A 206,325-nucleotide genomic window follows, 5' to 3' on the forward strand; every position below is an offset into this window, starting at 1 on the left:
TTCTCCTCTCCTTCCCTTTGAGGCGTCATTTGCCACCCAACAGTAATGGAGAGGGAGTATTCTCTCCATTCCTTATGTCTTCTGTGCATGGGTCAGAAAGAATCTGGCCCACGAAAACTAACATACCAATGAAGTAACATGTAAACACACCTGCTAACTAAGCAATGCAAGGGTATCTTTCCCTTTCAGTCTCCCTATGCTAAGCACACCAGGCTGTTACGACTCATGACATGTTTCTTCCTATCCTATTCCACCTGTGTTGTACTTTTAGTTCCATTGCAGACTTGTCTGGAATTAAGCTTGGCTAGTGATGTTTCAGATACCTCTTACCATATGAATATGCTTGCTTTTTTATTAGTCATGCTTCAATAGTAGTAAACTTTGAAAAACACCTTTACTCATGACTTTCAGCCCAGTTTCTTGATTTAATTATACTGCTCTCATAATAATATTTATTCTAATCATTGGTAGTTCTAAGTAGTGGACAATGCAATGAATTTATAATTGAGATGTGCTTTCAAATAAAATAATTCAGAAAAAGACAAGTTACTAGACAGGGTCAATTTAATGTCATTTTTAAGTAGAAAAACACCTGAGTGTGGAGTAATATTAAGGTAGAACATGGGGTATTTATTTTCATAATAATATATGTTTGCAATCATAAAGATCAAATAAAATGGAAGGGCTTGATTAGTTAAAAATTCTGTGCTTCATCTGTACAGCATTCTGATCTGTTTCACTTCAACAAGCATGCAACAAAATTGCCTCCTTAAAGTTTACATCTCTTCAGGCTACTAAGCCTTCATATTCTTAAACCTTTCTATGCTAGATAAGTCACCTGTTCCTCACCATGCTTGTTGGCAACAGGTCGCCCTGAACCAGTTTCGGAGTGTCTGGAGTATGTACCACACTGCATACTTTGGAGGTATGAAGGGAAGAAGGATATACAAATATACGCTGCTCATACAGTTGACCTTATCTCTCAATATGTATTTCTTTTTCTTGAAGATTTTTTCATATTTAAGATTTTCTGGGCCCAAAGTGATTCCAAGAACTGACAAAAAATTCCTGGAGAGGAAATGACAGAGAAAACATCTGGAAGTGTATCTAGTCTATAAATTTATCGAAAAACCAGAACATTTTCTACACAGCTTCCTTAATCTCTGCAACATGACTGTCCACCTTGAGCTGGTCCTACTGTATTTCACCTGGGGTCCCCACATACCTCAGGGCCAAGTGTAGGGTACCCATATGTTCCTGCTCTCTGAGCCTGTCTCAGTATTTCTGAGATTCTGTTATCAAAATAAATACCCATTTTATTAAAGAGCGAGGTTTCCCAGGTTTTGCGCACTCCTACAGTCTTGAGTCACTAGCAAGGTGAGTTTATGCTATTGATAACTGGTGGGCTGCATGCATATATGCCTCATTGACCAGATCCTATTCATGGTGCTCACTACCAAGTGCCTGGTTTAAATAGATAGATCATCCTCAGCCAGACTTATCATATACTAACAATCTGCCCCAAACAGAAATGTGCAAAAATATCCCATTTCAGGCCCGATTTTTCACTCCTCACTCGGGCAAAGCCTCCAAGATAATCTCTCAAATTTAGCTTGGTAAGAATTGCAAGATTGGGTCTTTTATGGAGTACATAATTAAAACATTTGCAAGTGACAGCTCTGATATTTCTCACCTTATATTTATTACATCCTGCTCCTTTTGAATTGCTATAAACTCTTGTCTACATGCAAACCCTCTTTTTAAACATATTACTTTGGACCTATAAATAATGGGCCAGACTCTCACATCACTTATGTGGGTTTTACACAATTGTACCTCCATTAACTTCGCTGGCATTATTTATGATTTACACCAGTGTGAAATCAGAGTCATGGTTATTGGCTCTTTCCAATCCTTTGCTTTCCATCTGATTTTTTTTTACTCATGGCCATCACAAACCCAGCCATTTGAGTAACTTTCTGTGCAAAGGCGTCTGACACTCATTTAGACCTAGATTTACCTCCATCTCATGCAACCCTGACATTATTCTAATGCTATTTTCTTATAGTGTGTTACATTTTTTATTAAATTTAGTATTTATGAAAGATGCCACATTACCTGAGCCCTCTCTTTATTCAGAGAATAGATACAATGTGGGCAATGGCAACACAAACTTAATCCCCAACAGAACACGTGCTTCAGTCCTGACTGGGAGGAAATACTTCAAGCATATTCAGTACAAGACTATTCCAATGAGCGCCCTAAAAGATACCCTTTGCAATTGCAGTTTTTGCGATGTATAAATCTGTCCAATAGGAACTGGATGAAAACCAGTTATACATTTCTCATACAGCATCAAACGGATGTTCAATGTTCAGCTTTTGGTCATTAGGAACCTATATTGGATTTGAATCAACCTCTGCATGAAAGGCTCAATATCACATTACCTCACAGCTTATTACTTTACAGAGATATTGTTATGTCTGCTGCCTTAAAGTTAGCTCTAGCAGTTGTGCTTTGGGTTGTGAGAACAAATGCCTGTCACATTCTTCTGTACTGTCTGTTTTGTTATTCTGAGCAGATAGGCAGAGTGGAGGAACTGCATACATGTCAATAATTTCAAAGAAAAAGGGTACCTGGGTTTCTCGGGGTTCTATACTGCCCAGTGTAGAAGCTGTGATTTTTGTCTGTGCTGTAGGCTGTTTTCATTTTGGATGCTGACACATTTTTTCTGGCACAGGGACAAAAGGCAGGATGTTTCTGAAAATCTAAGAAAAGAAGGTTTGCATTTCTACTGTGCCTATCACCACAGTATTTAGTCACTTAGACACATTTTTAAAATGTGCATTTAATTGTGTTCATGTAAAAAAAAAGCTGCAAAGGCATTAGGTTTTAAATGATACTTTCCTCTTTATTTTCTAGACTAGGTTAACATGATACAAGTACTCACCCCACAGTTCTGATTCAATCAGGGTCTAAAATATACATGAACTGTGCTGTAAAGCCTGAGCTATTATCTCAGATCCAGAGGTAGTAAGTAGTTTGAAGCTGAAGTGCAGAAGGTATATAAATTCTATCTAATACCAACAAATGGAATAGAGCTAGATTGTGAAGTGGACGCCACACCATGAATGCTTGTGTTTACTCCAAAGCATTTGTGAGAGGCCATCTGCCACCCCTAAGTGTCTTCACCACACTTTGCAATCAGCTGCTCCCTGGAATGAGTTTGTCTGGGTAGGCATCCGTCCTGCCAGCAGCAAATGCTGTGTCCCAAGCAGTGCTCCATTCAGTTGCAAAGGGAAACTGAGTAGTTCTGTGGAATTTTAGTTTTCCTTTGCAGTAGGCTATGCATATAAAGCTCTTGAAATAAACAGAAACTGAATACTTCTAATCACTTTTCTTCTGCAACATGAAGGTGCAAATCCTGTCCCTTCTCTGCAAGAGCACAAGGCCCTGCCCACAGTGGAACTGGTGTAGTTCTGGGGTGTGTGGCATAGAATGCTTGGAGTCCAGGTGGGCAGTGTGCCCCTCTACACGTCACACAGTGCAACACCACCAAGACTCCTTCTGAGTGGTTGTACCAGTGGTTGGGAAGCACTGATTGAAGACAGACAGCACCTTGCTAATAATGAGGAGCTGAGAAACTCAATGCAAAGCATGGCCTTTGGCAAATTCACAAGTAAGGAATGCATCTCACTAGGGAGGTGAAAGGGATAAGGTGTCACAGTCTTAGCTGGCTTAGTTATTTGGAGAATTATCTGGGCAAGATAAGAACGTAAGAATGGATGAACTGGGTCAGACCAAAGGTCCATCCAGCCCAGTATCCTGTCTACCACCAGTGACCAATGCCAGGTGCCCCAGAGGGAGTGAACCTAACAGGTAATGATCAAGTGATCTCTCTCCTGCCGTCCATCACCACCCTCTGACAAACAGAGGCTAGGGACACCATTCCTTACCCATCCTGGCTATAGCCATTAATGGACTTAACCTCCATGAATTTATCCAATTCTTTTAAACCCTATTATAATCCTAGCCTTCACAACCTCCTCAGGCAAGGAGTTCCACAAGTTGGCTGTGTGATGTGTGAAGAAGAACTTACTTGTATTTGTTTTAAACCTGCTGCCACTTAATTTAATTTGGTGGCCCCTAGTTCTTATATTATGGGAACAAGTAAATAACTTTTCCTTATTCACTTTCTCCACATCACTCATGATTTTATATACCTCTATCATATCCCCCTTAGTCTCCTCTTTTCCAAGATGAAAAGTCCTAGCCTCTTTAATCTCTCCTCATATGGGACCTATTCCAAACCGCTAATAATTTTAGTTGCCCTTCTCTAAACTATAAAAGTTGTTCTCCTTCATCCTATACATAAAGGTTACAACAATATCCTGCCACTTTTCTTGTAACCTTTCCAGAATTCAAACTTTCCTTCTCTCATAGCTAAAACTCTTGTCCAGATTACCATCTTGCTACTATAACCACCTCCTCTTGGCCACTCTAACATGCATGTTGCTCCCTTTGAATCCATCCAAAGCACAGCTGCTAACATAACCTTCAGAGCTCTTTGAAACCTTGGATTGACTCCGTTTTCTGCTGCATAAAGTCCAAGCTTATTCTCTTCCTTCAAAGCCACTGATAATTCTTTCTAATGCTGCTCTCACTTCCCAACATGTCACTACCTTTGCTCTGCTAAGGACGTTGGCCTCACACAGCCATTTGACCACCTTCTCTTGCTGAAACACCCTCCTGCACTCCCTTCTTTTGGAGGCACCACAAGAGATCATCCTAATGGGTTCTGGTTTGGGCAGTTGTGGAGAGTTGAAGTGATTTATTTAAAACAGTGCATGTCAATATCAACAGGCCCTGCTAGTAACCTTGGGAGTGAGTGGGTGGTGGTGGCAGAGTATGGGTGGGCAACACAGAGGAAGCACCAGGGAGGGGATTTAGGAGGGAGCAAGGGTAGTTTGTGCTCCTGGCTGAGGGAGCAGAAAGGCCCAGGCTCCTGTCAGTTCATCCCCAGGAACTCCCTGGGGTAACCCTTTGGCGATCTTCAAGCACGGACTTCAGGGACGGTGAGTGGGTGATCTGCCTCCAAGCGTTTGGCGCTGGTGATTCCCAGAGCTCAGGTTGTGCGGGGGAGGGCTTGGTGAGCTCGAGCGCTCGGGTTGCGGGGGAGGGGTTGGCGGTCTCCCAGCGCTCGGGTTTGGGGATCTCCTGGGCGGGGGCATTTATGGTCTTTGCACCGTCGGGGCGGCGGTTGGTGACCTCCGAACGCTCGGGTCCTGGGGGAGGGGGCACTGGCGGTCTCCTCCGAGCGCTCGCGTGTCAGGGGGCGGGGAGGAAGCCTTCGGGAATCTCCGCCGAGCAGCGCTCGGCTCCCCTCGGGAGGCGCTGGTAGCAGTTGGAGGTTGGCGGCGCGTGAGGGCGGTGGTGTCCCAGGGGCGCTCGCCCCGAGTGAGCCAGTCTGGCCGCGGCGGTTGCGCGCTCCGCCTCCTCCCCCCCCTCCGTGGTGCTGGCTGGTGTCGCTGGCTGCAGTGATTGGAGTCCTGCTCCCCCCTCCCGCGCGCAGGGGGCTCTGGCTGGGCGTCGGGATTGCGAGCTGTGGCGGCGGAGCCTGCGCCGTGTCCCCTCTCCTCGCGCCCCCGCCTCCACCCCCACCGTCTAGCCGGGCCGTGTGAGGCCAGGAGCCGCTCGCAGGGTGACACGGGGAGCGACCCCCAGCGAAGAGAATGACGGAGCCCTGCGACGGGTGAGTGCGGGGAGTCCCGGGGGGCCGAGAGGCCCAGCGCGCCTTCGCGGGGCCGGCTTCTCCCGCGGACCTCCCTCCGCCTCTGGCTGTCGGGGAAAAGCCCCCCCGGGATGCACTGATGGGGGGCACGTTGTGCTGCCCCGGGCCGGGGGAGGGACGTGCACGCTGGTCGCTAGCTATCGCCGAGACCCCCGTCCTACGGGGGTGCGCTGCGGGGCTGGGCCCTAGTCGCGCTTCACGGCCGTAGCCACCTCTGCCGCCGGAGCCCTGGGTGCCGCAGCCACCCTGCACGTCGTGCCCCCTTCTCCTGCGGGAACAGCCCCCCGGCACCGCTCGTTCTCGCTGTTTTCACCCCGCGCCGGGCGCTGCCTGAGCGGGATAACGCGACTCGCGACAGTAACGTTATTTCCAACGCTCCTCTGCGCCCCGCTCCCGGGGTGCTGGCGCCGCTCGGCAAAGCAGGCCCTAGCCCTGCAAGTGTGCGCATTGTGGGTGGGCCCTGGCAGTGACGCAGAGGGCCCATGGAAGTCAGTGGGGCTCTGTATGGGCACAGCGCTCGGTCAGTGCGGGGCCCCTTGCAAGATTGGAGCTTTATGTGTTTCTCTACTACAGTGGCTCCCCCCCAACCCCCATTTTGGTAATGTAGTTTCAGGCTGGGTGGTATACAATCTATACTGGTGCAAGAAGAGTCTCATAATCACTGGCATTACTTAGGTTAGTAAGGGCTTTCATGAAGGGCCTTTAATTTCTACCGTTGTGAGATGTTTTTAAACAAAGTTATGTTGCATTCTTTCTATTAAATCTGTAATAATTCAACAGTTAAACATTAAAGCATCTGATAGTTTTTGTACTTGAGGAAAATGGTCTGTTAGGTTTTAGGTTGCATATCTGCGTAACTGACTACAAAATCTAGAAAAAGCGGTTTGGCTAAACAAGCGGTCCCTAACCTTTTTCATCTGGCGGGCACCAGGCGAAGGACCGTGGCGGCGGTCGAGCATCCGCCAAAATGCTGCTGGAATTCGGCGGCATTTCAGCGGATGCTCGACTTGGCAAGCGGTGTCATCCAGAGGTGTCGCTGCCGAAATAGCTGCTGAATTTCAGCAGCATTTCGGCGGATGCTCGACCGCCGGCCAGGACGTGGGGCATTGGCGCACGCGGGCACTGAGTTGGGGACCACTGGGCTAAACAGTAACACTTCAGAATTCTTAAAATGTTTAGACTAGATTCTGTACGAAGAAACAGTATTGCAGAATCTAAATCCAACAGTTTCACCTCTTCTACAAGTGAGAGGTTGATTATGTTTTCATATTAATTTTTTGCAGAAGATGAAAAATCTGTTTTGAGAATACATATTTAAGGTGATAACTTTTCAGTGATCACCCAAGAAAAAAACTTACGAGATAAGGACTGTCATTGGATATAGCACTGCACAGCAGTGCTGCATGTCCAGAGATTATTAATAGAGTTAATATCAAAGTATGCACTTCTAACTCTGTAATTAAAACTTGGTGGAAATATGTTCACCTTTTTTAATCAGGGTAACATTTTTGACATAGTTGTTTAACAGATGCATATTTTATATTACAAATATTTAAGATCTATGATAGGGGTTGAGTTTTTGTTTAGCGACTGTGAAGTATTGCACTACAAGCAAGAACCTGCACCTGTGGGTGTAGATCATAGTAGGTGCTATTTGACATTCATTTAACATAAAAGATTAATGTATTTGGTAAAGCTAGAGTCTTATGACTTTCATAAGGAAAATTTACCTCCCTTACTGTTTCTAAATTGTGACACCAAAACATTTTTTTTTAATTTTTAGATTGATTTTTCAGTGATAAAATATGATCAAGTATTTTAAACTCTAATTACAAGGTATTTCAAATGATTTTGCAATAAAAGCCTCTATATAAAACTAAATTCTAATCTTCTTGACATTGTCTCTGCAGATATAGCTACATGAACCACAAAAATACTGACTGCAGTAAAACCTTTAAGGGGGACATGTGCTTGTTCCTTGGTTCCAGTGTAATCTGGAATCAAGAGTATAAAAATGTATATACTCTAATGTATTCTCTTGGTTCTTCTTTTTCCTCCAGTTGGTATGGATATGGAACCAACTGTTCTTAAACCATTTTCTGGTAGGTTTAGGCTTTGTGGTTGTTCGTTTTCATAAGGGTTTTTTGGGTAGTTACTGCAAATGTTCGGTCAGATTTGTTCTGTGTTGTGTTGAGATTTTGTTCTTGGCCATGGCAGATGTGAAGAGGTGTGTATTTGTTTTTTTGTTTTGTGTTTTAATTACCCCAGTAAAATGTCCACTATAGATGAATGTTGCTTCTGCTTAAAAGTGTTGGGAAATGGATGTGAAGAGGCTTTTGAATGAGAGCAGGAGACTAGAACCTGCCTACTGGAGTTTTTGAGATGAGTTCTCTGGAGCATGGTTTGAAGAATATTATTTTGGGTTTAGATTTAATACAAAAAACCCTTTGCAGTTATATTTCTAATTTTTTTTGTGAAGCAAGGTAAAGGCTGTGCAGGTGTGTAGTGTTAAAATATGTTCAGTGAAGGATTTGTTATGCATGCATATTAACTTATATTTTAAAAAATTAAATATTGAGAAACTATGTGTAGAGAACATTAACACTTTTTACACCCCCCCCTTTTTTTTTAAAGTGTTACCCTGTGGTAGATTAGTGAAGTCAGTTTTACCCTTTGTATCTCTTAGCTTGATATATGAAAATTTCCATGGTTTTTTAAGCTGCAGAAGGCCAGAGATGTTGGCTCCACAGCAAGAGCAGTGGTGCAGTTCTCCTGCATGAAAGGAGGAGAAGGCAGAATCCAAGGCTTTGTGCATACATTGCATGTGCCAATCCTATTTCTGTCAAGAGAAACAGACCCTACTTCACCAACCTCCTTGGAAAAAAATCCATCCTCAACCCCACTTCTCTTCATGGCTGGCATCTTTGATGAATGAAACAGTCTGTTTCCCAATAGCAGATAACCAGCTATGAGTCAATCCAGCTGTAGGGCTGTATACAATACCTTTATGGTATGACTCACTGAAAGGGACTGATAGGGCAGGATTTTTTTAAATATGTAAATCTTACAGGCATTCTTGTGTAAAGTTGCAAATAGGGAATTCTCCCTTACTGTTGATTTCTGGGAATGCACCCCACCATCTCCCAAACACATGAGGCACTTCTTTGATAAGGAGGAACTCAGTCTTCAAGCCAGTGGGCATTTCTTTCTTTATCTGACCTCTGAAAATAAGCAATAATGAGGAAGAACTCAGTAACGTCAAGCCAAATCTCTTGACTTTTTTTTTTTTAGTGGTGCAGATGGATAGCCCAATCTATGGTAGAATATTTGGAGATTGAGAGTATGCTCAGAGCCTCACTTCCTCCAGTGTTATTCCTAAAAGACAGGATACTGTATATGGCAAACAGACTGGTTTAATTTGCAAGGCAGAGTAATTGCCCCCTAGATGCAAATCTTCTATGGGCTGATAACTTGGAGGTTTTTTTGTTTTGTTTTGTTTTTAAGCAGATTATCCCCATAAAATCTTGATGCTTTGTTTCTTCTTTAGTTACCTTACCTAACATCTGCACTCCTCGCTGGTGACATCAGGTTTCTGTGTTCCTCTACAATGTCATTGTTGTGCTTCGGAAATGAAAGACACAATTTTGTCAATTTTTGTTTCATGATCTTTTGCTTAGAAGCTAAGGTAAAGTCTTCATAGCTGTTAATATTCCCAGAAGTGATTAAAATAATTTGAGTTTGAACATGTAAATCATACTATTTCTGGAAAAGATATTTAATTAAAAACAAAAATAACATAAAAATTGAGACATATCTGATATTAACCATATTTAAAAAATGAAAAGTAATATTGGGGTGAGAGATACATAATTCTTGGTGAGGATAAGGAAATGAATTGAAAAACTAAATTGAGTCAGTTAATTTCCAATGGGGGAAAAAAATAGACCATATTCAGGAACTTGAAACGGTAAAACAATAACGGGGTTTCATGGCAATTCTGTCTAGGAACAGTACACCATTTTCTAGTAAATGGATAAATATAAGATATATTCCTATTAAGGACCCAGTACAGCAATAATTATTCAATATTTTATGCTTGCTCTTCATCAGCCTGAAGTTAAACAAAAAAAATAGTTGGCCTGCCATTGAGGAAGAACAGAACTGAGGAGCTGGTTTCCAATTTGACAGAATGTGGACATCTCATGCAAACAAGTTTTCCAGCATCTTACTGGGTTTATCTTTCTTCCTTAATGGGGCCACACAGTTTGAAATATTAACTCTAATAATGGAGCTGGACCTCTGGTGATGAAAAAAGAGTGTCTGATTTAAAACTGGAAAACCAAGGGTGATCCTTAGACTCCTTTTCTCCTGACTTTTGAGAGAGGCTCCCTCCTTGTTGATATTGAGGTACTAAGAGATTACTTCCTCCCTCTCTTGTCTCTTGCATTTCAGTTTATCAAGCTGTGTAGTTCAAAAGACTGGCATATATTGAGGCTCATTGGACTATGGGCATAATGTTGGGAATTTGTATAATTCATAGTGGTTAATGTGAGAAGATCGGGGAATCTTATTAATTGATATTTACATTACTATAGTTGGGCTGGGCAGAATTCAATTTTTTTTTTATAATTCTGACGTTTATTTTTTAGCTTTTTTATTTGTATCTATTTAATGTTTCACAGTTATGGGAAATTATGGCAGGATCAGACAGTAATTATTTAATCACAGTAGATGTTGAGATTCAAAAAGTTAAAGCTCTTTAAGAGTTGATACAAATTTTCAGCATCACATGTCAGAATGCACAAAATAAATATCCTTAAATCAAACTCTAATAATTTCTCAAGCAACATTTTTCTTTCTTTGCCTATCCATAAATTGATTATTATTGATGGACATTTTTTTTTGGCGGCATGTGTGTTGAAATCAATGTTTATGGACATTTACCAATAAAAATGTAATCTTTCAAAGCCTAACTATAGTTGTTAGATCAGGAAAGGGCAAACTTTTTGGCTTGAGGGCTGCATCGGGTTTCCAAAATTGTATGGAGGGCCAGCTAGGGAGGCTGTGCCTCCCCAAACAGCCAGGCATGGCCCGGACCCTGCCCCCTATCCGACTCTCCTGCTTCTCGCCCTGATAGCCCTCTCCTTCCCGGGACTACTGCCCCTGCCACACCATCCAACACCTCCTCTCCTTCCTGACTGCCCCCCGACCCCTGCCCCCATTCCACCCCCCTGTTCCCTGCCCTCAGACTGCCCTGACCCTGACCCCCTCCCCCCCCCCGAACTCTGTTGTCCCCTATCCAATCCCCTGAGCCCCCTTACCATGCTGCCTGGAGCACAGGTGGCTGGTAGCCATGCTGCCCGGCTGGAACCAGCCATGCCACCATGCAGCACATAGCATCAGGTGCAGCTACGCTGCCCCAGGAGCTCGTAGCCCTGCCACCCACAGCATTGCCCTGGTGATGTGGTGAGCTGAGGCTGCAGGGGAGAGGAAACATCGGGGGAGGGGCCGGGAGCTAGCCTCCCGGGCCGGGAGCTCAAGGACCGGGCCGGATGTGGCCCGCGGACTGTAGTTTGCCCATCTCTGTGTTAGATGTACCAGCCCTGATCAGAGCCCCATTGTGCTAGGGTCTGCCCAAACATTGTGGGGGATACAATTCCAATCTCTAAGATTGGAAATCTTATAAACATATATATCTGGCCTTAACAGGCATGTATTCAGTGGTATTTGTGCAATTTAAAAAAAAATAACAATGGATACATAACAAAATAAATACTTACATGAATATCATTGAGGGGAAACATTTTGTCAGATAAGAACCACTAAAAACAATTAAATATCCTAGAGAGGAATAATGTATAGAATGCATTTCAGCACTACACAACTGCATCCTCTGATGCTCTTTCCTGTGTAAGCCTAGCAAAAAGTCTTTCCTGTTGTGGAGAGGGAAGTAATACCCTTTAAATGTAATTGTAATATGCCGCCATCTGATTCAAGCTCTGCTATAGAAAGAAAAAACAAAAACAAATGTCAATATATGCCTAATAATTTCAGGCAACTACCTGACTGTCTGTTTAGCAGTAAATATGGGAAATTAAGTAGAGGCCATTTTTAAATTTCTCAGTACAAACTCAAATACTTGTATTGGGTATAATAATCCCTGTATGTCGTTTAAACATTTAATAATCCTTGCCAAAGCTTCACTAGAAAGCACTGGTATAGAAGATAAAGGTAGTTCCAGCTACTATTCATAAATCTACTCCCACAGCTCATCACCTTTTTGAAAATGTGATAACTATTATATTGTGACTGATAAAATGCAAGCATTATTTTAGCAAGAAAAACAAATGACACTATGAAATGTAGCAAAGTACAAACCTAAATAACACATGGCAGTGTTGGCTTTTTTTCCTCTTGATGTGTATTTCATGTCTGTCAGAGCAGAGAGAATTTTATATCTCATATTACACCCATAACCTGTGTGGTCCTGAATCATGAACCACAATTTTTCTTGTGGAAAGTAACTAGTTCAGGCTCTCTTCAGAGGCTCTGAGTTCTGCTGTTTAAGGGTCTGATCCAAAACTTATTGAAGACAGTGAACAAACTTACTGATTTCACTGGGTTTTGGATTAGACCCTAACTTCCTCTGCTTTTGTGACAAAGGAGGAACATGATACCTTCAGGGGTTAATATTTGTTCGACTGAATACTTTATATTTTCCAATGCCCCTTTTCTCTTCCCTGTTACACTCCTAAGACTTTAATTTGGGATAATCTCACAATTTAGCATTTACAGGCTGCCAATAGGACTTTGCAAACTGACCACTGCCTTTGTTGTTTTCACTCTTCTGAGAACTCAGAATATGCAGGTGCTGCAGAGATGCAGGCACTGTCCTGTGCTGCTGTGTGTATGCGGCAAGAAACCTTTGAGGTAGAGAACACTTCTCATTGCTTCCTAGTGATCCTGCCTGCTCATGGGAAAGAATAGAAGTTCCAAAAGGAGATGTGAAAAACTTTCTTAAAGCAGTAGGGACTTTTGGGTCAGAGAGATGGAAGTAAAAGTGAAAATATTTAACTGAAACAAGGGAGAAGTGGAGTGTGATAGAAATGAATGGTGTATGTATGGTTGGGGCTTGAAGATGTACCTTTTTCATTGGCTTTTTGTTTATCTCAGTTCACTGAAGGTGGGGTGGATTTGATTTAAATCATGATTTAAATCACTAGTCAGGAAGACTCGATTTAATCATGGATTTCTGCATAAAAGTGCATTCTTGTTGGTTGTTACCAACCTGAAGATCCTGCATGTTCAGACATGTTCCTTTCATATCTTCAATGCAGCTTCCTCCTGAGAAGGAACACTTCTCAAGATGTTGTTGTTTTATGCTGGCAGTCAGGCCTTGCATTTCTTTGTTGCACTGTTTGCATTTTGCGCTCATGCCTGTCTTACCCACCGATAGAGGAACTTCATTAAAATATCCCCAAACTGGGTCTCTTTTACGGCCTGCTGCCATTATAGAGTTTCTCTTCTAGTGAGTGAATGGTATGGTAGATCTCAAATCTATGAAGGTTACACTCAGAAAGACCTCAAGACTTCTGGAATATGCTGCTCAAACAGTTTCACTTTTGTTTCTACTGCCTGTCCCTCCCTTCTCATGTTTATCTCCAGACTTCTTCTCCTTGTCCAGATCTATTCCACCACCACCAATCTTCTATTCCTTGAACTTTTTTAAACTTTTCACTTTTAGAGAGAGGTAAGGGATTGACTTTGTGTACACGAATTTATAGAGGGACAATAGGGTTGAGGTCTGTTATTTTTCACCTCTATATATTTATTTAAAAACATTTTTGCTCTTAACAAGCATGTCATCTCTGGAGACACAAATCCACAGTTTGAGAACTGCGAATCTAAGCAGTTTGGTATCTTCTCTAATGGTATTTTCTAGACTTGAGCACTGAGTTCCATTGAGTAGATAGAAAGATTAACCTAAATAGTCTATATAGAAGCCCCTGGAATCCCATAAGATTGGGTCCCTAATCCATGAACTATTGGAATTCATTTACAAAACTTTTCTTAAACATGACAGGAATATACTGTCTCACACTATAGAATTAGTATTTATAATCCCTATTCCATGATGAGATATCTTTGAGCTATTATGTATCTTAATTAAAACTATCTTTTAGATAGGTTTTTTCCTCAGATTTTTTTGATAAAATGCTTTTTGATTAAAAAAAATCCAATTTTAAAAAAAAGTTGATTTTTATCCACCCTGCATAAAGGTACCCCTTTTCTCCCTTTAATAGGAAGTGCTGGTCTTTTGATACTCCTTGGATGGGGACCCAAAAGCCTTGCTGCATCCCCACAGAACCAGGCAGTGACCTAAGGATTTGAGGATTAATTCCTAGTTGGTTTGGGGGACTGCTTAGCAAGGTTCTGTTGGCTGATAGTTAATTAGGGTGTAGTCAGCCTGGTTAGGCTCAACAAACCAAAAGAAGGGTGTGTTATGCTCAGACTTCCTCTGTACTAGGGAAATTTAGCAAAAGCCCCCTCAAACGGTTTGATTAGGTGCACAGGTAGAAACCCTGCTTATAGGGAAGGCTCTGTTGGTTACCTGCATTCTTACCATTATGTCAGTTAAACTTTTAAAATCTTGTTTATGAAGTTCTCTTCTGCTGGAGACAAAACAGAAATGTATGTGAGTAAATAAGAATGGAAAAAGATTCTTGTTTTACTTTTGTGTTGCATTTGTTGTGAGTTTAGTGATAATGTACTTTATTTTTAAATTGTGTATATATTGGTTCAGTAAAATGTAAATTGTTCAGTAAAGCAAAATGTTCCAATTAAAAAATCTTATTCTTTTTGGTACATTTTTTTTAATGGTTTTACTCATTTCAAAGGTTACATTTATGTTTTCTCTGAGCAAGTTTAACTGCCGTGGTGCAGTTAAAAAAAATTGCGGAAAGCTCCCAAACCTTGTTTACATTAGGGGTTCCTCTGATGGAGCTGAACAAGTGATAGTACTAGTGAGAATTTTTTTCTAAAATCACCTAATGAGGGCTGGGCCTGAGAGTAGATGAGCCTTATTTAGACACAACTGCATCAGTTTAAAAACTCTGTTAGAGTGATTCAGAACTGTTGTGTGAACACTTAAATAGATTTAATAATCTGGTTTATATCTGTGTAGCTTGAATAGATTGTTTACTAAATTACGTTAATCAATATAAGATACAGGCTTAAATTAATCTAAAAGTAGCAACACTTGGGTTTGCATCAATTCAACTAAAAACACATCTTTAGTTAAACCAGTGAAAGTTTGTGTGTAGACAAGGCCACAGATTAAGATATAGTGCTACCCAGAAGCTAGGGCAGGGAGCTCTGATGAAATATAGGAACAGTCCCTTATGGTTTGTGTTTTTGAGTTTACTACTCTTAAAACTGCATGGAAGGAATGTAGTTAGAGACTTGCCAGTTCAGGTTGAACCACGAACCCTGAAATAAAACCCTACCCAGACAGGACAGTTTTTGCTTAGACCTGAGCCTCTGTTGAACTGTCTGATTTTGTTTTGCCCCTGGAGGTGCTACACCCTCCCACATCTCTTAAAATGTACAACTTCTTTGAATATAAAGATGTTTTTAATTTAGAGAATTATTTTGGCATAATGAACTAAAACAAGGGGAGAAACTGAGGGGAGGTCAAAAAACAGATGGAAATAGAAAATGTGAAAATGTCTAGTAAAAAGAAAATAGAAATAATGGAATCTAAATTCTGAAGTTATACATCTGCTCAGCAGCTGTGCATTCCTTATCCAGAGGTTCTGCTACAGAAATAGCATTTGAAATTTTGAGAAGATGGTTTACTAATGATATAGAGTAAATGTTATTTACAATGATGATATATATTACTTAAAATCTGTGTGGAGGAGGGGAATTAAGGTGAGATCTGAATTCCCCCTCAGACATTTACAGCTGACTGACCTCTCCTCCGTTATTTTAATAGAATTATATAATTCTGTGACTTAATTCCCCATGGGTTTCTTTTAATTTAATCTTGTTTTTAATTTGTGGGATGATATTTAAATTAACAGAAATACATGGAATAATTTATCATTAGACACATGGGAGGAATTTTGTTATACTGGATCAAACTAGTGCTCCACCTACTCCAATATTGTCTCCCATTGTGGTTAGCACCAGATGCTTCTGCGGAAGGTATGAGAAACCCTGCAGGAGGCAGCTGTGGATAACTTGTCCCCTGGTAAGTTTTGTCCTAACCTCCAATAGTTAAAAATTGGTTGAAGCCTTAATACATATTGTGTAAACTTTAGAACTGTTGTTTGTGTACATCTATAATATTTAATGAGTCGTCATACTGCGGCTGTATCTCATTCTAACTTGTATAAAATCACCACAGTAATAGAAATAGAATACGATGCAATATTTTAAATATTTTTTTCTTCATCCCAGAATTGCACTATTTTGCTTTGTGTTCACTAATAGTTTCCAAATTCACTTTACTCTAGTACCTTATAATCTTTAAGAATTTTATTTTTAGCTTATTAAAAGTACTTTGAAGACTAGTGAATAAAATCTTGTGAAAATTGAAATTCAAAAATTGGGAGATGTAATTTTCTACTTGCCTTTCCGTATAGACTTTTTTATCTTTCTGAGGAACTCATTGTTTATCCCAGAAACTTAAAAGATAAGATAGAACATCATCCTCAAATATATGACCCCAAGACCATTTTTAGTACCATTGTAGTTGATTTGTGTTGGTAAATAGTGCATGAGTTAATGTTAAGAGCCAGTGAGGTGCTTGGCTCTATAGAAGACACATGACCAAAGACAATCCCTGCTTCAAAGAATTTAGACATCATTTTTAAATTTGTGAGGTTACAGATTCTTGGAATGTATTGGAGACAATTTTTTTATTTCAGAAGGTGAAGAAAACTGCTTGGGGGAGGCAGTTCTAGATTTGATTTTGACAAATAGGGAGGAACTGGTTGAGAATTGGAAAGTGGAAGGTCATGGGTGAAAGTGATCATGAAATGGTAGAGTTCATGATTCTAAGGAATGGTAGGAGGGAGAACAGCACAGTAAAGACAATGGATTTAAAGAACGCAGGCTTTAGCAAACTCAGGGAGTTGGTAGGTAAAATCCCATGGGAAGCAACTCTAAGGGGAAAAACAACTGAAGACAGTTGGTAGTTTTTCAAAGAGACATTAAGGGTACAAGTGCAAACTATCTCACAGCGTAGGAAAGAGAGGAAGTATGGCAAGAGACCATCCTGGCTTAACCAGGAGGTCTTCAATGATCTAAAACTCAAAAAAGAGTCCTACAAAAAGTGGAAACTTGGTAAAATTACAAAGGATGAATATAAACAAATACTACAAGTATGTAGGGACAAAATTAGAAAAGCCAAGGCACAAAATGAGAGCAAACTAGCTAGGGACGTAAAAGGAAACAAGAAAACATTCTACAAATACATTAGAAGCAAGAGGAAGACAAAGGACAGAATAGGCCCATTACTCAATGGGGGAAGGGGGGAGACGAGCAGAAAATGTGGAAATGGCAGAGGTGCTTAATGACTTCTTTGTTTTGGTTTTCACCAAGAAGGTTGCTGGCGATTGGACGTCTAACATAGTGAATGCCAGTGAAAATGAGGTAGGATCAGAGTCTTAAACAAGTTAGAGGTCTTCAACTCACCAGGGCCTGATGAAATACATCCTAGAATACTCAAGGAGCTGACTGAGGAGATATCTGAGCCATTAGCAATTATCTTTGAAAAGTCATGGAAGGCAGGAGACATTCCAGAAGATTGGAAAAGGGCATATATAGTGCCCATCTATAAAAAGGGAAATAAGGACAACTTGGGGAATTACAGACCAGTCAGCTTAACTTCTGTACCCAGAAAGATAATGAAGCAAATAATGAAGCAATCAATTTGCAAACACCTAGAAGATAAGGCCATAAGTAACGGTCAGCATGGATTTGTCAAGATCAAATAGTATCAAACCAACCTGGTAGCTTTCTTTGATAGAGTAACAAGCCTTGTAGATGGGAGGAGGTGGTAGATGTGGTATATCTTGAATTTAGTAAGGCTTTTGATACTGTCTCACATGACCTTCTCATAAACAAACTCGAGAAATGCAACCTAGATGAAGCTACTATAAGGTGGGTGCATGACTGGTTGGAAAATCATTCCCGGAGAGTAGTTATCAATGGTTCACAGTCATGTTGGAAGGGCATAACGAGTCATGTCCCGCAGGGATCGGTTCTGTTCAATATCTTCATCAATGATTTAGATAATGGCAGGGAGAGTACATTTACAAAGTTTGTGGATGATACCAAGCTGGGAGGAGTTGCAAGTGCTTTGGAGGATAGGATTAAAATTCAAAATGATCTGAACAAACTGGAGAAATGGTCTGAAGTAAATAGGATGAAATTCAATAAGGACTAATACAAAGTACTCCACTTAGGAAGGAATAATCAATCAGTTGCACACGTAGAAAATGGGAAGTGACTGCCTATATAGGAGTACTGCAGAAAGGGATCTGGGGGTCATAGTGGATCACAAGCTAAATATGAGTCATCAGTGTAATTCTGTTACAAAAAAAGCAAACATCAGTCTGGGATGTATTAGCGGGAGTATTGTAAGCAAGATACAAGAAGTAATTCTTCCTCTCTACTCTGCTCTGATTAGGCCTCAACTGGTGTATTGTGTCTAGTCCTGGGCGCCACATTTCAGGAATGATATGGACAAATTGGAGAAAGTTCAGAGAAGAGCGACAAAAATGATTAAAGGTCTAGAAAACATGATCTATGAGGGAAGATTGAAAAAATTGGGTTTGTTTAGTCTGGAGAAGAGAAGACTGAGAGGGGACATAATAACTGTTTTCAAGTACATAAAAGGTTGTTACAAGGAGGAGGGAGAAACATTGTTCTTCTTAACCTCTGAGGATATGGACAAGAAGCAATGGGCTTAAATTGCAGCAAGGGAGGTTTAAGTTGGACATTTTAGGAAAAACTTCCTAACTATCAGAGTGGTTAAGCACTAGAATAAATTCCCCAGGGAGGTTGTGGAATCTCCATCATTGAGGATTTTTAAGAGCAGGTTTGGACAAACAGCTGTCAGAGATGGTCTAGATAATACCTAGTCCTGCCTTGAGTGCAGGGGACTGGACTAGATAACCTCTCAAGGTCCCTTCCAGTTCTATGATTTTATGAGTATTCTATAGGTAACTGAAAAAATGGCCTTGTTTCCAGAGGCACTGAGCACCTTCAGGTACCATGAAAGCTAACAGGAGTTTAATAAATCAATGATTGCCAAAAGGAGGAGGACACAGGGAGGAAATACATTTTCAACGTATTCTCAAACACGGGAAATAAATTCATTTTTAAGATATCAGAAAGTACCCCATATTGTCAATAGTTTCAAAATGACCATTATTAAATCTTTTTATTTAATATTAAATATTTTCAAAGCAAATAGTCAAGGGGAATGCATATTGAAATTGAATGTAAGTTATATTTGATTGATTTTGCTTTGAAATTGTATGCTGTTACTCCTCTTATCCAGAAGGATCCCAGGGTGCTTTACAAATTAATAGGTAGGGGTTGAAAAACTTACCTGATACTAGGAAAGGTTAAAAATGCATGTGCTACCATATACCTGTGATGTTAGGAATAAACCATTTGTGTATTATATTTAATCACAACATTTGTTGCAATCAACTTTTATTTTTTAAAATACAACTAACAACATCGCTTGCCTCTATACCTTCTTTCCGTATCAGGTACCTCGTTTTTTTTTCTGTTTTCCTTCTTTTCTTACATTGTCTTCACTCTTCCTGTACCCCCTTTGGTTTCTTTAGATTAGGAAAAGATAAAAGGTAAGAATAGGTCAGGTTTAGCTAACATGACCAAGTCCTTAGTGTAGACTCAGGTTAACAACATTTACCTCAGTATAGTTGTTTGAGGTCGACCCTGTGATAGGGAAAAAGTTGGGATTAGTCTGTGTTACTAACATCAAGCAAGCTGCATGCACTTTTCCTAATCTAAGAAAAATCACAGATATTTCTCCCTGCATAATTCTCTCCTACATCTTTGGCCTTTCGTTACATCTCCTTTCCAAATCTGACTTTCAGAATACTGGATTTCTTTTCTGATTTATCCTGCCAATCTCTCTCTCATCCTCCCTCACACCCACCTCCTTCCTCATAGGGTTTATAAACTTTTTTTTTTTGGCCTAGGTAGTGTATAGTCAAAGGACTACATGTACTAGCCAGAACTTCATATGACAAGTGGTAGTCCTACTAATGTCCAAGGGAAACTTTCAAATATGAACTAACTCCACCTCCAACTTTTAGAAAAGCAAAGAAAGTGGGGATTCTTGTCACATTACTGTTCTTGTATCTAGGGCTGGGGTGGGCAAACTTTTTGGCCTGAAGGCTACATCTGGGTATAAAAATTGTATAGTGGGTCACGAATGCTCACGAAATTGGGGGATTGGGTGTAGGAGGGGGTGCAGGCTCTGGCTGGGTTTGGGGCTGGTGATTTTGGGGTGCAGGAGGGTGCTCCAGGCTGTCACCGAGGGGTTCAGAGGGCAGGAGGGGGATATGGGCTGGGGCAGGGGTCTGGGGCACAGTGGGGGGGAGGGGCTCAGGGGTGCAGGCTCTGGGTGGCGCTTACCTCAAGTAGGTCCCGGAAGCAGCAGCATGTCCCCACTTTGGCTCCTACGTGGAGGCGCGGCCAGGCGGCTCTGTGCGCTGCCCCATCTGCAGGCGCCACCCCCGCAGCTCCCAGAAGCTGCAGCATGCCCCCCTATGGCTCCTACATGGAGGTGTGGTGCTGCTCCTGCAGCTCCCACTGACTGCGGTTTATGGCCAATGGCAGCTGCGGGGGGCGGGCGGGCTTGGGGCGGATGCAGCATGCGGAGAGCCCTCTGGCTGCCCCTATGTGTAGGAGCTGGAGGGGGAACATGCCGCTGCTTCTGGGACTCGTGCGGCAAGCCCCCAACCCCACTCCCTGTATGGAGCGCTGGAGTAGGACACGCCTCTGACCCTGCTCCCCGGCAGAAGCTCAAGGGCCAGATTAAAAGGCCTGACGTGCTGGATGCATCCTGCGGGCCATAGTTTGCCGACCCCTGATCTAGGGGCTCCATCTTTTTTTTTTTTTAAATCAGCTCCGCCCCCCCCTCCCACCCCGCTCCAAATTAAAAAGTCAGTATACTGCTGGAAGAGAGCACTCTCTCTCTTCTTCCATCCCACCTCCAAGCCACCTTGACTGCAGCCTTTTGTTTGTTTACTACTTAACAGTCTCCCAACTTATTTCCCCCAGCCCTGCTTTTTGGCTGATGTGAGGGGTGTTTTAATTGCTCTACCCCTCAGCATCCTCTTTTTTAGTCATCCTACATAATAAATAACCCCAATGCCTGCTACAAAAAGTGCCAGCAAAGTAGCACTAGAATGAAACTGACACAATTGTCATTGTTGCTGAGGTCTACAAAACTCTTAATAGCAACTATGAAAACAGTAAAGACTGCAGTCAATTTGCACTCTGCTTCAGTTGGCAAAGCCCCGGAGCAATAGTGGAGGCTCTGAGGAGCTCTTTTTGGAGACTTAGGAAGAACTTATGTACCTGTTCATGTTTTTAATGTTATCTTTGAAACCATAAGCCTATAATCATAAAAATTGAAAGCTTCGATTCTACCAAACTTGATGATACTCATGGTACTACTTACTGTGAGTGGATTTTTTCAGATCCAGTTGTTTATTGTATCACTTCACACTGAGATGTGATGCTTTTAGACCAGTTTAAGATGTTAAGTGAAGAATACTGTGTCCTTAGTGAAACAGGGGAATTGAAAGATATAGTGTAATAATGCTATTCACTTATGCTACCTTCCATTCAAGGATCTCATAGTGATATGAACACCCATGGAGTTAGCCTTTCATGATCCATGTGAAGGAGCTGAATAATATTACCCCAATTTTACAGATGAAGAAAAGGCAAAGTAAAATTAAGTAATTTGTCATGGGGTGATTAAGGAGTCTGTACCAGTGTCATGAATGAACTCGGATGTCTGATTTGTGTTACACCTTTGTCCTCCTTCCTCACAGCTACCAAGGCAGATGAACACCCTTTCTCTTAAAATGTCTGTGGGATCGTTAATTACTCTGTATGAACTTTGATTTTGTTTCTCATCTTAAAGGCTACTCTTTGAGCTGGATACTGCTCCTTTACCAAAGGCGCAGAAGGACTGTTGAGTGATGCTGCAGAGAGAACAATGCCATCTGCTAAATCAGTAACGCTTCCTGCGGAATCCTGGTTTTTCTTGGAGTATTATCATTCAGATACAGACTCAACTTTAGTCTGCTTAGCATAGGACCATTTTAGGGCTTCTTTTTTAAAATTGAGGAATTGCTATTTCAGTGTAAAATAAAAAAAATTTAACCTTTAGTGGTAATCTGTATTAAGTATTCTCTCAAAATGGAGGACATGAGCAGCAACATTTTCTTTTTTCTATCATCTTTTTGTTTTGAAGCAGGTTGAAATCTTGGAAAACATTCTTCCATCTCTGAATTCCGTTGTTTGTTTTCAGCTGAATTATAGCAACTACAATCTAAGGACTTGCAAATACTGCCCTGCAGTTCAGACTGCGGGCGTCCAAATAGCAGTGCATATGAATGTGCTGTGCTGTAACTTCTGTGGGTGCGAACTAAAAGGTACCTACTGAAGTATACTGACTTTTTAATGTAATCACGTTTGAAGAGGATTACATTAATGTAAACTAGTGAACTTTTAGACCCACAATGTCCTTACAGAGGAGTTACAGCGCAGCACTTCGATATGCACTGCTATTTGTACTTCCATAGTCTAGACTGAGGGTCATAAAAACATAAGAACGGCCATACTGGGATCATACCAAAGGTCCATCTAACCCAGTAGGTCCAATCTTCCGACAATGGCCAATGCCAGGTGCCCCAGAGGGAATGAACAGAACAGGTAATTTTTTGAACCCTGTTATAGTCTTGGCCTTCCTCTGGCAAAGAGTTCCATAGGTTGACTGTGCAATGTGTGAAGAAATACTTCTTTTTTTTTTTTTTTTAACCTGCTGCCTATTAATTTCATTTGGTGACCTCTAGTTCTTGTATTATGGGAAGGAGTAAATAACATTTCCTTATTTACTCTCTCCACACCAGTCATGATTTTTATAGACCTCAGTCATCTCTCCCCTTAGTTGTCTCTTTTCCAAGCTGAAAAGTCCTGGTTTTGTTAATCTCTCCTCATGCAGAAGCCGTTCCATACCCCTAATCATTTTTGTGGCCCTTTTCTGAACCTTTTCCAATTCCAATAAATCTTTTTGGAGATGGGGCGACCACATCTGAATGCAGTATTCAAGATGTGGGCATACCATAGATTTATATAGTGGCAGTATGATATTTTCTGTCTTATTAGCTATCCCTTAATGATTCCCAACTTTCTCTTCGCTTTTTTGACTGCCGCTGCACATTGAGTGGGTGTTTCCACAATGACTCCAAGATCCCTTTCTTGAGTAGTAACAGCTAATTTAGACCCCATCGTTTTGTATGTATAGTTGTATGGTCAGTGTAGACGATATGGTATGGTCAGAGTAGACATGACCTATGACATTAGTTGGAGCAAAGAGAATTGGTGTTTATTGAAGGCTTCGGAGACATGCTGCGTGTACTGGTGTCTTTGGGACTCAGCTGTATAGTAAGGTCTGTAGCTGTCTGCTACACAGCTTCAAAAAAAAACAAACCAAAAAACAAAAGTAAGTGGCAGAGAAGATCCTGGGATATAACAGTGTCTCAGAGGTGAGGGATGTTAAGATTGGAAAGATTCACTAAGCCTGGAACATGAAGAGTTCCTCCTATGATAAGCATAATTCAAGTGAAGACAAGTTTTGACTGGCAGTGTGATTACTTGATCTAAGGGATGAGTTGGAGTAAAAATTGGAGAAAACTGAACAGTTGCTGATGAAGAGGTTGATGGAGAGATGGTTCTTTAAGTGTGTGATGAAACTTGTTTGCTCCAAAAAGAAAAAATTAGAAATGAGAGAATCAAGTGAGGTCCAAAAACAAAAAATAGGTGATTTTTCAACATTCCTGCTGGGGTAGAATGGGCTGATTAAAGTTGTTTTTATTATAGATCCTGCTGATGACTTCTGTTTACCAGTATTGAGATGCTATGTCAAAAGACAGTATGATTGCACCTCTGTTGTGACTTATCCTTGGCTGACTTTGGGGACAGAGATTGATGAAATATCTTTAAACTTGTTTGGATTTGGGACAGAAAAGTACCCTGGTCAGATAAAAGGATTTTACAGTTGTCCAAAAATCTTTTCCAGTTGAAGATTGGATGCTTACTTTGTGTATTATGCAAAATTGGGTGGTGGTGGTGGGTATCCAAAGTAGGTATTTGGAAAAGATATGTCACTTACCTCTTAACCCCCCCCCCCCCCCAATCAAAAGAATTGGAACAGTTAAGATGTAGAGGATTGGCTTTTGTTGCAGCTGGACATACGGAATTAAATGCAAGCTTAGCAATATAATTGTGTGAGGAGTAATCTAAAAATACAATGCCGAAATGTGTGGAAAGGTCAGAGGAACAATGATGAAGCCACATGTTTGCATGTGTATGTAACCTCTTACAGACCCCTCAATAATAATGGAAAACAGATTCTCTGTGAAGTGCTTTTTACAAATGTACTTCCAGTGAATTCCTGAGAATGCTGCTGGATCTGCAGAACACCAGCTTTTTGCATAGAATCTTAATTTCAGAGAGATGTTAGTTTGATATTGTCCAGAATCGCCTCTGAGAGAGGAGGAAAACATTTGAGCTTTGTGGTACTGCATTTTCCAGTACACAAGCACTGTTGGGATTCAGTGTTAACTTTTTTCTCACCTTTATATTATAAGCCAGTTAAAATATCTTTAAAAAGAACATTTTGATTTGATATTTTAATGTATTAAATAAATGTATACATCTAAGTGGATTTTACTGTCCATTATTGCCCTGATCGTACAAACACTTATACATATGAGTAACTTTATGCCTGTGAGTACTTCCACTGAGTTCACTTATAGGTCAGTGGGACTAATTGTGCATATTGTTTACAGCATCATGGCCTAAAATTGTACTCATTTAAACTTTTTTACAATGATAAAACTCATGAATCTTTTCCCCTCAAACTGAGGAATGTTCAAAGGGACTCTGTTAAGATAAAATCACATCTGTCTGACAGTTGTTTAGCTGTTAGCATAAGAAAGCACCCAAGAGTACTATAACTGAAGGAAATTAAAGAAAATATTGTTTCAATTTTTAACTTAGAGTTTTAGAGCAGTGTGTGTATAACAATGTCACTGTTCCCCTGGTGCAGCTAGTCATTCAGTTTCCCCCGTGTTTTCATACAGCAGCTTGGTAGAAAAACAAAACACAATTTTTTTTTAAAGGACTATACAAAGGTATAACAGCAACAAATTGGCAAGGGTTTTACTGTAAACAAGGGCTCTTGATCATGTATAGTACTGGACACCACTTTTAATTCATTTGTTGAAATTAATTTTAAGTTGACGTCACTTTGCAAAATGTGGAAATACCCAAGTCAGCTACCAGATTGAGGCAATTCAACCTAACAAATTGATAGTACTTCTGGAGTATAATCTGCAAAAAGCACTCCATAGTGAGCCTATTTATTGTGCTTCTCCAGCATCACCATCTTTGTAATGCTGCTTCTGAGAGTTAGAGACCATGCTGTACTTGTATTGCAGTGATTTAATGTAATCATTGCTGACATTAAATGTGTATTGTCACTGAAGCAGCAAAAGGCATTCTTGAATGTTTCATGAAGCGTTACAGCCATAGTTGCTTACTGCTGCTCTGAAAAAAGAAGGGCATTAGCAGAGAAGTTTCTGTAAATTGTGTATAGATTGTTTTATAGCACAAGGGGTCTCTGACCTAGTTGAAGCCTCTACGTGCTTTTTGTATAGTTCTGCCAATGTTTTGTTGTTTTCTTTAATTACTAAAGTTAATATCTTGTGAAAGATGTTCGAGTGAGAGCCATGGAGACTATTTTGCTTGTCCAAAGTGCAAGTATATCACAAGGAAGTGGTGTGCACTGCTCCACTTTACCCTAGACTCAAGAGACAACATCTAGGAATCAGAGAGTAGTGGAGGTTCTTTGTTAATTTAATCTTTGGCCTTTGCCAAGGCTATAAGAAGGATGCCAATGGTAGTATTGTGATATGAACACCTCCCGAAAAAAAGAGAACTGAGACCACAAACTCATTTTACAGAAGCCAATGAACAGGTGTCGGATAGTCATTACCATCTGTAACTGGATTGCTTGGTGGATTGAGCCTTAGTTTTATATACCTGGTATATACCAGTCTTGATCCCTAATAGGTTCTCAATTAATTTATTGAGATATAGAAATGCAATTACTGTATTAGGTAACATTTCTGATTGACTCTGTGTTTTTATTATTGAGACTAAATGTTTTGAAATTGGCAAGTAGTTCATAATAAGGTGTTTGCTTCTGGAATTTTGTTTAAAAATACACAGTAAAAATATTTTACATTAGGAGGAAGAAGGTGGTTACTGCAGGATCTGTACCTACTTATTAGACTGGTTGTATGGATTAACATTGCATATATTTTTCAGAACTTATGCATTACAGTATGCATGGTAATGTGGTGCATTAATGTCAATCAGTCTTCATAAATTTTAATCCAGTGAAGTGAATATGCAATTAGTATTTTTTAAAGAAAAAATAATGGATTTTAGATACTTATAACTGTTTTCCTAGGTTGATATTAATATAGGGACACAGTTTACTACAGAAAATATAGTGTCAGTAGATAATTTATGTCCTTTCCTTGAATACTATGTACAGTTTTGGTCACCTAATGTCAAAAAAGCAGAAACAGATGAATTCCAAAAAGGAATATGTAAAAGCCATAAGAAGGATTCCATAAGAGGAGAGACTTTAAAAGTCTATAGTTACGCAATTTGGAAATATGAAAAGGCGATAATAGTGTATTAAATAATGAATGATGTGGACAAGGTCACTCAAATTATTCGGTGTACCTTTTTCCATAATAGAGCAAGTGGTTACTCAAACACTATTAGAAATTCTATGCACATATAGCTAGGCTTGGAAGGATTAGGTTTGTATTGGTAAATGATGATTTCACCGTATACACACAAGTTGACAAAAAGGTATTTCCATTGATGATGATAGAAATTTATAGAAAGGCAAAGTAAGAAAAATCTGCTCTAGAAATTATTAGAATTTGATTTAAGTATATTTGCTTTGTATTTTTTTTTAACAATTGTAAAGGTTTAACTTTTTAAATCTTAATATCTGCTGTCATTAAATAGTCTGCCCCTCCCATAATTTTCCACACAATTTAAATTTAAGAAAATGAAAGAAAAGCTTAAAACCTACAATTTTGTGCATCTGAGAAAATTGAAATAGACAAATTTAAATACTTAATTTTGACAGATAATATCCATGTTCATTTTTATCAAAAAATAAAAATTGAATTTTGCCAAACCTACATATAAATAAGCTGTGGAATTCATTGCTGCACGTTATTGAGGCACATAGAGCATCTTAAGAGTCTTTTAAAAAGTCTGATATTTATTGGAATAATAGTATTTTGCAAATGTGCGTTGTTGGGTGACTGAGAGGCATATTTTTAATTATCCAGTATTGTATACTAAAAGCCTTTTTATTTCTGTATAAATCCAAAGAAATAATAACTTATGTATTGTGAGTTCTTAGGTGGGCCCCCATTACTGTAGTATCTGAGGAGTTGCAACCTTCAGTGTATTTATCCCCACAAGATTTTCTTTGTCCTATAAAGGATGTTTTCCTCATTAGCTCTTCGGGGCAAGGATCATCTTTTTTGGGGGAGGGGAGGAAAACAAACTTGGATCACCGGCTCTGTGGTAATACAAATAAATAACTTCATAGATGGGGGAAACTGATGCAGAGAGAGACTAAGGCAGGGGTTCTCAGAACAAAATTGTTGGTGGTCTGAGAATGCAGCTACCAACTCTTGCTGATGGCTGCTCTCACACTTTTTCCTAAAGCACTTAATTAGCTGTAGGAAAACAAAATAAATATGCACATATACATGTCCAAATCATTGCTAGCTAGTAATTCTGTTGTGAAAAGTGATATTTACAAACATACAGACTTACTTAGCCCTGGCAAGCCTGGGGACAAATTAAACCCTGGAGGGGGAGGCAGTGCAGGTCAGGGGAGATGGGGGTGGAGGACTGGGGGAAGCAGCGGGGGGCTGAAGTCTGAAGCCCTGCTGCCAGAGCCTGAAGCCTAGTGACTGGAGGACAGGACCCAGGGCCGGGCCATGTGGCCGGAGCCTGGGGTCTGCTGCCACGCAGTCTGAGCCAGGGGCTGGAGCCTGAAGCCCTGTATCCAGAACCTGCTGCCCCACAACCCCAGGGCTGAAGCCCAAAGCCTGAGCCCCACTGCCTCATGGAACGTGGGGAACTTGCAGGCTGTTTGTTCTTACAGCATTGTGCCCCAGATGTCTCCAGACGGGGGCAAAGCCCAATCCATGTTGGTGGCCCCAGCAACCAACACCAAGGCAGTACATCCAGGAGCAATGGGAAAGAGGAGGGAGAGCTACTTTGCCCCATTTCCCCCCCCCCCTCCCATCACATCCCAGGAGGCTGTGGCCACAAGAAAAGCCTCTGGTGGCTGCATTTGAGAAACGTTGCACTAAAGGTTTGTCTATGCTGCTGAGCCAGGTCAGCTGACTTGGGCTCCAAATGCTCAGATTGTGGAGTTGTAAAATTGTAGAGTAAATGCTGTGAGATGGGGGCAGGGAGGGTCTCAGCGTCTGGACTACCATTGTAATTCAAGGTCACACAGGAGCAAGGAATTGAAACTGTGGTTCCTGCATCCCAGGCTAGTGTCTTAAGCACTGGATCACTCTTATTCTCCTAACCTAGTTTTTTTACGTAGTAAATAAATAATATGACAGACGTGATGCTGGACTAGATAAACCACTGATCTGTACCAGTATGGTAGTATGATCATTTTATTTCAGTCAGCCTTATGATATCTAAAAATGCAAAAATTGTTCTAAATGTACTGTAAGAAAAGATTTTTTCCAGCAATTATTTTTGAAGTGGTTTTTTTTTTTAAATATATTACCCTTCCTTCTACCATCAGAATGATCACTGGCTGATACTTTTTTAATCTTAGTTTCTCAAAACTATTGAATAGTGTTTGCTTAATTAACTGAAACTTGTTTTCAGTATGGTAAAGGTATTAGCCCTCTTCTATGTGGCTGAATTTCAACCAAATTTATTTTGAATGATGACATTCCAAAAATCTTGTTGCATAAAATCAGTTTTGCGTGACAGCCATCAGCGAAAAAGAAGTTGTATTGACAAAGCTGCTAATTTGTGTAATTTTTATAAGACTGATATAAATCTAAGCTGTCCTTTAATTTTTATTTTTCGATGAGTATTTTTTGTGTGCATGTGTATAAGCAAGGGTTGAAACCCAGAGTATATAAAACACTGGTACAATAAATAAACTGTGTGCTTATTGCTTGAAAAATTGATCAGTTTAATACCTATATCATTCTCTTAACTTGAGTAAATGACATGGTTTTGATATGGTTAACGGATTTCTAACTTGATTTTATAATCATTGGGGTCTTGAAATCCGCATTGTTTCTTTTACACTGAATATTCTCCACATTTATTTATTGCATGTTTCTAAGTAACTTCTATTGTCTTAACTTTTACTAATCTTAGAAATTAAATGGGTTATAACTCAGTGTGGAGGTGAATCAAAGTACTGAGACCTCCATAGCTGTAGTAAAACTGTTTTTTTTTTTAATCCAGTGGCTTTTATTTTGCAAGCAGACTTGTTAATAGTAAATAGTTATACAGCTATAAATGACATATCCAAATATAATGTAGACTCAATTCCTGTGAATCTTTAAACAAAAAAGGGTTTTCGGTCTTATTTCAGAAGAACATATAGATAGATATGCTCCCTGCTATGCAGTGCTGCGATGCCATTTTAAGAGGTTAAATTACTTTCTAAATGTTGCTGTGAAGGAGGAGGCAAGGGAAGAGATCAAGTTACTCATTCTGCATTCCAGAGCCTACCACTACACTTGAGGGCTGGAGACATGCTGGCGAGGCTAGAATACGCAATTGCCAGCCGTCTTTCGCCCTGCCCCCACTTAGAGGAGAGACACCAAAAGAGATTTTCTTTAAAAGGGGCCTGAAAAGGGGGAAACCGTGTTTTTTCCCCAGATATTTTTAAGCACAGTTACTTGACATTATGACTATTCCAACCTCTGTAGATGTAACAAAGACACAACTTTTTGTAATTTATTTGAGACATTTTACCTTATTTGGATTTTAAGTTACATTGGCTGATCGCTTTTTATTCCAATTAACTTAAAAAGGCCTCCTTACTATTTGGGAAGGAACTTGCCCTTGAAATAAATTATTTTAGATGCCAGAAAATCTCTCTCATCAGTTGCTGTGGTATTTAATTTTGTGTTTGGTTCTAAAAATACTAGATTTTGTCAGAAATATTGTTTTGCTTAGAATAATAACATTTTTGAGGAGAGTTATAAAGTTCATTAACTCAAAAGTGTGTATTTATTTCCATCTCTGTTTCTTTTAAAATTCACTATAATACACTTTTTTAATTAGACAGTTACTTAAATTATTAGAATTTGTTACTCCTTTAAGTAGGTTCTTATTGACATAGCGCATTTGTGTATGTATATGTGAAAGATATTGTGCTACTTTGTGTGTTTTCCTGAAACCTATCACAAATAACAATTAGAAATATAACAGACTTGAAAATACATTATTTTTAAATATTCTATCATTATTTGATATTTGCATTACAGTAGTATCTCTAGAGGTTCCCATCAATGATTGGGCCTGCTTGGAACTAACTACATGCCCATATGTCAAAAAGACTGTGCCCCAAAAATCTACATGCAAAAATATATCGATACGATTTCTTATATGTGCGTGTAAGAAGTCTCGCGTTGACTTGGGAACACTGCTGTATGGAAAAAGGAAGGACTAACTTAGGCCTCAATTCTGGAACTCTTAAACACCAGCATAAATTTACCATCATAAGTAATCCAGTTGACTTAAATTGGGCTATTTAAATGAGTAAGAATTTGCAGAGTCATGGTCTTATGGGAAGGCATTAATTTGAAACCTAGTCAATTAAAAAAAAAGTTAAAAGTAATTCTGGGTAATACACATGCTTCAGACTCACCCTGCCAATTACATTTTCCTATCTTTTAAGCTGTCTTTCTCTACCTTGCTGTTACATGAGAGACCCACAAAACCAAGATATATTATAACCCCTGCCCTGCATCAGAGTTTGCTGTCATGCACCCCTGTACTTGTATGGTGTCCCATTGAACTTTATAGGACTCTGCACAGTAGTCCTTTCTAATGGATCTCATTACTGGGCTGCAGCCTAAATGACAGAATGTACACAAAGCACATGAACCAACTGAGAAAATAGAAAACTATTTTTCTGATCATTCAGTTATAGTACTTAATTTTTTTATATACTAGGCACAACTTTTAGGCAGTGGGATTTTTTTAAAGTTCATGGTGTACGATTTACTTGGAGCAAAAGAGGTGAAATTACTTTATCCCAGTGATGAGTAGCAATTCACTCTACAGTTATTACTTCAATTAGTCAGAGGGGATTACCTGAGAATACTTTCTCCTGAGAAAACTGCTTTATCCAGGAGTTGCTAGTGCTTAATCCATAAAATGCTCCTGTTCCAAGGGACCAAACTGATTCACTGATACTAATCCACTGAATCAAGTCTTTACTCTTTTGTCTTCCTACCTCCTCCCCTCCAACAAAGCATTATTGCACATTGCATCATCCTGAATAACCAAAAAGCTAGTATGGACAAGTGAAAATTTAATTTCTTACTGTGCACTGCATCAGTCGCAAATCAGAACTTAAATTTCCTAGATATACTGAGTGATTAGCATGCCTGATCAGAGACTGCCAATGAAAACTGGCTTTCTACTTCAGTTTCTTTGTAAAGACCTCTGAATAGTAGAAGAAATACATGACTTGGTCACCTTGTCTGCAAGTTGACTATATTCCTTCTCTTCTCTCTGCACAGCCAGTTGTGCTCCATACTGCATTTCAAAAAGTGCCCAAGGCTGGTTATGTGTTTTTATTCTGAAATGTAGCTGCCACTCAGTGATATTTAAAAGAAAACTAAGGTGGAAGGTTAACTTTTATTTTTTAGTTTCTGCTCAACCATATAGGTATCTTAATGCATGAACTGTTTTCCAGTGCAGTTCAAATCTGACTCCTTCTGTATGGAACTAGGGCTTGGGGGGGGGGGGGGGGGAAATCTACCAGTGGGAACTAAGAACTAATCTGACAAGCCAAGACAAATTGGACTGATACTGAACCTTATCCCCTCTGGCTGGTCTCCTTTTTGTTGGGTACCCAGAACCACTTGGACTCAAAGCCTATGGTCTCCCAGTGGCTGAACTCTACAATCACATTAAATCCAGCCCACCCACCAAAACAACAAATCAATTAATGCTGCCCTTACAAAATACACGTAGTCAATAATGCTGACTCCCGCAACAAATAATGAAGGGCAGCCCTGTCTGTAAATCATCTCATCTTGAGCCTCTTTCCTCCCCCATCCCCAAAATTAAAGCTGGACACTTTGTTCCTTAAATAAATCACTTTAATTTGACAGCAGCAGTACACTCCCAGAAAAAAAGACAACCCTAATAGAGGCATAAAAGCTCTTAAACCCATCAGAGCTTGTGATTCTTATGCAGAGCCTTAAAGGAGATGTTGCCAAAGAATGATTCCAGTAGGAGGAGCAGCTTTGAAGGACCCCAATGATAGTAAGATCGAAGACTACCAATAAAGATCCTGTGAATCCTCAAAGTTTTTGCTTCAAACTTCGGTTTGTCCAGCCTTTCCCAAGGAGCTGTTAGATGGCTTCTGTCGAGCTTTTGTAGCCATGGACAAGTCATCTCACGTAACTGACCCCTTTCTTGGGGCGTGATCTATACTTAAAAATTAGATTGACCTAGTTATGTTGCTGTGAAAATTTTTTCACCCTGAGCACCATATTTACGTTGGCCTGACCCCTGGTGTAGATGATAATTCTTCCATGAACCTACAGCTGCTGCCTCTCACAGAGATGGGTTAACTGCATCAATGGAAAAACTTCTTCTGTCCATGTAGGGAATCTGTACATATGGTGTGACAGTGGCACAACAGCATCACTATGCTGTTGTAGATGCTGTAGTGTAGACATGCACTGGATTAGGCACTGATACGAGATTCTTCAACTGTGGTGATCTGGATCACATCTCTAGCCATGGCCTCCCCAGTGCTGTGTCTACAGAAGAGGGTTTTTCAAACTTTTGAAAGCTGAGCCCCCACTTCAGGAAAATGAAACTAATCACTTCCCCCAGAAATCCTACCATATTTAAAGACCTACACAATTTATACATCTTTGGCCCACCTATTCCTCCCCCCACTCAGTCTCACCCCAGAGAACACTTGCATAGATAGTCACATTATGATACTTCCTCCTTTAAGTGCATTGTTGAGCAGTGAAATAGCTAACAATGTTGACATTAAAATAGCATCCACAGGCCTGTCTACACTAGGAAATTAGGTCCGTATAACTATGTCGCTCAGGGATGTGAAAAAGACACGTACAATTTTCGACAGGAGAATTCGTCTGTCATCCTAGTTACACCTCGGGGAGGTGATTAACTATGCTGGTAGGAGAAGCCCTCCTGTCGGCTTTGGCGCTCCAGTGAAGACACTACCTAAGTGGCGCTGCTGCACTTTTTAAACTCTAGACATGCCCATAGAAATGAATGTGGTAGTTGACACCTCGGAGCTATTATTCATACTGTCTGCAAAGGCATCTCAGCATTGGCTACTCACTTCATATTTTGAAGGTTTTCTTTTTAACCATAACAGATGATTTAAAAATCATAGCGGAGACTCTAGAGAATAACTTTAGAGGTTTACCTCCCAAGTGGATTGATTTAAATCACCGATTTTTAATCATGATTTCCATGAACACAGAGGAATCCTTGATTTTAATTGTGTTTTGCATTTGTACTTTATTTTCCTCAAGAAAGGTTGAATGTCAGTGGTTAGTAACCATTAAAGCATGTTTATTTGCAACTAATTATAGCCTTTACATTAAATTTGGTGATTCTTTTTGCTATTCAGGAGGATACACTACATCTATATACATTTACTTAAGCAATTAAATATCTTAAGTGTATGCAGATTCTTAATTTTTACATTTTTATTAAGTTAGAAAATTATGAATGAGATCTTTTATTTACAAAGTGATTAATTCTTGTGATTTGTGTCAACTTGTATTTGGACAGAAATTTAAATTCAACGAAAATAAAAAAAAACACAGCATTTTAATTTTTTTATTAATTAAAATTGCCTAAAATATGTTGGATACATAAGAACAAAAACTTAGCAAAAAGTTTATCAGAATATGTTTTGCATTTAAAACTGATTTATTAAACAAAGGAAGGTTATCTCTAGTTAGTGAATTGAGCTGATTATTTCTGGTCACTATGCGCTTCAGAATTTTATAGCTAGAAGATCTCATCCGCTCACACACTGTTTTTATTCATAGATTGGAAGAGGAAAAACAAGCATTCCAGCTTTTTTTCAAATCCCAATTGATTTCTTACCTTTGAATGAACTAGTCATTGAACTGAACTAGTTGAATAAACTGAAATGAAGAAAATATTCTCTCTGCACTTACAGAAGAGAGACTACTGCTGTCAAAAGCTGGTTTAGCACTTAAGCAAACTCCAGGTGCTTAGCCAGTGCCTTCCATCAGTTGAGCATTTGACTTTCTTTAAAACTTGGCTGCAAATATGTGTTGCTTACTATTGTTTTTTGTATTTAAAGGAATTAATAGATTATAATACATTTGGGACTTAACATAGGTTGTCAGTTGCAAACCTAAATTTTAAAAGCTTTATTTTTTATAATAAAACTATTTTTATCCACTCTGCTACCTGTACACCTCTGCTACTCCAGTTAGCGTTTGTGTCTCTCCAATGGAGCATGCCCCAACACTAGGAAATGCTGGTGTAGGAGAATCCTGTGGCTGGAACAGAGAGTCGCTATCAGTATTTTGAGGCCAGATTGAGACCACCTTTTCTTTTAAAGGTAGTGGACATATCCATCAGTTTGTATCCATTTCTGAAACCTGAATCTCTCGTCAAGACAGGACACTCATAATTCAGGATACGTTGGGGTCTTGATGGACTGTAATGTGACCTGAGCTCTGGTTTCCTTAAGGTCCGCATCAGAGTGCCAAGAGCTGTGAGATCTTTTCCTGCCACTAACACCACATGTCCTGGCTCTTTAAAGCTGTTCTTGCAGAGACCCCCTGTCAGGACAGCAATAGAACAATTCACTGCTACAAGCCATCCTCAAATCTCCTAATAATTTGGTGTCCAGTTAGAGCTGTTGTGGGTGTTGCTTAGCACCTTTGAAAAATCTGGTCACTTATTTAGATGTCTAAATCTGGCTGTATGAACCTACCTTTAGCTGGGGTTGCCAACTTTCTGTTTGCAGAAAACCGAATACCCTTGCCCTGCTCCGAGGCCAAGCCTTGCCCCACCCCTTCTCTGAGGCCCCGTCCCTCGCTCTCTCCACCCCCCTCCTTCCTCCGTCACTTGCTCTCCCCCACCCTTGGTCACTCGCTCATTTTCACCACCCTGGGGCAGGGGAGCGGGGTATGGGAACGGGTGAGGGCTCTGTCTCAGGGTGTGGACTCTCAGGTGGGGCCGGAGATGAGGGGTTTGGGGTGAAGGAGAGGGCTCTAGGCTGGGGCAGGAGGTTGGGGTGTGGGAGGGGCTCCGTGCTCTGAGCTGGGGGTGCAGGTTCCGAGTGGGGCCAGAAATGAGGGGTTCAAGGTATAGGTGGGGGCTCCAGGCTGGGGCAAGAGATTAGGGTGTGTGGGGGGTACAGACTAGCTGGGGGTGCAGACTCTGGGGTGGGGCTGGAGATTGGTTTGGGGTTCAGGAGGGGGCTCCGGGCTGGGGCCAAGGGGTTTGGAGTGCGGGAGGGGGCTCAAAGCTGGGCAGGGGGTGGTGCACAGGAGAGGGTTTAGGGTGTGGGCTCCAGGCGGTGCTTATGTTGGGCGGCTCCCGGAAGTGGTGACATCTCCCTCTGACTCCTAGATGCAGGAGTAGCCAGGTGGCTCTGTGCACTGTCCCTGCCTAAGGGCGTTGCCCCCACCGGTCCTATTGGCCGTGGTTCCCGGCCAATGGGAGCTGTAAGAGCTCAGGGTCGGGGCTGCTTTTGTTCCTAATAGCCAGAGGGAGATGCTGGCAACTTCATGGGAGCCAAGTAGGTGCCCTGCCTCCCCCGCTGCGGCTAGCCAACCAGACTTTTAACTGCCCGGTCAGTGGTGCTGACTGGAGCCTCCAGGGTCCCTTTCTAACAGGGCATTCTGATCGAAAACCGGGTGCCTGACAACCCTCCTTTTAGCTTCCATTTTAAATTTTAAATCTTTAGTTCTGCATTCACAATGTCACTTTTAACAAACTGATTTTTTTCTCTTACATTTTCTTGTACTATATAATTCGAAGTTACATAGTAAAAGAAATTTCAGTATTTGAACTGGAAAAGAAAACAATATGAAAAATGTTGAATTTTGTATAGAGTGCAATGGAACAATGGAGAGACTCTTTAAAAAATGTTAAAAGACCTTAATTCTTCTGTCGGTGCTAGAATTAGCAGTGGTTCACAAACTTGGGAAACGATTTAGCAGGGAAGTAGCAACTCTTAATGTATTTTGTGTAACTCAGAAATGATATGATTTTTCTTTAAATGTGTAAGTCCTTCAGTGGGACTTAAAATAGCAAAAAATGTTTAACTTCTAGCTAAATAAACTGCAAGTGAAAATTTTCCTCCATTTTGGCAGATAAAATTTGAAACAATTATATGTGGAACTAGTTATCAGTGAGCAATTATTTCTAAGTGCATAATTGACATAATTTAAAACTAATAGAAAGATTTTTTGAAGGTGATAGGTCTGTGCATGCTGGGGTTTTTTAAATCTAAGAAAAGAGAGAATTATAGCACTCCCTTAATAATAGTAAATTGTACCAGGTTCTGAATGGGTGTTCTGGATGTCTCCAAGTGCTGTATGAATAATTTATTACAGAAGGGATTATTGATTCAGTTGGAGTTTCTTGGATTTGTTACCCAAGATAAATGTATTGAATATTTTCACTCAACCTCATACCCCTCCCCCCCCAAATAAAAATCTTATTTTAAATGTTGAAATCCAGCAGATTTTACTTTCATACCATTTTAAAAACTAAAGCTGTAACTTGTCAGAGAAACAAAAAAACTCAAAAGCAGAGTTATTGCACTTGGGAAGACTCCAGATATCCTCGATTCAAAACCTAAATCCACTTAATATTTCACTTGTTGCTTACCCTGTTTCCTAAATATCAAAGCTATTTTTATTTAAACCAGGTCTTCTTTCAGCCCATCTTCTCCCTCTTTATATCATCCTGCAATTAAGACAATACTTAAAATGCCATCGTTTCCATGCTGTGCAAGTATAAATACATGATTGTAACTTTAAAGGAACTTTATCACACTTTGCCAGGTAAGGTGAACACTGTGGTAACATCTGGGAATAGAGAAAATATTTCTCTATTAGTTCAGTTTGTTTACTTTGTGTGTGTTACAGCACTGTGTACATATTTTATTATATTCCATTAGTTTACCTGTTGTTTCCCCTCCCCCCCCCCCCCAACAAGAGAGAACACTTTTAAAATTCTGAAACTTAAGCCACAAAAATGTTCAGGGAGTACTCTGGAAGTTAAGTACTTAAAACTACTTTTCAGCTTTGTTTAAAACAGGGGTCTGCAACCTTTCAGAAGTAGGGTGCCGAGTCTTCATTTATTCACTCTAATTTAAGGTTTCGCATGCCAGTAATACCTTTTAACGTTTTTAGAAGGTCTCTTTCTGTAAGTCTATAATATATAACTAAACTATTGTTGTATGTAAAGTAAATAAGGTTTTTAAAATGTTTATGAAGCTTCATTTAAAATTAAATTAAATTAAAATGCAGAGCTCCCTGGACCGGTGGCCAGGATCCGGGTAGTGTGAGTGCCACTGAAAATCAGCTCGTGTGCCGACTTCGGCATGCATGCCATAGATTGCCTACCCATGGTTTAAAAAAAAAAATGTAGTGGTCCATACCTTGTCACTTTATTTCTGCTTGATTGTAAAGTTAAAGCTGAGCTGTGAGATAGGAAATTCTTCCTCACATGTAACTATAGCATTATTGAAGATAGCAGCCAAGTACATGTACTTGTAGAATTTTTTCCTGAATTTAGTTTGGTATGAAAACTAGTTAATAAGCCTTTCCTTCTTGATAAGGAGAGTAGGACAAATTTAAATTTCTCGGCCTCATGGCCAAGAGGGGTGAAAACATTATCTACTAATGTTAACTTATTTGAATTTTGGTTATCTTTTTCTTTTGGCATGTAAATCTGGGTTTTAATACTGTCTGGGAAATGGATGTATTGTTGCAGAGGGTAACAGTAATAAAAATGTGAGAAGTGCTCTTCCTCCGCTCCTCATTTGTGTCATCCATCCTTAAAAATTTGCTGCTGCACACACTGATATAAAAACCATGATTAGAATTTGCGGTCAGTAATGATTACACTGTGTCAGATGAAGGAAACGACCCGACTCATTAAGCAGATAACACACTGGCATAGTGATCAGAACCTTTGTTTCCAATAGTGACTGGATTCTCCACAAACTACCCAAGCTTCACAGTTGTTTCCAGTGGCTTGGAAAGCACTTGAATCTGTCTTTTTAAGACAGCTCAGTATGCTGACAGTGCTGTATGAATAACTAATAGAGTCTGGCACAAAGAACTGATCCCCAAAATGAAATATCTGACAATTCTTAAATATTAAGAAAATAGAGATGGGATAGAAGAGAATATCTGAATTGGGAATGGCCAAATCTTTTTTGAACTCTGTGCGGAAATAATCCTTTATAAATCATCAGTAATCTCCAGTTTTTGGATTAGGTTAGAGTTCAAATGATTAGAGTAATGTATGTAAATTACTTTCTGTTTCCAACACAGCTGGGTCCCTTAACATTCAAGAAAAAATAAAAACAGTGTCAGCTAGCCTAGTGAGTGATTTAACATTATTTAGTTAGAACAAGTCTTGCATTCTTTCTAGAAATGTTGTGGGCATTTTTGTAAAACAACAGCATGGAGAAATGTGGGGCTACTAGAATATTAGAGGAAAGTTGTTCTTTGCAATTACTTTTTTATGTATCATATAATAAGCCATTTGCTATTCAGGATGCCATTGCTATGTTTGGAGCACTTGCATCTAAAACGTGGAAGCTGGACTGAAGAGTTTCGCCACCAGTGTGCTCACTCTGTGTAAACTAGAAATTAGGTTCCACTGTTCCGGTTGTGTCCTTTGTGTAGCAGTGAGGAGTTGTTGAAGCCAGTTCTCTCCTGAGAGCCTTTCCTTTTTTCTTTCTCCAAAATTTTCTGCTCCTTCAGTTGTGAAGAGCCTTTCCTTAAACACTGAGATTTTCTCTTTTTCCAGCCTAAGGTCCTGGTGGAAGAAATCTTTGGTCTTCCTCTTGTCCATTGTCTGGGCACAGAGTAGCTCTCCTAACCCGCTGCCCCCAACCCATCTGCTCAGGGATTCTGGTCTGACAGGGGAGAGGAAGTCAGATCAACCTTTTAGCACTTTGCACATAGTAGGTTTAATGCTTCTAGCTTTCCAAGAGCATCTTCTCAATCAACCTCTTGTCATATGCTCAGGAGGAAATTTTCAAAGGCACATAACGGGAATTAGCATCCAACTGCCATTGCTTTTTCAGTATCTGGAAAAAAAAATCTCCACACCAGTTAATGTAGTTAATCTTTGGTGTATTAATAAGCAAGGAGAAATCAGAAGCAAGTTTCTGGCTTGTGAAGAATTTCTGTTGAACTGGCAGAAAAAGAACCTATTACTGAAATTTATATTATTGTAAAAGCCACACACTGAGTTCATCCACTCTTCTTCTGACAGAATGCCCCCTGACAAGGACCCTTTCTTAAATTAATTTCTCCATCCCCCACATATCTCTCTTGAGTTTTGTGAAAGACCAATATGAATGAAGTTTTCCCTGGTCCTTGTCCCACCAAATGGCCTGGAGGTTGTGGTAATTTGACAGGATGAGAAGCTGCATCATGTCACTGCTAGATCTTTCATCAATTTGAGAAAACCTATTATAGGGTTTTTAATGGTGCCTCATCCAATTTTCACATATAGTCCTGGTTTATGAGAGACTCTGAGGTATTACAGAACCTAATAGAGTTATTGGGTGCAACCTGAGATCCAGACCTATACCTATGCCATCATGTGCCAGCAGTGCCCCTCTGCCATGTACAGTGGCCAAACCGGATAGTCTTTACGCAATAGAATACAGTGGAGTCGCACCTTATGCAGGGGTTAGGTTCTAAAGTCAGCGCGTAAGGCGAAAATCGCGTATAGTCAAAATTATCCTTGAAAATCCTTTAAATCTCCCATAAAGTGCAGTATACTGTACTTGGTTTTGTGTATACAACCCTGTGCAGTAATATGTATAATGTATACAGTAATGTACAGTATATAATAAAGAGTACATAAGCAAAATATAATTTTACAGTACTGTATTTTTAATTACAGGGGGTAATTAAAGGGGGTCGTCAGGGCTTGATGTCAGTCCAGGAGATGGAGGTGACGGAGAGTTTGGGTGATGAAGAGCGAGTCATAGACGAAGTGGTTGGCTCTGGTTCAGCTTGAGAAGTTGATTGCGTAGGCTCATCTGCTGCTGGTTGTTTTTCCTTGAAAAACATGGTGCTTGGCACTGTCGCTGTTGTCTCTTGAGCTGCTCAAACATTTCTTGATACGGTCTCAAATAGTCCATAATACTACGTGTGATTTTTGAGGCTTCGTTCCATAGAGGGATCGTATTCAGAAATTAAATCATTCAAGTGTTTAGCTGCTTGGAACACTTCAGCAAATTTATGAAGATTACAACTTGATGGCTCTTCCTGTTCGTTGTCGTCATCTTTGTCTTCTGTAGATGATTTTATCAGTTCCTCTAACTCTTCATTAATCAGTGTTTCTCTATGACTGTCAATTCATTCTTCAATTTCTTCCTCAAGGATGTCGATGAAGCCATCACCACCCACTTGCCTGGCCACCTGAATAATGTGTTTCGCTTCTTTGTCAATGGTCGGGAAACCCTTAAAATCATTCACACATTCTTTCAATAGGTTTCGCCAACATGCATTGACTGTTTCAGGCTTGATTACATCCATTCCCTGTTTAATATAACTGATGCAATCGGCAATGTTGAAGGACTTCCAACACTACATCACATTAAGATTGGGATCAGCATCCATAGCGCTACGTATCTGTGAGAATGCAATCCTTGTGTACATGGCCTTCAAACAGCGAATCATGCCTTGGTCGAGAGGATGGAGGTAGTGTTGGGGGGGAGAAAGATGACTTCAACATCATTATGTGCAAACTGAAGTGCCGCAGAGTGGCCAGGAGCATTGTTTATGATCAGCAACATTTTAAAGTCAAGTCCTTTCTCTTTGAGGTACCGCTTGACGTGCAGAATGAAACACTTGTGGAACCAATCCAGAAATAATGCTGCCGTCACCCAAGCCTTTTTATTTGATTGCCAGAACACAGGCAGGAGATTTTTCTTCTTGTCTTTTAGGGCACGGGGATTTGCAGCCCTGTAGAGCAAGCCTGGCTTTATTAAATGCCCAGCTGCATTGCCACAAAACAACACAGTCACACGGTCTTTAGCTGCTTTGAAGCCAGGGGCTTGTCTTTCTGATTTTGAAATGTAAGTGTGGTTGGGCATTGTAACATTCAAAAACCAGTAGGAGAACACTTCAGTCTCCCTGGACACTCAATAACAGACTTAAAAGTGGCAATTCTTCAACAAAAAAACCTTCAAAAACAGACTCCCGTGAGAAACTGCAGAACTGGAATTAATTTGCAAACTAGACACCATCAAATTAGGCCTGAATAAAGCCTAGGAGTGGATGGGTCACTACAAAAAGTAATTTTCCCTCTGCTGATACTCACACCTTCTTGTCAACTGCTGGAAATGGGCCACCTTTATTTCATTGGCATCGTTAGCACTACAAAAGTAATTTTCCTTCCCTTTGTATTCACCCCTTCTTGTCAACTGTTGAGAATAGGCCACTTCCACCTTAATTAAATTGGCTCATTAGCACTGTCGTCTGTCCATACCCCCCCTCCCTTAAGGCAACTCCCATCTTTTCGTGTGTTAGAGTATATATTCTTCTTGCTGTATTTTTCACTCCATGCATCTGATGAAGTGGGGTTTAGCCCACGAAAGTTTATGCCCAAATAAATTTGTTAATCTCTAAGGTGCCACAAGGACTCCTCATTATTTCAGTTTTTTCAGGTTGTTTAAAAACAAAACCAAACCCCAAATATTAGGCATAAACCTGTTCTTAACTGGTTCTGCTTAGATTTGCTCCCTTTGAATCTCTCCATTCCATGTTACTCTTCAGGGTTTTGATTTAAGTGTGGTTCTTCTGTGAAAAGTGACTTCATAAAAAAGATATTGTTTTATTCAGCAGATCTGCTGCTTGAGCATATTCAGTCACTTCTTGCTTTAATAACTCTTTAACCTCTGTAGAGTCAGCATACCTAAAAGCAGCTAGACTTTATTCTTCCTTGTACATCAGGAAAAAATGTTTACTAGGTTGAAATCACTTTCGCTTCTGCAAACCCTCTGAAGGCAGTGGGACTGCATCAGTGTAACTGGAGCCATAAGCCCTCTTGGAGACTTATGTACATCATAACTAGTAATAGATGGTAACCCATCTTGACTCTTATCCAGGGTTGAATTTGGAGAGTTGGCAGGTATTAAAAAACAGTCTGTTTTTCTGGTAACAGAGTACACTTCGAGTATTAATTGTAAGCCAATAAATATGGAACTCCATTTCTTCACATCTAGTCACTTTAAAAGTGACCTTCAGATGGGAGAGAGGGTGTTGGCAGGGTTTGTTTTTTTGTGTGGTGCTTTATGATTAATTAGGAAGGGCCTATGGTTTGTTTTATTTATTTATTTTTGTTTTAATTTTAAAATATCAAGGTTACTCTTTCTTGGCTTTGTTGGGGGACTTGGGTGTCTTGTATATTGAGTAATGCTTGGTGGGAAATGGTTTTCCTGTCCTGTAAATATTTTCAAGAATTTGAAAAAAAAATTCGGTTCCTTTCATAGGCAGATGTGTGCATGTGTGAAAATAGAGGGGAATAGCCAGTAGCCCAGTAATTAGGTTTCCCACCTGGAATATGGGAGATCTGGGTTCAAGTCCTTACTCCAAATTGAGCAGAGCATGAATTTAAACCCACTTCTCCTTCCTCCCACCTGGCGAGTGCCCTAAACACCTAGCTATTGCTGTTCTGGAATGTGTGTATCTTGATTGTTTTGACCAGAAATTCCTTCCTGGACCTGAAGAATATTTTTTGATTAAACTTTAATCAATCCAAGTATTTTCCTGCTAACAGTTTCAACAAATCCTACACAGACGGAAAAACTCCTGCTGTCAGCGTACTGCATGGAAAATCCCTGACCAGCTCTAGTTGTGAGATGTCTCAACCTTTAACTCCATGCCTTTTCCCAATTGCTGATTCCATGATTTTAAGTTAGAAGTACAAATAAACAAAAGACAGGCATTAGAACAGTCTGAATAAAATCTCTTCTCTTTTCAGTCATGTTTAACTGTGTGGCATCTTTGGTGTAAGAAATTTACCTGATGTCCATTGTTTTTCAGAAGAAAAACATGGAGGATGAGACTTTAATTTGTAATATTTTATAAAAGAAAAACTTAATTTTCACCCCCTTTGCTAGTTAACTTTCAAGGCACTTTTTTGTGTCCTTAACCTCTGCTTATAGAATCAGTGAGGGTAGTACCCTGTCATAAGAACATAAGAACGGCCATACCGGGTCAGACCAAAGGTCCATCTAGCCCAGTATCTGTCTGCCGACAGTGGCCAATGTCAGGTGCCCCAGAGGGAGTGAACCTAACAGGCAATGTTCAAGTGATCTCTCTCCTGCCATCCATCTCCATCCTCTGACAAACAGAGGCTAGAGACACCATTCCTTACCCATCCTGGCTAATAGCCATTTATGGACTTAACCACCATTAATTTATCCAGTTCTCTTTTAAACGCTGTTATAGTCCTAGCCTTCACAACCTCCTCAGATAAGGAGTTCCACAAGTTGACTGTGCGCTGCATGAAGAACTTCCTTTTATTTGTTTTAAACCTGCTGCCTATTAATTTCATTTGGTGACCCCTAGTCCTTGTTTTATGGGAATAAGTAAATAACTTTTCCTTATCCACTCTCTCCACATCACTCATGATTTTATATACCTCTATCATATCCCCCCTTAGTCTCCTCTTTTCCAAGCTGAAGAGTCCTAGGCTCTTTAATCTTTCCTCATATGGGACCCTCTCCAAACCCCTAATCATTTTAGTTGCCCTTTTCTGAACCTTTTATAGTGCCAGTATATCTTTTTTGAGGTGAGGAGACCACATCTGTATGCAGTATTCGAGATGTGGGCGTACCATGGATTTATATAAGGGCAATAATATATTCTCAGTCTTATTCTCTATCCCCTTTTTAATGATTCCTAACATCCTGTTTGCTTTTTTGACTGCCTCTGCACACTGCGTGGACATCTTCAGAGAACTGTCCACGATGACTCCAAGATCTTTTTCCTGAATTGTTGTAGCTAAATTAGCCCCTATCATGTTGTATGTATAGTTGGGGTTATTTTTTCCAATGTGCATTACTTTACATTTATCCACATGAAATTTCATTTGCCATTTTGTTGCCCAATCACTTAGTTTTGTGAGATCTTTTTGAAGTTCTCGATCATCAAGGGACCTCACTGGTTGTTTAGCAGGCTTCCTTCTTCTGATGTACTTAAAAACATTTTGTTATTACCTTTGGAGTTTTTGGCTAGTGGTTCTTCAAACTCCTCTTTGGCTTTTCTTATTATACTCTTGCACTTAATTTGGCAGTGTTTATGCTCCTTTCTATTTGCCTCACTAAGATTTGACTTCCACTTTTTAAAGGAAGTCTTTTTATCTCTCACTGCTTCTTTTACATGGTTGTTAAGCCACGGTGACTCTTTTTTAGTTCTTTTACTGTGTTTCTTAATTTGGAGTATACATTGAAGTTGGGCCTCTATTATGGTGTCTTTAAAAAGCGCCCATGCAGCTTGCAGGGATTTCACTGTAGTCACTGTACCTTTTAACTTCTGTTTAACTAACCCCCTCATTTTTGCATAGTTTCCCCCTTTTGAAATTAAATGCCACAGTGTTGGGCTGTTGAGGTGTTCTTCCCACCACAGGGATGTTGAATGCTATTGTATTATGGTCACTATTTGCAAGCGGTCCTGCTATAGTTACCTCTTGGACCAGCTCCTGCGCTCCACTCAGGATTAAATGTAGAGTTGCCTCTCCTCTTGTGGGTTCTCGTACCAGCTGCTCCATGAAGCAGTCATTTAAAGTATCGAGAAATTTTATCTCTGCATTTCATCCTGAAGTGAAATGTTCCCAGTCAATATGGGGATAATTGAAAGCCCCCACTATTATTGGGTTCTTAATTTTGATAGCCTCTCTAATTTCTCTTAGCATTTCATCATCATCTGGATTCTCCTCCATTGTCCACAGGTGCAAGTGAATTTGAGCACTGTCCATAACATTAAATTCCTTTCACAGGAATCTGATGATTAGCCTTCTACCGTTTGTCCCAAACTGCTCTTCAGCAGGAGAACTTGACACTCCCTGTATGTTATCAAGGCCCTGAAATTCTTGCCTCCAGAGGGACCCAAGGAAAGTTGGATGGCTTTCCGTTTTGTAATAGTGAAGTGGATATGATATGCTTATACATTAAGGTGGCCTACTTGGTGCAGGATCACTTTTAACTTTAGGGTTAACTGTTAAAGCATGGCAGCAATTTGGCCCAAGGAACAGACAGTGAGAAGTGTCAGTCATCTGAAAAATGGTACACGTGTTCGCTTTTCACTACGAAGTAAATGCAGGTGAGCCCTTAAAGGTTGCATTTTGTCACAGAGTATGCCAGGACTAATAAGCTTAGGTTTTTTGCCCCTAAACATTTCTATCTAAATGTTTGAGTACTAATTATATATAAAATATACAATATACTATTTTGTGCAGACTAAAAGAGAAAATCAGTTTTGTTTAACCAGTAAGTTTGAATATCTGAGGACTGCAAGCTTTATCTGGGCGGCTATGTGTTTTCTCTTCCTGTGTATATTTAATAGTTTGCTATGTGATCGGTAGTTTATCAGTAGTTTGGGATTAGGTTGTTCTTCAGAAAACAGTGTTAAATCCTAATAGTGGATTAGTCTGTCAAAATCACTTGTGGAGGTGCAGCATTTATGTAGATTTTTTTTTAAACCTGGTAAGACCAAATTTGTTCAGTGATTGTGCACAGTCAATATATGTGTACCCAATGCCCTCAATTTGGAGACTTTTTCCAGAAGTACTAGTAGATGGCACATGCACTCCTGCTGTCCTCATGTGCCAAGTTGGGGGCATTAAAAGGGTGTCTGCCCTCTCTCTTTCAATTCCTTCTGACTGCCCATTGCAAGAGTTGGAGCTCTCTGTCACTTTTTAGCCTCGGTTTGCCAGATTTTCAAAAAATGTATAGTTGTGTATGTAGTTAGTTTAGTTGTAGTATAAGCTAATATAGTTAGTTTTGTTTCTATAATTTCAAGAAACTGGGTATTTAGGATGAAAAAATCCCCAGGGCTTAAGCACTGTGCCATGGGCAGGACCATTATTGTCCCTTTCACAAATAAATTAAGCAGCTTTTATGCCTTACTGAGGGACATGTGAGGAACAAATGCTCTATTTGTACCCTCTTCCCCATCCGAGCTAAGAAACAGAGGGATTTCTACCTCCAAGTCTATCCTATGGAGGAGGCAATGTGTTCGTCTTTGGAACTGGACCCTGATTGTGAGAGCACTGATTCTGCATCAGTGAAGAGTGCCCCTTTGGCTGCTCCAGATTCTAAGTACAAATCTGGAGGAAAAACACCATTCTTCATCATCCCTAGTAGTTTCCTCAAAGCACTCATCTGACTCAGAGAGGTGATCAATATCCCACTCTTCACTTCATAAGAAAGCTTTTAGAAAGTCCTCTGGTGCCAAGTCAAGTTCTAGTTCCAGGCATGGATACTCACTTGTGCTGTCTGAGGTGATGTCTTAGACTCTTCCTGGACCATCAACACCAGCATCTTCACTATTACTGGGTTCCTCTTCTCTGGCACCGTTGGCACTGCCAGTGCAGACAATTTAATGCTTACCTCCAATTTCGGTGCCATTGACTCTGCAAGTGTTCTTTGCCTTCCATGACTGGACTCTCCACTGTTGCACTGTCCAAGGGTCTGCATTGTTGGCACCGTTTGTCATTTTTCGGCATGATTCCATTTCTTTCTCTGACTTATTTGTTTCTGCCCCCAGTAATAGCTTCATTGGATCTGAATTACTCTTTGGTGTTCTGACTGCCTCTTGCACTTAAATTGGTCCCTTTAGGTGCTGCTTCTTTGTTGGTGCTATTGGGTCAGCAGCAGGCATCTCTAACACCAAGACCTCCTTGAACACCGATGGGGATTGCACCTCCTTTTATCTAAGACAGCTACATCTCTTCTTTGGATTTGGACCACAAAGGGTCAATATGTTCATTGAGGTCTTTTGGGTCACCTTATATATCTCATTCTAGCGATAGTAAATCTAAGGGTCAAGACTGGCATTCTTATAAGGAAGCTTCAATATAGTTCCCATCACCATGGGCAATTCAAAGACTGGACTACTGCCATTGGCCTTATTGGGCATCTTGTACTGCTCTAAAAGAGTCTAGAACTCCATTGAAGCCCCATTCTAGGGGAAAGACCCCTTCTTCCATACTAGAAACCACCAGAGAAGTTTCTTTTATGATCCCTCAGTGTCCTCTCTGGAACCTATTAAGGAAGTGTAGATAATAGAAAGGAAACCCTAGATGTTCCTCCTTATACCTCATCATGCTCTCTCGATGAGGCCATCATCCTGGAATCAATCTCTCCCTCTCCCCTAGGAGTGCAGACAGCACCTTTAGAAGATAACCTAGACAAACTTTTGTATACCCTATACACAGACCCCTGCCTGGGAAGGGTTACCTTTCCTAATAATGAAGCTTTGCTTGATCTGGCCAGAATTCTCTGGCAGACTCTCTAGCCTTCATTCCACATACTGCCAAATGGGCAGACAGATGCTACCACGTTCCTTAGCAAAACTTCTATTGTTTCTGTACCCAGATGATTCTGGACTCCCTGGTGGTTTTGACTGCTACAGAGTGTTCTGGCCACTCCACAGGACAAGGAGTTTGAGAGATTGGATTTATATGGCAGGTAGGCCTTATTCCAATGTTAGCCTTCGGATGAGGCTGGCTAATTATCAGGCACTGTTACTTAAAACACTTTTATTAGTTGGGCACCAATTTCCAAATTTGCCAACACAATTGCCATAAGAGTACAGAGAATAGTTCTTATCAATAGCTTTGTAAGAATGCCTTGTGCTCAAACATCAGTCTGAGTGGCAGTCAATGCCACTGACATCGCTTCACACTCTATAGTTACTGCCATCTCCGTGAGAAGCTCTTCTTTGCTATAAGCCTTTGGCTTCCTGTGAGAGCTACAAAATACAACTGAGGATTTACTCTTTAAGGCATCCAGATGCTTAAAAAATGAATGTAGCCATGCACACTTTAAAAGGCTCTCATGTTCACTAGCAGTCTACACCCCAGTAACAGAGGAAACAGTTTAAATCCCAATTGTACTACAGAACTTCTCCGCAGAAGATGCTTACACTGCCAAAAGACGGTCTAAGCTTTGTAAACATCACCAGTTGGCATCATCCACAGCAGGCCATTCTCACCAGACCTCTTCAGCTTTGAAGCAGTCATTTTAGACTGTTCGATTGAGGACAGCACACCAACCACATCTCACCTCCCTCCTTTTGAGAAGTCCCTATCTCTCTTACAATGCTTAGAAAGAGATTTCAATGGTCAAATTGGGTACTCGACACTGTAAAGGAGGGATACGTCATCTAGTTTGCTTCCCTTCCCTTCCCCAATCCACCTTCCCTTTCCCTTTTCAGCAACCCCTTTCATGAGACTATTGCTTGAGGAAATGAGTCTCTTGGAATTGGCAGCAATAGAGGCAGTTTCCTGCCAACACACAGAGAGAGAAGGTTTCTATTCCCAGTATTTCCTGTTACCCTAGAAAATTGGTGATCTTTGTCCCATTTTGCACCTCAGAAAACTAAAATGATTGCTTCCATTATCCCTTCCCTAGAGATTGGAGATTGATATGTCACCCTTTATCTGCAGGATTCTTATTTCCACATGGCAAGATATCCTGGGAACAGGAAGTACTTTCAATTCATTCACTACCAGTACACGCTGGTTCCCTTGAGATGATCATCAGCCCTGCAAGCATTCACCAAATGCACATTCATAGCAGCAGCACATTTGTGCTGTGATGGCATCCAGATATTTCTTTACCTGGATGATTGGCTAGTTCAGGGAAAATCAAGCACCCAAGTCCAAAACACTATCCTTGTCATTAGACAGCTCTTCTGTTGTCTGGGCCTGAAATTAAATAACAAATCAAAGTCAAAACTGACACAACAAATAACCTTCATAGGAGCAGACGACAGTGCCACAATTGCTTACCTCTTTGCAGACTCATCAGTCCATGGTGTGTCTATCCAAAAGCCTCAAATCCAATCCAAGGGAAACAGTTCATTCCTGTCTGCAACTACAGGATCACATGGCATTGTGTGCATATGTGACTCCATATGCCACCTAAAAAACCTCTTGCAGGCCTGGCTCCACTCAGTATATCGACTGAGTAGGCATTGACTGGGTGTACTGATTTGTGTACTTGCAAGAATGCTTCAGTCTCTGGGCTGGAGGTTGGACCTTGTGAATGTATGCAAAAAGGTTCCCTTTCTGTTTCCGAACCAGATGTGTCTCTTGTAACAGAAACATCCATCAAAGGGTTGGGAACCAATCTCAGTCAACTTTAGGTGCAAGCTCTTTGGTCCCCTCAGGAAGTTTTGCTTCATGTAAATGTGTTGGAGCTTTGAGTTGTTATTTGCCGGACCTGCGAGATGGTTCCTCATGGTGGGCATGAACAAGTGCTTCACGTTCTCACAGACTAAATCACTGATGTGTTTTATTTCAACGTTCAAGTGTAAGATTGTTTCAACTGTGACAAGAAGCATCCCACCTGGGAAATCTCTGTATTGGAAACAATGGCTTTCTAAAAGCCTTTCATCTTCCAAAGATGAGGAACACCAATGCAGATTCCCTGAGTGGCCATTAGCATGAGCAGGTCAATTAGGAAGGATGGTAGTACTTCACTTATATGCAACCAACCTGAACAACAATGCAGGAGGTTTTGCTCCAGGGCTGGTCACAGGCCAGGTTTCGCAACAAATGCCTTTCTTTTTCCCTGGTCAAACCATCTGCTCTGTGTGTTCCCTTCAGTCCCTCTAATTCCAAGAGTGCTCAGGAAACTGAAAAGAGAGAAGGTAACCTTAATCCTTATGGTGCCAAGATAGTACTGGGTCATGACCCTCCATCAGCTTTACATCCAGTCTCCCATAATTTTACACCTAGTTGAGGATCTCTCCTGCCTCAAAACCATGGTAAGTCTCTGTATCCCAACCTCCAAGCTTTCCATCTCACCGCATGGATGATCTTTGGTCAAGTACTCACGAGAGATTGAGCTCAAGTGATGTTCAAGCCATCTTGGTAATCAGCCAGCAGGATTCCACTAGAACCACATATAGAGCAAAATTGAAAAGGCTTCAACCAGATTAAGAACCTTATCAATTATCACCAAATCACATGGAGTTTAGACACATACTGGACTACTTATTGTATCTGAAATTCTCCTGCCTTTCAGTTACTTCAGTGAGAGTCTACTTGGCTTCCATCTCTGCAGTACATCTACCAGTGGATGGCTTTTCTATCTTTTTTTCAATGCATGGTTTCCAGATTTCTAAAGAGCATCAATAATGTCCACCATCCTCTGTGTGACTGTGGTACCTTCCTGGAATCTAAATCTTGTCCTGTTGAGGTTAATGGGTTACTCTTTGAACTTCAGGCAACACCTTCTCTTCTACTACTATCTACAAAGACCGCATTCTTAGTCACAGTCACTTCTGCAAGGAGCATTTTGGAGTTTCAGGCTTTGTTAGCAGACCCTTCTTTTACAGTCTTCCATAAAAACAAAGTTTCTCTCAGACTGCAACCTAAGTTTATTCCAAAGGTAGTCTCAGTTTTCCACCTGACTCAAACCATCTGCCTTCCAGTATTTTTCCCGAAATCACTCTTCCAAAGTAGAAGAAAAATTCCACACCGTAGATGTTCGCAGAGCGTTGACATTTTATCTGGACCACTCAAAGTCTTTCAGATCCTCTCCCAGACTCTTTGTAGCCTATGCTGAGAGACTCAGCAGTCAACCAGTAACAACTCAGTCTATTTCACACTGGATTTCTGACCATAGTAAACTGTGCTATGACCTTGCTAAAATCTCTACTCCACTAAGGATAACAGCTGACTCCACCAGGGCTCAGTCCACTTCATCTGCTTTCCTGAGCAGCATCCCTGTAGTGGGTATCTGCAAAGCAGCAGTGTTGTCATTTGTACATAACTTTTCCAGAGATTATGCCATTACTCAAGCACCCTGAGCAGACACTAATTTCAGTAAGGAGGAGTTAGGCTTTTTTCAAATAATCCAAAGTCCCACCACCTGTAAGGAAACTGCTGGTGAGCCACCTATAGAAGAATGTCTCTGTGCACAGTCACGCAAAGGAGCAAAGATAATTACTTACCTGTACTAATTGTAGATCTTTGAGAGATGTTTTGCACGTGTAATTCCTTGAACATCCCACCACTTCAGGTATTAGATACGTAGTGGTACAGAGGAGTGGAGAGGGAGGAGGCAGATTTTTATGCTCTCAGCTCCTGCACAACAATGACATGGGGCGGGGGGTGCATGCACCACCTAGTGGTACTGCTAGCAGAAGTCTCCATGTTGAGTGTATTGGGCCTACAGTGGAATATATATGTTCACAACACATCTGGAAGAACAGTTACTGTTCAGGTAAGTAACCATTTTTTATTTTCCATTTGTATGTTCTCCTAAATCAGAGGTTCTCCAACTAGGGGGCAAACCCTCTGGAAGGTGTGTGTGGAGGGGTGCAGAATGTATTCTGGGGAGCCATGACAAGCTTTGGAGGGAAAAAAACCTTACTGTACACATTTTACCCCAGCAATGAATAACTGGCAAAGATGATTCCTCTAGATGCATCAGGTCCTCAGATGGTGCTGTGCATTTGACTCTAAATGGCACTGTGCATTTTGATAGATTTCTGTCAAGCTCGAATAGCATTATACAAAACCATTGCAATCTGTATGTTAATCCATTTGCTACAATGTGGTGTGCACATTTAATTGTAAGTATCAACTGCAATAGCAATTTTGCTTTTGCTCTTATTACAGTGGATCATTGGCTATGTTTGAATAATGCCTTACTGTTTTTAATATTTAGAGAGAGTTGCATGTTGATTTTTTTTATCAATATATGTACTTGTGTGGCGGGAGGGGAGGTGGCTAAAGTGCTACGGACACAAAGAAGGGGGGAATGATCAAATAAGTTTGAGAATCACTGTCCTAAATCAATCCATGCAAACCCATAGGTGCCCAAAGGTTTCTTATTGAAGGGCTATTGGGCACAGTCTGTCTTAGCTATCAAATTGTGGTATTCTAGGGAAAGAAAGATTTTTTTTTTTCAATAGAGTATGGTATTGAAGGGAGGAAAGTGATCTGCTTAAATAATTGCAAAGATTATTTTAAAAACAGTGTTCCATACAAACTTCATAGATCATGCTGAAAACTGTTAAAACTGAACAGTATGGAAAATTGTGCTGATTCCTTTTTCTTGTATTACTTTCCTCTATTCACCATGTTACTTGCTTGACAGTTTTTAATAGAATCCAGATGTTTTTCAGCATGGAATGGAGCAGAGGGTAGCTGTGTGTTTGAATTCCTCTTGTATTTTTCCTTGGTTGCAACATGAGCTTGTTCAGTTATTGAATTAGGGAAAAAACACCCTTTTTTTTTTTTATTTGAATTTTTGACAAGAAATTGTGTAGAACAGTTCTTCTCAAAGCCGGTGAGCCGCTTGTTTAGAGAGAGCCCCTGACGGTCCAGGCTGGTTTGTTTACCTGCTACGTCCACAGGTTTGGCTGATCGTGGCTCCCACTGGCCGTGGTTTGCTGCTCTAGGCCAGTGGGGGCTGCGGGAAGCAGCGCGGGCCTAGGAATGTGCTGGCTGCGGCTTCCCACCACCCCCATTGGCCTGGAGCGGCAAACCGTGGCCAGTGGGAGCCACGATCGGCCGAACCTGAGGATGCAGCAGGTAAAGAAACCGGCCCGGACTGCCAGGGGCTTTCCCTGAACAAGCGGCGGCCCGACTTTGAGAAGCACTGGTGTAGAAGGAGATGACAATTGCATAGTTCAGATATTTCACTATTTAAGACATATTTGTTACTATTTAATCCTCTCATTACTCTATCTGAAGATGTAAACCACATGATCCAGTAAGAAAAATGTATGCCTCAAAACTGTACTGATATTTAAAAAATTTTTTCCATAAGTTTTATTATTTTTTTTAAAGTAACTTGACATCATTATTAGTTATTAATCAGCAAGACATCATGGAGGAAAAAGGACATCTTGTTATGATTACTCAATCTTGATAGTCTAAAAGGCCTCCATCAATGTACTTCTCTTTGAAAAATGGATCTCTACACCCATGTGGATCTCTACTGAAATCAGAGGGGCTCCATGCACACCCAGGGATTCAGCTTGCTCTGGCTCTCCTGACAAAAATGGGGCCTATTACTTTGTATAGTTTTCTATTCACATGGGTCCCTTCTGGCCTTAAAAATCTATGAACATCTGTTTTCGACAACAGTCCATAACTTTTGGTTGAACCACGGTATATCTTTTAGAAAGACATCTATTGAGGACCTGAAGCAATGGAGAGTTCACCACAACCCTTGGTAAATTGTTCCAATAACTAATTATCCTGTATTGTTAAGTGTGCACCATATTTCTGATCTGAATTTATATAGCTTCAGCTTTCAGCATTGGATCTTATTATACATTTGTCTGCTAGATTGAATAAATTGTATAAAATCTTCTCTCTGTGTAGGTACTTAAAAGACCATAATCAAGTCATTTCTTAACTTTCTCTTTGTTTGGCTAAATAGCTTGAGCTTCTTAAGTCTCTCATGGTAAGGCGATTTTTCAGACAACAAATCATTCTTGTATCTCTCTTCTGAACTCTCTTCAAATTTTCAACATCCTCTCTTCCCTGTCCCCCCAGTGTGGACACCATAACTGGCCACAGTATTCCAGTAGTGGTCTGTTCAATGCTGGTAATAGTGTTTTTACCACTTGATATTTCCCTGTTAATGAATCCAAAAATTGTGTTTATCCCTCTTAACCAAAAAAGCTCCCATTGAAATATTGTGGGTATCCACTATGACCTGTTAGATGTTTTCAGAATTGCTGCTTTCCAGGATTCAGTCTCTGATCCTATAAGAATGTCTACATTCTTTGTTCCTAGATGTATGACCTTGCATTTGATCATATTAAAACATATCTTGGATGTTTGCATCCAGTTTACCGAGTGATACAGCTTAGTCTATATAAGTGACCTGTCCCCATCATTTACCACTTTACCAGTTTGTCATCTGCCAATTTTACTATCCTAGATTTTGTAATCTCTTTCCTGATCATTGATAAAGATAAGTCAAAAATGGATCATTGCAAGATCCCACTAAAAAACCCACCCTCATTTAATGATTCTCTATTAATAAATACATTTTTGAAACCTTTCAGCCAGTTTTTAATCCCTATGATAAACATTACATAGATTTTTGTATAATTCTGATTTTTAATCAATATATCATGTGGTATGAAGTCAAACTATTAGGGTAAACACACATTTAAACATCTCACCTAGCAGTTAAGCAGCATATGTTGCTCCATGGTGTCCTAATCCAGTCCAGGGAATTTGACTTGAGGATTTGGAGTCTTAGCCTGTAATTAGTTTAGTTCTACAATGGATCTTTCCAAGGATCCATGTAAGACACTTTATGCATAGAGATAAGCTAAAGCTCTGTTTCCCTATCCATGAAGATATAGGTGGGAATGACCAGACACAAAATACCTGTGAACATGCATAAATTATACAGATTGCCCAAATAGTTTTATATCTTGTAGGGTACTCTATCCTTGACAATGCTGTGAGTTTTTGATATCCCCTTCCTGAGGTTGTTTATCTCTCAAGGATCTGTTATTGGAAACCAAGGGTGAATCTAAAAGGAATTGTGGTTTGATGACCAAAGGGATTACAATCAATACAGCAGTGGTATATTGCATGATATCCCTGTGTGTATAACTTTTAGACTTAGGGGTTTGAATGGCTGAGAGATTTTGAATGGTTCAGTCTCTAGACTGGATTAGTGTTCTCTGTGATTTCCTTTATGATGTGGGATTGACAGTTGGACTTAACAAATTCCTCATTGCCACTCAGGTTAAATGTCTCAGGAACTGTCCTGATTGTGCCCTTTAGGACTTTAAAGAATAGAAAAATGTCTAAGGCAACAGTGTTTCTAAAAGTAGACCTAAGTAGTACAAACTTTCCAAACCAGCCAAAGACTTTGATTTCATGACCTCAAATCTGCTCCTCTTCCACTGGGAAATAGGCTGTTTCTTTTCTGTTTTTCCTGTGATGAAAAATTACAAGTTGTTGGATTCTGTCAATCTCTACAAGATATTAAAAATATTTATTTTTTTCTGCTGAGTGTTTTATATCCGTGTACAAGAACTTGACATAAGTACTCTCCTTTTTTCCCCAACAGCATGGATCCCTCTATTCTATCTCTCCATTTTTGAAGGGATACTTTTGAGGGCACATCCATCAAAGTATTGCACACATTGCCAGGAGAGTGGAGTTAAAAAGTCAAAAGACAGTCTAAACACAGCAACCACCACCAAAAATGAGAACTTTGTTGCGATCTACTACAATGAGCAGTATTACATCAAGCCATGTTTTTAAAGGGACTCAGAATTGCAGACCCTGTCAGTCTTAGGCATCAATCTGCATACCTGACAAAAATAGTATCTGACTTTTATCTGTCAGTTATCATTGCCTGTGATTTTCCCTAAACCCCATAGCTGTCCTGTGAAGGAGAGGTTAGGCACCTTGGATGTCTGAAGAGCGAATATCTACTACTTAGGCCTAAACTGTTTAAGAAATCAAAGATATTGTTTGTGGTCTCCAAAAAATAATCCGAATGTCGAATCATCTCTACTCAAAGGTTGTCTACATTGATAAGACAATGCCTCAGTTATGTTACGAACTTACTGTGGGACTGAACATCACAGGGCCCATACAGTTAGCTGTATGGCAGTCTCAGTACTTGTGTCTACAGCAGGGGTAGGCAACCTATGGCACGGGTGCTGAAGGCAGCATGCGAGCTGATTTTCAGTGGCACTCACACTGCCTGGGTCCTGGCCACTGGTCCGGAGGGCTCTGCATTTTATTTAATTTTAAATGAATCTTCTTAAACATTTTAAAAACCTTATTCACCTTACATACAACAATAGTTTAGTTATATATTATAGACTTATAGAAAGAGACCTTCTAAGAACGTTACAATGTATTACTGGCACATGAAACCTTAAATTAGAGTGGATGAATGAAGACTCGGCACGCCACTTCTGAAAGGTTGCCAACCCCTGGTCTACAGTACGACTATATCTGAAATCTGTAGGGTTGCTACATGGAACATTAGTTTACACATTCAGGAATCACTAGTCTCTTGACACTGTTTGAAGAGCTTTTTGTTAGAATGCTTCGGTCACTGTAGAACTAGCAGTATTTCTCTGTATTTTAGGTCAGCTAAGAAAACTATTAGTAGAAATTAGTATGTTTTCCATGTTAGAAAATAAATATTTTAGGAGGAAAAAAAATAAGCAAAAAAGTTAAATGTTATTTTCACTTTATTAAACTTTATCCTTAATATTTAAGCAAGGCAGAAGTTAATCTTAACAGTTGAACAAGTTCTGCTTTAAGCAGTTGTCCGATAAAGTCAATAAGGATCCTCCATCTTTCAAGAGACTGTATTCTTGGATCTTGTAACAGTTGGCATGTAAAGGACTGTAATTTTTAAAAAGATAGTTTAGGAAATGCAGCAAAAATATTGAACTATTTTCGTAGAACTGTGGAAAAGTCAAATAAACATTTGTGTCAGCATGGCTTCTCTGAATTATTGATAAGTACATGCCATCCATTTCTGTTTGTGAGTCAAAACCATTGACTCTGGTTTAAAGTATTTTCTTCGATATTCTTTGTTCTATGTTAATTCAACTGTAACTTAATGAATGTAGGTACTACTTTATCTGAACCCTGGAATAATGGTTAAGTAGATGACATGATTAACAAAAGTAGCAGTACATTAAAATCTTGGAGATTAAAAATGAAAAATAAGTCAGAAATATAAAAAATTCAGATGAAAAGAAAGCTTAATTTCAACAATGAATTAAACAAGACTAAGCAAAGCTCACAGATACCTACATGGGAAAATGTAGGGTTTATTTCCAGAATAAAAGGACATTAGTACTTGTACACCAATTAGTGAATCCAGCTAGATCCAGACTGTGTATGTAACTACTTGGGAAGAAAGTAGAAAGCAACAGCATCTTAAGCTGAGACAAGACACCTCCTGACCAGATCTGATAAAAGGCCAAATCATTAAAGCTGAGAAGTGTTGGAAGAGCCTGACAATTCAGCTGAACTTGATGCAATCAGTTGTTGTATCCTAGTAGTTAATCAGATTAACTTGTGACCATTTATCATAAGCTCATAGTAACAGCCATGATAAAAATATGCTTTCTGTGCAAATGAACCCTTTGATTTCAATGAGATACTAGTTCAGCTAAGCCATTCAGCCTTAATTTTGGTTACTAATGACCTTTTTTATAAAGTGGTGGAGTGGGGATCTAATGTCTTCAATATTGTTTGGAAATTACATGGCAGACGTAAGATTGGTTGGGTTCCAAAACTGTACATTTCCATACCTTAATGTGTTTTGATTTCTTAAGTTTTTGAACGTAACTGAATTTCCTTGGCTAGTAATGCATGTTTTTGGGATAACTAACACATTACTGAATTTTTATCCATACATTACTGATATATACTTCATTTTAACTCCAGTTTAATTCAGATTTTTATCTAGGAATTTACTTACATAGCTTGTGAGAAGTAATTTGACTAGTTTATTTTGCAATGCAACGGTTAACTTATGGTTTATTATTTGATTTCCAGCTGTTTACCATTTAGTAATGAAGCAGAGTCTAGTTTGCCATCTTCACCCAATCCTGAATCCAGTTCTGAGCAAACAAGTAAATTTGGACTTTGTAATGCTGCTGGCAACCTTATCAGACGTTGAATAAAATCTTGTTTAGATGAAATTTGAGGTTGTTTAAATAGTTTTGCCAAAAAAAGTCACATGGTAATTGTATGGAAAAAGCCAGTTTTATGATATTAGGCTTACAGCAGCTTTGTGGTATTTCTTTTGCTTTTCCCATGTAGTGTTTTGTAATGTAACTGCTCAGTTAATGTGAACTTTGACCTCATTCTGTTCTTAATTTGTTATGCCTAATAATGCACTTTGATTTCATTAGATTTTGTTGAAGGTTCACTGAATTATCCAGTTGCTGAATGAAGTCAGCTCTTTTAGTAAATCCTTTTGATTTATAGTCTTGTTAGGATATTTTATTTGATTTCAGCTAATTTAGTTTTTAAATTCACATCCTCCTCCCTCACCTTCTTTTGGTATTTAAGTTGTTTTTCCAGGTTCTGTACATTGACTTCTTTATACCTTCACTTTGTAATGAATAACTGCCTCGATGGATGAATTTATGGTTACAAAGTGGAGGAGAATGGAAGTATGAAAATAACTTTATTTTTATTTTGATAGTTATTGTTTTGCATTTAAAATGAAGATGCCAAATTCTTGGTATGTTCAAAATTTCACCCAACTTTTCCCTACCTTTTTCAATTTGATATGTGACATTTAAGTTTGGTCCCTTTTGTGTTACAGCACCAGTGAGATCTTTAGCTTCTGGGGTTTTCTTCCCCCCAGTTTACCACAGTCTCCAGGCAAATGTACAGGCAACATAAAGCAGCAGTTAACAAAACACAAAATTGACAATAAACAGAGAAACTTTCTCTTGCCTGCAAATGATTACCCACATAAAATTCATGTTTATCCATGCTCTATTTGTGTTATCTGAGCACACTATTGGTAGTCTTCCAGCACCTCAGGAAAAAAACGAATCCATTATTAATTATTAGAATTTTAGTATTCATACTTAAAATGGAAATAAACTCATTCATATCAATTCAAATTATTTTTATAACTGAAGTTAAATATAGGTCACTCAGTGGCGCTTCTTAGAAGCTGATTGGGGAAGGAAGGAAATAAAAGCTGGTGTGTAATACAGGCAGCATACTCACAGTAATCAACAATTAAGCTTAAGTGCTGGGTCGTTCTCCAGTGAGCTAGGAGGTTTTGCAGAAGGTTGTCTAAAAAGTGGGATTTTGGAATGGGCCTTGTAGTTTGGTGAGTAATGGGAAGAGGGAGAGTTGTCTAAGGCAGAAGAAAAATTTGGTTTTAATTGAGTTGAAGATTCATTTGGATGAACTGCAAGGTTGCTATATGGTTGTTAGGGGATTGTTAGGCATATGATCCAGGAAATGTGAGTAAAGAATTTTACAAGAATTAATGATGATAGCTGCTTAAAGAGGTTGGGAATATTACCAAGAGTACTCAGATATAGCACTAACTTTGTTCAAAATCAGTTATTTTTTCCCCTTTAACAGTGATCTTTTTTTTAAAGCTATGGCATGAACTAGAGTATTGGATAAATGGGACGTGACATCTAAGATTTATGGCTGTCGCAGTAGAATAGCAAGGAAATCACAGCATCTCCTTTCTGTTTACAGTAGCATGCTGTGGAGTACTACAGCAGTATAGCTATTGAAGATGTTTCAGAAATAGGGAAAGGAGACTTGAGTTCACTTTGTAGGTTTTATAAACTTGTGAAGAAAACCAAGGTTTGCTAAATGCAGAGCAAGGGTCAGTTTTTCTTCCTTTCGACCATGGAAGATTTAACAGAGTCCAGTGTCTGCCCGTCTGCTCAACAGAGACAGTTGTTTTTATGAACTCATGCTATCGGATATTCAGGACAGTTTCAGGTTGCCCATTATACGCAAATTTATTGTTTATTGCCAAGACTAGTAAACATCACCCTGATAAAAACAATGCTTATAAATGGATGTGGGGACGGAGTTTTTTGACCTTCTTGTAATGTGAGAGATCATTGTGGTGTTAGGGGAGAAAGAGGGAAGAAAACCAGACAAAAGAAGCTTTGCCTTTCTAACGAAGCCATGTGCTTTGATACATCCCTATTCTGGTATTGCAGAGCTCAACAATTCAAAAATGAATCAGGCTCCAAAAAATCATGAGATTGGCTGAAGTATCATCTCTTTAAAAATGATAAATATGAGGATCTTTTTATTTGCCTTCTGTTATTTGATCCTTTAGAAGACACTCGTGTCATGTTTTCAAGCTTTTCTCCGTAACCATGAGGGCTAGACATTTTAAATGAAAGCCGAGATTCTCATGTTTCCAGAAATAGGGTCAAGACTTGTAATAAAATTGCCAGAGTTGGCAACGCTGCTGCTGAGGACAGTATTTGAGCACATGGTTAAAGTTTGCATGTGCTTAAATGCTTCTTGAATAAGGATTATTTCCTGAATCGCTGCCCAGTTGATGAAACTGAATATTTGGTTATTTGAATCCAATATATTTTTGTGAGTGAACCTTCTTGATGATGGGTTTGAGCCTGCTTTTGGTTCCCTTGGTCTCCTCTAACTGGTGGAGCTTGTTTACACAGAAAATTACTGCTCGGCAACCTATTGTGTTAATCTACAGTGGATCAGCTTGCTATGGAGTAATGTCTCATGTGGACACTGCTGCAGCGCAGTGAGAGTTCTGGAGCGCAGCTCAACATGCTACATAGCAGTACACTAAGCTACACTCTGGGGCCATCTCTGCGCTATAGTAGCGTCCATGCAAGATTGCTGCTCAAGAAGCTGGTGCTGTAGATTCACATCCTGGCTTGCAGCATGGTAACTTGCTATGTAGACAAGTGCCAGTAAACTTCTTCCAGCTCTTACGCATAGAGCCCTGCCAATCTGCGCATAGCCGCATCATACCTGTGAATAACCACAGACCATGTTTATGGTTCATGGATTGGATGCAGATACAAATTTTGTATCTACACGGGGCTTTACATATGCACTCTGTCAGCTCCTCTACTTGCTTTTCCATCTTGGAAGCAGTCATGTCAGTGCTTATCTCCAATAAACCTGTTAGTTTCTCAGAGTCTGGTTTTCTGAAGGAAAACACATTAAAATTAATGTGTAATTGCACATTGAAAGCTCAGAGAAAGAATAATTGCCCCCAAGTTAAAAAAAAAATCTTTATATATATAGCGCCTTAAGACAGTCTGATTCCTTAAAGTGGAGGGAAAAAAATGATTATGAATCAGTTAAGTCATTAATATTTTTATTTGTAAGTCTATAATTTGACTAGAATACAAATAAATTCCAAATGCTTTTGGGGTATCCTTAATGTGTTATTTTACTAGTATGTTAAGGCTTTAAAAGAATATATTAGAAATATGGCCGCTCTAGAGGTTCTCTCTGGAAAGCAATAGACAGCAACAAGTAGTAGACTGCAGTTAAGCACCATAATTGTAGACATATCCAGGAGCGGCTCCAGGCACCAGCGCTCCAAGTGCATGCCTGGGGCGGCAAGCTGCGGGGGGTGCTCTGCCGGTCGCCGCTAGGGCGGCAGGCAGGGTGCCTTCGGCGGCTTGCCTGCGGAGGGTCCACTGGTCCCACGGCTTCGGTGGACCTCCCGCAGGCGTGCCTGCGGAGGGTCTGCAGCTTCGGTGGACCAGCGGACCCTCCGTGCTTGGGGCGGCAAAATGTCTAGAGCCGCCCCTGGATATATCTGCAATAATCAGTTCATGTTATGTATTGTAAACCATTGCAGTAATTTCTCTGTTACTGACAAAGTATTGCTACAGACTCAAAGGCAAATCCTCTTCCTGTCTTACAGATTAATAGAAATATGCATTGCTATAATATCATATTGGAATTGATGAAGTGGAAATACAGATGAAGACAGTCTGAAGAAGATTTTACATAAAATATAGTCTCATCCAACTCCCCAACTGAGGTAAGGTGAAACCAAAAAGTCCCTAACCCACCTAACAGTTGTAAGAGTAATAAGTGCATTGTTAAACCTTATTTATTTATTTATTTTAAGGAACATAAACATTTTCACACAACCATATTCCCCATTAAATGTAATATTGGATATGGAGTACTATACCCACTTTCCTTCTGTGCCTCTGTTGCAACTCTGAAAAATGAACCAAATTAAAAAATATTAACCCACTTACAGTTTTCCTTCCTTGGAAAACAAAAATTGCATTATCACATCAGACTAAAAGTTCATCTAGTCTGGTATGATATCTCTGATGGTGATCAGTACCAGATGCCTCAGTAGAAGGTCCATAGCATCTATAACACTGTAGGATACCATGTCTGTGGGGCAAGTTTCTTCCTATACCCTGACATAATAATTGATTAGCATGAAAATGTATAAGACTTATAAATGTTTCTCCTAGCTGGTGTTACTGTAGTTATTCTTACTAGCCACGTCTAATTTTTTTCTTTAATCCTACTAAGTTTTTGGCCATTGAGTCATTGAGTTCCACAGGTTAATTATGCATGCTGTAAATAGTTTTTTTTTCTTTATTCAGTTTCAGATATGCTGCTTTTTAATTTCATTGGGTTTTTTAAATTGTATTTTGAGGGGTTAAGCGGAAGTAGCCAGATGACCACCTCTGTTCTATTACTTTACATACCTCTATCCTTTCACCTCGTATGCATCTCCTCAATAAACTACCTCGTCCTAATTTTCTTATTTTCTCACTGTATGGAACTCTTTACAAGCCTGTTGTCGTTTCTGTTGCTCTGTATAGCCATTTTTCTGTTTCTGTTATGTAATTTGTGAGATGGCATGACCAGTGCTGACTCACTTTTGATTCAAAGTAAGGGAGGACTAAGAATTTATTTAGTGGCACTGTAACATTATAAGTTTCTTTCTTAATACAGTCTAACTTTCTGTTTTTTTTTATCACTGCTGGACACTGAGTAGATGATTTCATTGAACTGATCACAGTGATGAGTAGGCCTTCTTTCTGAATGAGTAGAATTAGAACATTATTTGTATTTATTTTCATGGAACTTCATCTGAAATTATCACCTAAAAACCGAATGGCTGTGATAGATCCATGTATACCATAATCACTACATTATAAACCATTGTAATTATGAAAGTTTATTAGTCTTGGTGCAAAATGTTCTTGCTCATGTTTACCACTATTGATAATATAAACAAATGATATTTTGTTTGCCCCCCCCCCCAAATTAAAAAAAAAAAAAGCTGACGTGAGTAGTTTCTTTTGTTGAAAGGATACATTTGTCCATGTTACAGATCTGAGGTAAGAAGAAATACATATGAAAAGCATAGTTCTATATTTAGTATTTCCTGCCCTTTAGTTTTTCTCACTGAGACAACTTATGCTGCCTTTATGGGGGTATTTTATAAAGCTGGCCTTTATGGGGGTATTTTATAAAGCTGGCAGCTGCTCCTCTGGTGGCTCTATTGATGCCTGACAATGAGGCTCAGAATGGGCAATTTACCACCGCCTCATGGACAAAAATCTTTGAGATAAAGTCTTTGGCTAGAAAGTTGAGACCTCAAATAATTCAATTATTTTATATAACTTAGAAATATAGCCAAGAATGGGAATCTAATAAAATGATACTTTCAAAGAAGAATTGTAAGTGATTTCTCCCTTTTTTGATTTTGAGCAATAGATCAGGAGAAAATAGCCGAACATCCTGGCATGTTTCAGGACTCTATCCTGAAGCCTTAAAAAAAAAAAAAAAAAAAGTATTGACTCTACTTAATGCTTCTATTGGTTTTTAGTAGCTTCACTGTTGCTTACTAAGACAGTGTTGGCAGGAGCTGAGGCAGTGCCTGAACTTCTAGAAGGTGCTGTCATGGCACCTTGGCCCTTTCTCTCTTCCCATCTCAACAGGAACAACAATGATCAGGACTCCCTTTGGAGATTTATGACATCAGACTTCTTCACTTCCCTCAAAGGGATACTCCTGAGGGCATTCTGTGCCAAAAAATTTTACATTTCTGCGCCAAAAAATTAAAAATTCTGTGTACAGTATTTTAAAATTCTGCAAAATTCATTGTTTTATTTATCAATAAATAAATGCAGAGGCTCCAGCATGGCAGTAGGGAGCACAAGCCACTGGCTGTACAAAGGTGAGAGATCATCCTGCAGCCTCCCCATCCTCCACCCCCAGGACACAGACTTAGTGCTGAGGCTGCACCTGACTCTGACACACCACAAGGCCTGGGCCTGCCCTGCCCCTCTGTACCAGGTGCACCTGGTGTGGGCAGGCAGGCTCATCCAAGCAGGATCCAAGTGTGAAGGGCTCGATGTGGGGAGATCCAGGTGTGTGGTGATTCTGTGTGGGACAGTCTAGGTGTGGGGGGATCTACATGCATAGAGGCTCATGGGGGGGCAGTGTCCAGATGCACAGGCAATGGGACTCTGCAGGGTTTTCCGGGTGAGGTTGGTTAGGGCTCAGCAGAGGAGTCTGGGTGTGGGAGTCTTGGGAGGGGTGTCTAGGTGCTGGGGAAGTGGGGCTTCGTGGGGTGGGGGTCTGGGTGCAGCTAGTTGGGGGTCTGGATGTGGGGACTCAGGGTGATGCAGAGGGTTGTGCATCAGGGTGAGGGTTTGAGTTCAGGGAGCTCAGTGGGGGTGTAGGGGTGGGAGTCCAGAGGCAGGTGATCTGGGTGCAAGGCATCTCCAGATGCAGTGGTTGAGGTTCAGTGGGGTGGGGTTTGGGTATGGAGGGCTGGGGGGTTTTGGATGTACCAGGTGAAGCTTGGCAGGGGTGTCTAGGTAAGGGAGATCCAGATGCGCAGTGGTTGAGTGGATGAGCGAGCAGCTCCCTTTACAGTGACCCATCCTCCCACAGCTGAGGAGCGATAGGGGCAGGAAGTGGGGGAGGATGCTGACCTTCCTGCAGCTGGGAGAGGTTTCTGGGGGTGGGTCTGACAGCCTCAGCCATTCCTTGCAGGGGAAGAGGAAGTCCCATCCTCTCCTGCTTGCAGTCCAGCTGGGACTAGCAGCTGATCCCAGCTCATAGTAGGAGCACCTGGATGGGGTGTCCCCAGCCCTGAGGTGATTTACCTCTCTGCCAGCTGCTCTGGGTGCCTGAAACAATGTACTTGTGCTGCTAGGGAGTAGTCCATGACTGCTCTTGCAGCTTCCCTTTGCTTCCCTGTCAGAAAGTCATTTTTCTGCAAGGAAGCAAAGAAATTTGCGGGGGACATGAATTCTGCACACAAGCAATGGTGCAAAATTCCCCCAGGAGTAAAGGGAGAGAGAATATTTCTGATGTCACATTCCTCTCACAAACCCACCTGGCATATTGTTTGTATGTCTCCTTTCTAGCAACACTCCCTCTGCTACTTAGTGCAGCATCTGCTTCCATTACCAACACTGAGACCAGTACCAGATTGGGTCAAATAGACTTGTCACAGCCTGGCAACTGGTACAACCCACCTCCCATCCAGCGAAGTACACTTCATAACCTGTTTTGTCATGTAGTTCAGATTGAAAAGAATCTGAAGGGACAGTTAGCACAGACTTGGAAAGCCTGATACAAGATACCTTCGACTGATTCACTGCTCAACATCAGGACCTTTTAACAAGTGAGAAATGGATGCAACAAAGCCACAAGAACTGAAGCTCATGCTGAATAATGCAAGATGAGTGGTCAACAACTAGCAAATAGTATTTATCACGAAGTAGCCAGCATCACCAAACCTGTCTGGGTGATGCCAGGAGCCAAATGTTAGCCGACCCTCATCATGGTATTGAGCTCATCACAGATCTTAAACTTTTTCCTCTAATTTTAAAACCAAAATCCTATCTTGGATAATACAAGTCACATTAATTTATTCCTCTTGCAATTGAAACCAGAGCCAAAGGTAACATAAATTTCATGCTCATTTACAGACCACCAAAGACTAAAAGGGTTCATAAAGGAGATCATGGACACTACTTATGAGTACCTGAATGGCTCTCCGTATGAGACCCTGGTCTCTAGATTACCATTGCTTCCCAGTACTACAAGATTCTCTGCCTTTTTCTATGCCCTCCCCCTTTGGAGGACTGTAGACGGGCCGGACTCACCCCTGCGGCGCCTCCTGCTGGTCGTCCTCGGGAATTAGCTCAATTTCCAGCCTGGAGCGCCCTCTGCAGGCCAGTGATCGGCCTGTCCTCTGGCCCCGAGTCCCTCCCTGGACCCCGGTGCCTCTGTTAACTGGGTCTCCTCCCAGGGGAACCCCCACCCCACTTTGCCTCAGTACTGGCTACTGCCCAGTCTCCATCTAGCCCCTGGTCACTGGGGCAGACTGCAGTATCAGCCACTCATCATCAGCAAAGGGGTTTGGACCTGCTGCCTTTACCTACCCCTGGGCTGCCCCCTGCAACCCCCAGTACCTCTTGGCCTAATGCTAGGTGGCAGCCTGGGGCTTTCCAGGCAGAAGCTCCTCTGCCTTTCCCCCAGCCCTGCTCCACTCGAGGTACCTGGTCTAGCTCCCTGCGGCCAGGCCCTTCTCCCTCTACAGCCAGAGAGAGACTGTCTGGGCTCCTGGCTCACTGCCTCTTATAGGGGCCAGCTGGGCCTGATTGGGACCTGGCCACAGCTAAGCCTGCTTTCTCCCAATCAGCCCAGGCTTCTTGCCCCAGCTACAGCCCTCTCCTGGGCTGTTTTAAGCCCCGAAGGGCAGGAGTGGGTAGCCACCCCACTACAAGGACATTGAGGAGGATGAAGGAGACATTTAATAAGTCTCCTTTTTATCAGTGCACGGTTCCCCGCCACATCTGTACAGGAACCCATACTTTAACAAGGATGCTTGTCCATGAACAGAGATGGTGGGATTAGTCCAGGGTGCCATCCCCTCTCCTGTGTGGGCCCCCCAATCACCATGCTGGGATCCTTGGTCAGCATATTGGTTGCAGTTTACCAGACTTCCAGCTCCATTGCAATAAGCAGCTAAGGATACATGGTCTCCTCTGCCAAACCCCCAACACAAGGAGACCTTTGAAAAACAGGAAACTAGGGTGGATAAGGGGGCCACCCCTCAAAAACCTATTTCATCCTTGTCCGAGGACCAGACTGTCATGCCTCCACCACCATTGATGACCACTGATTTTCACCAATTCCAGGACCTTGTGAAAAGGGTGACTGATGCTCTTCAGATACCTCTTGAGGAAGTAAAAGACTCACAACATAAGCTCCTCTATATTCTGCAGACGGCAACTCCGGGTTGCAAAACACTTTAATAACGTGCTCCTCAATCCAGCCAAGATGATGTGGCAAACTCCTGCCACCATCTCACCATCTTGAAAATGGGTGGATAAGAAATATGTTCCTCCCAGGGACTCAGAATTTTTGTTTCTCCCCAGTTCCCTGGTAGTTGATGCTGTAAATGAGAGGAGTAAGCAGCATTACTTTAGGTCTGCCTCTTATGATAAGGACCAGAAAGAGGTTAGATCTTTTTGGCAGCAATGTTACCCGGGGTTATTTAAGCCAAAAACTATGGTAACTAATCTCTGTGTTCAGGCCATATCAGGAAATAAATCAGTGGGGAACATAGCACCTCTGTCTGATAAATGATTGGCGCACACAAGAGTGCTTCCACCCAAAAATCCTTGTTCCCCTTCCAGGGGTCCAGAACACCTCAGCAGATCATTCCAGGCTCACGAGTGATTGGTTCGCCCGGACGTCATCCACTCTGTCTTCCTGAAGTGGGGCTTTCCCCTGATAGACCTATTCGCCTCCCGCGAGAATCCAAAATACCAGGTGTTCTGCTCTCTCCAAGGGCGCTCTCCGGGTTCCCTGGCGGATGCCTTCCGAATTCAGTGGAAGGATCACCTGTGCTACACCTTTCCTCCATTCCCGCTAGTCCACAGAGTCCTAATCAAGCTGCGCAGGGACAGAGCCCGTCTGATTCTGGTCGCCCCGGCGTAGCCCAGACAGCCCTGGTATACCACTCTCATAGAGCTGTCGGTAGACACCCAGATTCCACTTCCGCTGTGGCCAGACCTGATCACTCAGGATCACGGACGACTCTGTCATCCCGACCTGCACTCTGTCCTCAAAGTGTGGTTGCTGCATGGCTAAATCAGTCTGAGCTGTGCTGTTCTCACTCGGTCCAGCAGATCCTTTTGGGTAGTAGGAAGCCCTCTACCAGGTCCACGTACTTAGCCAAGTGGAAGTGTTTTTCCTGCTGGTGCATCTGGAATCATACAACCCCCCCTTCAGGCGTCAGTACCTGTCATCTTGGACTACCTCCTATCCTTAAAGCAGCAGGGCTTGGCAATATCTTCCATCAGGATGCACCTGGCAGCTATTTCGACTTTCCACCCGGGCAAAAATGGGCACTCGGTCTTCTCCTATCCTATGGTCAGCAGATTTCTCAAGGAGAAGTGGGAGCGCCTGTTCCCACTAATTCAACAACCGGTCCCTATGTGGGATCTTAACCTGGTCCTATCCAGATTCCTGGATGCCCCGTTCGACCCAATGACCAGCTGCTTGCTCCTGTACCTTTCCTGGAAGACAGCCCTGCTTGTAGCTATCACCTCGGCGAGGCATGTGTCTGAGCTCCGGGCACTCACATCGAAACCACCATATACGGTGTTCCACAAAGATAAGGTACAGTTGCGACCCCACCCGGCCTTCCTCCCTAAGATGGTGTCTGCCTTCCATGTCAACCAGGACATATCCCTCCCTGTCTTCTACCCGAGGCCGCACGCCTCTTGACGGGAGCAACAGCTGCACTTAGGTAAAACATTTAATAAAAAAACAAAAAAATTTATTAAAAACATAAAAACTTGTAACAATTATTAAAAAATTCTTACACACTTACACACTACTTATTTTATATACACACACATATTCATTTACTATAGATGTTCTGTATACGTTTTATATAGTTGTTCATCATATATTACTGGCCCTGTTATGTGTTCATTGTTATGTTCATCAGAGTGTCAACCATTTATGGCAGAGAGTCTGTGTCTGGCCAGATGTCTCAGAAGCTGTCAGAAGAGAACCAACCAGAGACTCAAAAGTCCTCAGTCTTTAGGCCAGTTGTTTCAGATTTAGAGTCCAGTTTTCTGTTGCTGAGTTTTGCTGTTGTTTATTTGCTAATTCTCATGCTGTCAGTTTTTGAGTTGCTTTTTAGGTGTTTCTTTTGGTCCTAGGTGGGTTGTGTGTGGTTTCTGTTTTTTGGGTTTTGGCTTTCCTTCCTTTGGTCACATCATTGATCCTTTTTCATGAACATTCATCTGTTCATTCACATCTTCTTTCCATCTTCTTACACTACATCCATTCACTTATTCACATCACTCTTCTTTCACTCACTCATTTCTGGGTACCTTTTTCTTTTTACAAATTTTCTCTTATCAAAGCACTTTAATACTCTAGAGAGAACTATAAGGGTAAGTTTTTCTAAACTACTTTATAAGCTACACTGTCTTTTTAATCTTAGAGATAATTTTTGTACATATTTAAGTTTTTTATGCTTTAACACTTACACAGCTGGTCACACTTTTTACATACATAAATGCTTTTTTAATCAACAATTTATTTTTACATAATAATATAATTAATAATATATAAATAAAAATAAAAAATATATAAATTTTTCATATATATAAATCATTAAATATATAACTTCCTTAATATATACATAATCATTATATACATATACTATACATATATATGGGTTAAGGTGTAACATATTTATGTAACCTGTTTTGTACAATAAGGTAATTCCACATTCCAATTGTTACTTCCAAATTTACAACTTTAAGCACATTTTAAACATTACAAATATACAATACATTCCAAATAATAAAACAATATTCATCTTTTACTTTAATTTACTATAATAATTGCAGTTTGTAATTTGACACATTTAATTTGATTTATTTGCTGTTTGAATGGTACTGCCTTCCTTGATCTATTGTTATTACATTATTTGTTGTTATGTTGTTTATTACATAATAATTACACCAAACAAACCATAAACTATGATTACAACAAAAATTGTACAAATAATTATAATAAGAATAGATATAAACAAACCACATACAAAACTATAATTATATATATACACAAATACATAAATAAATTAATACCAAATACATAATACCACAAAAACAAACAATAAAGCATTGACACAATAGACAAAACACAACAAAAAATTATTAAGTTAGCAAATTTCTTATTAACACACAAGAAATATAACATTAGCACACTAACACCATGCAATTTTACAAGGACAGATTTAATTAAACTAACATTTATTAATTTTTTATTTTTTAAATAGATTTTTTTTTTTAACACAGTTTTTGGGTTTTTTTTTTTTTACTATGCCAATTTTTGGCCCCTGATGATGGGTTTAGGTACAGGTTATGGGGCCCCAAGAACTAGACTCAGACTTGGGGAGAAAGAAACCAGAGTGTAAGAGAAAAAGAAATTATTAATAAAACAGGCAAAAACTTAAAAAATAACAAAAAAATAATAACAAACAAACAAAAAAACAAAATAAAACAAATAAAAGTTTTTTTTTTTTTTTTGGACACAAGTGGGTTTTTGATAAGATGATGAGTGAATTGAAGAGAGAAGAAGTATGTTTTTTTTTAGAGAGACAGATTTTTTTTTTTTTTTTTTTTTTTTTTTTTTTTTTTCACAGACAGGACAGGACACACACACAGAACACACAACACAACACATAACCAGAAACACACACAACCACTTTACACAGACACTCACCAACTGGTTATTTATAACTTTTCAGCTGGTACCTAGCCTCCTGATGTTTTGGTTTTAGAGCCTGAAAAGAAAATAGCTTAAAAAAGCAAATTAAAAATAAACATGGGCTTTAGTACCCTGTCTCTGTTGCACCACAGTGTACTAAGTGCAAAAAAAAAAAAAAAAATGTAAAAAAAAAATAAAAAAAAAAAAAAAAAAACAAATTTTGCTTAATTTCTCCACTTTGCCTGAGCCTGACTGGCTGGGCAGCTGCACTGTTGGGCACTGTTGTTCTGGTGGGAATTTTTCCAAAGTTTTAACCCTTTCCCCCTTCCCATGGGGTTCCCTTTTCTTCCCTTGGGGGGTCCCAAATTTTTCTTTTTTCTTTTTGTTTTTTTCTTTTTTGTCTTAAGTTTTGCCACCTTAAGAGGGTTTAACTTTTTTCTCTGCCTAACTTTCTTACTACTTTTTTTGTTTTTTGGGGTTTTTTTTCTTTTTTTTTTTTTTTTTTTTTTTTTTTTTTTTTTTTTTTTTTTTTTTTTTTTTTTTTGTTTACAAAAACCCAAAACAACAAAAAACAAAAACAAAAACCAAATAACTAAAATAAACAAACCAATTAATATAAAAGCTATTCTTATGGTTGTTCCTAAATTCTTTTTTTTTTTGTTTTTTTCCCATTTTTTTTTTATTTTTTCAGGGTTCCATTTTTTTCCCCTTTTCCCTTTTTTTTTTTCATTTTTTTTTTTTTTTTTATTTTTTTTTTCTATCTTTAGAGATCTGCCCTTGCTACAGTGAGCTAGCTGTTATACATTTACTAGCCTGCCTGCCCTCAGACACTGCCCTACAGCATTTCTTTTGCATGCATTTAGGGTTATATATGAGCATATATCAGGTAATCTATCCTCAGTCAGCAATAGTGCAGATATATTGCACTGTGCTTATGGTCCATATCTTTATCTTAAAAGGGAATATCTCTTAAGAAAAATCTCTTATCCTTTTAGAAAAAAGTGAGGTTTCTTTTACTTTACTTTTTTTTTTTTCCTTTCTTTTTTTTTTTTTTTTTTTTTAACATTTGTATTTTTTGTTGTGTGATGCTTGTCCCTGTCCTAGTCCTATATATATATATATATTATATATATATATATATATATATTATATTCTACCACCTACAGCCAGTTTACTTTTTAATTTTTTTTTTTTTTTTTTTTTCCTACTACCCACAAGGGTTTTTTTTTTTATTTGTTTGTTTTTTTTTACTACCTTTGATGTTTTGTTTTGTTTTTTTTTTTTTTTTTGTTATTTTTTTTTTACAGTTTTCACAGCCAAATTTTAGGTAGTTAAGTTAGATAGAATGTGCTACTGTGTGCCACACAGAATGAGAGAACAATAAATGTAAGGCAAAACAAATATCCAATAACCTTCTCGCTCTAATCCACCAACCAATGTACCAATATAATATAAAAACCAGCAATATCTTATTAAGGATATAAGGCAAAGAATGCCATATTATTGTAAATAACAAAAACAAAAAAAAACAATGTTTCTTTTTTACTTGTTTACTACTTATTCCTTATACACACACACACATACACATTCACACAATCATTCATTCAGGTTCTTATAAGATGTTTGTTATAGTTACTCAGGTTTGTGTCATGCATGTTTTAGTGGCTGGCCAGTGGTGATGAGGATGGAGCAAGTCTGTGTCAGATGCATCTGATGTGCTGGAGCTGGCTGGCACAGCTCAGAGAGAAAAGTCCAGTTCAGTGAGTCCAGTTTTGTTTAGAATTTTATTATTCCTATGTCAGTTCATGAGCATTTTTTTTTGCTGTTGCTAAATCATTCAGGTGGTGGCTGGCTCCATGTTATTAGATGTTTTTTTTTTCCTTTGTTTGGTGTTTGGTGTGTGGGGTGTTGCTCTCTCATGGGGTCATCTGGTTTGATCCACTTGGACCTTCTTCTCTGACACATTGAATTTCTTCTTTGTGACTCTGAACCATTCATCATACATCATTCTCTATCATCATATCACATCTATTTCTGTCTCTTTACCTTTGGGGTGTTTTTTGTTTATTTTTATGTGAGACTTTTGTCAAAGTAAGATAAAAAGAGAATGAAGATGAAAAAAGGGGGGTCTCTCTCTACACTACAACAGCTACTGTTTGTTGTTTTACTTTTAGATTAATTATTATTAATTATTTTTTTTTTAAAAAGTTTTTCTTTGAGCAGGCTTCACAACACACACGCTGGTGGCTTGCAGTAGAATCACACAAATACTTTTTTTTAACATAAACCTTTTATAAGTATATTAATAAACAAAAAAATAAAAAATCATTTCTCATATAAACCATGTGTAATATAAACCTTCTTTAATATCCCTACACACTCCCTAGATGTTCACAGGGCCCTGGCCTTCTACATCGAGTGAACTAAACCCTTCAGGAAAACGTCACAGCTGTTTGTTGCTGTGGCAGACTGGATGAAGGGCCTTCCGGTCTCCTTCCAGCGCATCTCGTCCTGGATCACATCATGCATCTGTGCATGCTATGACTTGGCTGGTGTCCCATCTATGTACCTTACTGCCCACTCCACGTGGGCTCAGGCTTCATCCTCTGCTTTCTTGGTGCATGTGCCCTTTCAGGAGATATGTAGGGCAGCGACTTGGTCATCGGTGCATACCTTTGCCCACTATGCGATGGGGTGATGCTGCATTTGGTTCAGTGGTCCTTCATTCCACGACATCTCACTCCGACCCCACCGCTTAGGTAAGGCTTGGGAGTCACCTAATTGGAATCGATATGAGCAAGCACTTGAAGAAGAAAAGACGGCTACTCACCTTTGTAACTGTTGTTCTTCTAGATGTGTTGCTCATATCCATTCCAAATCCGCCATCCTTCCCCACTGTCAGAGTAGCCGGCAAGAAGGAACTGAGGGGGCCGGGGGTCAGCCGGGGCATATATCCGACGCCATAAGGGCGCCACTCCAGGGGACGCCTCAGCTGACCCACTGGGTGTTGCTAGGGTAAAAATCTTCCCACGATCGTGCATGCGGCGTGCGCACACCTAATTGGAATGGATATGAGCAACACACCTCAAAGAACAACAATTGCAAAGTTACAACCAGTTACAAAAGTGAGTAACCATCTTTTTCTCACAGTTTTATCCTCAGCACAGAGTTAGTAAAATCTAAGCTCCCTAATTGTTGATTCCCCATAAAAAGTGTTCCATGGAAATAAGTGATCCCATGTCCTCTCACAAAATTCCCAACTAAGGCAGTGTCTGGTATACTTGAGGCTTCGGCTACACTAGAGATCTTACAGCGGCACAGCTGCACCAATGCTCTCTAATTTAGTCACTTTAACCTGACGGGAGAGACCTCTTCTGTCAGCTTAACTAGTCCAGCCCCATGAGCATTAGTAGCTATGTTGGCCGGAGAAGTTTTCCCACTGACATACCGCTGGCCACACCAGCGCTTATGTCAGTGTAACTTATGTCTCGCAAGGGTGGTTTATTCACCCCCCTGAGTGACATAATTTATGCTGGCATAAGCTGTAGTGTAGACATAGTCTAAATCTGTGTTCTTCCTTCCATCTATCTCACTCTCAGGGAAACCAGACTGACATTTCTTACACAGTAGTAGAGTTTTAAAAAGCCCTTAATTGCTACCTGAATATGACTAATTGTTTTATTTTATTGGGATAAATCTATAGGTCAGTCCCTAAGCACAAAGGTGTCTAAATTACGCTATGAATATGTATTTATGATTTTATGGATGTATAGTCAGTTCTTTACTAATTCCAGTGCAACTTCAACAATATGCTTTAAATCTTTTTTTCCATCTTGGAGGTATAAAAGGCTGTTCGTTGAAACAAGAAGACTTTAGCTGCTGAAAGTTGGATATGAAGATGGGAGAATTGAGAGTTTGGTCCACCTGAGAGGAGGTAGTTGCATGAATTACTGTAAGAGAATCATAGAGTGAACATCCAGGGTTTTGATAGTGGGGATGGACAGGAAGCAGCGTGATTTTAGACCTGTTGAGAGCCTTAATATGAAGAGAGGAAAGGAAGGAGTCGGATAATCACAAGGATGCAATCTTGAGTGAATGAGGATATAAAGGAGTTGCTAATGGTGAAGAGGTTTAGAAGGCAAGATAAATTCATTTTTTGCTATGTTTAGTTCAAGGCAGTTGGGGGATATCCGTGAGAGGAGAACCAAGGCAAGAAGTCTTGTATGCCCCGATGGATGATGGGGAGATGTTGTTAGTAGAGAGTTGTATCTGAATTATTGACATAGAAATGACACTGAGAGAGCAGGTGAAGTCACTGAAGGGCAAGTGTGTGAAGACAGAACAGCAGGAAAATGACTGTCATGTAATATTGGACTGTCAACTGTCACAGGCTACAGAGAACTCAAGGACAATAAGTGAAATATCCCATCCTCTTGTGGCTTGGGTGATAAAGTCTTGGTGATGTGACCATGCTAGTGCACATAAATCAGGATGCATTCCATTGGCAACCACTTTCAGATCAAGTGTATGTTAAAGGGATACTGTGAACTTAAAAATCATACTTCCATTTTACTAATATAACTAATACATACAGTTATAATTGGATTTTCTCTGTTTCAGTTTGTTTTAGTCTTTGGACAGCACTTTTTTGTATACTCTGTGTACCCAGTTCAATTATTCAATCTCTCCAGCTATTTGTTTTTTCACATAAGCAATGGAGGAAAACAAAACAAAAAACAAAACAGGAAAATGTGAATGTAAAATCACAAAAAATGGAGGGAAATTTAGGGACAGGTGTAGTAATTGAAAATAATTATTTTTTAAAAATGTACTGGATTTCTTGTTGATCTGTGCCCCCTTTTTACTTTAGTTCACACGTATTGTTTTAGAAAATATAGTTTTTCTCATTTCTCATTTTTTATTAAATAGTTCTGCTGCAAGTAACCAACTTTATGCTTGTTTGAAGCCTTAATACAGGAAATACAATGTATATTTTTTTAAAATGGCCAAACCCTTATGAACGTATAATATTTTAATCTTAATATATTGTTTCTCTCCAGACATTGCTATTCATTTGTGTCTGTTAACACTTTTATACAAGGACGCAAGAGGCTGTTACTGTTGAAATGTAAACATTACCTTTGAACCCTGCCTTACAGAAAGATTATTGTTATGTTTAGAAACGGCTTTGAGGCTGTATTTGTTGAAACTACATTGTTTGAACCAGGATGGATTTGATTTAAATCATGATTTTGTATGCGATTTATTTTATTTTGTTTTATTTTATTTTCATTTTTATCCAGCCTGGTTTGAACTAAGGGAAGTATGTTATTTTCTGTAACATTGTTTCTGCAGTTGTTTAACCAAGCAGATTTACAATACAAAATGTAAGAGTTCCATATTTAACTTTGTGTGCCTTACACTGCATTTTGAAGTCGGCAGTGCTGTTGTTAAATAATTTTTGGAGCACTTTGCATATGTGCAGTATGCTTCAGGTGGCACGTGACCACCAGCATTCATCACTGAATTTGGTCCACTGGTTGGATCATTAGCTTTCTCAGCCCAGACCAGGTACTGATGAGGAGGATGTCTTGAATGCTGATTCATGCCCACCTTTGGAGCCCTGACACACTAACTCTGAGCACAGAGTGGCACATCTAAAATCTGAGCCTTGTTCCCATAGCGTTAGTGTATGCAATTTTGTTACATGCTTTAGCCTTGATATTTTCATTTAGTGCAGAACGAACGTTAAATTCTCCATATTAATTATTAATTATGGAAGCAGTGTTAATATATTCTGGTTTAGCAGCCAACTGCTTGTGAAAATAATTCTTCTTCGAGTGCTTGTTCATGTCAATTCCATTCTAGGTGTGTGCGCGCCCACTTGCACAGTCATCTGAGATTTTTGCCTTAGCGGTATCCATAGGGTTGTCTGTAGCACCCCCTTGAGTGCCGTGCTAACGTGTCGGTATATTAGGCACTGCCAACACTACGCCCTCTCAGTTCCTTGATACCACCCATGGTATCCACCGTGCTCACGGTTGGTCGGAGTGCCTTGTCTTGCATCGCAAGAGCATTAGCGGTTCTTTACAGCCCATTGTCTGTCTGTCTTTGTACAGTATGTAGTTTGTAGGTACTTAGTTAGCCATTAAGTTAAGTGTTAGGTTAGTTTGTTAGTTAAGAGTCCTTGCTCTCCCGGCTTCAAACCATGCTCTTCATGCAGCAGGCCGGTGCCTAGTAGCGACCCCCACGACAGCTGGTTGAAGTGCTTAGGGGGAGTCCCATAGAAAGGACAAGTGCAGAATCTTGCACTTTCGCCCTAGAACCCAAAAGGAGCGGGATATCCACCTGAGGCCCCTCTTCATGGAGGCTGTGCTTTGTCCTGGTTCAGAGCCCTCCCCCTCAGACCCTATGCTAAGCAACTCGGCATTGATGCGAAACGCTCCGCCCGGTACCATTCCCTCCTGCCAATGCTGAAGAAGCGGCAGAAGAAGAAGAGCCCCCTGGAACCAGAAGGGAAAGGGACCTCAGGCAAAGGGCCTATGTCAGGCCATGTGCCCACCCTGGAGCTTCATGGGGGTACCACTGAGGTTGGACCCCCAGCCCGGCCAGGGATCTGCCTACGACTCCCGGGAGCATCAGGGAGCCCCAGCTTTTCCTAGGGCCTGAAGCAGCCCCGGCAGGTAAAGAACAAGTAGCCCGACTGGCACTGCAAACATCGCGCCAGGCACCAGACTCAGCTAATGCCCCAACACCTAAGGGCAAACCGATCACGCCACGATGCAGGTCACCTTTGCCCAGATGATCTCCCAGACGTCGGTCCCCACTGAAGTGGGATTGCTCCCTGTTGTGGCACCAGTCTCGATCTCCCCAGTATCACTTGTCACGCAGGCACCGACCCTCGCCCTCATCTCGCCAGTTACCAACTAGAGTCAGTCATCAGGCTCAGGCCTTGACAGCTCCGCCTTGACAGCTCACTGGAAGGACAGTGTTCGGAGTTGGACTGGGAGTTTAGCCCCTCTTCAAGGAGGGGTGATTCGCAGCCGACCCGCAAAACCAGCATGGCACCTGCAGCGACGGCATGGCAGCAGGGATAGTGGCCCACTCAATGGCCATACTGGAACCTATGGGGCGTGCCCGTAATGCCAGTCCCATATTCCTACCAGTCTTCTCTGGCCACCTCTGACAAAGTGCCCCCCAGCACCAGAGTTGGAACATGGTACCAAATCCAATGCAGGGGCAGCACATCAGACTCCGGCACCTAAGGAGCCATTCCTGGAGAAGGAAGGGGGACCCGCCCCTCCCCAGGCGGTGCAGTCATCATTGTCATGTCCGGCCGAAGCGGTGGCAGGTCCCTCCCAAACGGGCAGTCCCCCCGACGACTTCAGGGAACACCAGGCCCTGCTTAAAATGATGGCTACCAGCTTAAACTTAAAAATTGAGGCAGTCATGGAGGAGTCAGCCAACCTCTTTAATATTATATCCTCCTCCACCCCGGCCCGGGTCATGCTACCTATCCACCCAGGGGTTCTTAAGATTGCCAAATCGCTGTGGCAGACCCCCTCTTCGATTCCACCTACTTGTAAAAAGGCGGAAGGGAAGTATTATGTCCCTGCAAAAGGGTTCAAATATCTGTATACACACCCTTCAGCAACATCACTGGTCATGTCCGCTGTTAATGAAAGGGACAGACACGGCCAAGTCATTTGCACTCCAAAAAAAAAAAGATGCCAAAAGACTGGACTTATTTGGCAGAAAGATTCATTGACTGGCAAGCCTGAAATTCCAGGTGTCTGTCTACCAGACACTGTTAGGCAGGTACAGTTTTAACCTGTGGGACTCTCTTAACAAATTCTTGCTCTCCCGCAGGACTGAGCCTAGGAGTTTGCTGCTTTAGTGGACAAAGGCACAGCAGTGGCAAGGGAGGCCCTTCAAATGGCCTGGGTCACTACTGACTCAGCGGCCAGGGTTGTTGCCTCCACGGTGGCCATGAGGCGCAGTTCCTGGTTGTAGTCCTCCAGGTTACCCCGTTTGAGGGTGTGAGGCTCTTCTCTAAGCTCATGGACTCGATGATCCATGGCCTTAAAGACTCGTTTCTATACTCCTCAGCAGGCCAGGAAGCCGTTCTGCCTTCCGGCTCTTCCACCTCTACAGTCTAGGTCCTGGGGGACTCCCTGGCTGGTCACCTACTGGAGAAAGGATAGAAACATCAGGTCTAATTGGCGACACCCATCATCTTCCCAATTGTCTGCTCAGCGTGGCCCTTCCAGGAACCAAAGAGGCCAGAAGTAATCATTTTGAGGGTGCACTCGAGGCCAACGGCCCAGTCATTTCCCACCTCCCACTCTCCTCGATCATCTCCACCCCTTCCAGTTGGCCTGGTCTTGGCTGACCTCAGACTGTTGGATGTTCAAAGTAATATCCTCAGGTTACACCAGGGGTCGACAACCTGCAGCACATGTGCCAAAGACAGCACACAAGCCAATTTTTAGTGGCAATCTGCTGCCAGCCAGAGTCCCGGCCGCTGGCTCCACTTAGCCCTCTGCCTGCCTGTATGAATGGAACCCTTGACCGGCAGCGGGTTGAGCGGGGCTGGTGGCCAGGACCCTGGCTGGCAGGAGCCAGTGGCTGGAACCCCAGACCGGCTCAGCCTGCTGACAGTCTGGGGTTCCAGCCGCTGGGCCCTTGCCAGCCGGGGTCCTGGCTGCCAGCCCAGCTCAGATCGCAGCCAGCCTGGGATACTAGCCGCCAACCCTGCTCAGCCCGCAGCCAGTCTGGGGTTCTGGCCACCGGCCCCGTGCCAGCCAGGGTCCTGGCCACCGGTCCTTCTCATCCCGCTGCCGGCCTGGGGTACCAGCCGCCGGTCCCACTCACCTCGCTGCACTATTATTTACTTTACATACAATAATAGTTTAGTTATATAATATAGACTTAGAGAGAGAGACCTTCTAAGAACGTTAAAATGAATTACTGGCACTCAAAACCTTAAATTACAGTGAATAAATGAAGACTTGGTACCCCACCTTTGAAGGTTGCTGACCCCTGAGTTACACCCTGCAATTCGTAGCCAATCCTCCCTCCCATCTCCCTTCTTGTCCCTCTTCATGACCCTTCTTATGATCAACTCCTCGTCCAAGAAGTTGAGAACCTCCTGCACCTTAGGGTGGTAGAGGAGGTCTTTCAAGACATGAAAGGAAAGGGGTTCTACTCCTGTTACTTTCTAATCCCGAAAGCAAAAGAGAGCCTCAGACCCATTTTGGATCTGTATTGTCCCAACAAATCTCTCAAAAAGTTGAAGTTTCGCATGGTATCCATGGCCTCCATTATCTCTTTCCTAGATCCAGAAGACAGGTACGCGTCCTTCAAGTCAAGACCGGGGTATTTCCATTTTCCCAGGGCACAGGTACGTCCCTTGCATCTATCAAGGTCCATTTGGCCACTATTTCGGCCTTCCATCTTCCGTTCTAGGGTAGGTCAGTTTTCTCCCGGGACATAACTGCCAGGTTCCTCAAGAGCCATGAGGCCTCTACCCACACGTCAGGGACCCCATTCCTCCGTGGAACCTGAATCTTGTGCTATCGTGACTCACGGGACCCCTTTTTGAGCCTATGGCTTCCTGCTCTCTCTTTCTCCTGTCCTGGAACATTGCATTCTTGGTTGAGATAACATATGCCCGCTGGATCTCTAAGATTAGGGTGGTCACCTCAGAACCGCCCTATGTGGTCCTTTACAAAGACAAGGTCCAGCTGCAGCCGCACCCGGCTTTCCTGTCCAATGTGGTCTCGGTTTCATGTGGGCCAAGATATTTATTTATTCGGCTTTGGAAAAAAAGACAGATAAGTCGGAGGAGGAGCATAAGTTGCATTCCCTAGATGTCAGGAGGGCACTAGCCTTCTACATTGAAAGGACCAAGCCATTCCGCAAGTTGACACAATTGTTCATTGCAGTGGCTGACAGGATGAAAGGTCATCCAGTGTCCGCTCAAAGAATTTCTTCTTGGATCACCGTCTGCATTCACTGCTGTTACGATCTGGCAAAGGTGCCTCCTCCGGTGATCGTAACCACCCACTCAACTAGGGTGCAGGCCTCTTTGGCAGCTTTCCTGTCCCAGGTCCCTATTCAGGACATTCGTAGGGAGGCCCACCTGTCCGTCCATCAACAGATAGACGTCCCACTACGCGATCATCCAGCAGGTCTGGGATGCTGCTGCTTTGGTAGATCAGTACTGCAAGCCTCTAGATTGTGAACGCTGAGCCCACCTCCGAGGATAGTGCTTGTGAGGCACCTAGAATGAAATCGACATGAGCAACCACTGGAAGAAGAAAAAACGGTTACTTTTTCGTAACTGTTGTTCTTCGAGATGTGTTCCTCATGCCCATTAGCCACCCTCCTCTCCATCTGTTGGAGTTGCCGGCAAGAAGGAACTGAGAGGACAGAGAGTCCACAGTGCCTAATATACCAACGGATGAGTGTGCGGCACTCAAGGGGGTGCTACAGCCAACTCTATGGATACCGCTAAGGCAAAAATCTCCGACGACTGTGCACATTGGCACGCACACACCTAGAATGGAATGGACATGAGCAACATATCTCTAAGAACAACAGTTACAAAAAGGTAGGTAACTGTTTTTTGTACACTTCAGCTTGTCATGTGCTGTAGTAGTGATGATTATCACTTTTTGATATTGAGAATATCAAAATAGTTTACAAGTTGTATATCAGACAGTGGACCCAGCTAATTATAAGGTATTTTTGGTGGTAGCTGGAATTTTATTTTGCATCCGAGCTTGCCTCTTCATTCTACCTGTGCTTATTGAAGCCTAATCAATCTACTTGTATGTACCAAAGGGTACAAAAGAATAGTTGTGAGGCTGTACATAAGGTACCAACATTATCCAAATACACATGATGAAAATGTATGATTTTTTTTTTCAGGCCAGGGAAGTGATTAGTATTTCTGGGGAAATCAGATTAATTGTAGTTAAAATTTCATTCATTAAACTTCTGCTTGTATAAAGATAACCTGTTGATTTAAACACCTGTTGAGTTTATGTAAAAAATATTTTATCTGTAATTATTTCATTAACACTTAGTGTTCAGATATAACTTTTTTCTTTGTAGCTTTTATTGACTAAGAGGGGAGCTCCTAGTTTTTCCTTTATACTTCCTGTTGGCTCTCAAAGGCTACTTTGGACTACCCGTGCTTCTAGCCAAGAAATATTGGAGGCAACTCAGTCCAGAGACTATCCAATTCTGTTTTGTCAGCTGGTCATAAAAACTCACTTAAGAGGGACTGTAAATTTAGTTCCTTCCCTGGAGGCTGAGCATGGTGTTTCCACAAGACTCTCAGTTTATGCTGGCCTGAGAAGCAACAGATCAAGCTTAGGCCCCTAATTCTGGCAGTGCCTGCTTATAGTGAGGTAGAGTGGCCTCTGGACTTGAGAGGGAGGGACCAAACCCAGCCCACTCTCCTCGCAGGAAGTGTAAAGGGAGAGCCCTGTAGCTCAGTTGAGGCTGCAATAGAGAAGGAAGTGGACCTCTTCCAGGGAGCTGAATCTTCTGTGGGACCCTGGACCCAGCAGCCAAGCAGACCAGTGCCCTACTGAGCGAAGAGACAGAGGACCCCGAAGAGTGGCTGAAGTGGCCGCTGCCTGTCTGCGAGGTGGCAAGACAGAACCTCAGCTCAACAGAGCAATGCTAACTACGTGGGGTAGAAAGTAGCCCAGGGGAACCAGACATTGGGCAGGTTGTGGTGCTGGGAAGTAAGGCAGTGGATTTTGGTTTCCCTGCCAACCCAGTGGTGGGACTGCCTGCCACTAACATGGTCCTTGGCTGGGACCCAGTGTACTAAGGTGGGCTCAGGTCCCCCTGCTATCTTAGCGGCTCCCCATATCTGGGGATTGGCAACACACTCACCCCAGGCCTGAATGCCTGTTAGTTGCCCCAGCCAGGAGGCTGCAACCCTAGATTGTTGATTGCTGTCTGCCTTAGCCAGGAGACTTTAGGCTAAAAACTGGTTACTGCTCTTTTCCACCCTGGCGCCAAACTCTCGACCGTTAACTGTTGTTTGCTCCAGCCAAGAGGCTGAGAGCTATAGACTGCTCGTTGGCTGTCCCCAGCCAGCGGGCCCTGAGACCGAACATTATTGCCTGATGCAGTGAGGTGGAGTTGCCTCCCTTCCCACTTGAGATCAAGGGAACGCTACACTGCACCTCTCCCAACTTGGCAGCATTTCACACTGTGATCAGATGAATCAGCCTAAGATTTTGGTTTTACTTCTGCTAATAGCATTTGCTTGAAGCATATGCAGAAAAGTAATTAGATTTCTATCTGCACCATTGAAAGTGGGAAGTGCTGAATAACACCAATTTAAATGATTGTTAATTTTACTAGGTAAAATCACAGGGCTGTACTAGGTAAAATCACAGGGCTGAGACCATCTTGTTTACAAAACGTTGGGTTTGATACATTAACTTGAACCAAATCATACTAGGTTCAGCAATGATGAACAGTATCTATGTTGATTCTGATTGTTTTAAACTGTCAATAACAAGTTACTTGCCTGTTGCTCTTTATGAAAAAGGCTAAACTTTTGTCTCAGATATTTTTAGTGTAAGTCAGGGACAGGTCATGGGCAATAATGAAAAATTCACTGAAGCCTATGGCCTGTCCTTGACTTTTACTAAAAATACCCATGACAAAATCGGTAGTCTGGGTCGCTGCGGAGGGGGACACGCGGGCTGGGAGCTCCAGGGTTCCCCTCTGCTGACAGCTCCAAGCTGCAGGGGTCCCTCTTGCTGCCTGCAGCTGGTGGGAGCTCCAGGGGTCTTGCAGTGGATGACAGTGGGTGGGGGGAGAGGTCCCCTCCTGCCGACCACAGGGGCAGGGAGTGGTGGATCTCCGCTGCCTACAGTGGTGGCCAGGAGCAATGGGCGTTCTCCCTGAGGCTGTCGCCCACAGGGGCAGGGAGCAGCAGGGATTCCCTCTGATGCCTGCGTGGGTTGGGAGCTGCAGGGTCCCCCATGCCTACCACGGCAGCCAGGAGTGGCGGATTCCCCATGCAGCCCATGGTGGCCAAGAGCAGTGGGGCTCTCCTCTGCCGCCCATGGTGGTCGAGAGCTGTGGCTCCCTGCCTCCACAGGCAACGGGACCCTGCAGATCTCAGCCTGCGCTGGCTGAAGACGCGGAGGTCTTTGGAAGCCACGGATTCCATGACTAAATCGCAGCCTTATTTATGGAGTAACCTTGCCATACCCTTCTTAATGGTAGGCCCTGTGTTAATACTATTGCTAGAATTTGGAAAAGGGCCCTTGGCATCATTCGTTGAACACTGGAGGAAGAGCAAATAAATAAGCAGTCAAGAGACTCCCACATTTAACCTGTTGGCACAGGTGTTTGCCAACATTTTATTTTATTTAACTTATTTTTTTTTTGGACAAAATAACTCTTGGGTTGTTTACTGTTTAAAATTAATGTTGCTCCAAGTATTTGAGAGTTCTTTTTTTTATTTTTTTGCAGAGGGCAAATGGATTAGGACTCTGTAGGGTATCTCCCCCGACCCATCTTCCTCTAGACATCGTTTCTGTTCCTGGGTTGAGTGTGCAATGCCTTCTGATTTGAAAGTATATTTCTGTATGAAGGAACATAAATCCACACCGTGTAGAGGTCAAGCATAGCAGATTATTACGTACAGCGCTGACAGAGTGTCCCTTTGCTTATTAGGGTCAGAGACACTGTCAATCGATTGATTACAATAGAATATATGGATTTTCCATGGGTGGGGGAAAGTGACGGGGTAGGCAGTTCCACACCCCGGGATAGGCTTTGCAGCAAGACAAGATAGCACATTAGCCAGTGGTTAAAAGGTTACATAATGTCTCTGACCATGGTCTCAAGTTAATGAGTTAACATTTAATTAATACTCTGATAAATATATTAATATAAAGTATGTATATGTTGAATTCTGATCTGGAGTCCATAGGAATGAAGCAACTCCTCTGATTGTCCTACAGCTACATTCCTAGGGTTTAAAGCAGGGGTCGGCAGCCTTTCAGAAGCGGTGTGCCGAGTCTTCATTTATTCACTCTAATTAAGGTTTCATGTGCCAGTAATACATGTTAACATTTTTAGAAAGCCTCTTTCTATAAGTCTATAATATATAACTAAACTATTCTTGTATGTAAAGTAAATAAGGCTTTTTAAAATGTTTACGAAGCTTCATTTACAATTAAATTAAAATGCAGAGCCCCCTGGAACAGTAGCCAGGACCCGGGCAGTGTGAGTGCCAATGAAAATCAGCTCGTGTGCCGCCTTTGGCACGCGTGCCATAGGTTGCCTACCCCTGGTTTAAAGCAAAGAAACAGTGAAAGTATATATGTGTTTTAAGGCAGGCATTGGTCCCTGGGAAAGGGAGATGGGAGGATGCCATATATTATACTGACGTGCCAACCTTTCATAAACTTAAGGTTGGATATGTGGGAAGAACTTCTCCCTACTGAAGAAACTAACACAATAGGAACAGCGATTCCTTGTTCAATATGCAACTCTGAATTAGACACAATTATTCAGGACTCAGCTCCAACACCTGGCAATTTGCTGGCTAGGTTTATTTTAGCAAAGCAAGGTTATCTGTTTACCCCAGCTTTCTCTTAGCCGATCACTGTTTGCTAGGCCTCTGGTCTCTTCACCAAACTCTGGACTTTGGGTCTGGAAAAGAGCTGGCACAATCCATATACCAGGTTGTTATATAAAATGCACATGGATTTTAACCCTTCACTGTAATACAACACTAAGTAAAATCATGCTACGTAGGTGACCATGGAAAATGAAGGTTCTGTAACAATAATATCAAGTTGAAACTCTTAACCTTTTGGCAATTACCAATATATGCAAACAAGTATTTTTGACCGTTGTCAGATTCAGTTATTTGTTAAGATTTTAATTTTTAACGACCTTGAATAGGAAAAGGTTATTTAAGTAGGGGGAAGGAGAGGAGGGATTGTGAAAATAAAATCCTTCTTTTGTTTTCTTTTAGGGGGTGTAAGGTGTTCTGGAGGGGGAGATTGCTCGCTGAGGGGGAAGGCAGTATTCTTATGCTAATCCAGGTTCTGGATAAGGAGCAGAGTAGCCATGCAAACAATGGAAGTGGAGCCAGAAAGTCTGCTATGTAGTCTAGCACGCCTTGAAAAGCATGTCAGACAGGGCGCCTGGGGCTGCTTAGGGGGAAGGGCCCAAGGAAAGGGGAGAGCTTTACTCCAAGTTATTTTATAGAACTGGCAGCTGGCCAGAAGAGTAGAAGAACCTTACTGCATAGAAAACAAGAATTAAGATGGGGGCTGAGATGAGAGGGAGAAAGAGTGCCTGTAGTCTTATTTTCCAGCATTTATATTAAAAGCATTGATTTGGCTGTGTTTTGCTGCTGTTGAATATTTTTTTCTTCATTCATGCCAAACTTGAAATTTGTTTTTTTAAATAGTAACTATATTTATTTTAAAAGAAATTATGTAGATTTTAACACAATTGCCCCTTCTAAGTCACAAGTTAACTTATACTACCCTCATGTGGGCAAAATGTTAATATAAAAAAAATGTTTGCAGCTAAAATGCCAGTTTTGATTTAGCTACATAACTTTTGAAAAAATGTGAGACTACTCATATTTGTTTTCTTAATCAAGCTCAACATTTAAAGAGATGAATTTTGTTTCCCTGTATTTATCATGAAGTGACATATATGGACAAATGACAGTCAAACAATATCAATTTAAGAGATTATCTTTTGTCATTTTTCTGAAATGCTCCTCTTGAATTATTGGATTTATATAATACTGTCTACTTTGAGAGCAAAAATACTTACCTGAATGTTTTGTTGTATGGCTGTGTTTTGTGACTGTTTTATTGCTGTCACAGTAATAGACTGATGTCAGTTCATCTAAATACAGGAACTCTGACCATGTAATTTTTAATTTTTTGCAGTGACTGTTTTACAAAACCTTTTTCTTTCTGTGATCAAATGCTTTAAGCGTGCTAAAGCACTCACTAGGTGTGCTGTATGAAGATGAAAGCAATGTTGTGTTCACTTAATTAATTTGAATATATTCTATATTCTTGCTAAAATAAAATGTGTGTTTTTTAAGTGCCCGTCCTGACTTCAGTGGGACTACCTATGTATATAAAGGTATGTAAGTCTGTGCAGCATCAAGGCCTTAGTTCTCTTCCTCAGTGTATGTTGGTATGCCTGTTGCTCAGATCAAAAATGTGTGAAAAATCTAGTAGACTGTATGATATGGTCAAATTATGTTGATGCACATTTACCAGAACAGCGATGACATCTGAATGAAATTTATTTATATTTAAATAGTTTCTCATTTTCTTTTGTTATTGTCAATGAATGCAAGCTTAATAAAAGCAGGTGAATGGCATTCTGTTACATTAACTAATATTTGTTCTGGTTTAGTTTGCACAATTTTAATTGCATTTTCAGTTTGGATTTGTATTAAATCTGGGGATATGCCTGTATTTTGTTCACATTCACATCTACTGAGTTATTTGATATTAGGAAACCTGCAAAAAAAACCTGTTTGTTAAACTATCATCTGTACAACATGCTTAGGTATTGGCTGGTCATAGTATTCCTTACTAGTTTATGCTAGGAGGAATTACTGTCAGTTATGCTAGGAAGGAGCATGGATGTCAGCTCACCTATTATCCCAGCTAGTGAGAGATGCTGCCCTTAATAGCAACCAATAATAGAGTTAAAAGGAGGAAAATCATGGGTCAAGATGAATAAAAGTTGTATAGTAAATGAGGGTTATTACTCAAATTAGAAAATGTAGGCTATCTGTAGCACAATAGGATATGCATAAATATCTCATGGCACTGGGAAAACATTTTGCTGAATTTCACTACTGTAGTATTTTGGCAGAAATTCTAAGGCAATTATTTAATTGGAATCCCTGAATAACAGTCAGATGGGCCTGCAGGAATGAAGGGAGAGTGGTGTTCCCAACTAACAGAATTGTGCAGGACACAGTATAAAGCAGCTATGCTGTAATTTCTTCATGAGTTAGGTATGAAACAATCAGCTCTGTCATAATTAAATTCTTTTGTAAGAAACTGTAGTAAGGGGAGGGGGGACATAACCTTTTCATTTGTGAAATGTTTTCTTGGGTGGAACAAAGTCCCGTTAATTAATTGTTGTTAAAATATGCAAGATACTGTTGGGTACCTCCCTCTAGTTATTTAAAAATAAGGCCTGGTCTACACTCTGGAGGGGGGGTGTCGAACTAAGGTACGCAAGTTCAGCTACGTGAATAGCGTAGCTGAACTCGAACTACCTTAGTTCGAACTACTCACCCGTCCAGACGCCGTGGGATCGAAGTCCGCGGCTCCCCCGTCAACTCCGCCACTGCCGTTCGCGGTGGTGGAGTTCCGGAGTCGACGGGAGCGCGTTCGGAGTTCGAACTATCGCGTCTAGATTAGACGCGATAGTTCGAACTCCGAGAAGTCGAACTCTACGCGTCGACCCAGCAGGTAAGTATAGACCTATCCTAAGAAATCTTCAGACTTTTCCATTGATTATAAACTCTGCTGCTTCAGATACCAGAATTGTCAGACACGTATTCTTCTGTATGAGCAGAAATGCTACTGCAGTACCTGGAAGTGAATGTGTGTTATTCATGACTCTTAAAAGTGAGCTACAAGTGTTTATAAACATCCCACAAATAAGACTTCAGCGTTCTTTTCATTTCCTGGTATTGTGGCTGACAATATAATATGAAGAGAGACAGGATGGGTGAGGTAAGATATTTTATTAAACCAACTTCTGCTGGTGAAAGAGATAAGCTACACAGAGATCTGAAGAAGCTTTTCTTTTTCACCAATGGAAGTTGATTCAATAAAAGACATTACTTCATCCATCTTGTTTCTCCAATATCCTGAGACCAGCACTGCTACAATACACTGCAAATTCAATGTGTAAACAGATACACACTGAATCTATCATTTTAAACGTTATAGGAGTTTGCATTGACAAATATGTCTGTCAGTCACTTGGCTTTTAAACCTATACTAATATTAAGAGTATTAAATTGAAGTAGCAAAACCAGTTCTAATAAATCCGAATTATTCGGGTTAGGTCATGTAACAAATGGAGACACATTCTGAGCAGGTATAAATTGGCATAGTTCCCATTGACTTCATTGGACCAAAGTTTATTTACTCCAGGTGAGAATCTGTCCCATAGATTTTAGTTTCTTCAGATTTTTAAATTATAGTGACAATTTATTGTGGTTCATTTACTGAAACCAGAAAGCAGTGGTTTTCAGTCATGGGTGCATGTACCCCGGTAGGTATGAAGAGGTCTTCCAGAGGGTACATCAGCTCATCTAGATATTTGTTTTACAACAGGCTACATAAAAAGCACTAGCAAAGTCAGTACAAACTAAAATTTCATACATACAATGACCTGTTTATACTGCTCTGTATACTATACCCTGAAATGTAAGTACAATATTTGTATTCCAATTGATTGATTTATAATTGTTTGGTAAAAATAAGAAAGTAAGCAATTTTTCTGTAATAGTATCCTGTGACACTTCTGTATTTGTATGTTTGATTTTGTAAGCAAATAGTTTTTAGTGAAGTGTAGCTTGGGGGTACACAAGACAAATCAGACTCCTGAAATGGGTACAGTAGTCTAGAAAGGTTGAGAGCCACTGCCATAAAGTGACAATCCACTTAAAAACCTCTCTTGCCTGAATATTTTTATCTTATTGTTATTTCGTACATTTGACAGCACTTAAGTGAAGTTAGCTTCACTGTTTCAGTACGGTGTATCTTTTCCTGTTTGTCCACATTTTTCGTAGAGACAGTACTCTAGCTGAGGCCTTACTAGTATTGAGTAGAACACAACAGTTACCTCCCATTTCTTACATATTACACCCAGAAAGATATTAGCCTTTTTTCACAACTTCATGACACTTGGCTCATGTTCAATTTGTGATGTACTATAACCCCCAGATTCTTTTCTGCAGTACCAGTGCCTAGACAGTCATTCCCCATTTTGTAGCTGTGCGTTTGATTTTTCCTTCCTACATGTAGTACTTTGCACTGGATTTAATTTCATTTTGTTGACATCAGAACAATTCTCCAATTTGTCAAGGTCCTTTGAATTGCAGTCCCTCCCAGTTTGGTGTTATCCATACATTTTATAAGCATGCTCTTCAAGTATGCCATTATCCAACTCATTAATAAAAATATTGAACCGTACTGGATCCAGGACAAACCCCATCCTTTCAGCTGGATAGCTAACCGTTGATAACTGCACTCTGAATACAGTTCAACCAGAGTTGCACTCGTCTTGTAGTAATTTAATCTAAACCACGTTTCCCTAGTTAGCTTGCAATAATGTCTTGTGGGACTGTCTAAAGCCATAATAAAATCAAAGTATATCACATCTGCTGCTTCCCCCCGTCCGGTAGGCTAATAACCCAGTCAAAGATGGAAATTAGGGTGACTTGGCATGATTTGTTCTTGACAAATCCATGTTTGCTTTTCATGATAATGCTATAAATTCTCTAGGTGCTTACAAATTGATTGTTTAATAATATATTCCAGTTATCTTTCCAGGTGTTACAGTTACGCTGACTAGTCTGTAATTTCTTGGGTCCTCCTTTTCCCTGTTTTAAAATAGAGATACTATGCTTGCCCTTCACCCTTCCACCATGAGTTCTCAAAGATCATCATTGATGGTTCTGAGATTGCTTCAACTCATTCCTTAAGTACTCTAGGGTGAATTTTGACAGGCTCTGGTAACTTAACTTATCTAAATATTCTTTAACTTGTTCCTTCCCCATTTAGCTTGTCTTCCTTCCCCCTTGTTGTTAATATAAATGGTGTTAAATGTCTGTGTCCGAATTAGATTGCGGTTCGTTAAAGCTTGGTATTGAGTGAGGAAAAACAGGCAAGACTGGAATCATAGTGAAAAGCCAAGTGGCTACGTTTATTTAGGGGATAATTACAACTTGGGCTGGGGGAGTAGGCAACTTTGGCTGGGATGGTATCAAAAGTACAAACACACCCCAAAACACAGTAATAACACACTTTATACTGCTCACCACACCACACCAAATAGGCAGACACACCAATTACACAAGATGGGAATCGGGTTCGTCAGAGCGGTACCCGGTGCAACACAGAGAAAGAGACCCACGGGCCACTGCCTCAGCCACCCTTGCTTTCACACTAAGGGTAACCCAGAGTGTGGTGCGGCTGCAGCTGGGCAGATTCCATTCATTCAGACCGCGGGGACAGGAACCCTTTGGTCAGCTAATCTCCAGGTGGAGACAGCTCCCAGATTCATTCACTCCGGACAAAGACAGAGCAGTGATTCAAACACATAAAACAGTTTGCAATTAACAATTAAATAACAAGTAGAACAATTATACAAGCTAGCTAAGCAATTGTGCAATTCTGAGCTCACTAATACAATCCTGATATCCTGAGTAGATATTTGGTACCAAGTTAGGGAGGGGAAAAAATAAGAGGCTAGGTAAGCTAACTGTCAGATATCAAAAAGCAAATACTGCACTCCAGGCGCAGCTGACCAGCAGAACAGACACCAGAAGCATGACGAGCTGACAGGGATCAGGTCCAAACGACAATGAATCCAAACGATACGACATGAGTGCACTTTACCGGGAGGAGACCCTGGCCGAACGAGTGATCAGGTCCTTCAGCTAACACGCGGATGCTCCACACAGACTTTGGGGGGAAACCTAGTTTTATAGAGGGGTCTCACTCCCTCGTGTCAGCATCTGATTGGCTCCCTGGTCCCTCCTCCCTTCAGGTTTCGAGCTGTTGCCACCCCATGTCGGAAGGATTTGCACACGGCACACTGGAGTTGACAAGTAAACAAACCTGACCCCTAGATGACTGGGTCCAAAAAGAGCGGGAAAGTGAGTCGCTGGGCAGAATTATCCTGACCTCCAGACGACCGACCCAAAAAAACAGGTGGCAGAATCAGGCCTTCATACACAGAACTAGCCTGACCTTTAGATGGCCCAGCAACAGAAAAAGAAAAGGGAAAAAAAACCAAAAACACAGGAGAGCACATCTGACTTGGTTGTGGATTCCACCTACTACAGCAGTTTTTACCAGCCAGTGTTGCTGGGCAGGATTGAGTCTCTGCCCTCTCTTATACAACAAGAAACAAATCTGGTCCAAGATGGAGGCTGCCCTGTCCTTTTAGCAGGACAAGATGGCCGTGGACCGACAATTGGCCATACAGAGCCATAACTATGAATCGGATTGTGACAGTCTGGTCATAGTTAACCTTTGGGGTGAAGACTGAAGCAAAATAGGCATTCAAAACTTCAGCCTTCTTGTCCTTTATTAGCTCTCCTTATCCACTAAATGATGGAGCTACACTTTGCTTTGTCTTTCTCTTGCTTCTAATGTGTTTATAGAACCTCTCCTTTATTGCCTTTTACGTCCTTGCAAGGTGTAGCTAGTTTTGTGCATTAGCTTTTCTGATTTTGTCCCTACCTGCTTGTGCTGATCTTCATACTCACCTTTAGCAATATGTCCGCTTGTACGGTTTCATTTGGGGTTTTAGGTCATCAAAATGCTCCTCTTGCAGCCTTATTGATTTTCATACATAGTATCTTTCCTTAGGATTGGTAAGTTTCTTGTTGTGCCTTTGATATTGTCTCTTTGAGAAACTACCAACACTCTTGAACTCCTTTTTCCCTTAGATTTTCTTCCCATGGGACCTTTATTGTCTACTTTTTTGAAATCTGTTGTCCTTGCTCTGTTGCTCTCATTCCTTCCTTTCCTTAAAACTCAAGTTGCCTTCCACCTTTTGGTTTGCAACTAATTCCTCCCGATTAGTCAAATTAAGTCTATAATGGCTGTCACCTGTGTTATTTGCCGGAGAAAAAAGGAAAACTTGAAAACTTTGTGGAATAGTGAACTTCTTGGTTTGAGTTTTAAGGTTTTTTAAAAATCATTACGAGTTGTGGCCAGACCAACATTCATGAATCAATTTGTGTTGTAACAGATTAGAAGATTCAACCCAACGACTGAAATTCTATGTCATTATCAAAATCAGATATTTTATGGAGAAATTCCATCTTTGGCTAACCATATACTGATATTTATTTGGACTGAGGCAATGCACTTTTTCAGGGACCTGTAAAATAAAATAAAAGAAAAAACTGGATTATGTTGTTTTTGGCACCATTTTCAGTGATGCCCCCCCTTAATTTTCCTTCCAATTTTACATGCAATTATGAAATGACTAATGTAATGGCGTAAATCTTCTAAACACACATTTTATACATACACACACACACACACACACACACACACACACACACACACACACACACACACACACATATATATAGTTTTTAATGTATCACTCACCACCACTGGTGTCTGAACACAGAAAATAGTACCATGGTAGTGGGAGGATGTTCTTCTCCATCTCTCCTGTGGCACGTGCACAGACTGCAGTGATTTTGAATGGGTTGTGGCACTACTGGATTCACTGCCTATGCCACAGGCTGTATGCTGTCTCTAACTGCCCCTCATAGACCCTGCTGGACTGTGGTAATGTACTCTAGGTACTTAGAGTGCATCAAGAGTCCACACAGCACAGTTAGAGCATAATATACAGCTTGTGGCTTGGGCAGTAAATCCCTGCTGTGGCTTGCCTCCCATCAACCCCCTAGTGCACAGTTTGCAGCGTGTGGAGAAGCTGTGGGGGGAGGAGGGGCAGGAGGAGGAGAGAGTGAATGTGTCAGAGCAGGGAGAAGAGGCAGAGGATCGTCCTGGGAAGAAGGTCCAGGCCCGAGGCAGCATAGGAGGGCAGCTTTCCTAGGTCTGACTCTCCTCTTCTCCCTATTTGAGAGTGAGGGGCACATTGAGGGAGGGAGGGGTCCAGGGATGGAGGTTGCTGTAAACAGGTAGGGGAGGGGACAGCAGGGGAGAGGTTTCAGTTTCTCTGGGGGAAGTGGAGGGGAGCAGAGAGAGGCCCAGGCAACCTCCCTAGTTCCTCCCCCCCTTTTTTTCCCCATTAACATCCCTGAAAGTCTTACTGCAAGGTTGGCATCTTTGCCTTTAGATGTAAAAATTTGTTGTTTTTTTTTTTTAATAGAGAATAGGTGAATATTCACCTAATTTTTCTGGGGCTTTTTGTAGGGATCAAACATGGCCAACCCATGTATTTTTAAAGGTATTGAACTGTGTCTACACTAGACGCAAGGTTGTGTTTAAGATTAACGCTTTCTCAAGCACACCCTATTTTCCTAATCTGGAAAAGTACTTTGTAGACAAGTGGAGAACAGGTAGTCTTGACACCTATTTTAAATTAAAGACATGATGTATACTTAAGAAGACAAGTTCAAATGAAGGATAAGAAAACTCTCAAGACTCATTTGTGACATATCTTGACCTCAAGAAGACCAGATTTAACATTAACGTTTCAAAAAAATTGGAATTAAGTAGTAACAAATTCTTATGTATATATCAGAAAGAAACAAAAATAGATCTCACACACACCCCTTGAATTTTATTAGCATGTCACTTTTCAGATCAGTCTTTTAAGTGGCAACATGCATGTCACAAATCAGAATAGTTTCAGAAGTTATGGAATAATTACACAGCTCATCTTTAAATATTTTGTTGCATACGGGTTTATTTTAAAAAAATTAAGATAGGAACGATCCAGCTACAAAGTATTTTTAGTGCTATAAGAACAAAAATACAGAAATATTTTGGGAAAGGGAAAGGAGGGTAAGAATGGTTTTGAAAATTTCATAAGGATAATATCTCACTTCTATAATGAAAACAGCACCCCAAAATTAGAAATAAACAGTACTAAACTTCCGATGTTGTTGTTTTCCATGCTGGGCAAAAGTAACTTATAATGAAGTTTTTACAGAGGTGTGTAATTACTGTATTTCCTGTTTGCATGGGGGATATTTTTAAATTATTAGAATATATAAACTCTTTTTGGTATAGGAATAAAATTAATCGTATATTAGATGAAACCACACAATAAAGCTTCTTTTAATTCTACGTTGAAGTTCTATTTTGAAGTAATGATTTGTGCAAATTATGCAGTAAGTGAACTTGCTCAAAGTGTCACACACCTGTCTCAATGGGTGGGGAAACTTGATGGGGCCAGTGGCAAAGAGGGACAAGCCCATAAGCGAAGGAGGGACACACTCTGTGAGGGGCACCATTGTAGCTGCTCCTCCCCTCCCCTGGGAGGCTCTGACACAAGTTTGAAGGGAGAAGTGCTGACTGGCCAACATCCCCCAGCTCTTGGAGCACGGGCCATGTGATGTGGAACCACTGTTGGGTCCGTTCCAGCAGTGAGAACTATACAGGGTCAGACATATGAAGCCCCATTGACACCAATAGATCATTAGAATGACTCCATTTTCTCAACTGTAGTTTATTTAAGAAACTTATTTAAGGTGGAATACTAGTAGAGGTGGTGTGGCATGTTTTTACAAAATACGGTAATTTTTATGACACTTGACTTCAGCAGTCTTCTATGAAATCTTTGCTAAGAAGTGGAGTGGGACCACATTTTTGTGTGGCAGATTACAGCACCGTTGGGTTAGCAGAGTGCAGGATAGTAAGACCCTACTGTGCGTATTATACCTTGCATACCTCCATAAAGAAATAACACTTTAAAAAATAATTAAACAGTACATATCAGGTTATCCTGCTTACTAGAACTTGAGAACAAATCATGGCTCATTTTACCCTTCTGCATTAAATAGAAACTCAGCCGACTCTTTCATTTTAAAGTATTTTATTAAGAGTTGAAATTTCTAGACTTCTTCTTTCTTCTGAAAATTTAACAACACAGAAAGTGACAACATTCTTATTTAATATTGCTATATTGATGTTTCATAATTACAAAGTTGCTTCCTTACTGATTCCAGACACTAATGTTTAATTTAAAAATGAATTATTTCAAAGAATGAATATTTTTGTTTTTATGTTGCTTAAAACTTTCACTAAAGATAGTAATTAGTGTTTTATAGTTTGTTTTCAGAATGTTTGCATAGTGTATTATGTAAAGAGTACACACCAACATTTGTCATTACTTTTTAAATATGGAAGTGTGTCCTCAAAGCCTTATTAATAATAAGAAGAAATATCATTGCATAGCATGTTTCAGTTAGGGACTTCTCCAGTGTTTTAAGGCTTTGTGGCTCATTAGCCACAAATATATTCTTCCTCTGCAGCAATTCTGTGTGTTTCTTGTGATGAAGCCTTTTTGTTACTTCATAAGAAGTCACAGATGTGTGAAAAGTAGGCCACAGGTCAAAGGCTGCATGCCCCCTACCCGTACAAATTGAAAGTGACAGACACCTCCCTGCTCTGCCACTAATTTGCCTCCATGTTAAATGCCTCTGAAGCACTAATTAAAATGAAAACTACTTGGGTCCTACCAACAAACTGATTGAGTTATTTATGGTGGAAGTGGTCACCAACAGTAATTGCAGTACATCCTTGAACAAATACAAATTTTTGCATTCAAGAATAGCGCCAGGCTGACAGGGGTCATGGGGTTCAAGCCCACTGAAACGAGGCCAAAGAAAGGCAAAATCAGTGTTCTGTTCATCTTAATACAAAATCTCCTTTGTCTCAGTTAACTGCTTAGGTGTCCGAGTTGCTTTTTAGTCTTTTGAGACCTAATTATGCTTCCTTTAATTAATCACTGTAAAAACTTCATTAGGGAAGAATGTGACTACGACTGCTGAATTTTAATTAACCATAATACTTGTCTACTGTAGTCCTGAAAAGGTGATTTTTAAGTTTGACTGTCTTTCCTATTTCTTTTCAGTGAATGAACAGATTATAATTTTTTTAAACTTTATAGCCAAGTGCACATCCATGTAGCAGCCGTGATTTTTCAGTGGAGGCTTGCTGTCTGCACAAAACTGCTCATGGGAAGCCAGAAAGATACTAATGTTCTAAGATGGGTCTAGAGGGCATATTAATAATTGATTTAACTGGTGTTGCATGGTGGAATGCAGCATCTTTTTCAGAAAGTTTTATAATGCTTTGGCTCTCAAAAAGAGGGCACAGATACTATACTTTGTTAGATCTTTCTTAGAGCCTGAATGTAGAATTAAACTCACTAAATATATTTTTAAGTAGTCTTGTACAGTACGCCTAACTTGTTATAGTAGTAAAAATAAATGGTTAATTTGACTTCTTTGCCATGTAATTATATTTTTCATTGACCTGCTGGCTGCTCTTCAAGCTTTTTCTGAAGTGTGATTTTGTTGCAGTAGAGACCTGGCAAATTATAGATAAAAGTTCTTGCTCACTGTTCAGTACTATAACAGGAATAAATTATAATAGGTTTAGATATAACAATTTTTAAACAGACTTTACATACTAATGTATTCAACAGCATGATACCTATATGTGAACCTGAATTACACAGTCATCTGTTGTGGGCTAATAATCTTGATACACATTTTAGAATGTTATTTTGAGCCACATGTTGTATTCCCAAGTATTTTGTTATATATTTTGAACAGTAAATCTTATGATAATTAAAACTAGCATTTATGTTGGGGCTAATCTTAATGTATTCAGTAGGCTAGTTATGTTCTGTCCACTGAAAACATTTTCTCCATTTTTCCCCCTTTTTTTTTAATGTTTCAGAAGGCTTGGAGGAATTTTAAACTTTTGCTAAACACCTTAATTTCACTTTCTTTCAGGAGACAAGTTGGAATATTTATTAAATCATCACTGCTGTCAACCACCAAATCTCATCAGGCTTCACTGAACAAACCAAGTTTAAAATTTGTCAAGCAGCAGGGCCAGTTGCTAAGGGTGACAGTGCACGGGAAGGATTAAAAGTGAACAATGACTCAACTGAAAGTATGCGTGAGATTACTGGGAGCCTATCTGTTCATCAGTCTTCATGTTCAAGGTAAATTCATATTTGTTTAAATAATCTCATTGTTTTTTAATAATCTTTCATTTGGAGTGGCTGTTAAATTCCAGTGGTTTATGATATGGGTCCTGTTCAAATATCTGAATGTACAGTACTGTTCTTTTACAAGAGTAAAGTTTGTGCGGCTAATCAGTTGCACGTTTGTGTTAGAAGATTGTGAGGGAGTAAATTTAGTGACAAGTGTATAAACTGATTTAAATGTTAGATCTTTTCTATCTTTCTCAGTGTGCATGAGTGGGTCTCACTAATGGTGATTGGTATCATGTCTGCATAAAAGGGATGATTTTATTTATATTTCCTTACGCAAATGTGGATAACTTGTATTTTCTTTGTGGGTCTGATATCATAGGTATGTATAGAAGTTACTATGAACAAGTGATCAGTCAGCCTCAAAGGGTACAAAGAAGTACCCAGAATTGCAGATGACTATCCAAGCTACAAATTATGAAAGTGTGAAAATCATGTTCTGAACATATACAGTAGTGTTTTGCTAAGTTTATTACATATGCGCATCACTACTTACCCTAAAAGTTTCAAATTAGTACTTCCAAGTGTTTTGGGAAACTAGGGTGTGGTAGTAAATGGGATCTTCCTGCTGCTTTCCTGGCGGAAAAAGCTTCTTAGCCTAAGGGAACATATAAATGACTGAGAACCAGGAGGGCTGCTTCTGCTCGATTCTCAGCACTTCACAACTCTTATTTTGAGTGGTCTGTTATTACAACCTTGATGGCTCAGTGTGGAAGTTGCAGTTTAGCATAGAAATATTTATTGAGTGGTAGTTTATGGCCTTGTTGTAGCGGGGAAACTGCTTTTCATTTGTGCAAACTGTGAGATTTTGGAAATCAAGTGCTATGCATGTACATCAGTGTTTCTATTATCTTTAAGAGCACAACTAAGAGATGATGTGCTATATGTGCATCCACTAATGGGCAAGGAGAAATCTTCTGGTGAGAGGAGGAGACCTATAGCATCAGTTTCTTCAGAATCTGAGCTTTCATTCAAAATCAAAAACCTGGAAAATTATAGTTTTATGGTTGCAGAGGCATTCACAAGCATACACAGGGCATACCAGAGTAGAGTTCTTTCCTAAGTCTACAGACAGCTCCAGTACCTCTGCATTGATCATAGCTTTGCCAAACAACTGTGCAGTTAACAGGACTGTAGATGATTTGACTGCTATTATTTAGTGCATATATGTAAACAGGTTTACAGCTTCTTGCCAGGCACACATCAATCACTGCTTGATGTCATATGGATGGCTCAGTTTTATTTTTAGATGTCACTTGAGCTGCTTTTTCCTCAAGAGTAAGAGCCCTCCGAAGATGGAATTAGATGTAAAGGGAAAATTATTTATTTTGTAGTTTCAAGTGATGGGTCTTCTCTGTAACTTGAAGTCTTCAAATCATGATTTGAGGACTTCAGTGACTCAGCCAGAGGTTAGGGGTCTATTATAGGAGTGAGTGGGTGAGTTTCTGTGGCCTGCAGTGTGCAGAAAGTCAGACTAGATGGCCGGTGCGTGTGCCCTGGATGCCCCCGTGCCGTCTCACCTGAAGGCATCAAGGGCAGAGAGGTCTCTGCTGTCCCTCAGTTTCTTCTTTGCTGGTGAGAGAGATCCCCTGTCTGATTCTCTGCACACATTGTGACTTTGCTACTCTTTTATATAGTTAGGTTAATATAGGTTTTTAAGGGTTTTTTTTTATTAGTGGTAGGCACGCACCTCAGGTTCTTCACAGTCATATTGTTGTGATGTGATTATGACATAATTATGATGTATTTTATGCAAGGTACATCATGTAGGGTGTTGTCGGAGAGGTTGTGATTTGCTGAATGTGCTTGTCCTATTTGTATGCATGTATCACTTTTGTATCTGAGGTTATGAATATTAACTATGTATCTGTATTTCAGGTGTAGTTGCACTTGGGTGGTGCCCACTGGACAGGATGCTTTTGATCTGGATGGTGGGTGGGGAAGGAAGGGCCTGTTCTGGGCAGTGAGCCATTGGGAAAAAACAGAGGGCCTTGTGGGGAGCCTTCCCTCCCACGGGGGGAGCCTTCCTGAGGGCGCTAAAGACGGCCGCTGAGTGATGGCTGCTGTGACTCTGCAGGGACATGTGATGAGACCATGTGTCTCTGGACTCCATCTTGAGATGTCATTGTTTTTTCCATGGACCAGTCTGGTAACCAAGGGGAATCGGGGGAAAGGCATATTTCAGTTCCCTCCTCCCTCCCCCCTGCTCTGTTCCCAACCTTGCCGGGCTCCCCCCTCACCTCCTGCCTGGCCCCATGGGCTTCCCCCAGCTCACTCACAGGTCATATCACATGGAGAGAAAGTTTCTCTCCTAGCCCTGGCCTGGCCCTGTGGGGCCCTGCCCCTGCCAGAGACCGAGTGGTGCTGGCAGAGAGGGTGGGAGGGACTCACCGTGGCTCCAGGCGGTGATTGGGTTGGGCTGCCAGTGATGGTCTGCGCTGCTCCAGGCTCCTGGGAGGGGTGGGGAGTGGACCCGGAGCCCTCAGCCAGCTGACTGAGGAGTGAGTGGGCAGAGGGGAGGGGCCAGTAGAGCGGGGTCGGGGAGAAGCCTGCCGACCCAGCGCTGGAGAGGGGCCAGAGAGGAGTCCGTGCTGCGGCCAAGTGAAGTCCCTCCACAGCCAGCAAGGGGGAGCCCCTTGTGGGCCATCCCCTCCCCCGGCTACAGCACCCTAGGCGTGGGCCAGCCTTGCTCAGCACTGTCTACCAGTACTGCTGTGGTGACAGGTTATCTCTTCAGCTCCAGTGGTAGAGGAGACTCAAGTTCACTCTAGAATTATAGATAGGGTATCCCCACCATTAGAGCAGTACTCATTTTCTTCCTCCCTTTCAGAATTCAGTTACAGGGTGTCCTCTACCTGTGCACCTTGTTCCCATTCATGACTCCTTACTTGTCTGACTAGACTAGGGAATCCAGGAGTTGCCACTAGGGTGACCAGATGACTAAGGTGAAATATCGGGATGCGCCGGGGGGGTGGGGGGAGGTTGGAGAAAAAAAAAAAAAAAAGCCGCCGGAGCCCCCACACACACCAGCTCGCCTCGTCTTCATCTCCCCCCGTAGGGGAAGGTGCCCAGCTGGTGCAATCCCGCCCACTTAGACAGCAGCATTTCAGGCAGGCGGCAGCTCTGCCTTGCACACAGCACCCCGGGATTAGGAAGCGAATGGCTGGGGCGTGCTCAGTCTGTGGCCGCTGTGACCCCACTGAGTTGCTCCGCGCGTGGGGCGAGTCTGTCCCCACGTACAAGAACGGCCTGTAGTGCCGACCCACCCGCAGCCCGTCCCTGTGCTGCAGCCCCGGGGGGTTCAGGGCAGGGCACACGGCACGCAATGGCTGGGCAAAGGGGCCGGGGGACACGGGAGCCCTCGAGGAATGGGGGCCGCCAGCTGCCCCAGGGCAGGGGGCCGGTGGGCGGCAGCTCTGCCCCTCAGGCATGGGGTCTGGGTGTGGCACTGGTGCCCCAGCCAGGCGCCCCACGGCCTCTCCCACCACGCGGCTCGGGACACTGGACAAACAAGCAATTTTGTTCTCCCCAAATGCCCGCCCTGGCCCTACCTTCTTCATGGCTGCGCCACGCACGCTGGTGTCACCCCCTCCCTCCAGCGCTTGCGCTGCCATACAGCTGATAAGTGCAAGCCTGGGAGGGAGGAGGAATGCGGCGTGCTTGGGGAAGAGGTGGGGCCAGGGCAGGGATTTGGGGAGGGATCTAATGGGGCAGTGAGGGGGCGGGGCCAGGGTAGGGATTTGGGGAGAGATCCACTGAAGATTTTAAAAAAGGTGCTGTAGTATTTTGTCATTCATTCTCCTATGGTTATAAAAATGTGCCCTCTGCTGAAATTTTGCACAGAAGAACATCATTCTATTTTTATTTGCCTATTAAAAATTAAGTTTGGCTATTTAAATTTTAAAACAAAATTTAAGAAATAAGTTCACAGTTTAACTCTTATCTGCTAATCCTTGCTCCAGAAGAACAGGGCAGCTATCTATATGAATGTCTTCAGAGGTCACATGCCTGGTACACGAGATGTCACTGGAAGGGGAATGTTATTCTAAATTTGTCAGGCTTGAGAAAGCAATGAAGTGATTAAGACACTTTCTTTACACTCCAAGAAGCTGAAGATATTTTTAAAAGGGAAAGTGCTGACATATATGCACGTTACCTAAAATATTCTAAAGCAAAATCTGCATAACGGTGTATGTTAAATCATTGCTGTCCTCAACCTTGGTATTAGGTAGAAAACTGGTAGATTTCAGTTTTGTAGTAGCAGATGCTTTTCAGAGTCTGTGTCCCTATGTACAAAAATAATCTTTAAATGAAAGTAACTTCATAAAAAAGTCAGTCTAGCTGTTGTTCACAGGGAAGGTTTTTCCAGAGTATTATTCCTGTTCAGAGCAACAGGAAAGAAAAAATTAAAAACAACAAGAAAGGGATCCTTTTTATTCTTAGTAGTTAGATTATTAGATTCTAAGCGTTTGTCTACAATTGACCAGCATAGCTATATCAGAATGATTCTACCATAGTTACACTGGTATAACTCCCTATGTGGATACACTGTTCTGAAATAAAGATGATTTGGCCAAACCAGCTGTTTAAACTGTGTAAGCTTGAATCTTTTATACTACCATAATTTAAGACTGATGTGCTGACACAGTTCCTGATGCTTCTTTGACTATCAGGAGTAAAGGGTATCCTGAAAGTTTCTGAAGTATTTTGTGTCAAGTTTCCCTCTACACAACATCTTGCCTTGTCAATTTTTTCTGTCTTGTAACTGTGTAGCGGGTCTTTAGTATGGTGTCATTGATTTCTTTCAAAGATATATTTGATGCTAAAGTTCCTGAGGATCAGAAATAGTTATTTCTGTGCCAGACCACTCTCTTGTTAGGTGAATCCTTCTTCCTTGCCAGAAAGCTCATGTTTGCATACTTCCCAAAGCCCAGGTCCCAGAATACACATTACTAAACTGTGATATTTTCTCTCTGTTAGGATGCATACAGGCAAGCTTTGAACTTCCCATATCTCTATAGACAGTAAAATAAATAAATGGCAACTCGTGCTGAATTATGAACTTTATGAAATCATAAATATGTAATGAAGTTGTTTTGTGTGAACTGTTACACTAAACATGCCTTTTTAAAAAGTCAAATTATTTACCAGCAATACATTGGTAAGCAACTCTTTGCAAACAGATGTACCTTTAAAGGAGTGTTTTGGAGGTCTCCTAGACTGTCCGTAGTAGCTATTAAAACTGAAGCTCAGTTTCTTTTCTAAGCCTGATTTACAACTCATTTTTCTTCTCCACCCCCTAACTTCACCAAAATCAAACTATTCCACTTCTCATTTTGCATGATACATTTTTCCCATAGTAAAATTTCTCTGACAGGTTTGGGGTGGGGTTACAAATTTCTTTAAAGATACAGTCTTCCAAGATTCTCACTTCTGGGTCTTACCTGACTGGCAGAACTACCACAGCTGTTAAAGAATGTTGTCCCCTAAGGCTGTGATAGTAGGATAGGGCAGAAGCAAGGTCCCCTACTGTGGTGTAGTACAGTGGTTCTCAAACTAGGGCTGTCACTTGTTCAGGGAAAGCTCCTGGCGAGCTGGGCCGGTTTGTTTACCTGCCGCGTCCGCAGGTTCGTCCGATTGCGGCTCCCACTGGCTGCGGTTCGCCGCTCCAGACCAATGGGGGGGCTGCAGGAAGCAGCGTGAGCCGAGGGACTTGCTGGCTGCCCTTCCTGCAGCCCCCATTGTCCTGGAGTAGCGAACCATGGCCAGTGGGAGGCGCGATCGGCTGAACCTGCGGACGCCGCAGGTAAACAAACAGGCCCAACCCGGCCCACCCAGAGCTTTCCCTGAACAAGCGACGGCCCTAGTTTGAGAACCACTGGTGTAGTGTCCACAGAGTCCACATGGTATAAATGCTGCCATCTGATCATTCCAGTCATTTCCTTCTTGGTAGTGGAGAGTGAAAAAACTCCCTTTCACAGAGCTTCTTCATTACTCCAGCACTTCTTGTAGTAATGCCTTTATGGGAGAAAAACTGACTGCGCAACAGCTTCAACCCACTTACATGTGGCAGAACTGTTGGTTACAGACAGACGCAGGGTGGATTTGATTTAAATCACTAGTCAGAAAGACTCGATTTAATCATGGATTTCTACATAAAAGTGCATTCTTGTTGGTTGTTATAACCTTAATACATATTCTTCACAACTCAGAGATAGATGTAGGTTTAATTCTTCTTTGAGTGCTTGCTCATATCGATTCCAGTTAGGTGTGCGCACGCTGCGTGCACAATCGTTGGAGAATTTTTACCCTAGCAACACCTGATGGGTCGGCTGTGGAGCCTCCTGGAGTGGCGCCTTCATGGCGCTGGATATATACCCCAGCCAACCCAGTGCCCCCTCAGTTCCTTCTTACCACCCGTGACGGTCGTTGGAACTATGGAGTGCGGCATTGCTGTCCTCCACTCTCCCTAGCTTTTACTTTCCAGTTTGGATAATTGTTCTAGTTCTTGTAGTTTTATAGTTATATAGTTAGTGAATGAGCTAAGATCAAGTGTAGTAGTCTTGATAGTTGTAGAATTGGTTTGTTAATAAGTTAGCGGGTTGGAAGGGGTTCCTTCCCCTTCCTCCCTGCGCGCCGCCTGGGCTCATGCCCAAGGATATGGGGTTTAAACCATGCTCAGCCTGTTCAAAGCCTATGCCCACAGGATACCCCCCACGACTCCTGTTTAAAGTGCCTTGGGGAGTCTCACCAGGCCAAAAAGTGTAAGATCTGTAGGGCTTTCAGGCCTCGAACCAAAAAGGAGCGGGACTATAGACTCAAGCAGTTCCTTATGGAGACGTCTCTCAGCCCGGATCCTCCTTTGGCGTGCCTCGGTGTGTAGTGCTCCAGCGGTAACTTCGAGTATTGCACCGCAGGGAGACTCGAATAGAGACCCATGGCACCGGTCCTCGCCAGCACCGCATCCAGCGTAGGCACCTTGGCACTGTTCCCTGCCACTGGGACATGAGACCTCGGAAGCCGGAGGGGGCTGCCTATCAACAACAGGCACTAGCACCCCCTTTGTCAACTTCGGACTCGTGTTCTGCACTAGAGTGACCGAAGGTGCAGGCGCCTTTATCGGCACCGTTGACTCTGGCACTGAGGGAAGAGCTGTTGAGTCCGGCGCGTACTGGCTCCCCGGTGCGCATCGTGGTTGAGCCCCGACTTCCATCAATGCAGGAGACATTTGCTATGGCAAGGGACCTCATTGCCCTTACGGAACCGGCACCAGCTCAGGCTCTAGCACCGCATCCCATCTGTGTGGTACAGTCTAAGGGCAAGCCAGCCCTAATATGTCCACCATCTCCGAGTGTGGACACTCGGCACCGCTCCTGATCTCAGAGCAGGTCCCAGCACCGCTCGCAGTCCCAGCACCGTTCTCTATCACGGCACCAGTCGTACTCATGGCCCAGATCTTACTCCCGGCACCGTTCCGCCTTGAGGCACCGCTCCAGACCTCGGTACCGTTCAGACTCCCGACACCGCTCCTGGAACCAGTCAAAGTGCTGATCCTGTTCGAGAAGTCGCTCCCGGAACCGCTCCTGCAGGCGGTCTTCATCGCGATCCAGGGCTGGATCCTGGTACCAGCATGGCCATCAGCACCATTCTAGATCCCGGTACCACTCCCTGGCACTGCTCGGCACCATTTCCAACAGAGTCGGCGCAGGTATGCGCCGCACCGTTCTGGCCCTCTCGCTCATCGCAGTCGGACAACGCATCCCACTTGCCTATCCCGCACCACCAAGCAGAGAGTAACCTGGATCAATGGCGGGATGAAGCTCAAGACCCTAGCCAGGAACCTGCACAGTGGTCCTTCTATGTCCCATGGGAGTATCACCAAGCCCAAGGTGTTCCATCCGCAGCCTCCTGATCAGCCCATGCAGAGCCCCGAGTACCAGAGGCCACCGTCAGTCGTCCCCCTCCGGGGGGTATGGAGGCATCTGCACCCACCCCAAAACAGGCTCCAGACCCCAGCACAGCGGATCCTGAGCATCCTCACAACTGGATCTACCACAGGATCCGTTAGCCCCTGTAGCATCTTCCTCATCTTCTCCAGATGAGGCGGTGGCGGGACAACAACCTCAGGTCCCACTCCGATAGACCTACATGCTCACCAAGACCTTCTACGTAGGGTGGCACGTAACATGGACTTCCAAGCGGAGGAGATAGTGGAGTTGGAGGACCCAGTGGTGGACATCCTTTCAGCTGATGCCTCATCACAGGTAGCATTGCCCATTATCCGCACCATACAGGCCAACACCAAGACAATATGGCAGACCCCTGCCTCTATCCCACTTATGGCCAGAGGAGTAGAGAAAAAATACTTTGTTCCCTCTAAGGAGTATGACTACCTGTATACTAATCCTCAGCCGTGTTCACTGGTGGTGTCCTCAGTGAACGCAAGGGAACGGCATGGTCAACAAGCTGCAGCGCCCAAATCTAAGGACGCCAAGCGCCTTGATTTGTTTGGACGCAAAATGTACTCAGCGAGGGACCTTCAGCTCAGAGTCACAAACCAGCAAACACTTTTGAGCCATTAAGATTATAACTCGTGGAACTCCATGGGTAAATTCAAGGAGCTGATTCCATGAGATTCCAGGGATGAGTTTGGGGCTTTAGTAGTAGAAGAGGGCAAAAAGGTTGCTAAGACCTCCTTACAGGCCTCCCTTCATGTGGCTGACTGTGACTAGGACCCTTGCGTTGGGAATCACTATGCGATGCACCTCCTGGCTTCAGGTATCTGGCTTACCGCCAGAGGTGCAACAAACCTGCAGGACCTACCATTTGATGGGCAGGGCCTATTCTCAGAGAAAACGGACTCTAGATTACAGCACCTAAAAGACTCCAGAACCATCATGCGCTCCCTGGGGATGCATGTCCTGGGTACCCAGTGCAAGCCCTTTAGACCACAGCCTCAAAGGTTCAACACCCCCCCTGCCTCCCGTCCAAGGCATGACTTTTACAGAAGACATGGTTGAGGTGGCAGAAAGAGATCCACCGGCCACCAGCCCGGTCAGAACCAAGGCCCTCCTAAACCATTGTCGGGGCCTAGACAAAATTTTTGAAGGTGTGCCTGAGGACGGCGTACCACTCTCTCTCCAGGATCCTTTCCTTCCATTTTGAGATCGTCTCTCCCATTTCCACCATGCTTGGTCCCTTATAACTTCAGACCGAAGGGTTCTTCAGACGGTGGAAAGGGGATATTCTCTCCAATTTTCTTTCCCTCCCCCACATCCTCCCTCACCATCCCTTTTCAGGGACCCCTCTCACAAGCAACTCCTTACACAGGAGGTCTTAACTCTCCTTTCCATGGGAGCGCTCGAGGAGGTTCCATCGGAACTAAGGGGCAGAGGGTTCTACTCCCGCTACTTCCTAATCCCCAAGGCAAAGTGGGGGCTATGGCCCATTCTGGATCTGCGTGGACTCAACAAATTTATGGTAAAGTTGAAGTTCTGCATGATTTTCTTGGGGACCAGTATCCCTTCTCTAGATCCTGGAGACTGGTACACTGCCCTCGACATGAAGGATGCATACTTTCTTCTTCGAGTGCTGTCCCTGTGGGTGCTCCACTCTAGGTGACGGTGCGTCCCGGCGCTGTCGATCGGAGATTTTTCGGTAGCAGTGCCTGGTTGGGGCGCACGCACCCAGATGGTATCTCCCGTGCAGTTGGAATCTTCCAGGGTGCGTGCGCCCCACACCCTCCTCAGTTCCTTATCAACCGTCCTCGGCTGAAGACGGGACTTGGAGCACTGCTGCCTTCTCTTCCCTGGTATCTATAGGAAACAGTAACAAAGAACATAGAAATAATTATTAATTACTTCCCAGTTGTTTCCCTTCCTTTAGTGTAGTTACATAGTTAGTTACTTAGTTAAAAAAAAAAAAGTCACTTCAGACTTGTCTCTCACTGAGACACTCTCCCCTGCCATTTCTAATTTACAATGCCAGGGGCTTCAGGTTTCAAGAGGTGTGTTTTCTGTCAGGACTCCATACCAAGGTTGGATGGGCACTCACATTGTGTGAAGTGCCTCGCGGAAGCCTACATCCCCGCAAAGTGCCTCCACTGTATGAGCCTCGAGTCAAGGGCTCCGCACGACAGGGACCTGCGGCTTAAAATGCTTCTCATGGAAAAATCCCCGCAGCCGCTTTCGGAGATGGGGAAAGTTAAACCCACTCCCACATCCTCCCCAGCCAGATCTGAACTGGTGGGGAGCGTTGCTTCACCCTCCCTGGAGCGGAGGCAAGAAGCAGAGCAGTCTCATAGGAGAGACTTTAACAAGGGTAAGGGGTCTCCTGCAGATCCCTACCCTCTGTGCTGACACGCCAAAGGTAGGCGCCTCAGCCCTGCATCACGCCTCAGCAACGGCTCCCACAGACCGTAGAGGCGGAGATTCAACCTCCCGGACACAGAAGGATTCCGCGGCATCGAAGCCGGCTGCGCTCTGCCCCAGTGCCGACAAGGACGTCGGCACCGCAAGCCTAAGCGCTAAAAATAGCCGCGAACCCGGCTGCGCGCTCTGCCCCGGTGCCGACAAAGCTGTCGGCACCGCAAGCCTCAGGGCTTAAAAAAAAAAACGCAGCCGCGAAGCCGGCTGCGCGCTCTGTCCTGGTGCCGACAAGGACGTCGGCACTGCAAGCCTAAGCGCTAAAAATAGCCGCGAAGCCGGCTGCGCACTCTGCCCTGGTACTGACAAGGACGTCGGCACCGCAAGCCTAAGCGCTAAAAATAGCCGCGAAGCCGGCTGCGCGCTCTGCCCAGGTGCCGACAAAGCCGTGGGCACCGCAAGCCTCAGGACGGAAGGGTAAAAATAAAAAAAAAAGAAGAAGCCGCGGTGCCCATTGCGCGCTCTGCCCCGGTGCCGGGATGAACGTCGGCACCGAGCCTGCCTTCCGCCCCCACACCAGCAGCAGACCCCCTGCAGGGTACCTCCAACGACCCACTGCACCGCTCACACTTTCACTTTCGCTTCTTAACATGACACCGCACAGTCCCACCACCTGAACTGGCTACCTTCATTGAGAGTGAACCTGATCTACAAGGGCAAGCAGAATTCTCTGCACCTCCCTCTCCTCCCCCACTGGAGCCTTTTCCACCTCAGGCTGGGGTCCGCAGCCACCAGCCTCAGTTTCCCTACTTCGCTCTCTATAAATGAGGCACTCTTGGAACTAGCTGATACACTCTGGCAAACTCCAACTTCTTTATTACCAACCTGCAGAAAAGCTGAACGTAGATACTATGTTCCTGCTAAGGACGCTGACCTTCCTATTTTCTTACAACTCAACTCTTTCATTATCGATGCAGTCGCACAAACAACGAAACAGCCACAATATCGGTCCACCCCACAAGACAAGGACCTTAAACGCCTTGACGTCTTGTGTCACAAGGTTTACACATCCTCCACTCTACAATTCTGGATTGCAAACTACCTTGCACTCCTTGCCAGGCATGACTTTGATAACTACAATAAACTTTTGAATTCGCCTCTTACATTCCAGAGGACAGGAGAGCGGACTTTGACTCAATTCTGAGCGAGTGCCAATTGATTTCCAGAACAGCCCTACAAGCCTCTTTAGACACGGCAGACAGAGCAGCCCATACAACTGTACCGGCTGTGGTTATGCGCAGATCTTCATGGCTTTCTGCATCTGGCATCCCTAAAGACCTGCAGAACAAAGTGGAGGACCTCCCCTTTGATAAATATAAACTGTTTTCTTAAAAAAAAAAACAAAAAAAAAACACCTGATGAACTACTTCATACAATGAAAGATTCTAGAGCGACACTGCGCACCCTGGGCATTCACCCATCTCTTACCAGGGGTCAACGATACCAACCCTACCAAAGACCAAGGTTGGTCCAGGGTCTGTGCGACCACTCTTTGATTCCACAGCCTAATTGCCCATCTTGCCACCACCTCCAGAGTTTCCAACATGCCTGTCAGCAAATTACACAGGACCGCTGAGTCCTCGAGATAGTTCAGTCCGGTTACTCTAGCCTATTCATATCCTATCCTCCTCCCCTTCCCCGTCCCTCTTCAGGGATCCCTCTCATGAGCACCTGCTTCGCGCAGAAGTGGCTCACCTTCTACAGCTAGGCGCAGTGGAGCCTGTGCCGATGCAACATCCAGGGAAAGATTTCTACTCCCATTACTTCCTGACCCAGAAAAAGACTGGGGGCTGGAGGCCTATAGTAGACTTAGGCCAACTGAACAAATTCGCGAGGATACAAAAATTCAAAATGGTCACACGGGGCACATTAATTCCTGCACTGGATCAAGGGGACTGATTTACAGCCCTCGACCTACAGTACGTCTGTTTTCATACATCAATTCATCCAGCTCACAGACGCTTTCTACGCTTCACAATCGGTCACAACCATTTCCAATACAGAGTTCTTCCTTTCGGCCTCTCCACAGTGCCGAGAGTCTTTTCCAAAACTCTAGTTGTGGTCGTGGCTCACCTCCACAAACACGGGGTCACGCTGTTCCCCCTACCTGGACGATTGCCTCATCAAGAGCAACTCCTATGGCGAGACACTCCAAGCTACTCTTTCACTATCGCCCTCTTTCACAGCCTAGGCCTCCAAATAAACACCCAAAATCCACCTTGACACCTACGCAACAGATTGAGTTCATCGGAGCTCATCTCAACTCAATCCAGAGCAGAGCCTTGCTCCCATATCATAGATTCCTCGCTATCACACAGCTCAAATGCACGCTCTCTATTCATCCAAGGACACAGGCAAGGCTCTGCTACAGTTCCTTGGTCATATGGCAGCCACCACCTTCATAGTCCAGTACGCCAGGCTGCACATGAGATGTCTTCAGGGCTGGCTCAATTCCAATTTCAAACCCAACAGACACACCTTAGGGATGCTGTTAATTCCTCCTCCCAACGTTCTAGCTTCCCTACAGTGGTGGACAAGACCAGAGAACCTCTGCACTAAGGTTTCCTTCCAGAAAGGATCCCCAGCACTCATGCTCACCATGGACGCTTCCCTAATCAGTTGCGGAGCGCATTTAGTGGGACACAAGGCACAAGGCCAGTGGTCTGCATTAGAGGCGCACCTACACATAAATCTCTTATTGCTCAGAGCTGTGAGATGAGCGTGCCTTCATTTTCTTCCCCTCATAAAGAACAATACCTGCGAGTCTTAACAGACAACATAGCATGTATTTACTACATCAACAGACAAGGGGGAACACGCTCACATTCCCTTTGCATGGAAGCCATCCGACTAAGGAATTGGTGTATATAGCATCAAATACAGATCACTGCTTCCTGCCTACCAGACTGCCACAACACTACTGCCGACGCACTCGGCAGGCACTTCTCGACAGAACACAAATGGGAACTGCACCCCACAATACTTCAACAGCTCTTCTCCCTCTGGGGCATCCCGTCAGTAGACCTCTTTGTCACAACCCAGAACCGAAAATGTCCCCAGTTTTGCTCCAGAGTGGGACTCGGAACTGCATCCCCAGGAGACGCATTCCTTATCCCGTGGAACAACTCTCTCCTGTACGTCTTCCACCAATCCCTCTGCTACACAGGGTTCTTCGAAAGATTGTGGACCACAAGGACCGGGTCATACTTATTGCCCCGGCTTGCCTGAGACAGACGTGGTATCCCTACCTACTCTGCATGTCCTCCCGGCACCCACGGGCTCTCCCCAACAGGCCAGATCTCCTTTTCCAGAACGGACTGGCTCTTCACCCTAAGCTCCACCTCACAGCGTGGTTCCTTCATGGCTCCAAACCCATGAACTAGCCTGTTCTGAGCAAGTCTGACATGTCTGCCTACACAGTAGGAAAGACTCCACTCATAAAACCTACCTGCAGAAGTGGAAGCATTTCGCCCTCTGGTGCTCACGTAATCATTTAGCGCCCAATACAGTGACCCTCCCTATCATTCTAGACTACCTCTTGGAACTAAAACAAGACGGACATTCATTCAGCTCCATCAAAGTGCACCTGGTGGCACTTACCACCTTCCATGACCTCTTAGCAGGTTATTCACTCTTTACCCACACAACCATAAAACGATTTCTCACAGGCCTGCAAAACCTCTACCCTGAAATTCACCCAATGGCTGCTTCATGGAATCTTAACCTTGTTCTACACGCTCTCATGAAACCTCCATTCGAGCCCTTGGCTACCTCCTCTCATCTCCATATGTCCAGGAAGGTGCTTCTTAGTTGCCATAACATCGGCAAGGAGAGTAGGTGAAATGAGTGCCCTGATGGCCCACTCTCCCTACACCATCTTCTCCAAAGACAAAGTCACTTTGGGACCACATCCTAAATTTCTTTCTAAAGTGGTATCTACCTTCCACCTCAGCCAACCTATATATTTACCTGCTTTCTATCCCGAACCTCACAAGACTCCACAAGAGGCAACCCTGCATACTCTTGATGTCAGGCGAGCAATTGCCTTTCATTTAGACAGGACTAAACCATTTCACAAGTCTCCACGACTCTTCATTTCCATTACCGAAAAAATCAAAGGGTATGGCTATCTCTAAACAACATCTGTCCAAGTGGATCTCTGTCATCAGATCCTATTACCGTGCGAAGAATCTTCAACCGCCTGACGACATTAGAACTCATTCCACTAGAGCCATGTCGGCATCCATTGCCTTCTTACACAACGTTCCCATTCCTGATATCTGCAAAGCGGCTACGGGGTCATCTGAACACACGTTTGCAAAACACTATGCTCTAACGCAAGACACCACGGCAGACGCAAAAGTAGGTCATACAGTACTATCTTCAGTACTCCCTGCCGTATCTCCAAAGTCCCACCAACCGTAGTGGGTACTGCTACACATTCACCTAGAGTGGAGCACCCACAGGGACAGCACTCGAAGAAGAAGAGAAAGTTACTCACCTTGCAGTAACTGAGGTTCTTCGAGATGTGTGTCCCTGTGGGTGCTCCATTCCCCACCCTCCTCCCCTCTACTTTGGAGTACTGATATACTCTCCACGGTAGAGAAGGAACTGAGGAGGGTGTGGGGCGCACGCACCCTGGAAGATTCCAGCTGCACGGGCATGGGCGCCGACTTATATGGGCTCCTGGGGCTTTAGCCCCAGGAATATTCACAGACAGGGGCTCTGCTCCAGCAATATTTGGAGCTAGGTTTCTCCACTGCTGTGCGCTGCCAGCAGCCCAGAGCCTTTTAAATCCCAGCCGCGGCAGGGAATCAGAGGGCTCTGGGCTGCCTGCCGCGGCGGGGAGCCCAGAGCCCTCTGATTCCCGGCCGCGACTGGGATTTAAAAGGCTCTGGGTTGCCCGCGGTTGCACGCAGCCCAGAGCCCTCTGATTCCCGGCCGCGGCTGGGATTTAAAAGGCTCTGGGCTACCCGCCGCAGCAGGCAGCGCAGAGCCCTCTGATTCCCGGCGGGCTGGGATTTAAAAGGCTCTGGGCTGCCCACCGCAGCAGACAGCCCAGAGCCCTCTGATTCCCGGCTGCGGCTGGGATTTAAAGGGCTCTGCGCTCCCCGCGGTTGCAGGCAGCCCAGGGCCCTTTAAATCCCAGCCGTGGCTGAGCATTAAAGTGCTCTGGGCTGCCCGCCGCCGCGGGGCGCCCCGAGCCCTCTGATTCCCGGCCGCGGCTGGGATTTAACGGGCTCTGGGCTGCCTGCAACCGCGGGGAGCGCAGAGCCATTTAAATCTCAGCCGCGGCTGGGATTTAAAGGGCTCTGGGCTGCCTGCAACTGCGGGGAGCGCAGAGCCTTTTAAATCCCAGCCGCGGCTGGGTTTTAAAGGGCTCTGGGCTGCCTGCAACCGCGGGGAGCGCAGAGCCTTTTAAATCCCAGCCGCGGCTGTGTTTTAAAGGGCTCTGGGGTGCCTGCAACCGTGGGGAGCCCAGAGCCTTTTAAATCCCAGCCGCGGCTGGGTTTTAAAGGGCTCTGGGCTGCCTGCCATTCCTAATATCTGATTTATGTCAATTCATCCTTTTCAGTGGAGACTGTCCAGTTTGGCCGATGTACATAGCAGAGGGACATTGCTGGCATATGATGGCGTATATTACATTGGTGGACGTGCAGGTGAATGAGCCGGTGATGGTGTGGCTGATCTGGTTAGGTCCTGTGATTGTGTCGCTGGCATAGATATGTGGGCAGAGTTGGCATTGAGGTTTGTTGCATGGATAGGTTCCTGAGTTAGAATTACTGTGGTGCAGTATGCAGTTACTGGTGAGAATATGCTTCAGGTTGTCTGTGGGCGAGGACTGGCCTGCCACCCAAGGCCTGTGAAAGTGTGGGATCATTGTCCAGGATGGGTTGTAGATCCCTGATGATGCGTTGGAGGGGCTTTAGCTGGGGACTGTATGTGATGGCTAGTGGAGTCCTGTTGGTTTCTTTCTTGGGTTTGTCCTGCAGTAGGAGGCTTCTGGGTACACGTCTGGCTCTGTTGATCTGTTTCCTTATTTCCTCGAGGCTTCTGGGTACACGTCTGGCTCTGTTGATCTGGTTCCTTATTTCCTCATTTACCAAAGGTAATTGAAGCAGATATTTATGAAGTCATAGGGAGGTAAACTATCTCCAATTCAACAGGTTAATCGTTAACATTTGGAGGATTTTCTTGCCATGCTGTATTAGGAGGAGAACATCACCTGACAGACATTTAAATTGTTTTGTGCAACTTAAACAACAACATTATGTATTCTGAATTTTTTTCTTCAACAGCAAACATATAATATTTTAACAAAACAAGCATATGAATTTTTGAATTTAGTTAAACATTCAAGTTTTTTAAAATCAGGTTTGGTTTTGTTAAAATTGTTTTTAACTAAAATAGTTAAATGAAATATTTTAGATCTATTCCGCCCCCAACAATCCTCTATTCATTGAACTTTCTGAAACTTTGCACTTTTAGAGAGAGGTAAGACATTGACTCTGTGTACACAAATTTGCAGAGGGACAATAGGATTGAGGTCTGTTATTTCTCACCTCTATATAGTATTTGTTTATTTAAAAACAGTTTAGCTGTTAACAAGCATGTTATCTCTTGAGACACAAGTCCACAGGTTGAGAACTACAAAACTAAGCATCTCTGATGACCTCTTCTAGACTGAACACTGAGTCCCATCGGGTAGATAGAAAGATTAACCTAAATAATCTGTACAGAAGCCCCTGGAACCCCATAAGATTGGGTCCCTAATCCATGAACTACTGGAACTCATTTACAAAACTTTTCTTAAACATTACATGAATATATTGTCTCATACTATAGAATTAGAATTTATAATACCTATTCCATGATGAGATATCTTTGAGCTATAATGTATCTTAATTAAAACTATTGTTAGATAAGTTTTTCCACAAAAAGCATTTTATAAAAAAAAAAATCCAATTTAAATTTAAAAAATCAATGATTTTTTTTAATCGGATTTTATCCACCCAGGTTTTCAAATGATACCTCACAGCGCATAACTTGTACAAAATTTATCATATGATACAGTGTATGACAACAGGACTTGGTGGTGATGGGGACTTCAACTACCCAGACATCTGTTGGGAAAATAATACAGCAGGACACAGATTATCCAACAAGTTCTTGGAATGCATTGGTACATATTTTTTTATTTCAGAAGGTGGGGAAAGCAACTGGGGAGAGGCTCTTCTAATTTGATTTTGACAAATAGGGAGGAACTGGTTGAGAATTTGAAAGTAGAAGGCAGCTTGGGTGAAAGTGATTATGAAACGATAGATTTTATGATTGTAAGGAATGGTAGGATGGAAAACTGCACAATAAAGGTAATGGATTTCAAGAAGGCAGACTTTAGCAAACTCAGGGAGTTGGTAGGTAAGATCTCATGGGGAGCAAGTCTAAGATAACAAAAAGGTTCAAGAGAGCTGGCAGTTTTTCAAAGAGACATCATTAAATGCACAAGAGCAAACTATTCCAGTGCGTAGGGAAGGTAGGAAGTATGGCAAGAGACCACGCTGGCTTAACCAGTAGATCTTCAATGATCTGAAACTTAAAAAAGAGTCCTACAAAAAGTGGAAACTATATTCATCCTTTGTAATTTGACCTAAACAACCACAAGCATGTAGGGACAAAATTAGAAAGGCCAAGGCACAAAACAAGATTAAACTAGCTAGAGAGACAAACGGCAACAAGAAAACATTCTACAAATACATTAGAAGCATAAGGAAAACCAAGAACAGGGTAGGCCCGTTACTGAATGGCGGGGGCCCAATAACAGAAATGTGGAAATGGCAGGAGTGCTAAATGACTTTATTTCAGGTCTTACCAAATAGTTTAGTAGTGATTGGATGTCTGCCATAGTGAACACCAGTGAAAATGAAGTAGGATCTGAGGCTCAAATAGGGAAAGAATAAGTTAAAAATTACTTAGATAAGATAGATGTTTTCAAGTCTCCAGGGCCTGATTGAATACATCCTAGAATACTCAAAGAGATGACTGAGGAGATATTTGAGCCATTAATGATTATGTTCGAGAAGTCATGGAAGATGGGAGAGCTTCCAGAGGACTGAAGCAGGGCAAATATAGTGCCAATCTGTAAGAAGGGGAATAAGGACAACCTGGGAAATTAGGGTATGTCTATGCTACCTACCAGATCGGCAGGTAGTGATCGATCTATCGGGGATCGATGTATTGCATCTCATCTAGACGCTCCCCGAACGTGCTCCCCATCAACTCCGGAACTCCACCAGGGCGAGAGGCGGAAACGGAGTTGACGGGAGAGCGGTGGCTGTCGATCCTGTGCCCCAGGAATGCAAAATAAGTCAATCTAAGTCGATCTAAGATACGTTGACTTCAGCTACGCTATTCTCGTAGCTGAAGTTGCGTATCTTAGATTGGTATCCTCCTCCACCCCCACCCCCAGACCCCCAGTGTAGATCAGGCCTTAGAAACCAGTCAGCTTAACTTCAGTACCCGGAAAGATAATGGAGCAAATAATCAAGCTATCAGTTTGTAAACACCTGGAAGATAAGGCGATAAGTAAGAGTTAGCATGGATTTGTCAAGAACAAATTGTGTCAAACCAACTTAATAGCTTTCTTTGGCAGAGTAACGAGCCCTGTGAATGGGGGGAAGTGGTAGATGTGATATATCTTGACAGTAGTAATGCTTTTGATGCTATCTCATATGACCTCATAAACAAAGTAGGGAAATACAACTTAGATGGAGCTACTGTAAGGTGGGGTGCATACTCCCAGAGAGTAGTTATGAGTGGGTTCACAATCAAGCTGGAAGGGCAGATCGACTGGGGTCCCACAGGTATTGGTCTTGGGTCTGGTTCTGTTCAAGAACTTCATCAATGATTTAGATAATGTCATAAAGAGTACTCTGATAAAGTTTGCTGACAATACCAAGCTGGAAGTGGTTGCAAGTGCATTGGAGGATAGGATTAAAATTCAAAATGATATGTACAAACTGGAGAAATGGTCTGAAGTAAATAGGAGTCAGGTTAATACGAACAAATGCAAAGCACTCCACTTAGGAAGGAACAATCATTTGCACACACATAAAATGGGAAATGACTGCCTAGGAAGAAATATTGCAGAAAGGTATCTGGGGGTTTTAGTGGATCACAATTTTAAGTATGAGTCAACAGTATAACACTGTTGCAAGCAAAAGTGAACATCATTCTGGGATGTATTAGCAGGATTGTTGTAATCAAGACGTGAGAAGTAATTCTTCTCCTCTACTCCATGCTGATAAGGCCTCAGCCGGAGTACTGTGGACAAATTGGAGAAGTCTAGAGGAGAGCAACAAAAATGATGAAAGGTCTAGAAAACATGACCTATGAGGAAAGATTGGAAAAATTGGGTTTGTTTAGTTTGGAGAAGAGAAGACGGGAGGAAGAGGGGAACATAACAGTTTTCAAGTACATAAAAGATTGTTACAAGGAGGAGCAAGAAAAATTGTTCTTGTTAACCTCTGAGGATAGGACAAGAAACAGTGGGCTTAAATTGCAGCAAGGAAGGTTTTGGTTGGACATTAGGAAAAGCTTCCTAGTCAAGTACTTAAGCATTGGAACAAATTGCCTGGGGAGGTTGTAGAATCTCCATGATTGGGGGTTTTTAAGAACAGGTTAGACAAACACCTGTAAAGAATTATCTAGTTCTGCCTTGAGTGCGGGTGACTGGACTTGATGACTTCATGAGGTCCCTTCCAGTCCTACACTTCTTTGTTTCTACGATTCATTTAGTTAGTGGATTTAGCAGACTGCATCTGCATCTTTCATGTCATGAACTACCAGGGTTTTTTGGACAAAGAGTTGGTTGAACTTTGGAAAAAGGATTTTTGCATGGTTGAGTCCCTTTCTTGGGACAGATGCTAGGGGCTATAAAACTTAGTTTGAGGATGTGGACCTGACTTAATGTTATATGTGAGCAACCTTTGAATGAGTGATGTGGGGAGCTAGTCATTTCCTCCACAGTGGATGTCTGCCTTTGTAGTTGGCTGCAGGCCTCTACATTCCATCAGCAGATCCAGTAAAAATGACAGTAAAAAGGGAAGGGTAGTATTCCAGTGAAAATATTGCTTGCTGTTGTTTGGACCAGGAGAAGAGAAGTAAAGATTACAAGCTGAGGTAAGTGTTCCTGTTGTAAGACATTGCATGTATGAGAAAGTAGCATCAGTTTTAAGTTAAACCAGCAGGGAAAGTCTGTGTGGACACTTTTATTTTGCTTTTTTAAATGTGACTTATTTCGGTTTATATGGACCTGGTTCATAATTTTCTTAAATTAAACTGAATTATGCCTACTTTAAAGTAAAGTGAATGTCCACATTGCCTCTTGCACCAGTTTAACTAAGATTGTTTAAAATCACACCTTCAGTTTTTATTCTAGAAGCTCAGATTTCTGCAACTTCCAGAAGGTATTTATTATATAAGAAACTGTTTTACTTTTAGTTCTCTACATTTACAAAACTGCTTTTGATTTTATCTAATATGAAGTGGGATTTAGCTATTCTATTCTGGGGAATTTCCTGACTGGCGCTCTTGAAGGAAACTTGCTCTCCAGTCTCTGTCAAGGCGGGCAGTGAAAGGTAAAAACGATGGTCGATGTACAGGGAATGGACATAAAGAAGGCTGCAACCTTTGTTCTGGAATACTGTCATGTAGGTACCATCGTGTGAAGAAAAGGGATAAATAATCAGAGGATACAAGAAAGAATCATGGATACTTTTTGCATGTGTCTTAATAAATTCGGAATTTGATGTTTTTAATCTTGTACTCTGTGCATGTATAATTTCAAATTGTCTTGGTTCCCTGTCAGTCTTCGGTGTCTCTGCTGAGCTGCCAACAAAGGTACCATTTATTATGGTAGTTTTTTTACATGAGATCTAAGAGTAGCAAACCATTTCTGAATGCCTCTCAAAAGTAGGTAGATGGCAGTGACGTTCATTTATTTAGGGAATGGTATTTTTATTTGATCAATGATCCAGAACCAGCTGTTGGAATGGGTTGGTCATGAAAGTGTTTATGTTAATGCACATAAGGGTCTGTCTTCATTGCAGAGTTAACCATGCTCTTTTCCTGGTTTTAACCTGCTGTCCATACACAAGCCTTTTACTTGTGTTTGGGAGCACTATAAGTCCAGGTTAGCTTACCCAGCTGGGATATAGCCTAGGCTCCACTTTAACTCTGCCTGGAACCTGCCCACTTTGCAGTGAGTACTCAGGTTAACTCACTTGACTTCTGATAATCTTCTAGTGTCTTCCGCCAGTTTCCTACTGAAAAACAGAGTTGTTCTCCCACAGCTGACTGGGAAAGAATCAGAGCATCTGCACACAAGGAACCATGACAGACAGACAGCTGAGTAACACAGTTATAGCTTTGCAATGGGGATGCTCACACTTGAGCTAAGATAACCTGGGTGCGATCACCCAACCTAACTCTGCAGTGAAGACATACCCTAAGTCTGTGGTCTCCACCCTTTTTAAGCACAAGATCACTTTTTGAATTTAAGTGCAACCCAGGATCTACCCTTCCCCGAGGCCCTTCCCCACGCATTCTATCCCCCCTCCCTCTGTTGCTTGCTCTCCCCCACCGTCATTCACTTTCACGGGGCAGAGGGTTGGGGGTGCAGGCTCTGGGCTGGGGCCGAGGGGTTCAGAGTGTGGGAGGGGGATCCAGGCTGAGCCTGGGGCAGGGGGTTGGGGTGCAAGCTCTGGGAAGGAGTTTGGGTGCAGAAAGGGGCTCAGCGATGGGGCAGGGGGTTGGGGTGCAGGAGGGGGCTCGGGGTGCAGGAGGGAGTACAGGGTACTGGCTCTGGGAGCGGGCTCAGGGCTTGGATAGGGGGTTGGCATGTAGGAGAGGGTTTGGGGTGCAGGAGGGGATACAGGGTGATGGCTCCAGGAGGCTCAGGACTAGGGCAGGGGGTTGGGGTGCAGGAGGGCTGCAGGCTCCTGCTTGGTGGCGCTTACCTCAGGCGGTGGCACAGCAGGGTAAGGCAGGCTCCCTGCCTGCCCCTGCCCAGTGCTGCTCCTGGAAGCTGCCGGCATGTCCTTGTGGCCCCTGGGGGGAGGCGGGCATGGCTCCACGTGCTGCCCCTCCCTGCAGGCACTGCCAACGCAGCTCCCATTGGCCACAGTTCCCCGTTCCCTGCCAATGTGAGATGCGGGGGCAGTGCCTACAGGCAGGAACAGTGCGTAGAGACCTCCTCCTCCCTCGCCCTCAATGTGGGGACATGTTGGCCGCTTCCGGGAGCAGCGCGGGGTCAGGGCAGGCAGGGAGCCTGCCTCAACCTCGCCGGACTTTTAGTGGAGGGAGACTGCAGTACACTGCCAGAGGCTCGGTGATCGACTGGTTGATCATGATCTACCAGTTGGTGACCCACTGCCCTAAGTGTTTCCAGGCCTAGCAGATCATAGGGTGGTGGACTGAAAAAATTAGGTATCACTTAACATTCAGTAGCAAACTTTTTTCAGTTCTGTAAAATGTCTTAGTTCTACAAAGCTGGAAACGAAACTAAGATTTGTACCTCTGCTGAGATTTCCTCTTTCAGTGAAGACTAAAAGGAGGAGCTACCTAATCTGTTCTCTAAATTGATCAGAGTTATGTAGTGTCTCTTAAGTACTTTGTTTCCACATTCATTATATCAGCAGTAATCTGGTACTGAAATGACATTTCAGACTTGTTAAGAAAGGTACTACAGCAGAGTTAAATAGAAGGGAAAGAGATTGGAGGTGTCAGTGCTGAATAAATTCAGGATACTTGCCACATAAATCATAGTACCTGGTGCATACTTAATTCTAACATGCTGCATAGCACACTGAGCCTTGAGCATAACGATCATTTATATTTACAAGCACCTTTCTTAGTCATATTTTTATTTGAAATATTTCTAACATAAGAACATTGGTGAGACTAGTCGAATATTAATATTATAGTGTAAGACATGGGAACTTTTTGCCATTGTCTTCGGGGTTTGTTTTTTATTATTAACGTCTGAACTAGACACACTTTCTTTAATTATTTGAAAGGAAATAGTTGCAGCTGGAAAATACACTCAGTATGCTATACTAATCTGGTGGTGAAGTCTGCAAGTCTGTGTGATGAGAAAAATGAGATCAAGTTTCACAAGTATTTCATCTCACATGTGGCTCTGTAAAGTATAAGGACTAATCTAGCATATAATTTTAAGAGGATAAAATATAATGTTAGAACGATGTCCTTATTACTATGAAGTTAGTTCTTGGTGGATTTGACAGGGAATCATATCAATCTGTGAAATAGGCCATTTTAACTGACTTTTCTGTTCAAGACTTACATTTGAAGACAAAATAAATGTGTACAGTATAGTGAAAGCCATTCTTGCATCCGAAGAAGTGGGTATTCACCCACGAAAGCTCATGCTGCAAAACGTCTGTTAGTCTATAAGGTGCCACAGGATTCTTTGCTGCTACTGCTTTTTGAGAGGACATATTTCTGTCCACTGAGTTGTAACTGGATTTTTCTAAAGATGCCATTATGACATTCCAGGGTGCAATCCAGACCAGTGAGGGGGTGTGTCACCCTTGCCTTGCAACCTTGCTTTGCTGCTGTAACTCCTAACCTGGACCCCTCACAAACAGCCAGGCAGCATGTGGGTCACACCCTGAATGTCTGTGTATAGTGCAGTGTGCCAGCACACTCCATTCACATTCTGGTTTCCACCAACCCTGGTTGCCACTTGCAGGGTGACCCCAACACACTTCCAAAAGGTATTAAAATCAGAAATGGTTACAAGAGAAAAAAAGATAAAATGTTTCCTAGTACTAAAACTTAAACTAGAATTGGTTCAAGATGAAGTCCTTTAACATGTTCCCAGTAACATTGCTGACCAAATTCTCAGGCCAGGATCTGCCTCCAAAGGCTGTGGCTTTTGTCATCTTAGGTGAAAGAGAGAGATAGATAGGAAGAGATACCTTGGAGTGTTTTTGTCCCTCACTTTTATAGTTCAGTCCATCTTTGAAATGTATTTTCCTGAGGGTTACCCCTAGATAAAGTTCATTCCCACTGGGAGGTCAGAGACAAGGAGTCTGGTGGTGGGAGGTTCCATGCTGCTGTTTGCTTAAATGCAGCTCAATCTGTTCCTTCCCCGCTTCTTTGCATAATCACTCCTTTGACAGGTGATTGCCCATCAGCTTTGATGATACCTGAGCAGGGGCATCAGCTTGTCCTTTGAGAAACAGGTTTACCTACTCCCCATTCTTGTCTGGTAAACACACTTCAGTCATGATTTACATATAATGTTGTTACCTTCATTTCACCATGATATTTTTGACCAGCAAGTTATTAGCTTTCAAATGATACCTGGCAAAGCACATGCTGTTCAAAGATTATTGTAGTGTTGTGTAGGGTGTGAATACAGGGGTGCATTCAGTCACAGTCATATATGCTGGACTTCCTTTCCAGCATCTTAAGCTTCCAACCAAAACTGTTGCAAACTCCCACAGCAAAAATGCTAGGTTCACTGGATCAGGACGTGATGTTTGCAAACCTCAGTTCACCCTCTGAGGACACGTGAGCCATGGACATTAGTAGAGGGTGAGAGATTCATAGATTATAAAGCCAGACAGAACCACTGTGATCATCTAGTCTTATCTCCTGCATAACACAGACTGTAGAACTGTCCAGAATTTAATTCCTGTTTGAACAACAGCATTACTTTGATAAAAACATCTAATTTTGATTTAAAAATTGTCAGTGATGGAGAATCCTCCACAACCATTTGGTTAATTACACTTTGAACCTTGTTGTGTTTTTGTCTGCTAGATTGAAGAGCCTGTTATCAAATTTGTTCCCCAGATAGATAGATATAGACTGTGATCCAATTACCCTTTAGCCTTCTCTTTGTTAAACTAAATAGATTGAGCTACTTGAGTTCTTTGCTCTAAAGAATATTTTTCAATCCTTTAATCATTTTCTTGGCTCTTCTCTGAAGCCTCTCCAATTTTATCAATGTCCTTCTTGATTTGTGGGCACCAGAACTGAGCACAGTATTCCAGTAGCAGTCACACCACTACTATATAAAGGGGTAATAGATCCTCTTTACTCCTACTCAAGAATCCCTTGCTTATACATTTAAGGATCACATTGGCCCCTTTGTATGAATAGGGATATTTCCTAATGGGGACGTTAATGTGGGTAGCATAGGTGTGGGCGGGAAGTGGAAGGGAAGCAGAGAGAGTCTGTCGACCAGTGAAGTACAAGAGGTATGCCTGCTGAGGTAGCTGCTAGCTCCACTCCTGATGCTCCACGATGGTGGGAGGTCAGCTCGATCTGTTTAGAAGAGCATATATGGAAAAAATCTCTTTATGTTTTTACACAGGGCAAAATCTAGACAGCATGCCCCATGGCACAGGAATGAAGACAAATCCTGACCAGAAGAAACAGGCAAATGGAGTAACATTGGCTCCAGAGGACACCTTACCTTTTCTACAGTGCTACTGTTCAGGACATTGTCCCGATGATGCTATTAATAATACATGCATGTAAGTAGTGTGCACAAGATATAGAAGTTTGGGAAAGTTGGGTTCTCTCTCTAATGCTATTGTTAGGGCTTTGTCAAGCTATTTGATTAGATTTACTTGTTTCTATAGAATCTTTTCCCTAAAAGGATACAAAACTGCTCTCAGGATAGTATGTGCATGTGTCATTTCTCCCACCACAGAAATGGAACCATTTTGGGAGTGGTAACAACCAGTCCTTTTATGCCAACAACACGGTCTTTAGGGCAAAATTATAAAAAACTTATCCAATTGAAGCTACAATAGGTAATACATAGTCAAAATGTAAATCTCTCTGTAATGTTTCATGTACATTTTCTTGTATATTGATACAACTAGTGCTCAAAATGTCATATTACCCCTTGTTATGTAATCACTCAATTCATGTTTTTTCATATTACATATGCATCAATAGCACTAATAAGGGTAGATTGGAAAGAGAAAATCCCAAAGAGAGCCACTGAATCAAAGGTCTAGAAGAGTTTGTGAGGAAGAACAGAGATAGTCTTTTAACTTCAATAGGTTTAAGTTCCATTAAGATAGTTTTTTGCATTAATTACACATCTGGTGAATTGAAGAAAATGTTTTAGTAAACAGAATATAAAGTATAAATATTTAATGTTAATGTTTGGTAATAATGGCTGTGATTCTTGTCAAATAAAATGATGTTGGCAGATCTCAGGCCGTAGTTCCTTTTTTCAGGTTCACTTGGCCTTTATGCAAGTTAGGCTGAACAGCAACAGCCCTAATTTGCACTACTGGCATGACAGTGAAGGAAGTGGCTGTAACAGGGATGTTGCTCCCCTCTTGATCTTACCCATGTCCTACCACCAAACCATGTTCCTTCCATCCACTAATGCTGAGTGGGGAGTCTGGCACAAAGTGACAGTGCTGCCTTCTCCAGCTTTCTGCTAGTGTAGAGCTCCTGTGTAGACGAAGAATTCTCCACTAGCTATTTCCAGCCAGCTTAAGGTCACTTTGCTCTGCTTATACACACAGTGGCATTATCACCTAGAGAATCAGCCCAGTGCTCCCCCCAGCTATTAATATATATCTCTAAATGCACTGAAGAAGTCTGGTGGTGATAGGCCACAAGAGCAAAGCTTAAATAGTTGTTCATGTCACCAGAGTCCCAAGATGGGACTTGAACTTACTTAGGTTTTTGTGGTTGAACTTACTTAGGTTTTTGTGGTTGTTTTAAGTAATAATTTAAAAATTGTTTTGCAGTTTCCCATCTTTTCTTCTCCTTTATTTCACTCTTCCTTACGCCATCTGTGTTTCTTCTCCTTAATACCCATTTTTATAAATGTGTCACAGGCTTCCCATATTTTAGGAAGTCACCATATACTAAAAATCCAGCCAGGAATATTGTGGTCAAGAGAATCTAGGTAATATTTTTTACTCTTCCACAGCCTTTCTTTGTCCCATTGGGCAAGTCATCTAGCTTCTCTAAGACTCACTCTCCTTATTTCTAAAATTGAAAGAATAATCCTCATCTGTATTGTATAGGAATTGTGGTGTTAAAATCATTGTTTGTAAAATTCCTTGAGGGCCTTGCACAGAAGCTGCAAAGTATTATTAGTCATCACTGTGTTATTAAATGTATTAAGATATAAATAGTAGGGGACATGTCCGTATAGCTACAGCCTCTTGTATCTGAAACAATTTATCTAGATCTTTGAGGGAATTGCATATCTTTAGAACAAATGATACACAACTTTCAGTTTTATAACTTTTAAATTTAGAAGACACTAAACTAGAGGCAAGGATTATGATTTTGGTTTTAAATTCCTTTATACTATCAGAAATTTTGTTGCTTTTTATCGCCCTCTGGTGTTGGTTTTTAATATAATTCTTACAGCATTTTTCTTTCACTGGTCTATAACCAGCACATATGAAACTATTATCAAATTCTCCAGTAGTAGCAATAGTATATAACAGCACTTATGCATTCTATTTGAGCAGTATGTTTATGGTAAAATACTCAAAAATATACAGATTCTACCTTCTATCCCCATTGTGCACAAGCAAATCTGTAAAATTTAAATGTGAATTGTCTTTTTGTTAAAGCATAAACTATTGAGATCCAAAGCTATTAATTCAGTAGATATACTTAAATTGCAAGTGCTTTTAAAAAGTTAACAGATTTTTTTTCTGCCTGTTGAGACCTGTGTTGAGGAAGTTATATTCCCTGTACTGCTTAAAAGCCAGTCATATAGCAGTGCTATGCATAGAGCTCCCATTTATGCGTTATGTTAGTGATTTTTATCAGCTTCTACATGGACAGATAACCCTGAATTTGGGTCTTTGTAGGTAAATAAATGGGTGAGGCAGATAACGTAATTCAAAGTCCACCGTGTACAGCAAGGACCACAGGCGCTTCGATTTTTGGTCTCAAATCCTATGCTTCAGCCACACTTCAGTTCAGAATAGTAAACCATCATGCACTCATGGCCCAATACGACTATGTAAATTGCAACAAATTTAATTCCTTAATTGACCACCAATCAGAGGAATATCTTGACCAGTTTAAGGCCATTGCACAAGATGGTTAACTCCTGGCAAAGACATTGCTCCGGGCCTCCTTGGACACTTCGGATACTGCAGCATAGTCTCTATGCACTGCTATGGTCATTAGAACAGCTTCTTCGCTGGAGCTGTCGGGCTTCCCAAGAGAGGTTCAGAGAACCGTAGAAGACCTCTACTTTGATGGTTGCAAGCTCTCTGCAGACTTGACTGATAGATCTCTCCACGCTTGAACTCAAGAGCCACACTGCAATCCCTAGGGATTTATACCCCTATAAATAAGAGGGGAATTAGTAGATCTCAGATGGCATGAAGCACCTACCCAATCCCATATTCAGTGTATCATGGACCGTCTGAACCCTGGTCTAAGAGACCAAGATACTTAAAAAAAAAAAAAAAAAAATCCTCCTTCAGCTACATTTAATCAGTCATCCACATCCTCCAAGCGATAGTTTTTCTGGCTTGGTCAAGAGTAGCAACCATCCAGTCAACAAGGTTTTACAGCTACAATATTTTACCATTCTCTCTCCCTTTAGATGCCACCTCTCCCGTTTTCAGGCTGCAGGGGAGAATATAACATCTGACAAATGGGTTTTGGAAACCATAACATCTGGTTACACTATCCATTTCAAATCTATCTCTCCTACCCTTTCCCCCTCCCTGTCCCTCGTCAGGGACCCCTCTCACAATCAATAGCTGGTGCAAGAGATGGCCTCACTTCTCCATTTAGGAGCAATAGATTTAGCATAGGGAAAGGGGATTCTGTTCAAAGTACTCCCTGATTCCCAAAAAGAATGGAGGCTGGAGGTTTCAGACTTTGGGTTTCTAAACAGATACGTAAAATAGCAGAAATTCAGGATGGTGACCCCTGCAGCAGTAATTCTCTCGTTAGAGTTAGGAGACTGGTTTGCAACGCTTGACTTACAAGATGCATATTTTCATGTCACTCTTCACCCTTCACACAAGAGGTTTCTTGACCAATACAGGATGCTCTCTTTTGGCCCATCTCCAGCCCTAAGGATATTCTCAAAGATTCTGGCGGTAGTTGCTACATTGTTTGGTTATAATCCTTTTCCCATACCTTGATGAGTGGTTGATCAGGGCACATCATGTCAGGAAGTGTAGGCATCATTAAAGATAATGTGTTCCGTTTCAAAGCCGGGACCTTCAAATCAACCTCAAAAAGTCTGCTTTGACTCCACTACAGAGTCTAGACTTCATAAGAGCTCCTCTATGTGCAGTGACAGGCAGAGCATATGTCCCTTATGACAGATTTCCCATACTAGTGAATTTCATCTCAAAGATTCAGGGCAGTCCCCAAATAACAGTAAGAGATTGTGTTCAATTGCTGGGGTGGATATCAGCTTGAATCTTTGTAGTGCAACATGCCAGATCACATTTCCAAGGTCAAAGGGATGGCTTTGAACGGGTTACATACCAAGCAAGCATGGGCTAGGCAGTTGGTGGAAGGACATGACCATCCCACCTGCTTGCCTTGAGATGCAACCATTGTTACTGTCGGTTCCTCCAGAGGTACAGGATCTGGCTTTTTTTCTTGGCTGAGGCAGAGGCTCCGCAGGAGTCTCTGCAGCATTGGACAGAAATATCTTGGATAGGAATCCAGAAGATCAGGGTTCCATCTTCCAACCAAACACCATTTGCCAAGAGATAGGTGGTGTCCTATGCCATGGGGTCCCTCCTCTACCAGTTCATCTGTCCAACAGGCAATATTGGGGACCGGAAGACCTACCTTAAACGACACTCAGGATCGATGCAGGAATCCTATTTGCCATCACTTGGACACACATAACCGGCCCTGTCAGAATATTCAGAGAGGAAAGGTGAGCTGGATCCACCAGTCCCAACTGTTCCGGAAGTAACCTTGTTGTCTTCGCTGGATGAGGTGGTTAGTCTATCTTCTCTATCTCTTCCACACCTCTTTAAGCAATATTAAGAGGTCATGCACAGTGTCACTGCAGAATTACAGATTCAGCTTGAGGAAGTCTACAGTTTACTGTACGTTCTTCAGCCTTCCAGTCCCAGTTGAGTTGCCCTCCTCATCAATGAGGCCTTCATGAACCCAGCGCACTGCTGCTGCTTGTGCTCTCACTTCTAAGATGGCTGAGAAGGGGGGTAGTATTTTTGTTCTCTCACTCACTGCCTAATTCTTTGCTGATGCAGGTGGCTGCAGAGAAGTCCAAGCCACAGCACCCAAAGGCTACTCCCTCTGTTAAGGGACACAAGCAGCTTGACCTTCTAGGAGAAAAGGTCTTCTCTTCCACCTCCCTCCAGTTGAGGATCTCAAATTATCAGGATCTCTTAGCCATGTTTATCCAATGGGAAATGCTGGCCTGGGACCTTTTTGCCTCAGGGGTGAACAGAAAGCTCCAGAACAGTCCTGGGCAAGAGCTTGATGGGAGATGCCCTGCTGGCATCATGGAAGGATCGCCTGGGGTATGTCGTCCTTCCCATTACATTGATACTAAAAGTTCTGTGGAAGATACATCAAGACCGAGCTTGAGTCATCCTTATTGTGCCTAACTGGTTGAGAGAGTTCTGGTTTATGATCTGCTGACACACTCAGTTCAACCATCAATTAATGTTCCCACATTGGCGGACCTTCTGACACAGCATAGGGGAAGGTTCAAGCACACAAATCTGGGACCCGTTGCAGCTCAGAGCCTGGTATTTGAATGGGCATCAGAAATAGAGCTCTCATGTTCCAAAAGGGTGCAGTGCATCCTTAACCAAACCAGAAGAGACTCTACAAGGAGCTGTTACTCAGCAAAATGGAAGCATTTTTCCTAATGAGTTCATCAATGGAACTTGTCTCCAGAATTCACCGGGATCCCTGCTGTCTTAGAGTGTTTACTTATCTTTAAGTCTTCAGGTCCCATGGTCAATTCTCTGTGAGTGTCATTAGCAATGATCAGAACTTTCCATCCTCTGGTGGATAACCACACAATCTTCACTCATCCTGTTGCAACTAACATTTCTGAAGGGGATTCTCAGCCCTTTACACCAGTGGTGAAGTTTGCATCTCAATGGGAGCTTAGTTTTGTTCTAGTCTCTCTCATTAACCCTTCCTCCCCTCCTAAGCCACTAGTCACATGCTCAGAAGTCCATCTCTCCATGAAAGTGGCCTTTCTTATAGCTATAATGTCAGCCAGAAGAGTCAGTGAGCTGGGAGTAGTCATGGTGGACCTGCCATATGCTACGTTCTGTAAAGAAAAGATCTTGTTACGCCCCACTCAAGGTTCATCCCTAAAGTAGATTGAGTTCCTTATGAGTCAGGTAATCCATTTACCCATATTTTTTTCCAAAACCACGTGCCTCGGATGGAGAGAGACAGCTGTGGTTTAGACATCTGACGGATTTTGTCCTTTTATCTGAGAACAAGGGACACCAGAAGGATACCTAAACTATTTATTTCCTTAGCAGAATGATCAAGGGATCAAGCTGTATCGGCACAGAGACTTTCAAAATGAATTACACGTTGTATTACCCTTTGTTACCAATTAGCTCGTGTTCTTCCTCTGTTGGGTGGTACGGGTTCATTCCACCAAAGGGCAAGCTACTTTGGCTGCATCTCTGAGAGACGTACCCTTCCTAGAGATATGTACGGCAGCTACTTGGAGCTCTTTACATACCTTCATGAGTCATTACGCTCTGGTCCAGTCGTTCGCTGCAGATGTAGCTGCAAGGACAGCAGTACTACAGTCAGCTATCACTTCTGCATCCTCGCACCCACCCCTTGTTTGACTAGTGCTTGTTAATCTCCCATGTGTGGAATATACATAGGGACCATCAGTCGAAGAAGAAATGGAGGTTACTTACCTGTAACTGAAGGTTCTTCGAGATGTATGGTCTCTATCTGTATTCTAATACCCACTCTCCTTCCACTCTCCTGCAGATTGTTTGGACTGTGATAGGAATGAGCAATTAGATAGGCATTGGCCCGCACCACCTTTTCTGCCCTTGTTTCACAGCACAAGGAGAGCTATAGTGCATGTACAGGCCAATGGACATTGCTTGTAAAAAATTTTGGACTCAGGGCCACGATGTCCATGCATATCGTATGTGTGGAATACAGATTAGGGACCGCACATCTCCAAGAACCTCCACTTCCAGGTAAGTAACCTCAGTTTCTACCCGAAGGGTTGGAGAATTGAGGCTTTAATGGCTGACCCGCCTTTTACAGTATTCACAACAGAAAGTGTGTTGCTACTGGCCCATCAAATATTTTTACCTAAGGTGTCCTCAGAATTGTATATTAATCAAACCATTCATCTCCTGTTTTTTCACCCCCCCTAAAACCACATTGGTCTAGTCAAGAAACCATATTCCATATCCTAGATGTCAAGAGGACATTAGCATTTACCTAGATAAGATGAAACCAATTAGATGATCTCCTAGGCTATTTGTATCTATCATGGACAGAAACAGGGACTTGGTAATTTCTAAACAGAGATTATCAAAGTGGATCTTCAGTTTTATTAAGATTTGTTACAACCCCCTTCGAGAATGATGGCACATTCACAAAAGTACTGTTTGCATCTTTATTAAGGATATGCCAGTTGTAGACATCTGTAAAGCGGAAACTGGGTCCTCTGTTCATACTTTTTCTAATCCTTATCCCTTGCTGCCAAGGGCAAGATCAGAGGCAGATGTAGGCTCTTCTGTATTGAACTTTGCTCTGAACCTTCCACTTTCTAAGGGGGGAACTGCTCAGGAATCACCTGAAATGGAGAACCCACAGGGACACTACTTGAAGAAGGAGAAGCAGTTACTCACCTTGTGCAGTAACTGGAGTTCTTCAAGCTGTGTCCCCCCTGTGGTGCTGCACTACACACCTTGCTTCCCCTGTGGGGGACACATCTCAAAGAGCTTCAGTTACTGCACACAGTGAGTAACCTCTCCATCTTTATGGGCAAGTCATTTCTGGCAGAGGTAATTTAACATTTTTGCAAGAAAAGAGTAAACCTCATATCTCATAATGCTAAAGAGTTCAGATTAGTAGGTAATCTGAACAATCTGATCCTTTTAAAAAAGGCATGTATCTTCTTGGAAAATAATGGATTGTTCAGTTTTTGTTATTGAAGGTTAGGAACCTTTTACTAGCTTCTAAACTTGAGGTTTATATTGAAAAAATATGTATCTTGACCAGTGTCTTCATATTGGTACCCTCTGATTTTAGTTCAGACAAAAAACAACTCCTCTGTGTACTTCATTTCCTTTAGCCTCACCCACACTCTGGTGATCAGTTTATATTAGGAGAAGAAACACTGTAGGGTGCACATACTAATTTTCATAAATAGGTTGATTGCCAGTTAACTTTGCACAGCAATTGGTGAATTGAAATGATGTGTTTTTCCAGAACTAACGGGCATTGCTTTGCCATTGTTGAAGAAGATGAACATGGAGAACCCATGCTTGCTTCAGGTTGCATGAAGTATGAAGGTTCAGATTTTCAGTGCAAGGTACAAACAAAGTTCATTTATTTTTAAAATTGTCCATAAAGGGAACATGATGGAGATTATGCAGTGTAGCTGTGAGCAGTTAAATCTATGCAGATCACAACCACTACAGTAGGGACTTTGGCTATTGCCCTTTACTACGGTGGATGATGCTATGCTGTTGACAAATCAAGACCCCAGTCCTGCAGTTGACTGCACACACACATCCTATCTGTTTTAGGATTGGCAGCAAAGTAAGCACATGAAACACACATTAAAGGGGGCAGAAGAGAAGAGGAGTGAGCTGAAAATTTTGTTTTGTCTATGGGGGTGAAAAAGGAAATAGTCTGTGGGCCAACATTTTCAAAGGTGACTAGTATCTTTGGGAGCCTCTGTTTCAGGGGTGGCCAACCTGAGCCTGAGAAGGAGCCAGAATTTACCAGCATACATTGCCAAAGAGCCACAGTAATATGTCAGCAGCCCCCCCCCCCATGAGCTCTTCTCCCCCTCCCCCGTGTCTCCCGCCCACTGGCAGCCCCGCCAATCAGCGCCTCGCCCTCCCTGTACCTCCCAATCAGCTGTTTTGTGGCATGCAGGAGGCTTGGCAGGGGGAGGAGAAGGAGTGAGGGCACTGCAGGCTCGGGGAGACATCTTTAAAGGGGCCTGATTTTTCCAAAAGTCCTGAGCAACCATGTTCTGAAAATAAGGACTCTTTAAAGAGTCTTGGAATGGACACACAAACTCACTAGTCTCTTGAGTTGTGGTGTGTAATATATAATTTAAATATAATTTTTGAAAAGCTAACTTCTGCCATGTTAATGCTGTATTGGGTCTGAAGAAAATTCCTTTGTCACTCAACTGTTATTTTGAAATATGTGATATTTACATTAAATTTTATATTGTGCAGCTAATTACTGGATACAATATATATATACACGTGTGCATGTGATATGCAGGGCTGAGCATGGGCATGCTCCAGAGCTTAATAGGACTTCCCTGCAGTTTCAGCTTAGGGGTTCTGTTATCCATACCAGGTCTGGGCACTTGAACTGAGATCTGGGTGACTCTTTCTTTCCCCTATGCTGTCAATGACTGCTTCCGCGCACCCCCTCCCCTCCAAGCTCCCGGAGGAGGAAGCTAGCTGATCTGAATACAAAGTGGAAACAAGAGTCAGACCTTGGAGGGGATGTGGAGTTGGAGATTGGGAACAAGTTGGGCTGGGCAATTGGACTGGGTCTGGGAGCCAGTGATGGGGACTCTAACTGGTTTGGCAAAAAGGCTGGGACTGCGACTTGGAAGGGAGATGGGTTATTGTGGGGGGAAAGGGGTGAGAATGGGAGGCCTTAGGTGAGGAGTAGTCAGGGAATGGCCCAATTAAAGTTGCACGGGCAACCTTATTTCTGGCATTTTCTAATTTTTGAATGCTTAACCTATCTTCCATAATGTTTTAACATAGTTTTGGGGTGGGGGTGTAAAAATATGAATATCTAAAGATCAGTGGTAGTTGTGCCCAATAATCTACCAGTGAGAAGTCTACATGTGTCCAGTCTCCCTCATAATACAGACAGATTGCAAGCAGTGGAATTGTAGCATGCAAATTAGCTGTAGAGCGCAGATGGCAATTGGTTATGTCACCTCTGATGTCATAGTGGCCCTACTAAAATGTTAACTGAGCTGTTGACCTAACCATGTCTGTGTCTTATATAATCACAACAATCAGATACACTAATCATTAATAATTTAGCTAAATTACAACCTAATTTCTTAAATATAGGCCATGCACAAGATTTCAGTTAGACTTTTCAAACTTTCAAATTATTATTCCATTACTACTACCAGTTGGGACAAATTAAAAACTGGCATAGGTGCTAAATGTATTAAAACCCATTTTAAGATCAATTTTAGCTTGTTAATTATCAGAAATTAATTCTGTAGTCAGAGTATATGCCATAAATTTGGGAGAGGATACGTGATATATTTTTCATACATAACCAAGGGTTGAATCCCTGTTTTATGTGCAAAACAGAACTCAGTCTTAACTATGTAATCTCTACAGTACTGCACATCTATACCATCTGTAATGTCCTTCTTCTTTGGCCATTTCAGAACTTTTGAGTTATTTTCTCTTGTTCTCCATTTATAGGATTCCCCAAAAGCACAGCTACGTCGGACAATTGAATGCTGTCGAACTGATTTCTGCAATCGGGATCTACAGCCCACACTACCGCCACTTGGTAGTACAGGTAAACTGCTGTTTTATCAGTTTATACAGACTAATCTGGAATGGGTTTATCCTTCCTGACCAACTGACATAATATTAGGAGAAAGTGTAGGACTGGAGTATTGCCCTTGCCTCTGTTTCTTTCCTCATTACTTCCTTTGGTCCGAATGTCTTTGCTAAATCCTACACTTGCCAACTCCATCTCCCCCCTTGACCTGACCTTCACACTGCATTTTCCTCTTTCAAACTTCTCCATTTCAGATGTTCCTCTACCCAGCAATCATCATTTTAATTTTAACAACTTCTGCATTATCTATTTTCCATGTCCCATTTTCTTTCATTCATACCTATTCCAGAATTTTCAGAGCATCTGCTGCCTCCTCATACCTGCCTTACTCTGACTATGTGGTCACTGTCCTTTTGTTCCACACTTTACTTCCCTGGTGCATCATTTTATTCCAGGGGTGGGCAAACTATGGGCCGCATACAGCCCCTCAGGGCTTTGGATACGGCCTGTGGGATTGCCCCCTGTGGCGCCATGGGCCCTGCACCGCTCTCAGAAACAGCCCTCGGGCAGGGGGGCAGGGGGCTCCACGTGTGTTGCCCTTGCCTCCAGGCACTGCCTCCCGCAGTTCCCATTGGCCGGGAATGGGAAACCTTGGGCAATGGGAGCTTTGGGGGAGGTACTTGGAGGGCAGCGCATGCAGAGCCCTCCGCCCTCCCTCCCCCAGGGGCCGCAGCGCTTCCTGGAGCAGCGCGGGGCCAGAGCAAGCAGGCAGGGAGCCTGCCCTGGCCCTCGTGCACACCGCTGCCACCCCGGAGCTGCTTTAGGTAAGCGGCACCAGGCCGGAGCTCGAACCCTCCTGCACCCTACCCCCCAACTCTCTGCCTTAAGTCCCTTGCCTGCACCTCACACCCCTCATGCACCCCAACTCCCTGCCCTGAGCCCCCTGCCGCACCCCACACCCCTCCTGCACCCGAACCCCTGCCCTGAGCCCCCTCCTGCATGCCGCACCCTTCCTGCACCCAACCCCCTTCCCTGAGCCCCCTCATACACCCCGCACGCCTCCTCTGCCCCAGTCCCTTGTCCTGAGCCCCTTCCTGCACACACCCGCCCCACACACACCCCGCACTGCCTCCTGCACCCCAACCCCCTGCCCTGGCCCAGCATACAATTTCCCCACCCAGATGTGGCCCTCAACCCCAAAAATTTGCCCACCCCTGTTTTATCCTATCATCAGTCTGCAGCCTAGTTTTTTCCATAACTTTTGCTGCTACTTTTGCAGTGCTGACTATCTCTGAAAGAAGTCTCAGGACCTCATCCAACTGTCTCTACTGTAAATTTTCTTCCTCCTGCTCTGCTCCTAACTGAACTATTATATCTTTGTTCATTTCTTCAGTGCCAGAAATTCCTTTTCATCTTAGACCCTTTGCTCAAACTCTTTTCAGTCTCTCACTGCCCTGGGTCTTTCTAATTTTTTAAAGACAAAATTGACAGGATTCATCAAAAGGTCTCTTACTCCATAATCACTTTGTTTTTGGATTATGTCTGCCTTTGCAACTGTGTTCACCACCAAGTTCTCTCAGCTTTCATCCACTTCTGGAACCCTAAATATTTACTAAATATCCTAAACTTTGTATAATAGTGATATTATACAAAGAGCCTCATTTGTGGCTCAAACTCATTTCCACTTCACAGATAGCTTTGTACCTTAGCTGGCTGCTATGTTTTTGTTTTGTTTTGTACTTTTAGAATTTGGCAAAAAAACCTTCCCTTCCAAAAGTCCTCTCAACTCCAGTCTTTTCTGCCATATGATCAGCAGTGGTATTGAGATTCAAGTGGTACATAAGGCCCTGCAGTGACTATGGAGTGTGCCCTAATCCCTTCTGTAGTAAGCATTTCTGACCCATTTTCCACCTGGAATTTTCACTCTCCTGAGGGAGAAAGGGGAGAACCTACAATATCTAGCTAGTGAAGTAGTGTGTTACTAAATGGAACAGGAATTATTTTTGGTTTACGTATCCACTTTTATAAAAGCACCTACCCTGTGCTACAGGCACAGAACAAGACTTGTATATGTTAAAAAAGTCAACAAGACTATGATTGTAAATGGACGTCCCAGTCCTTTAAAATATATCACATTCCTACTTTTCCCTGGTCTCCAGCTTTATTTAACTCCCTTACTTTCATTTGAAATAGCTTGGGAAAACAGGTGAGTCTTAGAACCCTGTGAAAATCATATGATCTGTTAAGTTTCTGATCTCTCGCATATAGCCTTAGACATTAGATCCTGTTTACATTTTCTATTTTAGTGAATTTAGAGTTGTGAAGGTACTAAAATAGACATTTCTGGAAACTGTGTTCTTGTGTTTATTCACAGAACAAATATAGCATGGATAGTAACTGTGGAAGTTTTGGCCACTATGCTGTCAGGGGAAAGGAAACTGAATTATACGGATGTGAATATAGTTCAATTTCAGTTAAATATTGACTTCTGTAATAAGACAGCCTTGAAGGATTGTGACGGGTGCTCTTGAGATATGGGCATGGTACTACTAGGACTTGTTTTGAGACTACCAAACTGTGATATGTAGACCACCCAACAGCCATCAAGTGGGAACATTTGATAGCTATCAACCTGGACTAGATTTAAATAAATAATCTAGAGATGGAAGTCTCTATATCCCATTGTCAATTTTGTGAATCAGCCAGTCTCACAGGAGAGACTGGATATATTGGCAAGATTCTGGAACTATCTTTCACTGTTTATAAGTGCCACAAGAACTTCAAATTCTGCCTCAACAACCACTGAAGATAGATAGAAGTACTTCAGTCTCATGTCTCCTCTGAAATTTTGCCTACTCTACAGTACATTAAATCCTTTAAAGAAAGTTCAGCAGTGCTAAGGAACAGTAATTTACCCATTGCATGGGACGTGGGACAGTCAGATGTACAAAGTCGTTGATAGAAGAATATGTGAGGTTACCAGTAAGGTTTTGCGTTTGTATGAGTGGGTTTTTTTTTAAGCTGGAGTATATATTACTTTTGGTATCTGTTGGAAGTGAAAGCCTTCAGGAGCATTGGAGTGAGTTACCACCGGCATTGTAGGCAATATTAAGATAGCAAGGCATTTTATATAAGTATGTATAAAAAATGTGTGGCATACCCACAGTATTGTCAGTGTTGCTACAGAGAATAAAATCTGATGCTTTGCAATTCTTTACCCGTGCTGCCCCTTTTGGAAGGATCCCTGATATTGCTGAATGTAGCTGTAGCTCCAAATGAAAAATAATATTTCATGGGGAAGAAGTTTACAAAATTGGCAATTACAAAACACATAATCTATGAGAAAGTGACTGATAAATAGAATATTTTATTTATACTAGAATCTAATTACTGGCAACTTTTTAAGAAATAAGTATTGTAACTGTTTTATTTTTTTAAACAGATGGACTTTTTGATGGCAGCGTTCGTTGGATGGCAATGCTGATTTTTATGGCAGTCTGCATCATTGTTATGATCATCTTACTTAGCTGCTTTTGTTACAAGTAAGGAGAAGTACTTCCTTTCACACTAGTATTTTTTCCTATATGATGATATACACAATGACTTACTCTAGAGATGTGTTTAATTAGAGAGATTTTAAAAAAAATAGATCCAAGAGGAAACCAGTTAAATGTAACTTTATATCTCTATGGACAGTAGTTTATGATGTTAGGTAAAAATGTGGACATTAATGTATTGTATGGAATTTCATAGAATTTGATGTTTTATTCCAGCCATCTATGAAAACTGTACAGGTTTTAAAAACAAGGTATTATTTTGGCACTGCAAAATTCCATAAACAAGAATATGTTAGCGCATTTGCCCAGTTGGATATTCAGCCACTGCTGTTTTTATTTTTGTGCTACTTCTGAGTTTTACCTTCTGCATTATTCTGTCCTAGGAACATATTAAAGATTCAAATAAGCCACAGGAATAAAACTTTTTACAGTCTTTCTGCATTTTTTTTTTTAAAATAGGAGCTATATTTGTCCTGCATAATCTGAATTGAAAACAAAACATTCTGCATTTTTGTCACTTGTCATTCTCTGTTTTCCCATTGCACAGGGATGCACAGTTGACCCTAATATTCTTTAACTCTAAACCATAAATTTAAACCACTAATGTAGTGGAAACGGTCTAGTATTTATATCTCACACATATGTACATTGAGATGGTGCAGGAAGGTTTTATTAATATTTTCATGGCTATTTGGTATCCGGTTTCTGTCAAAATGAAACCTGGATGGGAGTATGAAATCCTATTGATAGTAAAGAGTGTGTACGAGTGTTGGTAAAATGACTAAATTTTCATAGAACAGCCGCAACCAGAAGAAAACTTGTCTTATATTTATGGTATTCTTTGTCATCTGGAGTCCCACAGGACTTCACAAACTTATCAAATTATATTCTTTCTACAAAATTCTGTGCAAAATATTACCTATAAATGTGTATATTGAAAGAAGCAGGGCTCAGTTAGGAGTCCTGCACCACTCAGTGCTCAAAATTATGCAGGGTAGGTTTTTCTGCTTCTCTCTGGCAAATAGTGTAGTATGATGGAATATGATTTGTGAAGTTGTATATATGATATATGACGGCAATATATAAGATCTATTGATGTATGTATTGGATGATGCAGTGCTCATACCAGCAGTACAAAAGGAAAGTTAGGTTGGCTGGATGTATTATGTGTGCGAAGCTGCATTTTAACTGCATTTCCCAGTTTTTTCCCCCCAGAACACAAACATTTTGAAGGTGTTGGGGGGGGGGGGGGTTATGTGTGGAGCGATCTTAACTGAGCATTTTCTGTTTTTCTGACAGTTATTTTGGATTTTGAAGCCTTATGTTCCGGGAGCATGTAGGGAGTGGAAAGCCTGGTTGTAGGGCAGTAACCTTAACTCTAACTTTACAAAGCTGTTTGTACATGAATTTTTAAAGTAGATTTCCCCCTCCCTGTTTTTCTCTAGAGGAGTTGCTCAAGATGTGCTCAGGCACCACAATTGTGCATGTGATCTTGAAACCTAAATAGAAATTAGATCTTGTAGTGCTTCCTCTGTGCCCTTGGCCTAGAAATTCTCTTGGGGATAAACTAGGGATTTAAATAATACTGTGGTAATAGGACCTAATGGAATCTGGGTTGCAAGTCGCTTCACTCAATTTCTCTGTTGTTTTGCCCACTTGGACGTTAGCGAAATAGACAAAATCTTAAGTAGTTAGGACACTTTCCTTTCATTTATGAGTTCCAGGAGGGGAAGCAGCAAAGAGCAGAATAGAACAGAACAAAAACAGACTGTAATCCTCATATTCAATGTGGGTGCTTCCAGGAACAAGGTTTATTGTGTACTAGCTGGGTTTTAGTTCATAATTGAAGGCATTGACATATCAGAGAAGTTTAATATAAAAAAATCATGGCTTCATTATAATTGCATATAAAATAAATCTCAGCTTTCCTGTTTGCTATTTTTATTATATTTGTTTTGTTGGAAAGAAAAATAGGAGAAAAATTATAGGTATTTTTAAACAGTTACTACAGAACAGTCATTTGCAGCTCCAGCATCACTGACCAAAAGATATCTCAACCATTATGCAGATGAACTGAGTTCACTTGTATTCTGTAATCCTATTGGCAAAAATACTGCAAATATTGATAGAAAGTCCTAATTTGCTCTAACTGAAGTTAATATAGCCCAAATGTTGACTTGAAAATGTTATATGACCACTTGATAAATTGTAAATCAGTATGTCTACGTGAGTCTCAAGTGTCTTTTGTACACAATTTAAATATTCTTCAATTTGTCATCTAAAAAGGACATGACCATGTAATAAATATTGCTTGTTTTTAAAAACATATATTTAGCTTTTTTCTTTTTATAGGTCAAGATGTTTAATAAACTGTAACATTATATTTAAAAGTATTAATGTGTATTTTTTTTTCTTTTGCAGACATTACTGTAGATGGGCAGCAAAGAGACGTTGTTATAATCGTGATCTGGAGCAAGATGAAGCATTTATTCCAGCTGGGGAGTCATTAAAGGATCTTATTGACCAGTCACAGAGTTCTGGCAGTGGATCAGGACTACCTCTGTTGGTAAGCCAAAGTCTTAGATTTACTTTACTGCTCTCCTGAATGCCAGAATGGTAAAACTACATTTAAACATATTTTTATTCTTGAAGTATATTAAAAGTCCATATTTGCATATTCTTACAATTAAGAAACACATATATACAAATAGACATTTTAACCTCCCATACAGTTACCTATTAGAATTATAATATATGACAAAGATAAAATAAATCTGAGTCCATTTCACTTTTTCACTCTTGTGTGGAGTAGTGAAGAATATACAGCTAAGAAACTATTTTTAATGTTTTAAACACGTTGTCTTGCATAGATAAGATTGACATTTGTATCACTAATTCACTCAAAGAAATTCCCACAGCTACATTGTACTCTGTTAGTTAAGTTTGTGGTTTATAAATTAATTTTCAAAACTTACATCTTTGACTAATTCAATATACCAGTCCTACATCCTCCCATTTTTCTGTGATGCCTGTAACATTTGTTTTATCAGTGACTCTGATATATCTTTGTTCTGATACGTCTTTGTAAATCCATGTGTCATCACTAGGGCCCTACCAAATTCACAGTCTATTTTGGTCAATTTCACGGTGATAGGAATTTAAAAATTATAATTGTCATGATTTCAGCTACTTAAATCTGAAATGTCATGGTGTTGTAATTGTAGGGGTCCTGACCCAAAAAAGGAGTTGGGGAGTGAGGTTGCAAGGTTATTGTTGGAGAGTGTTGCGGTACTGCTACCCTTACTTCTACGCTGCTGCTGGTAGCGGCACAGCCCTCAGAGCTGGGCAGCTGGAAAGTGATGGCTGCTGGCCAGGAGCCCAGCTCTGAAGGCAGAGCTGCCACCAGCAGCAGCGCAGAAGTAAGACTGGCTGTATGGTATTGCCACCCTTACTTCTGCACTGCTGCTGGCGGGCGCTGCCTTCAGAGCTGGTCGCCCGGCCAACAGCCACCACTCTCGGGCTGCCCAGCTCTGAAGGCAGCGTAGAAATAGGGGTGGCAATAAAGTGACACTCCTGCCACCCTTCAACCAAAATAACTTTGCGACCCCCCTGAAACTTTCTTTTGGGTCAGAACCCCCAATTTGAGAAATGCTGGTCTCACCTGTGAAATCTGTGTAATATAAGGTAAAAGCGTACAAAAGACCAGATTTCACGATCCATGACAAGTTTTTCATAGCAATGAATTTGGTAGGGCCCTAGTCATCACTACACTGATCATATATGCATTTCACTCAACTTCACCTCTGAAGACCTTGGTCTTTGCTTTTTACTCACTCTATATTGCAGATATCCCAGATTTCCAGCAGAAAGCTCCTGCCTGCTTTCTCCCATATACAAAGACACATAACATCACCCCATTCACAAATCCCAGTAGCTCCTCATTTGTTTTAGAATCCAACTCCAGAATTACCCTCAGGTTTTTTTAAAGTCTCCATGCACTTCAAGCAGCTAACTTCATAGATCTTTTATTTCTATGAGTATGTGTCAGTGTGGATCCCACTGTAGGTTTGCATGTGCCCTGTGCATGTGAGGTTAGATGATTTTTTTTTTAATAGCCATGTCCATCCAGGCTGAACATGCACCCTGTGCTGCCTCATGTTCCCTGCAAGAGTATACAGGGCAGAGTTGCTGCAGCCCTCTGTCAGTTCCCTCTTACCACCCGTTGCAGCAAGACAGAACCCTGTCAACTTGCTTTTTTTTTGTGATCTTCAAACTAATCACCTTGACTGGTTATATGAAGAAATCTCTCTTTAGTCTCATCTTCATTTATTTTTTAATTTTGAATGTTCCTAAAAACAAAACAAAAAGAACAAACCTACATCCCCTCCTGTACAGTGGGGCAAGGTGCCTCATGCCAACTGCCATGGCAGACTCTAAACCCACAGGGTTTAAATCCTGCCCAACCTGCAATGGACTCATTGCCTTGGTTGATGAGCATAACAGCAGCCTTTCCCATCTCAAGGAGAGTCCCATCACTGATTAGTATTTAGTGCGCATATCCTTTTTAAGGACTCAAAAGTAGAAGGACGCACGGCTGAAACTACACCTACTCAAGCAATTAATGAGCATCACCTCAGATCCAGACAAGACATCCTCTTCCAAAGAAGATGTCTTTAGTGGGTGCCATCCAAGGAAGCACCACATTCCAGTGGCCAGCAGCAAAAGAAAAAAAAAACATGAAAATGGACACCTGTTGCCCCAGCATTGAAACCTTTGGCACCAGCTACTGCTACACCAGAACCAATAACTCTTTTGGCACTAATAGCAACATGCTTGGCACCAATGCCTCTGGCACTAATAGTGTTCACACCAGTTCACCAACACAAGAGCGTGACCAAAAGGCAGAGCCAACTGGAGATCAAACACTGAGAAGTATTGCTCAGGGAGATGTGATGAGACATCAGTCTTCCATGGACAGTGTCTGAGTCCTCTGCTAAGGGAGTAGCATAGAGTAAACTGGCACCTGCATCAATTTCAGGACTAAGACCTGCCCTTACAGTGCAATCAAGATCCTCTCTGGGGACATCATTAGTGCCAGCATAGCACCGGGGCTGAAACGTTACCCCATGGCACCCCCATTTGAAGAGTATTTCTTTTCTTCTCCATTCCCAGATTTTTCCTTCATGTTGAGCAGCAATGCCTCTTCTCTACTTCCTGAGAGTAAACCTAGAGCTGATACCAGAAATCCATCTTGCAGGGCACAACACCACAAAAGAGACATGGGTGGCATTGGGCTAACCGGCTATAAATGGGCCTCAGTACCCTTATGCCATGCCACCTTAGCCTTACTGGTACTAGAGCCTGACCCAGTACCCAGGAGCTGTACAATACTAGGAATCCTCAATCTCCGCCTAAAGAGTAGTCATTCTCACCTGATGAGGCAGTTATACCAGCTCCTGCCTTGACAGTTGATGACTTTTAAGCATCTCCAAGCTCCTTTGGTGGAGATCCCGGATGTCAAAATGACAGTCATACAAGAGAAATCCTGTCAACTTTTTGACATTTTGACCGCATCAGATCTGGCAAGAATTGTTCTCCCCATAAATGAGGGCATGCGATAGCCAAGGGTTTCTGGCAAACCCCTGCTACCATCCAGTCCATTGCAGAACAGGTGAACTGTAGGACTATCAGGTGCATCTAAAAAATTCAAATACTTTTATTCCCATCCAAACCCAGGATCATTGGTAGTTGCAGTAATTCAGGAAAAATCAAAATCAACAAAAGGCATGCCTAAGAACAAGGATATTCAGGTACAAAGCTTACTTGTCCACTTTAGTGTAACTCCATGTGTCCAGCAACCAGACTTTCACCAGATACAATTTCCTGAAGTGGGAAAGGTTTGGTTCCCTTCCTGGTGAAAGTACTGCAGGACTCTGGAGTGTATATAGATCTCAAAGAAGGTCAAATGTTTACCAGTACAGCCCTAAAGGCAGCCTGGGGTACCTCCAGCACGGCCTTAAGGTTGATGACCATGGCTGTAACCAGGAGGCTATTTGCATCTGCCATGGGGAAGTTGAGGACAGCATACAAGACCTCTTTTTCAATGGTATGGAACTCTTCAACAAAAGAACTCAGGAAGCACTGTGATTCTTGAGGGATTCAAGGGCCCCTCTCAACACAGTAGGCTTACCCATATTCTCAGGACAGATAGCCAGAGTACCTATCATGGAAACGATTGTGAAACTCAAGGAGACTCCAGTCATCTGCCTCCTCTGTCACACACTCTGTCCCATCATCCAAACAGTAGATTTGATGGGAAAGTCAGGAGCCAGTCTTCAGTCTTGGATATAGTAGCCCTTGGCTAGCCCCTTTATTTTTCACACCTTCTTCCCACCCACTCTCCTTCCCTGTCCCTCTCCAGGGATCCTTCACATGAGAGTCTATTACAAAGAGAAATGGCCTTGTTCCTTCATTGAAGGGCTGGTCTATATTACCATGGTAAATCGATCTAAGTTACACTATTTCAGTTACGTGAGTAACGTAACTGAAGTCGACATAGCTAGATCTACTCACCACAGTGTTTTACACTGCACTGTGTTGATGGGAGATGCTCTCCTGCTGACTTCCTTTACACTTCTTGGGGAGGTGGAGTACACAAATTGATAGGAGAGTTCTCTCCCATTGATTTAGCATATCTTCACAAGACCCGCTAAATCTGTACCGCTGCATCGATCGCAGCAGTGCCAATTTAGCTAGTAGTGTAGACATGCCTAAGATCCATAGACGATTCTCAAGAGTATAGGGAAAGAGGCTTCTAGCCATGATATTTCATTATGTCAAGGAAGAAGGGTCTTCATCTTATTTTAAACCTGAAGAGACTGAACAGCTACAAACACCGCCTCAGTTTCAGGATGGTATCACTTGCCTCTGTTATTCCATTTCTTCAGGCTCAAGCATGGTTTGTGGCTTTCAAATTGCAAGGTGTATACCTCCATATATCTATCCACCCAGCCTGCAGGAAGTACTCAAAATTCAAAGTGGGACTATATTATTACCTGTACAAGATAAAGCTGCTTGGGCCCTCTACAGCACTGGCCCACCTGAGAATGCAAGGCTTTCATGTCTCTCCCTGCCTGGATCACTGGTTGATGAGAGGCAGATTATGGCAGGAGTCAGTGAACGTGACACTGCCTGATAGACTTTACCTGTTGCCCCTCCAACTCTGTGTAAGAACCTACAAGAGTAGAACCTGGCACCATGGGGTTCCAGACTACCAACACTTCAACATCACCACTGGAAGCTCAGACCGGGTTTCTGCTGGGGGATCCTGTGACACTAGACACTGCAGGAAGTACTGTCCAGTGGGGCCTGAGTGGCTGCTCCAAAAGTCCACTGATTGGCCAGTGCTGGTATATATACCAGAAAGCCATCACAGGGAGCTGTCTGAGTAACAATGCATTGTTTCTTCATTGTTTCCACTCAGACCTTGCCTTGCTGTGAAACCCAGACTCTGGCTCCTGACCCTTGCTTAATCCCGAGTCTACTACTTGCCTCCTGTCTACAACTCAGTGCCTGACTGTGACTTCTGGCATCCCCGCCCTGCTTGGCCCCAGCTCCACTATTTGTCTCCTGACTGCAGCTTGATAACTGACCTGTGCACACAGGCCGCCCATGGCCCTGACTGTTTTTAGACCCTTTTTGCTCCCCATACCGCATCCAACCCCATAGAAGATGAATGAGGTGGGCCACCCTCTGACCAGAGGTTCCTTGAGGATCCGGGACCTGCAGGACCAAGTCACCTGTCCGCAGGTAGAGAATCTTGCGCTACAGACCCAAACTACGCAGTTTGTAACCAAGGCACAATGGGCACAGTCACTAAGTCCAGGTGAAGCAGCTTGCTGCCAAAGCACAGACCTCATGCAAACAGCTAGCAAGCAGCTATACTCCGCTGCTCTTCCTGCTCTACCTCCAAACTTATCCCACAGACTAGTCAGCCTTCTCACTGACAGTGTTTGATTGGGCTTCCCCCCTATTGGAGCAGAACAGCCCAGTGCTGTCCAACTGGGATGCCTTCGTGCAAGCCTTCTTGACCATTGTTGAGGACCCATATCACGTCTGCTCTGCAGGTGCTGCCCCCCAGAAGGTTTGTCAGAGGCAAGAGCTGGCCACCACCTACACCACTTACTTCAGATGGCTTTCTGCTGATGTTGAATGGTATGAGGCAACCTTGTTTACACCAGTTCCAGTGAGGACTCAATGAAGTGGTAAAAGAAGATTTAGCCCACGTTGAAAACCCCACCCGCCTAGAGGCCCTTATTGACCTTGCCTTGTGCATCTCCTCTCGGCTGCGCAAGTGGAAGGAGGAGAGAAGGGGCTGCCTGATGCCCCCACATTTATCTAGTGTGCAAAAACCTGTAGAACTGAGTCCTGAACTCATGCAGGTCAACCTGGGTCACTGATTTCTGACCCTGGAGGAGAAAGAACATCAATGGCAGTTGAATCTCTGTTTTTACTGTGGGGTGCCAGGTCACACACTTGCCTACTGTTCTGCTTGGAAAATGGACCAGCCCAGGCCCGGTAGGGGGATACAACATCGGCATCACCAGAGCTCTGTGCTCTGGAATCACCCTGAAACCCTTGAGTAGAACCTGACCCTGGAACCATGGCATCTCCTTGCATTTCCAGTTGCCACTGTAACTGGGGGGGCTTGGAATTGGTGAGATGGATTCCCCTGCAACTGACACTTTGGGACTGCTGCCAACTTTATAGACCTTAAGGCATCCCAAACACTCCAGATCTCTTTCCAGCCAAAATCTACGCCAGACCTGGTGGAGATGATTTATGGGCTGCTCCTGTCATCAGGACCGGTGATCCAAGAGGGGGAGGGATAGCTCAATGGTTTGAGCATTGGCCTGCTAAACCCAGGGTTGTGAGTTCAATCCTTGAGGAGGCCACTTAGGGATCTGGGGCAAAAATTGGTCCTGTTAGTGAAGGCAGGGGGCTGAACTTGATGACCTTTCAAGGTCCCTTCCAGTTCTAGGAGATTGGTATATCTCCAATTATTACCTATATTACAAGAGACCATCCCCTTACAGGCCATAGTGGAGTGGCACTGGGAAATAATATGTTTAGATGTGAGCCACTCTCCATTCTTTTCAGTAATTCTTGGCATTCTTTTGTTGGGGCAGCATGACCCTTGTATTTCCCAGTGGTGGAGGAACATAAGCTTCTCCTCCAAATATTGCCAGAAAGCTTGCCTCCATTAAATTCACCAAGCCCCAGGATACCCGAGCTCTAGGTCCCAGCATCAGATAAGACTCTTGGAAGTGAGACCCCGGACAGTGGGAGCTAACCAGAAGGGGGCAGATCTAGACCAGACCCCTGACAAATATTAAGACTACCTGGATGTGTTTGAAGGGAAAAACACAGATTCACTGCCCCCACAATGGGGACTATGAGTGTCCAATAGACCTACAACTCAGGGCAGAGGTGTCCTAAAGTTGCATGTACACCATTTCTGAACCAGAGCTCAAGGCACTACAAAGGTATAGCCAGGAAAATCTTTCAAAGAGCATCATTCAGCAACCCATCTCTCCAGCAGGAGCACCAGTCCTTCTTATGCGAAAAAAGGATGGGTCACTATCATAGAAATCAGAGATGGCCAAACTGCGCCTTGTGAGCCACATGTGGCTCTTTTACCGTTAAAGTACAACTTACATAGCCCCCTTCCCAACCCTCCCATTCTTTGCCTACTGGACGGGCGGGGAGAGGGGAAGCTTGGTGGTTTTGCCCTGCAAGTGGGATGGTGGGGCTTGGGGCTTCTGCTCAGCAGGGAGGGGTGTCTTTGGGCTTCAGCCCCATGGGGCACGCCTACCAGGACTTGAGGCTTTAGCAGGAATGGGGCTGAAGCCCCGGCAGGTGCCTCCCGCATGGCTGAAGCCCTAAAACCCCTCTCCCTGTGGGGCTGAAACCCCAAGCTCCACCAACCCACCTCTCATGGGGCTGAAGCCCTGGCAGGTGCACCCCGACTCTTGAACTTCTGAAGATTGTCCTGTGTGGCTTGGAGGGTCAGTAAGTTTGACCACCCTGATAGAATCATAGGCTAATAAGGGACCACAAGTGTCATCTAGTTTAACCTCTGCAGCATTGCAGGATTTGTTGTATCTAAACCATCCAAGACAGATAGTTCTTCTTCCAGTGATCGCTTATGCCCATTCCATTGTTGGTGTGTGTGTTCACCACATGCACCGGTGCTGGAAGATTTTCCCCCAGTGGTATCCGTAGGGGACCGGCTCTGGCGCCCGCTGGAGTGGTACGCGTATGCACTGGTATAAGGGGCGCCGCCGGTTCCTCCTCCCTCAGTTCCTTCTTATCACCAATGACAGTGCTGGAACATCTCCTTGTCTCAGGAAACTTTCCTTCTCATCTGTGCCTAGTTGTGAATCTCTTGTATATAGTTCTTAGAAAGTTTGTATAGTTTATTAGTTCCCTTAGTGCATAGGTTAGAAATAGTCCCCTACCTGACTTAGCCTAGGGATGGGGCATGCCCCGATCCCCAGGCTTCAAGCCTTGTGACTGCTGCAAAAACTTATGCCAGTCAGTGATCCCCATCAAAATTGTCTGAAGTGTTTGGGGGAGAGACGCGTGAGTGACAATTTGTAAAAGTTTCAAGCTGTGACCAAAAAGGAGCATGGCATTTGACTTAGAGTGCTCCTTATGGAGTTGGCCCTTGCACCTGCCTCAGAGCCAGCTATGTCGGACTCCGCTCCAAGCACCGCAGCATTGGTGTGAAGTGCGACCAGCACTGATCCCCATCCCCAGTACCAGCTAAAAAGCAAAGAAAGGCCGGGAGAGGGCATTCTCCTACATCCCATAAACTGAAGGAGAGAGCCGGGGGAGAGCAAAGACCCGCACGAGGCAGCTCCTCCCCTTCAGACAGTGTCCAGTCTCCAGCATCTCTTGGGCTGTTGAGCCCCCTTAGATTCCCACTCACCACCCCGGGAAGTGGCAGAGGCACTTGGCACCTAGAAGTGCCATCCACGCCAGAGGCCTTTCAGGCCACATTGTCCCTGCTGGTGCCGCTTACGTCGGTTAGTGAGATTCCCCATTCAAGGAGTAAACCCGCTCTGGGACCTTTCCAGCAGTCCCCATTGGTGCAGCACCACTCCCCAATGTAGGGGGTGCCCCGCCAACGCTCACCTGAGCAGTGCCGCCAGCCCCTGGGTATGGGTCGGCTTACCTGTCAGAGTTCCCAGCATCGTTCCCTGGACTCTAGGCAGCATTCCCCAGGATCCTAGCATCGATCATGGCTGATCACCAGACCTGTGGAGGTGCATTGCCAGTCCACAGAGTCCCAGCACCAGTCCCCAGAGCAGCCGAATCGATCTTCAAACTTTCGGCACCACTCTGGAGAGTCAAGATGTCAGTCTCCGGAGTCCTGTCACTGGTTTCTAATTTGCCACTATGGATCCCCACGGGTACTTGAATGATCTCCTGAGCTAAGACCTTGATCCTCTCACTCCCAGTCCACGGAGCTGCATCAGTCTCAAAGCATGAAGTATCGATCACTGTGGTACTGTTATCATTCCGCTGAATGCCGCTGCTAGTCACAGGAGGTGCAGTACTGAGACCCTATACAGGTCACCGGTGGAGACCCGCAGAGAGGTCTGACGGGAACGGGGCAGACAGTTGGGGCATCAATACTGTCCTGGTTCCGCTGGCGAGTCTCTCCCTCTTCAGGCTCAGAGAGTGAAGAGAAGGATCTGCCTGCAGGCCAAGGCCACCCACCGGGGCATCAGCATTCCCATTGGGGCCACCGGTGGCCGCATGGCCCCAGGTTCAGTGGCTCCCTGGCAACTATGGAACCCCTGGGAGTTTCCCCAACCATCGCAGGGACATCTGAGGAACGGTTGATGACAGTCTCCTGCCTGCTCCCCTGGCGGAGGCTACTGAGTTAGCAGACCCGCCTATACCCGCCTCCTCATCCTCTTCGCCTGATAAGGCAATAGCAGGACCTTCCTACATAGGTTCACCAGGAGCTTATAAAGACGGTGGCATCTAACCTGGGTTTGGAGGCCGAGCAGTTGGCAGAACCCTCTGACCCCCTGTTTGATGTTTTAAGTGCAGCAGCCCCCTCCAAAGTGGCATTATCCATCCATGAAAGAGTGATAAAGCTGTTCAAGGCCTTCTGGCAAACCCCCAAATCACTGCCACCCATGTAGGGTGAGGGAAAGTATTACGTCCCTGCCAAGGAATTTGAATACCTGTATATATACCCTGCTCCAAGCTCACTGGTGGTATTGGCAGCCAATGAACGTGATAGACAGGGCCAACCGGGATTGACCCCTAAGAGTAAGGGGGTGAAGAGGCTTGATCTCTTTGGCAGAAAAATTTATTCTTCTTCGAGTGCTTTCTCATATCGATTCCAATTAGGTGTGCGCGCACCGCGTGCACGTTCGTCGGAAGATTTTTACCCTAGCAACACTCGGTGGGTCGGCTGGGCACCCCCTGGAGTGGCGCCGCTATGGCACCGGATATATACCCCTGCCGACCTATCCGCCCCTCAGTTCCTTCTTACCGCCCATGTCGGTTGTTGGAACAGTAGAGCGCGGTTTAGCTGACCTCCACTTCCCTAGCTACTCGTAGTTCTCTCGTTAATTCTTGTATATATAGTTCAGATTTATATAGTTGTAGTTAACTTTGTTTGTTTGTAGTATAGTTACTGTATATAGTTCAGAGGGGTTCGGGGATTATCCCCTTCCCCACACCCGGTGCCGGGGCCTATGCCTGGTTCACCGGTTTTCAAACCGTGCACGGCCTGCCACAAGCCGATGCCAACAAAAGATCCCCACGACTCCTGTCTTAAGTGCCTCGGGGAATCTCACCTAACAGATAAGTGCCGCATTTGTAAGGCCTTTAAGCCGAGAACAAAAAAGGAGCGGGACTTTCGTCTCAAGCAGCTCCTGATGGAGGCAGCTCTTACTCCTCCGCCCTCGGCACCGAGCGCTGGACAGTCTTCAAGAAGCGCTCCCTCGGCACCGGATCGTGCCGGTACTGCCAAGGCCTCTCGGTACCAGCCGTCGCCGGCACCGACGTCCGCTCGGCACTGATCCCTCTCCCCGAGGGTGAAGAGGCACAAAACTCCTGCTGCGTCCGAGCCGCCTGCTCCGCAGCCCGAGCGCTATGCTAAGTTGGACCGCCCGGCACCGATACCTGCTATGGCACCGACAATATCGGCACCGTCGATTCCGGCCGTGCAAGAGCTGTCGAGTCCGGTGCCTGAAAGCTCCCCGGTGCAAGCCATGGTTGAGCTCACTATTCCATCCACGCCAGAGACATTTTCCACGGCGAGGGAGTTGATTGCAATGACAGCATCTATGCTGCCTCAACCCCTGGCACCACCGGTGCGGGTTATATAGTCGATCGGCAAGCCTGCCTTGATCAGACCACCCTCCGTCAGCACCGCAGAGCGGCACCGTTCACGATCGCGGTCCCACAGATATTCTCAGTCCCGTCGCCAATCCAGGTCCCGACGCCCCTCGCAGTCCCGGCACCATTCTCCATTTCGGTACTGGTCATACTCGCGGCACCGGTCAGCGTCCCGTTCGCTGGCCCGGTACACTCGGCACTGATCCAGCTCCCAGCACCGCTCCAGGCACCGTGACTCTCGTAGCCACTCCCGACGTTGAGCCTCGAGATCTCGGTCGACCTCCTGGCACTGCTCTGGTCGCAGGTCCCTTTCTCGCTCCCGGTACCGGTATGCCTCCCGGTACCTATCCCCGGTGCCGCGTCGAGCGATGTCAGCTAGAGAGGGAGACTCTGCCCAGGGCTTTTCAGCTCCTCCATGGCCATCCAGACATGCATCAGTGTCGTCCCACACAGGCAGTTCATACGCGCAGGACTGAGATTCGGATGTGCCCACCAGAGTCTTCCAGGAGCCCCAGGCCCAGGACCCTGGCCCCCATCAGTGGTCATTCTGGACAACTTGGGTGTACCACCAGGCCAAAGGCGTACCTGTGATCCCATCTCGCTCCGTTCTGTCAGAGCACTGGGTGCCAGAGGCAACAGTTAGCCGTCCCCCTCAGACCGGTACGGAGGAAGCCCCGGTTCAGCCACCGGACTCCCAGATCCCACTGGAACAGGAGGTTGTCCAGGAGCGCGAGCCCACACAGGACCCGCTTGTCCCCGGCCTTTCTTCTTCCTCCTCCCCAGATGAGGCGGTGGCAGGAACGTACTCCTCGGGCCCTCCTCCAATCGACTTGAGGGCCCATCAGGACCTCCTGAGACGGGTGGCACTCAATATGAACCTCCAAGTGGAGGAAGCCTCAGAGATAGAGGATCCGGTCGTAGACATTCTGTCAGCTGACGCCCCCACTAGAGTGGCCCTACCGTTCATTCGGATGATCCAGGCCAATGCGGATACCATCTGGCAGTCTCCAGCCATTATCCCGCCCACGGGCAGGGGAGTCGAACGCAAGTACATGGTACCCTCCAGGGGGTTCGAGTACCTATATGTACATCCCCCCTGCTCCCTGGTCATCCAGTCCGTCAATGAGAGGGAACGCCATGGCCAGCAGGCACCAGCCCCTAAATCAAAGGAGGCTGGGCGAATGGACTTACTGGGCCATAAGGTGTACTCGGCAGGGGCCCTGCAACTCCGCATAGCAAAGCAGCAAGCCCTGCTTAGCCGCTACAATTACGACACCTGGGCGGTGGTGGGCAAATTTACGGAGTCGGTTCTTCAGGACTCCCGTCAAGAGTTTGCTGCCCTCCTGGAAGAAGGTAAGAAAGTGGCGAGAACTTCCCTCCAGGACTTGTTGGATGCAGCTGACTTCGCTGCCAGGACTCTGGCCTCGGGTGTTGCCATGAGGCGCATTTCATGGCTCCAGTTATCGAGCCTTCCCCCGCAGCTGCAGCATACTATACAGGACTTGCCCTTCGATGGCAAAGGCCTGTTCTCTGAAAAAACTGACCCTAGGCTGCAAAGCCTAAAGGACAGCAGGGTCACTATGCACTCTCTCGGCATGCACACGCTGGTGACTCAGCGCCGACCTTTCCGTCCCCAGCCTCACCGCCCTTACCCTGTGCCTAGACAAAGACAGGTCTTTGCCAGCAGGCGTGGCCGAGGCGGTCGTAGGTGTCAGTCAGGACCCCCAGGGAGCCAAAATCAGGGTCCCTCTAAACCACCAGTGGGGCCAAAGCCTAACTTTTGAAGGCACGCCCGAGGATGGCGTACCAGTTATTACCCAGGATCCGTTCCCTCCCTTTTACAACCGCCTCTCCTTTTTCCTCCCGGTGTGGTCCCATCTAACCTCAGATCGTTGAGTCCTACGCACGGTGGAACTTGGGTACCGCCTCCAGTTTATTTCGTCCCCCACCTCCCACCCTCCATCCTCGTCCCTCTTTAGGGACCCCTCTCACGAGCAATTCCTCTTGCAAGAGGTGCAGACGCTCCTCACCATCGGAGCTATAGAGGAGGTACCAAAGGACGAAAGGGAAAAGGGGTTCTACTCCCACTATTTCCTAATCCCCAAGGCGAAGGGAGGTCTCAGACTATCCTAGACCTGCGGGAACTCAACAAGTTCATGATAAAGCTGAAGTTCCACATGGTATCCATGGGGACCGTCATCTCATCCTTGGATCCCGGAGACTGGTATGCCGCCCTCGATATGAAGGGCGCGTATTTTCACGTCGTCATTTATCCTCCACACAGAAGGCACCTCCGGTTTGTGGCCAACCGTCGTCATTTCCAGTTTATGGTCCTTCCGTTTGGCATCTCTACAGCCCCAAGAGTATTCAAAGTGCATGGCTCTAGTCGCCGCCTCCCTCCGCCACCGTCGGATACACGTTTTTCCGTATCTAGACGATTGGCTCATTCGAGGGACCTCCGAGGCCCAAGTTACCAGTCATGTGGGCATCGTCAAGGACCTATTCCTGCGTCTAGGTCTGATGATCAATATAGAGAAATCCACTCTGATTCCCACACAGAGACTAGAATTCATTGGGGCCATCCTGGACTCCAATCTCGCCAGAGCCTGCTTACCTCAGCCTCGGTTTCAGGCGATGGTAACAATTATACAAGGTCTACGGACCTTCCCGACAACTTTGACTTGCACTTAGCCTAGGTCTCCTGGGTCACATGGCTGCCTGCACATTCGTAACCAAACATGCCAGGCTTCGCCTCCGTCCACTCCAATCGTGGCTCACCTCGGTGTACCACCCAGGCAGAGACAGCATAGACATGATCGTCTCGATCCCCCTGAGCATCCTAGGCTCCCTCGACTGGTGGTCGACGCCCTCCCTGGTGTGTGCAGGGATGCCGTTCCATCCACCTCACCCCTCGGTGTCCCTCATGATGGACGCCTCATCTCTCGGCTGGGGTGCTCCCCTTGGTCAGTTTTGCACTCAGGGCCTTTGGTCAGCTCAAGAGCTGGCCTTGCACATCAATGTCCGAGAGCTGAGAGCAGTCCGCCTTGCGTGCCAGGCGTTTCAGCAGCACCTACAAGGCTGTTGTGTCTCAATGTTCACAGGCAACACAACGGCCATGTATTACATAAACAAGCAGGGAGGAACACGGTCCTCCCCTCTTTGCAGGAAGCTATCCAGCTCTGGGACTTCTGCATAGCCCAATCGATAGACCTGGTAGCGTCCTTTCTCCCAGGGGTCCGGAACACTCTGGCGGATCGCCCCAGCAGATCCTTCCTGTCTCACGAGTGGTCAATTCGTCCAGACGTTATCCATTCCGTTTTCTGAAAGTGGGGCTTTCCCCGCATAGACCGCTTCGCTTCTCGCGAGAACAGGAAGTGCCAGACGTTCTGCTCATTCCAAAGCCTCTCCCCGGGCTCAATCTTGGATGCTTTTCTGATGCCGTGGACGAGCCATCTGCTGTATGCTTTTCCACCGTTCCCGCTGGTTCACAGGGTCCTGCTAAAACTCCGCAGGGACAGAGCTCACTGGATTATGATTGCTCCAGCGTGGCCCAGGCAGCACTGGTACACCATGTACCATGTCGATAGCCAACCCGATTCCCCTGCCTCTTTGCCCAGACCTCATAACGCAGGATCACGGCAGACTTCACCACCCAGACCTGCAATCCCTGCACCTCACAGCATGGCTGCTGCGTGGCTAAACCGATCCGAGTTACGTTGCTCTGCCTCGGTACTACAGGTTCTCCTGGGTGGTAGGAAACCTTCCACTCGGTTAACATATCTGGCCAAGTGGAAGCGTTTCTCCTGCTGGTGTGAAATGCACAATGTTACTCCCACCGAGGTCCCGATCCATTCCATCTTGGACTACCTCTGGTCTCAAACAGCAGGGCCTGGCAGTGTCATCATTGAGGGTATACTTGGCAGCCATCTCTACCTTCCACCCAGGGGAGAGTGGCCGCTCCGTATTCTCGCACCCTATGGTTTCTAGGTTCCTCAAGGGCTGGGAGCGCTTATAGCCCCAAGTTCGCCGTCCCTCCCAAACCTGGGTCTTCAACCTGGTTCTAACCAGACTTATGACTGCCCAGTTCGAGCCACTGGCAACCTGCTCGCTGCTATACCTGTCCTGGAAGACAGTTTTCCTTGTAGCCATTGCATCGGTCAGACGAGTCTCCGAGCTTCAGGCTCTCTCGGTGGACCCACCGTATACTGTGTTTCACAAGGACAAGGTGCAGTTGTGACCACATCCGGCCTTCCTCCCTAAGGTGGTGTCGGCCTTTCATATCACCCAGGATATCTTCCTTCCGGTCTTCTTTCCAAAGCCACACTCATCGTGAAGGGAGCAACAATTGCCCTCCCTAGACGTCCGTAGGGCACTCGCATTTTATATCGAGCGGACAAAGCCCTTTCGTAACGCCCCAACTCTTCATCATACTGGCAGACCGAACAAAGGGCCTACCTGTCTCCTCCCAGAGGATTTCATCTTGGGTGATGTTATGCATCCACACCTCCTGTGACTTGGCCCATGTTCCATCGAGCCACCTCACTGCACATTCCACCAGGGCTCAGGCTTCTTCTGCTGCCTTCCTGGCTCAGCTGCAGGAGATATGTCGTGCAGCTACCTGGTCCTCGGTCCACACCTTTGCCTCACATTATGCACTGGTCCAACAGTCCAGAGATGATGCAGCCTTTGGCTCAGCAGTTTTGCATTCTGCAACATCTCACTCCGACCCCAGCGCCTACGTAAGGCTTGGGAATCACCTAATTGGAATCGATATGAGCAAGCACTTGAAGAAGAAAAGACGGTTACTCACCTTCGTAACTGTTGTTCTTCGAGATGTGTTGCTCATATCCATTCCGAACCCACCCTCCTTCCCCACTGTCGGTGTAGCCGGCAAGAAGGAACTGAGGGGCAGATGGGTCGGCAGGGGTATATATCCGGCGCCATAGCGGCGCTACTCCAGGGTGCGCCCAGCCGACCCACCGAGTGTTGCTAGGGTAAAAATCTTCCGACGAACGTGCATGCGGCGTGCGCACACCTAATTGGAATGAATATGAGCAACACATCTCGAAGAACAACAGTTACAAAGGTGAGTAACCGTCTTTTCTATGGCCAGCCTCCAGTTGAGAGTTGCCAACCATTAGGCCATTATTTTAACATTTGGCAGTCTATGCCCAAGTTTGCAGACTCACTGCCAGAATTCCTGGCTATTCTGGATGAGGGCAGAGCTGTGGCCAGGGCAGCCCTCCAAGCGGCTTCAAATACAGCAGAGTCGGTGGCCTGGACCACGGCTTTAGCCATTTCCAGGAGGCGGGCTCTGATGGGTTGGATCACAGAAACCCCCTTGGGAGCTGCCAACTGATATGCCAGGACTACCTCTGCTCCTGTTTTCCTTGCCAGCTCAGGACTCCAGCACCCCATCTTGCCGAGCCAGACACTCCCGTCTGCTCCAACAAAGACGCTGGGTCTGAATTACTTGCCCCAAAGCTGCAGGTTTACCTGAAAACAGCTCACAAAAGTCTTTAGCATTCAGATGCCCAACTCCCAATGGGGTCTAAACCCAAATAAATCTGTTTTACCCTGTATAAAGCTTATGCAGGGTAAACTCATGAATTGTTCGCCCTCTATAACACTGATAGAAAGATATGCACAGTTGTTTGCTCCCCCAGGTATTAATACATACTCTGAGTAAATTAATAAGTAAAAAGTGATTTTATTAAATACAGAAAGTAGGATTTAAGTGGTTCCAAATAGTAACTAGTAATAGACTAAACAAAGTAAGTCACCAAACAAAATAAAATAAAATGTGCAAATCTATGTCTAATCAAACTGAATACAGATAATCTCACACTCAGAGATGCTTCAGTGAGGTTTTTTGTTTGTTTGTTTTGTTTTTCTCATACTGGACACCTTCCAGGTCTGGGCACAATTCTTTCCCCTGGTACAGCTCTTGTTCCACCTTAGGTGGTAGCTAGGGGATTCTTCATGATTGCTCTCCTCTCTCCCTTTGTTCTCTTCCAGCCCTTTATATATCTTTTGTGTAAGGTGGGAATCCTTTTGTCCTTCTCTGAGTTCCCACCCCCTCCTTCTCAATGGAAAGACACCAGGTTAAAGATGGATTCCAGTTCAGGTGACATGATCACATGTCACTGCAAGACTTCATTACCACTTGCCAGCACACACGTATACAGGAAGACTTACAGGTAAAACACACCCATCTGCAGACAATGGTCCTAGTTAATGGGAGTTATCAAGATTCCAAACCACCATTAATGGCCCACACTTTACATAATTACAATAGGCCCTCAGAGTTATATTTCATATTTCTAGTTTCAGATACAAGAGTGGTACATTTATACAAATAGGATGATTACACTCAGTAGATTATAAGATTTGTAATGATACCTTACAAGAGACCTTTTGCATGAAGCATATCTCAGTTACATTATATTCACTTATTATTAATTTTTTATAAAACCATATAGACTGCACAATGTCACACATGCGTCCTGGTTTCAGTCATAGGGCCTGTCGGTGGAAGTTCAGCAGTCCATCCAGAACTTCCCCTTCAATGGCCTGGCACTGTTCGTGGAACAAACAGACAGCAGTTACATGGCCTGAAAGACTCAAGGGCTACCTCTTGCTCGCTGGGCCTTTACATGCCAGCGCCTGTGAGAAAGTGGTTCAAGCCACAGCAGTCCCACAGGTTTGGGGGCAATCCCAAACAGCCTTTCCGCAAAAAGGGCAAGGACTACAAGCACCGGCAAGGCCAACACCCGGCCTTCTCAGCTCACTCAAGCTCTGCTTGCCACCAGCTGGGTACTAAGCAGGCATTTTGAGTGTGCACTCAAGGGCGACCTTGCAGCCTATGTCCTGGATCCAGCACCCCTGCTTTCTTGCAACCGCTTGTCTCCCTTCCTCCCTGCCTGGGCTCTATAACATTGGACCAGTGGGTCCTCTGCACAGTAGCGGGGGGGTATACCCTCCAGTTTATTTCTACACCCCCCCCCCCCCACACACACACACACACACACTCCCCGTACCTCTTCAGGGACCCTTCTCATGAGCATCTGCTAGCTCAGGAGCTGCAGGGCCTTGTTCAGGAGGGAGCCGTGGAGGAAGTCCCTCAGCACTTGAGGGGGAAAGGGTTTTACTCCTGCTATTTTTTTTTATCCCAAAGGCCCAGAGGGGTCTACACCCCATCCTGTGTGGCCTTAAGTATCTCAAGAAGTTGAAGTCCCGCGTGGTCTCCCTGGCCTCCATCATTCCTTCCCTGGATCTGGGAGACTGGTACATTGCCCTCGACCTGAAAGAGGCTTACTTTCATACATCAATATTTCACTGACACAGTTCTTATGTTTCATAGTTGGGACTGCCCACAACCATTTTGCAATGTTCCCTTTTGGCCTAGCAATGGTGCCTAGGGTGTTTACGAAGTGCATGTCGGTGGTGGCAGCCTGTCTCAGATATTGGAGTATCTAGATCTACCCTAACCTCTGTGACTGCCTCATCAAGGGCCACTCCAGGGTCCAGGTCTGGTGCAGCATCGAGATGTTGCGAGCCACTTGTCAAGTTCTGGGCCTGTTCATAAATGAATAAAATCAACATTGGTCCCAGTCCAAAGGATAGAGTTTATTGGAGTGATACTCGATACTACCCGAGCCAGAGCATTCCTAACAGAGGCCAGATTAAGGTCAATGTCAGATCTGATTGCCAGTGTCACTGCCCATCTGCTCACCACGGCCCGGGTCTGTCTCACATCATTGGGCCATATGACAGCATGCACGTACGTTGTCCAACCTGCAAGACTCAGGCTGTATCCCCTCCAGATGTGGCCGGAGTCGGACTACTTCCTAGACAAGGTCATCACAGTCCCTCCGCGGATACTTACCTCTCGGCAGTGGTGGTCCAACCTGATTCTAGTATTGGAAGATGTGTCGTTCACGAGCCTGTGACCTATGGTCTCCCTGATTTCAGATGCATCCAACCTTGGTTGGGGAGTGCATCTCAGTACACTGAGGACTCAAGGGTTATGTTCTTGAAAGGAGCTTGTGTTGCATATAAACGTCAGGGAGCTCAAAGCTGTCCACCTGGCTTGCGGCGACTTCCTTCCCCAACTGTCTGGCCGGGTGGTGAAGGTGTTGACAGTCAACCCAGCCTCCATGTTCTGTGTCAACAGGCTGGGGGAAGCTCGATCATCAGTGCTGTGCCAGAGGCCCTCCATCCTTGGGACTTCTGCATCCAGCATGCAGTCCATCTGGAAGTCTCCCCAGTGTCCAGAACATGCTGGAGGATTGCCTCACCAGGTCCTCCTTCTCTCATCACAAGTGAGGTTGTCAGAATGCTCTTCCAGAAATGAGGAGCTCCCCAAGTGGACCTGTTCACCACCAGACAGAACAGAAAGCGTCATCAGTTTTGTTCTCTCCAAGACCTCGGCAGAGGCTCACTATCTGATGTCTTTCTCCTGTCCTGGTCAGAGGACCCGATGTATGCCTTCCCAACAACTCCGTTTATAAGCAAAGTCTTCTCAAAAATCAAGAGGGACAAGTCACAGGTCATTATAATCATCTCAGCATTGGTTCGGCATGCTTAGAGACCTGGTTGTTGCAGCCCTGTGGCCACTTACCAGCTGTTCGGACCTACTCTTGCAGGATCACAGTCGACTCCTGCATCTGGACCTCGCCTCTCGCTGCCTCACAGCTTGGATGCTGCGTGGCTGAATCTAGAGGAACAAGTCTGGTCTAGTCGGGTACGGCAGGTTCTCTTGGAGAAGCAGAAAGCCCTCCACCAGAGCAACTTACCTGGCAAAATGGAAACATTTCTCTTGCTGGGCATCAGAACGGAATATCTCCCCGGCCCAGTCATCTCTGCAGGCCATACTGGATTACCTGCTTCACCTAAAGCACCAACGGCTCATCTTCTCTTCTATCAAGGTGCACCTGACTGCCGTATCAGCCGTATGCATCCAGGGTAGATCGGTGTTCTCGCATGAGATGTCACTCAAGTTCTTGAAAGGCCTTGAAAGACTCTTTCTGCCAATCTGGGATCCAGTTCCCCAGTGGGACCTTAATCTGGTCCTCTCCAGGCTCACGGTTCCACCCTTTGAGCCTATGGCTTCTTGTTCCCTTTCTCACTTGTCATGGAAGATTGCATTCCTTGTAGCTATTACCTAAGCGAGACGTGTCTCTAAAATTAAAGCCCTCACTTTGGAGCCCCCGTACACTGTATTCTCCAAGGACATGGTCCAGGTCCAGCTGCAGCCCCATCCGGCCTTCCTGCCAAAGGTGGTGTCACATTTCCATGTGAACCAGGATAATTTCCTCCTGGTGTTTTGTCCAAAGCCTCACATGACCAATGATGAGACGTGGCTGCACACTCTGGATGTCAGGCATGCCCTGGCTTTCTACCTGGAGCACACCAAGCCCTTTCTGGTGTCCTCTCAGAGGATTTCGATTTGGCTCACCACCTGCATCCGTACTTGTTATGAGTTAGCACAGGCTGTGCCTCCACCGATACTGAAGGCTCACTTGACGAGGGCTCAGGCCTCTTTGGCTGAGTTCCTGGCACACGTCCCTATCCAGGACATCTGCAGGGCCACAATGTGGTCTTCGGTTCACAACGCATTATGCCATCACCCAGCAAGCCAGAGATGACACTGGATTTGGCAGAGCTGTGTTGCAATCGACATGTCCATGAATTCCTACCTGCCACCAATGGTACTGCTTGGGAGTCACCTACAACGGAAGGGACATGAGCAAGCACTTGAAGAAGAAAAGAGAGTTACCTGTTTTTGTAACGTGTTCTTCGACATGTTTTGCTCATGTCCATTCCAGGACCCGCCCTCCTTCCCCTCTGTCAGAGTTTTGGCAAGAAGGAACTGAGGGAGTGGGGAACCGGCGGTGCCCCTTATACCGCGGCATAGGCACACCACTCCAGAGGACGCCAGAGCCAATCCCCTATAGATACCACTGAGTGAAAAACTTCTAGCACCAGTGCATGTGGCAAGCACACACACCTACAATGGAATGGACATGAGCAACACATCTCAAAGAACAAGAGTTACAAAAGGTAAACGTCTTTTACTTACCCTACAGTAACTGGTTCTTCAAGGTGTGGTCAATGCAGATCCCATGAGTCCATCCCTGCTTGTCAGAGTTCTCTGCTTCCGTGGACTCGAATTGCAAGGGAATTGAGGGAGCATCACAGCCACTCCCCCTTATACCCTTGCATGAGAGCACAAGGAGAGGCACAGGCACATGTGCAACCCTGATGGATGTTGTTACTAAAATAAAATATCCAATCTCACATGCATGGGGTGCATGCACACCTGCAGTGGGATCAGAGCTGATTACAACTTCTTGAAGAGCCACCGTTACTTGTAAGTTACTGTTCTTTTTCCTTTCATCAATCTAGTATTAATTCTCCTCTCTCTTACTGCTACAAAGTCAGGCCATAGGTTGGTACAAGAGCTGTTTTTTTGTGTTTTTCAACCTCATCAGTTCTCCGTCTCATTTATTATCTCACCTGAAAACACCCATTTCTTCCTTTGCCTGTGTGTATACTTCTTAATTTCTGAACTGTGCTATTTATCTGTAAATATTTAATTCCATATACTTTTTTGAGCTGCAGTTAGTATGAAAGACACTATAAAAACAAACACACACACACACAAATGTAAAAGAGTTAGTCTTTCTCTTCCACATAATGAACCAGAACTAGAAAGCATGAGAAGAGGGATTATTTTGTAGAAAACCTGCTGAGGCCAATAAAATATAAAGAAATGTTCTGTCCTCCAGCAGGCCTTCGGATGAAATACCTTAGACTTGGATAATACTATTCCAGTTGTAAGATTTTTCTCTTCAGCTTTATTCATGATATTTAATAAAATAGGCTTGCATACTGCACACTGGCATACTTTAAATTGGTTATGAACAACTGTCATAACTGCATAAACTTGCTGATTCAACAGTGAATTGAGGCATGCCTTTTAGCATAATTATTGTAGTAGCTCAGCAAAAAGGTTTATCCAGTGAGACAGGTGGCTGTAATCCTATACAAATTAGAAGAATTTAGCTCAGTCTAATTTAAACAAAAATCAAATGTATTTTCTTCTCTGAGTATTTTATTTATTGATTTTTATACACATCCACTCTCCCAATCAAGGCAGCAATGATTAGTTAGAAGAAGGAGTAGCTGGAAAGAATCTAGAATAGACCTTTGAAATGGAACCATTGTTAAGGCAAGCAAAGTTTTAAGACTGGCAACCATCTTGACAATCACTTGCTGATTTTCACTTGCTGATTTTTTTTTTCTTGTTTAGGTTCAGCGCACTATTGCCAAACAGATTCAGATGGTGCGGCAAGTTGGGAAAGGGCGATATGGTGAGGTGTGGATGGGTAAATGGCGAGGCGAAAAAGTGGCAGTCAAAGTATTTTTTACCACTGAGGAAGCCAGTTGGTTCAGAGAAACTGAGATTTACCAGACTGTTCTAATGCGTCATGAAAACATACTTGGTAAGTAAGCAGTTTGTAATTTGAATGGGTAGTGGAGGACTTGTATTTCAAAGAATTGTAGTTGTTTCATGAAGAGTGTGGAGACATTCCTTTATGAAATCACTGCAGGAATGTAGCATAGCATATAATAATAAAAATGCTATAATTATATGCAGACTATGGATCTTGCTTATTTTTAATATTACAAATAACAGAGCTTGACTTTTCTTCTTTTTGCTTGAGGATCAACATTGTGACATCACATGAGGTTGAAACCTAAACTCTAGCACTCCTGGTCCTCAAATAAGAAGTGATGGGTGTGTAAGGGGCTGTTGAGTCTTACTATAAAATGAGTCTTAAGCTTTTTCATTTCCTGAAAAGTCTTCCAAGTAATGAATTATGTGATTTCTATGTAACACTAAATGCTAACTTTGTTTATGCATTGAACAGGTTTTATAGCCGCTGATATTAAAGGCACAGGCTCCTGGACACAACTTTACTTGATTACAGATTACCATGAAAATGGATCCTTGTATGACTTCCTGAAATGTGCCACACTTGACAACAGGGCTTTGCTCAAACTGGCTTATTCTGCTGCATGTGGTCTGTGCCATCTACACACAGAAATTTATGGGACACAAGGCAAGCCTGCTATTGCACACAGGGACCTGAAGAGTAAAAATATCTTGATAAAGAAAAATGGAAGCTGCTGTATTGCTGACCTGGGTCTTGCAGTCAAATTTAACAGGTAGATGATCAAAGCCTATTAGCAGTTGGTATCTTTTGCATGTATGTTGAAAGGCATCAAAGATCAAGTTGAAATGAGTGTTAATTCACTGATTGGTTGTTTTGCAGTTAAACAGTAAAATTGTATGGTGTTTATTTATTGTTTTGAGAGTCAAATTCTCTTCTTTACTTTGGATGTGGGGTGAATATTGAGGTGGAAGATCAAATGGTCTCAAAGATTGTTAGGATGGAGAGCTAAGAGTTCAAGTTGTTCCCCTCTCCACAAGAAGGAGAGAAAAGGAAACAAATCCACTGCCAGAATCAAAAACTTCATCTTTCCCTGGAGCATCTCTATAATGCTTTCATGTATTTTCAGTATAAGATCCGTGACTCAATGAAAATTTGAGCAACATAAAATGAATTGAATAGTAAAATATATTACCTACAAAATTACTGTTCTTCGAGTGCTTGCTCATATCGATTCCAATTAGGTGTACGCGCGCCGCATGCACGTTCAGCGGAAGATTTTTACCCTAGCAACACTCGGTGGGTTGGCTGGGCGCCCCCTGGAGTGGCGCCGCTATGGCGCCGGATATATACCCCTGCCGACCCGACCGACCCTCAGTTCCTTCTTACCGCCCGTGTAGGTCGTTGGAACAGTGGAGCGCAGCTTAGCTGACCTCCACCTCCCTAGCTATTCGCTCATTTCTCATAGTTATTGTGTATATAGTTCAATATTTTATATTTCTAGTTAGTTTTATTAGTTTTAGTAGTAGTTAGTGTATATAGTTAAGAGGGATCAGGGCTTAGCCCCTTCCTCTCACCCGGTACCGGGGCCCATGCCCGGTTCACCAGGCTTTAAACCGTGCACGACCTGTCATAGGCCGATGCCCACAGGAAACTCTCACGACTCTTGTCTCAAGTGCTTGGACGAATCCCACCTCGCAGACAAGTGCCGCATCTGTAAAGCATTCAAGCCCCAGACGAAAAAGGAGCGGGACATTCGACTCAAGCAGCTCCTGATGGAGGCAGCTCTCACTCCTCCATCTTCGGCACCGACCACGGCACCGGGGACGAGTGCCTCTTCCACACCAGAGCGCACTGGCACCATGAAGGCTCCTCGACACCGGCCATCACCAGCCCAGGCTCCTGCCCGGCACCGCTCACTCTCCCCAAGGGTCAAGAAGCATAAGACTCCTGCGGCCTGCGTACCTGCGCCGCAGTCGGAGCTCTCATCTAAGTCGGACCGCCCGGCGCCGTCAACTGCCACGGCACTGACACCTGCTGCACCGTTGATTCTGGTCTCGCACAAGCCGTTGAGTCGGTGCCTACCAGCTCCCCGGCGCACGCCGTGGTTGAGCTTATTGTGCCCTCCACGCCGGAGACGTTCTCTACGGCAAGGGAGTTGATTGCCTTGACGGACCCCAGGCTGCCTCAACCCCCGGCACCGCCGGTGCGGGCTGTTCACTCAATAGGCAAGCCTGCCCTGCTGAGACCACTCTTGCCCGACACCACCGAACATCGTTGGTCACGATCCAGATCCTGCAGACGTTCTTGGTCCCGTCATCGATCCCGGTCTCAGCGCCGCTCGCAGTCCCGGTACCGGTCATACTTGCGGCACCGGTCAAGATCCCGATCTCTGACCCGATACTCTCGGCACCGATCACGGCGCCATACCTCTCGCAGCCAATCAAGACGTAGGGATTCGAGACTCCGGTCGACCTCCCGGCATTGCGCCGGTAGCAGGTCCCGATCTCCTTCCCGGTACCAGTACGACTCCCAGTACCGTTCTCCGGTGCCGCGTGGAGACGGATCAACTAGATGCAGAGGCCCTCCCCAAACGGTCTCAGCTCCTCCATGGCCGTCACAGCATGCATCCGTTTCATCCCATGCGGACAGTGCCTCCTATGGAGATTTGGATACTTACAGCAGGGCCACCCAAGGAGCCCACGGCCCGGACCAAGGACCGCAACAATGGTCCTTTTGGACGCCTTGGGCATATCACCAAGCCCAAGGTGAACCCACTGTGACATCACGCTCCGTTACTTCAGAACACCGCGTGCCAGAAGCCACGGTCAGCAGATCTCCCCCTGCTGGTACGGAGGAAGCTCCTGCCCCCACACCGGACCCCCAGGCTCCCCCGGCTCCGGATGTCCACTAGGATCAGGAGTCACTTCAGGACCCGCTTGTCCCGGGACTTTCTTCCTCCTCTTCACCAGACGAGGCGGTAGCGGGGACATCATCATCAGGCCTACCTCCCATTGACCTCAGGTCACGCCAGGACCGCCTGTGGCGTGTCGCCGAAAATATCAACTTGCCAGTAGAGGAGGTTCCAGAGGTTGAGGACCCGGTGATAGATATATTATCGGTGGAGGCACCAACCCGAGTAGCCCTACCCTTCATTCGTTCGATCCAAGCTAGAGCAGATACCATCTGGCAATCCCCGGCAACTATCCCGCCGACAGCCAGAGGGGTCGAACGGAAGTACATGGTGCCCTCCAAGGGGTATGAGTACTTATATGTGCACCCCCCTCCTTGTTCATTGATTGTACAGTCCGTTAATGAACGGGAACGCCACGGCCAACAAGCCCCTGCCCCAAAATCAAAGGAGGCCAGGCGAATGGATTTGTTGGGACGAAAAATCTATTCCGCGGGAGGCCTCCAACTCAGGGTAGTGAACCAACAAGCCCTGCTTAGTAGGTATAATTACAATACCTGCTTAGTAGGTATAATTACAATACCTGGGAGGCAGTAGGGAAATTTACAGAGCTGCTCCCACAGGACTCCCGCCAGGAATATACAGCATTGTTGGAGGAAGGCAAAAAAGTAGCGCGGACCTCTCTACAGGCCTCGCTAGACGCCGCTGATTCGGCAGCTAGAACAGTTGCCTCTGGCATCGCCATGCGACGTATCTCATGGCTTCAGGTGTCAGGCTTGCCACCTGAACTTCAGTACACTATACAAGACTTACCATTTGATGGCCAGGGCCTATTCTCACAAAAGACAGACCCCAGGCTACAGAGTCTGAAAGACAATCGCGTAATCATGCGTTCACTCGGAATGCATACGCCACAGACTCAAAGAAGGTCCTTCTGCTCCCAACCTCAGCACCCCTACCCCCAGCCTAGGCCAAGACAGGACTTTGTCAGACAATGAGGTCGTACCAACCGCAGACGACAGTCTGGACCTCAAGGGGGTAACAATACCGGTCCCACCAAGCCATCTACAGGACCCAAATCAAACTTTTGAGGGTGTGCCCGAGAGCGGTGTACCAATTGTCTCCCTGGATCCTTTTCAGTTCTACAACCACCTTTCCCCATTCATCCTTGCGTGGTCCCAACTAACCTCAGATCATTGGGTCCTTCGCACGGTGGAGTGTGGATACCACCTGCAGTTTATTTCACCCCCTCCCTCCCAACCCCCTTCCTTGTCCCTCCTCAGGGACCCCTCTCACGAGCAACTCCTCCTACAAGAGGTCCATAGGCTCCTTGCGATTGGAGCTATAGAGGAGGTACCGGAGCAATCAAGGGGCAAGGGGTTTTATTCCCGATATTTCCTAATCCCCAAGGCGAAAGGTGGCCTTCGGCCTATCCTAGACCTGCGAGGACTGAAACAAGTTCATGAAAAAGTTCGTTCCGCATGGTATCCCTGGGAACTATCAGCCCTTCCCTGGATCCCGGAGATTGGTACGCCGCTCTCGATATGAAGGACGTGTATTTCCACATTGCAGTTTACCCTCCACACAGACGATATCTGCGGTTTGTGGTGAACCGCCAACACTTTCAGTTCACAGTCCTTCCCTTTGGCCTCTCCACGGCCCCTCGGGTTTTCACAAAGTGCATGGCGGCAGTCGCAGCCTCCCTCCATCGTCATCGAATATATGTCTTCCCATACCTCAATGACTGGCTTATTCGAGGGACCTCCGAGGCACAAGTCACCAGGCATGTGCACATCATCAAGGACTTATTCATGCGTCTAGGCCTGATGATCAATCTGGAGAAATCTACTCTAGTGCCTACGCAAAGAATAGAGTTCATTGGGGCCACTCTAGACTCCACTCTTGCAACGGCCAGTTTGCCTTTACCTCGTTTTCAGGCAATCGTATCGCTTATACAAACACTTCAAAACTTCCCGACAACCTCGGCCCGTACTTGCCTCGGCCTCCTCAGCCATTTGGCAGCATGCACATTTGTGACAAAGCACGCCAGACTGCGCGTGCGTCCCCATCAAACTTGGTTCGCCTCAACCTACTGCCCAGGCAGGGACGCCATAGACATGGTACTCACCATCCCACCGAGCATCTTAGGCTCCCTCGACTGGTGGCGGATGCAGTCCCGGGTGTGTGCAGGCCTGCCGTTCCATCCACCACAGCCCTCCGCGTCTTTGACAATGGACGCGTCATCTCTTGGCTGGGGTGCTCACCTAGGGCACCTTCGCACTCAAGGCCTTTGGTCATCTCGGGAGTTGGCGTTACACATAAATGTCCGAGAACTGAGAGCAGTCCGCCTGGCGTGTCAAGCGTTCCAGAGCCATCTGCAAGGTCGTTGTGTCTCAGTCTTCACAGACAACACAACGGCCATATATTATATAAACAAGCAGGGCGGGACACAATCCTCCCCACTTTGTCAGGAGGCAATTCAACTATGGGACTTTTGCATAGCCCACTCAATAGACCTGGTAGCGTCCTTTCTCCCAGGAGTCCGGAACACTCTGGCAGATCAACTGAGCAGATCCTTCCTGTCTCACGAGTGGTCCATCCGTCCAGACGTTCTCCATTCTGTCTTCCGGCAGTGGGGGTTTCCCCACATAGACCTCTTTGCCTCCCGAGAGAACAGGAAATGCCAGGTGTTCTGCTCCCTGTGAGGTCGCTCTCCGGGCTCCCTCTTGGACGCATTCCTAATTCCGTGGAACGGGCACCTATTTTATGCCTTCCCGTCGTTTCCACTCGTCCACAGAGTCCTCCTCAAGCTCCGCAGGGACAGAACCCACCTAATCCTGATCGCTCCAGTGTGGCCGAGACAGGATTGGTACACCCTGTTGCTCGACCTCTCCGTGGCAGACCCGATCCCCTGGCCACTCTGCCCGGACCTCATATATCAGGACTTCGGCAGGCTTCACCACCCGGACCTGCAGTCCCTTCATCTGACAGCATGGCTGCTCTCTGGTTAAGCCAATCTGAGTTGCGTTGTTCCACCGCAGTACAAGAAGTGCTATTGGGAAGCAGAAAACCTTCCACGCGAATGACATATCTCGCCAAGTGGAAGCGCTTCTCCCATTGGTGCGCTCAGTGTAGATTTCTCCCTGGTCATGTATCTATCCCCACTATCTTGGACTACTTATGGTCCCTCAAGGAACAGGACCTGGCGATCTCATCTATAAGGGTACATCTTGCAGCTATTTCTGCCTTCCACCCGGGCGAGGCTGGCAATTCAGTCTTTTCTCACCCCATAGTTTCCAGGTTGCTTAGAGGCTTGGAGCGGCTGTACCCTCATGTCAGACGCCCAACCCCTACCTGGGATTTAAACCTGGTGTTAGCTAAGCTCATGGGTCCCACCTTTGAGCCTTTAGCCACATGTTCGCTGCTATACCTTTCCTGGAAGACAGCCTTCCTCGTCGCTATCACCTCGGCTAGACGAGTCTCGGAACTCCACGCTTTGACCGTGGATCCCCCGTATACGGTATTCCATAAGGACAAGGTACAGCTCTGACCGCACCCGGCATTCCTCCCTAAGGTGGTCTCTGCCTTCCACATTAATCAAGACGTCTTCCTCCCAGTTTTTTTCCTGAAGCCGCACTCATCGAGTCGGCAACAACAACTGCATACTTTGGATGTCCATAGGGCTCTCACCTTTTATATTGAGAGAACCAAACCCTTCCGACGTTCACCTCTGCTCTTTGTAGCGGTCGCAGACCGGATGAAAGGCATGCCGGTCTCCTCCCAACGAATTTCTTCTTGGGTGACATCCTGTATCCGGGCATGCTATGACTTGGCGCATGTTCCGGCTGGACATCTCACTGCCCATTCTACTCGGTCTCAAGCCTCATCTGCCGCCTTTCTGGCCCATGTACCCATCCAGGAAATTTGTTGTGCGGCTACCTGGTCTTCCATCCACACCTTTGTGTCACACTACGCAATGGTCCAACAGTGTAGAGACGATGCCGCCTTTGGCTCAGCGGTCCTACATTCCGCAACCTCTCGCTCCGACCCCACCGCCTAGGTAAGGCTTGGGAATCACCTAATTGGAATCGATATGAGCAAGCACTCAAAGAAGAAAAGACGGTTACTCACCTTTGTAACTGTTGTTCTTCGAGATGTGTTGCTCCTATCCATTCCAAACCCGCCCTCCTTCCCCACTGTCGGAGTAGCCAGCAAGAAGGAACTGAGGGTCGGTCGGGTCGGCGGGGGTATATATCCGGCGCCATAGCGGCACCACTCCAGGGGGCCGAGTGTTGCTAGGGTAAAAATCTTCCGACGAACGTGCACGCGGCGTGCGCACACCTAATTGGAATGGATATGAGCAACACATCTCGAAGAACAACAGTTACAAAGGTGAGTAACTGTCTTTTTTGACTGTAATTATTTAAAAAATATGAAAAATTACTACAAAAACAATTGCTAATGTCTGAAGCAGCCACAAAATTTCACTTTCCCACACTAATGCCAAAGAAACTGCAAGCCCTTGTCCAAGAATTTGGGTTCAGACATGGTAATTTCTAGTATAGTTTTTAGTGGGTGTGTGGATAGTATGGTGGTAGAACATTATAAATGCAGGTAATTTTGTAGAAATAGGTTGTTTTTTTGTTTGTTTGTTTGTTTTGTAAAGCTCATTGTAACATGCTCAAAATGTTCCTATTAGAAATAAGGGTATTTTAGGTCTAATATAGGGGTAAAAACTGTACATGTAAAGCTTATAGTGGAATGCATGGGCTACCAATGTCTTGAAGTGGATATCAAATCCTAGAACACAAGAAAACTTCAGCATGAGTATTGATGTGTAGAATTGTGGATATTAGTAATGCATTTTGAGTCTTGAACATTTGGAATTGTCTGCTTAGTCATGTGTGCAGTTTTGGTGGGGGGGTTTTGGGCTTTTTTTTTTTTTATTATTTTTTTTTTGCAAAGCAGTCACATGAACCTTCATGTTGGGTATTTTATAATCTTTTTTTATTTAATCTGTCTAAAAGAAGCATAATATATTATAAGCTGTAATATTGGAAGGAGGATTTGAGAAAGAGATTATTGATTTAATTATAGTTCATAATTTTACTTTGACGATAATAATTGCATCTTTTTACATGACAGCAGTTCCTTTGTACTGCTCCACAGTTCATTTAACCTTAATTATTTACATTTAGTGATACGAATGAAGTTGATGTCCCTTTGAATACTAGAGTGGGAACAAAACGTTACATGGCACCAGAAGTCCTAGATGAAAGCCTAAATAAAAATCATTTCCAACCATATATCATGGCTGACATCTACAGTTTTGGCTTGATCATTTGGGAAATGGCTCGGCGTTGTGTCACAGGAGGTAAGCCTTTAAATCTTGTGTTTCAAAATTATTTACAAAACTAAGTTTTCAAAAGAATTTACCCAATACCTCTAATCCAAGGACTAAGCCTTCTGAAGAGAATGAAAAATATTTGAGTCCTACCACTTGCCCTGTGTCTCAAGGGCAGGCACCCTGCATTTTAAAAGAACAAAACAGCTGTGTGATTCACTTAATTGTAACACTGTCAATCAACTGTCTTCTTCATACACTTTTTATAACATAACTTACTATTTCTTCTTCGAGTGATTGCTCCTATGCATTCCAGTTAGGTGTGCGCGCGCCACGTGCACGGCTCGTCAGAAGATTTTTACCCTAGCAACACTCGGTGGGTCGGCTGGGTGCCCCCTGGAGTGGCGCCGCTATAGCGCTAGATATATACCCCAGCCGACTCGTCCGCTCCTCAGTTCCTTCTTACCGCCCGTGACGGTCGCTGGAACAGTGGAGTGCTTAGTTGACCTCCACAGCCCTAGGTTCTCACCGTTCCCTCTCTCCCTCGAGGAAACGTAAGCCAGCACAGACGTCCTCCAAGGTCTCTGCACCAGGACCTATCGCCCAACCACCGGCTCCGGCACCGGCACCCCCAGCACCGACTCCGGCAGCGCATAAACCATGCGCTGTATCATTGACTCCGGCACCGAAAGGGCCGTCGAGTCCGGTACCTCCTTGCTCCCCGGTGCATACTGTGGTCGAGCTCGCTCTCCCGTCGACTCCGGAAACCTTTTAGACGGCGAGAGAGCTGATAGCGTTGACGGAGCCAACGCATACTCAACCCCCGGCACCGCCGGTGCGGGTTAAGTCAGTTGGCAAGCCGGCTATCATGCGGCCTCCTTCCCCTGACAGGCAGGACAGACGCTACTCTAGGTCCCGGTCCCGGTCCCGGAGGCGTTCCTGTTCTCGCTGCTCCAGATCTCGGCACTGTTCGCAGTCCCGGTACCGCTCTCCATCGCGGTACCAGTCGTACTCGCGGAGACGATCCCGGTCCCGGTCTCCTGACAGACGCTATCGGCACCGATCTGGCTCTTGGTACCGTTCCCGGCACCGGTCCTCCTGTAGCCGCTCCCACCGCTCATTCCCGGCACCGCGAAGACCGGCATCGTTCCCCGGCACCGTCCAGGGACAGACCGGCAGCGTCGACGGCACAGTCACAAAGTCTCTCGGCACCGCCGTGGCCTTCGAGACAGCTGTCCGTCTCCTCACAGGCAGACAGCGCAGTTGGTCAGCGCACAGAGCCTCAAGGGCAAGACCAGGGTCGTTCTCAATGGGGCTTCTGGACTCCATGGGCCTACCATGAGACTCAAGGAGTGCCTTTTTCCACTCAGCACTCCAGGGCATCCGACCACAGAGCACCTGAGGCTACGGTCAGCAGACCTCCTCCCACAGCCGTGGTAGAGGAGCCGCTGGCATCCACGGATGCGGAGCATCTCCCTGTCACTGAGGCCCCGCAGCAGCTCGATGAGCCCCCACCGGACACGCTGCTCCCGGGCCTATCATCCTCTTCCTCGCCGGATGAGGCCGTGGCTGGGGCGTCCTCCTCGGGCCCTCCACCAATCGATCTACGGGCCCATCAGGACTTGCTACGACGGGTGGCCCAAAACATAAACCTGCCAGTGGAGGAGGTGGCAGAGGATGATGACCCCGTCGTCAGCATAATCGGAGCAGATGTGCCTCTTCATGTGGCCCTGCCCTTCATCCGCACTATCCAGCGGAATGCGGACACTGTCTGGCAGTCACCAGCGTCCATCCCGCGTCCATCCCGCTCGGGGGGTGGAGAGAAAATACTCGGTCCCATCCAAGGGATACGAGTATCTCTACACGCACCCAGCTCCATGCTGGTTGGTGGTCCAGTCCGTTAACGACCGTGAGCGACATGGCCAGCCGGCGCCAGCGCCCAAGTCCAAAGAAGCGCGGCGTATGGACCTTTTGGGCCTTAAAGTCTATTCAGCTGGAGGTCTCCAGTTGAGAGTCGCCAACCAGCTGGCTCTCCTCAGTAGGTACACCTATAACACCCTGGTGTCCCTCTCGAAGTTCTCTGAGCTTGTGCCATCCGACTCCCGGCCTGAGTTCACGGCCCTTGTTGAGGAGGGTAAAAAGGCATCCCGCTCGGCCCTCCAAGCCTCTCTGGACTCTGCAGATTCAGGAGCCAGGACTTTGGCCTCTGGAGTGACCATGCGGAGAATTTTGTGGCTTCAGGCCTCCACGCTGCCCCCGGAGGTCCAACACACCATCCAGGACTTGCCGTTTGATGGCCAGGGTCTCTTTTCTGAAAAGACAGACTCACGACTGCAGACCCTCAAGGATGGTCGAATCACCATTCGCTCCCTGGGCATGTACACGCCTGTTACCCAGTGGATATCCTTCCGGCCACAGCCGTACCGCCCGTTCAACCAGCCCAGACCACGGCCCAATAATAGGCGCAGGGGCAGAGTGAACCGGCGCAGGCAGTCGGGCAATCAGGGAAACCAGTCCCAACCACCCTCTAAGCCTACCTCGGGACCCAAACAAAACTTTTGATGGGACGCCCAAGGACGGCCCACCAGTTTCTTTACCGGATCCTTCCCCTTTGTTTTTCAACCGTCTCTCCCAATTCCTACCGGCGTGGTCCCAGATAACAACCGATGACTGGGTACTTCGCACGGTGGAGTCTGGTTACCGCCTCCAGTTTATTTCGCCCCCTCCCTCCCACCCACCATACCCGTCCCTCTTCAGGGACCCCTCTCACGAGCAATTCCTCTTGCAAGATGTCGAGACTCTGTTGAGTTTGGGTGCCATAGAGGAGGTGCCGGAAGGCATGCGGGGCAGGGGATTTTATTCCCGATATTTCCTAATCCCCAAGGCGAAGGGAGGTCTGCGACCAATCCTCGACCTCTGAGAGCTCAACAGATTTCTGGTCAAGCTCAAGTTCCGCATGGTAACCCTGGGGACCATTATTCCCTTCTTGGATCCGGGAGACTGGTTTGCCACCCTCGACATGAAGGACGCTTATTTCCATATTTCCATTTACCCTCCTCATCGTCGCTACCTGCGCTTTGTCGTCAACCACCAGCACTACCAGTTTACGGTGCTCCCCTTCAGCCTCTCCACGGCACCGAGGGTCTTCACCAAGTGCATGGCGGTGGTCGCCGCGACCCTTCGGCGTCGCCGGATACATGTTTACCCATATCTCGACGACTGGCTGGTCCGCGGAACGTCCCAGCAGCTCGTAGCTCAGCAAATGGCCAAGATCCTAGGCCTGTTCCAACACCTAGGCCTTATGATCAACACCAAGAAGTCTACCTTGGCTCCAACGCGGAGGACAGAATTCATCGGCGCGGTCCTGGACTCCAATCTTGCCAGGGCCTGCCTCCCTCTGCCTCGACACCAGGCCATGGCTTCCATCATCCGAAGCCTGCAATCCTTCCCGATGACAACGGTGCGCACCTGCCTCAGCCTCCTAGGCCACATGGCAGCGTGCACTTTCGTGACCCCATACGCGAAACTCCGCCTTCGCACCTTTCAAACGTGGTTGGCGTCGGTTTACCACCCACACAGGGACTCAATAGACACGGTGGTCACGATTCCGCAACCAGTCCTCCTTTCGCTCAACTGGTGGTTGGACCCAGGGGTGGTGTGTGCCGGGGTTCCGTTCCGCCCCCCTCAACCCTCTATTACTTTAACTACGGACGTCTTGGCCATGGGGTGGGGTGCGCACCTCGGCGGCCTACACACCCAGGGCCTTTGGTCACCCCGCGAGCTGACCCTCCACATCAACGTCCAGGAACTGCAAGCGGTTCGCTTGGCGTGCCAGACCTTTCGCTCCCAACTCCAAGGTCGCTGCGTGTCCGTTCTCACAGACAACACGACAGCGATGTTCTACATCAACAAGCAGGGCGGAGCACGTTCCTCCCGGCTTTGCACGGAAGCGATGCAACTGTGGGACTTTTGCATAGCCCACTCCATCCATCTAGTAGCATTGTTTCTCCCGGGAGTGCAGAACACACTGGCAGACCGCCTCAGCAGGTCTTTTCTCTCCCACGAGTGATCGCTTCGTCCCGATGTGGTGCACACAATTTTCCAGAGGTGGGGTTTTCCCCGGATAGACCTTTTTGCCTCCAGAGAGAACAGGAAATGCCATCTGTTCTGCTCTTACCAGGGCAGCTCCCAGGGCTCCCTCTCAGATGCATTCCTCCTCCCGTGGAAGGATCGCCTGCTGTATGCCTTCCCTCCCTTCCCCCTCGTACACCGGGTACTGCTCAAGCTCCGGAGGGACAGGGCCCACTTCATTCTCATTGCTCCGGCGTGGCCGAGACAGCACTGGTACACCCTGCTGTTCGACCTCTCAGTAGCGGATCCTATTCCCCTCCCGCTATGGCCGGACCTCATAACGCAGGACTTCAGCAGGCTTCGCCACCCGGACTTGCAGTCCCTCCACCTGACGGCTTGGCTCCTGCATGGCTAACCCGAGCAGAGCGGGACTGTTCCGCTGCAGTGCAGCAGGTGCTGCTAGAGAGCAGAAAACCTTCCACTCGGTCGACCTACCTCGCTAAGTGGAAGCATTTCACGCTCTGGTGCAGTCAGAAAGGTCTCAACCCTCTCCTGATCCCTGTTCCCAAGATCCTGGACTATCTCTGGTCCCTCAAAGAGCAAGGCCTCGCGATCTCCTCCTTGAAAGTGCACCTGGCGGCAATTTCCGCCTTTAGGCCCAGCATAGGGGAACATTCCATCTTCTCCAATCACATGGTTTCCCGTTTTCTAAAGGGACTAGAACGCTTATACCCTCCGGTACGGCACCCAGCTCCTACCTGGGATTTGAACTTGGTCTTAGCCAAGCTTATGGGAGCCCTCTTTGAACCCTTGGCCACGTGTTCCCTTCTCTACTTGTCCTGGAAAACGGCCTTCCTCGTCGCTATTACTTCAGTGAGACGAGTCTCTGAGCTTCGTGCCCTAACGGCTGACCCGCCGTATACTATCTTCCATAAGGACAAAGTGCAGCTTCGGCCACACCCCGCCTTCCTGCCTAAGGTGGTGTCGGCTTTCCATGTGAACCAGGACATCTTCCTCCCGGTCTTCTTCCCGAAGCCGCACGCATCCCGTAGGGAACAACAGCTTCATAACCTCGACGTGCATAGGGCCCTCGCTTTTTACATAGACCGAACGAAGCCTTTCCGCCATTCGCCCCAGCTCTTTGTGGCGGTAGCAGATCGCATGAAGGGCATGCCAGTCTCTTCCCAGCGGATTTCGGCCTGGGTGACGTCATGTATCAAGACATGCTACGACCTCGCTCAGGTTCCGGCTGGTCATCTCTCCGCTCACTCTACAAGAGCGCAAGCCTCTTCTGCCGCCTCTCTGGCCCATGTCCCCATTCAGGACATCTGTCGGGTGGCGACCTGGTCTTCCGTTCACACCTTTGCTTCCCACTACGCATTGGTGCAACAGTTCAGAGACGATGCAGCCTTTGGCTCAGCAGTCTTACACTCTGCCACGTCTCACTCCGACCCCACCGCCTAGGTAAGGCTTGGGAATCACCTAACTGGAATGCATAGGAGCAATCACTCGAAGAAGAAAAGACGGTTACTCACCGTTGTAACTGTTGTTCTTCGAGATGTGTTGCTCCTATCCATTCCAGACCCGCCCTCCTTCCCCACTGTCGGAGTAGCCGGCAAGAAGGAACTGAGGAGCGGACGGGTCGGCTGGGGTATATATCTAGCGCTATAGCGGCGCCACTCCAGGGGGCGCCCAGCCGACCCACCGAGTGTTGCTAGGGTAAAAATCTTCCGACGAGCCGTGCACGCGGCGCGCGCACACCTAACTGGAATGGATAGGAGCAACACATCTCGAAGAACAACAGTTACAACGGTGAGTAACCGTCTTTTCTCTCTTGCTTTTTTATACCTTCATACTGTGCCTGGTTTCATTCTACTCTTCCTCTTCTTTCCTATGATAGATGACTGTGTATCTTTTTTCCTGCATTGTTTTCAATATCTATTTCCCCTTTTTTTGGTCTTATTCCTGTGCCTCCTTACCTATCTCTTTTCCTACATTGTGTTCTCTATCTCCATCCCATATTTTCTGTCTTCAACTTCTTCCCAAATTTGCACTCTCTTTTTTCAGGAATTTGTAAGTTCTTCTTCAAGTGATGTCCTTGTGGGTGCTCCACTTTAGGTGTTTGAGTGCCCCTGCACTTGTAATCGGAGATCTGTGGTAGCAGTGCCTGGTTGGGTTGCACATGTGCAGTCCCCGTCTCATGCTGCCATAAGCAGTTAACTGGCGCTGTGTGACCAACCTCTTCCCCCCCCCCCCCCCCCGCTTCCTTTACCAGCTTTGGCTTGAGTCGGAGCATTCAGCAGTGCCTCATAGCTTAGTATTTTACCCCTTTTCCATTAGTTCTTTGACTAGCTAATTTGCCTTCCCACTTTTTCTCCTTTTTTCTTCCAAAAAAAAAAAAAAGTTTATTTCGTTCCCTCAGTAGAAGCTAGTATTTTGTTTCACTGCTAGAGTAGTTTCCTGAGGAAACTACAATCCATCAGTGATCTTCCAGAAAACACCATTCTGGCCACTATGGATGTGGAAGCCCTCTACACTAACATTCCACACAAAGATGGACTACAAGCCATCAGGAACAGTATCCCCGATAATATCACGGCTAACCTGGTGGCTGAACTTTGTGATTTTGGCCTCACCCACAACTATTTCACATTTGGGGACAATATATATCTTCAAGTCAGTGGCACTGCTATGGGTACCCGCATGGCCCCTCAGTATGCCAACATCTTTATGGCTGACTTAGAACAGCGCTTCCTTAACTCTCGTTCCCTAACGCCCCTACTCTACTTGCGCTACATTGATGACATCTTCATCATCTGGACTCATGGAAAAGAAGCCCTCAAGGAATTCCACCGAGATTTTAACAATTTCCATCCCACCATCAACCTCAGCCTAGACCAATCCACACAAGCGGTCCATTTCCTAGACACTACTGTGCTAATAAACGATGGTCACATAAATACCACCCTATACCGGAAACCCACTGACCGCTATACTTACTTACATGCCTCCAGGTTCCATCCCGGACACACCACACGATCCATTGTCTACAGCCAAGCTCTTAGATACAACCGTATTTGCTCCAATCCCTCAGACAGAGATAAACACCTACAAGATCTCTATCAAGCATTCTTAAACCTATAATACCCACCTGCTGAAGTGAAAAAACAGATTGACAGAGCCAGAAGAGTACCCAGAAGCCACCTACTACAGGACAGGCCTAAAAAAGAAAATAACAGAACACCACTAGCCATCACCTACAGCCCCCAACTAAAACCTCTCCAGCGCATCATCAAAGATTTACAACCTATCCTTAGAGATGATCCCTCACTCTCACAGATCTTGGGAGACAAGCCAGTCCTCGCTTATAGACAGCCTCCCAACCTGAAGCAAATACTCACCAGCAACCGCACACCATACAACATAAACACTAACCCAGGAACCTATCCTTGCAACAAAGCCCGATGCCAGCTCTGTCCACATATCCATTCAAGTGACACCATCATAGGACCTAATCACATCAGACACGCCATCAGGGGCTCATACACCTGCACATCTACCAACGTGATATATGCCATCATGTGCCAGCAATGTCCCTCTGCCATGTACATTGGCCAAACCAGACAGTCTCTACGCAAAAGAATAAATGGACACAAATCTGATATCAGGAATCATAACATTCAAAAACCAGTGGGAGAACACTTCAACCTCTCTAACCACTCAGTGACAGACTTGAAGGTGGCAATTTTGCAACAAAAAAACTTCAAAAACAGACTCCAAAGAGAAACTGCTGTACTTGAATTAATATGCAAACTAGATACTATTAACTGTGGCCTAAACAAAGACTGGGAATGGTTGGGTCATTACACCAATTGACTCTATTTCCCTATGTTAAGTTCTCCTCACACCTTCTATGGGCCATCTTAATTATCACTTCAAAAAGTTTTTTTTCCTCCTGCTAACGATAGCTCATCTCAATTGATTAGACTCTGCCTGTTGGTATGCATACTTCCACCTTTTCATGTTCTCTGTATGTATAAATATCCCCTGTCTGTGTGTTCCATTCTATGCTACTCTGAAACCTGCTAGAGTAGTGTTAGTTCTCCCCTCATGGAGAAGGGGGAAATACTCCCTTCAGGGGCATGCCCGGTTCACCGGGCTTCAAACGCTGCCTCACCTGCAGGCTTTCAATACCTATTTCAGATGGACACTCTGTGTGGTCACTTTTTAGGAGAAGCACATGTATCTGAAAAGTGCCTACATTGTCACAAACTGTCAGTCTGGACCAGGAAAGCCAGAGACTTACAACTTAAACTGCTGCTAATGGAGAAGTCCTCTCCACCCGGCGTCGGAGCCAGAAACACGGATACCTCTGGGATACACTTCTCCAACTGCAGCCTCTGACAGGGGCTCGTCTTTGCCTGTTACTCACGAGACAGACCACCCAGATAAAAAGGTGGCAAAGAAACATGCGCTGTCCCCACCGGCTCGGGAACCGAGCAAGAAACAGTGTTCCCCAGACCAGGATGGTAGGACCCTCTGGTACCATGGGTATTGTGAGAGCTAACGGCTTCAAGACATCTAGTTCCAATGCAGTCACCAAGGGGAAACAGAAAACCCATGCCTCGGCACCAGTGGAGCCATCCCAACACTCCGCACCGGGCACATCAAAGCAACTGCAGCCTATGGTGCCATCTCCTGTCAGTATAGTGCAACTGACAAGTGCATCCTTGCAGACAACAGCTCCACATCAGCCAGTATCCACCATTACCTCATCAGTGGCCCTGGGGCTGTCAGCACCACAACAGTTCTTCCTTCCCAGAGACCTTATGGTGTCTTCAACACCTGACTCTCCCATTCTTGGCACCAAGATCACCACAGCACCGTCGGTACCAAGCCATCCCACCACTCCACCACCATCTGCTCCCCCATTTTCTAGTGAAGATGAGGACAAGGGAGAGACACATCCTTCGCAGCACTCTTCTCCCACCCGCCAAATGATCAAACCAGCCCCACCACACAAGAGGTACTGTACCAGGGGCCAAAGAACAATAGCGGTACAGACACCCTTGGATGGCTCCTATGCCCTTCCCTCCACAGTGGCAATATTGGGCCCCATAGATATCCCTCACACCACCTCAAACCTCCTACCCCACATAGGGAAGGTACATGGCACTCACCTGTGCTGTCCGCACTGGGATCATTTGAGCCCCCTGAAAAGATGACGGGCAAACAGGAAGAAATTTCTGACCCAGGATGTCAAACCAATAACCCATTTTTCTTCCTCCTTCCCGGATGACATCATCATGCCTCCTCCCCCCATGAATGATGTAATCATGGAACCTGTCAAGCATGTCTGGCAGACCGCTGCAACAATCGCTCCAACCTGCAAGAGGTCCGACATGAAATATTATATCCCTGCAAAGGGAAGAGAGTTTCTTCTTCGTGTGATTGCTCATGTGCATTCCAATAGGTGTGCGTGCGTGGTTTTTCCTCAGCGATACCCATCTGGTCGACTGTGGTGTATATAGGTCCCTGCCAACTTGCCGCCTGCTCAGTTCCTTCTTACTGCCAGTGACAGTCATTGGAACAGCTCAGTCTCTTGCATTCACAAGTGCCTACCTAGTGGTGCCCTTTTCTTAGTTGCATATAGTTGTTAGTTCATTTTATATTAGTTGTAGATTAGTTGGACTTACTTCAGGGAGCTTCCCCCTCGTCCTAGTTTCCTCAGGTGCCAGGGCATGCCTTGGTCGCAGGGGTTTAAGGCATGTGAGAGGTGCATAAAACCTATGCCCATAGGCGATCTGCATGCTGCCTGTCTCAAGTGTTTAGAAGAGGGACATCAGACAGATAAGTGCCCCATTTGCAGGAGCTTCAGACCCAGAACTAAGAGAGAGTGGGACTATTATTTGAAGCTCCTCCTGATGGAGGTGGCCCTCCACCCGCAGCTGGAAGTGGCACCGGCATCCTTGGTGCGCAGCGCTCTGGCCTAATTGCGGGATGTCCCAGTTCTGAGGAAGGACTCTTCCAAGGAGCACCAGTGCCGCTCCCCAACCTGTAAGACCAGTGCCACCAAGTGGCAACGTTCACAGTCCCCGGTGCTGCATAAGAAAAAGGTGGTGGACAGGGGTCATTCCCCCTTCAAGAAGCCGCGAGGGGACACAAGCGGGATGCATCCTCCGGCGGGACACCCACAGTCTGGGCCTCAAGACCTGGCACCATTGACTCCGGCCCCAACGGGAGGCCCGTTGAGTCCGGTGCTGATGGATTCCCCAACTTGGGAGGATTTAGAGGAGGAGCTCGACCTTTCCTCCACGTCGGACACCTATGAGGCAGCACAAGACCTCATTGCCATGATGGTGCAGTCCCCGTCCCCGCAAGCCCAGGCACTGTAGGTGGCACCAGCGGTGGCACTGGCTGTAAAGTCTAGCTCAGCACCATATGTGGCTCCAGCACCTTTTGCAGCTCTGATGGCGGCATCACCTCTGGTTCATCATCATGGTAAGCCTATGATGTTACGGCGCTGCTCACCATCTCTCTGGCACCACTCCCTGGTGCCATCCGGCTCTGCCGCCCGTGGTCGGGCACATACTACTAGTCTGAGTCAGACACTGAGTCTTCTGTCTCTCAACACAGCCACTACTGGTCCCAGCACCGCAGACCAGTGGAATCATTGACACCGGCAATTGCCTGGCCACTCCAGTGGCAGGGCCCAGTCCAGTGGCCCTTTTGGATCCCTTCGACCTACCATCAGGGTCAGGGCTCCAGGCTGGCATCGGTGGCATCTGCACCCCGTGCTGCCCCCTTGGCAATGTCGCTGGCTCACTACACCCCCAGGGCTCCTGAGGACCCCATACGAGACAGGGACACTCGGCGGTCATGCTCAGGCGCAGCACCCGATCCAGCGCCATCAGTGACACTAGAGCCACTTCCAGTCACGGGAGGCTACAAGGTACCTGACCTAACCACCAGAGAGCCGGAAGGACAGGAAGACCCTGTCCCACGGGCTGCCTCCTCTTCCTCACCAGACAAGGCAGTGGTGGGCACCACCACCACCCTGCCAGCAATGGACACCAAGGGTCACCAGGACCTCCTTAGGAGGGTGGCCCTAAACCTTAATCTCCAGGCAGAGGAGGTCATGGAGGAGTCTGACCCAATGGTGGACAAACTTACCCCTTGAGAGTCCTTCTAGGGTGGCCTTGCCCCTCATAAGAACGATCCAAAACACCACTAAGGTGCTTTGGCAAACTCCAGCCTGTATACCACCCACTGCTAAAGGGGTGGAAAGATGATATTTTGTGCTGCAGAAAGTGTACGAACACCTTTTCACGCACCCCCCAGCTAGGGACTTTGGTAGTTGATGTGGCAGACCACAAAGAGCGGCAAGGGCTGCCGGGTCCCACGCCTAAGTCACAGGATGCTAAGAAGCTTGACCTTTTCGGCCAAAAAGTCTACTCGACTGGGGGGCTCCAGCTTCAAACCGCCAGCCAGCAAGCGGTACTCAGCTGCTATGCTTTCAGCTCTTGGAGCTTGTTGACAAAAGTTCCAGGAGTTACTCCTGGCTGACTCACGCAAGGAGTTTAGCGCGCTCCTTGAGGAGGGCAGGGTGGTCTCTAGAACCTCCCTCCAGGCCACACTGGATGTGGCGGACTCTGCAGCTCGGACAGTTGCCACCGCCATCACAATGAGGTGCAGTGCGTGGCTCCAGGTCTCAGGGATACTACCCGAGGTCCAGAACACTATGCAGGACCTCCCCTTTGACTGTGCAGGCCTGTTCGCCCAAAATACAGACTCTCACTTGCACAGCCTTAAGGACTCGCGGGCGTCTTTGAAATCTTTGGGGATCCATACCCTGGCACCTCAGAGAAAGCTTTTAAGCTTCAGCCCCCGTCCCACTTCTATTCTGGGCCTCCGAGACTCGCCAAGGAGACAGGGCAGAAACAATAGAGGCGCCCACCACAGTCCTCCTCAGGCCAAGGCCAGGGTTCAGCCCCCTGGCCCGAAGCCAAACTTTTGAAGATGCACCTGAGGACGGAGCATTGGTTTCAGTCTCGGATCCTCCCCCCCCCCCCCGCCTTTGTGAATCAACTCTCCCGCTGCTACCATGCTTGGTCCCAGATCACGTCAGATCGTTGGGTCCTCAGCATGGTAGGGGTGGGATGTTCTATCTAATTGTGTTCCCTCCCACCCTTCCTTCCCCGTCCCTCTTCAGAGACCCTTCTCACGAGCAACTCCTCTTGCAGGAGGTGCAATTGCTCCTCGTTCTAGGGGCGACGGAGGTTCCTCAGGAGTTCAGGGGCAAGGTGTTCTACTCCCACTATTTCCTCATTCCCAAGTCCAAGGTGGGCTCCAGCCTATCCTGGACCTGCAAGATCTCAACACATTCGTAAGGAAGGTGAAGTTTCACATGATCTCTTTGGCTACCATCATTCCTTCCCTGGATCCGGGGGACTGGTATACCACCATCGACTTGACAGATGCATACTTCCATATATCTGTTAACCTGGCCCACAGACGATTCCTGAGATTCATGGTCAGTAGCCAGCACTATCAGTTCAGGGTGCTCCCGTTCATGCTCTCGGTGGCCCCTGGGTATTCACCAAGTGTATGGCAGTCGTGGCAGCCTTCCTCCACAAAAGTCAGGTGCAAGTATTCCCATACCTAGAAGACTGGCTTATCAAGGCCGAGTCCCAAGCATGGGCTGCAGAGCATGTGTCCCTGGCCTGGGCCACATGCTGAGCCTCATATTGAACGTGCCTAAATCCACACTGGCCCCAATGCAGAGAATAGAATTCATAGGGGCTCTCTTGGAATCCATGCAAGCCAGGGCATTCCTGCTGGAGCTGCACTTTCAAGCACTCACGGACATTATCAAGCACCTTCACCGGTTTCCCACAACCATGGCCAGAGATTGCATGAAACTATTGGGGCATATGGCATCCTGCACATACGTGATTCAGCACGCCAGGTTATGCCTTCGGTCCCTCCAGGCATGGTTGGCACAGGGACCTGCTGGACATGATAGTTATCCTCCCCCGTCACATCCATTGGTGGCAGCAACCACAAGTTGTGCGGGAGTACCCTTTGCCAAACCCCATCCTATGCTATTGGGGAGCGCACCTGGCAATATCAGGACCCAAGGCCTATGGTCCCATACAGAACTATCGCTGCATATCAATGTAAGGGAGCTGAGGGTGGTTCGTCTGGCATGCCAAGCGTTCCAGGCCTGCCTGCAGGGCACGTGTGTCAGTGCTGAGGGACAACACTGCAGTGATGTTCTATATAACCAAAAAGGGTGGTGCTCACTCCTCTCCCCTGTGCCAGGAAGCCCTCGAGCTGTGGGATTTTTGCATTATCCACTCGATACACCTTGAGGCGTCGCACCCTCCGGGGGCACAAAACGAGCTAGCCGACTGCCTTAGCCGTTGGTTTCACGGCCATGAACGGTCCCTCCGGCTGGACATTGCACGCTCAATTTTCCAGAAGTGGAGCTCTCCCCACATAGACCTGTTTGTGACACGGAGCAACAGGAAGTGCCAGAAGTTCTGCTTCTTCCTGAACCACAGCCCAGGCTCCATCACGGATGCCTTTCACCTTTCATGGACGGGTCACCTGCTGTGCATGTTTCTGCCCTTCCCTCTCAGACACAGAGTCCTCAAGACTCGCCCGGACAGGGCTTCCTTGATCCTCATAGCACCAGCGTGGCCCTGCCAGCACTAGTTCACCAGGCTGTTGAACCTCTCAGTGGACAGACCAGTGGTGGTTCGTGTCTGTCTGACCCTAATCACACAGGACCACGGCCATCTGCAGCACCCCATTCTGCAGTCCCTCCACCTCATGGTATGGAAACTGAACCCTCTTGAGCTTCAGTGTTTGGACCCAGTGAGGAAGGTCTTTCTGGGAAAACCCTCCACTCGTACCACGTACTTGGCAAAGTGAAAGCATTTTTCCATTTGGTCTCGGCAAAGGGGAACTGAATCACAGCTAGCTCCAATTCCCCTGTTATACCTTAAGCAGCAAAGGTTAGCAGTATCATCTCTCAGGGTACACCTTGCTGCCATCTGTGTCTTTCACCCAGGGGCAGTGGGTGGGTCAGTGTTCGATAATCCCCTGGTGGGCAGGTTTCTCAAGGTCTTAGACAGATTTTATCCCCAGGTACAACAGCCCGTTCCCCAGTGGAACCTCAACCTTGTCCTGTCCGCACTCATGGGGCCACCTTTCAAGTCCATGGCAACCTGCCCTCTGTCATACCTTTCCTGGATAGTGGCCTTTCTGGTGGCCATAACCTCGGCCATAGGTGCCAACTTCTCCTGGCGTCGGTGGGTGCTCAACCCCCAGCCCTGCCCCGACTCTGCCCCTGCCCTGCCCCCTTTCCAACTCCTTCCCCAAAGTCCATGCCCCAACTCTGCCCCCTCCCTGCCCCATTGGACTCCTTCCCCAAACCCCCTCCCTGGCCCCGCCTCTTCCCTACCTTCTCCCCTGAGTGCGCCACGTTCCTGTTCCTCCCCCCCTCCCTCTCACAGCTTGTTACGCCACAAAACAGCTGTTTCACTGCGGCAAGCACTGGAGAAGCGGAGACACGGTGTGCTCAGGGGAGGAGGCAGAGGTGAGCTGGGGAAGGGGGTGGGATGAGAAGCTTTTTTCCCCGTGGATGCTCCAGCTCCGGAGCACCCACGGAGTCAGTGCCTATGACCTCGGCCAGAAGGGTATCCGAGCTCAGAGCGCTGACTTCCGAACCACCATATACGGTCTTTTATAAAGACACGGTGCAGCTACGCCCTCATCCTGCATTTCTGCCTAAGGCTGTCTCCCAGGTTCATGTGAACAAGACATATTTTTACCTGTGTTCTTTCCTAAACCTCATGCCAGTAACAGGGAGCACATGTTCCATTCCCTGGATGTTAGGCATACCCTAGCATTCTACATTGAGCACACAAAGCCTTTTGTAAGTCACTACAGCTCTTTATTGCAATCACAGAAAGGATGAGGAGGCTCCAGATCTCGTCCCAGCGCATTTCATCATGGATCATGTCCTGTATCAGGACTTGCTACGACCTGGCTAAAATTCCACCCCTTCTGCTTACGGCGCATTCCACCAGAGTGCAGGCATCATCTACAGCATTCCTGGCGCAGGTCCCTATCCAGGACATTTGCAAGATAGCAACGTCGTCTTCCATCCACACCTTCACGTCACACTACGCCGTTACCCAGCAGGCGAGGGACAATGTAGCCTTTGGCAGGGCAGTCCTGCAGTCAGCAACCAGGTGAATTCCGACCCTTCCCCCCGGGGGAACTGGTTGGAAGTTACCTATTGGAATCCTTCGAAGAAGAAAAAATGGTTACCTACCTCTCTTAACTGTTGTTCTTCAGGGTGTGTTGCTCATGTCCATTCCAAATCCCGGCCACCTCCCTTCTGTCGGGGTATTCCAGTAAGAAGGAACTGAGCAGGCAGCGGGTCAGCAGGAACCTATATACACCCGCCTGTGGGGGTCTCCACAGCCAACCTGACGGGAACTGCTAGCGGAAAAACCTTCCTACGATCGTGCACACGGCGCACACACATCTATTGGAATGGACATGAGCAACACATCTCGAAGAACAACAGTTACGAGAGGTAGGTAACCACTTTTTCTTTTTTCACATCCCACACTAAGGTCCCTGGTAGTGGATGCTGTTAATGAAAGGGGCAAACAATCATACGTAATTAGCCAAATACAGCCACACAAATTATGGCACACTATCAGATTTTATTGAATTTCTCCCTGAGGGGGAAAAAAAAGCAATTTGTTGCACTCATTTCCGAGGACCAACTGATCATCAGGGTGGCATCGCAAGCTGCCCTAGACTCTGCAGATAGAGCAGCACGATCCACAGCCACCATGATCGTAATGAGGAGGGCATCCTGGCTGCATCTCTCTGGCTTCCCCAAAGAAGTGCAAGCAACAATGGAGGACCTGCCATTCAAGGGAGTCTCTGAAGTCCCTGGGTATCTATACTCCTAGGATAAATAGAAGACAAGGAAGGTATTATAACCCACAGAGCTTCCGGTCCACTCAATTTGCACAGACACACAGGAAATACAAGCCACAAGCCCAGAAACAGTGACCCCCACCCCACCCCCCAGGAGACTATAACTGTCAAATCAGTCTACTGCGTCTCATCGACATTGGTCGAGGACCCGAGACCCCCACAACTTTCAACACTGGAAACTAATACCATCTCCCAGCCATTTGAAAACCGTTTAACTCCCCTATTACCCAGTTTGGCAATCTCTCACTACAGACAGATGGGTGCTGGAGATAATTGAAATTGGATACTCCATACCTACCCACCCTTCCCGTCCCTGTTCAGGGACCCCTCTCACAAAGATCTGTTGCTACAGGAGGTAACCCACCTCATCCGGCGAGGAGCAGTAGAACCAGTACCAACAAAATACAAAGGGACGGGTTTCTGCTTAAATTACTACCTCTGACACACAAAACAAACAGGAGGATGGAGACCCATTCTCGATCTCTGACGGCTCAACAAAATTCGTCAGAAACCAGCACTTCAAGATGGTGACGCTGGCCAACATTATCCCAGTGTCAGAAAGAAGGGACTGGCTTTCAGCCCTTGACCTCCAGGAAGCATACTTCCACATAATGATTCACCCATCACATTGGAGGTTTCTCCGATTCATTCTCGGACCAGATCACTTCCAGTACAAGGTCCTGTCCTTCGGTCTGTCCATTTCTCCCCAAGTCTTCTCAAAGGTACTCGCGGTAGTCGCTGCGCTCCTCTGCAAAAAAGGAATCGTGATATTTCCATATCTGGATGATTGCCTACTATAAACAGCAAATTGACCAGCAGCAATGGAGGCTACCCAACAAACAATAGGCCTCTTTCCGCAATTAGGTCTCCAAAAAAATCCAAATAAATAGAAATTAACCCTTAGTGAATGAATCTGATTGCCACATCACTCAACAGCCGCCAGGTAACTGCCAGGACTTGTTTGGAATTACTGGGTCACATGACCGCATCGACCTTCATTGCTCAACATGCGACATATGCAACATATGCGAACCCTACAAGCTTGGCTCTGTACAACTTATTGCTCACGAAGACACAGTATAAACAAACGCCTCACAATGCCAAGCAAAGTAAAAGACTCTCTGTCTTGGTGAACGCAACCACACAATGTATGCCTGAGAGTGCCCAAGCCCCTCCTACATTGACTATTACGACGGATGCGTCCCTCATAGGTTGGGGAGCACATCTGAACTCACATTCTGCTCAAGGTCATTGGTCCCGAACAGAAGCCTGGCATCACATAAACCTGCTAGAACTTAGAGCTGTTCGCAATGCATGCACCACCTTCCTACTCATGTTCAGAAACAAGACCATACAAATACTCACGGACAATTTGGCATGCATGTTCTACAGAAACAGACAAGGGGGGGTTCATGTTCATATTCCCTGTGTGCAGAGGCCATGTGACTTTGGCACTGGTGCATCCAGCACAACATCCACATTATAGCAGCGTACCTGCCCAGATGTCAAAACACTACGGGCAAGTGCACTCAGCAGGAATTTTTCTCAGGACCACAAATTGGAACTTGACACCAGGGTTCTCCACAACATAGTCAAATAATGGGGATTCCCCACAGTAGACCTCTTTGCAATGGAGTACAACTCCAAATGCCAGTTGTTTTGCTCCAGGGCTGGCATGGCCCATCACTCTTTGGGAGATGCATTTCTCATCAAATGGAGGACGCTTCCCACCTATATGCCTCCTCCCCCGCCCCTCCATTCCCTTTATGGCATGAGTGCCTCCCAAGATCAAAGCAAACAAGACCACAGTAATAGTGAGAGCCCCTGCATGGCTTGTCAAACATCGTTCCTCTACATTCTCAGAATGTCAGTGTGCAGACCTCAAACCCTTCCTCTCCTACCTTGTCTCCTGTCCCAGGACTCGAGATGAACTCTGCACCCGAACCAGGAGACACTCCATCTCAAAACGTGGTTGCTCCATGGCTCCAGGGACCTGAAATGACATGCTCCAAAGAAGTACAGAACATTTTAATAAGTACTCACTGACCAATATACCTGCTGCACACACCTACACAAATGGAGACACTTTGATTCGTGGTGTCACACGAAGCAGACCACATCAGTATCTGCCCTCTTACCTTTGATTCTGGATTACCTACATGAATTTAAGAGATCAGACCTATGTATTAGCTCAATCAGAGTACATCTCTCAGCCATAGCAGCTTTCCACCATAAGATACCACCAAACATTTTCTGAAAAGCCTCAACACTTCCATGCCGCTATGGGACCTCAACTTAGTTCTCTGGGGCATCACCAGATACCCAATTTGAGCCACTAGCCACTTGCTCACTTCTCCACCTGTCAATGAAGGTGGCCTTTCTAGTCGCCATTACATCTGCAAGACGAGTGGGGGAATTAGGGGCCCTCATGGCTGATTCATCCTACACAGTATTTTCCGAAGACAAAATCACTCTGACCGCATCCAAAGTTCTTACCTAAGGTTGCCTCCTCATTCCACCTCAACCGACCCATCTACTTACCAACGTTCTATCCTAAGCCACATAAGGATAGGTGAGAATGCACACTTCACATCCTCAGTGTTCGCAGGGCCCTGGCTTTTTACACAGAGAGAACAAGGTCATTCCGCAAGTCCCAAAATTATTCGTTTCAGTCCTGGAACAATCAAAAGGAGATGCCATATCCAAACACAGGATCTCCAAATGGATTTCAGAATGCATCAAACTGTGTTACCAGCCACAGGACCTGCAACCCCCTATGGGGATTTGCATGCGTTTTACCTGGGCAGTGTCAACTTTGATCGCTTTTCTGAACAGTGTTCCCATTCTGGCCTATGTAGACTTGTGACATGGGCCTCTACCCATACATTTATGCAGCACAACGCATTAGAGCAGCCTGCAGCATCTGATGCATTATTTGGAGACTCTGTATTATCCTCTGCCACAACGTCAACTCCAAAGTCCCTCCCTTCCACTGGAGGGCACTGCTCTAAAGTCACCTAAAGTGGAGCACCCACAGGGACGTCACTCAAAGAAGAGAGAGTTACTCACCTTGTGCCGTAACTGAGGTTCTTTGAGATATATGTCCCTGTGGGTGATCCACTACCCTCCCTCTGCCCCTCTACTTCAGAGTTTCACGCTCATGCGCTGCAGTAGAGAAGGAACAGAGAGGAGGTTGGTCGCACAGCGCCAATTAACTGCTTGAGGCAGCGCAAGATGGGGACTGTGCATGTGCAACCCAACCAGGCACTGCTACCACAAATCTCCGATTACAAGCACAGGGATGCTCAAGCACATAAAGTGGATGGGACACATCTCGAAGAACCTCAGTTATTGTACAAGGTGAGTAACCCTCTCATCCTAATTTAGACTGCATCTTCTTGGGACAGTGATCTGTCTTTATATGTTCAGTGAAGTACACTTCTTGGATGTGGTAAACTAGGTGAAATAGGAAGATTACAGGCAGTCTTGGAATAAAGTGGAAGATATGCATGTATGCACTCCTCTGTTGTAGGGAGTAGCTCTGTAGTATGTAATAGGATAGATAGCTCCAAACATTAAGTGGGACTACAGGTAATTAAGTCAGCATTTAGTCCTAAATGTCCACCATCAACTATAAATTTTCAGCAAGTGATATTATGTACAATTCTGTGTTACCTGTAGTTTTCAACCACTGATGAGTTTAAGTTGCTGACAAGAGAATTTTGTGTTAATTTAAGCTTCCTTGGCTAGTTAGGAGTTTAGATTAGGAGCAGATTTATGGATTTAGTTTGTTCTTGCATATATATTACCCTGATCTTTCACATACATTTCAGGTATTGTTGAAGAGTACCAGTTGCCATATTATGACATGGTGCCGAATGATCCATCTTATGAAGATATGAGAGAGGTGGTGTGCGTCAAGCGCCTACGCCCAGTGGTATCTAACAGATGGAATAGCGATGAAGTAAGTACACCAAAAGGGAGAAATGGGAGGAGTTTAGCTTTAGCCCCTAATATATAATAAGAGTATTTTAGTCTTTCCCAAAAGTTTTCTGAAATGGAAGTAGAGTAGGCCACAAAATTGGACATTCTAATGTTTTGAAATATCTCTGACCACAATAAAAATACTAATGTGTGAGAACAACTGGTAGCGCTTTTACATGCCTGATCTTTTTATATACCCATCTGGATGGGAAGGAGAAATACCTCACCAGCAACCAACTGCATGGTCACATTCTCACCCCAAACCAATCTAGAGCTAGGCTTTAATATTTTCCTGTGTTTTTGAATGGCCCTACAATTAAACATGTCATTTTAATGCAATTTATCACACTAAACCTCAGTATATTTTTTTCTGTCATACTGGATATATCAGACATTTTCAACACTGTGGAATATGAGATGATACTACTGTGTTTGTAGACCTGAGGAGAGGATGGAGTAGATCATTAGTGGCCCCATTGCTTTTTCATGGAGAGATCTCATTGGTAGTGCTGCACAGTTCTTCAGGTGTCCTGTGCATGTTCCCACTAATGGGATGCACTGACCGTTCAGCCTGACCAATAGAACTCTAGCTAGAAGTGTTTGTTAGCATGTTCATGTGCCTCCCTCATCTCTCAACGGGGTCAGGGCCGGTGCTGCCAGCTTGCCCCCCCAGGGTTGGGGGTCCCACATATGCGGCCCACAAGGATAAATAAGTTGAGAACCACTGATGTAGATCCATATACAGCTCTGATTACTTACATATTCTATCTTACTTCTTATTAGGGCTGTCAAGTGATTAAAAAAAGTAATCACAGTTGATCACGCGATTAAAAAAATTAAGTGCGATTAATCATGCTGTTAAACAATAATAGAATACCATTTATTTAAATATTTTGGATATTTTCTACAGCACAGAATACAAAGTGTACAGTGCAAACTTCATATTTATTGTTATTAGAAATATTTGCACTGTAAAAAACAAAAGAAATAGTATTTTTCAATTCACCTAATACAAGTACTGTAGTGCAGTCTCTTTACCATGAAAGTTGAACCTACAAATGTAGAATTATGTACTAAAAAACCCTGCATTCAAAAACAAAGCAACATAAAACTTTAGAATGTGTCCACTCAGTTCTACTTCTTGTTCAGCCAATCGCTCAGACAAGCAAGTTTGTTTACGTTTGCAGAAGATAACGCTGCCTCTTTGTTGTTTACCATGTCACTTGAAAGTGAGAACAGGCATTTGCATGGTACTGTTGTAGCTGGCATCGCAAGATAGTTACATGTCAGATGCATTAAAGATTCATATATCCCTTGATGCTTCAGCCACCATTCCAGAGGATATGCATCCATGCTGATGATGGGTTCTGCTCAATAACAATCCAAAGCAGTGCAGACCAACGCATGTTCATTTTCATCATCTGAGTTAGATGCCACCAGCAGAAGATTGATTTTCTTTTTTGGTGGTTCGAATTCTGTAGACACTTCCAATTCTTAAATCTTAGCTTGAATTCTGTAGCTATCTTTAGAAATTTCACATTGGTATCTTCTTTGCATTTTGTCAAATTTGCTGTGAAAGTGTTCTTAAAATGAACATTGTGTGCTGGATCATCATCTGAAACTGCTATAATATGAAATATATGGCAGAATGTGGGTGAAACAGAACAGGAGACATACAATTCTCCCCCAAGGAGTTCAGTTACAAATTTAATTAACGCATTATTTTTGTAACAACCGTCGCCAGCATGGAAGCATGTCCTCTGGAACGATGGCTGAAGTATGGTGAGGCATATGAATCTTTAGCACATGTGGCAAGTAAATACCTTGCAGTGCCAGGTACAACAGTATCATGAGAACGCCTGTTCTCACGTTCAGATGACATAATTAAAAAGTGGGCAGCATTATCTCCCATAAATGTAAACAAACTTGATTCTCTTAGCAATTGGCTGAACAAGAAGTAGGACTCAGTGGACTTGTAGGCTCTAAAGTTTTACATTGTTTTTGAGTGCAGTTATGTAACAAAAATCAACATTTTTAAGTTGCAGTATCATGATAAAGAGATTGCACTACAGTACTTGTATGAGGTGAATTGAAAAATACTATTTCTTTTGTTTATCATTTTTACAGTGCAAATATTTGTTATAAAAATAATATAAAGTGAGCACTATACACTGGGGGGAGGGATAGCTCAGTGGTTTGAACATTGGCCTGTTAAACCCAGGGTTGTGAGTTCAATCCTTGAGGGGGCCACTTAGGGATCTGGGGCAAAATCAGTACTTGGTCCTGCTAGTGAAGGCAGGGGGCTGGACTCAATGACCTTTCAGGGTCCCTTCCAGTTCTATGAGATAGACATATCTCCATTTATTATTATTATTTGTATTCTGTGTTGTAATTGAAATTGATATATTTGAAAATGTAGAAATACATCCAAAATATTTAATAAATTTCATTTGGCATTCTATTGTTTAACAGCACGATAAATCACAATTTTTTCATTGCGATTTTTTTTAGTTAATTGCATGAATTTACTGCGATTAATCAACAGCCCTATTTAAAAGTGTTGGTCTCTGTTTGTCACCAGTCAAGGTTCATCTTGCAGCAATTTCAGTTTACTATGTCCCTGTGGATGGTAAATTAGTTTTTACTCATGATGTAAAGATTCTTGAAAGGTCTTAATAATCTTTATCCACCAGTTGGATATCCTATACCATCTTCAAATTTAAACATAGTACCTACACAGTTAATGAAACATTCATTTGATGCTGATCTCTTTATCTATTAAGACAGTCATCTTGATAGCTATCTCTTCTGCAAGGCGCATAAGTGAATTACAAGTGATGATAATGCTGTACCCGTCATTTACTGTCTTTCATAAGGATAACGGAATTCTCTGTACACACCCAAGAGTCTTATATTTTTCTATAAATCTATCAGCTTTTTTTCCCCGAGCCTCACACTCAAGATGAGGAGACTAGATTTCATGTGCTAGACGTTAGAAGGGCTTTAGTTTTCATTTAAATAGAACTAAGCATTTTCAGCAGTCTCCCAATTTCTTTATTTCTTATGAAAAGAGGAATAATGGGAGGAGAGGTCACTGTACAAACTCTTTCAAGATGGGTTAGGTTATGTATTGAAGTTTATAAGCTGATGAATTCCTGTCTTCCTGAAGGAATTAGAGCTCATTCTACTAGATCAGAAGCAGTGTCTGTTGCATTCGCTAGACATATTCCTTTAATAGAAACATAAAGAGTAACAATGTGGTGTACAATCCACACTTTTACTAGGAACTACTCCTTAGACTTAAAACCTAGATCAGATGCAAAATTTGGCAATGCAATTCTCATTTTACTGGGATTCCATGGTCCCACCATCCTGGGTCAGAGTTGCCATAGTTAGACTGTCCTGTGAGTGGGAATATGCAGATGATAGTCAAAGAAGAAATGAAGATTACTTACTTGTAACTGGAGTTGTTCGACATGGACTCTCCATATTCTCACACTCTGCACACCTTTCCTCTCTGCTTTGAAGTCCTCCTGTCAGAGGACCTGAGGCCATGGGAAAAGGACCTGAGGCAGCTGGCCGCCATACCCCTTTTATATCCTTGCCATGGAAGGTTTAATGTTCACTGATGGGAGGGCTGAGGGACAGAAATGAGTGTTCCAGAGAACACTGCTGGCTAGAGTTCTACCGTTCAGGCTGTGCTGGTCAGAGCATCCCATGAGTGGGAATATGCATAGTCCATCTCAAAGAACTCTGGATACAAGTAAGTAACCTTCATTTTCCTTTTTACTCAGAGAGATCTCATATAGAGTATCATTAGGTTTTGCATTGTTCCTGTTTTCATTGTGTACCTGAGCTCCATTAGGAGAATTAGTGGTATTCTAGGGTCAGTATACCAGAAAAAGGTGAAATAATAATGGGATTAAAATGCCCATTTATTAAGGGTAACTGTAGCTCAGGCTGCATAATTTCCAATGTTTAGTTTGAAGGTAGTGCTAGTTCAGATATGCTGCTATATATTGAAGCCCCAAGCACTGGCAGGCAAGTCACATGGGACTGAAGCCCCAAGACCACCCCTCCCCACTGGGCAGAAGCCAGAGGAGATGCGTATGTGCGGGGGTGGCACATGGGTTTACATGCTCCCCCAGATTTTTGCTATGGTTTGCAGGCTCCGCTTGGGCATATGAAGTCATCGGGTTCCCTCTGCACGGCAGCTGCTGGAGCCGGCAAGCTGGGAGCTGTAGGCATGGGGAGTGGCAGTGGCAAACAGCTGGGAACTGCAGGGAGAGCCTCTGCTTTTGCTGCCTCCTCTCCCCATGGCGCTAAAGCAGCGGCCCCTTCCTACAGTTCCCAGGTGTTTGCTGTTGCCTCTCCACATGGAGCTAGCACCTGGGCTCTAATGGAAGGGGCCACTGAAAGTAAGAGGGAGGGCATGCTGCATAATTCAAGATGTTGCGGGGAGGCGGGAGGGGCTTGAAATTGTGACACACACACACCCCATACTCTCAGCAGGCACCAGTCATTTCTGGCAGAAGCCCCTAGCCCCACCACTTTGCTGCAGTGCAGAACACACAGCCCAATTTTGGTGGGCTCCTTCAGCCACACTTTAACGGTAAAAGAGCCACATGCGTCTCACGAGGTGCAGTTTGGCCATCCCTGTTACATTAATTTGCTGTTTAAGAGGCACAAAAAACTGTGTTCAAAATTTTGCATTTATTTTCAGTGTGCTTGAAATTGAGTAAACCTTTTAAGGTAGGGTTCCAAAGACTGTTGGCAGCCTTCAAATGTTCACTAGTCTTGTCACACATTCTCCCAAATTGGTGTGAATTACCTTACACTGTGATCAAGATTAGAAAATGCATATATTTTATTATCAATTCAGCATTACTATGTAATAAACATTCTCCCATGAGGTGCAGGGTTTTTTATCATTCTATGTAACTATGGGTTAAACAGGAATATTTGGTCTTTAAATGGATACTATTGAGGCTAGTGGATAAATAATATGATCTACCTGCTTGAAATAACAGCTATATGCATGCTATAGTACTTCTTTTCCCACCCTGTCAGAGATTATCTTTTTCTTTTGGAAATGCCCTGATTTCTCCCATTTGACCATTTGTCATGCCAACCTTCCCTCTGGTCAGAAACAATGGGTACACTGTATGACACCTCATTACTCTGCTATGGGATGTTAGCCTGACCCACTGAAACTTTATAGTCCTCTTCCATTTTTTAATTCAGGCAGTAAATAGAAATGTAAATGAATCCCTCGGCTCTTATAAAACAAAAGAAAGAGCACCAGTTTGATGTTGTGTTGTAACTAAGGCACACTTTCTAAATCAAATCAGTGTTGGAGATACCCATGTTACTTTATTCAGGGGAAATAATTGTCAAAGTATAGTGTAAATAAATTAACAAAATATTAAAAAGAATTAACCTTTTTGGCTTACTAGTTTCACCAGTGTCCTCCTTAAAACTTGTGCCATTTCAACTGTCAGTCATTATTGTTTACAATACTATCCTTTTTGTTCTTTAATTTTCAGTGTTTAAGAGCAGTGTTGAAGTTAATGTCTGAATGCTGGGCCCACAATCCTGCCTCTAGACTTACAGCCTTGAGGATCAAGAAGACACTTGCCAAGATGGTGGAATCACAAGATGTAAAGATTTGACAGAATAACATAGTACTGAGGAGCAGAGTTGGACTCCTAGAACTTTTCACCCTGATAAGGGTGGGAACTAAGTGGGAAGAGGAAGCAACTGAGATTCAGTCCACTTCCTCATCTCACTTTTACAGGCTGCTAATATTAAATCTTTCAGTACTTTGTAGAATATAATGCTGAGAGTCTCTGTACACTACATGCTACATATATGGACAGCCTTGTTTTAAATATGTGTATCATTTTTGTTTTAAGCTGCATTGAGACTTCAGTCACACTTAGTGAGTCTCCAGTGAAACTCTGGGTACTAAATTGCTTTCTGTGAAAGCCTTAAGAAGCTAAATGGATTCAACAAAGATGGAGAAATATAAGCTTTTTGCCTTCTACCTGATAAAAACCTAGTTGGCTTATACCAAGTCTTTTTGAAATAGCCTGTAGGTTAGGAATCTGTTTGAGATGCTACTCAGTTTTACAGTTCCTATGCCTTTTATGGGTCTTTTATGTGTGTGCCAGGATTCTTTGGCTGCCATTTGGGATAGATGATAATTTAAATTCACAGAAAGACTTATGGTCAGGGTCCCATATGTTCCCTGATTACACAGTTTCAGGATTTGCCACAGAATTCACCCCTCGACACAGAATTGTGCTCCAGAATCTCAATTCTCATGTTGAAATAATTACATTTCTGTGCTGTTTTGGTTGCAAAGAGAACCTCAGAAATGTGAACAGTGTAAACCAATGTCCATATGAGGGCCTGTCTACACGGTGGAGTAATGCGCACACTAGAGGGGTGTGATTTCTAAAGTATACTGACTGATCCATGTAGACTCTGCTGGCACACACTACAAGTTTCCTAGGGTGCTTAATGTACATGCTGCTTGTTAACATGCACTAGGAAACATTTTAGTGTATGCCAGCAGGGTTGTTGCAGGCCAGTAAGCGTGCAGCACATGAGTGCACTTTAGAAATCACGTTTCTCTAGTGTGCATTGCCTCGCTGTGGAGACAGGCCCTGAGTCTGCAAAGAGCCTGAAACAGTGACTGAGAGGTGTGATCTGCCTCAATCATCTCACTTGTGGCCCAGTATGCTCCATGATTGTGTGGTTGTGGAATTTGGCTTTTTTCAGGGTACCACAGAAGTCATCATTTTTGCTGTAGACTTCACCATTTTGCAGCAACCACACCTTTGGCTTTCTGTTTTGTGTCTCTACCCTGCTGGGACCTGTCTGCAGCTGCTTCATGCTTTGCATCTTTCCCCATGAGAGGGAATTAAATGGATTGCACTGCATGCTCCTTTCACTATTCTACAGAACCAGGCAGGAAGGGAGGTCTGAGAGCCACAGCTGGAGTCCAGTTTGCAGCTAGGGCCCACTCCCAGAAGTGCAGGCTGGGCAGCTAGGAAACTGAGAGAATACAGTGTCATCCAAGGCCTGGGGAACTGAAATGAACCGCTGAAGCTGACTGGCATGCATGAGGCAGGCAAAGGAGATTCTGAGCTAGATCACCCTGACAGCATCGTTACTGCTGGCGATCTAAGAGCTGGGCCATCTAGAGGACACATTGAAAAAACATAATCAAATACTATCATTCCTGAAAATCATCATTGACTAATTGTAAATCAGTGAGTATTTTCAACTGAATCGGACGTGTGTTGTTGGGTATGGGAGAAATGGGATTGAAAGGTGTTTTAATGGAGGTACAATAAATTAACATTGCTGCAGGATTTGGTATGGGGTTCCTGTATAATATGCAGTGCTGTGCATACGATTCTGTACTGCAGCAGCTAGCTACTTACATGAAAGCCATTTGGCTTGCACAGGAAATTAAATTTCTGCTCCTTTTTTTTGTTGACCAAGACAGGTTGATATAAAAGGCCAAAAAACCTAAAATGATTACTGTAAAGTCGGGCCATTAGTTATATTCCATTACTTTTGTCATTGTTAGTTTGAAGTCAGAAAAAGCACCATAACTCAAATTTAAACTCTCAATGCTTTGAATCTTCTGGAGATTAAAAACACAGTATTGGAACAGTTCAGTTAAACCTAATTTAAGTGCCTCTAACCTTGTACTGTAAACCTTGTTCTAGATCATTTTAAAAAGGGAAGGTATTTATATAGTGTGTAATGTGCTCTATTTTAAAACACCTGGTCATAGGTACATGTGTGCACACATGCTATAGCCCAGATTTGGAGGGGGGGAATTAGGAATAATGTTGAAATTGTTCAGACGTAGCAATTTCATATTAAGATTTTTGATAAATTATCTGTCATCTTAAAATGGGTACATGGAGACTGCTTTGATATTGTGTTAAAATGTCTTTTGAAAATACAATAGAAAATATAGCTTAATGAAGTTCCAATATGCATTTGTGAACAACTGCACATAACTATCTACTATTGGGTTTTTTCACTTCTGTTCCATAGTTTGCAAAAAAAAGTAAGTGGTCAGGCAAAAGACTGCAGTATTTTTTATTTTCTGTTGTGATGTACAGCCTTTATTTAACAATGCTACATATTTTATAGAAAACTAGTTATCTCAAGGGACATTTCTTTTTAAAAATAAAGTCATTACTTTTTGTTCATTAAAGCCTTTAAGTATTAATATGTATTCTGGTTGAACAATTCATGGGTGTGTCAAGTATAATTTTAACTTATTTGAAGACAGTGGTAGACAATAGTGTGCCACAATTCTTATGAAAAAAAGGGCTTTAAAATTTTTTTCCATCCACTGCCAAGAAAGATATAAGATGAGGCTGAAGTTGTTAAGCATGTCTTTGTGCATTAGTTTGCTTAGTACTCCTGAGGGAATTCTGTGCCAAAAAATGAAAAATTCTGCACACAATATTTTAAAGTTCTGCAAAATTCTGCATATTTTATTTGTTAATATAACTCAATATAATCACACTGGTTTCAATTATTTTGGAAATTTATTTAAAACTACAATACAATGGATGGAGAATGGGAGAGGGGAGCATTGCAGGAAATCCCCAAGCCCCCTCTGTCTAGTAGTAATGTAGCTAGTATTTACCCTTTACTTCTAGTTATTAATCAACAAATATATGCAGTCATATGCTCAGTGTCATATCATAGGCAATTGAAGAGCAAGTGAGGGCTCAGACTCACAGTTTATATTGGCTACTGACCATCTCCAGGAAGGTCAGTAGAAAACAGTTCATGGAGATCATTTTGATGGGAACATTTTTCAGTCAAAAAATTTAGACCAGTTCTGATCACTAAAGCACCATAAGCATTTATAAGGCCATACTGTCCTTTACAATAAGGCTTCTTTACACCACTTTGGGAATATAAAGGAGCCTTAATTTTTTTACACCTGTTTTATACTCCTGGGGAATTTACTAAGAACAATGGGAACAATTCACTAAGCAAGCAGGCTGCTACATTCTACTCTGCCTGTGGGGACAGAGCCTGCTCCACATCTACCTTCTCAGAAACACCCCCAAAGCCCTGCCCCTTCACACTGAGCTATCCGCAATAGCGTCGAGAGGGACAAAGTGTCTCTTTCTCTCTCACACATGACTGCCCAGCCCTCTCGCCCCGGCTTATGTCTGATTTACGAATCTACCGGCTTCTCTGGGCACTCAGACTAACCTGCCTGCACTGCTGGGGAGGGGTGTGTGACCGCTCTTGCAATTTCCCTTTGCTTTCCCGTCGGAAGTCATTTTTCTGTGGGGAAGCAAAGAAATCTTTAGGGGCCATGAATTCTGTGCATGTGCAGTGACGCAGAATTCCCCCAAGAGTAGCACAGGTAGTTAGAAAATATTTGGAATGAGTAATGAAATCAATAATTTAGAATAAGCTGCTTCCACCCACCCATCACCCTGGGTTTTTAACAATAAAGAAAATGTTTATGCACATGTCCCATAAGCTTGCTCTTTCAGAACATGGAGGTTTTTTTAATTTAATCCATTCCTATATTGCAGTGGTTCCCAAAGTTGTTCCGCCGCTTGTGCAGGGAAAGCCCGTGGCGGGCCTGGCCGGTTTGTTTGCCTTCCGTGTCCACAGGTTTGGCCTATCGCGGCTCCCAGTGGCCGCAGTTCACTGCTCCAGGAATCAATTTCTGTTGAATCTGCAGACGCGGCAGGCAAACAAACCGGCCTGGCCCGCCAGGGGCTTTCCCTGCACAAGCGGCGGAATAAGTTTGGGAACCACTGCTATATTGGAATATTTGTATTCATCTCATAAAGTGCCATTTGAATTATACATCTTTATTAGCTATGATTTATTTGCTGACACTTAATCTTGATGTGTTTTTCTGAAGTCTTTAAGGAAAACAGTTGGTGGTAGTCTAAATAAATCAACAGAAATGTAAAAATGAAACACCATTTTTAATTATTCATTGATTTCCCCCCACCCCAAATATTTATTGCTGAAGTTTTTGCAAGGCAAAATGTTGGTGATACTGAAGGTATGTCTACATTGCAATTAGATACCTGTGGCTGGCCCATGCCAGATGACTTGCGCTCCCGGGGCTCAGGCTAAGGGGCTGTTTAATTGCAGTATAGAGGTTTGTGCTTGGGCTGCAGTCTGAGCTCAGGGACCCTCCTACCTCGCAGGGTTCTAGAGCCCAGGTGCCAGCCTGAGCCTGAATGTCTACACTGTAGTTAAACAGCTCCTCAGCCTGAGTCAGCTGGTATGAGCCAGCCATGGGTTTTTAATTGTAGTTTAGACATACTCTGAGTAAATACCATAACACTTTAAAAGGCTTTACAAAAAACACTTTTACATAAAGTAAATCCACTGAGCTGGGTTTTCTGTTGGGCAGATGGAGGGGGGGGGTGAAGAGGTGGAGAGGGACTTGCACCTAAATTCTAAAAAGTGGTTTCCTAGTTGAGCTCCAAAATCTATTTTTAGGCACCTCAATAAATGGCCTGATATTCTCAAATCCTGAGTATACAGTAACTTTCATTGGCTCAATTGAGAGCCAGTAGGTGCTCAGTACTTCTGAAAATCAGTAAATTAAAGCTCTGATTCAGTAAAGCATTTAAGCATGTGCTTAAGTCCTGTGTGAAGTAACTTCCAAAATCAGGGCCTAAATATGTGCTTACACTCATAGCTTAGATATCCATTTCTTAACATCTTGACATTAATCTTAGCAAATTTATTAATTAAAATATTTTTATACTTAATGCAGACTTAAGTCAAGTTGCATTGCCTTATAAGGATTCCAAAGCCTTTTAAAGGAGTATTAGACTCCTTCATCCTAAGTGAGTGATCATCTCATTTTGTTGGTCAAACTTACTTCAGTAATTATTTGTCAACCAGTTTTTTTTTTTTAAAAAGGGGGGGGGGCGGGGAGGACAGGGGGAGAGGATGCCTGGCAAATATCTGTTAAATGTAATGTGTAGAGTATGCCTTGTGAACATGGCCTGTGCATTGGAACCGATTAAGCATTGCATATGGTGATTTGTCTTGTCTAGCAGGTTCTATCTTGCTTTAGGTGGATGGAAAGTAACTTGCATCTTTGAGATAATTGAGGCCATTGTATTCAGTGAGAGTAAGGAAACATTTACGTTCCCGGTTAACTTGTAAATTCCTAAAGGAATACAATGTTTCTAGGAATGAATGCAGACTTGCATTTTGGGTTTTACTGTTTGCTTAGCTTAGAATTTTCCTTTAAGAATGAGTATCTTGAAAACCCAAATTAGATAAGTGATATACAACTTCCGTAGGCCTCTAATCAGCTTTTAAGCAGGGGCGGCTCTAGAGCCCAGCGGGGCAAGCACCCGCCTGGGGCGGCCCTTTCCCAGAGGGGCGGCTGGCTGGGCCGGCGGACCTGCCGCAGTCATGCCTGCGGACGGTTCGCTGGTCCCGCGGCTCGGCTGACCTCCCGCAGGCATGACTGCGGCAGCTCAACCGGAGCCGCCGGACCAGCGAACCGCCCGCAGCTGCGGGAGGTCCAGCTGAGCCGTGCGACCAGCGGACCCTCCGCAGTCATGCCCGCAGGAGGTCCGCTGCTTCCGCGGCTCGGGGGCGCCTCCCGGGCATGATTGCTTGGGGCGGCCAAATTTGTAGAGCCGCCCCTGCTTTTAAGGTAGATATTTTTGAAAGTACGTGACTTTAAAATCTTGGAAAACTGGCAGTTTCATTTCTATGTACCATATTTTCCTTAATTATTTCATTTACATTTTTAAATTATATTATCTTTAAGTGTTGATATTAAAATGCATAATGAATCTTTAACTGTTACCTCCTCAGTAAGCCTAGAATCAAATTTAAGAACGTCATCTAAATGACCACTGAATGTGCTATAAAATTAATTCTTTGGATACAAATCAGCTATATTGTCTTCACATACTATATTTTAAATTAAATTAACAGACTAAAACCATTTGAAGAGTAAAAATGTCACTTAAGTTTAAAATTAAAAAACTTTTTGGTTACTGTAATAATGTTTAAAGGGAAGTAATTGTCTTTTATTTTGGTTAGATAGGAAATGATTTAGCAGTTCTCTATTGTTGTGACAGTGCTTCTGTAAGAAGTCAGAGGACACAATCCTGCTTCCACTGGCTGTACCTCATGTAGGGGTGATATAACGGTATATAATACAGAGCTTTATGGCGTTCACAGTATAGTATCCATGGTTTAATAGTTATCACAAAGGTGAAGTGAACACTATTTTACTTAATTTGTTAAACAAATCTCATGTAATTGTTGCCTTGTTCTATATTATCCTTGAATGCAATTAAGTCCACATACTGTAGTGATGTTTGTGCTCTGACCTACCCATGCCCAACATGAAATGTATTATATTGTATACAAAAATAACATTGTAGTTAACTTAGAGAAGATGTAAATAAAAATGAGAGAAGGCTAAAACAAGCAGAATGATTACATTCTTGTGTTTGTTATATGCCAAAAGTGTAGAATAATCTTTTAAAATGTAACACACTAATGTACCTTGTACAGCATCTGATTTAAAAGGTGCCTTAAGTTTACCATGAATGCTTTTTTCTGTACACAGATTATGTCCAATGTATCATTTTTAAGTAAATAACCTTATTTTAGTACATATTAGTAATGTGTTTTGTATTTACTATAAGACTTCTTCATGAGTATGTACTACCTTGGAAACCATTAATACATAACCAAGTGCTTCTCTGCTTTTAAAATACTGTATTTGGTTCAGTCTTTAAATCATTGGATAAGTTAACAATGGTTATTAACAGCTTTAATCATCTTCCTTAGTGATGCTCAGAGTTGCATGGTTAACTACCGTCAGTCATCCAGTGCCTTAAATGTGGGCACAATACTAAAATCAGTATTGGAAGAAAAACTAAGCCAGCTTTTAATAAACTGCTTTGCTTGATCATTTGATCTTTATTTGTGTTTGGGGATAGACCTTTTAGGCATATGTTGCCTATAGAGGTAAAAATCTATTTGTCATTCTATTTGTGAATCTATTTGAATTCACACAAACTCTTATTGCCAGTACAAATAATTGGGGCTGTCGATTAATCACAGTTAACTCACACAATTAACTCAAAAAAATTAACTGTAATTACAAAAATTAATCACGATTAATCACACTGTTAAACAATAGAATACCAATTGAAATTTATTAAATATTTTTGGATGTTTTTCTACATTTTCAAATATATTGATTTCTACTACAACACAGAATACAAAGTGTACAGTGCTCACTTTATATTATTTTTATTACAAATATTTGCACTGTAAAAATGATAAAAGCAATAGTATTTTTCAATTCACTTCATACAAGTACTGTAGTGCAATCTCTATTGTGAAAGTGTAACTTACAAATGTAGATTTTTTTTTTGTTACATGACTGCACTCAAAAACAAAACAATGTAAATCTTTAGAGTCTACAAGTCCACTCAGTCATACTTCTTGTTCAGCCAAGACAGACAAGTTTGTTTACATTTACGGGAGATAATGCTTTCTGCTTATTTACAATGTCACCTGAAAGTGAGAATGGGTGTTCGCATGGCACTGTTGTAGCCAGCGTTGCAAGGTATTTACGTACCAGATATGCTAAACATTCATATGCCCTGTCATGCTTTAGCCACCATTCCGGAGGACATTCTTCCATCCTGCTGATGTTCATTAAAAAAAAATAGCGGGTTAATTAAATTTGTGACTTAACTCCTTGGGGGAGAATTGTATGTCCCCTGCTCTGTTTTACCCGCATTCTGCCATATATTTTATGTTAAAGTAGTCTCGGATGATGACCCAGCACATGTTGTTTGATTTAGGAACACTGTCACTGCAGATTTGACAAAATGCAAAGGTACCAATGTGAGATTTCTAAAAATAGCTACAGCACTTGACCGGTTTAAGCATCTGTAGTGCCTTCAAAAATCTGATAGGGATGAGGTGTTGAGCATGCTTTTAGAAGTCTTAAAAGAGCAACACTCCAATGCGGAAACTACAGAACCCGAACCACCAAAACAGAAAATCGATCTTCTGCTGGTGGCATCTGACTCATGATGATGAAAATGAACATGCATCAATCCGCTCTGCTTTGGATCATTATCGAGCAGAACCCGTCATCAGTGTAGATGCATCTCCTCTGGAATGGTGGTTGAAGCATGAAGGGACATATGAATCTTTAGTGCATTTGGTATGTAAATATCTTGTGACACCGGCTACAACAGTGCCATGCAAACGCCTGTTCTCACTTTCAGGTGACGTTGTAAACAAGAAGTGGGCACCATTATCTCCTGCAAATCGTAACCAAACTTGTTTGAGCAATTGGCTGAAGCAGGACTGAGTGGACTTGTAGGCTCTAAAGTTTTACATTGTTTTATTTTTGAATGCAGTTATTTTTTTTGTACATAATTCTACATTTGTAAGTCCCACTTCCATGATAAAGAGTGCACTACAGTACTTATATTAGGTGAATTGAAAATACAATTTCTTTTGTTTTTTACAGTGCAAATATTTGTAATAAACAATAAATATAAAGTGAGCACTGTACACTTTGTATTCTGTGTTGTAATTTCGATTAATATATTTGAAAATGTAGAAAACATGCAAAAATATTTAAATAAATGGTATTCTATTATTTTTTAACCACACAATTAATCGCAATTAATTTTTTTAATCGCTTGACAGCCCTACAAATAATATTAATTAGAAAACCAATTATAATTTTGTATTTTTACTTGAGTGACGTTATCGTAGTAAACTCTTGTCCTATGGGTTCCAAAAGTGGCCAGTGGTATATAATACTTAAAGCTGAGTCCTTCTGGACATTTTCATCAATCCAAGGAGCAACAGTTTATATCTCAGATAGAATTGTCCTTTTTAACAGCTAATATTTATGGTACCTTGAAATATAGAATCATAGACATGTAGGGCTGGAAAGGGCCTAGATATGTTGCCAATATCTTTGATTTTTAATAAGCTGCAGCT

At 44.0% G+C, this 206,325-nt stretch overlaps 1 protein-coding gene and 1 long non-coding RNA gene across 5 annotated transcripts; one reads left to right on the forward strand and one right to left on the reverse strand.

The window, feature by feature from the left end:
• Positions 1-854: 854 nt before the first annotated feature.
• LOC120409533 lies at positions 855-6,298 on the reverse strand. Its single transcript, XR_005601326.1, has 3 exons — positions 6,004-6,298; positions 2,637-2,768; positions 855-1,068 (listed from the first exon to the last, which is right to left on the reverse strand). It is a non-coding gene; the product is annotated as an uncharacterized LOC120409533 (long non-coding RNA).
• BMPR1A (bone morphogenetic protein receptor type 1A) lies at positions 4,957-197,103 on the forward strand. Of its 4 annotated transcripts, XM_039547801.1 has the most exons (14): positions 5,355-5,752; positions 62,364-62,483; positions 75,082-75,176; positions 98,001-98,215; positions 124,097-124,259; positions 132,178-132,280; positions 134,400-134,499; positions 137,927-138,026; positions 140,463-140,607; positions 162,787-162,979; positions 163,409-163,706; positions 171,041-171,216; positions 191,121-191,251; positions 196,818-197,103. In XM_039547801.1, the coding sequence occupies exons 4-14, from the start codon at positions 98,149-98,151 to the stop codon at positions 196,941-196,943; spliced, it is 1,602 nt and encodes a 533-aa protein (XP_039403735.1). In that variant the 5' UTR covers positions 5,355-5,752; positions 62,364-62,483; positions 75,082-75,176; positions 98,001-98,148; the 3' UTR covers positions 196,944-197,103. The 4 variants fall into 4 exon arrangements, with proteins under 4 accessions (XP_039403734.1, XP_039403735.1, XP_039403733.1 ...); XM_039547800.1 differs by lacking the exons at positions 5,355-5,752; positions 75,082-75,176 and adding an exon at positions 4,957-5,075; XM_039547799.1 differs by lacking the exon at positions 75,082-75,176.
• Positions 197,104-206,325: the final 9,222 nt, after the last annotated feature.

This window comes from Mauremys reevesii, linkage group 7 (assembly GCF_016161935.1).
Source record: "Mauremys reevesii isolate NIE-2019 linkage group 7, ASM1616193v1, whole genome shotgun sequence".
Classification (NCBI taxonomy): domain Eukaryota; kingdom Metazoa; phylum Chordata; order Testudines; family Geoemydidae; genus Mauremys; species Mauremys reevesii.

What these genes read in the sequence shown, in the direction of transcription:
- BMPR1A (XM_039547800.1), top strand. Translation starts at nt 98,149, where the DNA reads ATGACTCAACTGAAAGTATGCGTGAGATTACTGGGAGCCTATCTGTTC. An exon ending in GTTCAGATTTTCAGTGCAAG is followed by an intron (nt 132,281 to 134,399) that starts GTACAAACAAAG and finishes CTCCATTTATAG; the next exon opens with GATTCCCCAAAAGCACAGCT. An exon ending in TCGGCGTTGTGTCACAGGAG is followed by an intron (nt 171,217 to 191,120) that starts GTAAGCCTTTAA and finishes CATACATTTCAG; the next exon opens with GTATTGTTGAAGAGTACCAG.